Raw genomic sequence first — 244,570 nt, 5'->3', positions numbered from 1 at the left:
CAGACAAAACTTATCTTAGTGCCCTCTTAAGTGTCTTCCTATTGCATGGAATGAGCTGTACAGGATAAATTACCCTCTTGGCTGCCTTTCCAGGGGACAGTGAGTAAGTGCCCTCCAAGGTTGTCTTCCAGTGGGCAGGGTGTCCTCTAAGTGGACGATACCACATATCGAAGAGTGAAAAAAAATGTACTTAAGTGCTAAAAGCTCATTGGTATAAAGTTGATCCTCCCTTGTGTATCTTTGCTAAATCTGTGGTGAAATAGCTCAAAATTTCTTAACCAATTTTACAGAGGTGTTAGAGGTGTAATCATAAATAAAAAAGTAAATAAGTCTTCAACAGAATTTCTATTTTACTATAAATAATTGCCCTTATTTTATTGTTTTCACCCCTGCCTTTCTGCAGCAGTGACAAAACAACAGCTTGATCTTCACTGTATCACTTGTTGAATATTTGGTAAAAAAAAATCCAGGATAAAACTTCTCTGACACTTCAAAGACTGGAGCACCTGGACACCATTGTAACCTGAGTGATTGACAGGTGGCACAGTTCCCGCTGTGAAAAGAGGGGGCGGGTGCAGAGAGCAGGACACCTGGTTCAGAGGGTCAGCACACAGAGACCAGCAAGGAATATTTTAGGAATCCAGCAACCGATGCTGAACAATCCTGCTGACACTCACATCCTGGACTGGCTGGAGGAGTCAGATTTAAATGTCATAATGTTTAAATATCTCTTTCTTTGTTATAATTGTGTCATTTGCTGTTATATCATGCAGGCATTTAAGACTCGCCCATATGACTATGAAACAGAGAAGCACGCTTCGTCACTCCACAGAGCACGTTTCTACTGCCTCACAGTCCAGTGTTGGTGTGCTTTGCACAACTTCGTCCGACACTTGGCATTGGGCTTGGTGATAGAAGGCTTGCATGCAGCTGCTCAGCTATGGAAACTCATCCATGAAGCTCCTGCTACACAGTTTCTGTGCTTACTTTAATGCTAGTGAAAGTTCAGAACTCTTCAGCAATGGAATCAGCAGTGCGTTGCAGACCTTAAGTATTTGCAGAAAAAGCCCACGTAAAGTCAGGTTAAACATTTTCATTCACATTTCCAGCTTGCTTTAGAAAGTTTGTGGTTTTCTTAAGTTTTGTGCAGTTGTGAAAACACCATAATTTGCCCTTTGAGACCTTAAAAAGCTCAAAGGGCAGGGGCCAAACACTGTAACCCTGTGAGAGTGTGGAACCAGTTTTAGCTGCAGAGTAACAGGGGCAGGTCGAAGCAGATGGCCAGACAAGCTGCAGCCTCCTCCATACCTCCAGGGAGCCGTATTGTCTGTCCTGGAATGCGTCTGAGCTGACCTTTGACGTCTGCGGTGTGAAGGAGAATGCTGACTGTAACTGCAAGGTAATGGTTTGTATTACACCCAGTAAAATCATCACACAAGGGCCACATTACTGGAGGTTTCCCAAAAACGCATTACCTCAGCAGTGCATTAAATGTGTCCACGTCTGCACGGAGCGCAATCCAAGTGCATTACAGCTAATCAGTTTATGAAGTGAGAGGTGCTGTGTTTCACTTCAGTGTGCTGAACGTTTCTCCCTATCCAAGGGGATTTTTGGAACCAAATAGCAGGCGCAATAGTATTACAAGTGCAATATGAAAATATCCCACACTGAGGCACAATATATATCAGCATATAATGATCAAATCATATTTAAGATGAACTACAGAAATGCACACTTGAAAAGTAAGAAGGATGAACATGCAATGATTTCTTTAATATTCCAAAAAATAAAACAACCGTTGTTGTGAAATGTGTTGATTTAGTAAATATAAGATTCTTTAGTTTCTTTTGGCAGAGTGATTTGAATCTAAAGCTCTGTTTGCATTAAAAATCTGATTTTTTTTTAACTTCCATGGAAACAGCTGACATGATACCACATTTGAGTTTGATCGAATGAAAACAAATTCGGCTATCTCAGAGTTTTTAACAGTCAAATGCTCATTTATCTTCTTCCAGTAAACCTCAAAAGACCAGACTGCATTGTGCCCACATTGTAAACTGTGTTTTGATTGACGGTGGCTGACTGTGACCACAGACACGCCTCAGTCTTCACAAACAAGCTGGATAGTTTCACTATATTTTCTCATTCATGTGCCCACCATGGACAGAGAGAAACACGTTCCCACCCATTCTCTGGAGAGCTGTTTAAAGTCATTCTGAGAGGAAAGGAAACGAGACAGATCGCCAAAACAATACATGACTACATATGAGCACAAAATAGCTTTTTGAATCTACAGAACATGAAACATAAGGCTTCAGTAGTTTCATGAAGCATGTGCATGATTGGGTGTTATGTTCAAGTCTTTTATTATACCATGCTCATTCATACAACCGTAGTCGCCTCCACAATCATAGGTGCCTCCACATGTTTGGACATCTAAAACACATATAAATACTCCACCTGAAGGCATCATGGGAAGTTATGCAGTTTTGAAATGGAAGTAGGCAGAGCTTAGATCATATGATTCTATACAGAGTTGGATTAACACGGTCAAATAACTCCAACACTGAAAACCATTTAAATCAGTTGGTGTTAAAATTATATTTTGGGAGTTAAATCAGATGAACACTGAGAAATCAACACTCCAGCTTTTACTGAGGGTGATGTACAATAAAATAAAATCTTTCCTTAATACACGCTAACTATAAGAAAATAAGGATCTCCAGCCAAGTTGTTTACTACACAGTATGACTTAAAGTAACTAAGTGAGCTGCGCCCCTACTGAAGGAGTAAACTCAATACAGAACTGCATAATGCGAACCATGGCAACTGTAGACATGTCAGTACTCGATTTTTGTCGTTTTTGAGAAAACTGTATTGTTCTTTGTTCTTCTTTTATAAAGAAATGCCATCAAGTTCTGGTAAAACTGGCGCTTTAGCAGCATCCATACTAATGTCTTCCACCATAATTGCACCAGCCTCTTGTTGCTGCTTGCTTACGTCACGACACCACCGCGCCTGAAAGTACTGCCCCTCCACACTGATTGGCCCAAACGGTTCAGACGGGAGCTTTGCAGGATGGATTTGTCAATGAGAAACACAGAAACATACGATCCATCTGCTTTGCAAGGATAGATTCATCCCCCATGCACCTTGGAAGTGGGTGAAGTTGAAGCCTTGGAAGCATTGCTAGTGCTAGGTTTGCTAGCGGCTGTAGTCGCGGCATAGCTATGGAGTGCTAGGGAATTTCCCGCGTTAGCGTTGGTAGCGCTCAGGGCGGGAAAGTCTTTTTCGTTTGCTGTCAACATCGTCCTTACTGGTCTTATTACTCTTCTGGTCGTTGGTAAAGATGCCGGTGATGGGTAGGGGGTTACTTTTTTAAAGTAAGACGAGGTTTGTGACAAAGTGTGGGGCCGACGGACGGAGCTCAAAACTTTGCATGTGCCCTGTTCGCCATCTTGCCGGAAGTCCCCCCTAATCTTATTTAGATTCAGCTATGTATGTAGACTCTCAAAACAGCCTACACTAAAACTAAAGAATTAATAGTTTTCATACACTTACATGAAAAGTTATGTGACTCACTGAAACTGCCAGTAAAATACATAATTTAATGAAAATAAAATAAATGTCATGATAACTGCATAAGTTTGTCACTACCTACATTTTAAAATATTCCATTAACCATCAGTCAAAAGAAATGAGACTGAAAATATCAACTATTTTATAGACACAATGTTATTATCTGTCTTATTTTAAAATGTTTTTCAGTTGTATCTTTGTTTTTTAAGCCCACAATGGCTGTTTTATTGCAAGAATTATGTATATTTTAGCAAGACCTGGCCTATGTATTCCACTTTAAATGTTTTACTTTACAGGTAACCTTACCTGACTATGTCTGGGCCTACCGAATGGATGTGAGGTGATCTCAGGGACATAGATTTATACTCCTAGCTGAACTCATGCAGCTGTTTATTTTGGCATTTCTTAATTTCATTACTAATTTAATAACCATATTTATTAATGAATATTTGAATAGAATAGGATTCTGTAGCTTTAAGAATATAGGGAACTCACGTTGTTTGATCATTAAAACAAAACCTAAGTCTAGTAGACAGACGTAAATCATTTTCCCAAAATCCAGGGGCAGTGCAACAGCTCCTTATTCTCTCTGTCTGTACCTGGATAGTGTCTGCCCGCAGCACTAAAGGACTCCGAGAGTGACGTCTGTCTCGCCCTAGCAGCACCTGTCTCTCTCCTCTCCTGCTCTCTCTCATCATATTCTGTTTTAAGATTCTCAGATGTTTAACGGGGTTTGTGGTGTTGCCACAACACGTAACTGTCTTCTCACACACATCACGTCCCACATCGTTGCTGTTTGTAGAGCTGAAATGTCCACATGTGACTGCGTTTTAGGGAGTAGCAGCGCGCTGTGAATCTGTGACGCTCTTACAGAGCCGTATTACGCCTGTGACGACAGGCGGAAGAAGAAGCAGTTCCTATCAACTGGGAATGATTACAACAAGTTCGTGATAGTATTTTTACTTTCCACTGTGTTCCTGATAATGGTAAACTATACATTTGTCCACAGTTATTAAAATATCGATATTTTCACATGAGAATCGATTCTAGAACATAAATATCTGGTATTGGAAGGATCGATATTTCAGTATCGATCCGCACATCACTAGTCCAATACTTTCTACAGCCTATGGTCACAACGGTAATTCATTTTTGCCCAGGAGAAACTGACCAATGGCAAGCGAGATTTCTTTTCAGTGTTTTCTTTTCCAACGGTTTTGGCGGAAAAGGGAGAGCTTGTTAAGCTAGCTGTTCATAACTGATAAAGTTAACCGCGAACTACTGGTTAAGCTAGCTGTTGAAACACTGTTTTGTTATGCACTCTAATGTATCATAAAGTAAACGGATAAATGAAACAGGAATTATAGGCTAAGTGTAATTTGATATCAACAAGCTAGCTGTTCGTAACCAGCTGTTCATCTCCTTTTAAGATAGCTGCTAGCACCTGGATAGGCTAACAACATTACACCAGGGAAATGCAGCAATGCAGGCTCTTCCAAGGTATAAATCTGCTTTATCGTATCTCTTAAGCTTATGGGAAGACATTTTTGTTCAATCTTAATAACATTGCTGTGTAATTAGGGGATTACTGATTAGCTGCCGAGATAATTGTATTAGCCAGATGTGATAGTAAAATGGGTAGGGTTAGTATACAAGGTAAGTATATATACTTCTAAAAAGTCATGTCTAGATGTAAAAAATAAAACCTTTAGGTTTTTCATTGGTGAGAGCTATGCCAATGTTAGCTACGGCATCAGGCTGAAAAAAATCAAACTTCCCGTTTGCTGGCCAATAAAAGTAAGGATTGAGAAGCTTTAAGTTATGAAAATGGAGCCTCCATTTTCTTATGCTCGGCTTGGTTGATTTTAGATTTGTAATTTCCCACCTCTTTTCTGCAGTGACATCACATCGAAGGAAGCACTCCTGCAATGACTGCCCTAAATAACGGTTAATTTCATACCTGATCAATGGAGGTGAGAACACACCTGGCTGCCACTTCAACATTTTACTCATGCCTTTTTTAACATGATAACATGGTGGTGAAGCATTTAATTCTTGCTTTCCCTTTGCATTTCTGATGGGATGTTGTGATATGATGACCTATTTCCACCTCAGCAGAGGCCTATCACAGTGTAGCTTGCACCTGGAACCAGTGCCGTCCAGGATGTTATTGTGTCTGTTTTTGGCCTCTTGGTGGGATGTTGCTTGCTTTAATCAAAGCTCGCACATGCAGCTGTAAATGGAGCTGATTTGGTGCCAGGCTGTTGTAGTTGTTTGCAGATGTGTTGAGACAGGACGTGATGTCATGTACAAGAAGTCAGAGACAGTTCTGAGTTATGGAAAGAGTATGTGTTTTAAAGTATATGTCTACATTTGTGTATGGACTTATTGCAGGCCTTTGGGGCTCAAACTGACGTATAAATATGAACCACCTGGAGATCCTGGAGGAGAAACCTTGGCAGCTGCTCCTGAAATCAATTAGGCACAACATTCAGGAAGAATCGCGGTGAGTGAGTTCACTAAAGGTGCACTGTGTTTGTGTACATTTATGGCTATAATTAAAAAAATGAGCCTGGAAATAAACTGAAGCCTAATTACTTGTCAGGATGCCAGAAAATAAAGTAGAGGAAACTGTGACGAATTTAGTGGAAAATAATTAAAAATACCAAAATGATGCTAAAATGGGTTAAAGTTGTTAGAAAAAATTGCAAAACTATGTTCAAAGTGGTAAAAAGATTGTGAAAAAGTGGCAGAAGTTGGTTAAATGTTGCAAAAAAGTGATAAAAATGGGGTAAAATAGGAAAAAAGTAGCAAAAAAGTGATTAAATTTGGCAAAAAATTTATTTAAACATGCAATTGGTTAAAAGTGGGTTAAAAAATGTCAAAACTTTGTCGAAAGTGGCAAAAAATAATATATGTAAATATGTATGCACTGTGTATTTATGAAAAACAGTTTATAGTTGTAATCATCATTGCAAATTAGTAGTAAAGACAGTATCTGGTGATCTGGAGAGTATCTTTTACCTTACAGCAAGAAGGTTCCTGGTTCGATTCCTGGTCAGTGCCTTTCAGTTGGGGTTTTGCATTCTCTCCCCGTGCATGCATGGGTTGTCTCTGTGAACTCTGACTTGCTCCCACCACTTAAAATATGCTCATTAGGTTAACTGGTGACTCTAAATTGTCCATAGGTGTGAATGTGAGTGTGCCCTGCGATTGACTGGCGACCAGTCCAGGGTGTACCCCGCCTCTCGTCCAATGACAGCTGAGATAGGCTCCAGCCCCCCCGCGACCCCTGAATGGGATAAGCGGTATAGAAAATGGATGGATGGATTTTTGAAAGAGGGTGGGTAAGGGGTTGTTGAATGTATCTTGATCTTGTATTAATGAAACCTGCCAAACTTGGTCTAGCAAAATGCAAATGGATGTCACTTCATACCTCATGCAGACTGTGGTATATACTACATACTGTGTTTGACACTGTATAGTAGGCAGTTTCCAATACAGCCTAAAGTACTTCTAGGAAGGCACAGATTTGTGTTCAGGAAAAAAGAGCCTGAAAAGCAAAGACACAAAGCAGCACTGACACCCTGACAGTGACTTGGGGAAAAGAGCTGGTACAGATCCTGACAGGGTCAGTGAGGAGTGAGAAAGAGTTCAGGTGACTGAGTCAGGTGTAAAAATCTGAGGGTGTCTGGTTGACAAATGCCTGAAGACAAGAAGGTGAGAATGATACTAAGCGGAGGCAGGATGTGGAAACAGCAATGGCGCAGGGGTTGTCACATGAAATAGTTTTTACTTTGACTCTTCTTTAACTTTGCTTATGCATGGGATTTATGACTACATGAGTTCTAGATGTTAAAATTAGCACTTAATGACAAAGTTTTATTACATCCCATCACCAACACACCATTAAGTGGTTCACCAATGAGACAGAAATCCTTACGTGTGTATTCTTTATTTTATTTTAGGCTCTGTTTTTGGCATTTTATGCCATTATTAGAGACTCAACAGTGGATAGAGTCAGAAACTGTGGAGAGGGAGAACGTGGGGAATGAAATGCTAGAAAAGAGCAACAGGCCAGATTTGAACTCAGGCGGCTGTTTCAGCAACAAGAGCCTCTGTGGAAGGAGTAAAACTTACATGACAGGTAGTTTTTTTCTCACTGAATATCTGTGCATCCATATGCACACTTAAGAGTCACAGCCATGGGTGTAGCACAGGGGGAAAAGGGTACTGATTACCCTGGCCCACATTGGGGGGAGGCTTGGGAAGCCTGCAATGAACAGTGAGTTTTTATTTATTTATCCTTAGTCATTAGTTTCATTATTGAATCAAAAGCAACGAGATGACTTGGTCAGCAGACTGAAATTTGTATCAAATAGAGTGAAATAAGATACTGGGGGGCTTCCCTTGGAAATGTCCAAATGGTGTAGTCCAGTGCTGTGAAATAATTCATGTAAATTTAATTCAACCATAAAAAATATTGCTCATACATTGGGAAATTATGGTTCAGAAATACATCTAAATGCATAGATATTTGTAAAAATTATGCAACATTTGTTGCTTGGCTAGTCGGGTAAGGGGGGGCCTGTGTAATATAGTCTTTGCCCCTGGTCACAGTTCCTGAAAGTGAAGAATGGCCTTCCTGATTGTGATTATCAGTAAGCTTTCTGTTTATTTCTAGCAGAAAAACAATCACCAACACTAAGAGGCTTTGTTTTGTGCCACAGAGCGCTGTGTTTATCGTTTGCCAAAATACCAAGGAGCAAGGTACAGCATTTTTGGGAGGATTTAGATTTAGGTTATCAGCACATAACAGGGTGCTGCTGTTAAAATCTCTTCAAAATACAACTCAAAAAACTTCTGTGCGCTCCTGAAGGTTATGAGCACCAAGCCCTGAGATGGCAGCAGACAGGAAGTCAAGTTTGGAGCTCCTGTAAGGAGTAAACTTAGTAAACTGGTCATTTAAAAACAAATCTGTATAATTAATATGCTTTTGTCCCACTAATGCTGCATGCAGCCTGGGCGGAGAATGGCCCAGCTTTGTGGCTTTTTATCAGAACAATAGTAAAGCTGAGGGCTCGTCTGACTGGTTACTCTGGGTGAAATATGCCTGTGGGATGCAGATGAGCTCAAGATGACAGAGAAAGGAGAGCAGAGGGCGGAAACTGGCCAAGAAGAGTGGATTTAAGAATGATGCATGGCAGTCAGCCAGATTAGACACAGACTGATGGGTATTATGATATTTCTTTGTGGTTATTTAACCACCAAATGTAACTTGATATTGTCACAACTAGGGTTAGGGTTAATATTCCTCTATTCCTCCCAGCATTGTGAGTATTCTAGCTACAATTCGCTGTCTTTCTCTCTGTAACGCTCTGACTCGTCTCCTCGACCAGGCGTTTGTCTTTCAAACTCTATAAACTCCAAAACTTTGAATAGAAACACAGCCAAAAATGCTGCTGGGATTGAAGTTACTCATGTCCGCCATCTCCTGGTGTAAAGTAGCAACAACAGTAGAAAAGCACTCGGAGAGCGCAGACCTCTGCCATTAGCCCTATCTCCCAATAGCAAAGAATCCTTTAAAAAATTCCTGGATCCAGACGGTGATCTGGAACAGTCCCAAAATCTAACCAGTTCTTCCTTATCCCATTTCTGACATTTCCTGAAAATTTCATCAAAATCCGTCCATGACTTTTTGAGTTAGGTTGCTAACAATCAAACTAACAAACTAACAAACCATGTGGATCACATAACCTCCTTGGCAGAGGTAAAAATGAGGACTATGAAAGAAGCATTCGTTTCAGTTGTGGTATTTCCTGACTTTTTGCATAACTACCTTTTGTTTTCCATGTAGGTAGCAACATAAATCATAACATACAAGTAAAAAATTGACAACAGCTTTATAAAAATGATTTAAATAATGTTTTTTTTTTTTCAATAAGTTTAACACAATATATGTTAAAAAACAGACCCCAGGCATAGATTTGTTAATCATCACTGTGCTCCATGTCTAAACCTACTCTAACTGATAATGTAATACTCGCTCATAAACATGCCAAAGCCACAGTCTAAGCCTGAAAGTTGAATAATGTGACCTTCCTGTGTGCTTTCTTTATTTAAAGCACAATGGTTGCATTTATATTGTTTTCTATATTCTTCTTTTGGACTGATAAAGGAATAATTTCAGTTGCTTTTTAAGTGCTCCTGTAAAAATGAAACCTCTATCCATTTCTAGATGATTTATTTCTAGAACTTGTAGAGTGAAATTTATATTTTAACTTGTCCGATTATAGATTTTTTCCAGTTAGGACACAATGGAGTTTAGAGTGTCTGAGCCATGTTTTCCTGAAATCCATCAAGCTCTTCTATTTTTGGATTACTTTATTTAAATCCACAATAAGAAGCTGTGTTGAAAATGGAATGATAAGCCTCAGCTACAGCAGGGTATCAAACGCAAGAACTTTGTGAGCAGTGACTGAATTGTTCTTACAGATCATCAAACCCCATTAAATTCATATTTTCGAGTCCTAGTTTTATTTTAAAACTCCTCAAAGGGCAGATATTGTAAAAATGTCAAAAACATCATACAGAATTGTTGGTTCAGATGTCTAAAATAATTCATAAAAGGTCAAAAGAACCTTGGTGCAAAGACTGATTCTCATGCTGCATAAAAGTGAAGGTTACTCTTTGACAAGCTGCTTCCTCCATAGTCACCGTTACACACTGGGCTCCCTCCCATTTGTAACACCTGTAAATGTACCTGACTGCTTTCTATCCGGATATATTTCACATTCATCTGGGATACCTCCCATGCAAAGCATTTGGGAATGGCAGGATTTTTTAAGAATATTCTCCAAAGGTGATTGGATGAACGTTCTGTCTGTTGCATTCATTGTGGGCCTATCAAAGCAACAAGACAAAATGAGCTAGGAGTCATGCACAGCTCCAGCACTACCCTGAGATCTATAGGCTTACACTGCCCTAGTGTGTGAACGCCACAGCTTCTCTGTGAGTAAAATTCATGCCGATGCCAGTTAGGTATAACCTTGCAAAGCAAACTGATACGCCTGTTTCCGTGTTTCTTACTGGTGAATCCATCTTGCAAAGCTCCCGTCTGAGCTGTTTGGGCCCGGTTAGAAAGTGACAGGACCAATCAGCATCGAGGAGCAGTACTTTCGGGTGCGGCAGAGTCATGACGTAAGCAAGCAGCGACAAGAGGCCGGTGCAAGTATGGCGGAAGACATTAGCATGGATGCTGCTAAAGCGCCAGTTTTATCAGACCTTGAAGAACAGCAGTGCGTTGTTACTTTTCAAAAATGACAAATTCATGTACTGACATGTCTACAATCATCATGGTTCGCGTTATGCAGCTCTCTATGGAGTTAATTCGTCGGTAGCGGTGCACCTCGGTTAGGGGCTATGACATCACTGGTTTTGTTGCTCTGATTGGCCTGTAAGGTGTGACAGACAGAACATTCATCCAACCACCCTCCGAGTTTTTTTTTTTTTTTCAAAGGCTCTGCCCTTTCCCAAGCGTCGTCTATGGAAGGTTTTCCAGATGGATGTGTTTCACACATCCATCTGACATGTCAGGTTAAGTCAGGTAACCTTGTAAAGCAGATGGGTTTGCCAGACCCCACCTCTGTCATCAGGCAAATCCATCTGTAAAAGCTCCAATCAACGACATTTGTGCAGAATCGAGCACTATTCAGACCAATCAGCATAATGAAAGGAGAAAGAGGCGGTATTTACAATCATAGAAGTAAAAAAAGCAAGTCTGATATTTCTTCACTTTGTTTACAAAAATTAAATTTCCATGTTGTGATCAGCAGGGTCAGTTTATTGTAATCGATTTCTTTTTCTATTTATCATAACACTCAGCAACATTTTTTTAATCAGTGTGTAAGATTTTGACCTATTGAAGAAAGAGTTGGCAAGCCACCCCTTTTTCCACCTTAGACTAGCTTCAACTCTAAGCTGTAATTTGATGCTAATACTTATTAGCTCATGTTGTATAATAGAAATGTGAAAGTTATTTCGTGCTAATGTTACCACCAGTAATATAACATAAGTAAGTAGTAAGTTGCATTTTTGTTGTTATTACTGATGGGTTGAATTACCAGTGTGGTCATCCAGAGTTAAAACTGATAGAAGGCATTTTTCATAGCTCAGTCAGGAACACTCTCGTCATACTTTTTTAAAATTGTATTTTATTGTATAATGGATATACAATTTTACTAGGTGGAGAAGGTTCTGCTTAAAAGATGTTTCCTGGGACAGTCAAGCAGTATGCTTTGACTTTCCAGGGAGTGCATAACTAGAAACCCCCATATGGATAGATACATTTATGATAATGTGTATTGAATACAATAAAATTAGTTCAAAAGCAATTAATCCATAGTAGCATGAATCTGAATATGAGGGTGCAAGAAGCTTTATGCTATAAAGAAAGAGGCTGGGGTGGAGGAGGTTAAGCTTTGCCAGCAGCAGCAGTGTGCATCAACATTGATGCAAGGAGGGATTAGTGGAAAGTTCGCCATATATAAACGGTCCACTGTGTTGAGAGAAAAAGCTGTGATTTGCTGTGGGAGCTGGGAGGTGATAATTGGGATCAGCTGACTGTCAGCTTATCACAGCTGGAAATATGACTACTGTGTCCTTCATGAACTAACACTGAGCTTAATTTGACTTTCAGTTCAGGGAGCAGGATGAGAAAAACTCCTGGATTATGATTTGGACATCTTTAGTTGCTTTTGCAGACACCACAGGCACCCCTCTTCATGATGCTGAAGTTACCAAATTAAAATAACAGTTCCTCTGCAAATCAGTGAATCAGATGTCTCTTCTTCTATAAATGTCCATTTCTGAATCTTTGTCAGAAAGTGATTTGTGTATTTTAACAATTTAAAGTCAACTTTGCCATTGGAAAACGTAGCAAGATTGTCAACAAATTACCTTGTCTTCTATATCTTACTGAAACCACCACCTTCAATAAAAACCACATCACAGATGGACACTTTTGTCACCAAAAAAATGTGACAAATAGGATTTATTTGATTAAAAGACAACTTTAATACTTTCTTCTTGTGAGAACATAACACACATTCCAGCACTCTACATTGCCCTTCGTCAGATAAACACTCGCAGCACACAGGCAATTTTTCAAACTCATACAGCAATTTTCTTTAAATGGCTGGAAAATAAATGTTTGTAATTCGACATGACACAAGCTTAAACTTAGAAACAGAACGTCACCAGAACAGTTTGAAATAAAGTCGGAGCCAAAGATAAGATACACATTCTTATTGTCAAATCGAGTTCATTTCAAATGACCCTGAGCAAAAATCTGTGTAAACATTTCTACATTCGCTCCAAGCTAATACAATGGAGAAAAGAAAAGTCAGTGCGTCCTCCTCATCAGCTTGACATATTCTGTATTCTCACTAAAAATGAAGTCAGGAGTAATTTCCTTTTATAGGCATGCTGGTGTTCTTGTTTAAATGTTGTAATTGCTGTGCATGTACAAGGAATAAACATAACACCAAACGGTCAATTAGTCATTAAAGATTCCACATTGCTTTATCTTTTCAAACTCTTCATATTTTGCAATAGAAACAGGCTTCATCCAATGTAGTTAAATACTGAATCAAGGAGTGCATTCAGATGCTCCAGCAGTAGATATGTAGCTGCAGACAGCTGTTCTGCATAAAGAGAGGGGATACCGACGTGCTAAGGGAAGGACAGAGCGCAGCAGAGATCAGTCTGAGCTAGACTCTGGATCAGTCTGCACCATTCAGCCCTCTTCTGGGTGATGTAGGCCGGGGTGATGATGTGCACAGGAAGGCGTGGTGAGCCCTCCACTCTCACCTTCTCACATAAGGCCTCAGCGATACAGATTACATACATCCCACAGTCATAACTGTTCTGCTGCGACGGGCAGGGCTCCTCCACAAACAGAGCTTTCCTCCCCGCACCCATAAAAGGCTCTAGCTTGCTGGCGATGCGCCGTGCGTGCAGAGAATTGCTGCCGTTTTGAGAGTCATAGTGAGCGAAGTGGTTGGATTTGTGATGATAGACCAAGAGGCTCCAGTGAGATCCTCCAGCGGTCTGATTAGAGTTGTCGTTAACAGCAAGGAAGACCCAGTGACGAGACGCAAGATCCAGCGGCTCCAGGAAAAGGGCTAATTCATCAGGGCAGGAAGCACACTTAATGAACTGGGTGACCTCAGGGCTGATGAAGGTGATGGTCTCTCCCAGGACTCTGAAGCGTTCAGCAGCAAAATACTCAAAAGCAAAACCAATGACTCGATCATTGAGCCAGTACGGCCCCTCCAGTAAGGACACATCAGAACGCCGCAAAAGGCTGTCCTGGTAGCTCAGCACGACAGGATCCATCCTCCAACACAAGAAATGACGGTCTAAAAAAAAAGGGAAACAGGAAGACTTTAGCTGAAAATGTTGAGAAACTACAGAGGCCTGGAAGTGCAATACAGAATCACAAACTATGAAACACTTTTACAAAGCTTAAAACAAATGTGTATTTTACAAAACATTTTGACAAAATAGATTAACATTTGCACAAAACACATTTAAGTTTTACAAAAGAAATGTACAAAGGGTCAAATACAAAATAAAGCCTGAAAAACTTTAAACAAAAACATTTCCACATTACATTACATAAGTTTCACATTCAAAACTACATGTAAACTTTTACAAAAACTATTTTTAAAAATAAGAAACACTCTAACAGGAGCCAAGAAAAAGAAACAGAAGCAGAACAGTTTTGTAAAAGTGTTCTAGACCTTGTAATTTTTTTTTCAGACTTTGTAAATTTGTTTCATGCTCTGTTAAGGTGTTTCAGACTTTGTTAAAATGTTTCAGACTGTGTACTTTTACAGTCTTTTTGTAAATTTGTTTCAGACTTTGTAATCTTGTATCAGCCTTTGAAAAAGTTTTTAAACTTTGTAAAAGTGTTTCAGACTTTGTAATTTTCTTATGAACTTCCAGGCCACCTAAAGAAATCTCAAACGGCTACAAAATTTTCAATAATGCAAAAAAAAAAAAAAAAAAAAAATCCTTTAACTTTATCTTTCCAGTAGTCACATTTACCTCTCTCTTTCATGTTTAACTGAGTCCTTAAAGTGTAACTGTGTTGTAAATTTATAGAACAAATCAGCTAATTTGTTTATTAAGAAAGTGTATGTATGGATAATGAAAACCCTCTTAGTAGAAACTCCACGGTGTTGCTTCAGTGATTAATCCTGGATCATAAATAAAACATGTCAATACACTTTGCAGTACATCATGAAGATTGACAGACATTTAAAAAGTATTTTTCTTCAAATTAAAACAATCTCTCATGTCCCAAATACACCTGAAAGTGATCATTTTGGTTCTTTGACCATACAGTGTCCCATTGCAATAATTGATGACAGTCTGGACAACACCCAAAACAACTTTACAAAGACAGTATTCTGTTAATGTAAACATTTGTCTTCTGCAGCAATACAATATTTAGCAATGACCTATGATTCATTTTAGCCAATTCAACCGTATCTGCAATTGGTGGCCATTTCAAAATGGTACTTTTACATATATACGTCACAAATCTGACACTGACATGATGCTAAGAAAACTGTCTGTTGATGGGAGGATTTTCTACACTTCTAACTACTTTGAGGGAGTAGTAAGAAGCATAATGTTAACTATACCTTTAAGGGTGTAAGATAATGCGTTAAACCTTGACCCTGGGATATAAATAATATCAGTTCTGATTTCATCTTGCCTGGCTTCGTTACTCAGTTAAACCTGTCTTGTCGTTTTCCCAGACTAATACTGCACTGAGATCGTTTCAATGATGCGTTGTCGTCAAAAGCTTAAAGGATACATGGTGTTGGTGTCCCGTTATGTCACTGCGGAGTGTCACATTACTGCATTGCGTTTATTTCATCGTTTTTGCCAGCAGGCAGCTGCTGTGCTGGACCAGTCTTTAGCTTTAGCATGAGTTAGCTATCCACTGCTTTCACCATCACACGAAGATAATCAACTCTGTTTAACTGTAATTTTGGTTCTTAAAATACAATTAATGTAGTGCTAAACTAATATATATGAGGTTAATTCAATGTCCATACCTGTAAACGACACATTCAAATAAAAAGTACCACGAAAACTGCAGTCTTGCCCCTCATTGCAACGACTAACGTAAACCGTTAAAGATGTTAGCAACTTTGCGGCAGGGTGCGTGCGCAGTACATGTTAAAAAGATTCCAGAACGTTTTATCACACACAGACACTGAAACGTCCCTGTTATTTATGCGTTAGAACTTTAAAAGAAAGAATTTGATCGCATATATGTTCATATTTATCAAACTCAATTGTAAAATGTTTTATATGGAATGATAGCCACTAAAATGTGGTTGAACAAAATTCTAAAAGAATTTGGTGTTATGCTTGTACTTGCTACCGTGGTATTTGTGCCTACTTCCTGTTGTGCCGCCCCGTTAGGAGTTCAGGTGCTCTTTAGATACTCGGAATTTCAAACTCGTTTTAAAGATGTACTCTTAACTTCCACTTGTCAGGGAGCTACATGCCGCGATGTTGCAATAATAATAGCGCTTTATAGCATAATGTGTGTTTGTAGCAAATGATGTCAGTCTTTCCTTTACCTCACAGACTACTTCGTATTATATTACATGCAAATCAACCCTAATAAGCTGTCCATATATATTTACTATTTGCTGTAAGCGCAATTTTTGCCTAACATGATGTCAAGAAGACTCTGATTCCTAAACTATATTACGTTTTTCGATTTTAAGGTATATTCACATGAAGTTTTCAGTTGTGCGAGTACATTTTATGGCATTTCCAACATTACTTGAATGCGCGGCACTAAAGAAAGCTGGATAGGGGGTAAAAAGATGGCGCCCAGTTCTTTCCTATGAAATTGCTCACTACGCATTCTCACGCTTCCGTGTTTGGGTTCTATAAAGCATGCGCAGTATTGTCCTTCATCTGCTGGGCCGGTTAAGGGCTAAAAAAAGCTTTAGTCGTCATTTTCCAGCCAAACGTTTCATTTTATTTTGATAAATGAACAACTTTTACGGTGCAATGAACGTAAATATTTTCTTTTCCCCTGTCAACCGCGACGTTACTCTTTATAGTGGTGTCCCGGGGGCTTGTCTTCGTCCTCCCCCTCTACATTTCTCCCCGCCCAGGAGCAGCATGAACGCGCTCTGCTGCGCGTCCATGAGTGGCCGCACTGATTAGCAAGGCAAAGTAGAGTTTTCAGCGACCGTCACCGAGCCGCGAAGGACTGCTTTTTTTTAATTACATCCAAACAGCGAACACGCACGGATAAAAATGCGCAAGTTTTCGGCTCGGACTTGAATTTCAAGGAGTTTTCCAGAGGCGAGCTTCGGAAGTGAGAAGGAAACAAATTAAATCAGTGGGAATGCTGGGAATTAAATAGAGACTTAAGCATTTTGCGTGGCTACAAGTGTGTGTGGCTCTGCAAACCCCATCCGGAGAGGAGACGACAGAACTTGTAACCGAATCACTGTTTGACTCCAGTTTCTCGTCTTGAGGTAAGAGTGTGATGTTGGAGAGTTGGACGGTGTTGTGTGGTGGTGGGCTGTCCCGCGGTGGGAAAAGAAGAGGGGCTTTGGAGTGGAGGTAGCCCACGAATCAAGAAACTTTAATCTGCCGATGGTTTTCAGTTAAGGTGTGTTTGGGCTCAGGCGGTGCTTCTGCTGAATGAGTTGTCACAGACAGTTTGTTTGGTGTTTATGTGTGTAGTTGAACAGCATGAAAAAGTTTGTGTTCCTTTTAAGAGGCATGTCATCTCACATTGACTACAACTACTCTCCATCTAAACCCTCATATCTTACTCTTAAGAAATGTGACACTGGGGACCCACATCCCTGTGGAACCTGGTTTGATTATTTACCTCATTTTAATTCATTCAAGGGTAACCAGGCGAAGAATTTGTTTAGAAGTCCAAAATGTTAGGCAGCTTTTGCTAACATCATTGAAGAAAAACATAAATATAGGCTACTTACACGTCCACTCAAAACCGACACTGAAGAATCATACTATTCCTTACAATAATCCTCATTATTCTCCTCTGTTATATTCATATTCATTTGGGAATATGCTCCCTCATGCTGCTTGGAGCGTCTGTCTGCAGCAGGGTGGGGTAAATGTTTACATGTATTATTCAGTGGAGGTCAGACAATGCAGCTAATAATGCAGTGAAGGCAATAAAGAGTGCAAAGCAGCTGTAACAGAACAGGGAGGTCTAACGGGGTGAAGAAGCTGCTGAATCATGGCTGGATGTCTCAGTGGACTCTTAGTCTCTACTTCAGGCTCACAGCAGCACATCTCATCATGCTGAGGATGCCTTTAATGGACCTGAGAATAGTCAGGAATTTTGTATTCTCACCAGAATGGCTGTGGAGACGTTACCTTGTATTTTGAATGTGCTGCTTCATGGTGAATTTAGTTTCAGTACTTTATTGTATTTTGCTGGTGATTTGTCTATCATAGGATTATCAGGATACCAGAAAACCTCAGTATGATGATATTCACCTGCTTCAATACAATGGCCACAACAATAAAAGTCCTTGCCTGCCAATGAATTCTTGTTTCCAGTTGTAAAACGTCCATGCAAAAAAATGCACAAATGCATTGGAGACACTTTAACTAGTGATGCACAGTATGTTTTAGTCCATCCAGTGTGCTGATACTCTTTTTAGCTGATACCCAATCCAATTAGGAATCCACAATAATTGGATTTTTGCCGATATCCTGTATGCAGGAATTTCCGAATAAATTTTAGTCAATACCAATGTCAATACCGCTACATAAATGTAGACCAAATCTAAAACTTCAGTTTTAAAACAAATTTAAGTTAGAGTATGAACACATTTTTCAGTCCTTAAAACAGACTTTAAAGTGTAAGGGTCGAGATGAATAAAGAAAAAGACCAGCTGTCTAAAACTCCACTGACTTATTTGTTCATGTGGCCTTTATTTACAGCAGATATAGGCAGGTTTTTATAGCCAGACTGTCAGCAGAAATGTTCATATCTGCAGATACCAGTGGTTCACTTTTTAAACACCAATATCAACATCATGAAGATGATATTATGCATCCCTTAAACCAATGTATACACATAATTTTACTGAAAACATCTCCTGTACTAAGGGTTGTCTTTCCCACAGTGATGGAAAACTGAGGGTCATTTCTAGGGATGCACCATTTTGCCAAAATTCTGATGTTTCCAAATGCATCGTAGCAGATACCTTTATTGATTGGATATATTAATGTGCTTCAAAAAAACTTTAGCCCTAAAAACACTTAGAGATTGAAGAATCAAAGAAAAAGACTTCACCTGATGAACGTCTGTTAATCCTGCATTAAACTCCCCTAGCTTATTTGTACACATGGCTGATATTTACTGCCAGTATTTGCAGGAATGTTCATATCTTCTGATATTGTTGTGCATCCCTAATTTATTTCAATGCCACGTACAAGCCTGTCCCCAGCCTAGCAGAAGGGGTGGTTTTTCCCAAGAAGTGGACTTTTTTGCAGTTTGTTCCCTTTTTAAAATGCATTTTTTTGTATCTCTGCTGTACAAGCTCACATATTTTTTTATTTTAATTAATTTTTGGGCTTTTCTGCCTGTATTTGGGTAGGACAGCTGAGGAGAGACAGGAATCATGTGGGGCTTTTCCATTATTGAGCAGGTTGGCTCCACTTGGTTTGACTCGGCGCGGCAGGGGATTTGCTTTTCCCCCATAACCAAGCTACCTATTTGAGGAACTTGATAACACAGCATTTTAAATCGATGACATTAAATATCTGCACTTTTATAAGCATTGTTTTGCTCTGCCAAAAGAAGAAGCACTCATCATCTATGTCAAAGTTTCTTCTTCTATGGTTATCTGGCAGGTATTCCAAAGTTTGGTGCAGCTGCTGTAACTTAAACACCACTATGAGGCATCCCCTAAAGATGACGGACTGTGCTTGGACCCCGCTCCAGAGCAGGACCCCTCTGGGTCCAGCCTGGCATAGCCAAACTAAAGTAAATCGGCATGGCTTGGTTTGGATCAGCAGGACTAAAAGTCACAGTGGAAAAGCCCCACTGGGGGGAGAGAGTGGGGCTAGACATGCACCAAACAGCACTGAGACCATCGATCCTGTGACCACTGCGTTGAGAACTATAGCCTCTGCATGTTAGGCCTGCTCCACCCACTGAGCCAAACTGGTGCCCACACCAAAAAATTCTTAACATAATCATAAATGTAAAGAGAATCATAAAACTGATGTGGATTTCTGTTTTTTTCATTAGTTTCAAATTATTTGCTGCAGTTTCATACTTTTTAAAAAATGACTTTACTTTTGGCTGTGAGGGGGGCCTTTTAAGCCTCTGAACCAGGGTGGGAAGTTTGCACCCTCCACCAGCCAAATGTGGGTGTTTTTGAGCAGTGTCGGGTGAATTTGCTCAGCCTACCTGGGGCAGTAATGTGGCAGTGATTTTTGAGACGGCAAACAGCATGAACTAAAGCTTGACTTTCTGCCTATTCCTACTGACTTAGTTAGCAGAACCAAGCAGACCCACCTGTTCACTGACCACAAAGCTGTACCTACAGTCAACATTACTGCAAGAAGCTTGTAGTTTGTGTTGATTTTAGTGGTGGTCCATCTATTCTCTAGTCGATCTTGTCCTGTACATGCCAAAGTAGTTCTAAAAACATCCTGCTGTCTTTAAACATGGGACATGTGGAAATAGCATTATAATATTTGACAGCAAAAATGACACACTGCCCAGCATAACCTTCACCTCTTATTACAGGATTGTCAAAGTGGGGATGATGCAGTCGCTCTAACGAAGACTTCAGCTGGCATCCAATGGTCAAAGGCCAGAAATACAATGCGTTTTCTTTCTTTTTTCTCTAAATCGCTTTTTGGGACTTTCTGCCTTTACCCAGTAAGGACAGGATAGTGTGAAGTGTTGGAAATCAGGGAGAGAGAGAGTGGGAAATGACGTGTGGGAGAGGAGCAACAGACAGATTTGAGATTTGAGCTACCCATGGAAGACTGGTTTCCATAGATAGGGTGTAGCCTAACCTAAAGGCCCTCTGTGCTCCGCTATCTCAGTTATTTCAATGGTCTGTTATCTCAAAAGTATAAAAGTTAAATTAAAACTTTCAGTTGCATTTTGAATAAAAAGGACAGTAATGCTAAAGATGAGCATGTGCATTGCCTGTGTGTGTGATGCTGGTTAGTGTGCAGGGGTTTAGTTGCAATTTTGGTTTTCAAAGTAAGAAATTACCCAGTATTTGGTGACCATTGCAACTCAAAAGGGAAGTATATTCATAAGAACGGTGTTACATAAAGATTAGTGCTTTATTAGCAGGCTGTTGACTCAATGTTATGCCTGTTGTCACCAAAGAATCACATGTTTTAGAAGGAACTTTAAGCACAAGCCTTTTTTAGCAGAGGGGACTTAGAAGTGAAGACGAAAGATGTAAATCAAATGTTGTTTGTAAAGAAGAACTTCTATTTTAGGATAAGAAGGCAGTTTAGTTCACACATTTCAGTTTAAGAACTCTCTATCTGAAATGGTCATCCTCTTTGCACTTCCCTTTTTCAAATGCAGCCCTTCTAAAGACATGAAAACTGCCCTGCACTCTGCCAGAAACCACTGTAATTTGTTGTAAAGAATCCTTCTATCTCAGTGCTTTCTTTGCAGAAATCTTCGCCCGTCTTTGTGAAATTATTTGCATCCAGTTCCTGCAAACCTGTAGAGAAAATGCCTTTAATTCAAGTAGCCGTGAGGCTCCCTGGAGAGCTTGCCCCTACCTCAGATCAGCACAGGTGATGAGAGTAAAGTGGGCCTGTCCTGCAGGAATGTGAGCTCTGAGAAGACACAGCTGCTGCAGCGTGAGAGGAGGCCTGGACTGAGACTCCGGCAACTGGTCCCTGTCGACATCTGACACCCTGCAGGCCCCCGCCGTCTGCTATTTCGAAAAAGACCGGCCTCAGTTTGTATCACACCGGGCCGTGGGTGTGCCGAGCGTTATCGGCGACACCACCTGAAGACTGACGCTGTGGTTTGAACAGTTAAAGGCTCAGACTTTGAAGCTTTGCAGGATGGGATAAAATGGGATTTTCTTGTTGTATGAAGATTTTGCAGCCTTAAAACGAGACAGCCTGTCTTTTTATGTCTGCTTTGAATCACTGGTAGAAGTTTAGAAGAGCTTTAGAGTCTTGTTTGAAGGTAAACAAAACATCACACCACATTTCTTTGAAATCAGCACGTTATCCAAAGTTTGTGTCACTAATTTTAACAGCTGCATCAGGTGTTTCCAGTCATAGTTTTGTCAGTGACACAGTGAATCACTTCAGGTCATGTCAGCTCGTACAGCACGCCCTGAAGCCGTGAGGTGTGGCCTCACCTTTAGCCAGTCTCGTTCTTTGTGTCCACATCCATTCATACTAATTCATAAGTCTGTCTTCCATGTTGAAACCGTCTCCAGCAGCTGATCTTCCAGTTAATGAGTCACTAAGTCAGATTGTTGGCATGACTCCACCGTCAGATTCCTCAGTAAATATGTTTTACAACCAACTATGTTCTCCATAAATGTGCCGCCCTGTGCAGTTGTGCTCAAAATGAAACTCCAAAAAGGCGATGAGTCCTGGGCTTTGAAGGAAACCTGCTCTGTGTTTGAGTGCAGCTCTGCTTAGATGTAGACCAGCTGAAGCATCAGGATGAGAGAGCAGCCGCCACTCTGCACATTTAAGTCCTGACATGAAATATAGATCAGCAAGCTTTAAAATAACTCAGAAACTTCAGCATGACTGTGATTTGGCATCACAACTCTAGTACACTTCACCGCATTACAATGATGCCACAAGGAATGATCAGTTACTTAATTAAATATTCCACTGATTTTTAGCTCTATTTTATAGACCAGATAAGACTGGGAAATGTATAACGTTTTTGAGATAAATCAATAGATACAGACAATTCCTTGTGTCAGTATATTGATATTGTTAATGTTATTTGTTTAAAATAGATGCTGTCCCCAATGTTCATTAGTTATGCTTATTTATCACAATATTTATGCTTAACATATACATATTTAAACGAGGAATCAACATTTAATGAATTTGATTTAATTTATGAGCATTTGTGTTATTATTGTAATAAAATCAAATTATATTGATGCCCGTTTGATAACATGGCCACAAAAGTTGAAGTTGTAGACACCTGATAATGGGCAATTGTCTGTTATAATGATCAAGAATGGTAGGGAAAGCCCTGCACTTCATTTTAATTGCACAAATGCATTAGTAACATTCATAAAAAGTCATTACTAATACAGTAAGACAGGGCTTTTAAGGAGCCGACTGATATCTGTTTTTCAAATTGCATAAAAAAAAATGAAAGAACAACAAAAAAAAAAAGTTTGACATAAAAACTCAGTCTTTGCTCTGTCAGCATGAGAAATAGCCCAGAGCAGCACAGTAGCAGCAGCAGAACAGGAAGTGATGTCATACACTCACTGTGTCAGTGGCACCCAGGCTGAAGTGTTGATGGGCCGATGCTTATGTGACATCTAACTGATAAACCTGAGTTGTATTCAGGACATTTGGTGAGACTGTGGTGAGAGAATATAAAGCTACAGGGGAGACAAACCTCGCTGTGGAGCTTTTGGTGCATTTCCGTGGCAGCAGTACAGCGCCACGTACAGGCTTGGCATATGCACTACAGTGTTTCCAGTCGTTTTCAGTGGTGCCATTCTTACGCGGATATTTCCTGAAACGATCCCGTGTTTATGGAAAACATTTTCAAAATGAAACGGCTATATATCGTTTTTGTCTCCATGTGGACAGGGCCTAAGATTGTTTGGATAATTCCATCACACTGTGACTGAAATCCTGATGGGCTAAAGCTGTCAAAGGTTTCGATTCTTTGATGGCTTTTGATCACGTTTTAATGCAATAAAACTTATTTTAATGATTGATACTACTCTAAAGTCCAGAGGATTTAAAGTTATATACATTTTGGGTCTTTTTATGCCTTTATTCATAGAGGACAGTGATGACAGAGGATCGGGGGGGGAGACGTGCCAGAAAGGAGCCACAGGCTGGACTGGAACCTGGGCCAACCCTGTACATAGGGAAACCTAACCGCTAGGCCATCTGAGTGCCCCGTCCAGAGGATTTAAAGGAACTTAACAACTTGTACAAGTTGCACCTTAAGTCTACTTAGGTAGCATTTGCTTAAACAAGTTAGAAACCAGTTGCATTAAAATGTGGGATAAAACTAAATAGATAAGCTAAATGTCAAGCAAGTCCAGTCAACAATTAACTGGTTAATTCAAGTCAGGTTTTCATTATACATTAGTCACTTAGTACCTCAATGTTCTTGTGCAATTTAGACAGTGTAGAAGTGTCTACATTTTTTGGTAATTAAAAACAAGAAGTGTCCCACTATGACCACCAGTCCAGGGCGTACCCTGCCTCTCGGCCAATTACAGCTGGGATAGGCTCCAGACCCCCTGACCATGAAGGGGATAAGTGGTATGGAAGATGGATGGATTGAAACCAGCCAAAATTGGCTGCCACGTCTTCTGTTTTTGTTGCCATTATATCAAAACAAGTATCTATATGGTTTGATCTTTACTAGAATTATATTGAAGGTTAAAATGTTGCATTATCGTGACCTCTATTTTCATGACCTATGTATTTTGACCTCAAAAACAGTTTAAAAAGTGCAGCCTTTTGCCAAACATGCTTTTCTGATTTATTTGCACCTTATTTGATAGATAGGAAAGTGGCTAGTGTTGGAAATCAGCAGAGGATGAGAAATAACAGGAGGAAGAAGGAGCTATAGGTCGGTCTTTTGCTTTGAGTACATGAGGTCCACGGGCGCCCCTCCAAACATGCCATAACATCCCTCTGTATTGGGACTTCATCCCCACAAATCCAGCCCCCCTTGCCATGCCTCAGGCCTGATCAGAAAACAGGCCTGACCCCTCCACCAGACCCCCAAGGTGTTACCTGCTGAACCAAATCACAGCTCCGGTCCTAGATTAAAAAAGCGAGTCACGTGCTGCCGCTACGGCTCACATGACGGCGAACGTCCTGAAAAGTGTTGTGTGGCCTCATGACGGGATTGTGTGGTGTAATTGATTGGCGTGCACATGAAGTCATTAAAGAGGAACCTGCTTGTGTTGCAGCGAACAAAGCTCCCCTTTCTTTGGTCCGCCATTATACAGGGAGGCTTTGGCCTCAGTGGATCAGCCTCCCCACGTTCTGCATTTCCCCTCATTAACTCAGTGCTGCTTTAACAGAGGCCACAGTCAGAGCCAGAGAAGAAGGTGCATTGTGTAAGCCTTTGTAATGTTGTTTTTATGGAATGAGCCTATATTGTTCTTTTTAATTAATCCCTTAAAATGGGAGAAGAAGTCAACAAACAGTCCTGTGATCTGGCAGGGGGTCTAGACCTTTCCTTCTTAGATGAAATCCTATAGACGGGTTTATTTTGGACACAGAATCCATTTTTGTGTCAACAGACCCCTTTGCTTTTTTTGTTAAAACCAAAGCTTTTTCTCCTCTCAGTATTTTCCAGTTGATTTTATTTTTGCTTGTAAGCTTCAGGCCTCAGTTTTCACCTGAAGATGCAGATTAGCCTGTTGAGTTTTCTTGACCGATGATTCAGGGTTATCAACTTTTTGGAGGCGGCCTGGATGTAGTGCAGAGAGAATGTGTCACCAGCCTTTACATCATGGAGTTATTTTCTTTTTGTAGATCTGTGAAAATAATCCCTGGATGATAATGTGGGATTATAACTGAATTAGACTCTATAAATTGATTATTGTTGAGATCCCTGGTTAATATCAGTCCAGCTAATTTGACGGACCCCTGCAGTGCGCCCGTCTCTGCAGCTTGTTTTGACGCAGCAGCAGTGGAAACTAAAGTTGTGATTTGCAGAATTTTTGTGTGTTTTGTGACACAGCTGTGACAATAGCTCGTGGCCCCCTGCAGCCTCACGTACAGACGGGACAGGGCCCATGTTTAATCCTCAGGCATGTGCTGTTGTGTAACGTTACACAATACTGACAGTTTGTAGAGCAGAGCTGAGAACAGAAAACTGTCAGTGAAATGTTTGATAATCATGTTAGAGCCTTCGTATGGTGACGCTGGCATTGGTTTGTGTCCTTGTTCACCAAACCCCTGAAATAATCCAAGCCATCCCAGAATATTTTATATTCAAGAACAGACTGTTGGCTCTTTATTTTTTAACGCTAAAATCATTAAAAACTAAAAGATGATAAGGATCTAGTTCATTGCCAGGATAAACATCTTAAAGGAACATAATCAAACAGTTTTAAATTTTCTAACAGCTAATAAAGTTCATTTTAAGTTTTAGTGAAAAAAGCAACCAGTCATATGATTTTGTTTTTCTGAGTTTTTAATAGTTTCTGATATCAGAATTCTCAGTGGGGGCATCTTTTTCAGGAGAAAAGCCAAAATCACAGATTTAACCTTCTTTTTTTAGGAGTATTTTTATGCTCTTTGTGTTTTTAGAGATGCTCTAATTGTGAAAATTAGAGCTGGTGCAGGTATTTCAAATAACATTTCAGCTAATTGCTGATAAAGCATTTTTCCAATACCACTTTTGGTGTGAGACTCCCACTATATCAACATTTTCCTCATGTTTGACTATTAAAACAGACCAGAGTCACGTCTCCTGCCCAGTAAATCTCCTTTTGTCCTGTAAGGTCTACTAGATTCCTTCTAGAGCAGTGGTTCTCCACTGGTGGAGCCTTGGGAGCCACCATTATATCCTCCATGTGACCCAATTTTCTGATACTTTTTGACTGATCAGATCTATTTAAAGAAATTAAGTACAGTGAGGAGCTCAGACAGTACGAACTACGTGGTAAATCAAAGAGAGAGGACAAAATCAGCATCTTTTAAAAGACACTCAGAGACTTTTTGGTGCAATATTTCTCCTGACACACTCGCGACCCACTGAAAAGGGTTTCGTGACTCACTTTCTGGTCCTGACCCACCAATTGAGAGCCGCGGATCTAGAGGTTAGATACGCTGCCTAAGCCTGAAATTGCCCTAAAGTGGCAGACTGCCCACTGCTGGATAAGCCCAGGATTCCCACCCCTGCTCTGCAACCTGGCCCAGGTCTGGCTTGAGGGTTGTTAAAGACATCTTTGCTGACATGGCAGCATTAGTTGCCTAGATTTTTGAGTTCTTATCTGTTTCTCTTATTTTTCTTGTTGTTTTTTGTTTAAGGAGTCTTTAAAAGTATACTCTAACTCAGGGTCTAACTCAATCACAGCGGGGGCCGGACTGGATTCAGGACTAACCTGAGGGCCTAACAGGGTCACCTTTTTAACCATAGACTGTCAAGCCCTCAGGACTAACCTGAGGGCCTAACAGGGTCACCTTTTTAACCATAGACTGTCAACCTTGCTTCACCGGAAATGAAATATAAGAAAAAGCAAAAACAAAAAAACCTTAGCACTGCTGATAAATGATTTTGACATTTAAAAAGTTAAAAAGAAAAAGTTTAAAGGCTCACAATCTGAGAAAAGTACATTTTATAGTTCAAAAAGGTCAAAACATGAAATTGAAATTGAAAAATAATGTTTTTTTAATGGCAAATATATTAGAAAGAAAGTCAAAATCATGAGTTTAAAAGGTCAAAACATGCAATAAAATTTGATATCATAAATTAAAAGTCAAAATATGATTCAAATTATAAATTGTGAGTCTGAAAAGGTCAAACTATGGGATTTTGAAGATAAAGTTTGGAGTTGAAAATATGAGATGAAATACAAAATAAATGGTTAAAAAGGTCAAAATATCAATTAAAAATTAGAATTATGAATTGTGATGCTCAAAATTTTATATGAGAAGTCAAAATTATGAATTGAAATGCTCAGAGTATGAAATTAATAGTCAGAATCCTAAGTTTGAGTCCTAATTGTGAGATGCTAAATTGAAAATATGAAATTAAAACACAAATTAATTTCCTTTCCCACATTCCTGACTTATCTAAATATTTTTACTCCTTATTTTTCAGATTTTGTGACTTAACAAGGATATCTTAAATCATCAAGGATAACTTGACATTTTTATACTTGAGGAAATCTGCAGACCTCAGACTGATGGGCCAGTTATAACAGAAATATGAGATCATCTTGTGGGCCGAGTTTAACTGTTCCATGGGCTGGATTTGGCCCCTGGGCCTTGAGTTTGACACCTGTGCTCTAACTGGTATATTTAACAAACATTACGTCACAGTTTTCTTTAAATCTAAATTTCCGACATAACAAGGTAGAAAAGTTGCTAAAAAGCAGCGCTGCTGGCCTGCTCCAGTCTGCGAGCACACAGTAAAAGAGTGCAGTTTTGTGAAGAAGACTGGATGCAGCACCCAGATCGCAAGAAGAAAATATGTCAGCTGATCATCTGTTCTCATGCAGCTCAGTTTACAGATGGAGTGAGCTGAGAGCAATGCAGACTGTCGTCTCATTCACATTCACATTAAACAATTGTTTAATTTCTCTAGTAAAATGTCTACAGATTGATCAAGTTTAGATTAATGCTGGTAAAAGAGAGCAATAAAAATGAGTTTCAGATTTAATTTCCCTTGTATTAAAGATGAGAGAATAATGGCTGCAGGACTGTACTGTAAAGCCCTACAGCCCTACAGTTATAAATGCTCCTAAAATGTTTGGAAACCTCTCTGAAGTACATTTCTAAGTGAAGGAGAAACATTTCCTGTGTCCATCCCAGACTTAATGTTCTTCTCCATCTCAGGGTGCAGAAAGCTTTCAGAGCGCGGTCTCTGCAGTCCTCGGCTGCGTCTCTTATCTGAGAGGAATTCAGAGGTTTACAGTAGTCTGTGCTCTGTCAGGACGAGGCGAGAGGGGAGGAAGAGCCGAGATAGTCGTGTGTAATTGACAACAAACAGCCTTGATAAGGTGGATTTCACATGAGGCCTGAAACACGCTGGCTAATAGCTGAAATTCTTCTCCTGTCTAATCTGTGCTGTAGTTATCAGTGTAGTAAATGAGCTGTAGATACATGGAGCTTTAATATTATACTCCAACATAACCATTTAGGCTGTCACGATGATAGAAATTCAGACTTTATTACAATGCCAGTAGAAATTAAATGATATCAGCACCTGTTTGAATACCGCTGCTGCAAAAATGAAAGTCCTGCATGCACCAAATATGCAGCTATCACAAACTGCAGGCAGACTCCTGCACACTTTTCACAGTTCATTTTAGACAGTTCTCTCTCTTTGGGTCAAAAATATGACTGAATAAATGTGTGGGTTTTTTTTTAAGCCTTGGCACTTTTTGATACTAATGATGATTAAAATAATAGCATTTCTATCATTGTACATCAGTTAGGATCATGAAAAATCAAAAGTATTGAACATTTAGTCAGCCATACTGTTGATTTGTGCTTAGATATTTCCTGCAAGTTTCAACTGATGTAAAAGCAACCACAGAACATAACATGCAAAACTTAAAAGTGAAGAAGTGAAGTGATTATTGTGCATAATTTCTTGTGCAAAAAGAAGTAATTTTAAACACTGAGAGAGAGGCTGCACTTTTTTTTTTTTACATATTTTGCATTTTCTCATGAACTACTGCACACTTAAGTTAGCTGAAAACGACTTTGTACAAATGCAACCCATGATTAGAATAACTAATTAGAGGATCGTGCATCATTTGAAGAGGTTGGCACTGACTGAGGGGTTTCTTCACAGACAAGAGATGTGTGGTTTCTAGAAGAATTTCTGCTGCTTTTCATCTTGTTTCAAGTTAAGTTTTGATGTAGACACCAGGATTGCTGCTAATTATTATTCAGCAAAGTGTCAAAAAAGGGAAGAAATGCTTGTCATACTTTCCCAGAGCTCATTAAGTGTCTTGGAGTTGCATCTTTTTTGAACCAGCTGTCAGAGTCCCAAACTTTCCATTCATGCATTTTAGCCATACATTAAAAAAGCAGGAAAAAATAGAATTTTTCCCTAAAAATGACTGAAAAGATGACCTGATTATCAGCTTCAAGGATTCCTGTATGCATAGTACCATTTAATATACATGTGACATGTGATTCCTCAAGTTTTTTTTGTCTTTGTATCTAAGTGCTAACCTTGTGAAGCTTATGGATTAGCCGCATTCCTCAGGTCCTTCTTAAAGTCCAGAATCCTTCTGAGTCAGGTCTCTGGTAACTGTTAACCCCACATACAACACATCATATTCATCATATAATAAAATACTATTTTACGGTGCTGCTCTTACCCGTCCAGCTTTAATTTGGGACCATAAAATTCTGATAACTCATATTTATGGCAGAAACAGGACGATATTTAAAGGTTAATTAACTTGGTGGTAAATGGCATGGATTCCTCCGAATATTGTGCTATTTATTTATTTATTTGATTAATTCTCAAGAGGAGGAAAACTGTGTGCATTGGCTTGTGGGTAATTCCTGCAAGAATACATATGTGCATCTCTGAAAATTCTCTGTTTGAATGACTCAGTCCTTTAACAGTCCTCTGACGCCAGTCAACGATGTGGCATCCTTTAAACCAGTGGTTTTCAACTGGTGGGTCGGGACCCAAAAGTGAGTCACGAAACTCTTCAAGTGGGTCACGAAATGTGTACCACGGGGAAAATGTGCCAAAAGTCTATTGTATGGAAGCCCTAAGAGGACCTACATGCATTCTATATAACTTCAATGCTTCATCTCACAAAGCTTCATTCTGACATGCTTGATCCTGGTCAGAGAATGACCAGACTAATAAGCATCATGTAAGGAGAAAGAGGCGGAGGCTTTGAGCATGGTGACGTTGAACGACTCCTCAGTGATTTAGCTATAGTGACAGTTTAATCAGAACTGGACATTTCTTTACTCAAAGAAATGCAAAGATTTTCTCTAAGTTAAAGATGTTTTTGCTCTTCTCTTCTCTGCAAGATTTTAATTAACCTACTGGCTCCACTGATACAACAGTAACAGTCGCCTGTCCAGCTTGTTAGTGCATGGCTACTATGTGCTTTAGAGACGCTGAAACACTCTAGTCCAGTCTGAGGAAATTGAACGTTTACTTGCTCTTGTGCATTCCTTTGACAGTTGAAACAATGCTCTACCATCGTTGCATCTTCAGAAATCCTCATTTATTCTTCTATAGTGTGACATTTATTGTCAAGGTCTGTTCATTCAGTGCGTTGTAGTGTTGCAGGAAAGCGAGAGAGCACGACTCAGCAGGAGCTCTACATCTGAGGACAGCACAGTGGTGGTGGGTGGATCATTTTGCCTCCCTTTATGCCTCTGTGATGTTCATAGTGAAGCTGAAACATCACAGAGGCATGGGGGGAAACAACAGTGTTACTGAAACCTCTAGGTAGTTGTGAAGATGTCATTGCTGACCAGGTTATAACATTTCTAAAAAAGATGTCCCCCTTCTCTTAACTCTCATGAGTCCAATTAAAAGTCCTCCTTCTTTCACTTTGTGCACCTGAATTCATCTTCCTCCCCAACGCTGTGTTTCAGAGCGTACGCTCACTGCCGTGTCCCATTAGTCTGGTTAAATGATTATGGTCAGACACTCCGGAGACGATTAGAGGGTCTCTATTGTCTCTGCAGAGTCCAGGCCCTCCACTCAGCCTGAAAGAGACCACTTAACGGTAAAGCTGTCTAAGCTTAGAAATGTTTTCCTCCACATGTCAGAGAGCTGCACTGAAGGACAGAGCAAACTCAAATGTCAGTTTAGTTTTAGTTGGTGGAGGGTCGGGGTGAGTGAGAGCTTCATGAGAGTTCAGACAGAGTCGCACTATTCTGACCTCAGCTGACAATCAAGAACTATCAAATGTTGGAAGATAATTAGTAGTCAGGTTACGCCTATTCTCTGGTGTGATACATGGATTACCTCTGCAGACATATCTTCTTAGTCCAGCTTCATCCAGATTTTTTAAGGACATTTTATTGCAAGAATGGAGCGTTTTTGGGGACATTTTCATCATGCATCTGATGAAAACCATTGACATCTTTGTGCACAGTAAAGTTGTTTCAGTTCCATTCATCGGTGTGAAGTTGAAGTACATTAATTTCTACTGTTAGTACATCCAGTTTCACATAGCATTTAAGCAACATTGTGGTAGACATTAGAGATTCTCTTAGAGAGGCTCAGAGGCTGCAGCCAACCTGCAAGATTTAATTTGGGTTTTTATACCTTTATTTGACACACAGGCTGGTGGATGGGGTTGGAAATTGGAAAGAGAGAGTGATGAATGACATACAGGAAAAGGATCCACAGGTTTGATTTAAATCCAGGCCTCCTGCTGTGATACCCCAACCTGATCATGTGTAATGTGCATAGCCTCGAACACCGCATGGCTGCGCCTTCGTCTGGTTGGACTTGGTGCATTTTGTGGCACATTGATGTTATTTTCTCCTTTCTAGATCTTTGCACGAGTAGTACTTTCTCTCAAATGTGCATCGCTTTGGACAAAAGTGTCTGCTAAATGACTTTGTAACATTATGTAATTTGTTTCTCTCATAAAGAACCAAAGATCCAATGACTAAAATCCTCCATCTGCTCAGAATGATGGAAAAGACACCAAATCAGCTCTGGCCTTATGGTCTTTGCTGCCTTCACTAAGATGTGAGACCAGCTGAGTACAACAAGACCCTGCATGTTTTCTGGGGTTGTAAGAGAGCATTCTGGAAGCTGAAGGAAATCTTTAACATTTACTAAGTGAAAGTTTCCCTGCAGAAGGACGCCTCAGACAATAGAAGTTACTCTACCACAGTTATGATACAAAGTGAAAGGGTCTATGAGTGTTGAACGTTTCTTTATCTAACAGTCTTCTTTCTCTCATTTTTGACCACATTACCAAATACTTCTCCACATCTTCTCTCCACAAGCTCTGAGTGTTTAATAACTATGAGGTCATGAGGAGGAGACTCAGCAGAGACTCTCCAAACTCTTCCGTCATCTCCTCGAAGCCCACAAACCCAAACGTGTGTTATCATCACGGCTCTGCAGCTCCCTGTGTCTCTGTGCTGACTGTGTCTGACTGCAGCAGTGGGCTCAGATTTCAAACAGACCTGTGGTCTGCTGCAGGCACGGAGACAGCCGTCGTACCCCCGTCCTCCGAACAGACAGCGAGAGCCACTGTAACTCTGCCCTGTAATTACAGGTCATGTTTTTTTCTCCTAATACGTTAAACAGATGTGCTTAAAACGATGCTGAACACAGAGCCAGAGTTAGACATGATGACATGTCATTACTATCAGCTGGGAAAAGAGTACACTGTTTCTAATGCTTTATGTGAATTTGAGTTACAGATCCCCTTAAGTTTTTAAGTTTACCTGCATAATGAATGAGCTAAAACATCAATAGCTTGCATAATAAGACACATTTTAACATGAAGATAACATGACGACCAGCTGATTCGCTCATAACACTCTACTGGCAACGTGAACTTATTATGCTTCTGGTTTTGGCTGTCATAGAAACATAAAAACAAGAGTACCATAAAAAAGTGAAGTGCCTAAAACTGTCGGAAAGATTCGATTCATTTCTTGTTCTTACATTAGAACTCTAAGAAACTCCAAATTGAGGAGAAGCTTTTTTTAATAGAGCAATAGTAGGGATACACGCTATTTGATATCTGCCCATGTCCGGTATGTTGTTATTTCTAAACTGTATTTTAAACACATTTTGGCCAACACTGATGTGCCATACTTTCAGAACTTTTAAGCATGTTTGGGCCAAAAAAAATGTAGGCTAAATAAGACGTAGATGTGGTGAGCAAGCAACCTAAGGTCACCACTGGGCTGAAAGGTTCGGTCGTGCTCTGGATGCCTTTGCACATTACTGAACTTCCAGGGTACTGTCCTGGTGATGTAGGGTTGCCATGGGCTCCTGGTTGTGCTGTCAAAGCCCAAAGGGCCTGAAAACTGCCAGCTCCATATTACCAGGTGTGAAAAGGCCTGGACAGAAAGGATGCCGTTGAGCTTGACCTTGGCTGTGTTGAGCTTGACCCTGCAGCCAATGCCTTTATTGCAAAATAGTGACAAAAACACAGAGGCTTTCTAGGTAAAAAATAAGATGCTTCTTAAGTCTTCGATAGTGCTTACTTTTGAGCCAGCATTGTTTTTTTGGCCCATTTTTACCAAAAACTCACTAAATTCCACAGAGAAACTGTACCCATCTGTTACACTGTATAGCCTGGCCGGTACAACCAGCGAGTCCCTCTTAAAGGAGCAATGCTTACTAAAATCATTGAAGGCTAATGCCACTTCTTCTGCTAGGTACCTCATACAGCCCAACTTTAAAAACACTGAAACAGCCCTTTAAACCAACTAATTTTACCCCTAAAAGTCCCCTACCTTTACATATTTTAAAGGTATAATTACATTTCAAGTATCAAAATATGTGAATGTCTTACCTGGGAACAAAACTGCACAAAGAACTTGCAGAATGAATCGATGTTGTTGTCAGTTGTGAGAACTTTTCACTGATTTATGATGATTTATATTAAAACAAAGTATTTATATAGTATCACCTAGCCAAGGGCTGTGATTGGTGAATGTAAAATGTCATATGGTGGATCTGTCGAACTTTCTATGAGTTAACAGCCACATTTACCTCATACCATCTTTAAGACATACCTCTGACTGTTGCAGTTCTGTTGAACCCTGTCATGTATACCGTTTTATAGGTTCTTCCTTTGATCACTGGTGCCCACTCGCGTGTGTCATGATTCACTGTGATGTCTTTGAAATAGCTCTCCATGTAGGTGTCGACGCCCTGGAGGAAGAAATCCTCCCTCTCTGTATGCTTATGTAACGCTTCACAGCAGAGACCTGTGGAGGCTAATTTGATCAAATTCACAGCGGTTAATTGACCATGAAGATGACGAGTTCATATCTGTGCCCTCAGGAGGAAATCTACTCTGTCTTTATGTATGCATGTCTTTAGTCTGCCTTGTTGCAGGTGTCTTAAAGAGGAGGCGGTGTTGACATCTCTCTGAGCACATTAGAGGACATCTGTGTTGGTCCCTGTGAGGTCGAGGCTTCTTGGCACCGAGGAGCATGAGCAGCTACAGTCATTACTGCTCGTCTCCTCTCAGCCATGAAAGACGAGATGAGGCCTTTTGGCACTGGTGGCTTTTCTTACTCTGAGTTTGTATTTGCAGCCACCCATCCCTAAGTGTCTTTGTAAACTGGGCTCATTTGTGATAAGGTGTGCGTTTCTGTCCACAAACAGCCTCCCTGCTGGTATGGAGTGTTGTCTTTTACATGCTGTGAAGGAAAGTCGTCCTCCCTAAGGCCAGAGGGGCTGAATGGGTCCAACAGACGCCCATCTGAGTGCTTTTAATCCTGTTCACTGAAACCTCCTCGGCCCTTACTGTCTTCTTCTTTCACAGTGCTCGTCTTCTTTCCTGATAACACCTTAACATCCACTGTTAACAGGGCATTTCATAAAGTCAGGATGTTTAAAGCTGATGCCAGTGATGATAAAGCAGCTATTAAAGCTCAAGATGTACAGACTGTGAAAATTAGACCAATACTGATGTTTTCCATCACTTATTTTGGTGCAAAACTCCACTATGCCAACATTTTCTCTCATGTTTATAAAAACAGAGTTTGTCTTAGAGGTGACTTCAGCTTTAAGTAAAAACAATTCCCTTTAAAGGGGACATATGCAAAAATAACTTTTTCAGGCTATTATAACAAAATATGTGCCCCTGGCCTGTCCACAATCCCCTGAAGTACCCCCCCCCCCCCCCCCCCATTTTCCCGTCATGATGTCATGTGGGGAGCTGGTTGGCCCTCCCCTCTTGGAAGAAAGTTCCACCCTCCTCTCAGCTGCCAGTTGAGAGGAAGATCAGGAGAGCCACATCCATTTCCTGAGAGGCGTGTGGTCAGAGGCGGAGTCAGACAGCTTAGTACCATTTAAAGCCACAGACACACAAAGAGCTTGTTCTGGGCAGGGCTGAAACAGAGGAGTTTTAAGACATAGGTAAATCCAATACTGGAGTGTTTTTTCAGCAACAAACTTCACAGGCATCTTTTGGGGACCTCTGAGACAAATATAAACTTGTCTTAAAAGGGTAAAATATGTCCCCTGTAAGAGTCAGCTGTTCAGTGTGATGCAAGCATTAAATTGGCAAATAAACATCAACACCAAACCACGATTAACTGATGCCTTGTTCTGTCCATTTTTCTAGTAACCCTTTACTTTTTAGTGATACACATCACATGATTCCAAATGTTCATTTGTGGTCAGGAAGTGGGAAACAGCCATTAGAATGAATGGGGAACAGAGGAAAGTTAGTACTTTACAGCTCTAAATGGACCTCTACGCTGCAATTATCATCAAAAAATTTCTACATATAATAAGTACTATCCCTACACTTTAAAAAAAAAAAGTGACTTTTTTTTTCTGGGCTGCACAGGGTTAGTGCTGTTGCCTCCTGGTTCGATTTCCGGTCAGGGCCTTCCTATGCAGAGTTTGCATGTTCTTCTTGTGCATGTGTTGGTTCTTCTGGATTCTCTGGATTCCTCCGCCAACAAAGACATTCTCGTTAGGTTAATTGGTGACTCTGAACTGGCTATAGGTGTGAATGCGTGCAGCCCTGGCTGTCCCTCTCTGTATGTTAGCCCTATGATTGACTGGCAGTGAGTCCAGGGTGTAGCCTGCCAATCATCCAGTGACAGCTGGGATAGGCTCCAGCCCCCTGCGACTGTGAATGGGATCAGCAGTGTAGAAAATGGATGGATGTTTTCTTTCCCACATATTTACCTGGCGTGGAGGTGAACAATAATAATAGTCAGTCGCAGACTTCATGTCTAGTGTTGTAGAGTCAGATGAAGGGAGACAAGAGTCTAGAGGAGTCTTGTTCTGAGCTAAGAGGCTAACTGACCCCCTTTAATAAATAACCTCCTTATTTAATCACAATCATTCTATTAACTGAATCCCTAGCCCTGCCCTCTTTGTAAAGTGTCTCGTGATAACATTGGCTATTGATTGACTTTGTACAGAAAAAGGATTGACCAACAAACTTTATTTAAAATAATGATAATAAATAATGAAAATAATCATTAGTAACATCCCATAGTAACTGTCTTTTCATCTCTTTCATATTCATGTCAGACTGTACGAAGTGTTATGTTGTGCAGTTGTTTGACTTGGCATTTCAGTGCGATCCTTTTATCTGCAGCTCTGATAGAAACGGCAGGGTTCAGATCTACAAAGGTTCAAAGCTTCTGTCGGAACATTTCTACCTCTCACACGTCTTAGATCTGTGCTGTTCAAATACAGTTATAGATATGATCTCTTAGAGAACGATTAAACTCAAACAATTGTTTAAAAATACCAGCTTATGATTACATTCATTCCATTTTTTCTGCTGTTGGGCGTTAAACTTTCCCTATTCCACAGACCAAACTTAGACCCTCACAGCGTCGTATTGATATTTCCAGAGCTGGGGCAGTGTCTGAAAGGAAAAACATTTTTCCACTCTGAAACAATAAAATGTAAATGTGAGGTCAGAGTGAGAGCAGTGAGCTTGTTTTAGACTCAACATTTTAACACTAGAGCTTGGCATTCATACAGTACATGTTACATCAATATCCCCTCATACAGGATCTCAATTAGACCATCATTTATAGACTGTAGTGAGTTAAGAGAAACACAGAAGAAGAGGAGGAGAGTGAGGCACACATTTGAAAGAGTTTGAATTTGATGCCACTCTGTTTTCATGTAAAAACAAGTAAATCTCTTATAAGTGCAATGTTATTGTTTCATAGTTTCAAGAGGCTTTCCGCTGCACTCACAGGCTCTTTAATTGACAGGTTCTTCAAACCTCTGTGCTGTGATTGGAGTAAAACAGGGGTGTCCAAACTTTTCCCGCTGAGGGCTGCATACAGAAATATATTAGGATGTACGGACCACTTTAATATCCACCAGGTGAAGTACATGAAAGTTTGAAAAACCAGTATTATGTATGTTAAGATATGCTTAGTGGCTGAGTATGACTAAATGGCTAGTGCAGTCAGGAAATACATGATTTGAACTATTAATATATCTTTATTTGCATTTATTATTTAGCACTTATTACTGTTATTTATGTTTGGTGGTGTGGCTGTTCTGGGATCTCCCTGCCCTCCCACCAGCCTACGTGGAAGGCATCAAGCATCCTGCTCTCCCATATGCCGATAAGGAAAGTCTGAGGCATGGAGAGAAACAGCAGAACCCCAGAGCAGAGCAGGCATCAATTATAACTAAATGGCACTGATTAAGCCAGAAGCAGAATAAAGGAGGAGCTGGGGTGGAGGAGGGTTACAAGGGCAGCTCGCAGAGAGAGCGACAAAGTGGGGCCATCCTGGAGGTGTTTGAATAAGGCAGCATGGGAGCGATTAAATAGCGTGGTCAGAGCAAATCAGCTGGCAAATAATCATTCCCAGGTTTGTGAGGATGCCAGTCAGATCTCAGGGGGCCCTGTTTGGCCCTAGTTACCACTGGCTCCTCCCTTGGAATATTATTGCTGCTCTTGGCAAGATATTATTATTTTGGTTGCCAATGTGTTTGCCACAGTGCTGTTTCACTTTAATCACAAACACCAGTAAATTCAGACCACCCTGTGCTTAGACTCTGAAGTACAACACAGTTCGGCTTCATGTTCAGATGTGGGTCATATTTCATGTTATTTCTAGAGTCTGCTGCAGGCCAATCAGAATTGGACAGTGAGCTGCATTTGGTCCTCAGGCCATAGTTTGGACATCCCTGCAGTAAGACATGAAAGCATTAGCTCACACTTATTTAGACTTCTTTAAATGCATTCAGACATGTAGACGTGGTCAAGACTATCTGCTGAAGTTCAACAGAGCAACGGAACGGGGAGGAAAGGAGATTTAAGTGACTTAGAATATGTCACTGTTGGTCTAGTAGGCTTTGATGAAACAATCATTGGATCCAGAGCTGCAGGAAGAAATGACGATGAGCAACAAAATATAAATAAAGTGCTTAGGAAAGTGAGTAAATAAAGCAGGCGGTTCAGCTGACACAACCCAAATCTCTTAATCTACATGTGGACCATGAAAACAGAAAAACTGAAGCCTGAAATAATGTTCTCAATCTGCTGTTTTATCTTTAAGCCATATTTGTATTAAGTGGTGTAACAATGGTGTTAAAAATACAGATTTATACTGTGTAACCATCTCTAAAATGCCACGAAACTGGTCGTGTTACATTACAGAAAAACCCTCTCATTTAATGCTGTTTCCCCCTGCACAACTGGCTTTGTCACTCTTTCGCCACAGCTCTAAAGCCCCCATCCTGACTCTTATATGAATGTAAACAACGCTGCAATGTAACACTAACACATTAGTATGTGGCGCCACAGTCAGTGTTTCAATTGTGGTTCAAGTTCGACCTCATTGTTTGTCTCAAATTTGGCTGGAAGTGAAGTCTCCAAAACTCCTTTGTCATGGTTTTGTATCTGACCAACAGTCTATAAATCCTGCTACTGCTGTCAGTGTAGTGAGTCGATGGTTCTGATATCAGAGTCAGAAAGAAGGCAGAATAAACTCAAAACTGGAGAGTAAATACAGTAGAAGGCTCTTTGAGCTGTCAGTGAATTATCACAGCAGTGATGCTGTTTCGATGGCATTATTATGTTGAAGGCCCTCCAGTGCTACACTTCCCGTCTCACCCAAAGCCGCTGTCATTGTCCTTGGAGTGGACACAGGAAGTGGAAATCTCCATGGCGACAACAGAGGAGTGGTGCTGTTTACTCCCACTGTTGCTTTTTTCATAGAAATCCCCCAGCTTCATTTTTAAAGCCATTCTTCACAGCAGCCTGTAACAGTTTAATGGATAAGAGTCTGACTGTGGGCTCCTTAATTCACTTTAATGGATTCAGCACACAGTCATAAGATTAGCGCCCAAACAGCTAGGTGAACATGAAACATGACATGATGACTCATTGAGGTGTATATGAAAGAAGCTAGAATATATTCAGCTAGCATACATGGAACAAACAACAATCCCATTTCATCCACTCTTTCCCTCTTTTTCTGGTTCTTTAATATCATATTTTAGGATTATACATTGCCATTTTTTAATCAATCAGACTTACATAAGCTAAAAATGTGACCTCTATTGCATACAAGCAGTGTGCTGAGGGACAGTTTGTTTTGGTCTGAGGGCTTGTGGGACATGAGAGGTAGGGGTGCGATGAACATCTGCACTGCTATGATTTGCTCCTGCTGCAGGAAAAGTACTGAGAATAATCAGTGTGTGTATGATGTGCTCGCAATTTTTCTAAAGCTATATTTTGGGGCTTTTTAATGCCTTTATTAATAGAGGAAGACAGTGGGTAGAATCGGGAATGGGTGAGAGAGTGGGGGAGAAACAGGCCGGACTCAAATCATGAAACATGGGGCGTGTCTGAAACCACTAGGCCATCTGCACCTCATGCTTACAATTTTCGATGATTAAGACACATTGTCCAATACTTTCCATCTCTGTTTCAATACCATCCAAACATGTAGCAACATAGTCTGATTTTTAGTTAAAGACTGTGGAAGTCCGATCTATAGATGCACTGATTAATTTCAGGGCTTATACCAATGTTTAAAGTGCAAAAGGAACAAATAAGCTATGAGGAATGATGGCATTTAAACTGTAAGACATCTCGCCCTTTGAAATGTCGGTAAAACATGTCTTACATAATTGCAAATCAATGATTTCTCTCAGAGATGCTGTGAGACTTGCAAAAGTATCTTTCAATTTGAAGTGTTTATAAATGTGGACAGGATGTTTATCCCCTTCTATTGTACACAAGTGAAGCAAAAACAACCGTAGAATGGATGCTGACATATTGACGATGTGACATAATATTGAGCCCAGACATGCACAGATTGGGGTTGGCTAATGGAACCCCAAAACTGAGAACCATGCCCATTCAACTAACTACAGCACACATTAAACTCACTGATAAAACAATAGGGATGTGTCGTCTGCGAATGAGCAGGTTTAGAGAGACGGTGCTTTAATGCTAGTCACAAGAGACTTTTTTTTTAAATTAAATGTCTTTTTTTGCTTTTATTTCCTAGACAGAATGAAGATATGATCTGTTTATGCTCTGCTCTACCACAGGCATGTCATATAATTAGGACTAGTACTGAATGATTTAACTCAGTGGTTCTTAAATGGTGTTGCAAGGTGCACCGCTGTGCCTTCAGGCATGTCTTTGTGTGCCTTGGGAATTTGTACAACCATGCTTGATTACTACAGTAATACAAAAACTGAAGATACCTTAACATGTGTCTGCACAGCTATTTTTAATACCATAGTATCATTTTATACTTGCAATACCACATAAAATCAAATTATAAACAACTTTCAAAACCTCATAGAAAACCAAATTTCCTGAAGGATTTCTGGTATTTTCTCACGGTGCTTTTGTTTCACAAGTACGTTTTTTTGAATAGTTCAGTGTAAAAATGACATTACATGTACAGAAACCTTTGAGTCTGCTACAGCAGATAGCTTTAATCAGCTACTGTCAACAAGACTGACATAGCTGAAATGTAAGCTAAATAAAATGTAGATTTAAATATTTATTTGTTCAGATCGGTTTTTCCCAAATGGTCTAGCACTGAATGTCTAGGCATGCATTGGGATTTTAAACAACCACCAGTATTACTAAAACTAAACATCAAGTAAAAATGGTATGTTAAAGAGGCAATTTTTCATAGATTTATGCTGAGTGTGCCTTAAGATTTTGGCTTGGTCTCAGGTGTGGAATGGAGTGCTAAAGTTTTTGTCTAAACACACTAGATATGTTACAGTAAGGTTGCTGTAAGCATGTGAAAACACTGAGATCTGTGTGTAATTGAATTTTGGATTTAGATTGTTAGAAAGTTTGTTCACCTCTGTCCTGACTTGGTTTAATTTGAGCAGGGAAGATAGATGTCTTGATGGGGAATGACCCCACCCCCTGGCACAACCACGATATAAAATCTCTGTGCAGTTCATCCCAATACAGTCTGTTGTGAGCTGCCTTCATTGAAAGTTTACAGCCAGCTACATGCTGTGTTTTTGTCCATTGTGAGGTAAACTTCCCAAATCTATCAACCACAGCTCATTAAAAGCCAAGAGATTTGTACCAGAAAACAGTAAATATCATCACCAAATCCTGTCTCTCTGTTCTGGCACAGAGCCATTCAGCTATGCTCTGATCAGAAGCATTTTTTTACATTTTGGAGGACTGTATCCTTGTCAGTGGGTGTGGCTTCAGCCCATTCAACCAACACACCCACACCATGCTAGAGCAGATTTACTGCCTCATTTTTCATGACTTTTAAACTTAATTTTATTAACTTAAGAGATATTTTTATGGCTGAAATTTGGCCTGGTGGTTCAGAACACAGTTGCCTATCATATAGCAAACCTAAAATACAGTTTTTTTAATCACTTTACAGGGACTTTAACTGAAAAAGATTAAGAAAAATGCATGCATGGAACGCATATCAATCATATGTAAATACATTGCTCAACTTGGCTGATTAAATTAAGCCAAAATAATACCAAATGAAGAGCCATTTGAAAGCCGCAAGTGTTGGGACATATGATCCAGATCACAGAAAAGAGCCAGCATTGCAATCACTACAAAAAATCAAAGATCCTTCAGATTGATAAAGTCCACTGGCAAACAGATTTTAATTTTGGTCTGGAGCAGATGCTCTCAGTTATTTCTCATCACATTTTCTTTTGCCTTTTTCTCTGCTATGCTATGTCATCAAATAAAGATTTCTGCAAGAAGCTGCATTTTTTTTTAAGATGCCAAACATGAGGTTACACCTTCTCCTATAAGAATCAAATAACTTATAAAAGTGACCCAGATTGATATTTTTAAAAAAATGAATTGGCATGAAATCGATCCCATCATGTAATTGGTTTGGCAGAAGTTTCTGTGATTTAAACATCAGCTTTATAGTTTGACTTTGGCCCCCTCTGTTATCAGGAAAGAGGTGGGGTTTATGGCCTATACTGCAGCCTGTTAGCGGTGGGATTTTGGCTTCACTCCCAAGCAGAGGTTGCTCTGTCCACCTTAATACACAGTCTATCCATTTAACCAGTGAAACAGATCAGAGTTTTCCAACAGTTTCTTCTTCTACCTGATCTAAACCTCCTCTCTGAATCAGTACTTAGGTATACTCACACAGCATTGAGTTAATTGGACACATCAGCTACTGACATGAGTGCACATCTGTCAACAAGACAAGTTTCAGATGATACCGATATAGAACTAATACACCATTGCATATCAGATCCCAACCTTGTTCTTTGGAGTATTTACTTTGTTTCTAAAATAAGCAACATCAATGCTCTGACTGAAACTGCTGAGACTATTAACAGTACCATCTACTTCATTCCTTTCCTGGTATGTTTGACACTTTGAGACCACAATCATTTGTAGAGAAACTGGCACACAGGATTCAGATTTTCAGACAGAGTAGATACCAGAGCACACAGTAGCATGCTGTGTATTTTTACATTGTTGTCCTTGGAGCCGCTGCTCTCTGTATTAATTTCCTTCCTCTGCTTTCTCCCTCCACTCTCTCTCTGGCCCACTTTAGGCAAAAACAATACCAGGTCCCGCTCAAAGAAGTGAGTTTATTCAGCAAACAGCCCTCCCTCCGGTGACACATTTTCTTGTCACCTGTTGGTGTTCGGCCTGAGGAATGTGTAGGGAGTCAGTGTAGTCCGAGAGTTTCATTCACACTGGCCGGCCTGGGTGATCCTCTGCTGTGAGCACAGACGGCTCACAGAGGCCTTCAGTCATTTTTAATCACAGTGTGGACGCTCACTGATGCCAGCGTGGACCAGGTCCAGCTCGGCTCTGGCCTCATGGACTCAGGTGTCTTGCTGACACACTTTCTGCAAGTTTCAATAGAAGGTGGACAAAGACTGACGCATTATAGTTGATATTTTTTGTTTACTTGCATGATTTTTTTTTAAGTTGTCTTTGCTCATTTCAGTGAAATTTTTGTTTGACGGTTGTAAATGTGCTTGCTAAACTCCCAGGCTCTCTACATCCTCTTTATGTCCTTGTGTATGAATTTCCTTGACATTGAGTTTTAATCTGAGTAAAAACAAGCACATTAGTGGAAATTATAAATGACTTTGAGAGTTTAACTCTCAAACAGTTTTAAGCACATGAATTACATTTGTGTAATTAAGGGTGCCTATAGGCATATTCAGAACCATTATTATTTATTTATTTGCACTTGTTGGCTTTTTAGACAAGAAGAGTTCTGGTCGCAGTGGCAGCATGCAAAAGTCCACGTCCCACTCCCCAGCTATATTTTCCAGCTCTTCCTAAGGGATGTCGAGGTGCTCCCAGCCCAGATGGGATGCATAATCCATCAACGCGAGTTCTGGGTCTGCCCTGGGGTCTCCTCCCAGTTGAATGTGTGTGGAAAACCTCCACAGGGAGTCGACCAGGAGGCATCCTGATCAGATGCCTGAACCACCTAATCCAGCTCTTTTTGACACAAGGGGAAGCAGCTCTGCTTTAAGCTCCCTCTGGATGTCAGAGCTCCTCACCCTGTCTCTCAGGATGAGTCTGAGCTCACTGCTTCTCATTCTTTTATTTCAGAGGACTTCAGGGTGAAGTTGTGGTCAAACTTGGTCATGAGATTAATTTGTGTTTCTATCTTTATTTATCTTTAACGTTAACACATTAACATGTTAACATGTTAACATTAGCAGACCAATGTTAAGAGAAGTAAACACATTTTATATGTTTAATATTTGATCCACCCCTATAATGGTTTTTATCTCGGGGCCACTTGAGCACAAGGCCCAGGTAGTTGCCTACTGTTGCCAAATGGTAAAACTGCCTGTCTGGTTGCCTTTCAGTGAGGTCTTGCCCCATGCCCCACAAAAATGGCCACAACAACTGTGAAATGCAGTTAAAATGGGCAAAAATGGGCGTAAAAAGTAGTGAAAAGGGGGTTTAAAGTGGCAATAATGGGTCAGTAGATGCAACAATAGATGGAAGTTGCAATAACTGGTTTGGAAGTTGTACAAACAGGCTGAAAAGTTGTGGAAAAGCTTTAAAGGTGACAGCAGTAGCTTTACAGTGGAAGTAATGGGCTGAAAAGGTGCTGAAATTGGGATAAGAAGTGGCAGAAATTGATGCTAAGTAGCAAAAATGAGATAATAGTAGCTAAATTGGTGGGATAGGGGAGGAAAATGGGTTTAAAAAGTGGTGAAAATATAAAAAAAGAGGCAAATTGCACAAAATTGAAGAAATTTAAATTAAAAATTGGGTAGGTGTAGCCATGAAAAAGTGGTGCAAATAAATACTTTCAACAGTAGAACCCAAAAACAGTTTGACACATTTTTCAGCTATCATTCCAGATGCTAGCAACAATGCTGCTGATAAAACACACATACACTCAATAGTATTAATTTATCACAACTGGGGATGGCCCATTCTCTGGTTTTGTCAGGGGCACAGTCAAATCTGTGGGAGGGTCTGTGTGCAGAATAACTTTTTACGGATAAAAAAAAACAACAACTTTGATTTCAGCATAAATCTAACCAGATGACTGTGTTTTTATATTACATTTAAATAATTTCATGCAAATATTTTTATTAAAATTGGGTAAAATATACAAAATGAAATAATTTTGAAATTTTCAGGGTTTTTTACGGCACCTGGTGACCCCCATGGGGATCCTGACCCCCAAGTTGAGAACCATTGCTCTATGATATGGTGTGTCAAGATTGGTTGATAAAGCACAGAGGCCCTAAGAGGAAATGCACCAAGGTTATTTTAACCTGTTTGAGAGTTAAAATGAGTGGTTGCTTTCTCAAGATATTACCTTAATCATGTCCTTGTTCTGTGATAACAGCAGCAGTTTTTCTGTGATAATTCTGTCGCTCCTCAAAGTCTCAAACATGTAAAGCCATTGAGATTTCTGTCACAAAACAAGATCTCTAAAAGACAGCAAAAAAGGAAGAATAGCTGCAGCCATGTGCCAATGCTAATGGGGATCCCAATAAACAATAAACAATAAGCATTAGGTTCTACAGCTGTTTGCATTAATGTGACTCTACACTAGGAATAATATAGATGTCAGGTACCATCTACTGTGTTTTTCTTTGACATTTCCGCTGCTCCTCTCTCAGTGTTTAGGGCTCAAACTCCTGTTGAAATGTCAGAAAGTATTAACTCGTCCTCTGCTTGTTAAACTGTAGCAAAGCTGCCTAAACAGACAGTTATGTGTTAGTATGCTGAGGCCCTGTTTGTCCATATCCCTCTCTCATTTCTCACTCTCCTTCCTGTCTTCTTCTCTCTCTCTCTCACTTTCCCACAGCTCAGATTTCAGTAAACCGTTCCCTCTGTTTGTTTCTGTCTCTGTATCGCCTTTATTTTCTAAATTAACTCTCTCTGTGTCCCCGTTCTGGCGGTTCATCGTCTTCTCTCACACTCGCTGTCTTTCTGAGTATTTCGGTCCGAGCTCATGTTCCACACCCAGGCCTCCACTTCCTCATCATTATCACTCACTCGGACAGAAAGAGAGACTTGAGAGTCATGTGAGTGAGTGCGCTGCATGCTTTAGAGCCAGTAAAATGTATACAAGTCTTAACTGCAGGCCCCGAAACCATGTTAGAGTCAATGCATGAGAAAAACAAACAAATCTGCCCTCTGGGCTCTAATTGACGAGTTAATCCAGGATGGATACTGTCACCTCCACTCCCTTTATTCACCTCAACTCATTCCAGAGTGGTAAATCGAGCTCAGCCACATATTAGGATTTTATTAGTGCATTTATTTTTAGTTAATGCTGCTGTAATTGTTGCAGCTCGTCTCATTTATGTATAAGAACTTGTTTTGCAGTCCTTTTTTTCAGACGGCCTTTTCTGAGGCGACCTGAAACTGACACATTCATTGAAGCTTTACAGAAAAGGTTGCATAAGTTGAAGGAATTTTAGCGGTTGAAGAGATCATATCTTCTATGTAAGTAGGTTTTATTTATGATTTTGAATTCTTCTGCATTTTGGGTGAACTTTATCAGAGCAGGAAGGAGATAAAGAGAAAATTATTTTAATTTACAGTACGTATGTTTGAATATGTATCACTTACTGCCCCTGCATCACTTGCTACATTGGACAAACATTTATACACAGCATGTGCATCTTCAGGACTTAGAGTGCTGTTTAACAGGATCTGTATGGATAAATCTACTCCAAGCTGTTAGATATCATTACGACATTAAGTCCATGGCAGATAGGCACGCTTTCTGTTGCTTTCATTTCACTGAAAATCTGCACAGGATGGCTTTAAAATTGGTGACAATCATGGTGACACATTTTCATTGATCCAGAAATGAAAAGCGTTCCCACTGTACTTTGGTAGGTTTAAACCCAACAGTAATGCATGAAAGAGAAGAGGTCTCTGGGCTGCAGCTATGCACTCATGTGCATAGAGCAATAGACAGTTGTTCAGCAGTAAAGTTGCACCAAATGTGATTAAAACTCAGTTAACATTTGACTATTTAGGTTCAAACATCATCCCACCATGTGGCGCCTAGTCAGGTCAGGTATTGGAGCCAGTTTGGCACTTATCCCTGTCAACCCTGGCCCTATACTGCTCTGGCCTCCTGATGGCCATCATCCAAGCCTGCGTGAGGCCCATGCCCCATCTCTCTAGGTGTGCTCCCAGTTAGCCCCTCCACAATGCATGGGGTCACCCCCCTGATGTGGAACAGACCACTGGGTCCTGGGCAGCCAGTATACCGTTAGCTGGACCTGGAAAGCGCGCCAGGTGCCTGTTAAAATGCAGCTGCTGTTCCTGTATCCAGCAGCTGACCCTTCCCATTCCCGCTCTCCTGAGTTTGTCAGCATTAGACAAATGGACTTGCCAACCATGTTTAGGCCTCACAGGAGTATAGCAAGACCAGAAGAACCAAGGACTGAAAGACTCAAGATACAGGGAAGACCACAGACATGTAAACCTCTAAATTTTTCTCACCAAACTGAATGTGTACCTGCGTTAGGTGCTTGGCTAGTGTTTATTTCAGACCCTAGACCAGTGTTAATGTGTGGCTCTGGAGCCACTCCACATGTTGGAGTGGCTCTTTTGTGATTGTTTGTGACTCTTTTATGTCTTAATTTTAAATATTATTCCCCCAAAAAAACCTTTTGGAGGGAAACTTTTTTGCCCTTTTTCACAATTCTTTGCCACTTTCCACCCATATAAGCTACCTAACCATAAAATACCACTTTATTCCTATTCTTCTACCAATTTTTGCCACTTTTACCCCATTTTTGCCCTTTTTCACATTTTTTTGCCCATTTAAGCTACCTTTTGCCATAAAATACCACTTTTTACTTATTTTTTTGCCCGTTGTTTCCACTTTTATCCCATTTTTGCCCGTTTTCACAGTTTTTTTTTTTGGCCAATTTCCTTCATTAAAGCTACCTTTTGCCCTTAAATACCACTTTTTCCCTATTTTTCTACCCATGTTTCCCAATTTTATAACATTTTTTGCCCATTTGAGCTTCCTTGTTATTAGATACCACTTGTTGTGTTTTTTGCCCATTTTTATCACTCCTGACTGCTTTTTGCCAATTTTGGACTTTTATTTGCCAACTGTAACTCATTTCTGTCACTTCTCACCTATTTTTACTACTTTTTTCCACCTTTAAGTTATTTTTTTTTCTTTTTCAAACTGTTTATGCCACTTTTCACCGCTTAGATTGTGGCTCCTGCAAAGGTATTTTTTAACAATTTGGCTCTTTGGTTGAACAGGGTTGAGTAACGCTGCCCTAGACTGTGTACCTGCCATGATGGCTGTCCCCAGCACATGGACCAGAACCAATTCAGACTAATGTTCAATACATTAAAGTAGGGCTGTTCAGCTTCACTGGTCTCATAACTGAATTTAATCACAGTTATGATGTAAAAGTCAGCAGTTTGAGTTGATATCACGATGCATTATGATTCATGTCACTGGGTGGCATCCTCAGTTTTCTAAATCACTGCAGCTGAAAAAAATGCTGAATCCCTTTGAGTTTTATCCTTGATTAAAAGCTATTTTTTCCCTTTTGTCTTCAAAAGTACATCGTGCGAGGCGCCAACGTAGCTCAGTGGTTGGAGCAGGTACCCATATAGAGAGACTGTAGTCATCAGCACTGGTTGCGAGATAGAATTTTGGTCTCTGTGCTGTTTGGTGTGTGTCTTTCCCCTCTCTTTCTCCATGTTTCCTGTCTCTCTTCAGCTGTCCCGTCTAAATTAAGGTGGAAAAGCCCAGAGAATAATCTTTTAAAAGTACATGGTGTTAACTTCAGCAGTTTGTTTTTAAGTCTTCCCCATCCTCTGTCTCCTCTGTGTTGTCATGTGCACAGGTACAGGTCACTGCCTTGAGATTTTGGCTTGATCTTGGCAAGAAAACGTTGAGAACCACTGACTTAGAGTTTATCTTTCTGTCTGAAATACTGATCTTTTTTTCAATGATTATTTTTGGGGCTTTTAGCCTTGAGTGGATTGGAAAGCAGGGGAGTATGAGGATAAAGAGCAGGGGACAGACATGCATCAAACAGGGCTGGGATTGGGAGTCAAAGCTGTGAACTGTTCATTGATAACTGCAGAATCTAAGTTACTTGCCAGCTGATATAAAATGGCACCCTAAATTACTGATCTTTGAGATTAGTCAGATCATCCTTCAACTTTATGTAAGACCAGCAGATGCTGGCTAAAATTGCTGAAGTTGTATTTTCACAAAACTGAGTCATTCACACTAGAAAGACACACACATCAGAAATAATCTCAAATGAATTAAAAAACAGAATTGTTTGCTTTGAAATAAGACCTTGCTGCTTCACCCAGAAAAAGTTGTCACTGTTACAGTAAGAGAGCTGCAGTCAGAAGCTCAAATCTGTTTTAATCATTACATATTTCCTTTGTTAGTAGTCTGCTTATGCTGTTGATCCAAAAAAACAAAGTCCTGCTTCTGGAGCAGTGAGCTCAGTCTACACTGTGAGCTTTGAGGAAGCGTTTTCATGTAGTGACTGGAATTTTTACAAAACCACCCAAACCCAAATGTAAAAGACGCTGACTACAGTGTTGGCATCCTGCGCTCCCGGTTTTCCATTGACCTAAATGAGAGTCAAACATGGTCGTTCAGCAGTGAGTTAAATACAGAGAGGAGTTACAGCAGGCTGCTCTGCCATATCCTCATGTTACAGCCAATTTACCACGGAGTAAAGAAAAAAGGTAACCTCTGTCAACCATTTACTTATTGGTGGTTTGAACACCCATCCAAACAAAACAAAGATGTTAACGTTCAGTTGGTTCAGCTTAGATCTACGGGGGTATCAGAGCGTCAGAATAAAGCTCTGCAGTCTTATAGGAGCTTTATTTTTCATTGGTTTGTCTTAGTTATGTTGTCTATAGGGCTGAAAACAAGCATCACTGTCATTTTAAATCCTTTTATGATTAATTTACCAGATTTCTCTAGTGGTTATACATTATGCACAGTGCATAAGTCTGAAAAACTTTTTTGAGTTATGTGATGAAGTGTTTCCAGTAAATTCTTGGTGTAAAACCGTGATTTATGTCATAAAATATCAGAACTGTCAGAGTTCATTCAGCCAGTGAACTCAGCCACTACTTTTTTCCAGTAGCCTGTGCAGAGTCCAAACAGGTTGGGGAATTGTTTCTCTTTCTTTGACAAGGTCAAGGCTTCTCCATGAGCTACAGTGTTGCCTCCAGGCTGAGGGTGAACTATTTCTGTGGGACACTGTGGAGGCAGAGTTGACTTACACATTGATACATTTGGGGTTAAGGGATGGTGACACGTAATTATCAGTATGTGTGATTTTGTCCAACATGTTGGTGCTCGCACAGCACGTTCACTGCCACATCAATCAGCTGACCCCTCTGTTCCTCTCGTTCTACAGCTGGAGCTGGAGCCCAAAGAAAAATCCACACTGTGGGTGATACATCTGAAAAAAAACACATTAACCACCATCATCTGGAAAGTTTTCTGTTCACAGTAAAAGCTATTGGATTATAGAGTGCTCTAAAGGTCGCAGAAATGTTGCTTCTTTAGTGATCAGTGGAACCAGACAGTCTCTCTCTCAGAGCTTTTTGTGTCTGTCAACTTATTATCACAGAAAGGCAGAGGCATAACCCAGATACAGACAAAAGTCCATTTAATGTTCATGCAGTTTCATGGTGGTCTGAGCAGAAGTTCACATCCTAACCAGGTAGACTGCTACATCCAAAAAGTGTTAAAAGTAGATAAAAAGGCAGTGTTGCTTTGTGCATATGCACCAAGTGGGGAGAGAATCATGTGCCTCAAATGGCAGTAACACGAAAATACTGTGGCGCAACATTGCAACATTTGCATTGTTGACTCAGTCTGTAAAATACTCGTCTCATCAAACCTAATGTTTCTTATTTAACATTCTTAAAAACCTCTGACAGCAGCCAATTACACATCAAGTGTTGACAGCCAACCCAAAAGTAGGACATACCAGAAGCTCAGAAGTGTCAGATCTGTAAGAAAAATGAAGATTTGATGAAAAAGAAGATAATTTTATAATACCTTTTCTATGTGCAACATAATGCAAATGAAAATCTGTTATCTTTAATGTTTGATGGTATTGACCTAAAATAAGGATGCAATGGGAAAAAGCATATTTTGTTAAAGACAAGAAAAGTTGTGAGGCTGTATCTAAGCATATCTCAGTTGTGTAGAGCATGACTCATACATATATTCAGTTTAAGTAGTATAAGCATTTCATTTTCTAAATATTTCGTCCAGTTTTGTCCTTTTTCAAGAATGAATGATAAAAATGTGGATAGTCAATACTATAATAGACACACTATTTGTAGATAAAAATGTCGCATAGAGAAGATATAAACTCTATGCAGATGATGCTGTTACATGTACTTAATGTTGACAATACTGTAAAATACACACACACACACTAAGCAGATCATACTTTTACATGTACATTGTGTAGACAGTACTGCAAAAGACTCACACCCTATGCAGATGATCCTTTTACATGTACATTGTGTAGACAGTACTGCAAAAGACTCACACCCTTTGCAGATGATACTATGTACTTCATGTAGACAGTACTGTAAAATACTCACACTCTATGCAGCTGATGCTGTTACATGTTTTCAACCCTCTGAGACCAACTTCCCTGTATATGACAAAAGACACAGTTTACAAGAAGTTGAATAATTTTTGAACCATGAGCCACGTACCCTTTTCTGTCTTGAAGCCCTCCAGTTTTCTGTTCTAATGACACTATCCATTTCTTTGTAGCTCTTACAGAGGCTTCTCTAGTGAGCCTTAAAATTGTGCAACCTTCCCAGGTCTTTTAAGATTAAATCCGCACCAGTAAGTCCGATACTGAACGTCTTTTTATCTGTTTTTTCATTGATTTTTCAATAATTTCTGCAGCTTTCAGCTAATATTGTCTACCATATTGTCTGTTTTATATATCACAATGCAATAGGGAGAATAGGCCAGAATAGCTCATAATGGAGAGAAAGAGAGACAGAAAGCCTGTGATGTGTTCCTCTGTGTCTCTGCAGATGGGAACCTCTGAATAACGGCACAAATAAAACTAACACAAAGAAGCACAAGGACGTTTTTATAAAAATGTGAATAATTTGAAGACACAGAGCTAGACTGTTTGGTTTTAATTCAAGCCTGTTACACCATCATAAATCGATGATCCCAGTCTTTTGCATGGTTAGGCATACTGGGTGTTTAGTACTAACTGATACCAATACAAGATATCAGCCCTCACCCAAAGCCCAGGTATTACTTCCAAGATTTAATTAGCGTGTCACCATTTAATTAGCCATGTTTTGCATCTCAGTAATCCATACAGTATATGCTAAGCTCTAAACGTCGGTCTTAACCTCAGATCTTCTTCACATAAAAGAAACTGAGAATGAAGCATGTGGATTTCTTTACTCATGCTGTAGGCGTTGATCTGTTTTCTTTCTAACACGTTCAGTTCATCTGTGGTATGATGAATCAAAGCACATTCTTCAGTGGAGTTTTTCCTTTTCTTTACAGTTGCTTTTACGACCGCTTGTACTGTATGTGTTTTATGTTTGAAGTGCAATTTCCTCTGCCTGTAACTGAGGGGGATGGGCCTGTTTTTGAAGCTAGTGGAGCCCTATTAAAAGCAGGGAAATGAGTTTCTGTGTGGTATGTATGCTACATAACCCAGACTGCCTCAGCGTCTTATCTGCTTCTTATCTGTGCTTTTCTGTGCTGCCATAATTAGCACCTTCTTCGCATATGTGACACAGGTAGACACCCGTAAACTCTTAGTGTTTTCCTGTAATCACAGCCTTTTGTTGGAGTATTACAAAGTACTCTCCAAATAAAAACGGTATTCAGAGGACAACAGCCAACCAGTCAGCTGTGAAAACAATCTCAAACCTGTTACTTAGAAAAAGACTCCCTTTATGTTTAATATAAATCAAATAGATTTGGTGAATGCAAGCTTACCTGCTTCATTTAAAGTCACACTTCTTAAGAGAGAGTTGCTTCACAAATCATTCAAACTGTTGCTCATTTAAAATTTATCTTTTAACAAGTTTGCCCTGTACTCAGCTGTGCAAAATCTGCTGTGCTTTCTACAGGGTGGTGTAGATTCATAAGCACTTTCCAGCGTTATAAGTTTGAGACTCACTAGAACCAAATTTTTTATTTCTTGCAGTCTTGAGCCAAAATTCAGTCCCTATTTAACCTTCTTGGACATCAGTGATAGCAGATATACTACTTGCAGTGGAGAACTACTTTTGTACCATTGCTGGCTTTGGTATGAGATTTTGGGGATTGAATTCCTGGTCAAGGCATGAAGAGTAAACAGCACCAGGAGTGATTGTTGTCAGCCTTTACTCTTAGAAAAAGTTTTTCATACTAATCCTTCATGTAATAAAAGAAACAAAATGTAGCACAGTCAGAACCCCATGGCTCATTGCTAATAAACCTAGCAGCTAAATCTGGCACTGCAGAGCGGTCCGATCCTCAAATGAAGCTACAAAACCATGAAGACGAGATATGGACGTTCACAGCCCACTGACAACTCACACACTTCAGTGTAAGGCATACAAGTTCCTCTGTGGCTGGAGGTGTAATAGAGACATGACAACATTATGAGCTCTGAATACATGAGCTGAGCCCCGATGACAGCCACACACATACTATTACACAAAGAAAGATGACTTCACATGGTAGAAAGCTGACCAAACTTGATCCTTCACTTCAGTAACAATGACAGCCATTGATGAGGGTGACTCACACAGCTGAACCTCTGCTCAGTTTTCTGTCAGAGGGAACCTCCAAAGAGGCATTTAGCAGACAATGTTTGGATTAAAACAAGAGTGTGGAGAGGTTCATTTTCTTCTAATTATGCAATTACTCCATTATGCAATGTCTGGGGTGATTCAATCTTCCAAATTCCACAGTTTCAGGCCTGTGAAATCAGTTCATGTGTAGTTGTTGGTTGAGACGAAGGGCTCAGCCTGACATAGCCTGAAAATCAACACTGGGTAAGTCATTCACACTAAAATGACTAAAACTTACAGGGAATTTCAAAAATAATTGTCTGTAATTTCATACAGCAAAAATCCCAAACATTACATATGCCAATGATATGATTATATGAAAAATAATATTTGCAGAAAACAACTGTTAGGTAATTCTACAACATTCACAGTTTGCCAATGTATGGGGGACACTGTGGCTCAGTTGGTAGAGTCGGTCGTCCCGCAATCGGAAGGATGTGGGTTCAAGTTGATGTGTCCTGGGCAAGACGCTTAACCCCAATTTGGTCCCACTGGTGGCATGTACGTGGGTATGAATGCAATTAGCTAATACTGATGGCAATACTCACCATTTACTGGCCGTGTGTGGACCTGTATGAGAGCTTCCAGATAAACAGGAGCAGTTTTAGTTGCTGATTTGTAAGCAATGATTAGAGGTTTGAATTTTACGTGGGCTGAAGTCAGTGTAGAGATGAACACAGGAGTGACATGTGCCATCCTGGGTTGGTTGAAGACCAGACGTGCTGCTGCATTCTGGATCATCTGCAGGGAGGCCTACCAGTAATGAGCTGCAGTAGTTAATGCATGATATTACAAGAGCCTGTACCAGGAGCTGTGTTGCTACTCTGTCAGGTAGGGTCTATCTGAGAGTAGATCAGCAGGGCCGAGCGATCAATGCCACATGAACCTTGAAGGTTAGCTGGTCATCAATCATGACATCCAGATTCTGGGTGGTCTTTTGTTGAGTTTATTTGATTCAAGCTGGATATTGATCTGTGGTTGAATGTTGGAACTGGCTGGAATGACAACAAGCTCAGTCTTGGACAGGTTGAGCTGAAGGTGACGTTTCTTCAGCTATTTAGAAAAATTAGCTGAGATGAGATTCCAGCTGAGACAGTTGTGTCATCTAGTGAATGCTTGCACAACCAGTCATTTTTTGCTGAAGCCCACTCCCTCCATCCATGTCAGGGCTAAGGAAGAGCCTGAGTGTTACATGAAGCACTCGAGTTGGTCAAACAAACTCAATGCTTCACATTATAAGGTCATACAATGTGGTACTGTAGTACATTTTGCCAGTGTTTATGGCTAATATGTGGCAGTTTGTATCTGTAGAATTGTAGTTTCTGCAAATACAGATATTTGACTTTTTTAAGCTGCTATCTGCCTTGATTGATTAATTGATTGAATGTGAAGCACAATGCGTTGCCCTTTGTGTTTTATAGGCTACATAAAGTTTGAATCAACTTAACTTTGAAGAAAAACCCTCAAAGCATTTGAAAACATGACAGCTCTGACACTGGCCATCACTGGATCAAAGGCATTAAAATCCTTTGACAAAGATGCAAAAACACTGCAGATTTACATAGAAAAAATTGATAGAAGCCACAGCACATCTTACTCTCGGGTTTATAGGGAAAACCCAAGTTTTCCTCAAGTGTTCTTTTTCTACTGGCCCGAAAATGTCCCAGCTGATAGGAACAAGTTGAAGGCTTTATGTTTTATAAAACCAGCTGTAATTAAAACTGAAACTCTGCACTTCTTTAATACAACAAGCCATTGTTTGTGTTTGGCTCATGCTAAAGGTTGTTTTTCACTGCTGATCTCAGTGCGGATAAGTTCAAGCTTTACTCTTAGATACCATCTTTGTTTGACTTGGCTCCAAACAGGCCCACATGTCTTGTTTGCTTTACATACTGAGAATTGACTTTGTATGAATTCCAGCTTTACCGCTTGTAGATATCAGAGCTCAGATTGGGTCTGTCCTCAGGAAAAGTCTCCTCAAACTGATCCCAGGTCAGATTACTCGGCTGAGATTCCCTGATCTCCGAGTATTCAGGTGATGTAACTGGATCTGTTCCTGGTTCAAGTTGTCAGAGGGAGAAGAGAGCAGAGAGGAGGCCGCTACAGGCTTTCTCCAGCTGTGCTCGCTCTGCTCCGTCACCTCCTCTGGGGCACAAACCTGCAGCTTATCTCCATCAAACCTGCTCTTTTTCTTTTTAGAGTTAACATGTGGACACACATGCACGGCGCTCAGGTGGAATGACATCATGCCTCAAACATTTTCTGCTCACTCTCTTGAGTTTCAGAGAAGGTCAGTGTGAGCAGCAGAGCGGCTCTGGGTTTGCTACTATGAATATTATCACGGGACAATGTGGCCGATACAAACAATGAAGGGAGTGGACATAAGTGCTGTGTGAAACATTGTTGAATATAAAAGGGCACGGATTTTGATTTTGTTTACTTTTTGAAGGTTTTCAGTATCACAGTTTTCCGCTCTCTTGGCTGTTTTTTTTAGTCCTCCAAAACAATTTTTCCAAACACAAAAATCAGTACCAACTTTAATCATAGATAATGATGTTGTTTCTTGTGGTTTCTGTGACATAGTTTTATCAACCCGGGTGCAGAATCATAATTTAGCTATTTTAAGGGGGAGCATCAGTTCAGAGCACATCAGCATTGTGCATCACATTAGACTAAAGTCTACACATCATATTTCACTCAGACAATAAAGAGCAGTCAGATAATAAAACAAACGTCCCCCATTTGAAACAGTGTGATCAATGTGAAGCACAGTAATGAGGCAAAGGTGTGTTCTGAACGCAGCATGAAGGAGTCTTCTCTGTCAGCCTGTCCGTGGTTTTGATTTGAGCTGTAGTGACTCATATTACAACAGCCTAAACAACTGTTAGGTGTTTTTATTTATGAATCCCTCTTTATAATGATTCAGAGAAGTGTAGTGGGGTTAGAGAAGCAGAGGCTGACTGTACCTACGGTGGTCGCTGCTAAGTAAAGTCAATGACAAAATTGTTACTTCTGACATATCCTTCACAATAAAAGGCCAAAATTGTTGCTTTCCTCTAGTGCTTTTATTATGGACGCCCATATAAGGAAATATCGCTGGGAAATCTAAAATTAGATTAAATAGCAATATGGCCTGCTGCAAATCTCAAATAATAATAATTCAATCATTAGAGTGCCAGTTTTTTAGAATAGTCAACAAACAATCCTACTTTCTTCATTTTTAAACTTTTTATCTTATTAAATATGAGAATGACAAAACCTCTTTCAATGCAACATTTCATTTCCATTTGGCAATACCAGTTAAAAACATCAGAATCAGGGGAAAAAATCTTAATTAGAGTATTTTCCAAAATCGTTCGGCCTTGTAGGATATGCAATGCTTTATGTAGCAGCGTGTGGACATTTTTTATTTTAAAACTTCACCTGCTGTATTGTTCTACATATATCCTGTTAAGTTGAATAATTGACTCTTTACTTATTTGAAGAGTTTTAAAAAAAAATAGATTTTTATTCCTACATATTTTCTTGTATTTAGAGTTGCATTGTTAATTTAAAATCTCAGTTTGCTGCAGTAGCCCTGTGCTGCTGTTTTTACAGTTCCTTGCAGATTTAAATATTTTTATTGAAAACACGACATTTGTTGCTGCTGCCTGCTCAAAATTTAAATACATTTCCGGGGAATAATATCAAGTTTTATGCATTTCAAAATATGTTTGTCTTAGAATTAGAAACACGGTTTAAAGTCTCCTAGATCTTTGTGTTACCGTGTGCATAATACCACCAAAAACAAAAAGAATAGTAATTATGATTATAAAAAAAATCAGATTTCATTTCCGGTATCAGCAAAAATGTATTGGAATCGGATCAGGACTGAAACAATGGGGATCAGCCCAACAAAAACCCAATAAAATATCTGCTTTTATTTTCAAAAATGTACTTATTTAGATGAAGAAAACTCATCTTATCTAACGCACTGTTTATCATCGCTGTCTGGTAATTTTACCCCACACTACACCAACAGGACAAATATTTTTGTACAAGGATTGAATAAAAACCAGAAAGACTGGTCTGCTTTAGCTCTCTCAGAACAGCAAATCAGTATTTACCTCATCAGCTGTATCACCTTAAATGCTTAGTTGAATCTGAATGCTAGTGATGGTTTAAATCCTTTATAAGGCCTCCAATTTGTTTGTCACTATAATGATTAAACTTCTACCTTTTGTTTGGAAAATTGCTGTAGAATTACACATGATAATTTTCTCAATTACAGAATTATATTTGGGTTAAGGTAATTTCATTTAAGGTGTTTATCCATCATTCAAACTCCATCATCTCTTTGTGTGGCTGAAACATCCCCGTCTGCTCTTTTACGTGTAAGAAATTAGATAATTGCTCATTAATGTGTCTTGACAGCCCGTATCTGAGTTTTCCTTGCTCTGTTTACCTTTCCATTACATCATCCCATCCCCCAGTGTGAGCAGGCTTCCTCTCATGACACCTTGATCCCCCTCTCAGGTGATGTTCATGCAGTTGTGTGTGAATTTATCAGCAGTTGAAATGGTTTCTACTGAAAGATGAGCTGTGATTGGTCAGGTTGTTTTCCTGGAGTATGCGACCATCAGTGGACTTTCCTCATGTGATGGTAAACAGAGAAACAGGCAGCATGGCTATGAACTGTACTGTCCAGCTCTGCTATTACCCCAAATCCCCCTCCCTCTGCCCCTCCCATCCCTTAAGCAGCGAGCTGACCATCTGTTCAAGGCGCTGGGCCCTGACACTCTGCACAGAGCCCACACACAGACACACACACACCCACACACACACACACACACAAACAACCACACAGAAACACAGTAAGAGAAGGAAAACAGGATATCAAACATGCATGCATCACAGTGAGAATCCTCTCATAAGCTGTATGTTTGGTGCTTTAAAAGCTGTTTTAAAGGTGATCATGTGGAGGTTTTTTGTCTCATTTGGGCATTTGAGGGGGATGGCCCTGTGTTTGTTTATCTCCTGGTTGTAGTAAAGTTGCTAAGGCGACACATGGTAGGAGAGGTTGGATATGGGGCGACAGGAAGTGACCAGGGGTGCAGCTTTGTATCATTTCTCTGCTGGAGTTTTTTTTTTTTTTTTTGTGGCGATCCTCTCTGGGCATCGACCGAATGTGTCCCTGTTCCATTTCCTGTTTTCAATTTTCACTGAGAGGTCTGTGCTTCAGTTTGAAAACGGGTGAGGAAAATCATCAGTTTTCCTCTTCATTCTGCGAGGAATCAGCAAATTTCAGCAAATGTAAAGATGCAGATTCTGTTTGGTATGTCACAAATTAACTGCAAGCTTCTTTCAAATTTTCAGTTTATTTAATAAACAAACTTTAGATATTAATGGGCACAGATTATGGCACGGTGATGAATAATATTTCTTCTTTAATAGGGATGCACCGATGCACTGGTTCAGCATAGGTATTGGCGATATCACCCCTGTTAAAAGACTGCAGTGCGTAGGCAGATAATGTGGCATGAACAGAGGTCAGTGGCAGATTTCATCTGTTCTGTTTCATCAGTTTGAAGCTGGTGTCAAGTGCACCGAACAGCGGATTGAGGGATGAGTTTTTATCAGGCAGAAGAGGTGACTGCTTGGACAAACTTTGATCTGCTGGCCACTTTATTAGGTACACCTTGCTCGCACTGGGTTCAACACCTTTTGGCCTTCAGAACTGTCTTAATTCTTCATGGCATAGTTTGAACAGGGTGTTGAAAGCAGATTTTGGTCCATATTGACATGATAGCATCACGCAGTTGCTGCAGATTTATTGACTGCACGTCCATAATGTTAATCTCCCATTCCACCACATCCCAAAGGTGCTCTACTGGATTGAGATCTGGTGACTGTGGAGGTCATAGGAGTACAGTCAACTCATTGTCATGCTCAAGAAACTAGTTTGAGATGTTTTGAGCTTTGTGACATGGTGCATTATCCTGCTAACCTTTCAAAGTAGATGGATTTGTCTGTGTCTGTGTTTCTCACTGGCGAAACCATCTTGCAAAGCTCCTGTCTGAACTGTTTGGGCCCGGTTAGAAAGTGACAGGACCAGTCAGCATCGAGGTGCAGTACTTTCAGGTGCGACTTAAGCAAGCAGCAACAAGAGGCCAGTTTAAGTATGACGGAAGACATTAACGTAGATGCTGCTAAAGTGCCAGTTTAATCAGAGCTTGATGGCATTTCTTAATTTAAAGAAGAACAAAGAACAGCATTAAGTTATGCAGTTCTCTACAGAGTTTACTCCTCAGTATAGCGCTACATCACGTATTTTGTTGCTCTGATCAGCCCATAAAGATGTGACAGACAGAACGTTCATCCAGTCACCGTCCGCGTTTTTTTATTCAAAGGCTCTGCCCTTTCCCAAACGCTGTCTATGGAAGGTTTACCAGATGGATTTGTGAAACAAATCCATTGGACGTGTCAGGTTACTATCCTGCTGGAAGTAGCCTTTAAAAGACGTGTACACTGTGGTCATAAAAAGATGGACACGGCCAGCAACATTACTCAGGCAGGCTGTGGCGTTTAAATAATGCTCAATTGGTACTTAGGGGCTCAAAGTGTGCCAAGAAAATACCCCCCACACATTTAGACCACCAGCAGCAGCCTGAACCATTGATACAGGGCTGGATGGATCCATGCTTTCATGTTTTTATGCCAAATTCTGACCCTAACATCTGATTGATAAAGCTGGATCAAGACTCATTAGACCAGGAAATATTTTTTCCAATCTTTTATTGTCCAATTTTGGTGAGCCCATGTGAATTGTGGCCTCAGTTTCCTGTTCTTAGCTGACAGGAGTGTCACCCTGTGTGGTCTTCTGCTGCTGCAGCCCATCTGCTTTAAGGTTCAAAGTGTTGTGCATTCAGATATGGTATTCTGCATACTTTGGTTGTAACAAGTGGGCATTTGAGTCACTTTTTAGCTCCAAAAGGAGGTGACTGTTAGCCAAGAGGCCATTACTAATGCTACTGACCAGGGCAGGGCTGCTGCAGTCAATGTTTTTGATTAATCTGGAAATCTTCAGCATTCATTCAGTATTCATTCATCTCTCAACCTGCATGGAAAGCCACTGCTTGTCAGTTCTGACTGACTTATCAGCTTAGCAAATCTGAATGTGAAATACAAGTCAATGACAAAAATGTAAAAGAGAAGTGACAACATAAAGCCAGTTCACAGCACACCACAGAATAACTCCTGGAATGCACAGAACATTTCAGACTGATGATACACAACTGCTGAGGAGCTTTCAGGGTAAGAGAGAGGAAAAATACATTTACTATGAAGTCTCAGCCTTCTCATACAGCAAGGAGAGGCATTTTTGTTGGTAAAAGCATCAAGAAATTATTTAGTTCCCCCCCTCAGAATACAAAATATCTAGTGAGAGACAAATAATCATCCCCTGAAAGCAAACAAGGCTTTATTTAATCACAGCAAGAGGCTGTGCAGTGTTTTACAGCTTTTTGGGAGTCATTTCAAAGACAGTATTTTGATTTAAAAGCTCCTGTATTTGCAGCATTGAACATGGAGCTTGCACAGTCTCGCAAACTTTCTATTATGTGCAAAAAATGTATCGTTTAAAGACGTGTTAACAGCATGAAATATGGTACTCATGTGCAAAACTCTGTGACACATTTGATTCTATTTCGTAAAGACTCGAGTAAAATTAAACTGGTAAGAGTAGTTTTGGGTTAATCGATATATTTCGAAATACTTCATCAAGTGTCCTACTGAACTGTGCAAAGAACTGTAGAGTTTTTATTTGGAACTCAGGCATCAAATCTTCCCGCTCTCTCTCTCTGTGGCCTCTCCTCACCCCATGAAGTCCCTCCACTGTGTATCAAAGAAGGAACTTGTGAATGGCGTTATTGTGTATTCAGTGAGGAGGGCGGCAGCTGCTGGTTCGTGGCGTTGGCGAGAGCTTATGTGTGTGCTTTAGAGTGTGTATGTGTGTTAATGGTAATCCTGTAGATCCTGATGACTTATCGCTCATCCTCTATGAGTGTGCATGTCAGGCTGCAGCAGAATAATTTGGCCCTTTAGTCGATTACATAATAGGACATGAAGTTTTTCTGTCATAATCTGACAAATTTCGTAATCTGCCAGATTGCCGAGGGTTGTGGCTGGGTTTTGGATTAATTGAATAGTTGGGAGAAGTCGGCTTTTATTGCAGTTTTAGATCATAGATATGCAGTATCATTCCTGCTAGCGCTCTGGAGTAAATTTTCTTTGCTTTGTGTTTATTGTGTGTTGAATGTTTAAAATGTGATATTTCTATCACACAAGTCATTAGGGGATTGATTGACCTTTGTTTTTTCTGTTTTCTCCACAGTGGTGATGTCTTGAGTCGTGACTTTCCAGCCCAGTGAAGGACGTGCCAGTGCCGAGCCGCTGCTAATGGGAACTCCTGCTCCGCCATGAGTACCCGTGATGGCGTTGGCAGCATGGGCACGCTTGGCCGGCGGCACCGCTATGAGAACTCAGAGTTCACAGTACGCATCTACCCCGGCGCCCTGGCCGAGGGAACCATCTACTGCCCCATCAGTGCCCGCAAGACCACCACAGCCGCTGAGGCCATCGAGCGTGTCATTGAGCGCCTGGAGCTCGACCGCACCAAGTGTTATGTTCTAGCCGAGGTGAAGGAATTTGGCGGGGAGGAATGGATTCTGAACCCATGCGACTGTCCTGTCCAAAGGATGATGCTCTGGCCCCGTGTGGCCCTAGAGCACCGGCCGCTATCTGGCGGCGAGGATTACCGCTTCCTCCTGAGGCAGAAGAACCTGGATGGCTCGATCCATTATGGCGGCAGCCTCCAGATGTGGCTGCAGGTCACAGAGGAGCGCAGGCGCATGATGGAGCGAGGACTACTACCACAGCCGGAGGCTCAGGGAGACCACGCAGATCTGTGCCGCCTGCCAGAGCTCAACGAGCGCTCGCTGCTGGACAACCTGCGCTCGCGCTTCCTCCAGGAAAAGATCTACACTTACATTGGAAGTATCCTCATTGTCATCAACCCTTTTAAGTTCCTCCCCATCTACAACCCCAAGTATGTGAAAATGTATGACAATCATACATTGGGAGATTTGGAGCCACATATTTACGCCGTGGCAGATGTGGCGTATCACGCCATGCTGCAGCGAGAGAGGAATCAGTGCATCGTGATTTCTGGGGAGAGTGGCTCTGGGAAGACGCAAAGCACAAACTTTCTCATTCATCACCTGACCGCTCTCAGCCAGAAGGGTTTCGCCAGTGGAGTGGAGCAGATTATCCTGGGGGCGGGGCCAGTACTGGAGGTAAGTCATAACACTGATTCTGTGTTTGAATAGAGGAGAGGAAGTGTGAATGCTCTCTGCTGATTACAAAGCTGTGAAGACTCAGCCTTGAGTCAAACTAAAGTAGCACAAATGGTAAGTCCAGACATGACCGCTGTGATACTTCGATGTCTTGAGACTTCAAAACAGAACAAGAAACATTTGTCTCAACTTTGGACTCTGTAGAATACCCGGACAATTTAATAGCAACCACAGGTGACAGGCTGACTTAAACTTGAAATGTTCAGAGTCATAGTGTGGTAGAAAAACTTGTTCTATTTGAACTTTGAGATTTATATGGAGTCGTAGAGAAAAAAGGTCCAGGTATCTGGGGATGCCTTCGATGCTGCCACTGAATCTGTGTCTGTGAACGGTGAGAGCATGAAAGATGTAGGGCAGTTCACCTACCTTGGCAGCGTAATACGTTGATCTGCTGACTGCAAGGCGGAGATCATACGAAGAGCTGGACTTTTACATTGATTGATTGGTTCGCTCAGTAAGACAGTGAGGCATTCCCAGTATTTAAGCCTGCGAACGAAAGTCAGAGTCTTTTGGTCCTTGGTCCTCCTGATGTTACTATACTCTTGTGAGGCCTGGACCTTGACTGATGGCTAGAGTTGTCGGCTAGACTTCTTTGTGACAACTTCTCTTGGCTATCGTTGGCAAGACCATGTATCTAATGATGAGCTCAGGAGAGTTGGGATGGGAAAGGTCAGCTGCTTGATGAGGGAATGTCCACTGTGCTTTTATGGGCAACTTGTGTGCTTTCCTGGGACTGGTCCTAATTCAGCTCACTGCATACTGGCTGCCCAGGATCTAGTGAGCTGGTCCAAACACTGGGGGCAGGTTGAGCTGGGACGATACCTAAAGAGATGGGACATGGGCCTCAGGCCTGGACGATGGCTATCTGGAGACGGGAGCAGTACAGGGCCAAATTTCCTGAAGTGCGAAGCCGACATATGGTCCCATATCTGATCTGGTAGAGGTAGAAGTACTGCATAATCTTGTGTATAAGGTGCACTATTAATGACTATTTTTCCATCTTAAATTTGAAGTAAATAGAAGATACTTGTGCCCTACTTAAAGGATAAGTGCTTTGCAAAAACATCCATAAACCAGGTTAAGCCCCTTGATGTTGAACCCCACAAATCAACCCTTCAGACCAATGGGCAGTGAAATGCCAGCTAGGGTTGTTGAGTGGGACCCTCCTTTGCTGTTTCACCGAATAAGTCCCACAACCCACCATGCAAGCTGTCACTGCCAAAATACTGGTAGAAAATGCTGAAACATCGGTGACCATTACTACAAAAGCATGCAACTCCAACTGTCATAAACTGCATAATACCTAACATGGCTGAAAATTCACCCCAGTCATTGTGTGTGGTAAGAGGCTGCTGGTACCACTTTGTAACCACTTTTCTCCATTCTATAAAGAGGGACAGCTGCACAAAAATGTCATGTTGTGGACTTTTCAGAATAAAAACATAAATTGCATGCAGGGGGACAGTTTAAACCGTTTTTACCTTCGGGAAACACCAAAAGCCTGACGGCAACTCATATAATTAGGTGACTTTTATTCCAGATTTTATGGTCGATGTTGGAAATGATTTCTTAAGATTTCTAGTTGAGTCTGAAGTACAAGAAAAGCCCTGTTTTATCTACATTGATAGTTTTACAGTGTGTCTGAATGGACTTACTCCTGCCACAATACTGAATAAGCCTTACTCTGAATGAGTTTCTGTGTGGGTTTAGACATTAGTTATACAACTCTGCTCAGCCACAACTGTCTCTATGGATGCTCCAAAGTTTTCTCTGTCTCCAAACAGAGGTTTATTGGGCGTTCAGTCCAGCTGTGTGGGGATTATGCGGCACACTGAGGAGCTGTATCTCTGCAGCTGCCTATCAGAGGTTACAGTTGTAGATTCTTGTTTTTGTGATTCCAACCATTTTTCCCCTCTACAGTGGAAAGATTGTCTCAAGGTAGACCTTGTAGAGGCCCAGCCAAAAGGTTGTGAAGGGGAACTGCTTGTTTTCATATCATTTAAGACATTCCTCTCATTTTCTTCCTCTTCTTCTTTGGGGACTCGCTACATTAATACACTCCAGTCAAGAGTCTTTGACAAGTTCACAACTGCACATTGTTTTCTCATTTGTCTTCTACATCAACTGGATTCCTCAAGGTTACATAACAGCCTTTGACTGAGTGCACAATGCTGCCAGCCAGGAAGGAAAATACAGGTGGCATATTGACAAGTGTGTTGTTTTACCTCATAAGGGTTTTTTTCCCCTTACAGTAGAGATATTCTGATAATGTTTTTTTTCCCCTCCTGATACCAAAACTGGTTGACTTTAGCTGTGACAGGTAGCTAGTATCCCTCTGAGATTCAAGATAAAAACTTAATTTTTGTTGTAAAAACACTCAACACTCACTCAGTGCTTGCATCATACTGTTATTGAATGTTTTCTTTCTGTTGATGTACCTGAAACAAGTTTGGTTTTTTAAGCTAATTATTCATAATGGTAGATATCTTCCTTTAGTGGCATATTCAACAAAAACTGAAACACAGCATGTGTTACATGCTTCTGTTTTATTTGATATTAACCAAAAGTGCAAGGTTTCTCCTACTTGACTTACATCTACAATAAAAGTCTGCCCAATATTAAAATCAGTAGTCAGAAAACTAAACACTTGACGTAGAGTCTGTATGCCTCATGCAAGTAAAATCATTACCTTCAAACTACAGGCAATGCTGCTGCAGTCACAGATACACTGGCTCGACACTGGAGGCAGACACACTATTATGCAAGGGGGATCTTAAGTGAGTTCAATCTTGCTATCAGATGGCTGGACCATGTATGTGTAATGGGGGGATGGTGTCTAGATTTGAAATCTGAAAAAGACTTAAAAGACAAATAAAACCCAACAACAACATTGGGGTAAATGATCCACATCAAGGCACTTAAGATGGTTTGACAAAATGTTGAAGGCCTTTTATTCAAATGACTAGAAACATTTAAAAATGTATTTAGAAGGCACACGCTGATATGATGTATGATGGTGTATTTTTTCTAGCACTATGAATTAAAGGTCTTTTACAGTTCTAAAACCATCTTGAGTGCTCAACCTGGATCATTTATACCAGGGTTTATTGGTCTAAAGCAGTGTGTTTCACAAGCTGTTTTTCCTGGTGAATCACTTTTTGGAAGGTTAAAACAATTGTGACTCAACAACTTCATTTCCATATGTTATCGCTTGTCAGGTCTGCCTTCTATGCCTTCCTTGTTGGTTTGTTGAGCTGATGGCCAGTACTAGCTTAGACAATGCTAATTCTGGTCTTGATTTGGTGCTTTCCATTTTGTGAGCCTGGAAGGGCTCACTTTACCTTCATCACATCGGTGTCTGTTGCATGCTCAGCCCTTTGGGCCTTCAGTGGCTGTCTGGCAGTGTTAATTTTATCAACTAAAACTATGACTAAAAATGTTTGTTGGCAGCCTTTTTTTTCCATGACAAAATCTAGACTAAGACTAGCCATAAACAGATCTGTGATGACTACAACTGACAAAAAGTTAGTTTAGTTTTCATCACGATGACTAAAACTAGACTAAAATGTAATTTAGCTTTTATCAGAGACATTAAATATCTTAAAGGACTAAAATGTGAGGACTTTTTATGGACTAAAACTATCCTAAAATGTTTTTGCGTTTTCTTCGGCTAAAACTAGACTAAAACTTAAAAGGGTAAAAATGACTAAAATGTGACTAAAACTAAAAGACATTTCCTCTAAAGACTAAGACTAAAATTAAAAATAGCTGTCAAATGATCACTGCTGTCTGGTCTGGAGCATTGTTTTTCTTTATTATTAGCCAAGCATCCATGACTGTGACTTTAGCTGTTTCACCATCCAGTATAGTGCTGTATTTTGTGTTTTATTATGCTGCAGTTGGCCAACAGGGGGTGATTTGAATATTTTAGCTTCCTATTTCTGGAGCCCTCATGACGTCCATTAATGAGTTTGATAGCAATATGCTGTGGTGATTGGCCAGAAACACATGGTATATCACTGAGCTTCAGTGTAGACTCTCATAAAAGGGTAAGTGCACCCTCACAGAGACTTGTGTGGAAAATTGATGTTATTATATTTCAGTTGTTTTTCTCCTACAATAAAATAAGGAATTGTAGTTTCCTCAGCATCAGTGTCAAGTTTAAAAAAAGCCGCTAAAAGGCCAAGTTCAAAGGTAACCACCGAGACAACACCCTCTTCAACAAGTAGCCCTGCTCTGCCTTTTATTAGCCTTGGTTTAGCAAACACAGGAATGCCATTCACTGGTGTGTCTCCAGGGTTAATGTGTAAGCACATTGGGTTAATCCTCAATGCAGCAACACGAGTGAGTAGTTCTGAGTGCAGAGGAGTGGCCTTTAATTGTTTGCACAGTGAGATTGCATATCTGCCCGCTGGTGATTGATGCCAAGATCAGAGCTGGTGCTACTGCGGGGAGGAGGAACGGCAGCCAGCCTTACCTCATAGAAGCACTTCATCTTCATTTCCTCAGAACTCAGCATTCAGGACCAGCAGCATTAGAAAGTCTGACTTTAAATATGTACAGGGAAGTCCCTACATTAATGGAATGCTTCTTTAATAGTTTGTTAGTAGTTTTCAGGTATTTTGGATAGTAAAGAATAATTTTACTAGAGTTAATGTTTACTCATCTTAATGTAAAGAGCTTTGAATTTGACTTTGACCTCTGCTATGGGACGCTGGTTTCAGGAGCTGTGGCTCATTTGGCCCAAAATATCCAGTTACCCAACCAACCTGTGAAGTTGTACTGAAGATAAAGTTTGGAAATCATCCTGTGAGGATTAAAGAATTTAGTAGTAATAAAGGCAGTACCTGTGGTTAACATGCAGCTGTTCTTTTGTTTTTTGTTAGTTGTCCATTTTAAGCCAGATGTATTGTTGTAGGCCAGGCTTGAAATCAAAGGATTTTCTTACAAGACAGTTTTTATATTTAAGGCTGGTGAGGTAGTCTATTCTTACACCATGGATCGCTTTTTAAATCCTTTTTTCTCAATTTAAATGTTATTTTTGGGCTTTTTGCCTCTAATTGATCGGACAGCAGAAGTGAGTCAGAAAGGATAGGGAGAGAAAGTGGGGAAAGACATTGGCAAACATGCCAAGAGACCAGGAATCAATTGTGCGACCAATGCGTTGAGGATTATAGCCTCAGTTCATGAGAGCTGCTCTACCCACAGACCCACACCATCACATTAAATTAATTTTTAGAACCCAGCAACTTCTTTGTCACACATCTACGTGCACCTTTGGCCAGCCACACACTACAGGATGTTAAGCACGATTTTAGCCAAGATTTGACTCCCCCGACGATCGTGGGGGCGTATACCGACTGGAGCCTCGTCGCAAACGATTATTTGTCTGAGTAGTCTGCATGTGTGTGGTGTCAACATGATTCGTTTACTGCTCCAAATTGCATCATAGCCTCCCAGACCCTGAATCGTAAATATCAAACATGTTTGATATTTATGATTCTAGGTCGTAGTGCTGCTGACGGAGTACCCACAACAACCAATGAGAGCGAGCACAGTGGATAGCGTCACCAGATGAATCATATGTACTTTCACCACTCACAACCATAAACACAACTGTACCTTAATTCCAGCCATGATTTCATCCTGATTCTTTCCCGTGTTTTATGATTGTTGCTGCACCTGTAACGCATGCCAGGACAGCTTGTTGTGGAGAGACAACAAGACGGTATCGACAGACATCCATGTTTTGATTTCTTTTCTGAAGTCACGTGATCACGCAAGGTTGTAGGCAGGTCGGCAGGTGTGGTTTTCAGTGATCTGACAGTCTGGCTGAGTCATCTAGTGTGTGCGTTCAGAGGCTTTGGAAATTGTCCTGAAGTCTGTGGTCTCTCACAATTTTAAAATCGTTTCAGATTTAAGAAATTGTCTGGTTTGTGGCTGGCCTTAGAGGATTAAATGGGCTCACACTGAACAGATTCAGCGTTTCTTGTGGTGACAGGTGACGTTTATTGCCTTTGCAACTCAACTTGCTGACTTGTGGTGAGTCATAACTGAACACTTGTTGACTTGATTCTAAAAATTTTGACTGTTAAGAAAAATTGTGAACAAACTGCCGCTATAGGGATAGAGTCTTGCTTTTACAATGTATCATAAATCTCTGTCCTGTATTGGGACACAGTTGCTTTTACATCTCATTTGAACTGTGCCAGCCTAGGGTCTACTGGACTTGCTGAAAACACCTCCTCATGAGAGCCTGGGTTTGGTGCGTGGGCGTGGATCAATTGCAGTCACACTGAACAAAACGAACTATGACCTTGCAAACCAAATGGTTTTCTCCTTCTGAGAATTTTTTTAAAAAAGTCCCTTCCCTAACACTTTCCATGGGAGCTTTCCCAGATGAATGTAAAAACACCATGCAACAGATTTATAAAACAGCCTATCTAGCATGTCAGGCTAAGCAAACCAGACTTTGGGCTCTTGTGTACTCAGATCCAGGACCAGGTCTAGGCCCCTAGTTCAAAAGCACCCTAAATGGGTTTAAAGTCTTACAGAGTCAAGTCAATGAAGAACTAAACAGATTACATGACTGTATCTTTACTCATTTTGTGGCTTAGTTTGAGCTATTTTGGACGACACCTCTAAAAGGCCACCATTGTTTAAAATATAGTGCTTAAACACAGTTCAGAGTCCTCACACCAGTCAGATAATCTGGACTTTGGTGCAGGCATGCCCTCTCACTGTGAATTAGCCATCTAAAGCTGACAATAGTTGAACAATGCAACTGTAGACTCCCAACGAGTCCTCATTCTAATCAAGGTTTTTTTTTAGACTCTTTATATCATAGATGGCTTTCAGGAGGTTTTGGTGTTTTGGAAAGCAGCCAACAGCTGCAGCAGCGACGTGTTAAGATCCTGACAAGCTCTGTCACTGAAGTGCTACAGTTAATAAAAGCCAGCTTTGAGAGATGAAAACGTAAAGCGTGCCGTCCTGTTAGATAGTGAGTCACTGCCTCCTGGCTGCACATGGTTGTTATTCTGAATTTAAGGCAATTAAAGAAATGACAGGCTTCAAGAGTTTGACAGAGAACAAAGCTACATCACTTCCTCTACCTGTAGCACCTGTGGACTTTCATTGACCCTGAAGAAAGAGGAATTCAAGGATACATGAAATACAATGAATACTTCACCTGATGTTTGTTCACGGCTTATCTGCTGCCTGTCATTCCTCACGCTGTTTACCTTCTTGTGCCAGATATGACTGAAAACTGACACGAAGTTATACATTCCTGTGAACACACATACCTTCACACTGGAATTTTTCTGTTAGGGTTGTTTTGAATGTCATTTATCTTCATGAAATCATCAAACTGAGTGTTCAGTCGGTTTAAAAACACTGGTAGTTATTCAGAGAAAATGAGAAGATTCTAAGAGATGGACTGGGATGCTTGTCTGAGCTTATTAGCTTGATTCTAACACATAAAGGAAGGTTGCATTAACAGGCTAATAGATTTAGTGCCAATTTTGACTTGAATGACTTGTCAGTACTAGTTTAAATAGATTAACTGATCATTAACCTAAATTTGTTAAACATAATTGTAAAGATATATCTTTAAATGGAGACAATAGCATGAAATTTTCAATTGTAATAAATGAATCGACTCTTGTATTGATATAATTTCCCATCCCTAGTATCCAGTGAATTCTGACTCGTGCTAACGGCTTCATTTCAGTTTATTTCAGAGGAACCTGTTGCATAAACAAACATGAAACTTTAGCTGTGTATCTCTGCATGACTGACAGCTCTGAAGCTAAGCTGTTATTGCAGCGTTCTTATTACAGCCCATTTGCTGCCTGTTTTTCTGCCTGATCTCCATTTGTTGAACAGTGCTCATCAGTAATGATAGGTTAGTGCAGAAAACTGAGTGTCTTGTCTTTGCAGGAGGACTGCTGAGTTTGCTTACATAACGCTTAATCTTTTTTATCGCTTTTATTGCTTTTTTGTAATCTATGAAAGCTGAACAACTGTTGGATTAAAGATAAATAGATAAATGTTGACCCTGGATGGTGTTTAAATGGATCCCTGGTGTATTTGATTGTAGTTTGCTTGTAGGAGGATGTCATCATGATGTGTGTAACCGCCACCCCAGCTCTGAATCCAGATGTCAGCCTGTTTTCAGGTGGCAGCCTGACATTTAAAAGTGATTGAAAGCACTTTCTGGGAAAAATGGCTTAAATGGGTCTGATGATGCAAGATGTGCTTGAAAGAACTACAATGAGAAACATGGTCACATGGGCCATGGATGATCCTGTTCACAGAACTTTTGATTCTCCTCTCCTAGATTTCTCTCCAGTGTCTACTGTCTACTTAAATTAGACCCTCACTTTAAACAGACTATGTCATCTAAGTTCTTTGCAGATGATGTCACAGAGCAGCGCCAGCAGAGCAGTTCCCATTAGGGCCAAGAAGTGATTTCTCCATAGAGGAACGCTACCAAGAGCTGTTATGACTATGCCATGTGTTCAAAGTGATAAAAGAAAAAGCATTCTTTATTCTTAAGAAAAAAGGGTCCCAAAAATAGTGAAATATTCTGCTCACAGACAAACAGCAGCAGGCAGGAATTTAAAAAGTCTCCAATTAAAGCCTGGATAAGCAGTGTCGCACATGGTTTAGCTAATTAAACTCTAATCTTACCTGTATTTCTTTAGCTGATGTCCATCCAGTCTTGCTCGCTGTGATGGGAAATCCATCTCTCTTCTAAGAGATCCAGATCATTTAGCTCACCTCAGTAAAGCTGACTGTTTGGCTCCCAAAAGACTCTTCATTTGGTATCAAGCTGGCTTTTTAAATGTGGACTGAATAACAAGAAGGATGGAGGAAAGAAAACTGGCACTCAAATAGGAGCTTGCTACCGTACCTCCTGTTAAAGAACCATTTCACAGCACAGGCTTGTTCATTCGGGGTACAAAGTGACCTCCATGAGGTTGCTTACCCCATGAAGATTGTTCGGTTGATGGTACATCACCGTTTTAATTACAAACATGTTTGTAACAAAATGAGGATTATGATCTGCTATAGGAGCACAGCTAGCCCCTAAGTCCAGTACACAACTCCTCTAGATGTGTATCTTTTCATCTGGATAGATGACGCTAGACACCATGAGGCCTACACAGCAGGTAAAGCAGTTAAACTGTAGGAAAAAAAAAACATTTTGTAAAGTGCAGGGATCACACTCTTTGTATGTAAAATTTTCTGATTATAACTGCAGCTTACAGATCCATTTAGAGCTATAAAGTACAAACTCTCCTCTGTTCATTCCTTATGATTGCTCTCTACTTCCTGACCCCAGTGCGGCATCAGAATCACGTGACTGCAAAGAACCTATACGATACAATACAACCCAATGGAAATTTCTACCTTTTGAAATAAAATTATAAACCAGTTTGACTGTCTGCTTCAAGACAGGTATTGATTTGTGCAGATCTCAGGTACTGTTAGAGTTTAAAGTTGTGCATGATTGTAAACTGCTGTATGTTTTCAGATGCAGTGATTTGTAAACGATTTAATACTGTTTCTTTTTTATTTCATTTTTGGGCTTTTATTCCTTTATTAAGAAGATTGTATAGTGGAAATGGTTGGAAATTGGAGAGAAAGAGTTGGGAATCACATGCGGGAAAAGAGCCCCAGGCCAGATTTAAACCCAGGCCCCCTTCTTCAAAGACAGCAGTCTTTAGAGATGGGTTGGGTACTAGCACAGTACTATGACAGCCCAGTATATTAGTATTTGCAATCATTTATGTTGACTGTAAACCCAAACAAGTTAGGAAATGTTAGAAGAAACTGAATACCTTAAAATTTTTTAATTATACCCACTGGCGTTTCTCAAGTATCATGTCCTGAGCAATTTTCAATCAACTCAATTTGACTTGTACATCTATATTAGGGTAGCTGAACTTTTTTAAGTTTTATTGAGCTGTGAAAACTTTCCTTTACTTAAAATTGCAATTTTGCAGTTGATTGGGGAATGCAATTTTCTGTTATTACACATTCTTAAATTTTGAACAATCATGACAACCGAGTGACTACAAGTGACAGTGTTTAAAAGGTGCTGAACAGGAAGTGCTCTTACATTGTTCTTGAGACACTATGGATGTTATACTAAAGTTACACTCTACAGGCAGGACTTATCTAACTGAGTTGGTAATGTCACTCATGGTGCAAAAATGTCTAATTCCCAAAAGCTCTCTAGGGAACTCTGCAGATTAGAGAAAGATTGTCTATTAATTTGAAAACGACAAAAAATTATTTGGAGTGATTGAGTACAGTTGACCCAAAATTAAAAATGTGTTCTATCAATTTAGAAAAATAGAGCTATATATACAGTGCTTAACAAATTTATTAGACCACCACCCAAAGTAAGGTTTATGCCACAGCTGCCCTAAATTAACAGCATTGGTAGTTACCAAAATTATTTTTTATGTTTCTGGAATGGTTAATACACCAATATGTAGAAGCTCTTTAACCCAAATGAAATTTTTAATGCTAAAATATAGTTATTATTGTTATCCATGAATTTTCAAATGTACTGATTTACAAAAAATCTGAAAAAATAATACAGCACATTATTATGTCTTGATTGATATGTCAAATTATAGTTTTTTACTTGAATTTCTGAACAGAAAAATGAGTTTTAGTGGTTGAATGTTATGCTTGATTAATTTCTGACTTCTCAGAGAAGCCTAGGGAGCCGGCCCAAATTTTGGTGTAAAAAGGTGAATTCAGTTTGAAATTCCTCATTGCTGTTCAAAATGGTAAAACGTGGAGAGCTCACTGAAAATGAAAGAGTCCGCATTAAAGCGCTTCATGATGCTGGATCGTCTCTGAGACAAATATGACAGGTGGTTTAGTAAATTTGTTAAGCACTGTATATATATTTTTTAAGCAAATACAACCCAATTCTTTTAACAGCCTTTTACTGTTTAGTCTTACTGTGTGTAGTACTGGTGTGCAGTAATACATCACAAACACTAGCAGAAACTGGTTTTGGTTCTTTGTTGCTGTCACTGATTCACACAAAGACCGCTCACAGGAAGTTTGTTCATTTGTTTTTACATGTGGGTGAAGTGACAGCTTCATATGAGCTCAGCTGTTTTCTGCTCTCCTCTAGGTCAGGAGGGGGGAGTTTGGGTTTACCTCACGCTGCTCGTTGTGACCCAGCAGCATCAGGATCTGCTCTCTGAGCTCAGAGAGGGGAGTCACAGAGCATTAGTGAAGGAGAGCAGCTAATGGTCTGTGTTAGTGAGGTGTTACCGGGATGTAGGAGGGCTGCTCTAATGCTTTACTGCTGCCATGTAAATATTATGAAAAAGGTTGCATTTAACCTCCTTTGGGTGTTCATATTTTCATATGCAGACTTTATTGGCCCGCTGAGCTCCTGTCATGTTTCTCTGTGTCCCCCTGCCAACAGAAACACTCAGCATGAGTCAGGTCGGGTCAGCAGTTTCACCTCTCAGCATCTCCTGTTCTGCTACCTCAGTATGCACACAAAAACCCCACATTTAATACCCCCCCCCCGAACCCCCTAATACTGAAGAGGATTAGTGTGAATTACGGGATCGCCCCCAAAGTGGGTGGGGTCAAGCCAGATTTAGCGTGTCCTCTAAGTGTTGTTTTTCTCAGTCTGGGTGGAAAAGACGATTGCCGAGCAGCTGTGAGTTTAAAGTTACACTTCAGAGTTTTTTAAGGTGAAGAGTCAGGTGTTACAAATTCCTTGGGTTGGTATGATTCAAAGTATAAGCATCAGATTCACGTTTTTACCTGACACGACTGTAGCAGCAAGCTGCCCAAGCCCCAAACCACAGAGTAGTAGTGTTGTAACTTGTGGTCAAAAAATAGCATTGCATTAGTTTTGGAGCAGCTCCGCTCCTCACCGTGGTATGAGGATTATGTAACATAAAGCCATATGTTTGGAGTTGTTTGCTTTGGTTTGTCCCAGATGATCCGAAGAGGGCGGCACTGTCACGACTCACCTTCATCACATTCTTAATTTAACTCCTTTGGTTTGACTGTTTATTATTTTCCTCCTTTTGTGAGTTTAATCATAAGAAGTAGATGGCCCAGGACCAAAAATGACTCCAGGCTAGCCACTGTTCAACATGTTTCTGCAACTCAGTTGGAATCAGAATCTTAATGAGGCAGTATTTCCCCTGTTGCAAAAACAATGGACATAGAGACCAATGTGTACACAGACCTGCAAATGCATAAAAAGATTCACAAATTTGCGCATAAATGGAAAAATGCTTGCACAATTCTGAAATGTGTAGAAATGTGTAGACTCATGTTTTATAGTAGACTTAGTTTATTTTGGTTCAGAACACTTAGCTTGACTTGGCCTGGCTCAGCATTGAATACTGGTCCGTGTGATGCACATATTATGAGGCAGGCAGTCTACCTGTGAGCCTGCACTGAGGGCATCAAAACCCAGTGCTATTACTCTTACTCTTGCAGATTGCAGCAGAAGTCACGTGTGTATAACAGTCAATTGAGAGGCAGATTTCAGTTGTAATTGAGGACTTTAGAGTATTTTGATAACTTAATGCAAAAAGAGTAATTTGTGTATGTTTCTGTTTTTCATATTTGCAAATCTTTGCAATCATTATCAGATCTGTACACACATTTGTGGATCTGTGCAGACATTTTGGGATTTGTGCACACATTTGCAAATTTTTTGCAACAATAATAACTCCATAGTATCAGTATCAGCTAAAATTAATTTGTAAGTATTGGCATATCTGCAAAAATCCAGTCGTGTGTATCCCTAGCATAGAGGTGGAATAAAGACATAAAAAAAAAACCTGTTCAGTGGCTATCAGAAAAAATAAAAAAGTATGTATTTATAGGGTTTATTTTTTGATATGTGTATCATCAAAACCTTCTCAGTTTAGCTACTAGTGTATTTCTTGGCTGAAACTTAGATTTTGAGTGCTTGAAAGTGTCTTAAATTGTAACTGTATGTCACTCAACATGAAAATATCAGACAGTTCAGCTGTGAAATACAAAAATAAAAGAAGTTAGAGAATGTTTCTCATGAAATAAGATAAAAATGTTCAGAACAAACACCAGCTCACTTTGGAATAAAATCAGGCAGTTATTTAGTGAACCAAAGGTATAAATCATTATTATTCATGGTTTATTGCATGACGAATGTTTTGAAAATGATTTTATTTGTTTTGGCAGATATTTCATATTGACTCAGTTGTGTTTTACTTAAGTTTTTCATAAATCTGTACACCTATTACAAAATGTAAATTTGTTTTTTGCAGCATAAATAACAGCACTTCATCTATAAGCTTCAGAAAAAAGAAACTGAGCTGTTATTCTAAGCCGTGGCACCACAAATGTGTCTCAGGACTTGACAACATTGACAAAGTCTGAGTGCTGAAACAGGTTCATGGTGGTTTAAACACTACCACTGCTTAGAACTAGGACGTTTCCACGTGCTAACTTTTTGGTTTCTTGCTTCTCTTTTTGGTATCCACCTGAGAAGTGCTTGTTGTTGGGAGTGGGCTTCTTTTCCCCATGTTTTTAAGCTTATAATGCAACTTTAAAAGGCCTGAAAAGTTCTTGTGTGTGTCCTGGAAAAAGTGTATGAACTCTGTGTTCACGAGAAATTACCCACAGTTATTTGCACCCTTATTTTTTCTCCCTAAAACTTCACTCTAAAGACCCTTTTATGAATGAAACTTTATAAGGTTGTTTAGCTGTAAACTTTGTATTCTGAAATATTTCTTTATATTTAAGTCTTCTGTGATATTTAAGCGTGGGCTAAAGTAAAAATGCTGTTAAGGCATCTAGAGTTGCACTAAATTGAAGCGTTATTACCACTGTACGGCTGGATTTGTAGTTTTTGTCTGTATAAAGATGGATGCTCTGCTCAGTGGACTGGCTGTCCTTTATTTTAGGGTGCACTTGATCCTAAAATCTGTTACAAACATACCAAAGCCTTTATCTTCTCGTCAACATTGGTCCAGGTTGTTGGTTTTTTTTGGGTCACTCCCTGAAAGTATCTGTAGCAGAGACAGGTTGTTGCTCCTTAGTAGTTTCAATTGAGATAAATGATCTGTTTTATGGTTCAGCTGCCTTTGAGGAGATCTGATGGCATACAAGAATAAAGACAGTTGACCTGAATGCAGGATGAGTAATGCTTACTTCATCTGAAAGACCGTTTCCTTCCTCTGGTATCTTAAAGCTCATAAATGTGATCAGACAGGCTGATAGAATCTACCTGAGGAAGTGAATGAGTCAGTCACACAGAGAATAAACATCAGTGATATTCAGCCATGAGTTATTTTGTTGTTTTATTTGTTACTGACGGTCTGTAAAACAAACATAAGTGCGGATAGAGCATAAGGCAAAGAGAACAACATCTAAATAAATCTGTGATTATCAAAAAAACAGATGTATCTGCAGAGAATGAGTCAGCATGGTCACAAAGCTGTGAGAACACATTTACTTATGAAATGTTTACATTATCAGAAACAGGAGGATTATAGGGCAGAAAACAGCAGATTGAAACACTTGGACAAGCCTGTCTCCTGAAATATATATGTGCATGTTTAGGGCCCTAAATGTCAACATTTTTCATGATTTATGAGTCTTTCAGGTAGTCTCTGAAATTAACTAAATATTTGACAAGTCTGTTTAAGTCATGTCAAAATCAGCAACATTACAAAACACCTATGAGGCAGAAACACTGTCTTGTGGATTTTTAGGAAAAGTTACAGTTCAGTTTACCCATGTTTAATGAGCAGACACTCTGTTTGAACTCTGTGGATGGAAAATAGAACTGTGGCAATCAATCTAAGTATGCAGTCGAATGAACTGACAATAAATGTGGTTAGGAAGTGATTAATCTTACTTGTTAAACAGGAATAAACTTTAAAATTGTCTGGATTTGTTCAAAATTCCTGTCAATTTGTCCTAAACTGTCAAAATAAAAGACTGTATCTTTGTCCTTTAATTCTCAAGCTCCTGTTTTTTTTTTGCTTTTTCTTGGCAATAAAATTTAAGTTCAGTTCATGTTGTAGTAAATTTAATAAAACAACTTAATGCGTTGAGTTAACTTGAGTTTATTCAATGCCTCATTTGTGTCTGAGCTCTTCTTTTCAGTGAATGTGTGCTCATGCCAGCTGGTACCGCAGAGATGAGCACATACTGTTCCTGCTTTGTTAACTATCAGGCAGAGGCTGTGTCTCCATACTCACAATCAGCTGAAACAGCTGGGGGTCAGAGGTCACACAGAGGTTTGGTGGAGCAGCAGGGATTTGTTTGTCTTCTTTGTTGAGCTTAGTTCATGTTTCTGTAGCAGGCTGAGATTATCATCACTTTAATTTAACTTTTCTCTCACTACCAACCGGAACTTTTGGTTATGAATGGATGCTTGAAATGTGAAACATTCAGAGCAATGCAGAGTATAAGCAGAGAGAAAAACTTCGAACACAGTCCCAGAGAAATCCAGGAAGGAAGTCATAAATCTGGATAGACGATTGACAGAAAATACATTTTTTGATCCAAGTTTAATGACCATGTTTTTTTTGGCTAAACCCAGGGAGACCATAACAAAATATACCTGGCGCCAGCCTCTCATAGGGCAAATTTTCTATCTTCCCTTTTTATAAACTGAATCTCAAAACTTGAGATTTTTGGTTGCAATAAAATACACCCCTGTTGTCATCAGTGGTTGACAGTAGTTGGTTTGTTTTTTGTGCTTTGTAAATGATCAGAAATAATACTCTTCTAATGGATTGGTCATGGTTTTAATCATCAGTCATCCTTCACAGCACATCTTCCAAAATCCTTAATAAGCTTTGCTATATCTGGGACTCAGCTGCACGCCTCCTCACGCACCATGACCAGATCACCCCTGTCCTTTCCACTGGCTCCCAATCTGCTAATGCCACCAGTTCAAAATCCTGCTTCTTACTCACAAAGCCTGAAACCAGGTCAGGGCCTACCCTCAGCCAGCATGCCAGGGCCTACCCTTACCATCAGACCAGGGCCTACCCTCAACCAGCAGGCCTCCTCCTTCCCCACTGACCTCTTTCATGGTCACAGTCTATCCCATAGTCCGCGTTCTTCCATTGCAAACCTCCTCTCTCCACCTCTCAGGACCAAGGCCCAAACCCTGGGGGACAGAGCCTTCTTAATAGCTGCACCCTCATTCTGGAGCGTTTTATGTTGCGTGTTGTTTTGAGCTTTTTAACTAAGGAGCAGTGGCATTGAGTACCTTTTAAAGCACTTTCTGCAGCGCTCCTGTCTAGATGTTGTCAAAGGAGAGGAACTCTTTGTACTTGACCGGCTGGTGGCTGACTGTGCCAAACTTTGAGGTGAAGCTGGGAGCAGCTGGTCTGCTGTTGGAAAGGCTACAGGTGATGCAATGGCTCAGAAGGAGATGGTCAGAGGAGATTTTATTACCTGTGCCACATCATTAGGACCCCTGGGGTTCCCCTCTAGCTGGAGAGGAGACTGTATCTTTTTCTCACCTCTGTGTGAAGTGGTGCAAGGGCTACTGGGAAGATGAGTCTCTCAGACTTCCTGGTTGTTTGCTTAAAATTTCCCTCAAAATTACAAAAAAAAAAGACTTCTTTGATGCTTTCTCATGGGTTTTTTTTTCTCATCTTCTGTAATTGAGAGTGAAGTTGTCATTTATCATCAGTAAAAATCAGCAGCAGCCCGACAATCTGCCTCTTATGTGTTTCCTCACAGACTCTTTATTTATGCTGGAGTTTGCAGGTGCTTTTTCAGCGTCATAAACACCCAGAAACACTGAAACACACACAGAGTATCTCAGTCAGCTCCTGCTGTCAGACTCGGCCAGCTGCTCCATCGCCCAGACTCCACCTGCAGCCGTGTGTCACACAGAGACCAGATGGACAGAAACATCTTTATTCTGGGTGACGTAGCCGTCATGTCACAGTCTATATCAACAACAGAGACTTTTTTGTACCATTTAATTTAAATGTCTCTGTAGTACACCTGTGCTCTTAATGCCTCAGTTATAACTTAAGTTTCTAAAGGTATTGGATTCCTGAGTCTCAGATGTTGGCATTTAAACACAGAAGTAAAACAAGCTGTCGAGTTATGTATGATCTGATTGGCAGCAAAGCCTTTTCAGTCAGGCTGTATGTGATTGTGGTTGTCCTGGTCTTTTTAGTTGTGTAACTTTTCACACATTAATCTGAGATCAATGCAGCACACGTATTCTGAGAGTCCTAGCTGTCCTGAAAAATACATGTCTTTATCATGATTGTCCTGAACAGATGGGGACACAAATATGATGAAAATTATATAGCTCTTTGCAACACCCCACAGGTGAATAGATATTGCTGAATCACTATGGGTGTCTTATAGTGTGGAAATTCACAGTTAAAAGGACTCATGATTTTGTAGATCCCTCCCACTTTTGGGCCTTTAATAGAGTAAAGATTTATAAAAAAAAAAAAAACATCTGCCAGTGAGATGATTATTAGTTGCAACTTGACTTTAAGATAAAATAAAAAGAAAAAAAATCCTGAAATCACCAGAAAAGTCAACTTGAAATCTTCACATTTCCTCCGTAAGTCTAACTCCACTGACATACTCGCTCTCTTTCTCTCCTGTTGCAGCGGTTTTGAATCCACAGCTGTCCAGATGTTGCTTTTTTCACGGTCATCCTTCCTTTGAAACTGTGCTCTGATTTTATGAACGAGCGGATGTTCAGGACTTGTTTTAAAAAGCTCCGTTATTTTCCCCTCACTCCCCATCGGCTCTCCTCCAGCAGGAGCGGAAACGACACAGAGAGAACTCTTGAAGTCGTCTTTTGATGCTTTCTCACTGATTATTTTTTGCAGCCTCGTATTTAAACAGTGTCATTCTTAAAGATAAGTGCATACTTTGATATGTTTTTCCTCCCAGACTCCTGAAAGTAATGATAAAACCAGACAACAGCAGTTAAATCAGAGACCACCTGTTTCTCCAGCAGAGTTTCCATCCTTTTGGTTTTGTATCAGTGAATTCTGTTACATAAACTCGTGAGAGCACGGCCTCATCTCCTCACTGTAGTTACATAAAAACCTCACAGGTGATCTCTCATGTGAGGTTTGTGGTCGTCTTTTACTCCCCATATTGTCCAGATGTGGTGCAGTAAAACTAATCACACACATCTGGAATGGAGCAGAAAACATGAGGGATGACAGCTCAGAGGATGAGCTGTCCACGTGCTGCTGTGTTGATTTTCTGTTAGTTCATCTTTGATTCCTTGACCCCCCGGTGGTCATGTCTTCTGGCTTGTACAAGACATGGTCAGCAGAGATAAGATGTGACTTTTGTCCTTTTGATATGTTATCACTGTAGGAAATGAGAAACAATAATCGAGCACTGTTATCATCTTCCTTACTCTAGTTCCCTCTGCTCCTCCTGTCAGACTCTAACTACAGCGCTGGTTTGCCTGTTTTCACCCGTCTCTTCCTGTAAGAAGATAAATGTCACTAGAATAAGTGATAGCACTCTGGAAATGTAAAGTGTGGTATAATGAAGCATTAACTACACAGAACATTGTCTCTGAAGAGGCAGGCATTCAGTAGATTTAGTGCTATAAGTCCTACATTTTATAAAGCTTTTAACAGCTGCTGTTTCTGAAAAAATCTCCATTTCCTCTTCATAAACCAGAGCCATAGCTTACATCATTAAAGCTTGACAGGATTATGCCACTGGCATTTCCCTTTAATGTTATACAAATAATCTACATATATCATTACTTCTTGTAGATCTGAAGTTTCTCAGGCTCTCTGAGGACTTCACTTGAATCTTAGAGGACACTTGAGCTCACTTTGATGTGAAATTGACAAGTCTGAGATTTCTTTTGAAGACCTCAAACAAAAAGCTTAGAGGACTTAGAGTATATGTAAAACACATGGTTATTTACACATATTTGTATATATACAGTCATGTGCATAAGTTTTAAGCACGTAGAGGGCTAAGAATAAATCACAGGCCCAATGTGCCATAAGCCGAGGTTGGGGTTAAGCTCTATTGTGTGCAAAACTAACAAAAATGAAATAGGATTAGGGACAAAATCTCCTTAGTTTTAGTCTTTGACACTAGCATGCAGGCTGACATGAACACCCAAGCCTGGAGAGAGGAGGATGGCCTGATGTGATTGAAGACAACTTCACACAATGGTAATTTTAGGCCCTAAGTTGTAAACACATTAAAACTGAATAATTACAGTGAAAAGTGAAGAGCCCTTTTGGGTCTCACCCCTGGCAGGTATCCCACATTGCCGAAAAAACTCAAACAAATGCTAAAACTAATAAAACTAAACTAAAAAGAAACATTTTTGCAAAATCAAAACTAACCTGCACCAAAAAGAACAGCATTTAAAAGTAATGAAAACTAGACTTTGGGCGTGCAGATGGTCGAGTGCTTGAAGCCCCGGGCTCAAATCTGGCCTGTGACCCTTTACTACAAGTCTCTCCCCACTCTCTTCTCTCTATCCACTGTCCTTCCTCTATTTAATAAGGGCGTGAAAAATCTCAAGAATAAAAACTAGGTAAAAACTAAGTAAGAATTAAAACTACTGAAAAATCCAAAACGATTATAACCTTGCTCTGCAGGCAAGGTCAAGCTCGATTGGATTTCTTTTGTCCGAGCTTTTCACCCTCGCTGATACACCCAGAGACCGCTGGGACCCTTGGGACATCCACAGCTCAACAAGGGGCTCATGGCAATCCTACTACCCGCCCCCCTTACTCTGCCCTGGAAGTGTGAGCTTAATTTTTTTAGTTACTATTCTCCAATGCCCTGGAAGTATGCAAGGACATCCAGAGCTCTACTAGGGTTGTGTCAATCCTCCTTCCTGCGCGATGGTGCCCCCAGGTGGGCGTACTTACCATTACACATCTTAATTCAGACTCAGTTTTTGGCTCAAACATGCCTTAAAGTTCTGCACAGTGGTGTGCAAAGGAATAAAACATCTGTAAACCTTTTCTGTTGGTTGTTTTGTTAGATATGTTAAATCAGACAGGGTAAGTATGTGTTTTTATATGTGTATGTGAGCACACATACTAAAGAAGTCTGGCTGTACCAAGAGGAGACAACAAGATTGCCTTGAGCTCAATTAACTAGTCCATGAGTGTTTTATTATTAGTTTAAATTGTTTCAATCTAATTTGAAAACTTCAGAGCAGACAAAGCCTTGTATCCCCTCAGGCAGTCAGTGATGCACGTGCTTAAAATGATAAAAAAATGCAGCTTTCTAAATATTAAACTGATTAATAAGGGAGGAAATGCTCCCAAAATGTCTGTTAAACGTTAAAGATGCAGACTGGAGATGTCAGCATGACTGTTTGTTTACATGGAAGCACCCTGGGGTTCCTCTCCAGCTCTGAGGTCATCCTCTAATTCCTCATTTAGCTCCACTCTGACCAGTGCTGCATCAAACAGTGAGACTACCCGGCTTTAGCACCAGCGCAGGATTGGTCAGAGTCTTTTGGTCAGAGAGTCCCTCTGTTAGTGTGTCTCAGGTCTCACTAACTGGATTGACCTCCTTTCTGTCCGACCACGTGGCTTTAGCTTTAGTGTATTGATGTGCTAAGCCCCGCCCCTCACCTGCCTGCATTGTCTGGCCTCAGTTTAGCTCAGTGTTAGCTTAGCGCTGCTCAGCTAATGCATTGGCCTATATATGGGCGTGTTTCTGATGGGGCCACCTGTTCTGACTTTGCTCCAGCATGGACAGCTTTACTAACCTGACCCGGGTGTGCGCTAATGACGGAGAGGTCACAGCCAAACACATGTACACAGACAGATTCATCCTTCACCTGAAGTTAAGGTCATCAGGAGCTTCACATCAGATGAATGCATGCTCTCTGTTTGACAGAGATTACTCTGGAGCAGATAAAGAACAGGTTACACTATGACTGGACAGGGGAAAGTACATTTCCAGACTGAAGGTGTTCCAGTTTTCTCTCAGGTGTTATTCAGTCCTCTCTCTGGTTTTCATCAGTGGTCAGACACCAGAATGGATGATTTCCAAACCTAGTTCAGATGTAGCTCAAAGGCAAACAGTGCCGACAGTGTCGGGTACACAGATCAGATTTATTTATGGAAAGTTTGTATAAATCAAGCCAAAATCCCCAAAATATGGCAGATATTTACAAACCTATCCAGACAAGTTTAATAGTAGCTGGCAGTGAGACTCATCTAAGAACTAGCATGAATATATCTGCAGAATATGTGTTAAGATCATAGTGAAGATAGCAGAGAAGGAATGCTAACAGACCTGATTCTTCTCTTCACATCTGCTCATGAGAGTTAACCTGATACCATGTCAAAGCTTCCAGCTATGTAGAAAATAATAAAGACACATTTGAGAAGAACAGGATCATTAGAGGTATTGAAGTATCCCGTTATACAGAAGATTTGATGTCTAAATAACCTTTCAGCGTAGCTTTAGATGAACCTGTTCTACTCTCTCCTCCTGTAATGAATCCTTCTTGTTTTTCACTCATGCTGCCTTTATCAGCTCTGCTGTGTTAGAAAGTTGAAGAGCTCTGACTTATTCATGACTGATCTGTATCAACAGCTAGCAGAAACTTTGAGGAGAGTGAGGCTTATATTTTTTTAGCCTCTCTGTCCTGCAGCAGACGCCTTTAGTCGTTGTAAATATCTGCTTTTATTGCTGCTTTCCTCTGTAAACCTCTTCTTTAAGGATTCCTGTGTTGGTTGTTGAGTTTCATCTTTCAGAAGGACAATGGTTTTGTGTTACAGCCTGAAACTGCAGGGCTTTGTGAGCAGTTTATTTCTCTCACTTTTCTAAAAATAGAGAAGAAGTCCAGTGTGTGAGCTAAGATTAGGGCACTAAATTAGTTGGACACTTGTAGGTCATTTCCACTGAGCGGTCTGGGTCAGTTTGGTACGGCATGGTTTGCATTTTTTTTGTTTGTTTGTTTCCATTATCACAAGTTGGATAGGTTCCCATAACTGTCTTATTACTTTTTTAGCATCCTCCTGTAGGGGTGCCAATCTTTTTTGTTTTTTGTTTTTTTTTTGAGGCTGGGGGGGGGGGGGGGTAATAATAAGCAAAATACAGTGATACAGATTAGAGCCTGACCGATTTGGCATTGTTGGGGCCGTTACTGATATTGGGGGCTAAAAAAAGCCGATAAACGATGTATCAGCCGATATATAAGAACATTGATGTATACTAATTTAACAGTTGCATTTATCTTTGTTTATTTCACAGAGCTGCGACTTGGACAATGTTAAAATGCTGTAATAGTCTTTTATTAGATAATGCTGGGCATGTGAATTAACAGTTGCATTTATCTTTATTTCACAAAGATGCAACTGAAAATGCTGTAGTGCATATGCAAAGCCTGTATGTGGCGCTGTATTGCTGCCACGGAAATACACTAAAAGAGAAGAAGATCACAGAAAACTGACAAACTTTCTTCTAGTTGCCCTTCTGGTTGTTCGCGTTAAATTTAAGAACTTATGGTGTGTGCATTTCGCGGTGGTGGTAAAGGAGCATCAGATTTTCCTGTAAAAGCCATAAGAAGGTCAGTAGCTTCTGCAGCACAAACACAACCCTGTAGTCCGCCATGTTTGTTTTGGTCGGACCCATGCAGGCGTCGTAAGAGAGCTGCGCTGCACGAGAGGCTCGTTTCAAGAAAGATGAAGCCGTCCACGCAGGGAACAAATGGTGGTCGTTTACGGATTCCTGCACTCTGTAAAAGTATCGTTTACAGTCACCCAAAATGCCATTTCCTTGTGGATGAAACGCTGATATGATACAAAACTTTTGCATATAATCCTGAATTCGTCTCTGTGTGGAAGGAGCCTGAGTGGGGGAGAGAGAGCTGTTTGTGTGTGAGGGGGAGGGGCCAGGCACTCGGCCTGAGTTCAGCAGGGACACACAGGAGCAGAGCGACCAAATCCTCGTGCAGCAAAAAAAGTTAATATATATCGGCTGCATATTTGCCGATGTTGAATAATCTGTGACACGTTATAATCGGCCCGATTAATCGGCCTGCAGATCGATCGGTTGGGCTCTAATACAGATTCAAAGTAAACTTTGCCCATTGTTTTTTTTCTTTTTACGAAACAGTGAAAATTGAACATTGTCTCTGCATTAAAAGAAAGTTATGATAAATCATGTTCCCATGGCAAATCAATAAAATACATTGTTCTAGAGTTCTTACAAAATTGGTCAATGAGAAGGAAAATGATGTCATAAGCAAAAAATTATTAATTAAAAATTTAAATTATAAAAAGAAAAGATTCACACTTTTCAAGAATTAGAGAAAAAACTTCAGATACTGGTGAATCTTTTCCAGTCCTTGTTATTTTTATGACTTTCCTTAAAGTGGTTCACTGTAAACTGGGCCGTGACTCTGAGTTTTCCAGGACATGGCGCTCCCTCCCCTCCCTCCCCCTCACTGTTACATTCCTCTTCACTGTATGGCGTCCAGATTTGGGAAGCTTCTTTCTGTGCCTGCTGCATTTCCTCTCTTTCTGCTGATGTCTGGCCTGTTTTTTCCTCAGCGAGCGTCTCCTGTCGAGGAGCGAGGAGAGGAATGTATTCACTCTGAAGTTGTTTGGGATAAAAGCTAAAGTGGTAATCTTTCATAAAATCCTCTGATTTACTGAATTATATTTAGAATCTCCACACGGGCTGACAGGAGTAGAAACTCTGTTTTCAGTGTCTTCATCAGCTGATGATCAGTCAGAACGCTGAGCCCAGAAATCAGTGAAAACTCCTCACTTCCACCTGATGGTACACCTCCACGCTCACAAACACAGAACAGAGTGTAGCTGGGTTTATGCTGTAACCTGTAATCATGCTGAGGTGTCACATTTAACCCATTTTCTCTGTAACTGTTCTTAAAGTCTGATTACTTACTGAGCCGGAAAGTACATTTAACTTGGAGTTTGTTGTTTAAATGGATAGCAGCATGCTCTGAGTTTTGTAAATGTTCATCTCTTTTTATCAGGGTTTAATTTACTCCTTTGACGCTCATGCCAAAATGCTAAAAGAGTGATATTTTGGCTGTGACATGTAATCACAGGGACTCGCTGGCGCTGAGAAATCACGTATTGACACAGGCTCCTGGAGTGAGTGGGTTTAGTGTTTGCTCTCAGAGATAGGTCTGTTTTCCTAATGGCTGAGCACATTTACTCAGTGCTTGTCAAACACATACAGGAGGCCGAACTGACTCTGTTCAGTTTATTTTAAATGAGCTTTGGCCCAGAGAAGACAGCAGCATTTCTGGTTTGTATTCAAATATGGCTTCTTCATTGCATTAAATTTGTGGATGGAATGGGGATCTCTCAGAGTCTTTTAGTCCTTTGTCTTTCTCTTGTGAGGTGTAGATGTTGAGGCACTGGCTGGACTTCTTTGTGACAACTTCTCTTTGGTGCATTTTTGGGCATCGTGTGTCTGATGCTGACATGCCCAGGAGAGCAGGGATGGGAAGAATCAGCTGCCTGATACGGGACAACAGCTGCACCTTTACGGGCAACTGGTGTGCTTTCCTGGGCCTGATCCAGCCCCAGACCCAGTTGGCTGGATATCTGGAGAGATGGGGCATGGTCCAGGCCTGGAGGATGGCCATCAGGAGGCCAGAGCTGTACAGGGTCAAGGCTGATGCAGTGAACTCCAAAACTGACATGTGTTTCCATAGCTGACCTGATGGTGAACTGTGCTGACAAACCACAGTTTCTAGGAGTGTTTCTGAGTCCATGCAGAGACTTTTCTTTTTTTTTTTTTTTTTTTTTTTTTTTTTTTTTAATATTTTAGATGTGCAGCAAATAACTGAGTATTTAATCTGAAAACATGGTGTAAATTTGCCCTCTCTTTCTCACTTCCATGAGGGTTTTGGACTGCAGAGGAAATGCCCGCCCCTACTCCAGTGAAACCTCAGACTCAGAAACCCCTCTCTCCATTTCTCTCTCTGTTTTACTCTCTATGTTTTACTGTGATATTAAGAATATAAATCCTATTTCCTGAGCTGACATTTCATCTTTAAGTCAAACTGGTGACAGTAAAAGCTCTGCTGTGTGACTAGCTCGCTGTGATGTAATCCGTCCTCTTTTTGTACTTGAACCTGACATCATCCCCACCCAGCCTGTAAAACAAACATTTAGAGAGCGGAGGGCACGGACCGAGCTGAGTGGCATGTGAGGGGATTTAAACTGTGGAAGCTCTTACATCATCCCAGTGTGGAGGCTCGTAAATGTTGGTGCTGGCCAATAAAATCTCTTTTAATACCATATAGCCTACTCTCCATGCTGTTCAGAACCGACAAGAAAACCTCCCCTCCCTTGTTTTTACACCAAGCCCTGTGAAATATCAGTGTGACTATTTGATTTTTCATCAAAGAAACTCATTTTTCCTTCTATTTGGAGTGGCATACTGAACTATTAGCTTCTGTTTCTTATCACAGTCATTACTGTGATTTATGAGTCCATCAACCGGACATTATGTGGATATAACTGACATGACAGTATTATTTTTGGAGCATAAATTGGCTGTACTTATTACTTTTCATGTGTTTCCACCCTCAAAGCACTTCTACTCTGGGTTCTTTTCACTCATTTACATTTACACTGAAACACTGAAACAGAAAAACAATATTTTTGTACTTTTATGCCTTTATCTAGAGCAGTGGTTCTCAGCCTTGGGGTCAGGACCCCATTGGGGGTCGCGAGACACTGAGAGTGGGTCACCAGATGCCTTAAAAAAAACTAAGAATATTTTTTAAATTACACCGTTGCCACTTTACACCAATTTTACCGAATGTTAACCCTTTTTCATCACTTTTTAACACAAATGTTGCCAATTTTAGCACATTTTCGCCACTTAAAACCAATTTTTGTCCATTTTCTCCTTTTTTTGCCTCTGTTGACCCATTATTGCCTCTGTAAACCCTTTTTTACACCCCTTTTTGCCCATTCTAATCACAGGTAACCCATTTTTGCCTGTTTATATCAATTTTTCATCCCATTCTACCTAATTTCCACCAATTTTTTGAAATTTGAAGCCATTTCAGCCTCTTTTTAATCCCCGTTACCAGTTTTCTCCCCATTTTAGCCACTTTAACCAATTTTTTTGTTATTTTTTGCCCCTTTTATCTAATTTTTGCCACCTTTAATCTCTTTATGTTGTTTAAAAATCACATTTTTAACCCATTTTAATTATGTTTTTAACATTTTTTTTTCCATCTAAAGAAGGCTAAATGAATAAATAAAGATATTTGTTTCTTTAATAAGAGTGGTTATTATTCAGGTGACAGCCCTGTTGTTTAATATTCTGTAATATGAAATATGATATATGATAATATGAAGCCCCGAAGAATGTTGTTAAATTTCAAAATAAAATAAAAAAGTCACAAATTAAAATGCTGATTTATCTTCTATACTTAATTGATATTAATCTCCTTAGTTGTTACATTTTAAAATTTTATTTATTCCATTAAAAGCTGTTTTTTAAGGATTTTTGTACTACTAAATCACAGAAAAGAATGATTTTCTTTTGAAGATGTGCCAAGTAAGCCTGTCTGAGGGCTTCATAGGACAGGAAGGAGGATTGACAAACCCCTGATTATTTTTCTATATCCCTGGTTGTGCTCTGGATGTCCTTGCATATTACCAAGGGCATGGAAAAATAATCTGTTGAAAAATAGGGCTGAGTAAGGGGTGGATGTGGTGAGGTAGCACAGCTTAGGGTACTGTTTGGGGCAGGTAGTAGGGTTGCCAGAAGCCCCTGGTTGTGCTGTGGGTGTCCCAAGGCCTGAAAACTGCCAGCAGCCTGGGTTATGGTAAATCAGGCCCTGCAGTGAATCCTTAGTACCAAGTATACAAAGCGCACCTAAGCAATTGTGTTCCTTTATCTAATGGTATGTTACCCATGGGTAACAATATCATTTGAAAGTCTGACTTGAAAAGCACATAAAAAGGTACTCTATGAGATAGGGTTGAGCAAATAGTCTTGACCAGAATCATGAAACAGATGAATGGTTTCACAGCTTCTTTGATCACATTAAAACGCCTGTATGAGGATGACTTATGTTAAAGGAAGTGCTTCGTCTCTGTTAACTTTGCAGTTATGCTACTCCTGCTCTTTTAAAGAAGTTTTGTGTGTTTAATAAATGAATGACGGCTGTTTCCCTCTGCTGTTTGTCCGTTTTCTTCTATCACCATCGCTTTGACCTTATTGGCGCTTTAGTTTACAGTGTATTCGGTGAGGATGAAGTAGACAATATGAGCTGATATGTACTTATTACCCCATTAACCTTCAGTCAGACGCTGTTGTTATGTGTTCATGTGCCCTAATTCTTCAGTGTCATTACATCAGCCTCACATGTGGAGGTGTTGATGAAAAAGGCCTTCGGCTGAGGACACGCCCACGTCTGCAGTGCTGCATTGGGCTGGCACAGAGTCAAGCTGGGTGTCAGAGTGTGTGTTGGCGTTCATGCTGAGGCGTGTGCGTGTGGATCAATACGAGTGACGGTGTCCTGGTGGCCCGGTCAGACCAGCGTCTGGTTCTCTGTCTGTGTTTTGTTGTGCTGATGCCAGCTGGAGAAAGTCTGTGTGAGGGAGCAGTGACGAATAGACACCTGACCTAAGCAGACCTGAGCACAGATGAACTAAACGGCTATCTGGGATTAAGCTTTGGTGTTTTTGGAGTCATTAAAAAGGAAGAGCAGCTACCACTATTTTACTATTTACAATTTATCTGCAGATAGACTGTATGGACAAATGTATTCAGCCACCATTACTCCAGCAGGTCTGTACCCAGGCTTCAGACCCAGTTTCAGACTCATAGGGTATCTACAGTACTTGTGCCTTCTTTTGACCTTCAAATGCATCAGTTGACAAGTACCTGCAAAAAATAATTATATTTCAGAAGTTGAAACTGTAAAACATCGGGTGTTTTGGGTTCTGGTGACTAAGACGATTAATCAGTTTTTTCAGCATTGGATTTGTGTCTCATCTCCCCCTGAGACTTTACCATGGCTGCTTTCGTAGTGATCTTAGTGGGCGCAGCGGTCACTCTGATATTTGTCTAAACAATCAGGTCTTGTTTCTCTTTCTGTCAGTGGAGTGACTCACAGCGCTGAGCCGAGTCTGTGGGCTGAGTGGAAGGACTGACCGTCGACTATTCATCACCATCAAACATCAGCTGGACAAGTTAAATAGCTCACTGTGGGCTGGGTATAATGCAGTTATCACTGCACATAATAGCAGGATACAGGTTCATCTCAGTATGAATACGTGTATGTATAAATAAACAGGAGAGGAGCTTTGCTTTTGTTGGTTTGTTTTTGCTTACTTCAGTCAGTTTTAACTTTTTATAAAGGCCTGAGAACCGATGTAATCCTCCTTGTGTGTCATTGATGTGTAGAACATTAATTTCAGAGTCTTTCAGTGAAGTTCTGACATCTAGGGAAATATTAAGAGACTGACTGTGAAGCTTCTTCTCGTCTCTTTACATGAGGACAAAATCTCCATTATGATACGGCCTCAGTCATTCTCAACCCTTCATGAGCAGTTCTGATTAAACTGGACTCGTCTTTATTATCTGGCTAAATGCTATGGGCTGTGGAAAATGACCTCCACGATATTTAAATGAACAGACCTGATCTTTAAATGATTATGGGATGGATGCAGATGGATGGATGGTGTTTCCACTTCAACATATCACTTAAATAGTTAATTTTGATAGCTATTTTTAATTTTAGTCTTTGTGTTTTTACCACAAAATGACAAAAGTCATGTACTGACATGTCTATAGTTGCCATGGTTCGCGTTATGTAGTTTTATATGGAGTTTACTCCTCGGTAGCGGCTACAGCGTCACATGTTTTGTTGCTCTGATTGGCCCGTAAAGATGTGGCAGACAGAACGTTAATCCAATCATACTCCAAGTTTTTTTTTTCAAAGACTGCCCTTTCCCAAACACTGTCTATTAGTGGTTTATCATGGATGTGTGAAACAAATCCATCTGGCGTGTCATGTTACACAATTTAGTCATTTCTTCCCTTTTTAGTTTTAGTCTAGTTTTAGTCCAGAAAGTGTCCTCACATTTTAGTCTTTACTTTGAAACCAAGCATTTATTCTCTTACCTAAATCTGGTACCAAATCATAGTAGTGTGTTCTCTGCACCCTGCCAAACCTGGGGTCCCTGCTTTCTACAGCTGAGAGGCAGAAGAGATACGGATGGATTGTTTTTGACAGATTCACCCACAGTGGAGAAACATCGCAGATTTTAAATATCTGAAAAAAACTAAACGACATCTTAGTCTAGTTTTAGTTATCACAGATCTATCTTTGGCTAGTCTTAGTCTAGTTTTTGTCATTGAAAAGAGGTTGTCGAACATTTTTAGTCGATGAAATTAACACTGCACTTACAGAGGGTGATCAACTTTTATCACACCTTTATCCTGTTAGCTAGGCTGTAAAGGTGCTGAAATATTCCATATATCTCTGCTGTAAACCTATTTGAAGATAAAAATTAGTATACAACAATAAAGGTTGGTTTTATTGTATAGAATCAATCGTTTTATGATTGTGATGTTACTAGTGACTCCTGATAGATGAATATTCCACAGTTAGTTGGACAGAGCCTGAATTTACTGCTGATGTCTTATTCAAACGTCTGCTAATGAAATAATCATCATTGTGTTTTAGCTATGCGGGGGTTTACATGTCTAACGTTTTCTCCAACTAAATCATGACTTAAAGCCCACCACTCAACTAATAAATACTCAAATTAAATACTAGAAAATTAGACTTTATTAATTTTCTTTAAATCACATAATGAAACCAGATTTTTAGGCTAATTTAAGTAATTTATCTCCCTGCAGCTGTTGTTGTAATAATTGGAGATTTAGAGCCTTAAAGTACTAACTTTTCCCTTTCATTTCTGATGGCTGTTCCCTATTCCCTGATCTCTAATGGGACAGCTGCACATCATCAAAATCATGTGAGAACCTTTGAAGGCCAGATTGTTATTGCCAGATTTCCTTTGCAATGATTTTGCCTACAGGAAAAAAAATCATTTGTTTAATCAAATTTTGCTCAAAGGATTTGGGAAAAAAAAAACAACCTTTAATAAGAGATGCCCCTGACAGTTATATTCCTAAAAACAAATAATCAGTTTTTCTGTGCTGTGTATCAAAATTTACACTTAAGTAAAGTTATCAATGTCAACTAAATCAATATTTCACAGGCGCTCTTCTTCAGGTGTTCATTTTTTGCATCTTTTTGTAGAAGTACGGCTTCATTAAGAGGGCACAGATGTGGTTGAGGCTCTAAATATTGATGTAAAATAGTATCTGCAGAGTATATGGGATTTCCCCCCATTACTTTCATCCCTTTATTATTTTTTATTGATAGATTTATGCGATGGATTTCTCGCTTTCCTCTTTTCTCAGCTGGCCTATGATGAAAATGTATTTCTAGACTTCAAAGCTCCTGTAAGGAGATTTAAACAGGTGCTATGAAACATGATTAATTTCATACCAATGTCTCTACATAATCTACAAAGAAAACAAGACTATCAGCAGCTAGATTAAGCATTTTGATCATATTCTTTACTTCCTGTTACCATCGGTTCATGATAGGTGTCAGACGGCACTAAAGGAGCTGCCTCTGTTGACAGTTTTACTGCAAATATTCACATTTTATGGTGAGTTTGACTCATAAAAGTGTGGTGATTGTACCACCCACACATACAGGACAAGATCAGCAGAGATGAGAGATGCCTCTTTGTTTATTTTTGGTTCCACATAAGTCATCCTCACTGGGGCGTTAACATAAAACCATCATTAAAACAGATATGAACTGAAGCTCAGTTAGGCATCTTAAGGAAACTGTCTGACTATATCCACAGATTCTCCAGAGCATGGAATGCTGTAACGACGCACTCTTGAGCTTTTTCTCTTCATCTGATCCCTCTTTCTTCCCATCCGTTCCTCTCTTTCTGTCTCCCTCCTCTTTTTTCATCCCTCTTGGTGCCTCTTGTTACCTCATCTCATTACCACAAGGAAACACTGCTCCATTGTTTATCTCAAAGTGTCCCGGTGAAGCTGATGCTGAAACAAGAGGCTCCGTGGTCGGCCTTGTTTGTTCTGCCATACTTTGTGTTTTTTTTTTTGTTTTTTTTTTTAGTTTTAAGAGGAAATGAGGGTTTGTGGATGCTGCGTTTTCGGACCACATTAACCCCTTTCTCACACTTTAGAGAGCGGGCACTGTTATGTAACATCGGGTCAAAAGTTCAGATGAGGAAAAGTTTTTTCTTTGAATTTGTCACATGGCAGAAAGAGCAGGAATAATGAGGTGAATGACTGTAGAACAGAGCAAACACTGTATGCCAGTGTGAGAAATGACATTGCGTCAAAGGCATCTTGACAATGTTTGAAATAAATCCTGTAAGGCAGCTGTGGTTCACAGGAAGAAGAGAGGGCCTCAGCTGCAAACGGACGCCTCTCTCTCACAGTACAGCACCGAGGGCTCAGTCTTCACGTCACACTGAAGAAGAATGTGGTGGAACTTCTTTTTAGAAGAAACGCTGAGCTGGTGTTATCACATCATGGTTTTAGGATTTTTTTTATTTGTGTAAAGTCCCAAAATAACTGATCCTTTTAGGAACTGCACCTGAGGAGATTTCCTTCTGCAGCGACTCAGACTGATCCGCACAAGGCTATTTTTTAAATGGATGTTTTTCTGTCCATTTTGTCCATGCAAACAGCATTTTAAGTCACTGAAAATGCATTTTATTTGAAAACTCCATCTAGGATGAGGATTTTTTTAGAAACTAGGGAAAAGAAGAGTTTGGTGCTCTTAACATCACACTGAACGCCAGCTTCTCCTCTATCACCATAATGCAGTGTTAATAGGGCTGTCAGCATTTATGCATTAATCACAAAAACGTACAGTCCGTAATAAGTGCATTACATTGTAAAAAAAATCATCTGCAAGAGCCATAATTTAAGTGGTGGGAAGTGGCAAATATGGGTTTAAGGGGCAATAAGAATAAGTTTAAGGTGGCAAAAATGGTCAAAAAGCGGTTAAAAATGGCAAAATTGGTAAAAATGGGCAAAATAGGTTTTTTCCAATTGCATTAATCGCATGCTTGATTGTCTCTTTCAGCACACTTTGGTTAAGCAACTCCCTGCAGCCACAGTGATGCAGAATTAGTCCAACGCTGCTCCCTCTGAACCCTGCATGATCGCTGTCCATCCCATGCAGTCGTGCATGCGTAGTTTACTCTAGAACCATTAGACAAATCTTTTTGGAGTAAGTTGCAGTCTGAAGCGTACTTTCTTGCCAACCTTTAGAGAGCTCATGGTGTTTATATTCCTCCCAGAACATTATTAATCCAGGCACATGGTGCAGTGTTTATTCAGAACTTTGATACTATAAATCCTCATCACTAAATCCATGATAATGTGATTATTTGTTATGTTTTTTAAGCTGAAAACTGCTGCAATCATGTGCAATTTTGACACCGAAAGTAAAGACAACAACTTCCTGTCAGCCTGTTGGCCAATCACAGTGCTCCAGTTTCTCATCATGCACATCATGCAAACATTCAAGTGTCAGTTTTTTAGCACACTTTATGAAAAATCCTTTACTATCTTTGTGTTTTGTATACAATTTCCTTTATCAAAATGAGGATGAAATAAAAATTATCATTACCTTCTATACAGCACTTCATATCAAATCTGCAGTATGAGCCAAAAATAACCACAGTTGAGGTGCAGACTGCCTGCTCAACCAAAGAGCCATGGAGAAAAAGGGCAGAAAGTGGCAAAAATCGGTGAGAAGTGACAAAAAATGAGTCACTGATGAGTCACTGAAATGACAAAAAGGTGGAAATAATGGCCATGAAAACCCAGCAAAGATTGGCAAGATAGGAAAAAAATGAATTTAATGGCTAAAGGCAGCTTAAATGGGTGAAAAGTGGCAGAAAAAATGGATAAAAGTGTCAAAAATTGACAAAAATGGGATAAAAGTAACAAAAAAATAAGTGGAAAATATGGGGGGATCATTTCTAAGGTCAGAGTTCCCCGCTTGTAAGGTTTTCTGGGGGAATCATGTTTTCAAATTAAGACGTAATAGAGCCACACATCATCACAAAAGAGCCACATCTGGCTCAAGAGTCGCTTGTTGAGTATGGCTGGGCTAGGGGGTTTAGGGTGTGCCACAAGCTTCAGCTCCTTTTCAACATGTCTCTCCCCCACTCCTCATCCCTGTTCCTGACTCTACTCACTGTACTCTATGAATAAAGGCACAAAAAGCCCCAAAAATATATCTTTTAATAAATAAATAAATAACCACAATTCACTATTTAAAATAACAGTTCATTTATTATCCATATTTGTTGAAATAAACATAAGATAATGTAAAAATAATCACAATTAGATAATTTCAATCAGAGCCAGCCAAAGATAAACAGTAGACAGGATAGTTATCTGCAACTGTGAAAAGGTAAGAAAAAAAAAATCATCCTCTATGGCCAAAATAATGGACAAAAAGGATATTTGTGCTCCTGAAGTGGTGTTCATGCACATTTTTACACCCTGGAATACTCCATGTGTGTACAATGTGAATCATCTCTACAGAGATAAATGAGAGGGGTATTCTTTTTTGTGTTTCTAATAGACAAGTTCTGTAGGAAGTAAATGCAGTTGTGAAAAGTCTTGGTTATTGTTGATCTGGGTGTGATTTAAGATTAAATTTCCGTTTTGTTATTTTACCTGGTCTTTTTGATCCTATAACTCCTGATACATTCGTCTGACACCCTTACAGCACACGTACTCTGATAGTTCAGGTTCAGGCCTTGAATAAAAAGAGACATCTATATCTTGATTGTGCTTAAATATGTGTACAATTATTTATGCATAAAAAAATACAGGTGGACCAAAAATAGCACAAACTGGTGTTGAATTTATGCCATAATTAGATCTACCCAAAGTTCCTTGTTGTCCTTCAAAATTAAAGCAGGTCTGCATCAAGACAGAGAGTCAGTTACCCTTAATTTAAGAAAAAATGGAATTTCAAAATGCAACAAAAGGGATGATTGATCAGGATTAACTACAGGTATGATGAGATGAATTGCATTTAAAGATTACAATTGTTTAACAGTCCTAGAGTTAACTTTCTTCATTTCCTGGATGATGTTTGTAACCTTGAACAGATTAATGACAATCCTTCTAAACTAAAAAATATAAGATAATTAAACGAGAACTACAAAGTCAGCCATATTCTTCCTCGCAGTGGAAAAAGAGATGAATATTTGACGTGCTTTATCAGTTGCAGATTCTGCTTTACATATCTATTTTATAGTATTTCTCCCTCTGAACATCACAGATGAAGCAGAAAATCCATTATCTGTTCAATAAGCTGTAGGGACAACAGAGTGAAAACACCCTGATGTACTTGTCAACTTGTGTTTCCATCTCTTGGTTCACTGGGATGGCGAGCGCGTGGGACTGGGAGAGGCCCAGTGTGAGGCTTAATTTCCCATTTGAGTTTCCAGTTGTGTTGAAATGTCACCTCCCTGCTTGTGGTCGCACGTACAGCTGAGCCTAGTCATCAACATCTCTAATTTTAGCCGTGTTTTATAGAGCACACACATGTATACATGTGACTTAAAGAAGTGTTTGTCAGTCTGTCTCTGCTCTTAAACATCAGCTCCGTTTGGATCTTTGTGCTAGTGGGGGGAATTCAGTGCCGATGGGAACTAAAACACAGAAAGGACTAACCTTTAAATTTAGCTGAGCCTCATATCTCCACACAGCAGCCGCTTACAAATAACCCAGAGACAGACTGGAAAACACCAGTGCAAAATACATGTGTAATTTAAAGTCGGAGCTTGTTGCTCTTTTTATTTCTCAGTAAATGTTATATGAGGAGTTCTGGTTGTTCTGGCAGAAATACAAGAAGAGTTTGTGCCATCAGAGAGAACAGAAAATGGAAGAATAAAACAGTCATTTATATTATTGAAGATATTTTTGGTTACCATCATCTTTTTATACGAAGAGTGTCAGAAAATACAGGGTGAGAGAGGATCACTTCATAGGGACTGATCAGTTTTAAAGAGGGCTTTAAGCATAAATAGGGTGAATAAATGATACTCATTGAGGTGTGCATCCAGAAAAAGGTAACGCCTGTCAGAAGAATCTTAGAAGAATTAACTGAGCTTACAGGCTTTTTGCAGACACACAAGTCTGGGGAGAGTAAAACTGCCTGATCTGATTGGTTAAGACTTCACATAGTGGTAGGTTTTTGTCTGGAGTTGTATTCAAACATAATCTTTAAATAAATAAAATGATAAGTGAAGAGAAACCTGTTTTGATATGTTTTTACAAATGTATGATGCTCACTCACTCAAAACTAACACTGAAACTAATCAAAACTAAACTAAAATGAAGCATTTTTGCAAAATAACAACTGAGCTAAACTAACAAACCAGCAGTCAAAACTAATAATATAAAAACTACACTGAAATCGAACACAGAAAGTGGAAACGAAATAAAAATAAAAACTAATGAAAAGTCCAGAACTATTATAACCCTGGACCAGAACTCCTAATTGTAGCCAAAGAGCAGCCTTTAAAGAAACAAGTCTGGTTTCAGTTCACTGATGTTGTAAGGGTTCATGATCATATCAGTGATTTAAAAATGTAAAGTTAATTGAGCTCTGTTATTGTTTTGAATTATTTCTCTGAGGGGCTCGTCTGCTCTCTGTCTCACTCACTTCCTGTTTAGTTTCATTCTCTTTGGATCTTCATTATGTGTTTGGTCTGTTTTCTGTTTCTGTCTCTGTTTAACAGTTTTATAATCGACTATGTTTTGGAGTGTTTGAGCCTCCTCCACCGCTGTTATAACACGATTCCTTTAATTAAGCTGTGATTACTGAAAAAAAGACGTGAGGATTTCTGTTTCTTCCTGTTTAACAGATGAGAAAGCGGCACAATCTACTGGTGTTTGTTTGTCCGCTGCTATTCCTGACGTGTGAGAGAAAGTGAAATCAGAAGAAACATAAATAAATCAGGGATCAGATGCCAGAAGGAGGCAGTCAGAGGAAGTGGGACCACATACGCACATCTTTATTGCAGATAAGGAATGACTGGGCAGCTTACTGTGCTTACTCACCACCACACTAAACAAAACATGCTGCCACCCACAATCAGAGCAGGGAGCTTTTGCTTTGGACAGTCCGCTCCATTTTCTATCCATCCAGCTGCCGGATGATGGTGTTTTATTGATCTTTCATTGCATGTTTCTTAAAGTCAGACCTAGAAGAAAAAGCATCAAATCTAAAATTCTGTTACTTTTCTTTGGTGACGTGGCTTTTCTAGGATCCTCCTGCACGTGAACCGACTAAGAACAGTACATGTTCCTGCCTTTCCTGGGCCTACAAGAAAAGTATGATGCAGGGAGGGAAGCAGCAAGAAACCACAGCAGAGCATGCGTCAATGACAACAGAATGACACTGATTAAGTCAGAAACGGAATAACGGAGGAGCTGGGGTGGAGGAGGGTTGTAAAAACAGCTTGCAGAGGGAGCAGCAAAGAATAGCCAGACTAGAGTAGTTTAGATATGGCAGCATGAGTGTGATTAGCCAGTAGCATGCTTAGATGATATCAGCTGGGCTAGCTGATGAGGGTTGATTCCATGGCCTGCCTGAACTATTGCTATAAACTCTATTTTTGCTTGTTAATTGTCTAGGTGTAGAGCAGGGATGTCCAAACTATGGCCTGGGAGCCAAATGTGGCCAGCTGTCTATTTTAAATTGGCACGCAGAATGTACTTAAAAATAAATGAAACATGGTCTGCTTTTGTTTGACTGTGTCATACTTTGTAGTTTCAGCACCAGGCAATGCTACCATGCATATTCTGTAAACAAACATTTTGACCAGAACAACTGTTTGACATGACTGAAGGCAACACTCACTGTAAATGGTAAAAATATTAGCAATCAAAATAATAACATCTTGTTGTGTAACACCCTGATGGATTACAGCAGCAAATAGCAGTAGCTCAACCAGTGGTAGCCAGGCTGCCCAGGGTCTCCCTAAAAATACCTTGACTGTCTTAGATTGGCTTTACTACCTGTAATATCTTTAAGGTGAGGTGTACGAGTGGCCCCACTTTCCTTATAGGTGTCTGTATGTGGCCCTAAGTGGAAAAAGTTTGGATTCTTTGAGTGAAATATGGGCGTAACTTCCATTCTGTTCTATCTAAATGGGACTTTGCATAGAAATGAGATGCTAAACGTGATTATCACAGTAATTTGGATACCAAAATATATAAACTTCGACTGCTTCACCTCAAACGGGATAACAAAATTATTTCTTCGCCCTCTACTAAAGAGTACAAAGTGACGACATTACCTCAGATAACCTAAACAAGCATATTTAGCTAACTTTATTAGCTTCATATCAGTATAGAAAGAGACGATCAGGTTTAGTTAAAGGAATATGGACACCACCTTCAGATAAATTTCTAGTTTGTGGGGTTGCTGAAATTCTTATTGCACCAACTAATCCCTCTTAAAATGTGGGAATTATATTGATAAAACTATCCATGACTGAAGTTGCCAGCTCTTCAATTTGGTAAATGCCAAGTTTTGTATTAAGAGTTAATGATAATAATGATAGAATCACATCCCTGACACACTTAGACAGTGAACAGCATGTTTAAAACACTGTTGTGAGAGACGTATTTACCTTTGTCACAATATAAGTACCATGAACGAAGCAACAGGTACTGAGCATTACAGAAAATATTTAAAACTTTCAGCTCATACTGATTTAACAAAAATGAAGCAGTATTTATTGCAGCAAAATTATTTATTTCAGAACAACCACTGTTGACAGTAAATCACTTTAATAAGCCCTTGGAAGAATCGTGTTTTTGCTATTATTGTTACTGTATGGGACGTTCCGCCCACATTCATAGCTACAGTAGACCCCCCCAGGAGTTATTTGGTATCCACCTTATTTACTTACTTACAGCTTACAATATAAACAATGTGAACATGTGATTACAAAAATAGATCAGTATTTACAAATTCAAGGTGAAATCCTATCGAAACAACTGTTGTTCTTTGTAAGCATCCATCGTAAGCTGCTGTATTTAATTTACTTCCGCTTTAGCACTGGAAGTTTCGCTCATATTCAGATTCACAGTAGCGACTCCAGGAATAAGGTGGATAATGGAGTGTTACATAGCACTTTAAACATAGATTTTCTAGAGGCACACTCAAATGGAATGATGTTGGAAATCTCCTAGAATTTCTTGCGAATAATCTGTAAAATTAGAAAATGATGACATTTCAACATGACTATTGAAAAAATAACAAAGTCCACACTAACGTGGCAGTTTAAGGGGTGGATGTGCCAAGTAAACTCAGCCTAAGGTACTGTCTCGGCAGGTAGTAGCGTTGCCAAGAGACCCTGGTCATGCTTTGGATGTCCCAAAAACCACTAGCAGTCTCTGGGCATTTTGCCAGGGTTGAAAAGGCCTGGACAGAAGAGATGCTGTCAAGCTTGACCTTGGCTTTGCTTTGACTGCTGCCTCTCCCCTGTCCAGGTTGGGGTCAATCGGGCTCCATGATGAATCTTTGGTCCCCTACATGCCTCAAACTTTAAAGTAGAATTCATCCTTTAACCAGCTTAAAATATGAACTGCAGCACCCATTTAAACCTTTTGAAATCTCTTTAAACTCCTAGAGTGATTTGCAAGTTTTTGTGTGTTTCATTGGTTTTGTATTTTCTCTGTTTTATGTTTGCTTTCCATCCCACTGCTGTAGAGAACCTCTGCTCCTCTCAGAATAAATAAAGTCTTAACTGATTCTCAAGCTTTTTCTCCAACTCAAGGAAGAAGTTGGATCATTCAATCTTGACATGACTAAACAAGTTAGACAAATTTATGTAAACGATAAACAGTCCTCGAAGATTCACATATTTTCTACTGCTGGAGGACATTTTAATTCTGCTTTAATTGCTTTCAGGAAAAGATAAACAAGCTCCAATTAAACATTTTCACTTTAAGAGTTGCTGTGCTTCTCTGAGGGTTGAGAACATTTTCCTACCCGTGGGCTCATGAATTCTTTGTTAAATCCGTCTCTTAAGTCAAACAACAAATAAAGCTTGTGTCTGAGTTCCTGGAAAGTACTTTTCTCTGTTCTGCTCCTTGTTTTGTGTCCAGAATTTTCTCTGCTGCTGACAGTTCATATTGCAAATGTGCTCTTTAGAGGATGTGATTTTCATGGATTTAGCATTTCTGTATCTTTCAGATAGTTACTAGTAAAAATGGGGGACCTACAGGACCTATGGTTTGTTGTCATTGTTGTCTCCCACAATTTCCTGGCTCTGACAGTCTCACTCTCCAAACTCCTCTCACACAGCCGGAGGATAACAAAAACTGTCTGCCTTGAGGTTTCATATCCACAAGTACAAATTACTGAATAGCATGGGAAATGAATTCACTAATTTCAAGCTTTTTGAAGGTTTGTGTCTGTCTGAGGGGTCTTTATAAGGCAGGAATGTGGCTTTCTCAGGTCATCTTACTTAATTCAGTGGTTTAGGTTATATGAGAAAGGTCTCTGATCGCTGAGGAGTCCTGCAGATCCATGATTATTTTTCTGTTACACCTGCCTTTCATCTCCATCCCTGTGACTAATGCTCACTTCCCTCTGACTAAACCGAGTGGACTCTCTGATGGAGCCAAAATACTTTAGTCAGGATTTGTACTGATCAAAAGGTCACTGCTTTTTCTCATTGGGCTGTTTTTGTTGTTTGCTTTCCCATTGTTTTCCCTCTCTTTTTCTCTCACACTGGTCTACTGGATTCAACTGATTATATAAGAGTTTTCTGTGAACTTGTTTAGTTTTGTGTAATATGAGACTGCTCCTGGTTAACTTAGCATAGCTTTGGAGGTTGGTACTTTACCATACACTGTTTACACTACACTGTTTTATCTCTTTCTGCAGGAACTGTACTGTAATTCAGTGTTCCTTTTATAAGTCTCATGTGCTCATTTATGCTGAAGATTGTAACTGAATCTTTAGTTTGAATTATTATTTCTTTCCTACTGAGTTGTGTTAAGCTAACAGCCCATGTCCCGCCGATATGGCTGCTTCATAAGAAAAGCATTCAGACAACATAACAAATGGGGACGTAACTCTTAAAGTGAAATTTCTGCCAATAATGTGTTTATCCTAGAATTAACTGAGCTGCAGTTTGTGTCTATGAAGTTGCAGTGTTTACAGCCTTATCTTTGACCACAATCAAAGCCGCAGCCCACTTCCTTGAATCATTTTGGAATTAAGGCCCTGTCCACATGGAGACGAAAACAATATATTGCCATTTCGTTTTGAAAAAGTTTTCCGTAAAGACATCGATTCAGCACACAGTCTGTGTTAAAGCCCCAGACAGGACAGCAGAGACGCTTTGCAGAGAGAACACAATCACTTGATGCTGTTGGCAGGCATCAAACTTGGAGAGGAGATAACAAATACTCACGAGTTTGCTGTGACACAGTGACACTTTCTTTGCAAACACTGTCTCACAGAAACATGCAGAAGACCAGGACTATTTCTAAATCACTGGAGTTTAAACTGGTGATGATGGTTTTGCAGAAATCCATTCCAGTTCACTGCCCACTAGTACCTGCATGAACCCTGCAAGCATGGCATTGTTTTAGGGAGTCAGTGTAACTTTTTTAATGCAATACTTTTCTAACTGCCCTCTTTACATGGAATAATCCTAAATTTCTCATTTTGATTCTAAACAAAAGTTGATTAGAATATTTCTTTTATTTGTAAGAAATAATAATGAATTCACACGATTGTTCCATGTCCCTCAGTGAGAAATGTTCTCTGTTTCTCTGGCATGCAGTAAGACCAAGATTAAGACAAAGTTTTCAGTTGTAAGATGCTATAAATGGAAGCACAACTCCCCAGCCTCCTTCCTTTCTGTGTGGCCGCCTCACACAAAGCAGCTACTGTAGTCTCAAATGTTAAAATGATAATCTTCTTTAATCAGGGAGAAATTCAAGCTGTTCTTTGTAATGTTGCAAAGAAATCAGATTGCATTGATTCCAGAAGGTTGTTTATTTTCTCCATTAAGCCGGACTCTGTGACAGATTATCTTTCTTAAACTTTACTGTATACCTCAGAATGAACACCGAGGATTACACAGTATAAATATATGTCACTTTTTATTTTGTTTTTATTGTTTTATTTAAAGCCAAAGTTCTCTTGGGCACAGCAGATGTCAAAACCCCAAAATAAACAAGCGCTGAGTTTTGTGACACTTCATTCATTCCTCTTAGAGGTCGATGACATCTGAATTGCACGATTCACTGGACCATCAGATGTGTGCCATGGGGTGTTCAAAGCAGAGTGAGGATGAGATGCTTCTCTGACGGTATGATCCAGTGCAATATGACAAAAAAGCTTTGTATTCTTAACTAAGCTTGCAGCCAAGCATTGGTATCTTTGTGTACAGCTGAATCTGATCCTGAGTTGTTAGGATCTAATCACTGCTCTGTCTTGGTAGAGCCACATGCAGATGTTTCCCCTCAGCTTTATTTTGTAGACAAAGTAGAAAAAGGCCATGTGTCAGTTGCTGTTTTTGCACGTAAGAGGAAAACCTTGTAAATGTTTTCATGCTTACCGTTAAACCTGAACACATCCTATCTCAGACACGCTACAGAGCCCCGTTTGGACGGATGCAGTCCCTGCCAGAACCCACATCCCACCGTGCTTTCACTCGTCTGGGAACCATGACCTCAGATCCCCCTATGATTAAATGACCACACCGGCCACAGTCCAGTCGGCCGGCCTAATGTTAGGTGTGACTTTACAAGCAGGCATGGTTACGAATTAGCCTCTGCCCACACGCGCTGTGACATACCCGTGATACACATCAGGCTTGGTCACTTTTTCTTTCAGTCTATTGTTGACTTCCTGTGGTGGATGAGTAAGTCTGGTATTGGGCTCAGGAAAGGATATGAATCTACAAAGGCTGAATGAGCAACGCCTTGTTGAGCAGCTATCTGTCTGTTGCTACTGTCAGGGAAGGAATGTCAAACATTTAGTGACACTTTTTTAAATCAATTTGGAAGCAGTGACTCAGAAAGAAGCTGTTTTTTATTTCATGGCTCATTTAAGTTTAAGCAAGTTTAAATTCAGACAAAGTGTCTCTCTGTTTAGATCATGACCGTGCTATCACACGACCTCTAATCACAACCCAGCGTGGAAATTCATTTGTAGCCCCAAAGCAATTAATGAGTCACTGAAACATAATCCTCTGTGTGTTAAATCAAGAACTCTTTTGTCTGTAGTTTCCCTCTGAGCTCCTTGTATGACCTCTCTGTTCGTTGAAACTCCCCGCGGACTCGACCCAGGACAACACACTGTTTTCTTGTTTTCTCTCTCCTCAAGATGATCCTAATGAAGTCACCGTCACATGATTAAAGGCCATGAGTCTGCTTCACACTGATGGGGTCAGAGAGAGACCTAGATACCTCGCTGCAGACTGAGGCGTTAATAGAATCTGATATGATTGGCCTAATTAATTTCTAAGAAGATAACGACTTTATTTTCTGCACCGTTTCTATTTAAAATCTTTGACTGAGCACATCCTACATTTTATTGTACAAATTAGGGTTTTAGGCAAACCAGGGAGTAGTCATCTCATGTATAAAGTGTTAAAAAGTTAAACCTTAAGAATCATGTCTTACTTAATGTTGTCACAGAATTATTCATTCTTTTAAAGATTTTTCCTCATGGTATTTTTGGGACGTTTGTTCTTTTATTTAGATGGAACAGTGGATAGAATCAGAAGTAGGGTCAGGGTGTGCCGCAACTGCCCATGTGTGTGCAGTCGGGTGTTAGCAAACACATGCATAGTGCTGCAGAACAGCAGAGACCACGTAGAGCTACGTGGAAATGACCCATTTGCGTCATTTCCTGTTAGCAGTAGAGGGCGCTATGATGAGCTATTTTTGATGTGGGCGTGTTCAGTGTGAGACTGTTGTGTTGCTATAAAATTCTGAAGACCGTAGAAAGATCTCCCCCAAAGTGACATCAGTTTTAAGTGAATAACTTTCCAAAAAGAGTCATTGTTTTGAAATTCCGGTGAAGTGAGTGGACTTCTGTTGGGATTTTGGCATGGGTCCAAGAGGCTTTTTTGTTGTAGGTGTGGTCATGATGCATGTCCTGACCAAAGATCATCTGCCTAAGTTCGATGGTGTTTAGGGGCTGAATTTTTAAAATACCAAAAGAGAAAAAAGTGACAAATTAAATTTCGGTTTGTCAGAAAGGGGGGCAGTTATGGATTTATCATTTTAGTGCTTGATTTGATAGAGGCTCCATGTGTGATCATCAATGTGAAGTTTGGTAATGATTGGTGTAAGCACTGCAAAGATACAGAATTATTGTCGTTTTTACACCATGTTTTAGGACACTTTATTTTAAAAGTGCCTTTCCAGGTTTGGGTCCTTATTACAGCCCTGCCCCCCGATGAAAACTCCTGCATTTGATAAGCTGATATCTCCAACTTGTCTAATTTAAGGAAAAACCAGTGGAGTCAAACAGATAGGTCCCCTCGGACAAGTCCAATCAGATGTGAGGACTGGAAATTTGCCAAAAACCAGCAAAAAATGGACAGAATTTGACACTTTTTGGTTCCTGCACATTTTAGAGGATGGCCCCAAGAGACTTTTGTTTTGACCTGATACATATGTGTACCTATTTTCATGCCTGTAGGTCTTACCCAGTCCCCTATCTCACTTTTGGGGGCCCTGGGGGCCCCCTGTAAGATGGATTTTCACAGTTCCACTACCAGACAAAATTTTCACTTGGGGGACAATTTTCTGTGAGGTTCCTGGGACTTTTAGGGCATGTTTTAGGGCAATGGTGTCCTCGCGGACTCCAGGTCGGTGCTTGAGCCCTGAATATGGGGGACAGAGAGTGGGGAATGACGTGAAGGAAAAAAGCCACAGACTGGACAACCGGATCTTTACATGGGGTGAACAGAAGGAACCAGGGGGCTACCAGCACCCTAAAAACTGCTATTTAACCATAATAAATTGATTTCTTCAGAGAGAAATTTTGCAATAATTTATCTTACGAGTTTGGAAATGTTGGCTGAGAGCTCATACCAGCTGATTACCAGAGCAGGGAAAGAGGGGCACGTGAATGAGTGATTATTAATGAATGAAGGGGTGAATGGAAATGAAACCATCTTTCAGTGTCAACTCACACTAAGCCCATTTATTCTCAGAAGGTTTGTGGTTACTTGCAGTTAGTCTCCTGTTTGGATTAAAAAAAGGGAAATATTTGATAACGCTGGGTTCAGATGGCTTTTGAGTTGTCCACTGAGCTGTCTGTGAGGCATTTGTGAAATGACACATTCAGGAGCTGTATATTTATTTTCATCACTGAGACAGACAACCAGGCATGCTCACATGCACACCTACAGCCAATTCAGGAGCATGGTTTTTAGTGGTGAACCCATGCATGCACGGGGAGAGCATTCAAACTCGGGCCCTGACCGGGAAGTGAACCAGGATCCTTCTTGTTGTGAGACAACAGTGCTAACCCCTGCACCGCTGTGCAGCCTGGAACAATGCAAAAGCACATTATTGCTGCCTGAAATTCATGCACAAAGTCATGAAACAGTTTTTATCTTTATATCAATGAAAATAATCACAATGATGATTTCGTAATCATGCAGCAGACCTTTGACACATATGGCAGGATATAATCTAAAACATGGCTTTGACCCAGGAGACTGATACTCACTTTTGAGTTTTAAAGAAGGTCAACTTCACACTCTAGAGTGTGTATGGGTAGAAATAAAACAGCTGGAGGAACTGTGTCTCTGCATTGGCAGCCAAGGCTCATGGGTTTGTACACTGGAAAATCAAGAACTAGCGCTATCTCCTGCTACAGCTCCCTACCCCACTTCAGTCCTTAGAGGTGATGTTTAGTTTAGCTCATTTGTTTCTGTCCATTAGATTTAAAGGACAAAAGCTGCAACACTGGAGGCTAATGCATTTAAGTTTAGTGCTGGGTTTGGCCTCTATCACTGACCAACTTTTTACTTTCTCACAAAATGAAAGGTAAAATATTTCAACAACAACAAGTAAAGAAGTTTAATTAGAAGTTTTCCAAAGTGACCACAGTAAAAGAGGCTAAGGCCAAAAGAGCACTTTACTTTTATAAGATCAGCCTTTTGGGATTCCCTCTTTCCTCTGAACGACTTTGATCGAGCTCATAGTCAGACACATTACACCCAAAACACTATGGCATCGTTTTAACTCTGTCATTGGTCTGCCTTTGGCTCACTCCGTGGTCTGAAGCCAAGAATAATGTTGTTGACCCACTGGAGTGACTCAAGTGGTGCGAATCATGTCTGTGTAAACAGTCCTAGCTCTGCTGTCCTTTTGAGGCTCTGTGATCATTTGAAAGGGAAAGAAATCTCTCATCTGATACTCTTCCTCTGCAGTTTTATTTTGTCTCTCCTCTTAACATCGCCCTGCTCTGTCTGCTCGACTTAGTGACTTTGATTTCCCAGAATAACTTTTGACAACTCCCACTGGAGGAGAGGCTAGAACAAATTTGCATTGTTGTGGGTTTTATGTGGAGGTGGAAGGAAATCATTCCTGCAGTCATGAAGAGTTACTGTAGCCACAACATCTTGTGGCTGTTGTGTTTTCACATCTGTCGGGTTACTTAAGGTAAAAATGTTGACATCTTCTGTTACAGACTTGTCGTCAACATGTTAGTTTGAGCCTCTGTTCTTCACGAGATGTTGTGAGGAAAGTTTGACCAAGTTTAAAAGCTTTATTTTGCAGTGGGAAACAACTTTAAGTAATACTTACTTCTCCCAAAAAATCTAGAAGATAAATAACATCAGATTCTTAGAATACAGTGCAAAAACATGAGAAATCACAGTTTAGAGCAGGGGTGTCAAACTCAACCACAGAAGGGGCGGGATTCTGAATTAAAGTCTAACCTGAGGGCCTAACAGGCTCAATATTTAACCAAACTGTTAACCTCATTTTCACCAGTAATAATTTATGGGGAAAAAATTAGCACTGATGATAAATGATTTTGTGATTTAAAAAGTCAAAATGATTAGTTAAAAGGCTCAAATTCTGAGATAAAAATTCAAACATGTTAGTTCAAAAGGTCAAAACACAAAATTAGATGTTAAAATAAGGCTTTTAGGGGCGCGCCGGTAGTCAAGAGGTTGGGGCACGCACCATGTACGCAGGCGACCGGGGTTCGAATCCGGCCAGTGGCACTATTTCCTGCATGTCTCTCCCCGCCCTCTTCCCTGTTTCCGACTCTATCCACTGTCCTATCTAATAAAGGCAAAAAGGCCAAAAATAAATCTTTAAAAAAAAAAAAAAAAAAAAAGGCTTTTAAAAGGCAAATATATATTTAAAAGAAAGTCACAATCATGTTTTTAAGGCAAAAATATGACTTAAAATTTAAAATGGTGCAACTAAAAGGTCAAAATAGGAGGTAAAGGTCAAAATAATAAATTGAAAGGTTCAAACGATTACATAAAAAGTCAAAATTATAAATTTAAAAGCTCAAAATATGTGATAAAAAGTGAAAATGGTATATTGACAGTCAAAATATGTGATAACAGTCAAAATTATAAACTAAAAAAAACCGAAATTATTAGAAGGAGTCAAACTTATGATTTGAAAAGCTCAAAATATGAGTTAAAAAGTGAAAAAAATAAATTTACAAAGTCAAAATATGAGATTTAAGTCAAAATAATAAAATTAAAATGGTCAAAATAAGAGATAAAAAGTCCAAATAATAAATGTTAAAGGTCAAAATGAAATTAAAGTCCAAATAATAGATCGAATTCATAATTGTGCAATGCAAAATTGAAAAAATGAAATGAAAACACAAATGTATTTATTTTCTCACATTTTAAAAAAAATAATTTTTATTCCTTTATCTCCACATATTTATGACTTAAGGATATTTGATATCATCAAGGTTAATTTCACATTTTTATCCTGGAGGAAATCTGCAGACCTTTTATTTTAGGGCCAGTTATGATAAGAATAGGATATGATCTTGCGGGCCGGGTGTAACTGTACCACAGGCCAGATTTGGCCCCCGGGCCTTGAGTTTGACACCTCTGGTTTAGAGGCAGCATTGCCTGTTTTGCATCTGCTTACGATCTTTATAGAAATAGTTTTATAGAAACAGGATGGCCTGGGCCCAAGGTTGGGAACCAATGTCAAGCCTATCTCATGACCATCAGCTCTCACATAAAGCTAAATGAAATCCTTGCAGTTGTGACCTTAGAATGTCATGCTAAAAGGTAGAGACTGAGCGACTTCCAAGAAATGATCTATAGATGAAATCAAGCACACTAACAATAGTAGGTTATTTTGGATTTAGGTGTAAATGCACTTGCCATGTTCTGTTCTTTGTATATTGAAACACTTTCACGTTTCTTAGAAACTTTCTGTCCCTCCAGAGGCCAGCTATGACACATCGTCCCATCAGTGGTGACATTTCTGTTTTATTTCCGTTGATATGGCTCTTGCCAAGTGTAGACAGAATACAATCTGTTCTCTGTAAAAATGTCATCTATAAGTTTGCATTTCATTTTGAGTACATAAACCAGGTGGACAGTTCCTCAGCATAAGTCAGCTCTCAGTATTTTAGCTGTTCCACATCCTGCTTCCTGCTGGCCCGACACCAACTGTTAAATGTCAGGCAGTTTGATAAAACACAATGAAAGGTTCAATATCTGACTCTTATGACCTGAGTTCCTCGTCATGTCTGTGAGCTGGTCGTTGTTTTGAGCGCTCTACTTCTTGGTTTTTATTGGCTGTCCATTCAGGAAGTTCTTTCTCCGACTTTGACGGGGAGTCTGTCCTCGTCTGACCTGGAGTTCCTGAACCAGTCAGGTTAGTCGGTTCGTGGAGGAATGGATTGGTGAACAGATTAGGACTGGAAACTCATGTGGGAATACTGAATGCATCAGACTCCACATTTCAAAAACCACATTCTTGGATGTGAAGGGATATCGTCACTGTTCCTAGTTGGCTGTGTGTCCTCTGTCTTTGTCCAGGCGGTAGAGCTGAATCTGTTTTTCCACAATGTCTGCCCATGTTAATGATTCGGTCCAGCTTGGTGAGTCAGAACTGAGGGCGAGTTCACGGCTGGGATCCAGTTGTTGAGACAGGCTGTGTCAGTAATAGACAGGCCAACCATTAAACAAAAAAAACACATGAACAGAGTCTCAGTGATGTCAGCCTCTGCTTTCTGAAGAGGCATTTTAAAGCCAATACTACTGTATTGGAAATGCTGATCTTTTGGTCAGTGTAGCAAAGAGGTGGAGTTGAGGTGGGTATTTAACCTCCTGGTAAAAGGTTACAATGCCATAACTAAATGGATGAGTTGTTCAGTTCTGCCAACATACAGAGATGAGGTACTGAGCAATCCAGGCTGTAATCACATCTGTTTCTGCTGTAAGTTAAATGGGACCTAATGAAGATTATTTGGCTCTTTGGAGCCAGCCTCTAGTGAACAGCCCTTTATTTTGCAAGACCACATCGGCTTCATTTGTCATCAGCTGGGGTCGCCACTAACCTTGGAAAGCAGGTGGATTCACCCGTTTCCGTGTTTCTCACTGGCAAATCCATCTCACAAAGCTCCCATCTTAACAGTTTGGGCCCAGTTAGAAAGTGACTGGACCAATCAGGAGTAAGACGCAGTACATTGGGGCGTGGCAGAGTCATGACGTTAGCAAGCAGCGACGAGAGGCCGGTGTAATTATGGTGCAAGAGATTAGCATGGATGCTGCCAGTGCCAGTTTTATCAGAACTTGATGAAATTTCTTTGTTAAAAGAAGAACAAAGAGCAGCAGTGTTTTTTTTCTTTTCAAAACGACAAAAGTCCTGTACTGACATGTCTAGAGTCGCCATGGTTCGCGTTAGTTCTTTATGGAGTTTACTGCTTGATGATGGGGCACCTCGGTAACGGCTCATCATGTGTTTTGTTGCTCTGTCTTAATCCAGTCACACTTGGGGTATTTTTTTTAAGGCTCTGCCCTTTCCCAGACACCATCTATGGGAGGTTTACCAGATGGATGAGTGAAACAAATCCATCTGGTGTGTCAGGTTAGGTCGCCACCTGGTCCCAACTAATCCTGGACAACTATAGCTGAAAATATCTTCACAATAAGATGATCTTTTCCAAACTTGGGAACAAGCAGTTCTTTCCAGAAGCTAAGAGGAACAGTATGGCCTATTGGAGTAAAAAAACCCACTACTTTTAGAGTTCATCCCCAATCTTTTCAGATTATCTTGAAGATATAGCAGTGTTTTGTGGCTGCTGGTTGAAGGAATCAAGCAGAGCCAATATTTTGTAATTATTTATCAATAAGACCCACAAATGTGTTTTACGGTCCATAAGAATGGATCATGAGATTGACAGTTGGATTGGTGCAGTGTCAGCCATATTGCAGAGGTTGTACCAGACTGTTCTGGTAAAGAGGGGGCTGAGCGGAAGGCAGAGATCTCAGTTTACCAGATGATCTTCGTTTCGACCCTTACCGGCGGTCATGAGCTCTGGGTAATGGCTGAAAGAATCAGATTGCAGGTTCAAATGGTCTAAATGAGATAGGGCGAGGAGCTCGGACATGTTTTCATTGTTAAATTAAATTCATTGAAAGCTCTCTACACATTTGGACTTCAGGACTGATAAATGCATCATAGGATTTATACAATTCTGCATGCCTTGAGCATATTTTTAGAGCTGAAACACTGATAATAAATCTGCCATTGATGCTCTAGAAAACACTGCCGTCTTGCCGCTTTGTCTGATGTAGCTTTGATTGTTGTTTGCACCTGGGAATGAGAGTAAATGAGTAACCCAACATACCAATCTCTGCCCACCATGAAACAGGAAAACATGACTTATGAGGCTAGATCTGTCAAATCAGTGCATTCAGAAGTCTGAAATTCCCACAGTCATGCTCATTAGCTTGGCATTAGAATTCTGCTAGCGTTTTTTTAATTGGCATTGGCAAAGGGTGGGGTCAAGGAGGGGTGTTTTCCGATGCAACAGATGCAAGGCTCGGTGCAGCTCCGAGTGATTCACTAAGGAATTTGTTTACTTGTGGCGCTGCTACAAATAACTGCAGGGTTTATAAAGGGCGAGAAACGACTTCCCCTCCAGGCAGCCGTACAACATAAACAGAGCTGTGAGGGGAAATACTGCAGCGTCTTATTAAAGTACAACCACTACACATGTTCCACACGGCCACATGGATCCCATTACTCAGTGAGGAGCTTTTTTCCATCAGGCCTGCTGGCCCCAACTCCCTCATCCTCATTCTGGCAATTAGTTTGACTTTGATTTGGATAGATCCTTAAACCATGTTTTTAATTTGTCTTGGAGTGACGCTGTTTGAGACGATGTAAGAGGAAAAGCTCGCTCTGCTTAGGCCAAGCTGACAAGTGTTTCAAGACAGTGTTTGTGACTAGACCAAAGTCTGGTTGTGTTTGACCCACAAATTATCCGCACCTGAAGTCGATGCAGAAGCTGACCTCAAATCTGTGGCCCTGACGTGTGTGTGAGATCTGGCCTCTTACCATTGATTCCTCCATGTGTGCCTCTGGTTTCAACTTAACACGTCTTCTTGTCTCTTCCCTTTAGGCTTTTGGGAACGCGAAGACGGCCCACAATAACAACTCCAGTCGCTTTGGCAAATTCATTCAGGTCAACTACCAGGAGAGCGGCACGGTCAGAGGGTAAGAAACCAAAGACAAATCCTTTAGATTTCTCTGAAAAGGTCATAATTTCAAACTAACCATGCTGTTAACATTTTTTCTCAGAGCTTATGTGGAAAAATACCTCCTGGAGAAGTCAAGGCTGGTCTATCAGGAGCACAATGAGAGGTGAGCTCTTCCTAGATGAGATTAGCAATGCTCCTAGACAGAATATTTCAAAGCACTGTTGCATTTAATCAACTAGTCAAAAGTTAAGTAAATATTCAGAAAACAGTAAAAAATTGAGCACTATATTATTTTTATTTATCCTTATTTAGTCAGGTCATGCTGCGTTGCATTAACCTTGTATTCAGATGTTGGAACAGGGAATCACGTCACCTGGAGGTGAATGCGTTCCTTTGCTACAAGCTCGTAAACTGGGGGTAATCAGGATTGCTCCAACTTATGACTCAGAATTACGAGTTCAGGGCACATTTTTGATAACGTTAGCTCTGGATGTCTGAGGTAAAATAAAACGCACCATCAGTCCCTTTGAGATCAGAGATATTTTGTGCAAGGGAGACCTGACCAAGAATGGCAGCAATACAGAGTTTCAGCCACCAATGCTCTCTAACTCATACATAACACAATATCCTGACAACAATAATAAGTCATCGATTTACACAAAAGCATTCAGAAAGTTTGAGTTTAAGAGTTTTCACTAAAGATTTAAAACTATTCAGAGTCCCCAAGCTTTGCAGTTTAAATTCAGTCTGCAGAAAAAAAGGGGCAGAAAACTTAAAAGCGTTCTTACCCAACTCAGTTCGGACTTTTGGAATAACAAACTGCACAAAGTCAAATGCTTGCAAGTTTTGCAATCCATCATTTAAGATTCAAAGCAGTGTTAATTTTCTCATCTGTTTTTAATTTTAGTCTTACTCTTTTGATTACATGCCTTTGAGTTTAAGTCACATTTTTGTCATTTCTACCCTTTTTAGTTGTTGTCTAGGTTAGTCAATGAAAATTATTTTAGTCCATAAAAAGTCCTCACATTTTAGTGTTTACTTTTAGTCCAAGCATTTATTCTCTTGCTTGAATCTGGTACCAAATCATGGTAGTGTGTTCTCTGCACTCTACCAAACCTGAGGTCGCTGCTTTCTACATCTGAGAGGCAGAAGAGAAACAGCTGCATTGTTTTTTGACAGATTTACCCACAGTGGAGAAGTATCACAGATTTTGAATGTCCAAACAAAAACTAAACTACATTTTAGTCTAGTTTTAATCATATTGACGAAAACTAAACTCACGTTTTTGTCAATCTTTTGCAGTCCTAGTCTAGTTTTTGTCATGGATAAAAAGTCTATCGACGAAGATTTTTACTCAGAGCTTTACTCTGCAAAATTAACACTGATTCAAAGAGAAGAAAGATGATCTGGAGTTTTGCCCAGAACGGCTTTCTAAATCAAGACATAGCAATGATGAAGACAACATGGTATTAAGGCTGAGATCACAGCAGCTGTGAGAAAACGATGCAAAGCTGCTGTGATCTGAATATAGCTTACGCTAGCAGTGTTAGCATCACCAGTCGGCCCTGTTTGCAGGTGAACGTTCTGGTGCTGAATGCTGTCACTCGATGCTTTGTTTTTTATTTGACTACGACCTTACATAGCCCACGCACAACTTTATTCCAATTTTTTTATTCAAAATTGTGCTAAATTTTCTAAATTAGGGTACATTATTTTATAGAGCAGAATGTAATGTGCAGAGGCCTTTTGTGATTCATAGGGATTAGCCTAGCCGTTAAAAAAAAAATGTTGTGCAGAATGTAAATATAAACATAGTATGTGGATTAAAAAATATTAAACCTTAGATTTAATTGGACAAAAGCACCAAGATGATGTACTTTACTGTGAAATGTCATTGTTTTTGAAAAACTGCATGCTTATTTTGAGTTTTTAGCCAGCAGCACATTCCAAAAAAAGCAGAGACAAGGTCATAATTACCACTCTGAAGCATCAGCAGCATCACTGAAGATGATGAAATCCTCGGATAATTTGCAATATCATGTTGAGGAAATGTCTTCATGATTTTTTGTACTTATTTGAAGCCCAGCCTGTCTCAGAGGGGTGAACCCCATCATTCTTACCTCAGATAGACTCACCCTCTCTGAGATGCTCTTTTCATTTGCACTGTATTTTGTCAAATGAAAATACTGGATGTTTTGGATCACCATCTCTTTACTGGTTTTGTTTAAAGTAAAAGTAGAATGAGATTTGGCAGACAGTGTGACTTTGGGTGATCCTAACCTAAAAAGCCTTTTGTTTGAGTTGCCAAAGTGTGATTCATGAGGTGTACTGAGCTCTAAGTGAGACTGACACTAATGTGTTTGTCCGGCTGGACAGTGTGGCGAGGGTTAACCTCGCCATGGGGGGCTCACAGTGGGCCTCCTGCGTTAGCCAACACTCATTGAGATGGATTGCTGACTGCAGGCCATAAAAACTGCTGTATGTCTGTGAGTGTTTCAAGTGGACCTCAGTCACACAGCTGCTGCATACTTTTGACCACTGACCTTTAAACTGCAGCTAAACGCTGTAGAGAAAAAACACAAACACATTCACACAAACAATGAGATACTTAGAGCTTCATGCTCCTTTGTGCTTTTTAGCAATGTTACATTTGTTGCTTTAGGGATGAAGGTTTACACATTACTGAGTAATTGAACAGAGAATAATTTAAAAACTCACTGACCAGATTCATACAGTCATTTCCCAATTTAGATAGAATTAATACCAATGATGCATCCAAGCTTCATGAGGTTACTCTGCTGTGATTGTAACATGCTCCAGCTTTAAATAAACTTGATGTAAATCTGTCCAGGACAGACTGTTCGCATTACAATATACTAAATGTTTGATGCTTAGAACCAGCAGGCTGCTTAGCTAACTGAACACGTATTATTGCTGATCGTCATTTTAGTATTTAGTGTGAATGCTGACAAGCCAGTAAATCAAATATTGAAATTGAGCATTTATGGTCTGTGTCCACTGTGGGCTTTGTTAGCGCTGGCCTCGTTTTCAGAGCACTTCTCACCAAGGTTATTATTGTGAACTAAAACTAACTAAATAACTAAAATGTAAAAATCAGTTTAGTTAACTGAAACTAAATAATAACTAAGCTTTGAAAAATGAAAACTAACTAAAACTAAGTTATGTGCTAAGAAAAATAAAAAAAATCAAAGACAAAATCTCCTTAGTTTTAGTCTTTGACAGCAGAATAATGACTGACATGTATGCCCAAGCCTGGAGAGAATAAAATCCCCTGATGTGATTGGAGAAGACTTCACACAATGGTCATTATGTATGTGGTTATTGAACAGTGAATAACATCAAACAGAGGTGTTCTGTCTGATGTACAACCTTTTTAGGGGGTCATGATTTGTGTTTGTCATGTAAAGCAGTGGGATAAATCAGAACTACAATCACCTTAACAGGACTACCTGCTCAGCTGCTCTTTAGGACAAATATCCAATCAGCCAGGGATCAGAATCTTGATGAAGGACATGAAGTCTGTAATGCTGGGATCAAACTACCAACTCTCTGGTTAAGAGGCCCACTCTCCCACTGACCCATTAATGAACATGTTCCTTTTTTCTTTGTAGGAACTACCACGTGTTTTATTACCTGCTGGCAGGAGCGAGTGAAGAAGAGAGGACGGCCTTTCACCTCAAGAAGCCTGAAGAATACCATTACCTCAGTCAGGTGGGACAGTCAGCTATCAAACTATTTAATCAAGAAATAATCTCTCACTGCTGGTTTCAGTTTCCTTTTTTCAGTTTCCTTTTGTGTTTGAGTTTTGTCTGATGTGGTGTGATTGCTTTCTTCTAACAGTGGACTTTTCATGTTTGTGTGTTTTTAATGGTTTCTCAAACCGTACTCATGATGCCTTCAAATGGAACTCGTAAAATTGTGTTATGTATAGGAACAATATGTCTTGGCAGTGGTAGCACAGATAGCAAAAGACAACTTGCTACTTGTGAACATAGTTAAAAACAACTCCATGTGAAGGCATCATAAGACACCAACAAACCGCGCTATATTTGTACCTCTGATAGCAGGAGCACAATGATGACTTTTAACACCTCCTGTAAAGATCCTCTCAGTCTCTGACCAACATCTGCAAACACAGAAACAAAGACAAAAACAGTTTCTTTGCCCGCCACAGAAACAGGTTTGACATAACCACGAAACAACGCCACATCACACTCAGACACATAACACAAACATTACGCTTATGGAATGTGGATGTTGTGTAAAACTTGTTGCGTCTCTTCCTCTGAGCTTTGACAGTCAAGACGACCAGCGACCTGCTTTCCTCCTCCTAAATCCTCACGCCTACGCACAGCAGAGTGCAGGGAATTCCTTCCATTCCTTCCGGCCACTGACATGCACATGCAAACACAAACACACAAACATTCTTGCACTCTTGTTTCTTTTATTCTCGACAACAAAACAGAATCACTCTGTTGCACCAGCCTCAGCACTTGCATGGACTTAAAAGCCCTTAGTCTCGTTTACAAGCCGGGTAAACAAGCTGCACGTGTGGCTGGCTTTTGTAAGTCGTGTCTCTTCATGATAACTCACTCTGCCTTCTGCTTTGCAAACCACATTTCTTATATTGCATGATTGACAACAAATTTACCTTTAAATGGATGGATGGATGTAACAGAAGACGAAGCTCTTCATTTTCATTATTTCATAATGTTAGTGTCTTCTTGTGCCACTCAAATTAAAAATAGAAAGCACATCTCTCCAAGGCTGGCTTTTAAGTATTTAATATGAAACTATTACACATTGAAAGCCTTTCAAATGAGTAGTGTATCCACATTACACAATTGAAAATGTTTCTAACAGTATTAAAATCAAGATTGATCCATAATTTAATTATGTTTATTGTTTAATATATAGAAAATAAAGGAAAACGGGAGATTATATTTCCAACAGTAAGAAGAACTTTGCAAAATGTTTGCATTGAGTAAAATTCATTGATTTTTTTTTTTTTTTTTTCTGTTGGATAATTTTATGGAAAACTACGAAAACCACTCTATTTCACAACATTATCAAACTATTTGTGTTGTTTTGATTGAGACAGTCAGAGCTGAGGCACAAAACATACTGCGACTTTGAAAAAAATCATTTAAAGTTCCTTTTATCCTGTGATTTACTTCAAAAAGTTAAACTTCCCTACATTCTAGATGATCTCGTACAAAGTGAAACATTTCAAGACTTGTTTTGTTTACATTTTGATGATTACAGCTTACATGAATAAAACATCCACTTTCTCAAAGTATTAGAACAATGTGGAAAAGTCAAATTTGCAACGGTTTCCTGAGCATTCATTCTCTCACTGGTTCAGAATGAAATCATGGGGAAGACTGCTGACTGGACAAATGTCCAAAGGACAATCACTGACACCCCCCACAGAGGGTCTCTGCTGAAAGGACAGGCTGTTCTAAGAGGCTGTTTCAAAGTAGAATCATGGAAAGTTGACTGGAAGTGCAAAGTGTGGTAAGAAAAGGAGCCCAAGCAACAGGGGTGAGCTCAGCCTTCAGAGGATTGTCAAACAAAGCAGATTCAAGTCTTTAGAGGAGCTTCACAAGAAGTGGACAGATGCTGGAGTCAGTGGATCAAGAGCCACCATGCAGACGGGTCCAGGAAATGGATGCAAGTGTCGTGCTCTTAGTGTCAAGCCGATCCTGAACCACAGACAATGTTATAAGCATCTCATCTGGGCTAAGCAGAAAAAGAACTGGACTGTTGCTCAGCTGTCCTAAGTCAGTACTTTCAAATGAAGGAGCTTGAAGTCCAGTGTTCTCAGTTTCCAGAGTGATGGTTTGAGGTGACATGGCATCTGCTGCTGTTGGTCCACTGGCCTTTATCAAGCCCAGATGCAACGCTGTCAGCCGTCTACCAGGAGATGTTAGAGACCTTCATGCTTCCATCTGCTGAGAAACTTTATGGAGATACAGATTTCATTTTCCAGCAGAATTTGGCACCTGTCCACAGTGAAGCCAAAATCACCAGAAACTGGTTTGCTGACTGGTGAGACATGAGAGACACCAGACTTAATGATACAGACGAGCTGAAGGCTGCTATCAGAGCAACCTGGGCTTCATAACACCCCAGCAGTGCCACGGACTGATTGGCTCCATGCTACATCACATAGATGCAGTGGTTTGGGTAAAAGGAGCTCCAACCAAGTACTGAGTGTATAGGCACAATTTTCCAGAAGGTCGTCATCTCTGTGTTATAGATTATTTTTTGGACTTGTGTTTTGTGATATTCTGATTTTTAGATGGTGGATTTTTGAGTTTCATGAGCTGTAATCCATAATCAGCAAGATTAAAACATAAAAAGTCTTGAAATATTTAACTTTTTCTTACCAAAAGACCATTGTATAAACTATCCATTGGGTGTTTTATATATTTAGGAAATCTAAAATGAAAGTCAATATGAAAAACATGATGAAATGTCATGTATAAAGTGAAGCCAAACATTCATGTGCATGTAGCTTCTGCTTTATTGACTTGATCTGTTTTCTATGACACGATGCCTCTTGTTTAATGAATCTCCATACATCTATGTGCATCTCTCCTCAGTGTTTCTATGCTTTTTAATATTTGCCTTTTGTCTGACACTGAGTGTTTAATATTTCCCTGTGTCATAAACAGAGCTGTAAAGTTCAGTCATTGCTTGTCTCTAAACTGCACATGCCTCCATTGCTTTTATTAGCACATAAATCTGTGAACATGTTTAATCCCTCTGTATCTGTTGCTATTTGAATGCTGCTGTCTAACATTATCCCTGCTTTCCTTTATAATCTGCCTCCACATTTCCAGATGACAAAGTCAACCCACCAACTGCACTGGGACAGTTACTGTGACAGTGAACCGGTCAGTATCTCTCTGTGTTTCTGTGTGTCTGTAGGTGTCGGAGAAACGTCACAAAGTAGATTTCTAGTCACCTGAACACTCGATCGAGCTCCAGCCACATTCTCCCCCCACTCCCCTCCCCCTCCCTGCCCTCCTCCTCACCCTCACTGGCTCATTTTGTTGCTTTTTGGGAAATTTCCTGGTTTGGTGTGGGTTGTGTTTATTTTAGCGCTGTTTGTTTTTGTTTTCCACTGTTGCTCTGCTGCTGTGAGTTATGTTGGTATGTCTGGTCATATCCTGACTGCTGTAGCTGCCTGTGCTTCTGTAATCTGTGGGACCTTTTTGATCATTGACTGTGCTGTGTTATCTACTATTCAAAGTGGAATCCTCCATGAATCCACGACATGAAGTCCTGTCTATGTTTGCATTGTTTTGCACTTTATTAGAAGAGCGGAAAAAGATCTAAACTCTATCAGTAAATGAAGGATTTTGCTGTCACCTTTTAAAAATCGGTAGAATCACATTCACTGATGGTTTAAGGCTATTATCAGGATGGCACAACAGTGCTTCTAAATGATGTATGAAAGATGCACACAGATACACTTTATGGACCAAAGTATTTAGCCACACATGTTAATTATTAGATAGAGGTGTTTTTAATCAGACCTGTAGCCACTGGTGTATAAAATCGAGCACCTAGCCATGCAGTCTTCATAATGGGCCGTTCTGAAGAGCTCAGTGACTCCAAGCATGATGCTACTGTGATGAATTCCACCTTTACAATGACATGGTTTAAGCTGGATATCCCACTGTCAAGTGTAAGTGATATTATTAGAAAGTGGAAGCATTTAGGAACAACAGCAACTCAGCAAAAGACCTAAAAATCACCATGCTCAGCTGAAGCGTTGTTAACTTCCACTGACATTAATGTAAGCACAAAAACTGTTTGCCAGGAGCTTCATGAATGGGTTTTCATGCCCGAGCAGCTGCATGCAAGCCACACATCAACAAGTCCAACACCAAGCATTGGATGGAGTGATGTAAAGCAGTGGTTCTTAACTGGTGGGTTGGGACCCAAAGGTGGGTCGCAGAGTAGTTTTCAGTGGGTGGTGACAAGGTGTCTGAGAAAAAAAATGGTGGAAAAAGTTCTAAAGTCGTTATTGGGCATGCATCGATACCTTTTATTTTACCCTGTTTTACTGTGAAATTGGGTAAATTTAAATAAATTGATTAAATTGATCAATATTTCAACTAATTTTTCTCCTCGTCTTGCAATAAATGACTACTTTTCCCATGATAATTAAGCAATTTCACAAGTTCTCTGGAAAATTGGCAAAAATGGACACATAATGATTGGGAAGTAAGGCATAAAATCTGTTAGTTTTGTCCCTTTTCTCTGTTATATAAGGTGTTTTGGTCCAACCATGCTCCAAACTGCAACATATTCAATTGACTAAACATGCGTTGTTGAATATTTTTGGGAACCTGTCATAAGACAGACTGGTGGGTCCTGAGGCCGGACCAGTTGAGAACTACTGGTGTGAAGCACACCAACACTGAACTGTGGAGCAGTAGAAACATGTTCTGTGAAGTGATGAATCACACTTCCCTGTTTGGCAGTCTGATGGGCGAGCACTGCATTGTACCAACTGTGAAGTTTGGTGGAGGAGGGGTAATGTTGTGGGGCTGTTTTTCAGGGTTTGGCCTAAGCCTTTTAGTGAATCTTAATGCTTCAGCTTACCAAGACATCTTGGACAAAGCCATGCTTCCAATTTTGAGGCAACAGTTTGGGGAAGACCCTTTTCTACTCCAACATAACTGTGTCCCAGTAAAGCAAGGACCATAAAGACATGGTTTGGTGATTTTGGTGTGGAAGAACTTGACCGGCCCACACCGAGCCCTTACCTCAACCCCATCAAGCACCTTTGGGATGAACTGGAACAGAGATTGTGAGCCAGGCCTTCTAGACCAACATCAGTGTCTGACCTCATAAATATACTTCAGAATGAATGGGCACAAATTCTCACAGAAACACTTCAAAACCTTGTGGCCAATCAGAGAAGAGTGGAGGCAGTTACAGCTGCCAAAGTGGTGCCAAAGTACATGCATTTGAATATAATACCCCTACGGTCCCTGCTGGTGTTACCAAATACTTTTGTCCAGAATTTAAATCTTCATTATGAAACAAGATCAGTATCTGTTTTTTTAGCCTCAGCAACAAGTATTCCCAGTAACTCCATATTGAGTAATTTCTTGTTTTTACTGATCAAAAATTGCAGTCAAGCACATCTCATTGGCTAAAGTATTCTTTAACAAATTCTTGCTGATGCCTTTGTGAAATTAGACAGTATGCACGTTTTAACTTGCATTTTCCAATGGATTCATAGACAGATAAGTGCTCCCAATCATACACATTACTGCAGAGAAGCATTGCAACTCATTTTAAAATAAAAGCAGCTTTTTCCTTCCAAACCAGAGTCACTAACAGGTCAGTAGAGTTTGTGCCATGGGAGCAGAGAGTGAGGGAGGAAACAAGGAGGCACGTTGGAGTAAGTGTGAGCCTCATGTTTGGAGTGTTTGTGTTTCTGAGGCTTCGGTATGTGATAATTATGGCAGCCATGGTGGAATGAGCCCATAAAGCAGAGAGCAGACCTCACATTACGGAGGGTGTATGAAGTGAAAGACTGCAGTTATGTAGTTACATCAAAGCATGAGCTCTGCTTCAGGGAAAAGAAAGCTTTTCCTCCTGTCATAAACAAATACAGCAGATCAAATTTCATACTCAAATGTGTGCATTCTGGTTTGTATTTAGTTGTAGTTATTTATTTAGCCATTAAGAATTAAGAAAATTCTTTGTTGTGCAATAGAGATCTGCACACTACACATATTAACTGTGTAAAATGGCTTTTGAACTTGCATACTTGCACATTATCACCTGTCTGCTCACCTCATTGTTGCTGCATTAAACAAACTTCTCCCTTGTCTCGTTTCTGCAAACTTAGATCATCCATCACTCAAGCACAGGAAAACCCCATAAAACTGCTCTCTTTTGCCGGCTTGCCAAAACGTCCATGGATTCCTTTAAAGAGGAAGCCAGGCAGGATTTTCCACTACATGAGCAGAACCTGCAAACACTGCAGTGACTTGATGCTCCTCACATCAGACCAGCGTGTTTTTGTTGTGTGAGACTGTGGGTCTTCTTAATGATAGCTTATTTTAGCACGACTCATTCATTTCCTCTGCTTCAGACCACTCTGATTTTTTTCTTTGTTTTGGCTGCAAAGTAAACTAAAAAACTATTTTAAGCATCTTAGCTGGACACTCTGTAAACATGGGAAACATTTGGGCTCAGTTTGAGTCAACACTCTTGAGTGAGTCCTTTAAAACTTAATAGTGAGCTGTCATTAGCTCCTTAGACCGCTGTGTCATAACAGCTGCTGTCATCCTGATAACTCCGGGTTTCTGATTGTTTTCTGCAGGATTGTTTCACAGTGGAAGGAGAAGACCTGAAACATGACTTTGAGAGGCTTCAGCTGGCCATGGAGATGGTGGGCTTCCTCCCTGCAACACGCAAACAGTGAGTAACACAAACAAGACAGCAGTGAGATAATGCTACTGGAATCATCCCAAGTTTGCTCTGTATAGAAAAGTATTTTCAAATCAGTGTGAACTCTGAAAGTTTTTTTGCTCTGACTGAAAAGAGGGGAGTGCTCACTCTTAAACCCATGTTTGTTCTCACCTTCAAACTCCAACAATTCAGCCATATTTTTCCAGAACCTGACATTACTTTTATTATTATTTTAACCAGTTCTGCTTCAACAAAAATTAAAGAATAGCTCAGAATGAGATTATGAGTGCAATTTCAGGCATTACAACACTATTTTTCATTGTGGCCTCTTTAGAAGTTTCTTGAACCAATTGGTAAAAAAGGAAAATGTCCCACTGTAGATCTTACTCTTTCTCTGAGGATTGCCTTAGGAAAATCTTACAGGTCAAAATATTGGCTTGTTTAAAATAAAGTTCCCCATTTGGAGCTAAAAAGTGTGCAGGTGGTTCACCTTTTTTCTGCATTTGATGATTTCCTTGTCCTGCACCTACATATGCAGCCTAAACTGCAGAGTTTATAGTCCACCATACAGTAACCCAAGGTTTAACACAGACCCTCAATTTTGCATTCTTCCTCTCTTTCTTCAGCTTGTCTGTTGAATTAAGCAATATGGTGAAACAAAAAACTAAACGCATTTGCCGCACTGTTTTCTAGGATCTTCTCTCTGCTGTCGGCCATCCTTCACCTGGGAAACATCCGCTATAAGAGGAAAACCTACAGAGATGACTCCATCGACATCTGTAACCCCGAGGTGCTGCCGATCGTCTCTGAGCTGCTGGAGGTAAAATAACGCTGCTGGGGATTTTTGCTGCTTTATAGGGCCAATACCTCAGGTTACTGATAAGACTCACATTTCCAATATTATGCCAACTCTTGTGTTTGACTGTGAAAGATCAGAGGTTGTTCAGCTGATGCCGACTTCTGCCCAGTAAAAAAAATCTCTTATTTGATGCAGTAGTTCGGCAATCTAAATGCCAGCATTAAACTGATTGGACACAACAGATTTGCCTTGGCTACTGATGTCTGTTCATGCAGCATTGTTTGCTGATGCCTGGTATTTGCCAACAGGACTGAAATATGCTGATATCATTGTTGAAGTGGTGAATTCCCTAGTGGTCATAGTAACAGGATGTAGTATATTATAACAATAATCAAAGGCTCCACTGAAATTTTCCCTGGTACCTTTTTATTTATAAAGCCCTTTTAGGAGAATTACCATCTTACCTCCCCAAGCTTCTCCATCTCTCTTTTAACAACCAACGTCACACATGCTCCTCTGGCCAGCTGCTTTTGCATGCTCCACCAGTCAGGTCAGAACTGGGAAAGACTGCCTTTTCTTCCTATTCCCATTCCTATTCTGCTCCTTACTTGTGGAACAGGTTACAGCAGCTGCTTAAGATTACCAAGCTTTTACCTTTTGGGCTTTTTAGAAATGTTATTTTAAACCTCCAACCTTATGTCTGTAATTGTTTTATGTAAGTGTGACCTTTATAGTAATTTTCATCATCACCAGTCTGATGATTTTAATGCCCTTTTGTTAGTCTCTCCTATTGATTTGTATTCTCTAAATTTCTTCTGTAATTGACTCGACATCATTGTAAATTAGGTTGCCCCTCAATGATATCTCGAGTATAAATAAAGATTGATTGATTGATAATGTGTTTATGATTTTAACTATTAACTTTCAGTCATATCATGCAAACTGTCTTCTTTTGATTTAATTTGAATATCCAGGGGGTTTCCTGGCTGAATATGGGAGCTGTAGAGATTGAGAAATTCTCTGTCAGCCTGCACAACAATAATGAAACCCTCATGATGAAGAAAGGAAACTTTATATGAAAGTGGCATATTTTAAATAAGTTAATTTTTCCGTAGTGAACCATAATTCTCTTGTAACCATGCATATTGTTAGTGCTATATGTTGATAAAAGTTTATTCCATTTTTATTGAATGTTTTCTTCTTTGGATATCCTGACCAGGTTAAAGAGGAGATGCTGTTTGAAGCTTTGACGACACGGAAGACAGTTACCGTTGGAGAGAAGCTGATTGTTCCTTACAAGCTTTCAGAGGTATGAGTGTCTGCTGTGGAGCTTACATATCATACTTATGAAAAATCTTTACCGGTATATTGTGTATCACACTCAAGTGCAACTGAACATGATAAAATATGCTGTGCCCCAGATGACACCCTGTCACTTGGTGTGATTACTGTAAAATGCAAAAGAAGAACACTTTGGCGCATGTCATCTAGTTAACAGTATTGTGTAGGATGCATGAAGATGTTGTCACCTGCAAAATTCGATGGGCACTACATTGCATTTGTGTGTGGAATGCAGTGTGTGTTTTCATTGTCATTCAGCAACTTTATGCTCTCCCTCAGAAATGCCAGTAAATTTGTTTAAATTGACTTTGCAAATGCACCTCACCAAATACTGACATCACGGGGTAATTCATGCATTATCAGAGATCAACAGTAGGGCTGAACAATATGGGAAAATTATCTTATTGCTCAGACACAGGCAGTAAGTCATTCTATACTATAACCAACACAATAGTCGGTTAAACCAGGGCTGAACAAATTTGATAAAATATGAAATTGTGATGATTTTGACTCATATTGCAAATTGGATATGAATTATTGTATTAAAGCAAATGATAATTTTCATATTTAATAAGGAAAACACAAAAAAGTGAAGAAAGTGGGTTTTTTTTGTAGATTATTCTAAAAATATTGCACTTGAATGATTGCATATGTAATGCATAGTATCTCTGCTGCAAAATAGGTTTTCATTTCATTTCAGGTTAAAGAATCATTGCACCTTCTGCGATTTGAAAATTGCACAAAGCCATATTACGATCTGATCTAATATGTGATTAATTGCCCAGCTCTACACAGGTCATACTAATCCAGTATGAAAAGTACTTAGGTGGCTTTCACACTAGGGGCCAGGTCCTGGATCAGAGTGCACTTGAGCCCAAAGTCCAGTTTGTTTTGGTCAGTGTGAATGCAAACGAACCATGCCCAGGCAGCAGACTGGCACAATTTAGATGAGATGTGAATACTAATGCTCCTGGAAACGGGACAGAGTGTGGTATCAGCTATATGACGTCATCGTAAAAACTAAACTTCTTTGCACAGTATGGCAGTTTTCCACATTTAAAGAAGGAAACCATCAGAATCCAGTCAAAACGGTTTGTTATGACTCTCCTTACAGTTGAACACAAGTTGGAGTCGGTAAGAACAGATGCAAAGGCAATAAATGTCACCTCAAAAACCACGTTACAGCATGGTATCCACGCAGCGTGAGCCCATTTAATCCTAGCTGCACGTAGATGTGCAGATAGGAAGAGGTACATTGCTGGCATCTTAAAAAGTGATTTTTATACCATCTGTGGTGGCAGGATGGACCTTTTTGCCTGGTTGAAACAAAAACAGTCTTCGCTCAGGTCGTGACCTGAGTGGTTGCCATGGTAGTTTCTTCCTCTCTCTCCTCTTTAGCAGGTTTGTAAGCTAGCTACGTGCATACTGCCACATGCTGTATCAGACTGAGTACATACGCAAGTGGGCCCAGGCACAGATCCATGTTGCAAGTGTGAAAGCAAGCCAGTGGAGGAAGGGGGGGGTTGCATCGCAGCGTGGTTTGAATTAATCCAGCCTAATGTGAAAACACCCTTAGACAATAACAAACAGCAAATCCTGACTTTCCCTACAAAATATGTTGCATTGATGAACATGTGAACCTATACTAAAAAATTGATTTTACAACTGAAAGATTCTTTGTCTTTTATCTTACAAACAGAATAAGATCCACTGTTTGTTTTAGTAATAAGATTTAACTTTATTCTCATAAATTTGACTTTTTCTCAAACTGGTATTTCAACTTTATTCTTGAAATTTCAACTTTATTCTCAACATTTCAACTTTATTATTTTTGTCAGATACAGAAACACTTTTTCTATACCAAAGAAAAGTGAAGAAATGCTTTACTAGTAAGGTGAAGGCATCGTCTATACTGCTAACTGCAAACTCAGAGTTAGAAATAATTCATACAACACCGCCTAAGTGATGTTTAAGTATCAGAGTTGGTAGTGCAACTAGAAGCGTGTTGTGAACTCTGTGACCGTTCTGCAGCCTCGTCTCTTTAGTCTGACCCGCTGTGTTTACAGGACAGCGTGCTCCAACACCGGATCTCCTCCTGCTCTCTTTCTCTCCCCTCTGCAGCTCCCTCAGCCTGTTCCTACACATACAGTATACACCCAACCATAGCCAAACACTTAGAGACACACAAGCCTTTTCACAGAGGAGGGACGGCATTTCAAGTCCCTCGACGGTTTTCATTGGGAACCCGACTCTGAAAACAAACCCAGGTCATGGTCTGCAGATGAGAGATTTCTGAAAAGAGAAGAGGAAACGACATGGATACACAATTTATCAGGACAAACATGTTGAAAGACGTCCTTAAACATTTGCAGAACAGTGATTTTTTGAAAGTTTTTATGCTCTATTGATATCCAGTGTTTAACATTTCCTTACACTGTGGGTTAGATTAGAAAAATGTTTGTCCTGTTCTGCAGCACAAATATTCGATATTTCATCACAAACTGTCCCATCATATGCTGGTTCATTCCATGTTCCCATCAAAACCAGCACCAGCCACAACAGCTTGTCACGTAGATATTTAGGGGCCTTTTCATACGATAAACAGTGATTGTTTTGCTTGCACACTGGGTGGTCTCTATGTAAATATTGCTCTAACAGTCACAACAATCTTATTCCCTTTTAACGAACATCACAAGCTTGAAAACCTCAAAGAAATCTGAGCGATTCTGTAATGAGTTTTCTCCATTTGGTCCGAGTTCTGAGGCCATTTCCCATCTGAATGTTTTAAATCTGACTTCCTCTGAATAATGAAAGGCTTATGGGTCATTAGACCACAGTATGTATGGAGTAGGAATAATATCTGTTCTGAGTCATGGGAGGATTATTTGCTCTGCGGTTCCTAAAAATATCACATTAATAGTTTATGAACAAAGGCTTTGAAACTTGTGATGGAAACAGTCAGATTTAGTTTGTTTCTAATGACCAAAGTCCCTCGCCGCTGCAGAAAGGTCAAATATTTTCAGCGGATAGAAAAATTAGAAGTTTAATTTTCCTCAAATAATTCAACAATGAAGCTTTTGATAAATAATCCCAGAGAGTCTTTCTCGCTGTTAAACCGTAATAATCTTATTTTTGGCAGAAACACAGCACTCATTCAGCACACTTTTCATTCTGAGGCTACAACATGGTTGTTGTTTTGTCTAAAAGGACAACTTTACAGCCTGAGGAGGACATGCATACATTTTTATTTTACTCAGGTTTCCTGTAATAAAGAGCATTTAAGTTGTTTTCAGGAGACCTTAATAAATAAATCTTATCATCTGCTGTTTGTTTTTCACATTAATAGCATTGTTAAGTACCTACGCACACTTTCAAACAGTGCATTCAGAAAGTTTTCAGACCTCTTGAGAAGCCCAGAGAAGATACCAATGCATGTGTGTTAAACATAGACTGTAGAAAGAATTGAGACGTCAGCCGTCTGCTTACAATAGGCGGATTCAAACAGCTCTTGAGGCCAATCCACGGCAGCCTTCATAGTGAAATCACGGTCTCAACCGAACTCTGGATCAACCTAACGACCCACCCACTAAGCTCGACTTCCTGTCAGCTAGCTAGCTAGCATTCTAGTTGACAGAAATGTAGCTTCTAGCTGTCAAACTATCTGTCAATCAAATGAGTTACTGCCAATCAGTGACAGTGAGGTTTTTCCTAAATATTATCTTAACTACTGTGATACAAAAAAAATTCACAGTGAGAGCACATGAAGACATTAGCTAATGAGACACGTTTGGTTTTTTGAACCGGGCTGTTAACCAGTCTATTTCTTATATAAAACTGGCTTTTAAACAGGTGCTGTGTAGGACTTGCGGTGTTCCTGCAGCCAGCCTCAAGTGTACGCTCGCCCTATTGCAATTTCTTCGACCTACCCACAGGCTTCATTTTACAGGACTGGAGGTTGCTGCTTGGTGTTAAATCAGTAGCATTGGTGCTAGCATCCTGGCTAGCGTTAGTGTGTCAAACTTACTGGGCTTTAATGTTGGATTTATTTATTTGTGCTACTTTTTAATCCCTTTTTAACTTCTTTTCCACCCATTTTTATTGACTACTTTTGCCAACTTTAACATATTTTTGCTGTTTGTCAACCTTTTCGCAACCTTTTTGCACTTTTTAATACATTTTTGCCATTATGTATCCATTTTGGCCACCTTTTTACATTTTTTGCTGTTTTTCATCCTTTATTGCATTTCTTTTGCCACTTTTAGCTGATTTTTCCACAGTACACCAATTTTTAACTGTATTTTGCAAATTTTACTTTTTTTTCTGCCAGTTTTAGCCCATTATTTTTCATCTATGTAATTATTTAACATCGAAGTTGTTTCAGTCTTTTCTGCTTTGTTTTCTGGCACCCTGACATTTGTGCACATCATGGCTTAGCTATAAAGTCTGACATTACTTTCCAGGTGCTTAGTTAATGTGCCCACCCACATTGTTAACATTACCGAAAAGCTCATTTTGAAAGGGGGTTCACATTTTGAAAAAGGCTGCCTTTGTCCTACAGCATAGATAAATAAAACTCATTTTTGTTGCTTTGATTAGAGAGGTTATTGTTCAGATTAGAAATAAGGCACATCATTGCAGAACAGTGTTTTGTACCATGGCTCAAACAAAAGCTCAGTTATAAAGGGGGATAATAATTTAGACCCTGGTAGTTTTTATTTTTTGTGGAATCATTTGTTTCTGTGTTCAAGGTAAAATAATTTAAACATCCAAAGTATAATTTGGATGTTTAGAAAAGCTGTGTTAAAAAATCCCTTTTCTGTGTAACAGCACTTGATAAATACTTTTGAATAAATGAAGTTTTTATATAATAATTTTGTCCTCATATGTAACAGACTAACAGCTTTGATTTATCCCACACATGTAAGAGTCAGATTAATCTTGTCATGAAATGTGCTTCAAAAAACCGACTGTCCGACTTCTCTTTCAGAATATCTGTGCAGATCCAGTCATCTTTTACTGTAACTGCTATATTCAACTGCAAACAGCATTTTTGAGTCATCCATTCAAAGCCACATCTGTGTTTCAGCTTAAATCTCATCCTTGTAACAGTGTGCTTTTGTTCAGGTCAAACTGAAAAAATACAATGAATAAAGGCTTTGAACATAGAAAATAAAACAGATTTATACCAAGGACAACATTACAGGGAACACCGGCCCAGTTTGAGGGTCAAGATGTGCAGACAGCTGTATTTCTCCTTTATCACCCAACACTTTGAGTCAAGTGTAAATCACATCCCCACTGTATTTTTCAGGAGCCACTGCTCTTACTGGAAAATGTATAATGGGTTTATCCTAAAAGGTGCAAATGAGATCAAGAGGAAAAGCTGCCAAATACATCCCTGGCATTGATTTTCTCCTCTGGACCTCTGACACAAAGAGCAGCTTTACAGACATGCTGGCAGAGTGCTCTGTGACACAGCAGGACGTCGCTGAGCTTTCATTAATGTCATTATCCAGACTAAAAATCATCGGATATGGCACAGATAGAGCAGTCTGATGAGCTCTGATGGTGGCCTAATGGAAATGATTGGCTTTGATTGGATAAACACTGTCTGTTAAGGGTAAACATGCAGCAATTCAGTTCTGCTGCTGGGACAATCAAGACACTGTTTGGGCTAAAAGTTGAGGCTGATGTAAGGTGTAGATGTGGCAAGAAATCCCACCTGAGGGCACCATCGGGTGGTGAAGAGGGCTGACACAACCCTGCTAGTATGTCCTTTTATATTACCAGGGACATGGGAAAATAATCTACTAAAAAAAACTACAAAGTTCACACCTTTAAGGTGGAGTAACAGGTGGATTCAGCAGGTAAACATGGCCAAGGGTACCACCTGGGCAGGCAGTAGGATTTTCACAAGCCCCTGGTTGTTTTGTTGATGTCCCAAATGGCCCGAAAACCACCAGCTGTCTCTAGGGGTATCACCAGGGTTGGAAAGGTCCAGATGAAGGAGATGCCGTTGAGCTTGACCTTGGCTGCAGAGCAACACACGTGCACTGACGTGTTGAGCTTGACTCTTTTACTGTGCATGGAAACAGATTCATAACTGGTTTATCCCTGTTATGTATTCAAATGTTGTGAACTATAATGTTAAAACTTTAAAAAAAAAACACTAAAGATATAATGAATGTGTCCTTTTTCAGGCTGGCACAGTGAGAGACTCCATGGCAAAGTCTTTGTACAGTGCTCTGTTTGACTGGATCGTCTTCAGGATCAACCACGCTCTGCTTAACGTCAAGGACCTGGTGGAGACCACAAAGGTAGGACGCCTTAAGTACAGCTGCTGTTATGCAAATGTTATAGCGTTAAAAGTACAAATGGATTACAGTTTTTTGGGCGTAGGTGGCCTAGTGGTTTAAGGCACGCCCCATGTGCACGGTTAGCCCGGGTTTGAATTTGAATCTGGCCTTTCAGGCATGTCTCTCATCCCTGTTTCCGATTCTATCCACTGTCAATAAAGGCATAAAAAGCCCCAAAAATAATCTTTAAAAAAACAAAAGAAGTACATATGGAAGATGCTTAGAATGCTCATGATGCTTTTAACTGCAAACAATCAAAACTTAGAAGATAAATATCGTTAGACAGCACTTACATGATTATGCAGTCACCAATTACCTAAGAGCCTGTTTAACTGCTCATTAATGCAAATATGTAAGCCAATCACACTGCAGCATTCAGTGCCTTAAGGCAGTGGTTCCCAACTTTTTTCCATTGAGCCCCCCCTTCACATGTCTAAAAAGAGCTGTGGCAAAAAAGTCACATAAAAGTGACTTATTGCTGTCAAAAATACACATCAGTTTGAATTGTTTTCATCCTTAAAGCCAAACAAAATAGCCAAAAACATAAGTGTTATTACCAAAAGACGTTTGTATGAACCATCCATGTGTTTCTTCATCCCCCTGAAATCTCTGGTGCAGTTTGAATTTCAGCAGATAATCTTGACCATGTCTATTGCCTAGATGCACTGGTTATACCTCAGTGAGATATGAAAATGCCCAATTTTGTCACTGAAGAAGCATTTTTCTTCCTGTAAATCATCATTGCCTCATTTATCCAGATGTAAAGATTTTAAGTTGTCTTTTTTTGTCCCCATCAGATCTTGTCCATTGGAGTGCTCGACATCTTCGGTTTTGAGGATTACGAGAACAACAGCTTTGAACAATTCTGCATCAACTTTGCCAATGAGCGTCTCCAGCACTATTTCAACCAGCACACCTTCAAGCTGGAACAGGTGGGACATGCCTCTAAATATTCCTCTGTGGGTCTCTCTTTTTCCAGGTTTCTTAGTTTCCTATTTATGGCTCTGACCTGCAGCTGAACCCCTGAGCGACTAATATACTGCTGCTGTTATTTTAGAATACCACTGATTTATCCAACTTTACCATTTCAAAGAAAACCCTCTTATCCATATCACACCACACAGTGCATATACATTACAATGCTGCTGAAACTACGGAGGAATTCTTCATCCTGTTATGTAATGGGTTTAGTGTAGAAGCTGTCAGCTGTATGACTCAGCTCGTCCTCGCCGTGACCACCCGGCTGAGGATGTATGTTCTCTTAAGAAAGCTGATCACCTTCAAAGGCCTTTTAAAGTCACGATCTGTAGATGTGGAAGTAAGTTAAACATGTGTTTACCTTGTGATTAACTGAATCAGCAGCCTGCCCGAACATGTTTGAAGCTTTCATTGCAGTCCATGAATTACGCTAACATGAGTGACTTTGTCCCCCCGTTCATACAAAGGCAGTTGTTCGCCTTCATGTCATGAATATGTCAGGAGATAAATCACACGCATGAGGAGGTTAGTCATGGGAAGAAACTTCAAAGACTTCTTTGTTTTAGTGCTTTAGATTCGTTAGAAAATCTAAATTACTGTGCCACAGATTTCAGGCTTGTCAGATTTGTTTTTGTCTTGAACTGATAGTAATAATGGCTCAAGTGTTACAACCCACAATACAAAAATGCTGGGACACTGCGTAGAATCTCAATTATAACAGAATGCATTGTTTTGCAAATCTCATAAACTCAAAATTTATTCACAATAGGACATACACAACGCAATTTAGCTCACTTTGAATTTGTTTGCAGCAACACATCTAAAAGAAGTAGGGACAGGGCCATACTTACCACTCTTTAGCATCCCCTCTCCTTTTAACAACAGTCTGTGGAAGTCTGGGAATTGAGGAGACCAGTTGATGGAGTATTGGAAGTGGAATGTCGTCTCATTCTTGTCTGATATAGGATTCTAGCTTCTCAGCAGTCCTGGGCCATCTTTGCTGGATTATTCTTTTATGATGCTCCAAATGTTTTCTGTTGATAAAGGTCTGGACTGCAGGCAGGCTAGTTCAGCACCCAGACTCTTCTACTGTGAAGCCATGCTGTTGTGATAGATGCGATATGTGGTTCAGCATTTTATTGCAGGAAAATACAAGACTTTCCCTGAAGAAGTCGTTGTTTAGCTTGGAGCACATGTTGCTCTAAAGCCTCTATACTTTTAAGCATTGATAATGCCTTTCCAGGTGTGAAAGCTGCCCGTGCCACAGACACTTATGCAACCATATATCATCACAGATGCAGGCTTTGAACTGTGCGCTGGCCACGGCATCCATAATTTCCCAAAAAAGATTTTAAATTTTAAAGCATGTGAACACAAAACAGCTTTCTGCTTTGTTGTGATCAGTATCAAATTAGCCTTGGCCAGAGAAGATGGCTGTGTTTCTAGATTGTATTCACATATGGCTTCTTCATTTCATGATAAAGCTTTAACTTACATTTGTGGATGACACTGCCAACTGTGATGACAGACAGTGATCCTGGATGTGTTCCTGAGCCCATGCAGTGATTTCTAGTACAGAATCATGCCTGTTTTAAAGCAGTGATGTCTGAGAGACCCAAGATCACTAGCATCCAATACCAACATTTGGTCTTGTCCTTTGCACAAAGAGATTTCTCCATATTCTCTGAATCTTTTGATGATATTATGAACTTTAGTCTACAGTTAGATAGTGGGATATTCAAGTCTTCAGAACATTTTTTTGAATTTTTTCCACACTTTTTAGACAGTTTTCACAGATTGGTGAGACTCTGCCTCTCTAAACTACTTCTTTTATACCCAGTCATGTTACTTACCTTTTGCAAATTAACCTAATTGATTGCAAAATGCTCCTACAGCTGTTTTTCATTCATACCACTATTCAGACACTATTGTTAATAAAATATTTGTTTATGAGATTTGAAGATTGTTGCATTCAGATTTTATTTCACAGTGCCTCAACTTTTTGAGAATTGAGGCTATAACATTTAAAAGTTTCATAAAGAAAAAAAGTAGTAAGTCATGCATGTTTGAAAGCAACAGTGGAAAAGATCGTGCAGGATCATAATGATTATACAAACCCTGGAAATGCAAAAGTGTGAAAATAGAGTCAAGTGTTAAATTTCTTTATTTTTCCTCCAAACTTTTCTCCCTGTGTTCAAACAACCACTCATCTGTACGACTTATCCTGTTCATTACACCTTGGATCGGTTGCCAGTCAATCCCATTACTCGCATACAGAGGCTAAAAAGCAGTCACACTTACACCTACAGGTAATTCATCATTGCCAGTCACCCTAACAAGCGTGTTTTAGACTCTGGGAGGAAGCTGGAGCACCTTAGAGATCATACTAACTCCACACTGTTTGACCATTTGAATCTGAAAAAATAAATGCCTATAATTACAAATAAACAGGTTAATGGTTAGTGTTCCATTTTCCTGTCAAACTACAAACTACAAAAGACAAAAGTCATGATAACCCTTTGGTCTTTACTGTGACTGAACCTGTGGCTGCATTATTTGTGCGTAAGCCAACATTTTTTTAACTGTTTTCTCTGTTTTGCACAGATATTCAGCAGGATTTGCACACTGCTTTACATTCTATTGATTTCTACAACACTCGGTTTACCCTGCATGCAAACAGGGAGGTGAAATGATCAGTAAATGGCCTCCCCTATTGATTTCTTATGTTTTCCATGGATCAATGTGCTTCAGATTTTAAAAGCAACTGTTTCTCATGAAACTTTATCAGACTTATTATTCAAGCAAGTTATTTTTTTTGTATTATGCTTATTTAGAAACAAAGCAAACATAGTTTGGAGGCTTTGACATAATCATCTGATTTATATTAAAGACACAGGGGGAGAAACTCTGGGGTAAACGGCCCGCTGTGGGTCCAGTCGAGCTTCAGATGTGTGTGGAAAAATTGATGTGTAGTTGTGAAGGCGGTCAGAAAGACTCTGAAAAAGATTCAGCTGGTTAAGTTGACTGAGAGCTGGCATACTTTGTATTTCTGCTGAGGCCAGCTTCACACCCCGGTCTTCAGTTTCAGACGGTGTATTTTCCACTCGTCTGTCCACCTCTGAGTCATTCTGCGGGAGCCGAGAGAGGATCAGTTGTTTACTTATGGGTACATTGGTGGTCATTTTAGGGTACATTGACTTCTTTCTGTTGTTCTATTTTCCAACATTCTCAAACAACCTCTCAGTCAGTCATTACATTGTTGAAAGATCTGGAATGGAATAAGAGACTGTTATGATAATATTTATACCATAAAACTGCAGTTTAATCATGAGATAATTCAGCCAGTTGGCAGTTTGGCTCTGATGTTAACAAATCATCAAGTTTTGCTTTGACTGGAGCTTGAATTTTTCTGTTGTAAGCCAAGAAGCGGCTGTTGTCCAATGGAAGCGACCATGATGGTGTGAAAGAAGACTTTCCATGATAAAACTCATGAAGTATGCAGGAATGTCTTTTATTTAAAGATTCATTTTTGCGCTTTAATGCCCTCATTCAGACAGGACAGTGGATAGTCAATAAAATTAAAAGCGGCGCCCCCCCAGAACACAAGAGTGAAGAAAAAGCGACACACTGCAGCCAAAAATCAACATTAATTCTAATTGTTTCACTGCTAAAACCCTAAAAAAGGCCTATGCATGCTTATCTTATCAAAAAACCTTTGTATAAATTACTTAATAACTGCTTTATCATGGTTTTAGTCAGTATTTGCAAATTTAATTTTGGTAGCATCAGAGCAGACAAAGCCTCACACCCCCCTGGGGGGTCCCGGACCCCAGGTTGGGAACCAATGCCTTACAGAAAACAGGTAATTATTTTAAGTCTAATGCTAAATTCCTACCAAGAGTCATTAAGGTAGAGCCTTAAAAGCATCAGCATTAATTAACTGGCTAATTCATATTTGGGAAAATAAATGTAGCATATTAACAACACAGTAAAACAATAATTATCTAATCTGTGAGCTGATTCTACAACATGTTTTGGTTTTTCCTCCTGATGGTTGAGTCAACAGTGTTTTTATTGTAGGATGGTTTAAAGGCATGTTGAGGGGGTGGATATATTATCTTGTGCTGTGCAATGTAATCCAATGAAACACCTCCACAAACCACAGCTCAGAGATTGCCAGAGAGCTGAGTCAGCACCCATCTGACACATACAGGCATACTGATATGATAATGTTTATGGTGAGGCTTATGGTGTGGATTATCTCAGCAGGTGTGAGTTTTATAGTTAACAGCCTGAATGTTTCTCATATGGGTCAAGTCAAAGATAAATATATTCTGTGAGTCGTGATTCATGAGGAGAAAACAAACAAATCTATATAAATTAGACATGGAGCACCCCCATAATTACCAAAACAGGATGATCTTTGTTTGGCCAGAATTTTTCTGGATCACCCCTTAAAATCTATCACATTGTCCATGTTTATAGGGGACATATTTTACCCTTTTAAGACAATTTTATATTGGTCCTAGAGGTCTCCAAAACACACCTGTGAAGTTTGTTGCTGAAAAAAAAAACACTCCAGAATTGGATTTTTGCATGTCTAAAAATCCCTCTGTTTCAGCCCTGCTCAGAATGAACTGCTTCTGTGTCTGTGGCTTTAAATGTTACTGAGCTGTCTGACTCCGCCCCTCTCAGGCAAAGGATGTAGCTTAATCGGTGTGGCTCTCCTGGGGTCCGTTCAAGAAGTCTAAAAAATTACCCCTAAGTCGTTTCCTATTCACTTTTCCTTAACCCCAATGAAAAACATCACAGGGTTAAGGAAAGGTGGGAGTAAGAGGATAGGAAAGGAGAACTGTGGTGATTAAGGAATTCAACTGCACTTTCCCTAGGCAGATGTTACGGACGTGATGTATGTTTTTTGTGTAAAAACTACAATTTAACGTTGATGGACTACAAAATTCGCATCTATGCTACCACTTGGTGCGTTCTCTGTGTTGTCATGAGCAGCGAATGAAATGTGAAAACCTCGGTGATAAATACAAGTTCATTCAGATTTTTAAATGCCAAAGTCTCTTCAGTAAGAGGAACTGTGACTGTAAACATCCAGAACAGCAGAAACTTTTCTCTTAATCTGAATTTTCTGCTAAGTCAATACGACTATATGAATAATGTTCAAGTCCTTTTATTTCACAACGGTATTTGATTGTTATGCTTTATTCCCTACCATATCCATTTTTTCTTTAATTTTCTCGTTTCTGTTAATTTTATTACAGAGTCTACTCTGGTTCTGTCTTGAATAATGAAGCTCCTTTCCTTTTCAGTTGGAGAATTCGAACAGCCTTTATCATGGCCGACACTAAAATGCTTCTGGGTCATTTCACTCAGTTAGGAGCCTTCCTAAGCAAAATGGACTATTCGAACGGACCCCTGATCCTCTTTTCAGCTGAGAGGAGGATAAGGAGAGAAGGGCGGAACTTTCTTCAAAGAGGAGTGGGCCAACCAAACCGGGGGCAGCGCTAACTCCCCACATGACATCATGAGGGGAAAATCTGAGAACTGCTTGTTTCAGCACACATTTTCTGAAAGCTTGGAAAAGAGAGGGAAGAAGGGAATAGATTTTTCTGGAGGGGATTGTGGACAGGCCAGGGGCACATATTTTTGTTAGAACAGCCTGAAAACGTGTTTTTTGCATAATATGTCCCCTTTAAAAAAAAAATCACACCAGAAGAGTCATTTTCTGGGAGTTTTAATCTTAATAACTTAAAATACTTTACTATGGGAATGAAGAAACACAGAGAAAACAGTTTGGTCTTACTTTTTATTTGAATTCCAGAGAGGATCATCTTCCCTTCTTTCAAAATCAACTTTCTTTGAACTTAATAGTCTCGTCCTTATTCCGCCTTCTGACTTTTGGTGCACAAGAAAAAGGGACAAAAGAGATTCTAGGTGATTCTGACTAAACCTCCTCTGGATTAAGGTCTTTATTTGCTGAAATCGTTTCCCAGGAACAAACAGGGAAAAACAACATGCACACACTAAATGCTCTGAATGCTTCTCTGGTTTTTAAACCACAGAGATGTTTAATGAGATCTTAAGAAAACTTTAAAGTATGAAAGACAGCATACTCACAGCATTGTTGCTTTGATTAGAAACATCTACATGCCTTCTTAACAGGACTAGTCACCTCGTTTTTGTACTTCATAATTTTATTGGCATCTCAGCAATTGTCTTTGATGCATCATACACAACACTTAACAAGTGCTGAGATGGAATTTAACCTGAGTTTAAGACTTTCTCTATATTCATATCCACTGTCCGACTGCTAAAAAAGAGTAAATGTTTAAACAAAATGATAGCTTAATTTCAAATGCTGCATGTTAATGTGATGAAAAAGGCACCTAGGATGATTTTAAAAAGCTTAGTATTAGTCATGCAGGACAGAGTAGTCATATGCACAGCCGAGATCAGCTGACGGCCAGCTAATCCCAGTTATCGCCTCCCAGCTCCCACAGCCAAACACAGCTCTGTCTCTCAACATAATGGTGTGTTTAAATATGATGTGCTTACTAATCCCTGCTTGCATTAATGCTGATGCACCATGCTGTTGCTACTGGCAAAGCCTAACCTCCTCCACCCCAGCCTTCTCCTTTATATTGTATAGTTGGTTGCACCCCCATTTCCAGATTCATGCTACTATGGATTAATATTTTTGAACTAATTTTGTTGTACATTATCATAACTGTATCTATCCATATGGGGGTTTCTAGCTATGCACTCCCTTAAAGTCAAATCATGCTACTTGACTAACCTAGGCATTATCTTTTAAGCAGAGACATCTCTGCCAATTAAAAACTGTACATGCATTTTGCTATAATAACTGGTTAAATATATGACGAGAGTGTTCCTGAATGCAAATACTGTAGGAGTTGCTGAGTTATGTCTTATCACAGCATTAGAAATATAGCTCAATAAGAAGCCAAGAATGGTATATAATGAAGGAAAGCACATAAAATGACTCCAACACTAAAATCTCTCTGTCTGTCTTGTTTGTCTCTGCAGGAGGAATACAGGTCAGAGGGAATCAGCTGGCATAACATTGACTACATCGACAACACCGGCTGCATTAACCTGATCAGTAAGAAGCCCACGGCCCTGTTCCACCTGCTGGATGAAGAGTGCAAGTGAGTACTTCAGCCTGTTGGACTGGTTTATTTTATGTGTCTGGGTGGTAAATCATCTCAGCCTACGGCAGGTTAATGCAGCGTTGGCTGGTGTCCTGGTTATTGAGTGGTTATGATAGATGCTGTTAAACTAAAACACCCTTGGCTTGACTCCTGCTGAGTCTTATTTTGTCTGTATGCTGTCAGATGTTACGTAACCCTTAAATCCATCTATAAGCCTTAATAATCAAGTATGAATTCTGATGCCAACCCATGCATAAATGGCAAGAAAGACCTTAGTCTGAATTTAAAGGAGACATATTTTACCCCTTTTTCCTTTCAAGTATGTCATCTTGGGACACCTTTAGAATAGTTATTTATGATGTGCAGCTCAAAAAAACTCCTCACTTATCTTATACTGGCGATAGAAAAACCCCTATTTTCAGCAGATCTCGCCTACTGCTGAAAACGCTTTGTTTCAGTCCTGTCTCTTTAAGACTCAGAGATGTCTGTGACCTTACCGTTCTCTGATTGGCCAGCTTGGTCAAAGCTTCCTGGGGGCTGAACAATGGGCCGAACTGTTTTCTCGGCCCATTGATCACTGAGTTTTGCTTTAGTTTACTCATTGGGCTTTTAATCAGCACAAGTCAAGACTTTGTAATGTAAAGTTACACAACGTTTCACGGCATAATTTTGGGTAAAAGGGCGGATAGTTATGAAAACAACTGATGACAAAGTTTAGCACACATGTAGTTTCCCACTGACCCATGGCTCGTTTTAAAGTAATGTTATAAAGTGACTTACAGCTTGTGGTTCTAAGCCTCCCTGGGCGATCTTTACAGAGGGAACAGCTCCATGTTTTAGCAGCAGATTAGAAGCAAATCCAGCATCTTACTGTCCTTTATTGACGAAACAATCGTCGGTGAAGTGACGAGCGCAGAGAAAAAAGTTTGCGGTCGGCTCGATGAGACAATTCCCACTGCTTTCTGCTGCTTTTGTCCTTCGGGAGCGCATACAGAGTAGATTTATCGTCATAACCAAAAAAACATGGATAAGTTTAGAAGACATGCTGACCGGAATAAATCCACCCAGGAGCAAGAATCCAAACAACTGCAGCAGTGTATACAGCGCCGGGGAGGGGGCGTGGCTGAGAACAAGCTGCCGGGAGGGCAGGTCTGAGAGCCTCCTGTGGGAGGAGGGGAGGGGAGTCATCTGCTCAGAGCTGTCCAATGGGGAAGCCGGAAAACAAGCTGACGTCAGCTCGTATCAAGTCTCGCAACGAACTGTTCAGAGAGGCCGGTAATCTCGTTTGCAGGGTTTATGGAAAGACACGTGTCTCTTGATAAAATGAAATCGGTATGGTTTAGAAAGGATCCTCAACATTGTAGCATTGTATGCAAGTGTTAAAATATGACTTAGTATAATATGTCTCCTTTAACGCTGGCACAGATGGGGTGTCAGTTACTTAGTTTTCTACAGGGTATCTTACGAAAGAGCCCTTGGATATCAATAGATTCTTAACGTACAGCTTAGAGAAATACTGTAGTTGGTCATAAAACAGACTGATATTATAAGTAATGTCTCTATATGGACTAAAGTGAAAGAGAAAGTACAAGTATTCAAATACATGCACTGAAATATAGAGTTGGCCCCCCTATTGCAGTTTCAACAGCCTCCACTCTTCATGGAAGGCTTTCCACAAGATTTTTAGAGTGTTTCTGTAGGAATTTGTGCCCATTCATTCTGTAGAGCATTTATCAGGTCAGGCACTGATGTTGGATGAGAAGGCCTGGCTTGCAATCTCCATTCTAGTTCATCTCAAAGGTGCTCAGTGGGGTTAAGGTCAGGGCTCTGTGTGGGCCAGTCAAGTTCTTCCACTCTGAACTCATCAAACCATTCCTCTATAGTCCTTGCTTTGTGCACTGGGGTACAGTTATGTTGAAAGAGGAAAAGGCTTTTCCCAAACTGTTGCCAAAAAGTTGGAAACATAGCATTGTTGAAAATGTCTTGGTATACTGAAGCATTAAGCTTGGCCTTCACTGGAGAAAAGGGGCCTAGCTCAAATCCTGAAAAACAGCCCATGCCATTATCCCTCCTCCACCAAACTTCCCAGTTGGCACAATGCAGTCAGACAGATGACGTTCTCCCAGCAAACCCATACTCGCCCGTCTGACTTACAAACAGAGAACAGGGCATCCGTGGGGTCTCGAAAAGTATTAAAAGGTGATAAATCCATTTTGGGAAAATTAAGACCCTTAAAAAGTATTAAAAATTCTTATCACGACTTTATAAAGTCTTAAATTTTGAAAGTATTTTTTCTGAATTAGCTGTCCAAGAGTTTGAGTCCCAAAAACATCGTAAAAGTGTGTGAATTTTTTCATTTTTATTAAAAACAAAGATGAACAGGTACATAAAAAACTAGGCTATCGTGGATGCATTTGTAAATTGTTTCTGAGAGCACCAGAGTGAGCTATATCACTGATGTAAATGGTTACAACTTGAAGTGGTGGTGAGGTATTAAAAATATTGAGAAGGTCTTGAAAAAGTCTTTAAAAGGTATTAAAATTAACTTCAAGATTCCTGCATATACCCTAAGAGAAGCATGATCCGTCACTCCACACAACTTGTTCCACTGCTCCACAGTCCAGTGTCATTGTACTTTGCACCACTTCTCACGTTTGGCATTGGATTTGGTGATGTAAGGCTTGCATGCACTGCAGGGCCATGGAAACCCATTCCATGAAGCGCCCTCTGCATCATTTTTGTGTTTACATTAATGTCAGTGGAAGTCCAGAACTCTTCAGCTATGGGATCAGCAGAGCGTTGGTAACTTTTATGCACCTTATCAGTTGTTGACCCCCACTCTGTGACTTTACGTGGTCTTCCACTTCACGGCTGAGTTGTTGTTGTTCCTAAACGCTTCCACTTTCTAACAATATCACTTAGTGAAATATCCAGCAGAGATGAAATTTCAAAAACTGCGATATCAAAAAGTGACATCCATCACAGTACCACATTTGAAGTCACTGAACTCTTCAGAACAACCCATCTAGCATCACAAATGTTTGCAATCTGCATGGCTTGATTGAGACACCTGAATTTAGTAATTGATAGGTGTTGCCTAATGCATACATACAGATGTCTGAGCTCTTCAACTATCACATGTTCGGAAACTTCTCTCAGCTTTCTTATACCTGTGATCGCATTCTTTTGGTCTCTACACAGAGCTTATGACTGTAGGTGAAAGTTGGAACGTTAATTGGCTGGTTAACTTCAGATCAGCTTCCATTTTGTGACAATGGTCTGGTACAACATCTGTAACACAGCTGATACTGAACCAACCCATCTGTCAGTCACATGCTCCATTTTACCCCCCCACTGTTGAACAAACACAGGGATACTTGAACCCCTTCACGTACAGCAGGGACTCACTCCCCACCTGGAGGGAGCAATCAGCCATTTTCCAGCCAAGGACCATGGCCTCAGACTTCAAGGTGCTGACCCACATCTGGATAGCTGTGCACTCAGAATCAAACTGCCCAAAAGGCAGGCAGATGGACAGACAGACAGATCAGTAAAAGCAGTAGTAGTAGAGAGAATATCACAATATTAATTTGAACTGCTGAATTAGGAATAAAAGCTATTACCTGCTCTTATCTTGGCAGTATTATCAAATCAATGATTTATCATTTTTAAGTCTGCAAAGTAAACTGTAACTGGTGTGATCACATCGAAGTAACTTAACAATAATATAATAAAAGAAAGTTTAAGAATACGTAAGTGAAGTAAAACAATCCCTAGCTGAGTTTTTTTTTGTAAATGTACCTGGTTACTTTCCATACCTGCTCATGTTTGTCTGCATCTCTCATATAATCCCATATATTCCGTTCATGGGGGAGTGTTGTATAAGACTGTGACTGTTTCTGCACATTTTGGTGAAATTGTCACTTCCCAAATGACAAATACATTTATATAATGTTTAATCTGGGTCTGCTTATACAATCCTCATAATGTAATCAAATTACCATAATGCAGTACACAGTCAAGATGCTTTCATGCTTCATTGACTATTTTTGCTAACAGTATTTCCTCCTCTAATTCCCTCTTCATCCGTTTGGACCCTGAATCAAATTCCTCCCCCTCAGTAAAGCTGGAAACTTCCTGATTCTTTGGCTGTGTTGTTTTCAAAGCTCAGGTTTCTCCCCCCAAACCCCCGCCGTCACTTTCTCCCCCTTTTCTTTTCCTGTAAACGCTGACTTCTCAAGTTGAAGGAAAATCTGGTCTGAGATTGAAATGATAACTTTTAACCTATAATGTCAGAGTTTAAACTGTCTAAACTGGTTACAGATCAAATCTGAGCTCACCACGTTCGCAGTGAAGTCACTGTTTTTGTGTGTTGATTAGAGACTGGCTGAAAAATTAGTGTCTTTAATTTATTATGTTTTCTTGTAGACGATGGAATCAGGAATGTGTCAAACATGTCCAGTTATTTATACCGCATTGTGCACAAAGTATTTGATGGCTTAAACAAGTTAATCAAAAACAGTCTTTTTATCATTAAAAGCAGATTTATGAAACATTTTTTAATCAAACTCCTCTGTCATTTTTCTTCCAGTTTCCCTCAGGCCACCAACCAGACTCTGCTGGATAAGTTTAAGCGGCAGCATGAGGGGAACAGCTACATCGAGTTTCCTGCCGTCATGGAGCCCGCCTTCATCATTCAGCACTACGCTGGCAAGGTCAAGTACGGCGTCAAGGTCAGTGTAAGCATCCCTCCACACTTAGTTAGTGATTGGACAGGAAAAGGAAGAGGGGAAAGCAGGAGAGCTCTGCTGGGTTTTGGTTATTGTTGAGTTTTTGTTGTTATAAGGAAGGGTTTTTCCATGTCACTCATTCATACAGGTATTATCCATATAACTCTGTCCTTATATGGTCAATATAGATCAGTATTGGATCCAATCTCAATATCAACATGAGATGTTTAATCTCTCTGCAGCCTAGAACCAAAAATTTTAGCATCATCATCTTGTACATTTGGAGATGAAGTTATTACTTTATGTTGCATGCTATGAACTCTGGTTGATGCTCACTGGCAGCACAGGGCGGCTCTCATCTGGCCACGTGAGATTTCTGTGTGCATAATCCTGATCTAAAATAAAAACCATAAGAGCTTGAGCATCATTTTCGGAACTTACATAACCTTTAGGATGCATAGATTTAAGGAATATGCAACATTTGAAGGTTGTCCAAAATATTACATCACATTAAGCAAAAGCTCTGATGTATTTCTGCTGCAGATTAAAATATCGGAACGCCTTTGCAATCTGCTAAAAATACAACCCATAGCTCAAATCTCATAACCAAAAGTCATGTATCAAGTTATTTATTTAACGTTGGACACATAGCAACATTGATGCACGTGCACAGGTCCCAGCTGTACGTACAGCTGTAAGTGTTTATAGCAAAGAGCTAATCATCAACACCTGTCCACATGAGGCTTTTAGGGGTTCATGATAGAAATAAAGATAAACACAATGCCTATAAAAAGTATTCATCCCCTTGGATGCTTTACCCTTTTTTTATGAATAAGTCATTCTCAATTTAATTTTTCTTGTCTGACAAAGAAATTACAAGAAAAACTTTAATGTCAAAGTGAAACAGATTTCTTCAAAGTAATGTCAATTATATGTAAAAATATGTAATGTAAAATAAGTGACAGCATAAATATTCACTCCCTTCCATTCAGTATTTAGTAGCTGCACCTTTGTCTGCAATCACAGCGCTGAGTCTGTATGGATAGGTCTCAATCAGGCTTGCACATCTGGACACGGCAATTTTACTCCATTCTTCTTTGCAAAACTGCTCAAGCTCTGTCAGGTTGCACAGGGATCAGGTGTGATCAGCCCTTTTCAAGTCCAGACACAGTTCTCTATTGGATTGAGGTCTGGGCTTTGACTCCACAACATTCACCATGTTGTCTTTAAACCATTTCTGTGTAGCTTTCACTGTATGCTTCAGTTGTTGAAGGCAGAATCTCTCTCTTTTCAGCTGCTGAAGCTTGTAATTCCTTCAGAGTAGTCATAGGTGTCTTAGTCTTACTAGTCTCGCACAGTTTATGTAGACAGCCTGATCTAGGCATATTTACTCATGTGCCGTATTCCTTCTCGATGCTGGACTTAACTGATGTTCAGTGCCCTGGAATTTTTTTGTATCCATCCCCTGACTTACTAACCTTGCAAAGCAGATGGATCCACTGGTTTCCTTTGTTCTCACTGGCAAACCCATCTTGCAAAGTTCCCATCTGAATGGTTTGGGCCCAGTTAGAAAGTGACAGGACCAATCAGCGACGAGGGCACTACTTTGGGGCACGGCAGAGTCATGACGTAAACAACAACAGGCCGGCCGTTATGGTGGATGCTGCTAAAGCGCCAGCTTTCTCAAAATTTGACATTTCTTCTTTAAAAGATGAACAAAGAACAGCACATAATGTTTTCTTTTCAAAAAAGACAAAAGTCGTGCACTGACATGTCTACAGTCGCCATGGTTCGCGTTATGCAGTTCTGTAGGGAGTTTATTCCTCGGTAGCTGCACACGCGCACCTCGGTAGCAGCGACGACATCACGTTTTGTTGCTCTGATTGGCCCATAAAGATTTGACAAAACGTTCATACAATTACCCTCTGAGTTTTTTTTTCAAAGGCTCTGCCCTTTCCAAAACGCTGTGTATTGAAGGTTTTTCAGATGGATGTGTGAAGCAAATCCATCTGGCGTGTCAGGTTACTGACTTACACTTTTCAATAACCTTTTCTCTGAGTTGCTTGGAGTGTTCTTTTGTCTTCATTGTGTAATGGTAGACCGGAATACTGATTAACTAGTGACTGGACCTTCCAGACACAGGTGTCTTTATAGGTCAGTCACTTGAGACAGATTCACTGCACTCCGGCGATCCCCATTTGACTAACTGTGACGCTACACAAACTAGCTGGACCTCTGTTTAGTCAGGTCATTCATTTTAAAGGGAGTGAATATTGACTGACTAATTATACTGATTATGGATGATTTTTAAAAAACAATAAAAAGGTAAAATATCATTAGGGGGTGAATACTTTTTATCAGCACTGTAAGTGTTTTTATAATAGCAATCATTTGGGGACCTGAATATTTGGCAGAAATTAGTTGGATAAGGTATTCTTTTATTAAATAAATTGAATGGTTAATGGTTGTATTTACTTTGTTTACATTCAGGATTTCAGGGAAAAGAACACCGATCACATGCGTCCAGATATCGTGGCTCTACTGAAGAGCAGCAAAAACGCCTTCATCTGCAGCCTGATGGGCATCGACCCGTCAGCCACTTTCCGCTGGGCGGTTCTCCGAGCTTACTTCAGAGCCCTGGTGGCTTTCAGAGAGGCTGGGAAAAGACACACGCAGAAGAAGACTGGTGAGCCCAAACACTGAGAGAAATTTATTGTGGTGAGGAGGAGGAGGTCCTTTGAGAGTAAGATTTAGAGAAGAGCTGTAAAAGAGAGCTAACAACACATAAGTCATAAAGAAATAGGTTTTCAGCTGTTGTGTTGAGACACATAATGGTGTTTTGATTTGTATTTAATGTTATTTATTTGCAGGGCTTTAAAGCCCTGTGGTTTTTACTTATGTAGATTATATAGGAGTTCATATTTAATGATGGCAATCACTGCTTATTGTAATGTTTGATACTGAGACTGTTAAAAAAATATCCACAAAAAAGGCTGAATCAATGACTTTACTGAACATCATGTTACCCTTACAGGTACTTTTCAGTACAGCAGGATTTATTGTAAACTTACAAACTTCTTTAGCATGTAGGAAACCATTTGTACTGATGGTAAAAAAAATTACATATTATTATGTTCCTCCTGCCATGCACGGTTCTTTTCACTCACAATTCAAGTTTTGTCCTCTTCCTTCTGTGTAGTTAGCCTTATCTCTGCCATATTTAGTTGTCATTGTTGTGTAGTTTGTGTGCATAGTGCCAGTAGTGCTGCCATGTATTTACTGTAGCTCCTGCTCTTTGTCTCTCTCAGCTTTGTCTCTCTTATGAATGCCTGCTTCTCCCTCAGAGTTTCTCTAGCTGTATTGAAGTGTTGCATATCACCATCAGATGCTCTTAAAGAACTACTGTCATATGAAATGTTTGCACCATTTTGATCCCTCTGACACATTTAGTTCTACATGCATTTCATAATTTAAACAATGATTTTTTTTTTATCCATGCATATCTTGAAGGAAATCTCCAATTGAACTTTACTGAGTAAATTCAAATGCAATTTTTATATGATGATTTCTTTTATAAAGGGAAAAAGCCAACTGAAACTACCTGGCCCTGTGTGAAGAAGTACCCCCCTGCCCTCCCCCCTGGAATAAATCATGAATTAATCTTAATTAACCACATTTTTCAGAAAGCTGAGTTCAATTTCTCTAATCACACCCATGTCTGATTACTGCCAGACCTGTTGAAACAAGAAATCCCTTAAATAGAACCTGTCTGAAAAAAGTGAAGTAGGCTAAAAGATCTCAAAAAGCAAAACATCATGAAGCCATTTAAAGAAATTTAAGAACAGATGAGAAACTAAGTAATTGATATCTATCAGTCTGGGAAGGATTACAAAGCCATTTCTAAGGCTTTGAGACTCCAGCGAACCACGCTCAGAGCCATTTTCCACAAATGGGGAAAACCTGGAACAGTGGTGAATCTTTCCAGGAGTGGCCAGCCAACCAAAATGACTCATCAACGACTCACCCAGGAGGTCCCAAAAGAAATCAGAACGACATCTAAAGACCTGAACTCTCCCATGAAATGGCATCATGGGAGGGTTCCAAGGCCAAAACCACTGCTGACCAAAAAGAACACAGAGGCTCACATTTGACAAAAACCTCTCGATGATCCCCAAGACTTTCAGAGAAATGTCCTGTGGACTGACGAGACAAAAGTTGAACTTTTTGGAAGATGTGCAGCCTGTTACATCTGGTGTAAAAATAACACAGCATTTGATAAAAAGAACATCATGCCAGCAGTCAAACATGGTGGTGGCAGTGTGATGGTCTGGGGCTGCTTTGCTTTGGAACAATGAATTCTGCTGTCTACCAAAAACTCCTGATGGGGAAAGTCTGGCCATCAGTTCAATCAGTTCATGGCCTTAAGATCTAGCACACTTGGGTTATGCAGCTGGACAATGACATAAATCAAACCAGCAAGTCCACCTCTGAATGACTTTAAAACATGATGAAGGTTTTGGAGTGGCCTAGTCAACGTCTGGACTTAAATTTTGACTGAGATACTGTGATGTGACATTAAACAGACCGTTCATGCAGGAAACCCTCCAGTGTGACTGAATTAAAACAATTCTGTAAAGAAGAGGGGGGCAAAATTCCTCCACAGAGTTGTGAAAGACTCATGGGTAGTTGTTGCCACCTAGGATGGAACAACCAGTTATTAGGTTTAGGGCGCTATAACTTTTTCCATTGGGCCAGGTAGATTTGATGGCTTCTTCCTTAAAAAATGCTCGCATTAAAAAACTTGTTTTTACTCAGGCTTTGTCTCATATTAGAATTTGTTTGATGATTTAAAACATTTAAGTGTGTCATATATGCAAAAAATAAGAAATCAGAAAAGGTCAAACACTTTTTCACAAAACTGTGACATTTCTGCAACACAAAAAGCAAATTTTACTATGCAATGGTTTTGACATCTCTATTTTAAAGACTTTGGACCAAATTTGACCACATATTAGCTCCAGATACCTTCATTTAGAGGATTAGGTTGCAGAAATCTCCCAGAGATACTGTATGATAGTTTCTTTGGAGACAAACACTACACAGAGCTACAGTGACAAACATCTCGTCGCTAACTGCAGTTTTGAATGTCAATCATTTTCTCTCCAAATGTCTTGCACAGGTATCTCTCCGGTAGACGACTGCATCTCTTGATCTCTTTTCCTTCGCTGTCTAATCTGTCGTTTCTCTCTCTTTTCCCCCTTTTCCCCCTTTTCCTCTCTTGTGTTTTTTCTCTTCTCTGTTTGTCTTTTGTTTTGCTTCTCCAAGGGCATGATGACGCTGCTCCCTGTGCAGTTTTGAAAAGTGTGGATAGTTTTAGCTTTCTCCAGCACCCTGTGCATCAGAGAAGCTTAGAGATCCTGCAGAGATGCAAAGAGGAGAAGTACAGTAAGGCTGCCAAAACAACAAAAACTCCTCCGTTTTCCATGTTACATTTGGGAAAGCGCAGGGACGAGGCTGACCAACATCAACAACTGAAATTTGTTGTATTTAAGCCAAAGTCAAGAGATCACAACCAGAGAACCATGGACTGTATGAAAGAAGTGGGTGTAACCACTAAGAGGTCACTGATTTGTTTGCCAACCTCTCTTTGAGGACTGACGGTTAAAATTTTGGCCTTCATATCCTGATTTATTGGCACCAGATGAGGTCAAACATATATGAAGAGAAGGGTGGATATGCATTATTAGATTATCAACCACTGATTCATTAATTACTCTTTGACGTGTTCATTTCCTTCTGGGAACAAAACTGGTCACCGTTTTAAAAGTTGTTGACAGGCTGCTGTGTGTACCCAGCTGCAGATATTTACAACCAATATCTTGACCATAAAAATCTGCCTATATCAGCTTTAAATATTTCCTTTATGAACAAAAAGTTGTCTGAGTTTTAGTTTGGACCATCTTTGTTGTTATTCATCATGACTTACATTTTTAAAATGAGTTTGCAGGACTGAACTCTGTGAACTTGCGCATCCTCAAACTTTAAATTGTGTTTAAAGGAATAAAGTTTAAATTTAAAGATTGGTATTGTTATCAGTATCAGCTAGAATTTGTAAATATAGGCATATGGATATTGGCAAACATCTAGTATCAGGCATCCCAAATAAAAACAATAAAACAAGGTTTTTATTTAACCTTTATTTAACCAGATAAAAAACCCATTGAGATCAAGATCTCTTTCACAAGGGTGACCTGGCCAAGAGGTCAGCAGCACATGTCATGAAAAAACATATTGAATGGTGGCAATATACAATAAGTTAGAAAACACATATTTTTTGTGAGAGCAAAAACAATAAAACAGGATAAGCGATAAAAAAGGAACAATACAGAACTGAATCAAAACATAAATTTGATACAAACATAAAAGCAGTAAATTAAGTGCAAAAGAAGCAGTGGAATAAAGGAAAGTAAAAGTAATAAAGCATTTTGTGAAAACTTCAATGAAGGATTCAAATGACTGAAGTAGGCATTTCTGACAAAACTTCACCAACTTCCAAGGAGCATGGAAGTATAAAGTCTATGAGGGAACAGAAAGCTCTAGCAACACCTGTAGTTTATAGAAAAAGTTTATTTGACCATCACATTTTGGCCTTGTGGTCTTCATTGGGGTCAGCCTAAAGAAGGCTGGATCACCCGATTAAGGGAGCAAGCCAAAACAACTAAGTCTAATAGAGTTGTTTTTCTTTAAACTAGAGGTGTTGCTGGAGCTTTCTGTTCCAAGACTTTATTCATCTTCCATGCACCTTGGAAGCTGGTGAATCTGTACCAGAAATACCTACCTCAGCTCTAATGTCCACTATTCTGAGATGCACTCTCCATGGCAGAACAACACTGCACCAGGATTTAATGGTGAAATTTACTTCTGGAAACAGAGCTGCTGAAAAGGTGCACAGGCACTGTTGAGCTTTACTTGAACGTAATACTGATCATGAGAGAAACATCAGATTTTTAAAATTGAGGTTTAACAACTGCACTCCAAAGCAGTTTCACTGTCATTATGCCTTTATCTTAACACATGGCATCCAGGATGGTGTAAATGGTGCATAACGATCCCATCTTCAATAGCAACATGTAAGCACCAGCTTACTCTGCATCTAAATTCATGGTCACATTCACTTCTGATAAACAGTCCATGATGAAATTCTAAATAATCGCACATAGATTATATTCTCTGTTTCATGTTTTGGTTCACAGCTCTTATTCTGTGTCATTAGACTAGATGCTTGTTGGTCTCAGCTCCCTCCGTCTCCCTCCTCTCCCTCTTTTGTTGCACTTGCATGCATTTGTTCTCAGTCTTGTCTTGCACATTGTCTTAGCATGCTTCAGCCATTCTGTCACTAACTCTGTGCTTGTAAAGGGGCAAGCAGAGAAATGCATGGGAGTATCAGCTCACTTTGATCATAATGATTGTCAGTAAAAGCCTAAGGTACACTTTGATGTTGGGGGATAGGTGAATTTGCTCATGCACCACAGCACACCTCTATAATCACTCTCACTAATACCACATACTCTGGTGATGGTGATAGGAGACTGAGGGGATCTCTGACATAGCTGGGACACAGACTTTTAAATGATTCTCACTAACTTTGCTCACAGGCAGCTTTAAATGTGGTGCGGGATGTTTTACCAACCTCACACGCTTCTTTAAAGGTCACTCTTCTTCTCCAAACAGTTCATGACACTCAGATGTGTTTGTGTCTTTTTGTTTTGTGCCACCCTGCAGCTCCAGATGACAGTGAAAATGTTGTTCAAAGTGATGAAACTGAAAACGGTACTCTGTTACGTAGCTGATAAAGTGCTCTGCTTTTAATGACGGCTAACACACAAAGTAGTTTCTCTGATTTCTCATCACTTGAGCTGATTGTAGGTTATATTTCACTTTTTCCCATAGCTGTAGGCTTCTCACTGTCAAACCGAGCACTCTTTAGTAACTTAACAGTCTTAATTTAAGAGTTTATGATCACAAATCTATGTCGAGAGTATCACTAAGTCTGCCTAAATGTATACTGTATGCCATACTTTATTAGATCTTAGATTGCTGCTTTGCTGATGCATGATCTAAACAGGATTTAGCATTAAATTTGATCCATAAATAGGAAGCTGATTGAATTTTTACAATGGGATGTAAAAATTAAGATTGTTGCAAAACGTGATTTGTGTTGAAATTAAAATTCTATTGTCATTTCCAAATGACAACCACTTTAAAGTTTTAAGGCATAAGAGTCTGTGTTCACAGCTTCCAGTTTCTGTGTTAGCGTCCTCGATTTTAGAGCACTTCTTGCCAGCACTTATAGCACTTCTAACCTGAAGTTCTAAGTTTCATTCTGCTTTTGCTGAGGTGTGTCAAGCTGCTACTGAAAACACCACAATTCCTGATGTGTGCCTTCACAATAAAAGCACAACAAGAGTATTTTGGCGGTACCATGTTTATCATTTCATTGACTTAGCTTTAGCAGTGGTACAAACTAGTTTATGCTATTGCAGAGTCTACAGTTGCTTCTTACCTTGTTTAACACCATAGTCAGTTTCTTTGAATCAACTTAGACTTAAAACAAGAAAATCATCTGTTTAGACACCTTTAAAAAGTTGTTTAGGCCGTTGCAGCAGCCAGGGCTAAATACAAACTGTCTTGAGCCCAGCTTGTGTTAAAGCCACAGCGAGCTGATGGAGACGTTCTGCAAAGCTAACACTCCTTTCATGTTGCTGTTATTACAGACATGAAACTTCAGGAGGAGAGAATGCATCCTTTGCCTCTTTACTGTGCTTCAGATCAGTCACACAGATACAAATGGGTGATGTCAGGGTTATTATGGCTGTTCTCTAGAGTCAGTGAACTAAGCTGGTGACTGGACTCAGACTAAGCTGCTGTCATTAATCACTTTGTTACATTAGCCGTGGCGTTGTCAGTGCCTTGCTTATGCATCAAAATAAAATCCATACCATGGCAGAAATTTTACCCACAGATACCGGCTTGCTGCCTGCCACCACTGTAACATTTTTTTATAAATACAGTGCACCTAAATTTCCTTTAATCAAGGAAAAATAAGTGGTAAACATGAAAAGGTACAGATATCATGTCTCCACATTTTCAGCAACTGTAGACCTGGAAATATCTCCCTCAAAAACAAAAAAAATAAGATCAGCATTTCCTCTGTGATTGCTGTTCACACAGCTGTATCACAAGTACTGTCCCCTCTTGATTTTGATCAGGCTGTAAGAGAGAAGTGACTGATGAGCATGGTGTGTTCACTTTTTTTGTGCTCAGAACAGTATGCACTAAAAACACTGGACTGCGTTCTTGCTGAATGCTGCAGCTGAAAAAGTATTGACTGTGAACACAGGCCCTTAATGTTTCATGCACTGGGTATAAAAATAATGAAGTAAGTGTTGTACTACTGCGTGTCTACAAAGTTTTTGGGCCTTTATGCTTTAAGGATGACAGCTTTTGTACGTGGACATAATCACCAGGTTACAGTCACCTCTGGTTACACTTTTTTTGTTGCTAAAAATCTCAGTAGTCTTACTCAGCAACTAATAAGTTAGTATTTTATGAGATAGTAACTTTTCATAATAGCAACCTTATTTATATAGCACCTTTTAAAAACAGATGTTTACAAAGTTCAGCCAGGATATCAGAACATTAACATGATAAGTATCGGCAGTGAAATAGAAAGTAGTGTACAAAATTAAAATAAACATCAGAACAGAACGCAAAAGCAAATGATGAACATGAATAAAAAACATGAAGGGATAAAATCAAAACCAGTTCTTGAAAAGCTGTTGAAAATGAATCAATGTGATTGAAGAAGGAAAAAAAGGATAAAAAGTAGTAAAAATAAGACCAGAAGAGCAGAATGATTGTTACTATAGATATAGATATATACAGTTATGTGCAGATCTTTTAGGCATGTTTGGGCCAAAAACTGAGGCTGAAGTAAAACTTAAATGTGGGGAGTAAGCCCATCTGGGGGCACCATGGGACGGAGGATTGACACAACCCCAGTCAAGCTCTGGATGCCCTTGCATATTAACATTTGCATGGGAAAATTATTTGTTGAAAAGATAATAATGTCCACTCCTTTAGGGTGGAGTGAGAGGTGGATGTAGAGAGTACGCACAGCCTGGGGTACCATCCGGGTACAGGCGGTTAGTGGGCTCGTCACAAGCCCTTGGTTGGGCAGTGGATGTCCCAAGAGCCTGAAAAACCGCCAGTGTTCTCTGGAGCTATCACCAAGGGTAAAACGGCCGGAACAAAAGAAATGCCATCAAGCTTGATCTTGGCTGGCGAGTGACACATTTGTGTCGAGCACGGGTTGTGGCACATCCAGCCACGGGATGAATCCTTAGCATTCCCCATGTCTAAAACATATGCACATGACTGTACAGGGTATAAAAACTTCACAACTCCAGAGTGATGTATTTATTAGGTATTTTATTCATTTACTGTAGTTTGAATTATTTGAGTCTCTGAAACCATCAGCTTTTGTTTACAACAAAACATACCACTGGGAGTGACCTAATGATGTTGGACTTCCACCTCCATGTTCCATCTTTGTTTAGTCTGACTAGTACTGATGCCTTAAAGCAGATTATTAGCTACACTTACATTCATATCTGTAGAAACCATTAGATGCACTTTCATCAATGCTGCTAAAGGAGGATGTTGTCAGATGATAGCTGATGGTTTCAGGAGCTGTATTATAGCAGAGAAATGTCCACTGAATCAATTAGAGATAATAATACTGTAATGCTTATGATCCATCCCTGGCTTTTTAGACTACTTTTTGCAGCCCTGTGTAATTATGGGTCAAAATGTCTTTATCACCTTGATATTTTTAATCCTAAAAAAGCTACAGTCAAGACTAAGCTAAATAACGCTTCAGTGTCATCCTCCATAAATCCAGACTAACAGCTACTCACAGTTAACCTCACAGATCTCTGAGTGTTCAATCACATGCAGTAGATCAGATTTCCAATAAAAAGGCATAGTACTCACTGCAATAACACTGGAGTGTCTCATGGTGTTGGGTTGTTTGTGTTTGGGGTTCACGTGTGTTTGTGTGCGAGAGTGTCGCTATTTTGTTTATTTCCTGTGATGACATCCCCTGTGTTCGTGATCAGGTGTGACCAGGAGGAGTCCGCGTACGCCGCTGTCTGACCTTCAGGGGAGCAACACCATCAATGAGATGTCACCACGGTAAGAGGCTGAGCCGGGGTTGAAAATGTGTTTAAGGCTCTTTTTAAAAACTCTTTAGGTCAGATGGGATCAGCATTTCAAAAGAAAAAATATTACTTTATATCTTTGGAAATAGATGTACGTGTCAAAGTCACATTTGCAGATTTGGAAAGAAAGCTGTATTTATGAAATACCAAAAATGTTGCAGAGGCTTTGACACACTGCAGTGTGATTTCAGAAAGTAAAACCACGCTGCAGGTGCTATTGTAAAATTTTGATAGCATCTTAATCATTCCTCATGTACCATTCACCTCTTGGCTGTTGTACAGTCATAGCATGCAGTTAGAATAAAGAGCAAAGACTTTCCAGTGACCCCATACATTGCCCTCATACCTCCCCGTTGGGACGTCGCTCCACCACCTCCTCTAATTAGCAGTGGACTGTGAGATTAGTGACCCACGTCCTGGACCAGTAGCACAGAGCGGCTCATACAAGACGACTTTGTTACACAGGAGCTCAGTCTGGGGCTGTTAAAATCCCTCCTTAATGTGATTTGCGACCTCTGCCCCTGCTCTCTGTCTCTCTCTTTCTTTTACTCACTCACTTGTTCACGCTCATCCTCTCAGACTGTGAGAGCACTAAACCCCATGCAGCTGCTTCCTCCGTGATGTAAAGGCAGAGCTATGCATCGGAGGGGAGTGTCCGGGGAGTGATAAATATCGAGCCCCTGCAGGGTGCGTGTCGGCTGGACAGGGTTTTGGACAGAGCTCAGCTTTATGGGACCCTGAGAGAGACTGTGGAGATTACCCGTCACCACAAAAGGCTTATTGTACTGTCACCATTCACTGAGATCCATGAGCGACTGGGGAGGAATTCTCCCTGGTTGATCATCTTCTTCGCCTTCTCTGCTGTAATTCATTATATTCTAATGTAATGCAGGTTGGTAGTAAAAATCCTATACATCTGTACTCGTCCTCCGGGACTGTGGGGATGTACCCTGGACTGGGATCAGGATGGGGGAGACTTGTTGGAGAGGCTGTGTCTGGGTCTCTTTTTATGGCCTCCACAGACTAAAACACTTACATAACGGCTAGAAACACCTCTGTTGTTTTTCTATCACCTGGTTTCTGTTTTCACTTTTCATTCTGAATGTAATTCAAGTCAGCATACATTATTCTAACTTTTGCTTTTCACACATAAATCAGCTTTAAAGGCCAACTATCTTCATACACAAAGTAAACATACACAGAAAAACCTAAAGTGTTGAAATCTTAGTGATAAACATTTCAGTGGATTTTAAGCCCTAAAATGTAACTTTAACTCCACTTTAACTTTAACTTACAGTGTAGATGCATTCAGAGTTAATTAATCTTGTAGAGAGTCAGTTAATCCAAACACTGCACACTGCCTTTTCAAATGTGGGGAGCAGAGTTTTCCCATCATGCATTGTGTGTTTAGCCACAGTTTAGATGTGTTTTATGTTTTTATATGTGTTTAGATGTGTTGTTGCTTGTTGTGCAGTTATCTACTCTTGGATTCCTTTGTTCATGTTTCTGGTTGATTATTGTTGTATTTAATGTGAAACACACCTGCACCATGAGTGACATTGTCCACTGAGTTAGACTACCCACATGTGACATAAAGAGATCTGCAGGAAAGGGTGATGACAAGGTAAAGATGATTCTGGACACTATACTTGACTTTATGCTCCAACCTTACAAGAAAAATAACTAACTATTAACTATAACTATAATTTTGTCATAGGTGTCTGAGTTAAAATGGCAATTTTCATAATAATAAAGAGTAAATTCTACTATTAGAGATGGTTAGACACTGCAGTGATTTAAAATTTAAGCCTGAAGTGAAAAGAAATCTTTTAACTTTCTGGAAATGTTACAGACCCACAATTTCCACATACAGTGGTAGCCAATCGCATAGCGGAGCAAATTGCCCCCTCTCTTGTCAACCAGAGCAGTTCCACTGCCCGCGCTCCAGTCTGGCACATCCCTGAAGCGCCACTCTGCTGTGCTCTGCTGGAGATACGCTGCAGGTCTACTGTATTTTCAGCGCCGGCTGCTGCCAAACTGCCTCAATTTTGTGATCGGACGGATCTAAACAGGAAGTCAAAAGCTGCGAATATCTGGTACTTTCAAAATACAACACAATGCATAGATTTCTGATCCGAAATTGTCACCATATCAACATTATGTCTCATCCCGCAGCGAGAGCAAAGGGTCACTGGGAGGTCTGTGGGTCACAGAGCTACAACAGCGCCACTGAAGACGAAAAGTTAAATTCTGAGGAAATTAAGCCATAGAATTTTACATGAAACCACACATCCTCTAAGAGAACGTGAACCTTTTTAGCTTCCCAATGTACTCACCAATGGCGGAAGCAATAATATCATAGACTCCTGCTGGAATGGATGATAAATCAGCCCCATAAAGGTAAATTAATCCCCTGATGACATACAATTCCTGCGTGAACTTGCAGTTCTTGAGTGATCTCTTTCCACTGTTCAGGGCTGCATGTCACGGTAGACAGGCTTCTAGTATGTGAGGTCGCTTGCCCTTGGTCGCAGCAGAGCACAGTGCAGCGGTTGTATGTGGATATTGCGGGTGAGACAGTAAATTTCTAACACCACAAAGGAGTGTTGAACTAAACTTACACTGGTTAGTGTTAAGAAGATTCAATAATGACACTTAACTAGTGTTAAGGTGCCAACACTCCAAAAAGAGTCAGACTAACACTCTGTGTTGTGGACCCGTATAAACACTGTGAAAGTGTTAGTAATCACATGACAGAAACCAGTGCATTTAGGCATGTAGACATGATCAAGACAACGTGCCGAAGTCAAAACTGAGCATTAGCATAATAAAGAAAGGTGTTTTAAATTATTTTGAACAGACATGCTGGTGTAAGTATTTCACAAACTCATGATCTACTTGTTTTCACGCACAATCATCTCTAAGGCCAAAACACTCTGTTGATGGCAGAGGTCAGAGGAAAAGGACCAGATGGGTTCAGCTGTTAGAAAGACAACAATAACTCAAATAACCACTCATTCTTTTACTAAACCTCAGCTTTCTCACTATCATTGGAGCCACTAAAACCTGCTCCAATCACTTGTGTCCCACCTTGTTTTCCCTCCACAGAGAGATACCACGGATGATTTCTTGTTTTCCTTCCTTTGTTGTTTTTTTTTTTTCTCTCCTCTGGGCTCAAATAGTCCAGAATGGTTAATGGTTTTCACCATGACCCGACCGCCCTGTTGGTGCTCATGTTCTGGCCAGGTGGTCTGGTTTCACCTTGCGGCCTGAGGTTTAAACCCTCGGAGGCTTCAGTAAACTGTGTCGAGGTCTATGAGAGAGGAAACTCTCTCCCTCTCTGTTCAGCTACTGCCTCTGCTGGTCACATTCCTGTTCTCTGTTTTTTTTTTCGATGTGTACATCAGATCTGTGAGATGTGTAGAAAGACAAAGAACCTCCTTTAGCAGCTTTATACCCACTGGTATCAGCTCTTTAAAATTCATCTTTGAGAATGTACAAAAAAAAAAAATCACCATTATATTCCCTTGTAATGTAACCTATTTATTTCACATAGCAGTCCATATCTTCCAGTATCTGCAATCACCATCCTGCTATGGTAACAAAAAATATAAAGTTTTAATTTAATGATTGCAATGAAATGGAACATATGATGAATAAAACCGTAACATCTAAAATAAATGAAACAATCTTAAGACTCAGCGTTGGACTTGCACTGAACAACTGTGGTTGACACCATGCTTTTATCCATGTATCAATGCCTACTTATTACAGTTAACTAGTTTTACTGTAGTTTATGAATTGTGTGGAATAGAAGCTTGATTTTGAAGTTTGAATTCTTCCTTGTTTTACTAATTTTTCTATGAAATTATTAAGAATAAGAAGTTGACAACTGTCAACATTCAATCCAAAATAGTTTATGAACTCATAAATTTATGCTGCAGCAAGTATCAATTCGTAATACTGATATTATATGAAGTTTACTTTTTAAAAATGTTTCATTTAAAATTTAACATTAAAGATATCATAACCAATTCCTGCAGGGATGTCCAAACTGTGGCCTAAGGTTTGTTTTAAATCAACCCTCATCAAATTCTTAATTTGTGATGTGGCCCAATTAGAAAATGGAGATGTGCTTCACTCTAAAGTATGTAGTGTCAACAGTAGGCAGTGCTGCTCTATAGTTTCTTCAAACTAACATATTGACAAAGGAGAATACATTAATGCACTTTTTTGGTGACTACATTGAGTCATCATCAAGTACCAGCATTCATGTAAAGTTTGGCTGCTTTGTGGTTTTATTTCTAAATTTGAAGGGGAGCAGTCTCCCCTCTCTGCATGGGGTATCATTCTCATCCTGGCCAGGGACAGATCCAGTAGTAGCCAACCAAAGCCTGAAACCTGATTGGCCACCCTAAAATCTTTAAAATCATTCACTATTTGTCTTGTCATCTATTAACAGAAAGCTGTAAATCTGGCCGTGTTTTGTTAAGGCATATTCAATTGCCAAGCACACATTATATGGACATAAGTATTTGACCACACCTGTCAATAAATTTATTCAGGTGTTTCAATCAGACCTGTTTCCACAGGTGAGTAAAATCAAGCGCCTAGCCATGCAGTCTCAATTTGCAAACATTTGTGATAGAAAACAGGTCATTCTGAAGAGCTCAGTGACTTCAAGTGAGGTACTGTGATGGATGCCACCTTTGTAGTATGATGGTTCATGAAATTTCATGCCTGCTGGATATTCCAGTGGAAGCGTTTAGGAACAACAGAAACTCAGTCATAAAGTGGTAGACCATGTAAAACCACAGAGTGGGGTCCACGACTGCTAGGGGGTCCACCAAGGTGCATGGTGCAAAAAGTCGCCAACACAATGCTGATACCAATGCTGAAGAGTTCTGAACTTCCACTGACATTAATGTAAGCTCAAAAACCGTGCAGTGGGAGCTTCATTAATGGGTTTCCATGGTTGAGCAGCTGCATGCAAGCCTCACATCACCAAGTCCAATGCCATGTGTCAGATGGAGTGGTGCAAAGCTCACTGACACTGAACTGTGGAGCAGTGCTCTGTGGAGGGATGATGCACGCATTTCTGTTTGGCAGTCAGATGGGTGAATCTGAGTTTGGCAGATGCCAGGAGAACGTTACCTGCCTGACTGCATTGTGCAAACTGGGATATTTGGTAGAGGAGGGATAATGGTCTGGGGCTGTTCTTCAGGGTTTAGGTTTGGCCCCTTATCTCCAGTGAAGGGCAATCTTAATGGTTCAGCATACCAAGATATTTTGGACAATGCTATGCTTCCAACTTTGTGGCAACAGTTTGGGGAAGGCCCTTTTCTGTTCCAACATGACTGTTCACCAGTGCACAAAGCAAGGTCTTTAAAGACATGGTTTGGTGAGTTCACGTGCAAGAACTTGGCTGGCCTGCACAGAACCCTGACCTCAATGACATCGATTGGAACGGAGATTGAGAGTCAGATCTTCTAGTCCAACATCAGTGCCTGATCTCATAAAAGCTTGACAGGATGAATGGGAAAAAATACAAACAGAAACACTCCAAAATCTTATGGACAGCCTTCCATGAGGAGTGGAGGCTGTTAAAGCTGCAAAAGAGGGGCCAACTCCACATTAAAGTATATGCATTTAAATACAATGTCATTACAATCCCTGTTGGTGTAATGGTCGAGTGGCCAAATACTTTTTGACCTGTCCTGTATCTTTACCTACACTGGTTTGTTTTTACTAGCTCTTGAACATTAAAGCTGTGATGTATCAAAGTGGCCACTTCATCCTGTTTTTTTCTGGATGTGACCCTTAGTGAAAAAAGTTTGCTCCCCTCCATACTGAGGTTCTCAAATGCTTATCTTGAATTCAGTCTCACATTAGCATCGTGTTTTTTGATCCATAGGGGTTCTCCGGGTCTCGGCTGGAATGGGCGTTTGAGTCGACAGAGCCGTTTATCGTCCGGCAGCTCCAACACAGAGGAAGATGGCATCTTTGTAAACTCTGCCAACAGCAAACTCCTGGAGAGAGCCCACGACATCCTCATGTCAGTAACAAGACACAGACGCAGTCCTAATCTGGCTGTAAACCTCACTAAACCTCAGGTTTAGAGATTTTATAGTGGACCCATCCTTTTAAGAATTAATGATCAAACTGTAAGCCTTTCTTTTTCTCTTTCTGCACTTGTAAAAGGCGAGTTGTTGTTATTCGGGACAGTATTCTGTGGCTGAGTGACACATTATTTATCAGAGTTCAGACTCTGTCAGCTAACATCTGGCCTGTGGAGTGTCCCTCAGTGATCACAACATTCCTACCAGCTCTAAAGGAGCTTATCTGTAGTCAATGCTGACCTCTGAGCAAGTGAAAGGAGAATTTGCCCACAGGGAGGAATAAATTTAAACTTTATTGACAGGGATATGACCCACTTAGGGGGAGAATTTCTTTAGATAATTCAAATTCTGTTCTCACCTTTTGATTTAAAGGGGAACAGGGAGGCTTTCTGCTTCTAGGTATTAAAAACCTTCAGCCTAACCTTTGCTTCTATGTGTTTTCATGACAGGAGGAACAAAAACTACAAATCTAAACCAGTTTTGCCCAAGGTATGGCGCAGGATATATTTCGTTTTTACAGTTTTGTGATGTAGTTTGACATTATTAACTGATTTTTACTTCAAACTTGCAGCATTTACTGAATGTAAAGTCCCTGAAGTACCTCAGCAACCTGACACTTCACGACCGCATCACGAAGTCGCTGCTTCACCTGCACAAGAAGAAGAAACCACCCAGTATCAGCGCACAGTTCCAGGTCAGACACGGCACTACTGTAGAGCTCAATGATTTGCCATTCAGGGCTCTCACTGTAAAAATACCACGATGAGCCAGAGCTTGATGGAGCACTCTCTCTCCAGCTGTGAATATGATCAAAACAAGGTGTGTGCTTTCCATCTGCAGTGGGTGGAAACATTACTCCACTACTCTGCCTGCCCACAACCTTTCACTGTCCACTCTCTTCATCTTGTTTTTGTCCATAGTGTTCAGGAAATAAACACACCCAACCATCAGTCTTAAATCCGTGACATCATGTCTGCAACTCTTAGAAAAAACATTTTATACATGCTATTTCTGTCAGCTGTGGTCGCACCCTTTGAAATTCATTACTCTTATTCACTTACTGACAGATAGGAAAGAAATGAACAGTTATCCTTCTACCAAACATTAGCTAACACTTTTCATATACACTTCTTAAAAGTCCTTGGAGGAAATTTCAGCTGATTTATGATGATGATGATGAGATTAACATCCAGATAAAAACACTTGTTTTTTTTCTAATCACATTAATTGTGAGCTATTTTGTTGAGCTACCGTTGTCTAGCAGCAGCTGAATACTTCTCATAGTGTCTCCTGCTACCACAGCAGAGGAAAATAGGAGCATCACTGCTTCTGCTGAAAATCTCCTTTCACTTTAAAATTCACAAACATCTCAGTGGATAGGTCAAAAGTAATCTGCACCTTGTGATATCAGACATTTCCCTTTCTATCTTCATTTATTTCATTCAATCCATAGCAAGTTATTTTTTCTGTGGTTAAGCTAAGGTTGCTACCTAATGTATGTTTTTTTTTTTTTAATCCAAAACAAAAATGCACTTTATCCAAACAGGAAGTAAATTACCATTTACTTAAAGGGGACATATAATGCAAAAAATACATTTTCAGGCTTTTCTTACAAAAATATATACCCCTGGCCTGTCTGCAATCCCCTCAAGTACCAGAAAAATCCATTCCCTTCCCCCCATCTCTTTCTTTACCTTTCAGAAAATGTGTGCTGAAACAAGCTCAGATTTTACCCTCATGATGTCACATAGGGAGTAAGCAACCGCCCCCAGGTCTGGTTGACCCTCCCTGCTTGGAAGAAAGTTCTGCCCTTCTCTCCTGATCCTCCTCTCAGCACGCAGATGAGATGCTGGATAGCTCAGTGCATTACCCTGCCAACTTTGGTAGAGCAGTAGAATAGTTTTCCTGCAACCTCCATGGCAGCAGTGGTTTTAAGCATCATAACTATACAAAGCTAGCAGATCTTTATACCAATGATTACATTTCCTTTTATAGCTTATAAAGAAAAATAAATATTCATTCCAGCCTGTTATACATTCAGCCAAAAACTCCTCACAGGAGATTACAAAAGGAAACCTTCTATAAAATCTGCCTCATTTTCTGTTAAAGCATCTGTAATTGGATTACTCTTTTTCAAAATTCTTCTAAACATAATCTGAGAGTGACTGACATCCACTGATAACATTCAGAAAAATCTGGTTATCTTTATCTTCCATTTAAAGCTGGTCACACATCAGGAAAGGAAAAAGAAACGTCTTAAAAGCCAAAAGAGATGCCAGATTTCATAGAAAGTGAACTCTGCTGAGGCTGTTGGAGGTGTAGACGAGCACTGAGGCCCCTCTGGCATGTCGCCCGGGCCCCTGTGTGTGTGTGTGGATGACTTCACTTCCCACATCCTGTGCTGCGCTGATTGCTTTAATCTCCAGTGGAGGAGGAGGAGACTGAATTCCTCCCACCACTGAGTTATCACACACACATGCTGACACACATGTGCACATGTTTACACACAGAGGAGCTGCACATGGAAACACTGCGCACTAGTTTTTAGACATATTACTGTTTTTATTATCTCAGGCAGCAGATTTAATCTGACAGCAAAAACTTAACTTGGAATAGTTTATTCAGAGCTGACAAAAACCTCATGATTATTTCTTCAGATTGTCAAACAACAGAGGATCAACCAGAGACTGTAAAATGTGGACTTAGCCTCTTGATTTTAAAAGTAAAGCAGCGCACACCTGTCTTAATATGCTGTCATTTTACTGGCCAGCAGGGGGCGACTTCACTGATTGAAAATAAAGATTAATTGTATGAAACTTTAATGGAAAATGTCCATATAAGTTCTTTTTAAACCAGGTCATGGTTATCCAAATGTTTGACAAGAGGGCAGCTGGACTTGAATGAGGTTCTTGAAGGCGTCTCCAAAAGGCTTCTTTAGTTCGGATATTGGAAAAGTAACATGAGCAGTCTGTTCATTATTCCCTATGGTGTTTTTTGTTGGCTTTAACATTCTTTTTAACTCTCTTTAGGCCTCCCTCAATAAGCTAATGGAGACTCTGGGTCAGTCTGAGCCTTATTTCGTCAAGTGCATCCGTTCCAATGCTGAGAAGGTACTGTGTGCTCACTGCAGCCTGATTTTTCTTTTCCTTTTGAAGCTCAGCTGTTTATCATTCCTCCTCTCTCCTCATTCTGTAACCTTTGCTGTCTGACACTTCTTTTTTTTTTGTCTTCCTCCCCTCTGCCCCCTCATTATCTCCTCTTCCTCTGGCCTTCTCTCGCTCTCCCAGCTGCCTTTAAGGTTTAATGATAACCTGGTGCTGAGGCAGCTGCGTTACACAGGCATGCTGGAGACTGTGCGGATCAGACAGTCAGGTTACAACATCAAGTACAGCTTCCAGGTAACACTCACTCTCACACAGATTTTAGTCTGTAGATGCTCTTTAAACACCTTTACTCAGGCCTTGATTTATGTACAGTGCTATGCAGAGCTTTTAGGCCTGTTTGGGCCAAATATTGAGGCTGAAGTAAGACGTGTAATGGCGAGTAAGTCCACCTGAGGGCACCAATGGGAGGGGAGGACTGACACAGCCCAGGTTGTGCTCTAGATTTCCTTGCATATTACCAGGGACATGGGAAAATAATCAATTGGAAAAATGAGTAAGTACAGCCCAGGGTACCATCCAGGCGGGTAGTAGGGTTGCCCCTGGTTGTTCTGTGGATGTCCCAAGGTTCTGAAAACTACCAGTGGTCTGAAGGTGTATTACCAGGAATAAAAAGACCTGGACGAAAGAGAACGAGATGGTGTCAAGCTTGACTTTGGCCACCGAGCGACACAAATGTGTGATGACATGTTTTGTGCTTCCCTCTGGCCACCCTCCCACCCCTCTCCAGCCCCAGGCTGTGAAATATCTGGCCCGGGATGAATCCAACATGCCTAAAACTTATGCATATGACTGTAAATTGTGTATTTTATTCAGTAAATAACAAATTCAGTTTCGCTTTTCCTGGGAAACAAAATATCTTGACAGTTCATTCGTCACTTATAGAAAGAAGAGACTTAAAACAATCTACATTAGATACAAAAGTGCGTAAAATACAACTGTGGAACTGGATTTTTATCCTCTGCACTGTTGTGCATTTGTGCATATAATGCATTAACAATACATCCCCCTGTGCAAACAGCAGCCTATACATAATTTCTGCAGTCCTCTTACAGTGGCTTGTATCTGTTCATTGCAAGTGCAAGTGATTAGGAGTAAATTAGCCACATGCCAAGAGGCTAGCAGTAGCTCCTTAGCAGCTTTTCTCCCTCATTGTGACATAAACTTGCTTTTCAAAGATACCATTAAGATACTTAATCATGTGGGGTACTGGTTCTATTGAAATCACAACCTTAATTAAAGACTTAAGTTATTTGGAGGTCTTGCTGTGGCATTCACAGCCCATCTGGTTTCATGCGCCAGCTCGTTTTGTGAGTGATGAGGGCAGGCTTCCGTTCTTTCCATTTTTGTTGGTGCGAATGGTACAATGTAAAAAGTTGTTTTGGAGCTAAAAGATTGGCTCTTATCACTGAGCTGAGACAAATGATTCAGATCTCGTAAAAGAGCTGTGATGTCCATCACTCTTAGCGAAATTGGACGGATGTAAATAAAGCCATACTTTGCATTTACTAGCAAGAGTTCTGCAGTCTCACCAGTTTATTGCATGTGTGTCTTTTAGCCATTTCTAGCACGTATTGAGGTATGGCTATATAAAACATTAAGGATCACCACTTGGTAACCAAATGCCCAAATCTGTAATAAATCCGTACTAATGAATTGTGTAAACATGGTTAGAGATACGATCCCGTTGTGACTCCTAAACAGACCTTTATTTGGAGAACTCTTGAAGTGATGGCAGTCCCTGGAAAGCTTAAACAGACCCAACTCATCGTCTTTGACTTCTCTGTCTAGAAATCTAAAATATGATGTTATCCAGAAAGAAAACACTCCACTAGCCAGATGGTGAAAGGAGTTTAGCAGCAGATCATATTAACATGTTTCCTATGTGTGGGCTTGTGCTGGCTGAACTCTAATACTCCATCAGTCTCACAGCTCACATCCCAAATGTTTAGATCCACTCTCATTTTTCCCCAAGTTCTGGTTCCAGAGATCAATCATGTCGTTGGGAGGCTGGATCCATTGTGTGTTGTGTCGGGGGGGATTATGGGGGACGTGATGTGGCAGCCATCTCAACCACACTGGCTCTCATGAGGATGATGTCAACCCTGTGAGAAATACTGACTAATAACACAGATCATGTTTGGTGCTGATTGGAACTGAGTCTTTGGACAGAAAACCTTCTAGGAGAGGCTCACTCCCACTCCAGTTTTTCTCACTGGAGTTTCCATTTGGTGGTTTTGAGAGTGAGCTTGAGCCAGTAGTGTCATGTTGAGGTTTTAGACAAAGATTAAGTCAGTGTGTGAGATGCTTCTGCAAGTCACATCTTAATTTTCCATACTCGCAGAGTTATCTTCTGTAGCAGGGCAGCTAGTTTAGGCTTTATTTTTGGGTTCTAGAGATCTTTGATGCTAAGATGCTCACTGCGCATCAGATACATTCAAGGTTAAAAGCATCCTCACATAGAACAAAGTCACTTACCTACAACAGTTGCAACCAAGATTTCTGCTGTTTTTCATCTAATCTGTTTTAGCTTATTAATGTTCCAGTTTGGACCTCGGACAATACAAAACATGACAGACCAAAGAGATGGAACAAACTGAACATGGGCATCACATTATCATCTCAGTTTTCATCATAGGGCCGGGCCGTGACTGGAGTCAAAACTTCACTCATTTTTGTGCATTTTTTGCGGTAAAATACACCAATAATGCCATACACCTTTTTAATGCTAATGTCAGTCATCACAAACTTCACAGGGATAATCACACATTGATTCTGAATACATTCACATATCAGTATCATTACTTATTACTGATAGCAATTGCACATTTGCACCTTTGATTTTCCTAAATTTTGCCTTTGAATATTCAGCCCCTACACACCATTCAGCCTAGGCTGGTCTGCATATGAGTCATCATCATCATCATCAACAGACCTACAAAAAAAGCCTCTTGGATCCATGCCTAAAACCCAACAGGAAGTCCACTAGCTTCATCTCACTTTCAAAGTAAGGCATTTTTGATGGTGTCAAATGACTTCGGGTTAGAAAGAAGAAGAAAGAAGAAAGGGCCACGGGCCAGATTTGAACCTAGACAACTGGGTACAGGGCGCGCCTTAAAACACTAAGCCACATGCGCGCTGCAGCTGCACTTCTTCAAGCACCTGGTGCACTTTCCTGGGCCTGATCAAGCTCACTTCCTACTGGGTGCTCAGGACCCAGTGAGCTAGGGGCGACTTGACTGCCATATGCTGATATATCTGACCTGACTCCTGTTGTATGGACTCTGCTTTCAAAGAGTCACAGCCAAATTTTGAAAAGTTGTGTAAATATTGTAAAATAATGTAAATAATTTGATAAATAATATAAAAATGATAGAATGTGTTGTATTTGTAAAGATTTACTATTAGAAACAAGTAAGAATCTCAGAAGGGTAACAGTCTTAATGATCTCACTCTGTTTATTTTAGCATCAGACGTCGTCATTGACCAAAAACTCCTCCAAACATATTTGGAGCTGCAGTCAGTACTAATGAGAAATATCTTGGCCATGGTATCACCATGAAGGACTCTGCTGGTCTGACTCTCAGACATCAGAACAGAGCCTCTCCATTGTCTCAGCTCTCTCAAACACTCCCCATGCTTGATGTTGGATAAACACAGCATCTGTTTCCCTCTCCACCCCTGCAACCCGGCCTGTGCTCAGTGTATTGAAGTCAGACAATGGGCCCCAGTGTGAGGAGTGGGAGTTCAGCATATTTAAGTCATGATGTTTGAACCCCTGCAAATATGGACAGCATGGACTTTTACCTGAAACCACATGTGTCCTGACAGCTGCTTTCTGCTCCAGTGATGCTCCAGGAGGCTGCTTCAGTCTCTTCATAGTCAAGAGTTAGATTTCTGAATCATGCCCACGGTGCTAAACACCCACAAACATTTATTTCTGTGCTGAAAACATTGTTTGAAAGACTGTTGACTTTAGGGGAAGGTAAATCTTTTTTAGGACACTTTACAGAGCATGAACCTTTGCACAATATTCAAACAGCAAATCCAGTCATTGCAAGCCAGTGGTAGCACTAGCTTTTAACCACATTTCCATTGTACTTTCCACCACAGAAATGTTTGTGAAGGTAAGCATGTGGACTTACCTTTTGACTGATTTTAGACCTTATAGCTGTTAAGAATGTCAAATCACTGTGTAATCAGAGGCAGAAAGGCCTGAAACTGACTGTATTCATCTGTTAAGTTTGTTGGTTCCTGCTATGTCTGACTTCACTCAAAGACCGTACATATAAAGTGGATTTACGCTCTTTGTTTCAACTGTGAAGCCAGTGCATCAAATGCCTTACTTAACCTCAAATCTTTTCTAATGGCTAGCAAGGAGTGGCTGCACTTGTAAAAAGATTCCTCATAGTATCAAACTAGAGCGGTGGTTCCTAAAGAGTTTCCTTTTAGGCAAGTCAAGGTGTGCTGTGTACAAGCACTTTACTATCACAACTACACAACAGCTAAAGACTGTAATGAGTGTTAAATAGGCTACTTAGCGTGGATATGAATATGGTGTGCCTTGGGATTTTGGCTTAATTTTGGTGTACCAGGGGGAAAATCAAACAGTAACCATATAGAGTTAAATACAATGAAATAAAAAGAATCACACCAAACAAAGAGCTGAAATATTTCACTGAGTCTAGATCGCATAGATGGCTGAAACATTTGTTAAAAAATAACTCAGTTTTCTATCACAGTATACTGAATATCAATCACATTCATTAAATTAAGTACAAGATTTTACAAGTAAACAAGACTTATTTCTTTGGATGTCCTCAATTTTTTTTTGAGAGTCATTTTATTAATAATCTCAACCAATTCTAGTGGCGCTTTATTCCAAATAAACATTGCCTTACACAAGACAGCAAGGTTATAATAGTTTTGGATTTTTAATTAGTTTTTATTTCTATTTTGTTTTCGCTTTCTGTGTTTGATTTCAGTTTAGTTTTTATTTCTTTTGACTGCTGGTTTGTTAGTTTAGTGTAGTTTTTATTTTGCAAAAATGCTTCCTTTTAGTTTAGTTTTGATTAGTTTTTAGTGTTAGTTTTAGTTTTTTGTGGCTAGATGTCAGGGCTGAGTGAGCATCATACATTTTTATAAACATATTCAAACAGGCCACTCTTCACTTATCATTTTATTTGCTTTAATGCTGATGTTTGAATACAGCTCCAGACATAAAACTGCCACTGTATGAAGTCTTAACCAATCATATCGAGCAGTTCTACACTCCCCAGACTTGGGTGTTGGTGCCAGTCAGTATGGTTGTGTCAAAGACTAAAACTAAGGATATTTTGTCTCCATTTTTATTTCAGTTAGTTTTGTAAGCGCACTATACAGTTTTAGTTAGTTTTCATTTTTTGGGTAAGCCTAGTTTTTACTTAGTTTCAGTTTACTAAAATGATTTTTGAATTTTAGTTTAGTTATTTAGTTAGTTTTAACTAACTATAATAACCTTGCAAGACAGGTTTAAACAGTTTTAAAGCATTGAATTTGCAGCACAGCCTCAACATTTTAGAAATCAAATGTTTTGAAACATCCTTTCATATTTTTAACCAGCAGTCTCTAATACCTCCACAGAACACATCACTATTTTGGTTTTGTATAGTTTAGAAACTCTGCAGGAGTTTGCTGGCAATTTTTAATGCTAAAAACAAGAGAAATCCTGATTTAGGCATGTAGGACTTGAATTGTTTGTTATGCTGATAACAAATGGGCATCAGTATCATTTGAGTTTTACTTAAATTCAAATTTTAAAGGTTTCAGCCCTAAAAGCAAGATCAAATTAGTGATGTGTAGTTTGATTTTTTGTTTGCAGTCAAATATTATTTTTTGAGAAAATCTAAAAAATCATGGTTTTACTTTTCTGTGCAGGAGTTTTGTTTAAAAATAGTAAGATATTAGTTTCTTATTTAGGCCTGCCCCAAACAAAGTCCAGGTCTTATTTTTGTCTGTAGAAAATAAAGTTGAGATTCTGCAGCATTTCCAGTTTTTTTTTTTTTTTTTTTTAAGCATCAGTGAGTTCACATGTTAAAAACGTATATTTAATTTTATTTTTTAAGTATTTAATTTGCACTACAAACAGTGATAGATTTATCTGTGTTTTAAACTGATGTGTGCATGCATTATTTTTTAATCATCAAAAAAATCATCATCAATCATCAAGTTATTTATACCAGTGGTGCACAATTATTCTAACTGCAGTCAAGATGTTTGGCTGTGCAATTAGATAATGGCATAAAAGGCTGCAATTAATTTTTTTTTTGAGTAATACTTTAAATGTTTACAAACTGCCTGCAGAAATGCCTTTAACTTTACAATTGTGTTACTATTGCACTTTGTAGAAGTAACTTTATTTTCATAAAAAAAATTTTTTAATGTTGTTATGTTGAAAGCAGTACTGTAAAACTTCAGGTATTGTATTTTTATGCTGCCTATTATTTGTATGTTTGGAGTAGAGAAATGCACCTGTCAAAATTATCATTATTCTCAGCATTTTCGTTTAAACCAAGCAAGGAGGCACACAGTACCATGTATGGATTACATCATAATCCCAATCACAAATTACCATATTGTCTAGTATTATTGTAATCACAATCGCATATTATTACCAAATTGTGCAGCACTGATTTATACTTTATTAAATAAAATGTTTATTTAAGGGACTTAAACCACTGGTACTGTATGTCAGGACTTTGATTTGGCTCCAGGTAGCTCATCCAGTGATGCCACGGTTGTGAGTCACTGCTGTAGAGTATTAAGATTCTTATTTTTCTCATCATGCCTGCATTTTTTGTTCTCTTCACAGGATTTTGTTAATCACTTCAGTGTCCTGCTCCCAGTGAGCACCAAAGCCACCAGAGAGGGCATCCAGAAGTGTCTGGACCAGCTGGACCTGCAACCAGATGGATATCAAGTGGGAAAGACGATGGTAATGTCTTCAGGAGGCACAGCAGTTCTGTCCCTCCTCTGTTTTATAAATATTTTTGAGTACTAAAAGTCTATTTTTATTTACTCTTAAAAGCACAGTGGAGATTTTGTCTGGAGGCATGTTGTTTTGTGGTTGTACCATATATTTCTAAATGTGTGACATTTTTATGAATGTAATGTTGGATTGTCAAATGTCCACTCTGACTCATGAGGGAAACTGATTAGATTTTGAAAGTCCTGTGTCAGGGTTAAGGTCATTGAGGCTCATGTTCATCCCTTGCTTGTCAACATAATGTCTCAAGAATGCTTTGAGGAATTTTCTTCAAACTTACCACCGGTTTTCACCATGACTCAGCAATGAAAAGACTAGATTTAGATTAAAGTCCAATTAACTTTCACTGTCTGGGAATTGTAAATGTTTTGGTAGGCAACTGTTCTAGTTTTGAATATTTCTCACAGGCAAAATAAAATAATGAAAAGGCTGAAAATAGAAGACAAATGGAGTTGGAAACATAATTTTATAGCTATATTGTCAAGATCTTTAATACTTGTATTTGTATTTTGAGGCAAAATGAATCTGGGAAATGAAATAAGAGGCCCCTAAATGTATTTTCCAAACTTAAATGAGGGTTTGAAATGACTTGAGCTTGGTCAGCTTATGAAACTTCTGAATGACATCGACTATATGTAGAGTTAACCACTGAAGAAATGACGGTGTTGGACATAACCTCATATTACCTGAGAGCATCCTACCTCTGGAGAAATGAGGATCTAATGAAGTCACTGCCCCACATTTTTGGTGTCTAAGTCCATGATATGACTGAGGCATGATGGAAGGGTCTATGCCTTCAGGATGCTGTCTATATAATTAGAGGATCATACCTGGCATTCTTCTGACAGCAGATCCAGCCGGTGTGGGTGTGTATATGTATCTTTGTGAGTGGTCAGACAACCCTGCTCCTAATGAAGTGTGCGATGACTCTATCACTGATCCTCCCCTCAGGTGTTTCTTCAAGAGTCTGAGCGTCAGCGACTGCAGGCCTTACTGCATAGAGAAGTTCTCAGACGGATCGTCACTCTGCAGCGGCGATTCAGAGCCCGGCTGGAGAGAAAGCAGTTTGTCAGGATGAGAGAGGCAGCGATCTGCATCCAGGTAGAGTACAGAACTTCTCAGCATCATCGTTCTTATTTACAGCCATTTTTCTTCCCCTAATTCAGTTGTGCTCTTTTTTTAAATATCCCTCTGAGGGAGAAAGCATTAAGTAATACATAAGGAGAAAAGATACAGCAGCTTTGAATTTCTCATGTTTTAACAACTATAACTCTAATTAAAGAGCCAGTTTATCAGGTTTATCAGGCTGAATTGTGTCCATGTTTCCATGTTTTTTTTATTTTTTGAATGATTGTTTTTGGGACTTTTGACAGATATAAATATGACAGCCGGAGAGGGACAGGAAATATGTAGAGATAGTGTGGAAGACATGCACCAAACAATGGCAAGACTAGGAATTTATCCCACAACTAGTACAACAATGACTACAGCTTCTGCGTAGGGATGCCTGTTGATATTTATATATGATATATGTTGATATTTAGCCTTTGAAAACAAGATTTACCACCTTACATTTATATGCCTGCAGCATCAAAAAACAACTACTGGGTATTTGACAAACTAAATTACAGGCATCACAATCAACTAGCCAGATTTGAGCTGCAATGGCCGTCTTCTGAAACAGTCTATGAACCTCTCTTTGCATCACAAATCTTTGGACTGAACTGGGCTTTACAGACATCTCTTGATTTAGTTCATTTTACAATCAAACAAAAGATTAATTAGTTCCATGAGTTTGTGAATATGAATTAAAGTTCTGTTTTGGGGTCCCAGTTTGTCCTAGGGCTTAGAGCAAGTATCCCATGTGCAGATGGTACAGTTCTAACTCGAAGTTTTCCACGGGTCATCCTCCTCAAATAAAATCCCAAAATAAGCATATCTTTTTCACAGAAATGGTGGCATTCATACCGGCCCATTGAAGAAGAAGAGGAAGAAGAGGAGGAGGAGGAAGAAGAAGAGGCTGAGGAGGACATTTCTGTCCAGCAGGAGGCAGCGTTGTGTCTGCAGGCTCACTGGCGGGGTTACAGGGATCGTCAGAGGTTCAAGCTGTGGAGGGAAGCTGCTCTGGTGCTGCAGAGAGCGTGGCGATCATGGCTCTCAAAGCGCTGCTCAGCGGCTCTGGTTATTCAGACGGCCTGGCGCTGTCATCAAGCCAGAGAAGCTTACCTGCATCTGTACGGAGCTGTGGTAAATCTACAGGCGTACGGCAGAGGATACCTCGCTAGACAGAGGTAAAATCACACTGTGAACTGAGGTGTGGATGAGTTTGGTTTAACAGAAACAACACTTGGCCTTTTTGAGGATTTGTTCTCTGAAAATAGCTTCTAAGATTGAATTTTCTTCTTAATCTGGTGAAAAAGCAGATTAATCTTTGCACACAGCTGCTGCTGTTGTTTATACTGCTTATAGACCAAAGTTAGCAATGACGTAAGCAGTCCAACCCAGGCAGCTACGATCAGCTGAGAGAAGAATTAAATCAGACTCCAAGTTCAGTGAAAACTTTAAGGACACATAGCTTGTTTTACCGGTTTAAGGTATTTCTTGACTATAAGAGCTACAGGTATGTTGAGGAAGTTGTAATCCTGTCTTCTTGTTTTACAGCTTCAAAAAACTGAGAGATCAGAGACTAAAAGAAAGAAAGGAGCATGAAGAGAAGCTGCTTCAGCTGCAAAATGGCCAGGTGAGTATTTCTCCAGAGGAAGAGGAGGAGAGGATCATGGGATTGGACCTCAGTACATTTCAGGATCCTTTCTACCAACAGCGGGAAAGGAGCCTCCAAATCCTCAGCAGCCAGGAGGTAGCACAAAAAGAGGAGGGAGAAAGTAGAGAGCATGCTAAGATGGTGGAAAATATCCCGAAATTGGAAACTGAAGCGATTCAGACCGCTGCTGTGATGGTGCGAGAAAGATCCAGGACTGTAGACGAGCCCAGCCAGATGTCTGCACGTGCTAAGAGGGAGAGCCGACGGATGAGGGAACTGGAGCAAGCCAAGTTCAGCCTTGAGCTCCTTAAGGTGCGGGCGACGAGTGGAGGAGCGTCATCGCCTTCTGAAGAGCGGCGCTGGTCCGTGGAGCTGGTGCCGTCGCTTACGCCGCCCCTTCATTCACCTCAGGGCACGCCTGACAGCCAGAGCTCCAAGGGCAGCTTTGAGCTTCTAAGCATGGAAGACGAGGCTCCAAAGGCTGTAGAAGAGGTGACGGACAGCGAAGATGCCTGCTCGCCTCCTCCTTCACTCGATCCTGAACCACAACCTCATGTAGAAGAGGTTTCAAAAAGTCCTAAACCAACTGAACCACACAGGACAGAGGTTTCTGAAGCTGTTGTTCAACCAGGTAGTGAAAGCCAGAAAGAAACCGGGCCTACACCCCCGTCTTCCCCAACACATCCGCCCAAAACCGAGATCTACCTCCCTACGTTTAACGCCCCGACTAACGAGGGCAGCACGGTCGTCTCTGCTGGTCCTGCAGTAGAAGACCAGCCAAGATCAGAGCCAGCTGTCTCTGTAACCACTACCACCATCACAACCACTGTTACCAAACCTGCCAAGGAAAGGAAAGAATCAACACGGCGACCAGTGGTGGTGGTCATCAGCATGCAGAAAGAAACCCCGTTAAGTGAGGAGCTTACTGACATCATCCGTCCCCCAGTGGAGGTACGAGATTCTGCAGCCCAGACGGGGGATTTAACACCATCACCACAAAAACCCCATCCAGCTCCGGTGCCTCAAAGTCCCGTCCCCGCTCCTACATCTGTCCTCCAAGCTGACCCCGCCGTCTTGGAGAAACTGGTGCGACTGAACGAGGAGAAGGAAGTACGGCAGAGAAATCAACAGCAGCAGAACGAGAAGGAGATGATGGAGCAGATCAGGCAGCAGAAAGAAGTCCTGGAGCGACAGCGGCTGTTCTTTGCTCAGTACGAGAGGGACATGTTTGAGAAGCAGAGGGGAGAAGCTCTGAACAGGATCCAGAAGAGTCGACAAGTCGGACAAGATGTAGGCGGATCTGCAACATCCGTGAAGCCGCTCAGACCCAGCTCGCTGCTGATTGAAAGGACAGCAGGACTCGCTCCTCATGCAAGGACACAATCAGACTCTACGCCCCCTTTAGTGCACTCTCCCCCAGCCATAGAGATCCAGGGACAAACGTCCCACCCACAGCTGCCTCCACCGCCGGCCTCTGTTCCCAGAGAGAGACGCAGGCCTCCTGCAGAAGGATGGGCACCAAAACTCACCCTGGAGACCAAAGATGGAGGAACAAGGGTGAAAACAGCAGCCAAGAAGCCTCCGAGTAATCAAGGCACCGCAGTCAATATGAAGGACAAAACCGGCAACATCTTCTTCTCTCCAAAGGACAAAGTCACATTTACAAAGTGAGTAGATGATTTCTTTGCAGAAAAATGTACTTTTTAATTTTCTTATGAGTCTTTTTTTTCCTAAGGAACTTCTAAATAGGTATGCACAGTATTTTCTCAATGATATTGTAGATATAAAAAGTTCTGCCAATAATTACAAAATGTACAGTTTTGTGCAGAACTTTTTTTTAAGTTTGAGCCAAAATTTGAGGCTGGAATAGGGTATGCAATGGCAGAAAGATAGCAGGTAGTGCTCTAGATGTCCCTGCATATTACTAGGAGTATGGGAAATAACCTGTTAAAAAATATATAAAACCTTCCACACCTTTAGGGCAGAGTAAGGGGTGGATGTGGCTAGTAAGCATGGCTTAGGGCAGTGGTTCCAAAAGTAAGGGTCTTGAAAAACTGAGAAGGGGTTGCGAGTTGCCTCAGAAAAGAAAAGAGAAAACCATAAATTGTAGATTTTACCAATTTCTATGAAGATTTGTGTATAAAGTTAGTTGAATCTTAATCTTAATTAAAAACATGGTAATTTGGTGAGATTAATGCTGACATTAAAGTCTACATTTGACTTTTTTAAATGTCAGTCTGCACATGACTGTTCTTGAATGAGCACAGCTGTGCTCAACTACACTTCAACCATCTTCAGGTGCAGTGGGGTTTCTGGTCTCTGGCATCTTTATTTTTGGAATTCACAGGCTGAAAAGGTTAGGAAACCCCTGGCCCAGGAGGCCATTGGTAGTAGGGTTGCCACGAGCCCCTGGTCGCGCTGTGGATGTCCCAAGGGTCTGAAAACCACTGCTGGTCTTTGGATGCATCACCAGGGGAGTTAAGATCGCTCCCCACCACCCTATCCAGCTCCTGGTCGTGGTACATTGGGCCTCAAAATAAATCCTTAGCGCCCGACATGCCTAAAACTTTATGCCTGTGACAATATCAGCTGCAAATATTAGTCTATAAGGGCTACAAATATAGTCCTAATGGCCAACCAAAGTTTACTTCCTTGTCCATCTTTAACTTTAAAGTGTGTTTTAGGACTGGAGTTTGAGCTTGTAACTTCATTTGTATATTGGTATCAGTACTGAAGTTGATTATAGTTAATGTGGAAATATCTGCCTCTCAGATATCAGTAGAAGTCCAATATTATGCATTGCTACATTTTAGACTTGTGTGCAAATCCTCACATCAATGATTATAATAAATAAAAATGAAAGACCTAAATAGACAATAGGGCAAAAATAAGGCAAGTCTCAACAACCCATAATGCAAAAATCAGCAAAGAAAAACTGCTAAATAGAAGTATGAAGAGGAGTTCTTTGAAAAAAGAAAGCCAATAAATTGTGGTAAGACGTAGAACTGTCCACAAGTCTTCAACCACCTGTTGCTTTGTTGTTTAAGCAGAGTTTAACAGACCATTCATACTTTTTACTCAGTCTCTTTGTTTAGACAGAGCCAGACAATAAAGAAAATACATACACATGAAGAGAAACATTGATGGCTTTTGCATCGTGAGGAAATTTCTTTGCATTTTGATAACTTAAATTGCAAAAAAAATGGAACAGCTTTTTTTTTTTTTTTTTTTTTTTTAATATATATATATATATATATATATTATTTTACGGGACAGTGCATATCAATCAACATATGCCAGAGTTATCCAAAAAGTTGGATTCCATCTGCAGGCCCTGGCTAGATATTAAATTTAGCTCACTAAATATTGCCCCTGGGTGGCACCAAAGCCCTGTACAATGTGTCTGCGGTAGACTGGCATCTACCGTAAAGTAATTATGCAGGGACACTACAATTAAAGGCCTGAATGTAGAAACAAAACTGCACATAAGTTAATCAGACTGACTATGTCATCTGCATCCTTTTTTGTTGCCACAACCATATTAGCATCCACAGTATTTATTTTATTTTACCACTATTTTCAAAAAATGTAAGAGTAGCACCTACGAACAATTCAACTAGGCCAAAAAAGACATAATAGGCAGTCATGAATGAAAAATAGTCTCTTGTAAGGACCAAACACTGGGTGCTAATGGATGTGAAAAGATGAAGCTAGTCTTTTAGTTTATGACATGATTGAAAAATTTGCTCCTGTTTTTATTCACTTTGTTGCATCCTGGAGCATTCTTCGTTTTTTTTTTAACCAAATATTAATAAAAGAGACTATTTTTGCATTCATCTTAGCCTGTGAGCTTTCCCTGTTGCTTCTCATCGTTTCATTACCTAAGAGGGCACCGTTTACAGCACCGTGAAATACCTTTGTTTTCCTGAAATTCTCATTGAGATTAAAAATCTCTTACAATGGAGAGCCGGCCAAGGTGGAAGCCATACAAAATCACAAGCATTTAAAAATATGGAAGCTAAAGGAGGCTTCATAGGAAAATCACAGCAGTTTAAAACAGGCTTTCAACTGAACCATGGCCTTTCAGAATTAAAAAAACTATAATCATCTGTAACCACAGAATTTGTAGCCCTTTTTACACATACACTTTCTAGAAAAATGTCCTGATTTGCTTGTTCACACTCATCTCATACAGCAGGAGGTTTCCTGCTGTTTACCTGTCAGGTAAAGCAGAGGTATGGGAGAGCAAAAGATATTGGGGGTTTTTTGGGACACAAAATACCTGCAAAAGTTGACTGATGAAAAAGGTTTAAAGTAGAGCAAACCCAATAGAGAGGATTGACACAGAGACGGGCTACAGCAGCATTTTAGTCAATGACAACTACAATAAGAAGACTAGACCAACAATTAAGACACTAACCCTGGTTATGATATGACTGGAGACCAGCTAGTCATGGCTCAATGGATGAGGGACATGTTTGAACAAAGAGAATGTACAGTCATGTGCATTAGTTTTTAGGCATGTAAAGTGCTAAGGACCGATGCTCCAAAATCCAGGGCTGGAGAGAGATGGGGGGAGGGGGGCAGGCAGCCAGAGTTGAGCTCAACACATGTCAACTCACCTGTGACACTTCAGCCAAGGTCAAACTCGTTGGTATCTCTTTGTCCGGGCAGTTTCAGCTCTAGTGATAGGCCCCAGAGACTGCCAGGGGTGTTTAGGCTCCTGGGACTTCCACAGCAAGACCAGGAGCTTAGGGCATCCCTACTACCTGCCCAGATGGGACCCTAGGCTGTGCTTGCATGCCACCCCTTACTCCACCCGAAAGGTGTGGACTTTGTTATTTTTTCAACAGATTATTTTCCCATGTCAATCCTCCTTCACACCTGATGGTTCCCTCAGGCGGCTGAACTGCCACATCTACATACGCCTGACTTCAGCCTCAGTTTTTGGCCCAGAAATGCCTAAAAGTTCTGCACAGCACAGTAAATGTTTACAATTTATTGATTGATGAAAATTAAAATGTTAAACAACTTTAAGGAAATAGAAGTTATTTCCAGCTAGTGCTAAGGATTGAAGCTTTAAATGTGTTTGTTCCATGTCTATCTGCTTTAGATGCTAAGGAATGAAGATTTTAAACTTGAAATTTGCAGGTTTTTTTGAGAAAACCCTCAGGTTTTGGGAGGGCAGTACTTAGACTTTAGAGAGCATTATTATGAGGCTAAATGAGTGAAGAAATCTGTGTTTGGTGTTTTGCTTTTGTCCCTCAGGTTTGATAGTGAAGCTGTTACTAAAGAAACACCTGCAGCCGCTCCTAAAGAGGGAGCTACATCAGTTTCAAAGCCGTCTAAAGGATCAAAACCTCGGGATGTAAGTAATCTCACTGTTTTTTCATAGGAATTAGACATTAAGCATGCATTTATAGGCTTGCATTTGTGCATTTTTGTTTTATGGACATATAGCTGCAAAATAAAGCTAATCCTAAAGTGCCTTGGATATGCATTCTCTCTAATGGCCAACAGACTCTGATTTTATGAAAGTATGAGACTCGACTGTTCTCTTGATTTGTTGCTTCTGTAGTGAGTTTACTAATGAGTTTTGTAATTGTGTTAATGTGTTACGGTGGCTTCAGGCTCTAGAAATGCAAGGTTCAAAGTTCACACTGGTGATATCACTTTTAGGGTCTTTACTTCTTTTGTACCGCTTATTGAAATAATTAGTGATTGTCCAAACATGCATTTCAACTAAAAATAGCTGAGCTGCATAAGGAACAAACCTTTGGAAAAAAAAAACTAAAGCACCTTTTAAATGCTGTCATCACTTTCAATAAACCTCAGGTCGGCAGAGTGGGCCAAAAAAAGAAAGCCAGAATGGCTCGGACCCGCTCCGACTTCCTCACCCGCGCCCCCATCCTCTCAGTGGGGGGCGACACCGATGAGGAAGACAATGTTGGTGAAAGTCCCCGCAGCCCCCGTCATTACACCCTCCCACTCCCCAAACAGATCTCAACGGAGGCGGGCTTAGGAGAGTCCTGTTTCAGTGACTCAGACATGGTAACAGACGCTGACAAAGCCACCTGTGATTCTCTCTGCATTCTTAAACGTGGCTTTTCTCTGACACTTCTAACCCCTTCTGCAGATGGAGCTGAACTCTGCCTCAAAAACTTTTCTTAAGAAATTTAATAGTTTTTTCATGAGGGTGGGAGACATTTCAAAAGTGTTTCAAGGCAGGTTCTTCAGAGAAAGATTTGAAATACCTGCTAAAGTAAACAGAACAAACACTGTACTTCAAAAAAGGAAGAGAACATATTTAACTTTTTAAAAAATGCTATGAAATCATGTCTTAACCAAACTTAAATCTGAAACTGGATTGGTTTTATTCATCTGACAAAAGCATGACAAAGTTTTGAAATGTGTTCCCCGTTAAAACTAAAATCCTCTGACAGTTAATTTTCTAACTTCTCTTTCTTTCACAGCACTAACAACAACTTTTCTCCTCATTTATTAACAACACTTGCATGCTGATTTATTATAATTCTCTTGCAGAAGCTGCACTGGTCCCACGAGAGACCTTAGAATCCCTGACATTTTCATTGTTCACTTTCTGTCTTATATCTAGCTTTATTGCAAATTCATCTTTAATGTGTTTTTGCTTTGTGATGTAATTTCTACAAATCAAAACATTTGTTGAACAATATTTTAGCCCGTTACAGTGATGTGATGCTGCCATCTACTGGCTAATCCTCAGATATAAACACAGCAGATTACATAGATTTACTCAGCAGGGATACTTTACAATTCCACCGTCTCCTTACCCTTTTATTTTGGCTTTTTTTCAGCCTGTGAGCCCTGAAGAGTCAAAGAAAATTCACAAAGTCATGTCTTCAGGAGATTTGGGCAAATCAGACTCACTGCGCAAGAGCTCACAGGATGGAAGGTTTGTTTGCTTGAAGCACTGGACACAACAAAAACATGAACAAGCATAGTTTTAGGTAAAAATATTCATATTTGAACAGAATTTCCTTCATTTAAAAGAGATTTGTTTTGTTTTATTTTATAGCAGAGTTCGTGGAAAGATGCGTTTCTGGGGAAAGACGAAGTACGGAGAGAAGAAGACGTCCAGAGAAAAGCTGATTTGTGGGGCCGATTCAATGGATGGAGAATATGGAGACACTGGACCACTGCTGGGAGAGGGTGGGTTATCCCGAAAACATTATTTTCACTGCAAAAACTAGAATCTTAGCAAGAGGATTTGTATAATTTCAAATATCTCATCACTCTCATAAACTAGCAAAATTTGACTTGAGTGTCTTGAACACTGAGGTTTATTTGATTCACCTGCACAACTAGAAAGACCTCTACTGACTCATCACTAACTTCGGTTCTCTTCTCGCTGCAGGTCAGGAGAACATGTCGCCCCCGTGCAGTCCTGATCTCACGTTGGATCGGGGGTTCAGAGACCTGAAGGAGAACAAGGAGCCGTCTCCTAAGGTGAAGCGGCGGCGCAGCGTGAAGATCAGCAGCGTGACTCTGGAGCCGGCTCAGTGGCAGAACGACTCGCTGCAGATCCTCACCTGCACCAACGACTACAGGAGCATGAACGACTTCCTGATGAAGAAGGTAGAACAGGACAGAATCTTATTCTGTCTTCTTTTATTCTCTTTTATTCTCTTTATACAGTACCTTTTGGTAGAGAGGGCTATAATGTATGTATTTAATCATTTAAAATCTCTTTTAGTCTTTAGTTTTTAAGGTTTTGTTCTTCTTTTAAGAGCAACAGTCCATATTAATCCTTAAACATTTTTAATCTCATATTTTAGATCAATGACTTGGACACAGAGGACAGCAAGAAGGACACCATGGTGGACGTCGTCTTTAAAAAGGCTTTGAAGGAATTTCGCCTCAACATCTTCAACTCTTACTCCACAGCGCTCGCTGTAAGTATTTGAACACTTAAATGGTAGAAAGCCTTTTTTAGGATGTTCTATAAATTTCCCTCATGATAGTACAGTTAGAGTGACAGCACACGGCGACTACAGAACATTTTTGATTGTTTCGTTTAATAATTTTCTCAAATGAAAAAGAATAAAATTCAAGTTTAGAAAAAAAATCACTCATGATAAAGATTTTGAGACACACAATGTAAATCAGATCATAGTATGCCTTACAACATAACAGAGTGTTTATAACTACATATAAATACATATGAATACTCCACTACCCTGTAATCCTATTGACTTCCACCCCAGATGGATGATGGTAAGAGTATTCGCTACAAAGACCTGCATGCTCTGTTTGAGCAAATCTTGGAGAAGACCATGAGACAGGAGCAGAGGGACTGGAGGGAGTCTCCTGTCAAAGTTTGGGTCAACACCTTTAAAGTTTTCCTGGATGAATTCATGACAGAGTACAAACCTCTGGACAGCACGCTCAGCAAGGTAAAGACACTCAGCATCTGCTCAGGGAAGTAGACTGGTCTTGAATCAGGTCTAAACCATGAAAAGTTTTCATGCCTTTATTGGAGGGGTTAATTCAGCTTTTGGGGTGGCAGTACACAGATTCATGTTGTGGCTCTGTTTACGATAGATACCGTTTTTTTACATGCATGGAGAGTTTTCCAGTAAACCTCATACTCATTAATAATCCTCTTTATAAATATTAGAATACCTTACAAATGCTAAGCATATCTCATATTCTGTTTGTTTTTTTCTCTCTCTCTCTACAGCAGGCACCTAAACCTGAACGTAAAAAACGGAGGAAAAAGGACACTGACATTGTAAGTCTCTATCCTCGTCAATATTTAATAAATGATCTCAAACATAACAGAGAAAAATAACACTTTCTGTCAGTCTACACATCTATTTTTTTAATATAAAATGTTGTATAAAAAAAGAGAGACAGATGTTTGGATGTTAGGAAAACACACCGGTGAACTCTGAATGAACCTGCACTCTGCTGCCCTCTGCAGGTGGAGGAACATAACGGCCACATCTTCAAATCCACTCAGTACAGCATCCCCACATACTGTGAATACTGCTCCTCGCTCATCTGGATGATGGACCGGGCCTGTGTGTGCAAATGTGAGTGTTTATGCAAATATCGCTGCAGAGACTCAATGGACTGAATAGATCATTGAAACAAATATTTAAATCAGCTCAAACTGAATTTTGAAGGCTTTGGCAGTGACTGCTTTTGGGCGTTTCGTTTGTATGTCATTAAGTTTATGTTCCTTTGAGTCCACCCTCTTCTTACATATGTGATTTTTCAGGGAAGCCTTGTTGGAATTTTTCAAACTTGGTACCAATAACTAATCAGTTTAAGTTGATTGGATTTTGATAGTAGAAGTTAGGGTCACGATAATCTCAGTACAATAAATCAAGTGTACCCCAGTAATAAGAATGAATCACACAGATGTCTTTTAAGATCAAATAAAGAAGTAATGCTGTTTTTTTTTTTTTTTTACAGGAAATTCAAAGGTCCACTTGTGATATTATGATGTCCCTAGATAGCTCCTAATTCCAGCTGTTATTTAATGCTCAAATAGAAGGATCACTAGTGATTAGGGGTGTCTGATAATAGATTTTTGACAAAATCCAATATGCCGATGTTTACATAAATTTTAGCCGGTACAGAATAATATCAATGTTTCAGTGTAGCTGAGATTTTAATTTCCTTAAAACACAGTTTAAAATCCAAAGAATGATTCAAGAAATTGAACTTCCACATATTCTAGATTAATCTCATTCAAAGTGAAATATTTCAAGAGTTTTTTGTATTAATCTTAATAATTACAGCTTACAGCTTCACTATCTCAAAATTCAGTATGTGTCACAAAACCTTATTCCAAAAGGTTATTTATAACACACAAATGTTGAGCTTCTGAAAATTCTGCTCATTTATGCACTCAGTACTTTGTTGGAGGTCCTTTTTCAGAAATTACTCTATGCGACATGGCATGGAGCCAGTCAGTCCGTGGCACTGCTGGGGTGTTATGAAGACCAGGCTGCTCTGATAGCAGCCTTCAGCTCGATCTGGAGTCTCTCATCTTCCTCTTGACACTTCCACACAGATTCTCTAAAATAGAGGCAAAAAGCACAAAAACAAATATTTTAGATTTTCTCTTACACAGTTTCTGTCTAAAACTAGTAGAAACAGGGGAGCAGGTGGCCTAGTGGTTAAAGGTGCTCCCCATGTACGCGGGCCGCCTGGGTTCGAATCCGGCCTGAGGCCCTCCACCGCATGTCTCTCCCCCACTCTTGACGCTGTTTCTGATTCTATCCACTGTCCACCTCTCTCTAATAAAGGCACCAAAATGCCCAAAAATAAATCTAAAAAAAATAATAATAATAATAAATAAAACTAGTAGAAACTTTGATTTGGGAATATAATCTACTTGAGATTTTTCTTCTCTAATATTTCATTGTTATTTAATATGCAATTACTTTTAAAGTTCCTTATCTTGTGTATTTTTCACCCAACACAAGCAATAAATCATTATGTATTATAACCAAGGCAAGATTATATAAAACCAGGGCACAGTTAAATAAATAACTTGTTTTTGTTTTGACTCTGAAAATTTGATAAGAATTGAAATATTGAAGGAGGTGATCATTTTTACATCATTTTGATTCAGAAAAATATATGCTGAAAAAAGGAAAGCAGGATTTTTTTGTGAACTATTCTAAACTATTGAACTATTCTGAAGTTGCAGCAGGCCATAATGTGATTTAATCTAAATTTCTATTAACTGCCCAGCCCTAGCTGAAACCTTCACTTGACTGGTATTTAAAGGCAAATCACTGCAAGCCAGTAATTCTGTAATTTAATCTGCTTCTGCTGAAGGCCATGGATGGCATCAGAAGTATACTGTATGTTCATCTTAAGTCAAAGTTTTTTTAAAGAAAATATTAAAGACAGTCTTAATCGACTCACATACTCTAGAAGCTTTGCTGTAACATTGAGCTAAAATAGGCAAATATAAACAAATTATTCAATTTAGAGAAAAGATTTTATCAACAATTAAATGAATACTGTAAGTATGTTTTTCAAATATGAGATTTTCTGACTTTTCCGTTGTTTGAAACGTCTTGTTTTATACTTTTTGGTGCTGGATTGTGATTCAAGGAAAACACAACAGTGAAAGTCATGAAAAGGTGAATTAGCTAATGAACAAAATAAACAGAATCATAAAATGAAAGAAAAATGCTCTTTCTGGACTCATCAAGCTGAAATAGCAGGATGTATTTACTTGCAAATTCACCAACATCAAACATTTAATCTTCACACAGTCATTCACTGTCTCCACAAACACATCTGCTGTGAGAGTCCAGCCTGACAGAGCGAGCCCCGCCGCTCCTCCCCCTCCTCTAATCAGATTGTTTTTGACTGGACTCATGGGGTCTGCTGCTCCGACATTTCTCCACACAGTTTGTGCTTTATATTTACACAGGATGTTTCCTTCCTGCCAGCTGATGCTGCTTTGGTCTCTCCAGCTTTAACATCTTTTTGTTTCTTACTTTTTTGTGAATGATGAGGAGGCACTGTCTGTCTGTGGATAATGGAAATGACCTGTTTGATTTCTCTGGCTGTGTTTATCCAGTGTGCCGTTACGCCTGCCACAGAAAGTGCTGCCAGAAGACGACCACCAAATGCAGTAAGAAGGTGAGTCGGCCATATTGAGCTCCCGCACAATAACATCCCATGACATTAATTGTGTTACTGCTGGCTCATGTACAGTAGCTTGTTTTTGCCACTTTATAAACTTGTAATAATTTTAACGGATAATACAGTCTGTGTTCTTGCATCTGAATCTGCGTTTAACCACATATGTGATGTTTGTGTCTTTGAACAGTTTGATCCAGAACTTTCCTCCAGACAGTTCGGAGTTGAAGTTTCTCGTCTCACTAATGACGAGAGGACGGTGCCGTTGGTGGTGGAGAAGCTGATAAACTACATAGAGATGCATGGCCTTTACACTGAAGGAATATACAGAAAGTCAGGATCCACCAACAAGATTAAGGAGCTCAAGCTGGGACTGGACACAGGTAATTATTGATAAGGATTATATAACAGATCATGCTGTGGGATTAAATTAAAGCCTGTGTAAAAGAAGTAGAGGTGGCCAACTGCACATTCACTGGTTTTTCAAGTCAAATTTGAAGCATTGCTTTTGGCATTTTGGGTTGTTCCGGTCTTGGTTTTGTGGATCCAAAGTGACCGCAGTAGGTTGGGTACTGAACCCAGGCTGCTTCAATATCCTGATTTATATTGTATGGAAATGTAAATTAATCTGTTGTTCACTTAGAGAGCTTTACTGCTAACCTGACATGCCAAATAGACTATATATAGCCTAGACCAGTGTTTCTCAAATGGTGGTGTTCACACTGGTGTGAAAAGTCTAGGTGTGCCATGGGAATTTGCACAACCATGCACGATTACTTTGTCTATACAACAACTTAAGACACTTTCACATGTATTTGCACTGCTATTCAGCCTATCACTGATTAAGAGAGCCATTGTTCCAATAATATTGTTTTAAAATCATAATTTGTCAAATAATTGGACAACCGAAAGCTACGGTTTTGGGTGGTATTTCAGGTATTTTCTAACTCTACATATTTGGATAAATTGGTGTAAAAGTGTTTATTAATAGGTGCAAAAGGCTTTGCATTTTTTTTACAGTAGATTGCTTTAATCAACAACTGTGAATACAACAGATATAGCTGAAATGTATGCTCAAAAAACATGCATTTTAGAGTGTGTTTGTGTACTTCAGTTGTTCCCTAAATGGTGAAGGCCAGGAATGTCTGTGTGGCGTGTGTTGTAAATTTGATCAACTGTGCATTATTACCACAACTACACATCAAATAAAGATACAAGTAGAGATGTGTTAAAGAAGAGATTTTGCATGAATGTGGAGATGCTGTGTCTTAAGATTTTGACTCGATCTTAGGGGGTGCCTTGAAAATCACTGCTCTAGACTGTCTTACATCCCTCTGGACAAAAGCCCAGTCTGTTTGGAAAAGGCAGAACTTTTAAGAAGAAAATTTGGAGTCTGATTGGACAAACATTTTGTGGTTTTGTCTGACCAAAACATGGGCAAAGGAAGGTTCCCACTTGACAGCCCTTGGTGAAGAGCTGGATTTTTGCTTCCCGTTGGTCTGCACAATTGACTTTAGAGGCGACCAGTAATTATTAGGGATTTCTTCACTGAGCATTGATCCCTTTTGTAGGGCACAAGTATCTTGTATTTATTCCGAATCTGTCTCATTCATTACAGGCCAATCAGATCAACAAAGCATATGACATAATGGGCATGTGCAACTCTGCAGAATGAATTACACACAGTAGCCGCTATCACTGTCAATTATTAGTGGAGCCAGTTGGTGAAAGTAGTCATGTCGAGGCCAAATTGCATGTCTGTTAACAGACAGATCCATCTTTCCAGTCCTTCATTTGTGCCCAGTCTGAGAATGACTGGACCATATAGCATAGTTTAAGAACAAAGCAGTTGCTTCAGGCGTGGTTTAGTTGTACTGCAAGCTAGTAAACAATGGCTGCCGCTGGTGTAGCAATCAGCTTAGCTGCAGAAACTACAGCAGCAGTTTTTATCAGAAATGGACAGCGTATCTTTATTGGAAGAAGAGCAAAGAAAGTTTTTGTTTGCAGAAAAATTGTTTTGATCTTCTTCTGACCCACTAGAGCACAAGTTTCATTCAAAAACTGCCTCCAGTGTTTGTTGACAACGACTGCTCCCACCTGTTAAGCTCACTATACGTAGTTTACTTACTGGGGCTGCACATGCCTACTACATTATTTTGTCTGATTGATACATAGTGAATCTGACAGAGAGCTTGTCCAGTCACCCTCTGAGATATTTTGAAAGGTTCTGCCCTTCTCAAAAACTTTGTGTAGGCAGTTGAAAGTGAAATTCATTCCCTGCAATGACTATATGAAACAGTCTTGTATGGCGTGCCAGGTTATGCTGCAGCTACATCCAAGCTAATTGTCACACTGGCCACTATTGTTTACCAGCTTGCATTACAACTAAACCAAGCCCGTAGCCACTGCCTTAAGCTCCTCAAATGGCACTGATTGATCCGTCTAGTCTAAGACTGGACCAGTTGTTTCACTTTGGAGCGTTAAAGGATGGATCTGCCAGATGACAGACATGAAATCTGGCCAGTCTATCAGCTGTGCAGGGTTACTTTAGTGTAAAAGACTTGAGAACTAGCAACTTTATTGGGAAAATGTTTGTCATGGTGATAAACCATTGACTTAGCTTTGTTTGTGAGGTGCCCACTTGATAACCCCGTCGATGGGAAGGCTCTCACTGGAACTTTAACTTATGGTTGGGTTGTTAGAGCTGTAAGGGACCGTGTGAAAGCTGTCAACAGTGGAGGTCCTGTTTGGGTTGCAGTGGCCAGTAAAAGCCATGTTAAATTTATGTAATTATACTCTAAATAATACTCTGAGGAGGCACTGTGGAGCTGAGTTTTCCTGTCATTAGGGCACACATATCTGTGTTTTTTTCAAAACCAGTGGGGAAATATGGGTTGTTTTCCCATCTAGTTTCATAAATTCCAACTTTTTATTACAACAAGCAGAGTAGCTGCTCCAGAATTAACAAAACATAGACAGAGGATTTAACCTTGATCTCACCTTTTTATCATTTATTTTTTCTGATGTATAGAACCGGTGTCTTGGTTTAACTGGTGGTGAATTAACTGCTGACACCCTGTTACTGCTACTGTGCTGCTTTCTCCTAAACTACAAGAATTTATCTGGTCCTTTAGAGACATGAAGTTTATTAGGAAAGAGTTTGCTGTGTAAAAAAAGTGTCTTGAAAAGATGAATATAGATAGATGACAGGAAAGAAAGTATAGGTGACTTTGTAGATGCCTGATCAAAAGAAAAAAAAACAGTAGTAGCTTGTAAATATTACTTTCTGACTATAAAACCTTTCCTAGTAATGTTACATCTCTGAAAACCAAGCAAGGGCATGGAAATTCTTTGTTTATAAAATAAAAATGTGTGGGTAAATACTTTAAGTCCCATGCTATAGTTATAGGAGGGTTTTGGTGGGCATCAGAAGATGCCAAATTCAGCTGCCTAAGATTATGAAAGGGTGGTTCAAGATACTTCTCCTTTGGCTTCACTTTTGAACCAAGGGGTTATGTCTACTTCTTTTACACATTTTGATATTTATCATGATAAGTAAGAACTCTCTTTATGGATATGCAGATGTGGAAAGCACCAATCTGGACGACTACAACATCCATGTCATTGCAAGTGTTTTCAAGCAGTGGCTCAGAGAGCTGCCCAATCCTCTGATGACTTTTGAGCTGTATGAGGAGTTTATCCGTGCCATGGGTAAGTGGTCAACATCACACATCCAATTCTGTGCATCACACTGGAGTGTCTGTCCAGAATAATGATATACTACAGAGAAGAGGAGATATATTAATCTGACCATGCACAGTGATTCATCTTGTTCAAATGCCTCTTTAGGTTTGCAGGATAAAAAGGAAACAATCCGAGGAGTATATTCAGTGATCGACCAGCTAAGCAGAACTCACCTAAACACTCTGGAACGCCTCATATTTCATCTTGTCAGGTAATAAAAAGTCCTGCTGTAATCTCTGCACAGCTACTTTATTTGCTTGTTGATTCAATACTCAAATACGGCTTTTGTGATTTTCAGGATTGCCTTGCAAGAGGACACAAACCGGATGTCAGCAAACGCCTTGGCTATAGTTTTTGCTCCCTGTATCCTGCGCTGTCCCGACACCATCGATCCTCTGCAGAGCGTCCAGGACATCAGCAAGACCACAGCGTAAGGATACATCTCATGTCTTTAGAATTAATTCTGGCATTTAAATGTGGCTGCACATGACCAGAAGGGGAAAAAGATTTGTTTAAATTAATGTGTATCATGTGGAGGCAAGGGAGGAAACTGTTCCAAGGATTTCAGGATCTAATATATTAAGACTCATCCTCGCAGTGAGAGTCAAGAGTCACTTTGGATGGATTATTCACAGGAAAGAAGAGAAAATAATAACAATGATTTCAGTGTCAAAGTCGGGTCATGTTATCCTCATGATCATTACTACTGTGGCAGAAAATATCACATCATAACACACACTATGACCCTTTAAATTCCCATTAAATATGATTTTAAATTGGCTTCTTCTGCAGAATATCTCTCTAACAATGATTAGATAACAAACTCAAAATCATATTTTTGAATAAAAGAATGCATATCCCCCCACAACACAAGGGTTGGCACAAGCTCAGGATCTACTCTTCAATATGTGATTTAATTGACTGGTCAAAAATCAGCTGCTGCAGTGAGTCGATTCACAGATGTGTCACAAACACAAACCAGGAAAAATGTGGCTCACCCTCTCCATTCTGCTCTGACTCTTCCTTAAAAACTACAGTATAACATAGACAAAACAATAATAAATAATCACTTTTGCAACATCATTAAAAATCAATATTTATGTACACTATGCAGACAAAAGTATTCTGTAGAGACATTATATTCAAATACATGCACTTTTAATTTTTTGGAGTTGCCCTCCCTTTTGCAGCTGTAACAGCCTCCACTCTTCTTGGAAGGCTTTCTGCAAGAATTTGGAGTGTTTCTGTGGGAACTGGTACCCATTCATTCAGTAGAGCATTTATGAGGTCAGGCACTTATGTTGGATGGAAAGGCCTGGCTACAGTTTCCATTCCAGTTCATCCCAAAGGTCCATATCATTGAGATCAGGGCTCTGTGTGGGCCAGTCTTCCCAAAACCATTGCCACAAAGTTGGAAGCATAGCATTGTCCAAAATGTCTTGGTATGCTGAACCATCAAGATTGCCCTTCACTGGAGATAAGGGGCCTAGCCCAAACCCTGAAAACCAGCCTCATACCATTATCCCTCCCACCAAACTTTCAGTTGGCACAATGCAGTCAGGCAGGTAACGCTTTCCTGGCATCTGCCAAACCCAGACTTGTCCATCTGACTGCCAAACAGCAAAGCTTGATCCGTGACTCCACAGAGCACACTTCTACTGCTCCACAATCCAGTGTTGGTGTGGTTTACACAAATCCATCTGACGCTGCACTGGACTTGGTAATGTGAGGCTTACATGCAGCTGCTCGGCCATGGAAACTGATTAATGAAGCTCCCGCCCCACAGTTTATGTGCTTACGTTAATGCCAGTGGAAGTTCAGACCTCTTAAGCTTTTGAATCAGCAGAGCGTTGGAGACTTTTACAGTTCAAAGGCAATTATTTACAATGAATCTGATAATTGTTTGAAAAACAGAACTATTATGAATAAATATATAAAAGGCGAACACAGATCAAATCAATAAGATCAATACTTACAAATGTGATTTTTCTCAATGATATCAACATGTTTGTGCTCTTTCTTTCTACCTTTCTCTATTACTGTAGATTTTTTTGGAACCCTGTCAGACCAAAGCATTAATTTTCAGTATGTTTTAAAATTTTAAAAGTACATCCTACCACTCCTATTTAAAAGTATAAATCCAGTTATTTGACAACTTCTTTCTCAATATGCTCAGCACTTATTGTGAACAATTTTTTTCTGTCTGTCTGCCTGCTTGTTTGTAGGTCCATTTCTCTTTTTTACTCATGAAAGATCAAAATTTCAAATCAAATCACTAATAACGGGCTTATCAAGAGAAAAAAGGAGAAATCCCTGACCAGATTAGTAATTCTAGCCTTTTTGTTTGCTGCCATTTTATCCCAAAGAAGACAAATTTAAATAATACATCGATAATGCTGTTGCTACAGCAGCATTTTTCACTTCACTTCATATGAATTTGTTTTACAGTGTTGTTGTCTACTTCTGCTGTCCTCCTGAAGTATTTGATTCCTTCTTTCCCTCCTCAGGTGTGTAGAACTTATCATCTGTGAGCAGATGAATAAATACAAAGTACGGCTAAAGGACATCAGCAGTCTGGAGTTTGCTGAGAATAAAGCCAAGTGCAGGCTGACCCTCATCAGACGATCAATGGTAAGCTCACAGAAAGTGACTGATCTGACTAACCCACTTGTTTTAGATAAATGTTGTAAGAACTGTGAACTCATTGCTAAATCTACCATCCTAATAACTCCTTCAGTGCTTAACCATCCCTGATTTCCTCCTTTCTGAGCTGTTTTTCCTCTCCATGTTCTTCCACCTAACTTGTGCTCTCCTTTACTCAGAAACCAGCACTAATAGCTGTTAGATTTATGAGCATAATGCGCACTATGGTATGTATCCACAAACCATGGATTGCATTCCTAAACAGTCATCCAGTGGTGATGTTGTTGTGGTAGCGATCACTGCTCAGTTTCATCTCTTTAGTAGTTTGATACCCATCCTCTCCGTCACCGAAAGCATGACTCATCTGTTCATTTAGTCTCTTTTCTTTTTCTTTCTTTTTTTTTGTGTGGTTGTCTTTGATAAATGAGCATCTCTACTTATTTAAAGTCAGGGAATTATACAACAGCACCATTACTTTAACAGTGATTAGATTTAAATCATGCTCTTTTGAGTATGGGACATCTAAAGCGCACATGTTCGACCTGTTTACCCTACTCCCTGAGTATCACTGCATGATCATATAAACGAGTTTATCTGATCAGGCAGTATCACCTTTTGGGTTTGATATTGATCTTCAAAGATATATCAGTATGTGCTCATGTAATTCCAGTATGGGAGGACATATTTTCAACAGAATTTATGCAAAAATTATCCTATAAATGAAAGACTCTTTGTTCTGTCTGCATACTAGAATTGACAGATGATCTTTCATCATGTTTGACTTTATATAATGAAGTCAGATGTAGTCAGATGTGAAGCAGCCCTGACTGCATCTGCATAGTCAAAATGGTACTAAAGAGCCACACAATCCAAATAAGCAAAGTTTTTTTTTTTTTTAATTTCAGTGAAGTGTAACTACAGTTATATTAATTGTCCAATATTTTTTGGACAGCATTACAATTTTTATTATTTTGTTTCTATTCCCTGCTACAGTGGATTTGAAATAAAACAATCAAGATGTGACTTAAAGGACAGAATTAAAGCTTTACGAAGACATTTATATATATACAAAATGATTATCTGAGGAGCAGTTTCATTGCCTGATGTGGTGTGTTTTTTCCTTATATCCAAGACAACTGAAGCAGATGAAAGCTCTGGAGATTATTTCAAATGTTGTATTTGCATCTGGTAGCTGCTTGACTGCAGCTATTAGTATACAGTCCAAGTAGGTACAAGTCAATGAGGCCATAGTTTGGCTGGAAAAAATCCTAACAGATTGATACCACAGAGAGCGTTCAAGATCAAGATAGTCAGATTAACTAAAAACATCTCAAATAGCCTCCACAGGTCTGGAGTAAGGTTCTTTGGACAGATGAAACCAAGCTGAACTTGTATCAGAATGATAGGAAGAGAAAAGTCTGGAGAAGGAAAGGAGCAGCTCATAATCCACAGCAGACAGCATCCTCAGTCAAACATGTTGTAAGCAGTGTTATGGCATGGGCAAATGGCTGACGGTGGAGCGGGCTCACTGCAGTTTATTGATGGTATAATTGCTGACAGAAGTAGTACGGTTTCAACCAGGAGAGACTTAATATGAGTTTAACAATAACATATTTTGCAAGTTTAGAAATGTGTGAAAATGTGAAATGTCTGAGTGGATAGACTCCTTCGCGATGTCTTTATGAACTTGATAGGGTAGATAGGCTGACGGCGGGATAGGATACCCCCTATGGAGTCTAGACACTGTTGGTGGTGGTGGAGGAAGTAGATGAGATGATAGAATGTCCCTAATCCCTGTATGGTAAATGCTAAATAAGCTGTGAAAACTCCTGAAATGAATGCCGAAAGTTACTTTATTTTAGATTCATTGTGGTGACAAATAGAAGCAAAATGATAAGAATTGTCACTTACAAACCTAACTGTATATCAGCTGTAAGGTTGGTCACTTTTTTTTCCTTTTTTTAAACGAGGGGGTCTTTTTATTCTAGGTTTTCATCTGTTTATATCCTGCATATTAGTAGTAACTGCATTGAAATTTACATCTCTGCAACACTATAGAGATAACCTGCTCTAAGGCAGCAGATCAGTTGACAAGCCAAAAGTTTAAAAACTTTCATGAACGTGGCTTTACTGATTCTTTTTCTTTTTGCTTCTCACTTTAACTTGAAGCAGCCAAATGCAGCCAAAAAGGTAACATCCATATCAGATTGTGCTGTTTTTATCTTGTGGTTTAGTGCTGCTATCCTGTTTGAACCTTTGCTTGTCATTTCATGTGGCTCATTCACTGCATGTGCATGTGAATAGCTTATTGATGTAAGAGGCGAAATGCACTATAACTGCTTTTATGTGATGCTGGTGAACTGTTTTCTAATGGAGTATGAGTAACGTACTCACATTACTGAGAAGATGCCGTCTGCTGTTGATTTGTCTCCCAGGGGAAAGGTCACGTACAGCGACTGAGCTACCACACACCCTCGCCTCCAGTCAGCCCCCGGCTGCCGTATGTGCCTGACGCTGTGATAACTGAGAGCGACGGTGAAGAGAGAGCCGACTCTTTCCCAGAGATCTCCGAGCATCAGCAGGCGGCCATGCAGCAGGAGGAGAGAGTGTTGACTGAGCAAATTGAGAACCTGCAGAAAGAAAAGTAAACTGTCTCTGAGTTTTAAATGTACTTAAATGTAGAGATGCATTTAAATTTGAAGTTTTAGGATGATCAAATTAACAAATTTCAGTCCTTAAAACACATTTTAAAGTGTAAGGAATGATGATAAATGAAGAAAAAGCCTTCAGCTGGCCTATGCCCGTTGGCCCAGCCTACTACTAAAATATCTTATTTGCTCATATGGCCAATATTTGCAGCTGAAACAAGCAGATAGAATTTAATACCTGCTGATACCAGTAATTCACTTTTAAAGCTAATATCTGCCCATACCATACCAATAATATTGTGCATGCCTACTTAAATGTAATAGTTTTAAATCTGTTTGTGTGTACTAGGCTGTGTCTCATCATGATTTTTAATGTGCACAATGTTTGCCTCTGCAGAGAGGAGCTGACCTTTGAGATGCTGGCTCTGGAGCCTAGAGCCTCAGATGATGAGACCCTGGAGTCAGAGGCCTCTATCGGTACCGCTGACAGCTCTGAAAACCTCAACGTGGACTCTGAAGGAACCATTTCTGACTTCTCTGGTATGAACTTCTCTGAAATTACCTTCAGAAGAGTAAAATGTATTCATTCCTACCCCAAGTAAAGGAACAGTTACTGGTTAAAAGACGAGTGAAGGCAGAAATTCTTCAGTTAAATAGAAGTAATAATAAGGTGATGTAGAAATAGGAGAAGGTTTGTAATGTGCTCTTTGAATAAAAGTAAAAGCACCCTGCTGTTTCTGTGCAAAGCTAGCTTGGCCCCAACACAACCTTGACTTTTTAAGATTTATTTTTTTATCATATCTTTATTGTCCCTTTATTTTATCAGGAAATCCAACTGATATGAAAAATCTCTTTTACAAGAGACATCTCACCAAGGTAGAAGCCATACAACAATCACACCCCAAACACACAGGAAAGTCTGACTGCAGACCTCCACTCTCAGACTTCCTCCACTGACAGGCCCGGAAGTAACAAAAGAAACTACAAAATAAAATCAGCTTGACACTTCCAGTTTTGCCTTAAAGTCATTAATTTATATTTAACCTAAGACTCAACACTGTTGTATTTGCGATAGGTATCAAATCTACACTCAAAATTGTTTTAGTCTCATTCATTCAGAAATCATACCGGCAAGTTTAAGGTTGTTAGAACACTGTAAAAACAATAAGGTTTAAAAAGTTGTTTTATGTGATATCAACCATGTAGTTTTCCAGACTGACAGAACTCATAAGAGAGTTGACACAGACATAAAGATAAAATAATGAAACAGCACTGTAGGATCCACACTAACTCAGGTCTGTTCTAAATCAGCTCTGTGTTTAATCAGGATAATATGATAATTTATTGAATTTAAACCCCTTAAAGCCTGTTGTATCATATTTGATACATACTTTTTTGATATTTCTATCTAATCAATATGATCAATAAATTACTATAAGAAACTTTTGAATACAATCTGATGAATCATAAAAATGCCCTCAATTGGATTATCACTTAACAAAAACACCTAATGTATCAAATGAGATACAAAAAATATATATGTTAAATTTTATGGAAATTCTGTTTTTTTTTTTTGTTTTTTTTTTTGTTTTTTTTTTTTATATCTGAAGAAAGTGAAATAAACATTTCAGTTCCAAAAAAAGAGAGAATTTTCTGGCTATTATTTGTGTTTTCAGGCTTTAATGGGTTAAGAGCATGAACTGAATCCTGGTCTCCCATGTGATAGGCAGAGATGCACTACAAGGACTTGCAGAAATATAAAAGTTAGTACTTGAGGAAAAATGTGCAAAATACCAACTGAAACAGTAAGAATGTGACACTTCATTGAGCATCCTGGCACAACTGCAGTACTAGTGTTATTTAAAGTCAGCTGTTATTTCCAAACATGTAAAGCAGGTGTCATGTCACCGGGCCTGACAGTGGAGGTCTGCAGCCAGACCCCTTCATAAGCACATTTTCTAAATCAGGGGACACTAACAGGTGGATTGTGATTCGCCGGTAGATCAGTGAGACATTTCTAACACTAGATATGCATTAGATCTAATGCTTGACTGATTTTACCTCACCTCTTTAGTATTCAATATGATCAAGTAATCAGACTGTTACAAATTCATTTTATACTTTCATACATAGCTCCTGATGTTTGGTTTTTAAAAAGTTTGTCATTTTCCCTTTTCTTTTGTATGTGGATAAGTTGTATGTACTTTTATCATTTTCAGAAATGTAAATGGCTTATTAATAGTAGAAAGTCTCTGAATTAAGATACATTTAAACTTTTAGTAAGAGTAGGATTGATGATGTAATTCTAGGATTACGTGTTGCATTCCTTCCATGTGATCACTTTTGCCGTATTTGCATTGGACTAGTAATACCTAGGGACCTCTGGTAGCTTGTAATAATCTCATAAGATGTTTGTGTTTTTAATACCATGTGAATCAACCATGCCTGTAATTTGAAGTGAAACAAACCCAGGGCAAATTAGCTGCCATATTTCAGTACACATAGAGGTCCACAGGTAGTTCTGATTCTGTAAGAATAGGCATCTCTGTAATTTAAGGTGGCAGTTATGTTTTTACAGCTCATGCGACTTTTTCTGCTCCTTCTACTGATCAAAAAACAATAGAAGCTCCACAGGACATTGTTAGTAAAGTTTTGACACATACAAGGTATAAATAGCGCTTATCTTTCAGTTAATTTCAGCATATGTGTAAAAATAACTTTATTTTACGTCTTTATTGAAACTCTAGTGTTCAAATGAGTGTGCATACACCTCTGCTCTTCCTCTTACAAGTGCCTGATCTGATATCAGGATTATTTAGCCGTACATTACATGCATAACACAATTTATGATCTGCAATGTGTTGCTCAACATTCAGTGATTAGGCTGCAACACCTGATCTCAATGAGGGCATGTTGTTGTGGATGCATAATAATCCAAAATGAATAGAGCACAGAATAATATTCACAGCATCAATGGCATAAAAACTGTTAAAAGTAACTGGAGAGGTTCATAATTAACATGACTATAACACTATGTATAACGAGCATGAAGAAAACTTCACCTGCAGAGCATGGTGTGCATGGCATTGCATTTTTGAATGAGTTTTTTAAAATAAAAATAGATTGTTCATTTTCATTGCTGCAGCCATGCAGCACCCTTATGTTTCCTTCAGAAATGTCTATAAATTTAAGTACATTACTGACTTCGCTTTTCTCATGCAAATGCCCCCCACCACTCACTGACGTCAGGGGTTAATTCACAAATTACCAGAGGTCCCTAGGTAATACTTATCCCATACAAAAAAGGACATTTGATCAATCAAAGACTGTTTCTGCTATCTTAAATGAATCTAATTGTATAAACTGAAAAGTCAATATTAGTTGATATTTCTCAATTAATTTAGGTGGATGGATTTAGTTTTCTCTGTGAACATCATAGGGGTCTTAAGCTGAAAAGGCTCAGGTTATTTTATTTGTACCTGTAGGTAGATTTGTTATGCAGCCAGTGAGATTATAGCATTCATTATGACACACAGGGCACAAAAGAAGCAACATGACAAACACAACAGGGAGAATAAAAACTGTTTAAAACCTACTAAAACATGAACCTGCCAGCCCACTCCCAGAAAGTGATGCGTGCTAAAAACACTAAAAATGTTTCAAATATGTTTGAAAGATTAAAATTGCTCAAGGTTCCACCAATCAGGACATAAAAAGTGAGAAAAGTGCCAACTAATGAAATCAATATAAAAAAATGACATACATCAATCCATTTATTACACTGCTCATCCTGTTGAGGGTTATGGATGGGCTGGAGCCTATCCCAGCTGTTATTGGGTGAGAAGCAGGGTACACCCTGGACTGGTCGCCAGTCAATCCCAGGGCTGGCATGTAGAGACAAACAACCAGGCATGCTCAATATAGAGTCACCAATTAACCTAACGAGCATGTCTTTGGTGGTGGGAGGAAGCAGGAATACCTGGAGAGAACCCATGCATGCACCGTGACAACATACAAACTCAACACAGAAAGGCACTGACCAGGAATCGAGCCATGGCCGAACCTTCTGCTGTGAGGGGACAGCGCTAACCCCCACACCCCATATAAATAGATCTTAATGAAGTCAGGGTTGACCAACGTTCTGATTTATCACAGCTTCTGATAAAGTCATTTGCACTGGTTTATATGCAAAGGAGTTCTCTTTTTTCCTCTTGTTTGCCTGTTTTTTTTTTTTTTTGTTAAAAGAAGGGATAATGAGGATAAGGATGTCTGCACTTATGCAAAATAAAAGTATAAGAAAATCCTCCTCAAAGGTATTACAGTTTAATTAACATTTAAGATTTGAAAATGTCAAGATCGAAATGAACAAATCTTCTTATAAAATCAATGTGGGCAAAATTACACCTGTGGGTTTCAAGTTCTCTGTTTACAAGTCAGAAAAGATTAAATAAATGCTTTAATTTGACATGCTTTGGCCTTCTTTTGCAGAGAGAGGTCCAATGGTGACTTCGCCCTGGCCTCGAAGGTCGGATGTACAAAGCCCTAGAAGACGTGCTCTCCGCCGTCAGCCTGACTCCGTGGACTCTGTGGACTCCTGCTCGAGCGTTTCCTCCTATTCCTCCTCATCACACTTTCAGCCAACATCCTCTGCCACTGGCCGGCGCTTTCGTTTTAACAACAGGTCTCCCTCAGGTTCTGCTCAGGCTCAGGCCCTAAATGCATCTCAGACTTCTCAATCAGACAGCACAGACATGAGCCCGACAGGAGAGCAGGACGCCTTGTACGATGACGTGCCGCAGTTTATTAGTAGAGGCACTTTCAATCCAGAGAGGGGCAAACAGAAACTTAGGGGGGCCAAGCATTCAACCACGAGGCACTCCAGAGAGGGTGAAGGCCCTGGCAGGGACCCTTCAGACATACCACAGCAGATGGTTTTGTATGGCAATAATGAATTCATGGTATGAAGGACACTGGGACACCAAAGCACTCCCCTTTTTATCTCCCTGGCAGGAATATAAGCTCTCAATGGGAGGTAATGCAGTGGTGACTGATCTCCAACCTTCAAAGCATTTTTGCTTAGCCTTTCTTTGTTGAAGTCTGCAAAGAAGTCTCCCCAAGTGCCGTGTACAGTGTTACTGCAGGGGGTTTGTTTGATTGAGGGACAGATCTCGGTGAGAGGGCTCCTCTTCTGTGGACTAAACTGCCATCCATGCTCTCACAGTGCCTTGGCAGCTTTTTACCCAGCACCAAGAGGAGACGCACTGAGCCGGAGGACAGAGAAAAGGGAATGTTGGACCATTTGGCATCAGGGAGCTGGAAAGCTAAGGCAGTGTATTACAGAAGAGAAGAAGAAATCAGGCAACGTGAGGCATCACCGATGTTACAGTGAACCTTAAGCTCACAATTATTAGCTGCTTTCTGAGTTTACAGTTCATAACAATCAGTGTCAGCAGTGGTTGCCCTGTTATTACAAATTTATTTTCCCTTTTATTTAATAAATTTTAATGTCACAGAAATCTTTATAGCATATAATATACAGGTATAAATACTGTACAAAGCCGGAACACCAGCCTCCGCTGGGTAGTTGAAGTCAGATATTTATCTTTTTTTTGAGTATCATGGGCTGAGGATGTACGGATTTGGGCAGTGGATGATTCGTATGAGTGTATGAGTGCTCATGCTTGATTGTGTGTACGTGTGAAAAAGAGAAAACCACTCAATGTGTTTTAAGTTTTTGTGCTGCTTTTTTCCCCCTTACAAGGGAAATACCGCCATCAAAGGGACCAATCAGCTGGCGTGTATTCCAGCCCAGGGGATCCCAGCTCTGTAAAGAATGTTATATGTGTATTATAAAAGCCCTGCATTCACTGCTAAACAGCCATACAACAAATGTAATGTACAGTTAAGGTCATATGTACAGTATAGTGGACAAATGCCATTCTGTTATTGAACTCTGTTGTTACCCCTCTGCTCTCAAACCCACCCCCCAACTCCTGTTCCAAAAGTGTTTGCTCAATAGCAACCAAACAAGAACAAAATCAGTACGACTTCTGTCTTTATTCACTAGAATGTGTTGTGTTTTTGTCATTTAAGATCACTTTTCTACTACTTCTACTGGGTTCATATAATCAACACTTACAAACTATTGTTATTTTCAAAAATATCTGTGAGTTTTAGGTAAGAATGGATAAAAAAGAACTCTGGCTCAGTTGCACTCTGTACCAAAATTGTTTGAAATGTTCAGTTTTAACCCAGAAAGGCGCTGTGCTTGTTAATATTTTGCAATGCAAGCTCAGCTACTAGGTGTGTACTCTTCCTCCTCAGCGTATCTGAACAGCTGTTTACATCTGCAGGCTTTGCCAGAGCATAAAAACGCCAAATCAAGCTTAAACGAGTCATTTCAGCTCAGTTTTCCGCTACAGCATCTTACACAATGTTGTCAGGAGGTAAACATATCATGCTGATGGTAGCTTGTCTAATTATTAGCCATTAGAGCAATAGTTCCCAACTCAGGGTCTGGGCAGTCTTAGGGGTGGCTCCAAAGATCTCAGGGATCCTGTCTGCTCCAGCACTGTCAAAATTAGATGTACAGTGCTTAACAAATTTATTAGACCACCCTAACCCTAACCAAAGTAAGGTTTATGCCACAGCTGCCCTAAATTAACAGCATTGGTAATTACCAAAATCCTTTTTTATGTTTCTGCAATGGTTAATACACCAATATTTAGAAGCTCTTTAACCCAAATGATATTTTTAATGCTAAAATAGAATTATTATTGTCATCCATGAATTTTCAAATTGACTGATTTACAAAAAAAACCTGAAAAAATAGTAAAGCACATTAAAATTTCTAGATTAATATGTCAAATTATAGTTATTTAGTTACATTCCTGAACAGAAAAATGAGTTTTAGTGGTTGAATGTTATGCTTGATTAATTTCTGACTTCTCAGAGAAACCCAGTGAGCTGGCTCAAATTTGAGTGAATTCAGTTTGAAATCCCTCATTCCTGTTCAGAATGGTAAAACGTTGGAGAGCTCACTGAAAATGAAAGAGTCTGCATTAAAGCACTTCATGATGCTGGATGGTCTTTGAGACAAATATGACAGGTGGTCTAATAAATTTGTTAAGCACTGTACATATATATTTTATAGACACTTAGTGTATTAGATCCAACCTAAATAATCTGATAAATTTTGTGCTAAAAAACAACCAGATCTGGGGGGGATCCCCAAATTATGCTATTATTAAGTCATATGTTTACAAGAAATCAAACTCAGAATTTCAAAGTTTAAAAAGTTGGAAATTCACTAGAAAAAAACTGAAATTTTAAATTTAAAAAGTCTTGTATTTTGACTCCAACTAAAAAATGTCAAGTTTTAGATTGTAAATGTAAAGTAAAAGATTTACAAGACAACAAACTGGTTCTCGTACATTTAAAACTTTTGAAGTCAAATTTTTTTTCTTGTAATTAATGACTTTCAAACTTGAGAGTTTTGAGTTTATTTCTTGAATATTAACAGAGCCTTTATTTTTGCTACAGTGGCCCTTCTACACCATCTTAATAAGGGGTAGTAGTTGATACATAATTAGATCTTTTACCAAGAACAAGTAGGTGGGCTTGTTATGTTGGGATTTTGTCAGTGAAAACAATTAAAACTGTTGTTTAATTTGTCCAAGTGGATCCTTGGGAGGCTTAACTTTTCTTAGATATGAGTAGGGGGCCCTGTGGAAAGAAAGGTTGGTAGCCACTACATTAGAGGTGTAAAGCAACAGCCATCAACTTCCTTGAATGACAAATTTCCATCCATCTCTTCTGGTTAGAGTTGGTTTCTTCAATTTATCTTCAGAAAGTTGAAAAAGGTCCATACAACACCAGCATTCACAGTGTGGCAGGGGACTCTGGATGGGGACTGATGCAGGATTCAGGACTTGGGTAAAGTTAGAAAATTTCTAAAAGTATTACTTGCAGTTGACTGAATATCCAGCAGGGATGAAATTTCACAAACTGTCTTGTTGCAAAGGTGGCAACCATCACGGTATCGTGCTTGAAGTCACTGAGCTCTTCAGAACAACAATTTTTATCACAAACATTTGCAAATGAAGACTGCATGCCTACTTGATTTTCTCAACCTGTGGTCACTGGTCTGATTGAAACACCTGAATTCAGTCATTAACATGTGTGGCCAAATATATTTGTCCATATGGTGTATCATGTCTTCCTCTAATGGTTGAATCAAGAGCTTCAGTTTAGGATTTTCTCAGTTAACCATTTGTTTGTTACTTGTCCTTGGAGAAGAGGTAACATTCAGTTGTTGGAACTATCTGTATTTCCGTATTCAGTCTCTGCTTTTTTTAGTCTTGCTTAGGCACCAAAACAGAAAGAATGAACAAAAGAAATGGGCTTTGCATTTAAATATTAACTCAAATAACGGCTACAGACACTAGGGTAATATCTTGTTTTGTGTAAAGTGGTTAGGCCAGTTTTATAGCAATTTCTTTTATAATTTGACATTACTTTTATTTATTTAACTCTAATTATAAGCCATAATAAAAAGTTGTAGCAATTACCTGAGACTTGATGTGGATAAATATAATCTTTTAAATTCTCCACCTTTAAATTTCATCACGTTTCAATTTCATTCATGTAGCATTAAGTTGTTTATGGTAAGATGAATAGTTGTTGGGAGCAATAACAAAATACAGGCTGTAGTCTCTGCTTCAGAGTTCAAAGAAAATGGCTTGGCATTATAGGCTAACAGAAAAATGTTATTGTTTAACGTAGATTTTTTTTTCAATCCATTATTCCCCCATAATTTCGTCTCAATCCAAATGCAATTAAAAACCTTGTTAAAACACCCCCCCACCACAGACTGGACCCCTACAATACAGACTGAGATAGTTTGAATTTAAGCTGTCTCGAGAGCTACACGCTGGAAAACCTACTCACATACTTCTAAAAATAAAGGTGAGTTTACTTAATTGATTATAAATGACTCCGGGACGGCCTACAAGTGACGCAGGCCTTCGACCTACGCATGCGCAGATGATCTATGTCACAGCAGCAAGAGCCAGGAGAAGCAGCCGTCGCCGACCGGGGAACACGGGAGCTGTGGTGTTGTTTATTTCTGTCAAAATAAACTTTTCTCCACAATGTCGGGATTTGACAACAACCCCTTCGCTGACCCGGTGGACGTTAATCCTTTTCAGGTAAGTTTCGATGTGTTTTACGAGTTTTTAAGCAGCTTTTTCGTGTAAAGTTAAAGACTGAAAGAGATCTGCTACAAAAAAAACCTGTTTGGTTGGTTGCTGGGTTTGGCCCGGTTTGGCTTCAGTATTTCCTGGCTACGAATCGTCGCTATTATGACTTATGACACACTGAAGGCTTTCTGTAGGTTGTTTTTAAAACTGCTTTATGAAATTGTGCATTAGCGCTCTGCGGAGGCTGTTATTTCACCTGCGCAGGTGAGCTGAGCCGCGAACAGGTGTCTGCTAATTACATTTAGCCTTCAGCGGTCTCGTTTTCACCACGTCATTGATAAATACATACAGGTAGATAAACCTGATTCGGAAAACCAGCCGGAAATAAGAAGACACTTGTTTTCATCATTGGATCGCAGGTTTTAGATTGACCAGATTCTTGTTTAAACATTCACAACATAGAAAGTCTTTGCAGATCTACATGCTAATGTAGCAAATGTTTTTGGGAGCCTGTGTTTTTCTGAAAAAGAAAAGTAGCCTACTTTTGTTCTTTTTCTCCTAAAACTGTGTTTGTATAGAGATAAACGTCCTCTGGAGCCAGGTATGAATAGTTAATGTGGTGTGAAATAACAAAAGATTCAGGTTCTACATCTGGACTCTCAGGGACACCATTCAACACATACCACTAACAGGACATCACTGTTTCTTAGCTGTATAATGACACATTTTAAATGTGTATTTCAGGATGCCTCCATCACACAGGCCACTAGTGGAGTCACTGAAAATGGGGAGTTCAACCCTTTTGCTGCCGATGTGGTAAGAAGCTTTGCTCTTCCTATAACTGCAAATGTGATGGAGAGTTGTTGCATCATGTAGAGGTACATTTTTATCCAAAGCATTAACACTTCTGATTGTGCCTTGGAAAAGAACTCTGAAAAGACCATCCCCATCTCGGCTACCACTACTCAACCAGCCATTCTTCAGACCTCTGTGGAGCAGAGTGCACAAGTAAGTCCAACACAATTTTACACATCAGTGAAGAATAAGTCACCATTTGTATTTGGAAGCTACAAATCCAATTTAATGTCCAAAACAATAGATTTAGACAAGATTAAGCAAATTTTTACCCATTATGGGTGTACTAGTCATTTTGCAGCCTGTAATGGGTCAATAACAAGCTCTGCACACTATTTGTATACACCCAGGATGTTTGCGACCAAAAATTTCCCATTGAAAACCCTTTAAAATGCATTTTTTGATCCCCCAGCCATCGCGGAAAAAAAACCAAACATGTATTTTATGTTGCTAGGCTTTCATTCTGGAGTCTTTAAGTTTTTCCTGTTCATCACCAAATTAAAACCATTTTCCCATATTTGGCAGGAAGGCTGAATATTTGGGAAATTATTCTAATTCTGATGTTTCCCTCCAGCACTGAGAGTGCAATTTATATTCAGTAGTATGCAATTATTTCTTAAGTTCTTCATCCCATGTATTTTTCAACAAAAGCAACAAATCATTTTTAGATTAAACTAAGGCTAAATAATCCTAAAAATATCTAAATGTAATTATTCTGACTTATTACAAATTCTTTATGAATCGTTGTATTGAGGGGAATTATGATTTTATTTGTCATTATTGATGAGACAAATGTCAAAAACATGGAAAGAAGGATTTTTTGCGAACTATCCTGTAAAGAATTGACACTTGAATGTTTACATAATGTGCAATGCAAACTTCTCTGCCTCAAAAAGTGCATTAAACTGATATTTTCAGGTCAAAGACATACTCCTGTAACAAATTATTAAAGTCTTACAAAGTTGTCACTTATTATTTATGTATTCAAGGGTGTGATGATCCCCTTCACAGATTTTTTTTTTTACATTATGAAACTCTTAAGCACCTAAGATGGCATTTAAAGAGTTACACGTCTGCTTAAAAATTTTGAAAGTTAGTAGATTGTCAAAGTCACAGACTGTAAGCTAGGATAGGATCATTTTCTGATGACGTAGTGTCATATACTGATGAAATAGGTGTGTTTTTGTTTGTTTATTTGGATCCCCATTAGCTTTAGCATCAGCTGTAAGCTATTCTTCCTGGGGTCCACAGTTTTACATTGTGACAATACAATTTATACATCCAAAAATCACAGTACACAAACATAAGACAATACATCACATTACACCAACAGAACAGACATTTCAACAATTACAACTCACTCAAACAAAGTCAAAGACAACAGACATTACAATTGCTCCAAGTGACTCAAAACAGACATTAACAATCCCATATGTTCAACAAAGTATTCAAAATTAGTATTGCTACTAAAGTTTCTTAGGAGATAATATCTTCTCAGGGATCTTTTAAAGCTATAAAGAGTATTCTGCTGTTTAATATCATTGGGAAGCAAGTTCCATTCCTGCATTGCTCTGTATGCTACTGAGCGCTGAGATGATGAAGTCTTTACTTTAGGCAAAATAAAACAACCTCTAACAGCATGCCTGGTAGAGTAATGGTGTACATCTGTACTAAAGGAGAGCTTTTCGTATGAATTTAAAGGGGTTTTAGTTGTTATGACATTCCGTAAGAAAACCATCAGTGCATATAATAATCTATTTTTCAACTTCAAACCAAGAGAGACTTTCATGCATTTTACTGACATTTGACCTAAACCTGAATGACAGAGCTACATGTGCAGCCTTATTCTGGACCAGCTGCAGTTTCTTAATGTTGCTGATGGAAATACTGGACCAGACTACAGAGCAGTAATCCAGATGAGAAAAAAACAAAGCCTGAATTAGTTGTAGAACTGTTTTTGGTGAGAAGTACTTGGCGCACCTTTTAATAAGAGACAAAGTCTTTCCCATCTTAGTCACTAGTTTTTGTATCTGCTTGTCCCAGGACAGTCTCTGATCTATAATAACACCTAGAAGTTTTACGTCATCTGCCTCTTTTAATAAAGTCTGGTTTATCCTGAGCTCAAGCTTTGGTTTAGAACATAAACAATAAGCAGTTCCAACTACTAGGCTAGTTGTTTTGGGTATATTTAATACAAGTTTATAGTTGCTGATCCAGTCTACCACTGACTGTAACTCTCTCTGTAAACTAACATTTATTTATGTGTGGTGGATGTTAAATTGCCTGTAGTGTAGTTCATGAATTTGGAATCCCATATTTCCTAAAATGGAAAGTGCAACAGGGAGCTGTGGTGATGCATTGAAGAAATTGAACACTGTGTAAGGTTTCTAGCTCCTCCATCATCCTCCAGGCAAATGCAGCTGCCGGCCAGGCTAACCTGATCAAACAGCAGGAGGAGCTGGAGAGGAAAGCTGCTGAGCTGGAGCGGAAAGAGCAGGAGCTGCAGAACAGGAGTGCAGGCAGAACCCACACTGGTGGTGAGAAGTTCACTATATCTATAGAAGTCTTATGTTAGCTCCTGTTGTACTTAAAACACTTAGGATTGACACTTTTGATGTTAATCATGCTGTGTTTTTAATGTTGACAGAAAAAGAGAACAACTGGCCCCCTCTTCCTAGTTTCTCCCCTGTGAAGCCGTGTTTCTATCAGGACTTTGAGGAAGAAATCCCTGAGGAGTACCGCAGGATCTGCAAGAGGATGTACTACCTCTGGATGTGTATGTACCCCTGCATTCAGCATTTTTGCAGCACAAATGTTTAGAACTGACAGTTTTGTATGTCAGCAAGTTAACATAAAACAAATGTATGCAAACCAGTGCATCACTCCTGTAGATTTTTCCTTTTTTTAACAACGTGTTGTCTTTATAAAAAAATAACCATTATCAACAGTTTCCCCAGACAGTTTTTACATGCTGGATTATGCAGATATTTGACTGCAACAACTGTCATTATTTTTTTGCTTCTTCCTATTGGCTTCTTTACATTCCATGCCAGTGTTTCTCAAATATATCCATTGAAGGTTATGCAAAATGTTTATTGAGTCAATTGTAAGGAATATTTGTTGTCATTGTGCCATTTCATAACAAATGAGTAACTCTGATGACAGCTGCACTGTCACAAAGTCTCTGAAAATAGAAAATCTGGGAAATAAAACTCTGATTTAACGAGCACTTCAGCCTTGCTTAATGTAAAACATCCAGCATTGTCTCTTAGTGCTTTACTGTATCTCAAATTCTGTAAGAGAGCCTCACCTCATATGCACATTTGCACTGATCAGCTGCCTTAAATTATCTTCTTTACGTTGTGTAAATTTGCCAACATCCTTGCGTATCTTCTGGTCATGTCTAGTCAGCATCCTTGCACATCTATCAATTCACCTGGCTTTGTTTATTCAAAAAAAAAAAAAACACCCAAAGAGCTTGTACACAATTAATTTTATTATTCTTTTTCAGTTTACAGTTTACAGGACATTTGGATGTAAACTCCACTTGTGATGGGCTTACAGAAAAAGATTCAATTAAATTATATTCCTTTAAAAATCAGTTTTAGAGTTTTTTTATGTCTTTCACGCATTATAGATTTAAAAATACCATTCTTTCATGTTCTTCCAAAGCAAGCTAGATTTTTTTAATCAGAAAGGCCTTTTTCTTTAGGTCTGAAGAGCATACCAAAGCATTGTTGTCTTTGATCATAGTTTTGTTGAACTTCTTGTTCTTCTGTGTACTACTCAGTCCACAGTGCCACCCTCTTCCTCAACGTGCTCGCCTGCTTGGCGTACTTCACAGTAAATTCTGACTATGGTGTTGACTTTGGTCTATCCATCCTCTGGTTCATCCTCTTCACCCCCGTGTCCTTCGTCTGCTGGTACAGGCCCGTCTACAAGGCCTTCAGGTAAGCTGATGATGAAGTATTCTCTGAGTTGCCTTACCGAAGTCTGGTAGCCGACCTTGTAAAACCACTGTCTGATATAGAAGGAGGAAACTATATTACCTTAAATGGATTCTGGTCCACTGAGCATTTTTTACTGTAGTCCAAACCTTCAGGGTATGTTTTAAAGTCTGGCCTGTTTAAATTTGATTTGGGCCACTTTTATACATGAAACTGCTGAAGTGAAAGGAGGACTTTGATACAGGCCACATTTTAAAAAGTAATGTTTACAGGAAAACTAAAAAAAAATCAGATCAGAGCAAAAGTCTTTATGGACACTGAACTTACTGTTTGAGTTCAGACTTAGTTTGCTGTTTGCACTGACGCCTTTTTACAAATGAATTTCCTAACAGTAAGTAAAGTTCTTTTCTGTTTGTGATACCACATATTATCATCTTTAACATGTTCTGTTTGCTTCTCTCTCACTAGGTCGGACAGCTCCTTCAGCTTCTTCTTCTTCTTCTTTGTCTTTTTCTTCCAAGTGGCTGTGTACATCATTCAGACTGTAGGAATCCCGAGGTGGGGAAACAGGTCAGTGACAACTTTCACACAATACATGCCGGTGAAAGTCTGAGGGTGTGGTGTAAATGCATGGCAAAGTGGTCCATTGCTAACAAGCAGTTTCTGTTTTCATTCACAAGAGTGGGTCTTCGCTCTGGTTTGAGTAGATTCATATTAAATGTGGGTTGTGTTTCCTCATTCAAACCTCCTCTATGTGTTTGTGTGTCTATTCTTCCTCTGTGGCATCTCTTTGACAGATTCCTGCTGCCTTAACTTGTCTGGGTTGCTGCTTTGTAAGTGTGGGACTTTGGTCTTTGGGTTTCTTCTCTATGCCATGTAATATAAATTCAGCCTTTAGTTTTCCATCATTTACTCTTTTAAACATGCTTTTCATCGGTCTCTTGTTCAAGTTAGGATGCTGTTTAATTCTTTAATTGTCATACTATATGTATAATATATCATGTACTGTGTATTGCATACTCACTGTTTCTTTTTGCTGTTTGTTTGTCATTAACAGCGGATGGATCACAGCTATCAGCATGATCCGTGCAAACCTGGCTGTAGCCGTGGTCATGATGGTTGTAGCAGGTTTTTTCACTGTAAACGCTGTTCTGGCTGTCATCCTATTGAAAATGGTAAGATACTGTAAACATTTTACTAATTCTTTGGTTATTTGGTGATTTTGAGTTTAATATTTAACATTTAATTTCAGTGCATGGTTCACAAAACCTGTCTTTTGCTAATTTAAGGTACTTCTAGTGTAGTGCATTCAGGAAGTATTCAGACCCCTCTCATTTTATTGATGAAGCGGGTCTGCTTGGAATTTGCAGAAAATTTCAAAATGAAAGCCATGCAGACGTTGATATGTTTTGGAGAGGCTTCAGTCTAAACACTCTGCCATGAAGCCCAGATCAGTGGAGGGCTGCAGCGGCGGTTTTCCTTCTGGAACATGGTCCCAGTTTAAAAAGGCAGCCTCTCTTTAAAAGACTAATGCAGTAGAAGGTGACTGATAATTCAGTAAGAGATGTGATTAATCTTTCACTCTGGTTTCTAAACCTTTCTCTGCCTTCATCTCTTGCCTTCTCACTTTCTCCAGGTCCACTCGAAGTACAGAAGGACAGGGGCCAGCTTCACCAAGGCCCAGCAGGAGTTCTCCACTGGAGTCCTGTCGAACAGAACCGTTCAGAGCGCTGCAGCCAGCGCTGCCAGCTCTGCTGCTCAGGGAGCATTTGGCAGGAACCAGGGAAATTAGACTGTTTTCCACTTCCTCAGTGCCTCAGGCTAGTCACTGCTTTGACCATCATAGCCATAAAACCAACATTCTTATGAGTTTTGGGGATGGGGATTTTATTATTTAATGACAGGGCCAGAGAACAACCAAGTTAGGAAGAGAGTTTTTTTTCTCTCTGTGAGATCAGCAATGCAACATGTTACTGTTTCCATCATATCAACTTTTAAAGATACTGGGGCATAAAACAAGAAGTGCGTGTTACTGATTTGTGCTACAATGTGATTCTGGAAATCATAAGCTGAAGGCAAAATATATGGCAGAGCAGCAATGTCCAAAAAGGAATTGGCAAAATGGTATCACAATATAAAGTCTGGCATTTAACTGTAGACTAAGAATGTAAAAGTGAATATCTAGAGATGTCAGTCCAGGGCAGTGGTGTCCAAACTACGGCCTGAGGGCACCACCAAGTATAAAGATGACATAAAATCCAGAATACAAATTAAGACCCAGAATAAAAACCCAAAATAACCTAGCATGTTTTACCATCAGAATAAAATAGACCCAAACTATGAACCCATGCATTTTTCGGCTCCTCAACAGCATGAGGGTGTTGGAGGGTAACCAGCAGTTAAAACTGTAATTTAAAGCATTTTTATTCCTACAGTAAACTTTATATAACCAAGTATGGATATTCTTGTTACTCTCTTTGCAGGCTACAAACTGCCTGCTCTGTAGACACATCTTATGAAACTACTGATGAACACAATTTTTTTTTATTGCTCACTTGTACTATACTGTATAGAAGGAACTGATGCTTAATGAAGGTGAAGGGATGAAGTTTTTCTTTGAATTCTACTCAGCTAACTGAGAAAGATGAAGGGAGGTAAAGGCTCTTCTGAGGCAAATGAAGAAAACTGGGATGGCACATTTTAATCCATGTTGAGTTGTTGAGAATGATGTTTTCTGTAGATTGTGCTGTAATATAATGAAATACAGGGTGCAGAGTTACTGATAGGGTTTATATGTATTTACTAAGAAGAATAATGAGCAGAAAGAACACTATATTTATCTGTTAATTATCCATGCCTTTGACTTTGTAGCTATCCAGACCAAGTCAAGTGTTACTGGAAAGTTGCAGACAGTTTGTATTTTCTAGCTACACCTACATGTTGGTAGGTTTTAGTATTTTCACATGTGAATATGTACGCTGTCCTTTTCTAATCTGCTGTTACTGTACCACTAAAAAGGTTTAGGTCTAACCTCAGTGCCTTTACACGGATGTGGCCTCCTTTGTGTGGGGATATGCACACGAGGCTGTTGGTTTTAAGTGTTTGTCTGATTTTCTTTGTCTTTACAGAAAAATGAAATTTAAGGGGAAGTTTCCTTTGGTGTGTTGAATTTTGTGTCTGAGTGTGAAAATGTGTATGTGAAGCTGTTTTATTTAATTGATGTGTCACAGACTAGTTTTTATTTAAATAGGGTGACAGAAAAAAATCACATTAATAAGTCAATACACTAGAGGATCCTCACTGCTGTAGTCACTCAGTCCTGTTACTGTTTATATAAAAGTAACAGGACTGAGCTCTGAGCAAATAATAAACAAATCAAAGAGAATTTACATGGCAATTACATACTAATAGCATGAGGACACTATGCACCGGTGTTTCATCAAAATTAAGCATTTTTGTATAATTACACATAAACAGTATCAAGTTATTGAGGTAATAGGGTAGACAAACCTTCTCAGTTCTTGTTACTGTATCATCAGACATACAGAAAACAAATATGAGGAAGAACTTTTATTTATCCACGGCCTTCAGAAGACCCAGATAATTTACATAATTTTACATTTTAAATGTTCCATGTTTTTCAAAGGGGGGATTTGCTCCATTAACAGAATCATCCAAAACCCAGGGGACAAAAAATTTGTATTTCAAACAATTTCATATTTAAAAAGGAGAAACAGGATAAAGAGACATAAAAAGATAAAATAGGATGTCTGCAGGATTTTATTTCATATATTTTATTTTAATCTGTGGTGTCAGGTCAAAATGTGTTTTTTTTAGTCTTGTAATATAATGTAATAGTTTAATAAACTGTGAAAGCTTATTTTCTTTCTTTAAAAGGTTTCTTCAGGATCAGATCAATATGTTAGACCAGTTCCCAACCTTTGTCCCCTTCTTGTATCTATCAAGAATCTATCTTAGAAAAGCTAAGGCCCCAGTTCACTTGGAAAATTAAAATCAGTTTTATTTGTTTTCATTCATTTTCATTCATCATGACTTTAGAAGGCCTTCATACACTTGTTCTTGCCATAATATCTTTGTATAAACTATCCAAATTATGACAGCTCTAAAAGTACACTAAAAATAAGAGGATCTGTTAATTTTTTGAGAAAACCTCTTTTTAAACAAGATGAGTTGTTAATTTGTGAGAAAATACATAGCTTTTTTGTTCTAAAAAAGTTGTACATTTACGTGAACCAACACTACATTTTTACAAATATATAGTTAAATAAAAAAAAATAGCTGAATGCGTGAAAGACAATCAAACCTAATAAATGTTTTCCTTGCACTTGTACTGACGTTGAGCGCCGAATGAAATTATGCTTCTTACTAGAACTGAATATTAATTTAAATGCTGTGATTTTAGCTCAGGATCATCACATTATCATTATCATCTGGACTAAGAAGAAACATTTTTGTAAACTGTAAAAAGACATATCTAATTTTGACAGAGGACCTCCCCCCCATATGTTTGACTTTTCTACAGATATACAACGTCTTTCTTTTTATCTATAACCTTTTTTTGTAGTTCTGATATTACTATGTTAACTGAGAAAATAAATTGTACATGTACTGGCCACTTTATTAGGTACACCTTGCTAGTACTGGGTTGGCCCCCTTTTCTTTAAAACTGCCCTAATTCTTTGTGCCATAGTTTCAACAAGGTGCTGCAAACTTTCCTCAGAGATTTTGTTTGCAAGTTTGAAACGATTTGAGCTTTGTGACATGAAGCATTATTCATCCCCTCTGACATCAACAAAGCATTTTCATCCATACAACTGCTGGATGTTTTCCCTTTTTCAGACCATCCTCTCTAAACCCTAGAGATGGTTGTGTGTGAAAATCCCAGGAGATCAGCTGTTTCTGAAATACTCAGACCAGCCAGTCTGGCACCAACAACCATGGCACGTTCAAAGTAACTTAAATCCCCTTTCTTCCTCATTCTGATGCTGTTTGAACTTGAGTGTGTCATCTTGACCATGTCTACATGCCTAAATTTGTCGAGTTGCTGCCATGTGATTGGCTGATTAGATATTTTTGTCAAAAAGAAACTGAGAAGGTGTACCTAATTATGTGGCCGGTGAGTCTTTTTCTCTTAAGTAAATGCAATATGCTTCTATACATTAACATTTACCAACTATAAAATCCTTTTATTATACATACGCTGCTTTTTATTCAGTAGATTAACTGCAACCTTATCTTAGGCAAAGAATTTTATTATGAAAGCCTGTTTTTCAGTGGATCAGGTATGCATGTCTGATGTTTGTGAAAAAAACAAATTGTTTGGAAATTGGTTCATTTTTCAGCAAGTTATGAGCATTTAAATCACGGATAGACCTCCCACCCTCATTTACTTACAGCCGAGACTCCCCCTTCTGCATGTGGCGCGCACTATATCTAAGAAGGCTGAACGCAGCATCTACCATTGATAGCTACGACTTGATGCAACAATGACACTTCTGTCATTTATTTTGGACAATTTCAACATGTAGAAACAAAAACAAAAGCCACAACCTTGTTAAAAACATTTATTTACTTTATACATCTTTACAGTCCTTTCGTTTTCCAACATGGACTATTCAACTTGTATCCTCATGCAGCAGAGCAGGAATGTCTCAGTTTGTAGCCATCATGAACGGCTAACAGGCTTCATACATTGTTACCTAGCAAAGCCTCGATGAGTCTGGAGCTGTTTGTAATAGCAGTTGTTACCACGATGAATTTATAACCTGGAAAACAGCAAAAATATAAAAGTAATCCTAGATATTAAAAGATAAATTCACAGCAATCAAATGGCAAAAAGACATATCAATCAAACATCAAAAGCAAAGACATATATTACCACTGCAGAAGTTACAGGCTTGCAAATGCTTAGCCTTTTAAATTTTTATTTTGACCAAATCTCTGAAAAAAGCAAGCAACCATCAGAAATCAGCCTTTAATTACCTTTCTCTCTGCCGAGGAACCGTAGCGCTGAAATCTCAGAGAATGTGCAGCCGCCGAGGAACATGACGAGGATGATACGCTGGGCATCACTCTTTGTTCTCGAATCAGCTCCGACACCCCCTTATGAGAGACAAAACTTCTGTAAATTCCTAGCTCTGTTTAACTGCACTTGGGAAATACTTTAAAAAGAATGGACGTTTCATGGGGGCTTATAATTTTGTCCCTATCTGTAAGCTCTCTATTAAATAAAGAGCATCATAAGTTCAGTTTGCATCATCTAACCTGTGACGGCAAATTCATGCCCATTTAGCAGCCGAGTTACTTCATCAAGCCCTGTCCAACCGTCTCGCTCCAGCACCTACAAAACAGGAAAAGTCCTTATATTATGGCTTTCTGTTTATTTATAACAAAGACTACCAGTCAGATGATGTCAGGTAAATCACTATGACTTATTTACTCACCTGTTCAATAAGTTTGCAGCTCAGAGGAACATAGGCACCGCTGAAAATGTACGCCATGTCTCGAGGGACCCGAAGGTCGTATTCTTCATCTGACTTTGGCACCTGTGCACAAAAATAAGGTAACATTCTCTTTAAAAGACAGAATTGTCTGAATAAAACACTTTGGCATGATGGGAAAGACATTTAGAGTAAAAGAATTTACCAAGTTGAGCCTTCTGCTTAGAGCTCTGAAATTGCTCTTTTTGGCAAGGGAGGAGAAGGCATCAGTAAGCTTTCCTGGAAAAAGAAAGAAAGAAAGAAAGGGTTATTTAACCACACAATGTAAATCCTGACAGGACGGGACTCTCAACCAAAACATCAAAACAATAACAAAAGGGTAGCTGGGAATTATGGGCAAAGTTGTTCCTAAATGTGCTCATATGTCTGGTTAACGTTGAACTGAACAGTTTTATTCTAAAGTCAAAGGAGAAGATGAACTGAGTTTGCTCTGCAAACAGAATGATCATCCATGCACCCAGAGACTGTACTCAGTCTGCACCCTACCTGTCACTTCATCCTGGTCCTGAATGCACAGTATGCTGAAACTTCTTCTGTGTTTCTTAAAGGATATGCCTGATCTGTTTTCAACAATGAGACTACCTCCTTTTAACATGTTTATTCTGAATTTGTTTCAGGGGCAGTTATGTAAGTATTGTGGCCATTTGCAAAGTTGTATAGCTCTTTTTGGGGTAGCTGTGACTCAGTAGAGTAGGTTCAACCCTGGCTCCTTCAGTCACATGCCGATGTGTTCTTAGGCAAGACACTTTCTTCAAAGCAAGCTCTGCATCAGTGTGTGAATGTAGGTGTGGCCTGTGATGTAAAAGAGCTTTGAGCAAGCTCACCATTTGGGTTCCCTTCTAAACTTTCTTTACAAAAAATAATTTTTGGTCAGTAATTTATACATTTCAAAGCCAAAATTCTACATATTGTACCTTTAAATCCCTCTTTAATAAGCCTCAAATTAAATGTGAGGTCATGCAAAGAGCAGTGATTATGATCAGGAGGAGGTTAAAATCTGTTTCACCTGCAGTCTTGTCGTTGACCAGTTTGCCCACTTTGCTCTCCATCACGGTCAGGGTCTCTCCCGGCTGCTGCTCCACCAGCAGCCCGAGCTGCCTCAGGTTGGCAAATGTGAGTAGGTGGTCCACGCCGTAGCTCTGATGAGACAGAGCAAAGAAACATAAGACCGGTGACTTAATAACTATCAGGATCATTTCCCACTCTCTCTCCATCTGTGATTTCCTGTGCTGTCTACAGTCAGACACAATATAAAGGCAGAGAAGGCCAAAAATAAACCTTTAAACAATTTAATTTCTTCAAACTGGGAACGTTGCTGTATTTTTATGTCAGAATTTAGCTGTATTAACACAGTTATATAGAAATGTAGGGTTTAACTAAACTGGCTGCTTTTGGGGAGCCACCATTGATAAGAAAAGAATAAACTCACCTGTAAATATTGTGCTTTTAATGACCTATAATCTTTTGGCAGGAGACCTGTCAGAAGAAAAAAAAACATCTCATAATTATTGATACTGTAGGAGAGTCATTTGTGTTTATAACTTTAAAAAAAGAGACAAGACTGCAGGTCTCTCCTTATAATACCAAGAGCCAATAATCTTATTTAAGAAACTATAATACACTATATGGACAAAAGTATTTGGCCGCCTGACAGTTACACCATCAGGGACTGTAATGTCATTGTATTAAAATAAATGTACTTTAATATGGAGTCAGCCCCCTTTTGCAGCTTTAACAGCCTCAACTCTACTAGGAAGACTTTCCACAAGATGTTCAAGTGTTTTTGTGAGAATTTGTGCTACTACTCACCGTTTTCTGTTATGGACAAAAGACACAGCAGCCTCAGACTTTCTATCATGGAGACCTAGAACAAGGAAAGCATAAATAAGTTCTCTGCTTAAATCGTTGCTATTTTACATGTTCTTATCTAAGACTGCCTCAGTAAACCCACCTGTCTGTTGATGTGCTCCTCTATGAAAGAGATACATTCACGGATTTCAAATCCTTCAAGTAAAGCTGGAAGAAAAAACAAGACATCAAACAAACGACAAAGATAATATAAAAAAAAATCCGATTTTACTAAAACCTGAATTAAGTACATGAATAAATAAATAATTCTTACAGTGTTCTGTCTTCAAAAGCTCTTGAAAATCCTGCTTTGTTTTCTTCTTCATGATAGATTCACTGGCGCCGATGTCTGAAAAGAGTTTTCTCCTCATTAAGACAGCTTTGGAAATAAAACCTGAGAATATGTGACAATCAACCTGCATTTACAAAATACAGTCCTGATGTAAAACTTACGCAGACTTAGCAGTCGATGTTCCTGTTTCAACCCTTTTAATTCCTCTGACACAAACGTCTTCATCTGCTTTATGTCCATCCCTCGCCGTTTCTGTGGAATTAATACGGGACAAAAGTATTAGCATTTTAAGTGACCTCTTACTGTTATCAATGATGGTAATAATGCGCGCTCACATCATAAGCAGTCTGGAGGTTCCTGGCTTTCTGACTGAGGAAACCAAAGACGTTGGAGAAATGTTCATTTCTGATTTCATTGAAGACCTATGAGAGAGGAGAGAGTTTAGAAGAAAATCCTAAAATATCAGCAGAAGAGGATTCCTCATTAATGTTTAACGTACCCTGTCCTGAGAGTTCAGCATGACTTTGACACTTTTGTCAGAGGAAGTAACATCAGCTCCAAACTCCACACATCCTGCAGAACAGATACCATGATTAGACATGGACTTGGAAACATGAATGTTCATGTAGTCTGCAAAAAGAATGTCATTGTTTAACTGAGAGATTTGATATGTGTTGTAAGCTGGAGCTAGGAGTACCTAACCATGTCTTTAAATTAGATGTGTAGTTCATCTTTCATACTTGAAGATGAAGGCATCCCAGACCATCTTCATAAGCTGAGCTTATTGTCATCCCTGTCCTATCATACAACCACAGTTCAATGTCCAGATTGGATCAGATATATTCACACCCGCCAAGTCTGCCAAGAATCTGGGTGTCATGACTGATGACCAGCTAAGCAATGACCAGTTTATGTGGTCTTGATTGCTCGGTCATGCCGATTTACCCTCTTTGGTTCCCAACCTGGAGTCCCCCTCCCCAGGGGGACGTCTGCTCTGAAGTTGTAAAAATTAGGTGTGCATATATTTAAACACAAACATGATTGGAAAAATAATGTACCACAGTATACTGGAGCCACCCTAAAAGATTAAAAATAAAGAAGAAACTTTTTTTTAGAAAGACTGTTGTTTTTGAAGGAAAAACACATCTTTTTTACATTATTTTGTAATTATGAACTCATGAATAAATCCTAGTTTTTAAAGTCATAAATTGATGGCATTGTAAAGTCAAAGTTTTATGAGAAACCAGACTGAAAAGAGTGGTGGATAGCCCCAGTTTACAGAAAAGTCTCTTCTAAGTCCAGATAATGAAAATGTGATTATTCTTGGCAGAAATCTCAAGTACTTCCTTACTGGTCAGTCCCAGTAAGAAGTACTATTTGATTAGGCGCTCAACTGCAGGACTTGTGCAAGGAAAACATCTTTATTTGGTCTAATTTTCCTCCACACAATTGGATATTTTTGACTTAATAATCTCAAAAAAATCAAAGCAAATGTATGATTTCTTAAGTTAAACATGTAATTTTTTTTGTAAATTAATGTTTTAAACCTGAACATTTTAAGTTTGATCTCAAATTAAGAGATACTCTTTGTTTTTTTTTTTTTAATTTTTAGAGTGGTCCTGAAAGAAAGTCATAAAAATGGAAAGCTGACACAGATGTTTTAGCAAGAGAAAGTGTGTGTAGGTCTGTTGTGTCGTGCTAAGCCCCTCTGTTTGTATCTAACAACTGTATACCCAGCATGGATGTTAGTACAAGGTGTAAACAGAGTCAGAGTGGTAGTTTACAGATTTTCGCCTCAAACGAAGTTAACTTTTCACATGTTACTTTAATACTCACCACATTTGATTCTAAATATATCATCAACAAGTCCTTCGTAGACAACTTGAGAGCACAGAGGGGTGACAAAGTCTACATCTGCATAGAAAAACACAATGTCAAGATTAAATACAGCACCCCTCAGTGTTTTGGTCACTTAGGATGGACTCACACTCGGCCCAAACACGCTTGAGCCTTAAAGTCCAGGTTGTTTGACCAGTGTGTGCACCATGCTGTGTCTAAGCATGGTATAACTCCTTTTCTTTGGCACGTAAAACAGACTACTGCTACAGAGATATATCTGAGCAGTGTGAGTGCAGAGGACTGGGCAGGGGGGTACAAGCACACTTTGGCATGGTGCAGAACAACTGGGCCTAGTGCGAGTGCACCCTTAGATTGACACTGATCTCTTTCTTACCTCTGTCAATAAGAAAAACTTTTCCTATTTCAGCTTGGCGAGCCTTTTGTTCCCCCTCCTTGACCTGCTCCCTCCACGACTCGTACGCCATCTGGTGCAGACAGACACAGTCAAAGGCAGTTCAAACTTTGATCATGCACTGCTTAAAAGCAGAGATACAATATTATCAGACACATCACAGTGGACCTGAAAGTTAAATTCAGTAATTCTACTCATACTGTACCTTGGAACATCGTCCAATTCCGTAGATTTTAGAGAACGGGCCGTAGAGGGAGTGAAGGAGGTGAAGAGCGCTACCTGCTGTCCTCACCCACCGCTGGTCACCTGCCTGTGTCATGCCAGAGAAAGACACAATTTTCTACTATTTCTATGCTAACTAATTCAAACTGAAAATATTTAGAAGCTTTAGCAATAATTTACATCACATTGTGAATCAAGATTCCCGTTAAAGGGCCTAACTGAATCCAATTTATCTACTAACAATCACAAGCCATGTTTCCAAGGAGGAACTTTCCATCAACAATTAACTTTACAGATTTGGTACCTCATTTACAAGCTGCAATGTCTTAGTATTTTCATCATATTTTAATCTGCAACTGATGGTTAATTTAGCTATCATAAAAAAGTAATTAGAAAAACAGATACATTGAATATATTTATTTAAATGAAAGAAAAAAAAATCAAAGACTGATAAATATGGCTAATATTCACATGAGTGGGATTTTCATTAAAATGTATTGCAAAATTCAAACAAATTATTCATGGTTTTTTATCCCTTAAAGTGTTTTCTACTGCAAACAGTTGCACTTTTGTTTACATCTAGTTTTTCTAATTTCTACAACAATTAATAGAGTGGGAAATTGGGAGGAGAAAGTTAAGAATAACTTGAGAAAGAAGCTGCAGGTCAGATTTGGACCCTGGCAATCAGCTCAATGGACTATAGCTTTCGTAAATCTGGTAGTGGTGACAGGTAGAAATCGCATAAAGTAAGGAATAAACATGAAGGCCAATAACCTTAGCATTTGACCTCCTTAATTTGATCAGATCATTTTTGAATGAGAGTGGAAATTTGTTTGACGTTTGAAGAAAGGCTTCTGGTGATAAAGCGCTCACAATATCTTGTAGGGACATATGGACAACCTGATTACCTGCCTGATAACCCTGTAAAAAAGTGTAAAAAGTGTATTGTTTTATGGGCTTTTCGTTGCCTTTATTTAGGAAACAACAACAACTAATGCAGGAGGAAAGGACAACAGCCTTTGTACATGAGGTGGGACGTAACTGCTTGTCCATTGGTGCCCTGATGCTGATGGTTTAGATCAGAGTACTCCTTCTCCATGGGAATCAGGGTTTCCACTGCCCTAAATCAGGCTCTGGGATATATTATTTCTCACATACTAACCTTGGTAATTGCCATAGAAATCTAAGGACATCATGTACACTTTTTTAATCCCGGTAGGAGACTCCATTTGTCCATGGGGTTGAAGAAGCCTTTGCACGGCTTACTACAGCCTGTACTTCCTTCAACTTTGGTGGCATGTAGGGTGGAAGTCCTAACTTGCTATTCTTCCCTCCTTTTAACAAACTTAAATAGATCCCTGTGCTAAATGCTGTCTGAACTTGGTCCTCATGCCTCCTTTTCCCTCTCTGATGTTCTGCCCTTCTAACAACCTGCTTTTAAGACCTTCATGCTGAATATTAATTCCCCCCTCCCTCATCTACTGAAGCCTTCCTCCACTGATTTTTTAACCATCATCTGGATCAAACTGACTACCCTCTCTCATCTCTTTTTCTGTCATAAACTCCAAATATTTCTACACCATATGCATAAATAATACCCCTGTAAAACACAAATCCCTTAATCCCCTCTAACAACATTACCAGGTCCGTATCTACTGTCTCCCACTCTTTCCTGTCACTTGCCCCAGGCAATATTTCTAGCTATTTGCTTAAAGGTTCCCTCTCTGACTGGCATGCTGGCCTTGATGTCATCATCCACATCCATTCTCTACATGCCATCCCCCTCCTACTCTGTCACAGTCTTAATTATTACTGAACTACATATTTACGCTTTATTGCAGAGCCTGATTACCAGAAAGTTGTCTCTGAAGAACTCGGGCAGCTCCAGACTGATGATATCCTCATCAAGTGGAAGAAGGTAGAAAGACCATTCATCAGTGGTCACATCTATTGGGACAATACACAAGTTAAAAAACTTTATTTCTACAAACACTAACCACTAGAGTAGAAACAAAAATGTAGATGCTCACCGCCAAAGATACCCTGCTCCTCAAGCACCGCCTCACACGCATAAAACTGGAAGACAATGGAGGCATGGCAGGTAAAGATCAGGAAATAAACACAGCAAATCATAGACTATGAACATAACAGCAAAAGAGAGTGACCTTCTGAGGAGTAAAGATGATCTTGTATCTTCTGTGTCTTCCTGTTGCTTTGTCTGCATTGGCCACATCTGGAACAACAAGGATTACAGCATCAAAAAAACTCTACTCATTTAATAAACGAGTTAGAATAACGATATTTAATGTTAATGATTCTGGGTCATGGGTGACTTTTTGGCATAAGCACCAATGTTATGCCTGAGATTTTGGTGCCAAAACAATCAATTTTTACTGTTTAAATCTACCTCCTCAGCAAGTCAGCATTAGACACGCGGTCTTGTCAACGACAACCATAAATGCACCGAAGAGAAGTTGTCACAAAGGAGTCCAGCTAGTGCTTCTACCCGTCAGTCAACACCCAGGCATCACAAATGAAGACCGAAAGACTCTCTCATTCTCATTCTGATATCTGGAACACCACACTGGCTTGGTCAGCAAACCCATCGCCCCATGAGTGAATAGTTCAGATCAATTGAACACACCAATATTCACAGATTCATCTAAGCCAATACAAATATCAATACTGTTATTTAAAATGTACTGCAGACCTAAAACATTTAAAAGCTTAAGGATGAATGAAACCACAATTTTCAGTCCTTACAAAACAAAGTTTACAAAATGAATACTTGTGCAAATCAGTTGTAAATATTGGCAGAAATGTCCACACCTGCCACTATCGATGATTCACTTTTAAGCTATCTGCTGATATCACACCAATATTATCATGCATCCCCAAATGAAATCATTCAAATTTACTCACCACATATCCACTTCACAGTCTGTATTCTTGGCCGTATCAGAAAACAGAGCCTGCAAGAAAAAGACAGCCACATTGTCATGCAGTTACATCAGCTGTCTGTGTAAAATAATGAATGAAATGTGAGGGCTGAATGGCTCACTGGTCTGAAGTGCTGATAATGGGTTTATATTCCACTTTGTAGAGTTTGTCGACTTCATGTTGCTGAAGAAAATGGGACAGATGTTTTAAAGAGACACTGGAACTGAGGTTTGATACAAGATACAGATGATCTACAGGTGATAACCCTCACCTTTAGTGTTGACACATTGGCAATACGATCCAGCGGACTCATCAAATCTGCTTCAATGAAAAGGTCCTTCTTCCCTGGCAGCTGTGTAACAAGAAGAGGAGGATTTAAGGGTGACATTTGAAATCTTTAAAATGTGAAATAGGTGTAGGACATGCCCATCTTGATTTTTTAACACCCAATAAGATGATGTCTCCATGTTGGCAATGGTGGGCAGTGAGAGCTAGTATGGAGGTGGGTGGTTCTGGGACACTGGTGGTCACTGTTCAGCCCTGTGGAGGTGTCCTGGGACCAACTGAAGGAAACACCAATATAGAGGGGTTTCCACTTGACAACCCCGGTGAAGTGTTCGCTCCTTGTTGCCCATCTGTCAGCATGGCTGACTTGTGGAGGCGAATATTAAGGATTTAACTGGGTTTAGGGACTTTTTCTCTTATCCTTTCTGTGGCGCACACGTATTTTGCGTTTGCTCCAAACTTGGCCGTATGTCTGCAGATTGAAGCAAGCACAGTCAAATGAAGCAAACTCAAAACGTGACTGTTTTTGTTCCTACCTGTTCCAGCAGGTAGATGAGCTGATCCCTGGCCAGCCTCTTCAGCAGAGAGAAGTCAGGCAGCTCCGGGGAGTCTCTCCTGGCACTGTGAGCCATCCTGGGCCACCACACCCGTTATTCATCCACTGAACGAAAAAAAAAAAATAGTCGTGAATTCAACGACTCCAGAAACAAATTTTCACATTTTTTCCTTTTAGAAAACTACAACCATCAGAAACAGAAAGAGACGATTATCTGCTGGATTTAATCTGTTAGCTAGGTTAGCTTGTGGGCTAAAAACAATCTTGACATCAGAATACGGCGAGCAAACAGAAAGGTTAACACTGACATCGAAATTATAATTAAAACATCTAATCGCCAGATATACATACGCACTGAATGTCCACCAAATTGAACAAAAAGGGTTATTTATCTGAGACCAGGAGCTACCTGCTTCCGTAGCTACAGAACGGAATCGATCCCGTGACAGGCTGTTTCTTTCCGGACAAAAACAGGAACGGACCTCTACACTAACTGAGAGGAGAAGAGAGGTGTTGTTGGTTGTGTTGACAGCTGTGGTCTTTCTGTCACTGGCTTTACTATGAGTTCAGACGCAGTTTTATTGTTAGAGACGGCTAATTTTGCCGCAGAGAAACATCGAAACCAACGACGTAAAGACGAGGAGAAAACGCCGTACATTAATCACCCAATCGGTGCGTAGTTCTGACTTTAATTTGATACCTTCAGGTGCTGCTCGGAAATCTCTCAACACTTTCAGTTGAATGCATAGTAAATGAAATCTTCTTGGATTTCTTCTTGTTTTGTAGTTTTTCTCAGTCAGTATTAGTTTGTAGTTAAAGATGCACTGACACGTATCACAGCATTGGATTCACAAAATGATTCAATTGCAATTTCTCACGATTTTGCTATTTTTCTGTGATATTGGAGGTTGTTTTTAAGCCTTCAAGGCACGAAGACCAGCTGGGGTTGTTTTGGACCTTTTTATAAATAAACTTAAACTTCACCTTATTTCTTAAAATTAAAAACATAAATTCAATATCTGTTGTAAATGAAAGCACGAGTCAATATTTGTTGTCAGGTGTAAATATTCCTGTAAGACAGTGGTTCTCAGCCTGGGGGTCGGGACCTTCTTCCGGTTAGCGAGGCACTGAGAGGGGGTCGCCAGATTCCTTCCAAAAAATGAAGAATATTTTAAAAAATAAATGCATAACAAATAGTTAAATCTAAAATAAAAACATGGTCATTTGGTGAGATTTATGCTGAAATTAAAGTAATGTTTAAAATATCCTTACAGTGCAAGTCTGCATGACTGTTCTTGAATGTGTTCAACTATGCTCAGGAACAGTGGGATCCCTGGTCTCTGGGACCCTTATTACGGGGGTCGCAGGCTGCTTTTGGATGCTCTTGTTCAACTTCAGTAGCTCACATGCGACCTTGATATGAAAAATGTATTTTTTTGAAAGAGTAAGGAAACTATATTTTATTTTTTTCATTTTTAAAATGGTCACAGACTCTAAAAACAGAACCATACCTGTCCAGACTCTGTCTTCAGGCCCATCCATCCATCCATTTTCTACACTGGTTATCCTTTTCTGGCTTGCGTGAGGCTGGAGCCTATCCCTGTTGTCACCTACAGACTCAAGTCTTTATAAAGATTACAAAACCCTAAAAATCTGATAAAACCATATCATACTGTGATGCATACCTGTTTTCACTGAATAATATTATTGCATGTCTGTAATGAGTGTAATATGACCGAGGCATTCTCTTCTGAATGAAAGAAAATGTTTAATCGTCCATGTGTGCTCAGTTTACCACTTTATGAAAAACCTAAGAGTTTGTGTTGACTTTGCTCTGTCTGATACTCACAGCTCTGTGTGTGTACTTTTAAGGAGTTGCCAGAATCCTCAGCCATGAAGCTGGCGTCACAGATATCGAGGTTTTACAGGTTTGTTATCAAGAGAAAGTCCCTCACTGTGGAATTTATTGCTTCTGTGCTTGCTTTATCAGACCCTGTTTACATATTTCTTTGACATCCATGCTAGGAAATCAGATACCAAGACAGACAGGACTTTGCATTTAACAGAAGTAGATGAACAAAAAACTGACAAAAACATTTTAGGTCCAACTTTTTTTTTATTCTAAAAAAAAATGATTCAGAATTCTGAGGAATTTAAAATAAAAGTTGTGTCTGAAAATATTTTAGTCAGGATTTTGAGTTTAAAGTCTGAGAAAAAAGTCAGAATTCTAACATTTTTCTCTTAATTCCTCCTAAAACTAGAATAATGCACAGCTCTTTGTGAGTGATCCAGCTCTTGGTGCTTTGGTCATTAGTGTTGTGAAGCAATTTAATGGATGTGATGATGAGAGATCTCACATTTTGGTTGTTTCATTATTGACGTTAATAAAAAAAACACAAAACAAACAAAAAAAAATCTGCACTTACTGATGTTGTTTCTTCTTGTCTAGATCTTTGCTTGTGTTGTTCTTGCTCTCAAATGTACATCTCTTTGGATAAACAGTTTAAAATGAAAAAATGTGGCTAAAACTACACAAAATTTTGATTTAAAGGCTAAAATTAAGACTAAATTTAAAATAGCTTTCGAACCAACACTGTTTTATGTCCATGCAGAATAGCCGCGTTAACACATGCTTCAGTCTTTAGTCATTCTGTAGTTTAAGTTTTAAACCTGATTGCATAAATTCCCACAGTGTTCATATACTTTCCTGCAAAAATTTACAACATTTTAACCTAAAAATATGTATAAGAAACCAAACTGAAAACAGCGGTTCGATTTTTCGGCTTCTTGGCTTTATATTCTCAAAAATTGTCATTTTTGGTTCATGTAGATTTACAACTTTTAAAGTAGAAGAAACTATCTTTTTTTGCGTAAATTAATGACTTTTTAAACTTGACAGTTTTTAGTTTTTTCTTAAAAAATTAACAGATCATATTTATTAACCTTTCTTTTCTAGAGTGGATCTTAATACACTGTCATAATCATAGTTCATATAGATCCTTATTCAATTTTAATTTTTCAATGAAGACAATTAAAATCGATGCGTGGTTTTTCCTGGGGGTGCTTGGCCTTTTCTTAGATGCGAGTGGAGAGCCCTTAGGACAAAGGCTGTTCTAGACCAGCTCTGTATGTAGTCTGAGCTATCAGATATATTTTTTTCTTCAACATTTAGGTGCGTCCACACCAAGCATTAAGGATGACCTCTCGGTATCCAGTTACCCAGCACAGATGTTCGTGTTAGGTGTAAGCGGGTCTTGTTCAGTCTGTGTCTTTGTGTTGCAGGCAGCTCTGCTCCACGACACGGTGGAGGACACAGACACAACTCCTGAGGAGCTCGAAGCAAAGTTTGGGCCGACTGTGGCTCGAATTGTTCAGGAAGTGACGGACGATAAAAGTCTTCCCAAACAGGAGAGAAAACGTCAGCAGGTGGAGCATGCTGCCCACTGCAGCCGCCAGGCCAAACTGGTCAAACTGGCTGATAAACTGTACAACCTGAGGGACCTGAACCGCTGCACGCCTGTCGGTCAGCACTCTCTCACTGTCACTGCACTTCAACTGTAACTAGGTCATCTCTCAGGGTATACAGACATATTAGACTGTTGAAATGCAGTATTAGGAGAGCATTACATAGGAATACACTGATGCAAATGCTGACATTTAGTAAAACCAACTACCCAACTACTGAATCAAATTAATGATTTTTCTCCAGGCAGAAGAAGTGATATGCTTGAAAAACTCTGATTTGTTTTCATGGTCAAACAGGAGAGAAAAAGAAGGCATAGTGGGAGTGTTTTAGACTGACTGCATGTTTGCTGTGTGATGACTGTGGCGCGTGTTTTACCTGGTCTGAAACAGCTGTTGCATCAATAAAAGGTATTGGGAAAAAGACAGGTAACCGCAAGCATCAGCATCAGCATCAGCAGCAGCATCAGCGCTAATTTTCACAACCAGTGCATCTCTAGCATTATATTGTAACTAAACTCATAAATATCCCAGTACAAGAACAATCCCAGGGCACCGGTCCCCATCGTGATTTCTTTTGGTGTTATTCTTGCAGGTTGGACAGCCGAGCGGGTTCAGGAGTATTTTGTGTGGGCATCAAAGGTGGTGAAAGGACTACGAGGAACCAACTCAGCTCTGGAGGAGAAATTGGATGAGTTATTCAAACAGAGAGGGGTTGAGCTCTGACAACACAGCAACAGTACAACGGAGCACAGACCAGTGAAATTACAAACACATAACAGTTAACAGTTTTGTACTCTAAATTATATAAATAAATCTCATTTCATATACATTTGTGTGGACCTTGTATTTTAATAATGGTTGTCAAGTTCAGTTGAGGGTATTTTGAAAGTTTGTAATAGTTTTATCCAAAAAGATATATCAGCAGAAATGGCAGACTTCTTCTCTTACAAGTGAAGAACAGGTTTCTGTCTAAGAACCAATCGGAATCAATTTTTACTTTACATGATACTCAGCACACTGTATAAAATTAAATAATTTTTCAACAACAAATTTGCCATGAGAAATGTTTAATCATGTTGACCCTATCCTCCAGCACTTAATTGTTTTTACTTATGTATATTCATGTAAAATAAAATAATGTCTGTAAAATATAAGCATATATATACAAAAGCCCTAAGCAACCATGCCAATCATAATTGTTTTTTTCCCCCATGATAAATAAATAGCAGTTGAGGAAAGTTCTCAAACTCTTAAGAAAATGTCTTATGTCATCTTGTTATCATAATAAGCCTTTTATCTCAAGATAAAAGTTAACTTGTACAGTGCCTCTGACTTTTATGAAAAGTGCTTTATAAATAAAATGTATTTATATTATTATTATTATTAAGAAAACCAAAAAAAGATCTGAAGAGAAAAATCAAAATTTGAAAGTTACAATGCGAAACTGAGTCAAAAATAAAATTATATGGAAGCAATCCCCTTAGGACTTCTGTTTCACCTCTATGTCTGTACAACGCCTGGGTTTTCTTCTAGGTATTAAATAGCTGTTATAAATGGATATTCACATTGATATGTTAGGGTCACAACGAGGAATGGAAAATAAAGAGGAAAAGTCTATTTTTTTGTAAGTTATAACGTAAATTTATGAGTAACAAAACTCAGGGTTTCAGAGTTTCAAAAGTTGTACAAATATTAAAAAATATTTGGAATTCGGATTTTTAATGTTCTTTTTTATAAAATGAATTTCCTGTGTGTGTGTGTGTGTGTTTTTTTTTTTTTTTTTTTTTTTTTTACGGTAATGAGGTACTGTGTATTTTAGCTGTAGTGGAGTACAGCTAAAATTTATTTGAAAGTTTTCTTCATCTTTAATATTCTCGTGTATCTGTACTCTATCTATATTTCTCTGAAATATATTGTGTTTGTGGTGAAAAGTTATCTGGAGCATTAAAATGGTCTACAAGAAAAGTTTGATTGGATTTTTCTGCGTGGTTGCATGTTTGTGTTTTTCGGAGGAAATATCCGTCGGAACAAATACACTTCCTGTCCGTTCGCTTCAGCCAGTTAGACTTCCGTTAGCTTGAAGCGACGACGAGCTCACGGTTGTCTGATTAAAACACTAATTTCTCCTGTTATTTAGGTTATACCTTCGACCAGGCAGTCATGTCTAGTCGCGAAGCCCTCAACATGAAGCTACCGCCGATCCAGTCCACGGCCGGAGCCGTGCCGGTCCGGAATGATAAAGGTGAGAGCTACGAGTTAGCGGCGTGCTAAGTTAGCATGGTGTTATGGTTGAAGGCGTCAGTGTGTTGACTGGAGACTTTCCGCTAATTTCGTCTGTGGCTCTCGCAGTTACAACGGAGGGTGTCTTAGCGAATGCTTCCTCTTTTAGTAATTTCCATTTTAACGTTGAAATACACTCTCCATCCCCATTTCTATGAAACAAATAGAGACTCCCGAGGATTTCAACATCTATTGTTTGTAACTACGACCATCCGGTTTATTGTCGCCAGTCAACACGGTCACCACTTGAACCAAAACACCTTGTAGTTTGGCGCATACACGTCTATCTTTGGACCACAGTTAAAACGAATTATCCATCGGAATTAGGGATGTCCCCCCGCCCCACACATACCTGTACAGTTCTGAACGTTTTAAAAAAAAAATATTACGGTTATTATTTATTACATGACATGATCTTTGTTCGTCCTCTAAACTATTTGCCAGTGTTTCTGTTTATCACGGCCATAAAGCAATGGTAGTGGAAAGAAACTACAGTATTACATAACATATTAAATTAGAGCATGGCGATAAACCTAATTCCCCTGGAAGAACAGATACATCTTAAATCACAAAGCACTGTATTGTTCACTGGTTTGTTCTACTGGATTCACTGTGGCAGGGTCCAGAGTGACCCAGATCAATCAAAAACATCCTTTTTTTGTTTGGTCTGATGTAGCTTTCTAATATATTAGGATTCTGATTTACCAAGATTTTTTAAATGCTTGAAATATTTCACTTTATGTGTGGTGAATTTAGGCTAAATGAAAGTTAATATTTATGAAAGAATGAACTTCTCCAGTAGATTTTATTTTTTTGGATGCACCTGTATACATGCAGCTCATTATTGTCTCTGTCTTCCCAGGTGAGCTGTCCATGGAGAAGGTAAAGGTGAAGAGGTACGTGTCCGGTAAACGTCCAGACTATGCACCCATGGAGTCATCAGATGAGGAGGAGGAGGACTTTCAGTTTGTGAAGAAGGGGAAGGAGATGGAGCCTGAGATGGAACTGGAGGAAGAGGAGGTCTCTGACCCACGTCTTAGACGCTTGCTCAACCGTGTCTCTGAGGATGTGGAGGAGAGGTATGGCACAGTTTTCAGGATGGAATCTTAGTTGTGAATTTCTGCCATACAAATCAAATATGATTATTTGATATGATTGGGTCTCATTCACCAAGATATGCCCACAAATGTTTTAAAATTAGTTCTTAATAAGACCCTGAAAGTCCCAAAATGACTGCACATAAGGTGATTTTAGGCCCCCCTCATTTGACGGTACATTGATTCAATCACTAAACCGCTGGAACTTGGTTGACTATCATACCTATGTGTTTGTGGTTTTTAAAGTTGTGAATAAGTGTTTAATTTTAACATCAAACTACCTCTAGATAGTTTATTAAAAATCCTAGATAAGAATACTGTAGTGAATGTCAGGATCTTACAAACCAGGTGAGTTTCTAAGAATAAATTCTTTCCTAAAAATGTAGACTAATGAGGCCCATTGAACTTTTTGACAAAAGAATGGTGATTTAGGAGTGTTCCCTTCTATTCTTTCTCCTCAGGCTGGCGAGACACAGACAGATTGCAGAGCCTGAAGTTGTAGCTGAAAGCAGCGAAGACTCTGATGAAGGCACGTGGCACCCAGAGCGCGAGGAGAGCAGCGATGAAGAAGAGGAAGAAGAAGAAGAAGTGGATGATGAGGTCTGTATTAATGCTTTTTATTTTAAGGTTAGAGTATGCTGAATTTTGGCACTGAGAAGTCTACATTAATAACAAAATGACAAGACCAATGTCATGTAATTTTAGTTTGGTTTAGGATTACATTACATTACATTACCCCAAATACTCAAAGCCAGGGAAGTCCTTGATTTTCATAATTGTAAACTGATCTCTCAAAGCGAGAAGCTGTTTAGGGTGGCACTGTAACACTGCAAACGATCCCAGAATACTTTGTGAGCACCTTGCAGTGTAAACCAAGAAGCTGTTGCTACTTTTACACAGCTTTCTCGTCACCTGATGTTCATCCATTAAACTTTTATTCCCAACAACCTTCCATGTAATCTTCTGATATTGTTTTGATAAAGAGCCCCCTGGTGGTAGAATGTACATCCGGTACCTTTAATCTAGTATACTCCAAATGCTTGTGACTGTCTGTGAGAAATCCTGTCTGTTTATTTCATTTTAAAGTAAATGTTTACATGTGAGCTTTTTTGTTCTGTACAGGAAATTGAGCGCAGACGAGCAATGATGCGTCAGCGAGCCATTGAGCGTAAGAATGAAGAGATGGAGGTGATGGAGGTGGAGGAGGAAGGGAAGTCAGGGGAGGAGTCAGAGTCTGAGTCTGAATATGAAGAATACACAGACAGCGAGGATGAAGCAGAACCTCGACTCAAACCTGTCTTCATACGAAAGTAAGGACTAAAACTACTGCAGATGTTTTTAATGCAGCAAACCAGATGTTCATGCAGTTTGTAAATTGTCTGCATTTGTACCACAGGAAGGACAGAGTCACAGTGGCAGAGCGTGAAGCAGAGGAACAGAGGCAGAGAGAGCTGGATGCCGAGGTGAAGAGGCAGGCGGAGGAGCGGCGGCGCTACACCCTCAAGATCGTAGAGGAGGAAGCCAAGAAGGAGTTTGAGGAAAACCGACGCACGCTGGCCGCTCTGGAAGGTCTGGACACTGACGGGGAGAATGAGGAGGAGGAATACGAAGCCTGGAAGGTCAGAGAGCTGAAACGCATCAAGAGGGACCGAGAGGCACGAGAAGTGTAAGTAAACATGGATCCTGGACCTAAAAATGACCTGATAATGAAATCAAGAACCTTCACAGTGCTGTAAATTTCAATAAGGATGGTTGTCTGTTCCACAGCATGGAGAAGGAGAAGGCAGAGATCGAGAGATTCCACAGCCTGACGGAGGAGGAGCGCAGAGCTGAAATCCGAAACAGCGGCAAATTAATCACCAACAAAGCCAGCAAAGGGAAATACAAGTTCCTGCAGAAGTACTACCACAGAGGAGCCTTCTTCATGGTGAGAAATAGCCTGACAAAACCCTCTTTGTTTACTGTTACTAGGTTAGACAAACTCTCATGTCACTGGCTCCTTCGCATTCAAAACAATTGAAAATTGCCCAAAAATTTGACCAACTTTTATTGATATTTAATAGATTAGATTCTCTGGTAAATTTGGCCTTTGTAAAAAAGTTAAGAAAAAAATACAGTAGGGTGTGAGGACAACTTCAAATCTCTTAGTCTTACAAAAATATTTGATTTTAAATAAACACAAGCTATTTATGCCTAAGTGCGGGCACTTTGTGAAGAAATCCCTAGACCTTAGTAGTGGCCCCCACAAGTAAACCGTGTAGACCAATGGGCAGCAAAAAGCCAGCACTTCACCAGGATTTACAAGTGGGAACCCCTTCCTTTACTGGTGTTTTGTTTAGTTAATCTACAACAACTCTAGAGGGCTGAACAGTGATCTTCAACATCCCAGAACCACTCCTCCCCATGCTCGCTCTCACCACGTACGATGCTAACAAGCAATCTGTTTCTTTTCTTAAGCATCCACATAAAATCCTTAGAAATATAAACTATATAGATGTCTATTGGGCACCAGTTTAGCTAAGTCGATACAGAGGCTGCAGTCCTCGGGGCACTTGTCGTGGGATTGGTATCAGTCTCGGTGCTGTTTGACGTACACCCCCCCCCCCCCCAGTCTCTCTCCCCTTTTTTCCGTCTCTCTTCAGCTGTCCTATCATAATAAAGGCAAAAAATGCCAAAGTAGGCCAGCATTTGCATTAAGTTGTAAGCTGAGGTTAACCAAAGGTTTTTAAAATCAACTATCAATTTAGGAAACAGGTTATAAAATACTTTCAGGATGTGATGTACATATCTTGACTTGCAATGCATACACCCAAGGAACAACTTCTAACCATGAAGTTACTAAATTAGCTTCACAACAATGTCACTGCCATGCACTAAATTTTGAAATCTTTTTTCTTTGTTCCAGCTGATCATATTTGCATCGCTGATGTTAGATTATAATCTGTATTTTAAAATGTAAGCTCAGCCTTTATCTCTACCTGGAAACATCTTGTTTGCAGTGATCCTGTTTAATTGACAAATTAAGCTTCTAATCACATTTAACATTTTCATGTTAAATAAAGATTAACCTTAATAGCTTAATATTCAAAGGGATTATCCGGGCACTTTTTTGATCAGTTTCAAAGATATTTTAGTGAGTTGTTATTGTTTTCAGTGAGAAAAAAATAAATAACAGATGCTGAATGGAAGTCAGACATTTAGGAAGCATTTCTTTATTACTGAGAGTTTCCATCAGTGAACAGATGTAAAAACAGCTGCTTCAGGGGCTTATGAATACATGTTCAATAATACATATGCATTATAATTTAAATGTTATATTGATTTGTGTTTCAGGATGAAGAGGAGGACGTGTACAAGAGAGACTTCAGTGCACCGACTCTGGAGGATCACTTCAACAAAACCATTTTACCCAAAGTCATGCAGGTCAGCCCTCTTTACTCATACAGGTTTTACATAGGAATGGCACAAATAGCAGCATAGTGGTAGTGGTGCAACTATAGTTGTCTGAATGGGTTTTTTTCTTTCTTTTTATTTTATGGATTTTTTTTTTTTGTTTCCAAATCTGAGTGTTTTTTGTTTGGTTTTTTGTGTGTGTGCGTGTATTCCTGTTATAGGTTTATTGGGTGAATTTTACAGGAGCAGAAGTGGGACAAGGAGAAAAATAATTCAATCATTGCATGATATGTGTTTGTTAGTGGGCTGCTCCTGTTGCCAGTTACAAAGATGCGTGATTAAGGACTACATCTTCACTTCTTAAAGTGCCGTTTACCAGAGTCTGTATGGATAAGTCAACATCCGGCTGCAGGATAATTTTCTGAACTTAAGTTTCTGATTGTTGTCAGTTACCTGCATGACAAATGCAGACCCATTCAAGTAGAGAACATGAACACATCTTAGACAGTATTTTGGCTTTATTTATGTCCAAGTCCTCTGCTAGACATGCACCCCCTATCAGGTTATTTGACTCTGTAATTTGATGGGGTTTTTTTTCCCTCCTAAGGTCAAAAACTTTGGTCGTTCTGGACGCACCAAGTACACTCACCTGGTGGATCAGGACACCACGTCGTTTGACTCTGCATGGGCACAGGAGAGCGCTCAGAACAGCAAATTCTTCAAACAGAAGGCAGCAGGCGTGAGGGACGTGTTTGACCGGCCCACAGTGAAGAAGAGGAAGACTTAAGATGTAATACATGCAGCTCCATCTCTGTTCAGTCTCTGAAGCTGCACGGCGCTCCAGATAAAGTCCGTTACCTCCATGTCAGGATAAGAAAAGACTGCTCTGATAAAATGTATCTATCAGGAAGATTTTTTTCAACATCAGTTTGTTTAAAGACAGAAAATACAAGGAGCAGGTGTTTTAGACTTATTAATGACCACAATATTTTAATGAGGGCTAATGGCTGCAAATAGGGCTTAGATTACTCTAAATTATTCGGCATTCTGCATTTGAGGCTGGCTACCCACGAGATGATTTTCAAATCTTGAATCAGATGTGACTCAAGAAGAAAAACAAACATACAGGACGATGGATTTTGTTGACAAGACGTCCTTTTGCCACTAAATATGTTGAGAAGAAAATGGGTAAAATCCTGTCTGAGAAAGCAGTGTAGTTTGTTTGTGAGCTGCAAAGGATGCAACATCCCATTAGAGATGTTTCCTGGTCTACTTGCTGCCATTGTTTATTGTGGATGCTCTGTTGGAGACGGCTTGATCTGGATTTGTAGATATCAAAGAATCGTATCAACACCACTGAAGGATTGTTTGTACTAATGGTTGATCACAGCATAGCTCAAATCGGGCCATGTCCAATGATCGTTTCAGGGGGAAGTTGAGCTTAAAATCATTAAGTACATAGCTAGACTAAAGCCTGATTTATGCTTCTTTGTCAAAGCTACGCAGTAGCCCACAACATAGGTATGAGAAGGAACCCTGAACCCTACAGAGGCCTGTGCTTGTAGCTGGCGTGCATCTTCTCAAAAGTGTATCCATGTCAGACGTTGACTACAAGCCTTGTTTGGTCTGCTGAGTTGCACTGGAGATTAACAGTAATGCCTACAGCCATATTTTAAGTACTCTGCTGCGAGATCAATGCCTGCAAATATCAGACGTCATCCATGTCTCTCTGTGGCCAAATGAGTGCAGAAATTCCCGTCCTCTGCCTCAGCTGATCCAGCAGACGTACCTTCCATCTTCTATAACTGCAGAATCAACTGCTGATCAGTATTTCATAATTCCAACATAATATGCTCTGTTGTAGCCAACATGGTTTCCTGTAAAAACTGGTAGGAAATGTGGCCGCAGGATCGGGAACTGGCCTTAAAATCGCACCGTTGAGTACATGTTGTGGACGTACCATTGCACATGCATGTAGTGCTCATAACTCTCAGTAAAATCCCCTTTGTATGAAATACTAAGGTTTGTGACTTTTGGTACACTTAGCAGCCAGATCAAGTTGCATTCATATTGTAACATAATACACAGATCCTTGTGCTGATTCTGTTTTTTTCCCTCACTTTTGTCAAACCAGTGCTGTTTTAACTTCCTTTTTTGTGAATAAAAATTTGTATTTTGATTTATTCTTATCCTTTACACAGAAAGAAAACCATTGATCAAACTGTAGACAGACAAGGAGTCAGTTCAACTTTTATTTAAAAAAAAAAATGAAGCAGATTCAGTGATGAAGGTTTGACCACTGAGTTTGGTTCAGTCTCAATGAACCCTGGGCAGAAACTAAACAAAGCAGTCCAGTGTGCAGATGCTTTTTGTCTTTGTTCAGTTGGTCAGAGCCACCAAAGCCTCCACCACGTTCCCCATGTGTTCCCTCAGACTGCGCTCCGCCACCGCCCGAGAAATCTCCATCTCTGACATCTGCACACAAACATCAAGGCAGTTAATCAATACTTATAAAAACCTCGGATTAAGACTGGTTAATATGGACCAAAAAACAGCTGGATATGTTCTGCAAAGACATACAATATTAGAAAAGGACTTACAATTAGCTCTACATCCTCTTTCTTGATGGTGACTTTGGCCAGCTCCTTTTCTCTGGAAGCAGAACAACACAGTGAGCACAGATGAAGATTCTCAGTGTAAAAACAAGAAGTCAGAACAGGGTGTGTGGGATAAAAAATACACTAAACATTAAACACTAAACAACACAAAGTCATTTCTTTGGATCTTCTGGAGCAAACTCAAACAGCGACTCAGATATGCTAAGGCAGAAACGCTCACAGCTGGTAGCAAAACAGTGCCAAACAGAGGCTTTCTGGGTTGAAAATAAAATGTTTCAAAAATGTTTCATATAGTTAACGGCTGTACCTGTTTGTACACTCACATTAAGCACCACATTGAATATCTCACTGGCAAACTTCAGCAGAAACTTTGGTTTCTTTATACAAAAAATGAAAGAAGTTGAAAATTTAATCAACATTCCCACCCATGCTTGATTATGGTGATACCATCTACAGACATGCTGATGCATCCATGCTTAAATCTGTAGACAGTTTATAACTCTGCTATTACATCCATGACAAGAAAAAGCTCCACAACCTCTCTAGAACAGACCTGTGATTAACATCTGTATCTTTTCATCTATAAATCCTTGATTGGACGCACCATCTGCTGAACTGGACCACTGGACATAAACAAATTCCCCTTAACAACTGTCTGATACTACAAATACTGAGGGTTTGCTCTGAATTTGGAAAATCTACCTTTAGATTTTATGTCCCTTAAAGGTGATACTATGTATAACAATACAATACAATACAATACAATAAATGGACCTTCACAATAAGAGGAAAAGCTTCTGAGCTTCATGTAAAAGTTCTTTTTTTCTGTGATTTACTTCAGAAATTCAAATTCCCATACATTCTAGACTCAGTTAGACCAAAGTGAAAATATTTCAAGACTTTTGTTTGTTTTAATCCTGATGATTACAGCTCATGAAAATCAAAAATCCACTATCTCAAAATATTAGAATATTGTGGGAAAGTTCAATTTGCAAAGGTTTCCCGAGCCTTCATTCTCTCATTCTGGTTCAGTACACACAACCACACTTATGGGGAAGACTGCTGACTTGTCAAATGTCCAGAGGACAATCACAGACACCCTTTAGAAGGAGGGTTAGCCACAGAGGGTCACTACTGAAGCGCAGGCTGTTTTCTCAGAGATGGTATCAAATCATTTTCATGAAGAGTTAACTGGAAGGGAAAAGTGTGGTAAAAAAAAGGTGAACAAGCAACAGGGATGAACTCAGCCTTCAGAGGATTGTCAAACAAAGCATTCAAGAACAGGGGAGCTTCACAAGGAGAAGACTGATGCTGAAGTCAGTGGATCTAGAGACACCACACAAACGGGTCCAGGAAATAGAGTACAAGTGTTTTGTTCTTAGTTGAGCCACTCTTGAACCACAGTAAAGTCATTAGCATCTCACCTGTGCTACGGAGAAAAAAGAAATGGAAAGTCCTGCTTTCAGATTAAAGTAAATGTTAGATTTCATTTGGAAACTGAGGTCCCAGAGTTTTGAGGAAGATCAGAGTCGAACAGGAACCTAGATGCTTTGATTCCAATATGAAGTTTCAACAGTCAGTGATAGTTTGTGGTGCCACGTCATCTGCCATTTTAGAGAACTTCATGCTTTTGTCTGCTTTATGGAGATACAGATTTCCTTTTCTAACAGGACTTGGCACCTGTCCATGCCAACCAAAACTACCAGAAACTGGTTTGCTGACCATAGAATTACTGTGTAATTGGCCTGACCTGACCTAAACCACATAGAGGATCTTTGGGGAAATGTCAAGAAAGCGTGAAAGACATCAAACTCAACAATACAGAATAGTTGAAGGCTGCTATCAGAGCAACCACATCACAATGCATAGGTGCAATAACTTGTGTAAAAGAAGCTTCAACTACTTACTGAGGATATAAATAAAAATAATTTTCCAAAGGGTAAGAATTTCTGTATTATAAATCTTTTTTGGAACGGTTGTTTTATGATGTTCTAACATTTTAAGATGGGGATTTTTTTAATTCACGTAAGCTATAAACTGTAATCATAAACATTTAAACAAAAAGTCTTGATATATTTCACTTTGTATGATGATATTCTTATTTCTTTAGATGCATCTGTATATAGAAATTGATACCGGTATTGGCCAAAATGCATTTGGAAATATTTGCACACATGCAAACATTTACCTCGCTGTAAACTGCGTTTTGACTATTTTACTAAGTTCTACAATATTTTCTTACACTTTTTCATTATTTGAAGCAAATTTATGTCTTTATTTGTTTCACAGTTGGGGACGTGACTCGTACTAGTTTTGAATTCTTCTTTGGTGACTTGGACACAGTCTTGGGCTTGAGCACAGTGAAGACTTAACTCTTCAAGGTTTAGTGACAGGATCAACACAAATCTGAATACTAGTACCCTTTACATGGACAGACCATACCTTTCTTGTTTGGCTTTCTGTTCTCGTGATCTTCTGTCTCCAATCACTGACATTGCCTGAGGAGAAAACAGTTTATATTAATACAGGTTCTAGTATGAAAACCACTTCAAATATCTTTTCATTTGGCAGAACCACTACATTTTTTCGTCCCTCGACTTCATCCCCTTTTGTTGTGATGTTCATAGTATCAGAGGGCATTCTTGCTTATCTGAGGTGTGAAGTAAATATAGTTATCTGAATTTAAATAAATACAAGTAGACGATACATTAATACATTCATCAAGGCAATGGGGAAAAGAGCATAGCCGCTTTGGCTAGCTAACAGACAGTAAGCTAATCAGCTCTTCAAGAAGAAATATGTTTTACAAACATTCAATTTGATCAAAACTCAGAGTGAGCATACACTATTAAGACAAACGACTCATTTTGAATACTTAATCTATGGATTGGTGATGATTCCTGTGATGCTGTACCGACAGTTTAGCTGCCCTGGCCGCATGTTTCCCGGCTAACGTTAGCTCCGAGCTCTCACCGTTTCTAAATCAGAACTGGAAATTTCTTTCTCCTCCGCATAGTCCGTGACTCTCTCCAAGTCTGCGGCTCCGCTGTCATGTTTCCGAGGTTTCTCTGCCGGTTTTCCAGTGCAGTTTTCATCGGCTTCCAGATCCAGATCGACGTCTCCCTCGGCCGCCATGATTGCTCCAGTGAAGCCGGAACGAAAAGAAAGGTTCCGCACAACGTCGGGAGACAAACAGGGAAGGACCGGAAAAGAAGACTCTAAAAATTAAAAAAAATCGAGAAGGGTCTAGCTGCAGCTGCAGCCGCAGCCGCTACAAACCACGCCTACCCCAACGAGCTACCCCTAAACCTGCCCTAAACCTGACCAGTGGAAACTAAAATGGTAAAGCTAAGCTAATAGCACCAGTGGGCGTATTATGTAGGTACCGTGTTTTGTAGGGGGCGTGGTTTGTACTCTGGCCGCGGCTGCTGTTAGGTATTATTGAAAAAATCTACTACTACCACAACAAATACAACTCAAAAGAATAACAACAACGACAACAAAAATAATAGCAATTATATACTATATTTCTAATCGTAAATTTATGAATTACTGAACTAGGAAACTTTCTGTTTTTTTCATGTAAATTCACTTTTCTTTCCACTTTTAGACTTGAAAATTTCATTTCTTTCTCAAAAAAAAACAACCTTTATTTATATAGCACTTTTAAAAACAGTGGTCTACAAAGTGCTTTACACACAGCAAGAGCAAAAACTCAGGGAAAAATAATCAACAATCAGAGCTCTGTAAAATCAAACAAGAAGTGCAGAACATAACAGAGTCAGTTCAAATGTTGGAGAGAATGTGGTCATTGTATGGCAGATCACTCACATACAGTATATTCTGGCACTGCCCTGTTTTCAAAACCTTGGAAAATGTCTACACTATAGTTTGCTATGGTTTTTAATTTACTTGTTTATCCTTCTCCTTAGGATCCAAAACTCCCTAAAAATAGATACCTCCTCAGAATTTTTATGGAAGCAAGCAAAAAGGCCATAACAAGGAGACGGCTCTGTAGGGAACCACCCACGATCAGTCAATGGGCAGGTATAGTAAAAAACATTCAGTGCATGGAAAATTTGATCTTGCGTCTAAGACTGCAGAAGGAAAAGTGTGAAGTGACGACTGCCACGACAGACGATGTCATACCACGAATTCAGCCAATCCTCTTCTCTGATGCGTCTTGGTGGGACGATGGCGACACAGTCCTGGCCTGTTCCTTCCGTGTCCCAGGAGGTGACTAGGTTGTTTGGCTCATTTCCCCTCCAGTAGCCATCATCTCTCTCCAATCTCATTCCATTGACCCACTCGAATGTCTTCTGTCACAAATTCCTCCAACCCGATCCAAGCAGAGAGCAAATGCTCTTCAGGGTGCTCCTGAGCATACTGCAAGGTGAAATTCGTGAGGAAGGCCTGGTCTTCAGGATTTAGAACAACAGCGAGGTCGCCGGTGTTTGACATACACTCTTCGAGTGCTTCTTGCCATTTCTTCTGTGTTGAGAACATTAGGAAGCAGAGTGTCGAATGCTCGGTCCATCCAGGGATGCAGCGTGAACACAGAAGTGTCTGGTTGTCACAGAATCTCCACAGGAAGAAGAGTTTGTCTGAGAACAGGATGGAGTGCTGGTGTTGATTTTCTGCTTTCAGCTGTATGGAAGTGGTCTGTTTGATGCTCAGAAGCTCTTGAAACCAACTTTTCTCTTGGTCCAGAAGGTTAGACGCATACCAAAGAGCTATGATCAAGGAGATGATTAAAACAGGTTGCAAGATGGTCATGAAGTAAAAGAAAGCCTAACATTCTCCCACATCTTCCTCAACTGGATTTTCTTGAGCTGGATTTTCTTGAACTGCTTCATTAGTAGAATTGTCCAGTGGTACACTGAAAAAAAATTCAAAGTATAAGAAACAATAGAAATTCTTCAGACTTAACCCTGAACAAGAGACACAGGCTGTGATTGCAGCAGAACCATAGACAGTAACAAGAATTGGACCAAGCCTGTGTGACGTCAACCGGCGGTCTAAACAGCTTTTGAGGCCAATCCGTAGCAGCCTCCATACTGAAATCGCCATCTCAACCAAACTTTGGATCAACCTAACGGCAGACAGGAGACCGCCCACTGAGCTTGACTGCCTGTCAGCTAAAGCTATCGCTAAAGCTAGCCTTCTGGTTGACAGATTTCCAATAAAAGATTTATATTTGCCCCTTAACATTAGATATAACCCAGTAGTCACAGTTAGCTTTAAAGCACAGAATAAACACGTAGTCAGAGTCATTTAGGGCTACCTGACTTGTATACCTGACTTGTATATCCTCTGGGTCCACCTTGTTATGGATGACTTCTATTTGATACAGCTCTAGTCAGGATTTGAGTTCGCTGCTCTGCGTTTTTTTCATGCAATGATTAGCTAACCCTCTCTGTAATGCACAAATATCATGTTTTTATATATACACTGTGCTGCCAACAACATTTCAATCAGGCAAGCAATTTCAAATGTCAGTATTCTCTTCCACCATCTTCTGAATTGCTGAAAATTGTGAATTTAGTTTTGTTGGGTTTAGTAGCCTATAATGCCACCTTTATACTCAAACACATCT

At 39.6% G+C, this 244,570-nt stretch overlaps 7 protein-coding genes across 16 annotated transcripts; 4 read left to right on the top strand and 3 right to left on the bottom strand.

Moving 5' to 3' along the window:
* Window positions 1-3,100: 3,100 nt before the first annotated feature.
* myo9aa (myosin IXAa) lies at window positions 3,101-203,245 on the top strand. 9 transcript variants are annotated; one of them, XM_041792389.1, is made up of 46 exons: window positions 3,101-3,159; window positions 5,478-5,552; window positions 5,974-6,085; window positions 62,440-63,400; window positions 114,228-114,322; window positions 114,407-114,469; window positions 117,939-118,038; window positions 121,176-121,229; window positions 124,688-124,785; window positions 125,470-125,596; window positions 126,795-126,884; window positions 133,117-133,233; window positions 134,070-134,204; window positions 141,310-141,431; window positions 146,026-146,167; window positions 148,655-148,850; window positions 151,490-151,609; window positions 153,947-153,994; window positions 157,345-157,420; window positions 163,361-163,501; window positions 164,015-164,054; window positions 164,137-164,259; window positions 166,595-166,675; window positions 166,853-166,963; window positions 173,577-173,699; window positions 174,702-174,851; window positions 175,701-176,041; window positions 176,412-178,178; window positions 181,780-181,879; window positions 182,347-182,562; window positions 183,348-183,445; window positions 183,569-183,702; window positions 183,908-184,128; window positions 184,329-184,445; window positions 184,758-184,946; window positions 185,234-185,284; window positions 185,477-185,588; window positions 188,108-188,169; window positions 188,360-188,552; window positions 191,752-191,880; window positions 192,019-192,124; window positions 192,212-192,343; window positions 194,421-194,544; window positions 196,992-197,200; window positions 197,602-197,744; window positions 201,693-203,245. In XM_041792389.1, exons 4-46 carry the CDS (start codon window positions 62,525-62,527, stop codon window positions 202,166-202,168), a joined length of 8,148 nt encoding a protein of 2,715 aa, XP_041648323.1. In that variant the 5' UTR covers window positions 3,101-3,159; window positions 5,478-5,552; window positions 5,974-6,085; window positions 62,440-62,524; the 3' UTR covers window positions 202,169-203,245. The 9 variants fall into 9 exon arrangements, with proteins under 9 accessions (XP_041648323.1, XP_041648287.1, XP_041648720.1 ...); XM_041792353.1 differs by lacking the exon at window positions 3,101-3,159 and adding an exon at window positions 4,811-5,079; XM_041792786.1 differs by lacking the exons at window positions 3,101-3,159; window positions 5,478-5,552; window positions 5,974-6,085 and adding an exon at window positions 16,858-17,165 and having other exon boundaries at window positions 176,412-176,490; window positions 176,572-178,178.
* Window positions 12,595-15,793, bottom strand: senp8 (SUMO peptidase family member, NEDD8 specific). The gene is made up of 2 exons (XM_041792986.1): window positions 15,714-15,793; window positions 12,595-14,000 (listed from the first exon to the last, which is right to left on the bottom strand). Exon 2 carries the CDS (start codon window positions 13,975-13,977, stop codon window positions 13,312-13,314), a length of 666 nt encoding a protein of 221 aa, XP_041648920.1. The 5' UTR covers window positions 13,978-14,000; window positions 15,714-15,793; the 3' UTR covers window positions 12,595-13,311.
* A 2,999-nt stretch (window positions 203,246-206,244) lies between the features above and the next one.
* scamp2l (secretory carrier membrane protein 2, like) lies at window positions 206,245-214,360 on the top strand. The gene is made up of 9 exons (XM_041792567.1): window positions 206,245-206,413; window positions 207,149-207,220; window positions 207,332-207,412; window positions 209,670-209,796; window positions 209,907-210,035; window positions 211,050-211,209; window positions 211,675-211,776; window positions 212,264-212,381; window positions 212,843-214,360. Exons 1-9 carry the CDS (start codon window positions 206,357-206,359, stop codon window positions 212,996-212,998), a joined length of 1,002 nt encoding a protein of 333 aa, XP_041648501.1. The 5' UTR covers window positions 206,245-206,356; the 3' UTR covers window positions 212,999-214,360.
* A 2,417-nt stretch (window positions 214,361-216,777) lies between these two features.
* vps33b (VPS33B late endosome and lysosome associated) lies at window positions 216,778-226,643 on the bottom strand. Of its 2 annotated transcripts, none has more exons than XM_041793100.1 (24): window positions 226,531-226,643; window positions 226,102-226,226; window positions 225,552-225,632; window positions 225,402-225,463; window positions 225,263-225,312; window positions 224,506-224,573; window positions 224,371-224,416; window positions 224,193-224,287; window positions 222,324-222,428; window positions 222,101-222,191; window positions 221,704-221,781; window positions 220,367-220,440; window positions 220,203-220,289; window positions 220,029-220,119; window positions 219,850-219,924; window positions 219,679-219,743; window positions 219,537-219,591; window positions 219,157-219,203; window positions 218,734-218,866; window positions 217,873-217,946; window positions 217,671-217,772; window positions 217,492-217,567; window positions 217,210-217,329; window positions 216,778-216,992 (listed from the first exon to the last, which is right to left on the bottom strand). In XM_041793100.1, exons 2-24 carry the CDS (start codon window positions 226,195-226,197, stop codon window positions 216,913-216,915), a joined length of 1,851 nt encoding a protein of 616 aa, XP_041649034.1. In that variant the 5' UTR covers window positions 226,198-226,226; window positions 226,531-226,643; the 3' UTR covers window positions 216,778-216,912. The 2 variants fall into 2 exon arrangements, with proteins under 2 accessions (XP_041649034.1, XP_041649042.1); XM_041793108.1 differs by having other exon boundaries at window positions 226,473-226,548.
* hddc3 (HD domain containing 3) lies at window positions 226,577-230,413 on the top strand. Its single transcript, XM_041793121.1, has 4 exons — window positions 226,577-226,793; window positions 227,994-228,049; window positions 229,404-229,644; window positions 230,179-230,413. Exons 1-4 carry the CDS (start codon window positions 226,682-226,684, stop codon window positions 230,307-230,309), a joined length of 540 nt encoding a protein of 179 aa, XP_041649055.1. The 5' UTR covers window positions 226,577-226,681; the 3' UTR covers window positions 230,310-230,413.
* A 1,226-nt stretch (window positions 230,414-231,639) lies between these two features.
* Window positions 231,640-238,535, top strand: mfap1 (microfibril associated protein 1). Its single transcript, XM_041788854.1, has 8 exons — window positions 231,640-231,828; window positions 232,729-232,945; window positions 233,425-233,563; window positions 234,086-234,273; window positions 234,360-234,629; window positions 234,731-234,890; window positions 236,297-236,386; window positions 236,964-238,535. The coding sequence occupies exons 1-8, from the start codon at window positions 231,747-231,749 to the stop codon at window positions 237,141-237,143; spliced, it is 1,326 nt and encodes a 441-aa protein (XP_041644788.1). The 5' UTR covers window positions 231,640-231,746; the 3' UTR covers window positions 237,144-238,535.
* Window positions 238,536-238,594: 59 nt separating this feature from the next.
* On the bottom strand, window positions 238,595-242,163 carry hypk (huntingtin interacting protein K). Its single transcript, XM_041788865.1, has 4 exons — window positions 241,948-242,163; window positions 241,417-241,472; window positions 238,957-239,008; window positions 238,595-238,831 (listed from the first exon to the last, which is right to left on the bottom strand). Exons 1-4 carry the CDS (start codon window positions 242,107-242,109, stop codon window positions 238,736-238,738), a joined length of 366 nt encoding a protein of 121 aa, XP_041644799.1. The 5' UTR covers window positions 242,110-242,163; the 3' UTR covers window positions 238,595-238,735.
* Between the last annotated feature and the right edge of the window lie 2,407 nt (window positions 242,164-244,570).

The sequence above is a fragment of the Cheilinus undulatus genome, linkage group 1 (genome assembly GCF_018320785.1).
Source record: "Cheilinus undulatus linkage group 1, ASM1832078v1, whole genome shotgun sequence".
In the NCBI taxonomy this organism is placed as follows: Eukaryota; Metazoa; Chordata; class Actinopteri; order Labriformes; family Labridae; genus Cheilinus; species Cheilinus undulatus.
Note: the sequence above shows the minus strand (reverse complement) of the source record. Positions and strands in the feature narration are given on the sequence as shown.

Excerpts from the sequence above, each read along its gene's own strand:
- senp8 (XM_041792986.1), bottom strand. The coding sequence starts at position 13,977 with ATGGATCCTGTCGTGCTGAGCTACCAGGACAGCCTTTTGCGGCGTTCT.
- myo9aa (XM_041792389.1), top strand. The coding sequence starts at position 62,525 with ATGAGTACCCGTGATGGCGTTGGCAGCATGGGCACGCTTGGCCGGCGG. Across the intron at positions 183,703-183,907 it reads TGGACCACTGCTGGGAGAGG|GTCAGGAGAACATGTCGCCC; the intron begins GTGGGTTATCCC and ends TTCTCGCTGCAG. Across the intron at positions 185,285-185,476 it reads GGAAAAAGGACACTGACATT|GTGGAGGAACATAACGGCCA; the intron begins GTAAGTCTCTAT and ends TGCCCTCTGCAG.
- scamp2l (XM_041792567.1), top strand. The coding sequence starts at position 206,357 with ATGTCGGGATTTGACAACAACCCCTTCGCTGACCCGGTGGACGTTAAT. Across the intron at positions 206,414-207,148 it reads TGGACGTTAATCCTTTTCAG|GATGCCTCCATCACACAGGC; the intron begins GTAAGTTTCGAT and ends TGTGTATTTCAG. Across the intron at positions 207,413-209,669 it reads CTGTGGAGCAGAGTGCACAA|GCAAATGCAGCTGCCGGCCA; the intron begins GTAAGTCCAACA and ends ATCATCCTCCAG.
- vps33b (XM_041793100.1), bottom strand. The coding sequence starts at position 226,197 with ATGGCTCACAGTGCCAGGAGAGACTCCCCGGAGCTGCCTGACTTCTCT. Across the intron at positions 219,592-219,678 it reads AGGAGCACATCAACAGACAG|GTCTCCATGATAGAAAGTCT; the intron begins GTGGGTTTACTG and ends TCCTTGTTCTAG. Across the intron at positions 217,947-218,733 it reads GGTCAACGACAAGACTGCAG|GAAAGCTTACTGATGCCTTC; the intron begins GTGAAACAGATT and ends TTCTTTTTCCAG.
- hddc3 (XM_041793121.1), top strand. The coding sequence starts at position 226,682 with ATGAGTTCAGACGCAGTTTTATTGTTAGAGACGGCTAATTTTGCCGCA. Across the intron at positions 228,050-229,403 it reads CAGATATCGAGGTTTTACAG|GCAGCTCTGCTCCACGACAC; the intron begins GTTTGTTATCAA and ends TTTGTGTTGCAG. Across the intron at positions 229,645-230,178 it reads GAACCGCTGCACGCCTGTCG|GTTGGACAGCCGAGCGGGTT; the intron begins GTCAGCACTCTC and ends TTATTCTTGCAG.
- mfap1 (XM_041788854.1), top strand. The coding sequence starts at position 231,747 with ATGTCTAGTCGCGAAGCCCTCAACATGAAGCTACCGCCGATCCAGTCC. Across the intron at positions 234,630-234,730 it reads GACCGAGAGGCACGAGAAGT|CATGGAGAAGGAGAAGGCAG; the intron begins GTAAGTAAACAT and ends TCTGTTCCACAG. Across the intron at positions 236,387-236,963 it reads TTTTACCCAAAGTCATGCAG|GTCAAAAACTTTGGTCGTTC; the intron begins GTCAGCCCTCTT and ends TTCCCTCCTAAG.
- hypk (XM_041788865.1), bottom strand. The coding sequence starts at position 242,109 with ATGGCGGCCGAGGGAGACGTCGATCTGGATCTGGAAGCCGATGAAAAC. Across the intron at positions 241,473-241,947 it reads CCAGTTCTGATTTAGAAACG|GCAATGTCAGTGATTGGAGA; the intron begins GTGAGAGCTCGG and ends TTTTCTCCTCAG. Across the intron at positions 238,832-238,956 it reads AAGAGGATGTAGAGCTAATT|ATGTCAGAGATGGAGATTTC; the intron begins GTAAGTCCTTTT and ends GTTTGTGTGCAG.